Here is a 210,898-nt window from a genome sequence, read left to right as displayed (position 1 = left end):
GTTTTTCTAAAATCAAAGCAAAGAGAATGGAATGAAAACCTTAGCAAGCAATTTATTTAATAAAAATGCACATATACCGCATTGCATTCTTGCATCATTTGCGGTTCTTGGGGCGTCGCCACTTGGCCGCACTTCCTGCCTCGGTTCGTGCGCCCGCCACACACACACTTCCCTACCTATCTATCTTGGCCCATTGTGTGGCAGCTGAAATTATGTTGGTAACATGTCGCTGAGCATGTGCTGTGTCTGTGCCACCCTTCCGGATGGCGTGGTGCTGCCAACCCCAATCGGATGGCGCTTCCTAAGCGACCGCAAGGACGACACCAAAGCTGAAACCAAACTCGACGCAAATGAAAATTGCTTCCGTTTCCGCTGTGGCTGGGATACGGCACTCGGATTGCTATTGTTGCTGATTGCATTGTGAACAAGCTGCCACAGCGAATCGCTTTGATTTAGCACTAACTAAGGAATAATTTTTAGAATCTGTGCATTCTAGGAGCTCTCATCAAAGTGCGTTATAATAAATGATTGGGAATATCTCTCCGTTCAGGCTTCAATTATGCAAAGCAACCTTATTGATCGAACGTCGTTTTTTTTGCATTATGTGGCGCTGTGAAAAATTGCCAGCCATTCGTTTGCCGAATCATGAATCTTATAGACAATGTCCAGCCCAAGCTCTCCCGTTTCCCATATATTGGCTGGGAAAACATTTGAATTTATGCATGAGCCATGTAAAGGCTCTCGAATGCCGTTCGGTGTTTTGTTGCTGCATTGAAAATGCATTGGAAATGGCACAGCAGGAGAGGGGCAGTGCTGTATGGAGCCCAAGTGGATGCAAATTGAGCAATGCGGTTGGAGCTCTTGAGATTGCACATCAATATTGCTACACTTGACACATGGCGAGGACCCAGGACCATCCGAATGAGTGGCGGCCCATCCGGCACTGATTAACATTTGAAGTGTGCCATTCGTGCGGAAGAGTTATAGAAAAATGTACCAAATTGCCTTTGCAGATGCGACTCCACAAAATTCGAATTTTCGACTATTTTTCTCATCTTCTTTTAATTTGGTGCAGCCACTCGAGTCAGCCACTTGCAGCGGCCCCCAGATGAAATTGCTCATACGCAGCAGCGTCTGTCCGTGCAGTTTGGTTATAAAAATCTTTACAGCCCACCCACTTACAAGCAATTGATGGAGAAAATGGCAAAAACTTGGCTCCCATCTGGTTGCCTTCGATTGATTTCCTACTTTAATGCACAGAAGCTTCTTCAGGCTGCCTCAGCTTTGTTCCTGCTGTCGAGGATATAAAATTTGTTCAAACTCCTTGCCTTGCCTTTTTATTACTTTTTCCTCTGGTCTCTGGCCCGGTGGATACATATGTACATATGTCTGTGTGTGTGGATGCAACAGTTGCGGTTCAGTGTGTAAATTTAATCAGGCAGCTTACTCAACTTTGGTGCACTGCAGCAGGAGCGGGCATCCCTGTCTCCCGCTTTATTGGTTTAGTTAGGAGGGTTGAAAAATGTCGAAATTAAATTAAATGCACTTTTGGCAGCGGAGGTTAAACTAGTAAAGCTCATTTAAGGTAAGCTTTTATTTAGTTGGGTTACTGAAATGGTGAGCATATTGGGTTCATGATCGTGCCCCATGAGTTTATTCAGTTTAAGTGCCTCATGTGGGATACTTACTATACAAACCTACTATCAATATTATCCGTACTTAAATCGGATATTTAAAACTGACAAAGTCTTGGAAGATTGAGATAACAAAAACCATAGTTTATTCCATTATTTGCTGGAATACTTCGATATTTACATCATACATATTAAATCAATCCGTTTTGTGTTGACTTAAGTTGAATCAATCACTGTTTGCCTCAACTATTAAAGCGTTCTTGCCAGTATTTGTTGCATGACAAATCGTTTAGAGGCAATGACAGGCAATGTCTTCAGCCAGGGCAATGTCAAGGCACGCATTTGTCAGTACTAATTGCTTTTCAAAGCATTTGTAAATGTTGCACAGCATGGAGCCAACGAAAAACCATTAGGCCGTAACCTCTGACAGCTACACAAAAAAAAAGCACAGGCACAGAAAAGAGCTGCGAAAACCTCATGTGCATAGAGAGAGAGAGAGAGAGAGAGCAAATGAACAATTTGAATAGTCCACGGGGTATTGGCAGAGGAGAGCAACGAATTGGCAAAGATTTCTGCAACGCTTCGACACGTGTGACATGCATGCTGAGATATGTCAGGACACGATTTTTATTATGGCAGAGCCGATGCTACCGCTACCTCCTGCCAGTTGCCAGTCGCCAGCTGGCTGCCTGCTGCCATCAACCAACACTCTGGGCAATAGAAAAACAAAATTTGAAATCGAAAAGTCTTTTTTTGTGGTTCTGGACAAATGCAAAACTATGCACAGCAAACGGAAATCAACAAAAAATTCCAACTCTTCATGGGGACTGTGGCAGTACCCCGGGCGTTTTGGAGACGAAAAAATAAAAGTACAGGGGGCCAGGAGCAGCAGCAGCTGCAATCCAGATCTGCAGTATAGCCAATTAAAGCTTCTTTGGATCCGACAATGTTGTTTAAATCGACTTGAGTGAAAGTTATTTCAAGACTTATTACCGCTCAATTTATTTCGCATTCACTTGCTTTCTGGGCGAAATTATGCTTCGGGAACATCACTAAAATTCTGTGTCTTGGCCATCAAAATTTAGATAGCACTCACAGTTTGTTTTCGCCAAATTGCCGGCTATATATCTCCACCGACAGTACAGCCAAAACGGTCCCCTGGGTGTTATCATAAAGTTTTCTAAATGCATAAATTGTTGGTTTCTGGCCGACAATTCCTGGGCCGGAAAAGTTTCAATAATTTAAACGCAACACGTATATATCATGGCTACTCCTTAAACATTGGCTAATTTGATGGCACTGTGTGGCAAAGTTTGGGCATTTGCCATAATCGCTGTGGCAAGCATAAATCCGTACGGGTCTACGGTAAGTGAAAGGCATAAATATCCGATATGAGGTAGATATATCAAGGCATCCACGGGCCACGGCCTGCCTCCCCTTACCAGCTTCATGCTCTAGCTCAGACAGAAGAGCGTATTACCCGCTGTGTTGGCTTCCCAGATTTATGATGAGACAAAGTTGCGCACGTGTGTGACTCCATTAAATCTCTTAATAGGATAATGCGGCTTAGAAAAATATTGTTGGAGCGCAACAAAAAAAAAGTTATATTGTCAAATTTATGTGACACCCGCTGACAGGAAAATGCAAATTTAAAAAGGGAAGTGCTTTAAAGTGAAAGCCAGAGCCGGAGCCAAAAAGAGGCCCCTTCTGTGCGTTATTTTTCCGTATGTGATAAATGAAGTTGAAGCCTCGACTGCAGAGCACACAGAGCGACGCTGTGGCAGCCCTAAACACGTGCTGGCAGGGCAGCAAATATGGAGAGGAGGCGAGCACTCTGGATGCATGTACCTGTTAGCATCTACCACCGGGGCTCCATGGTATAACAATACGGATGAGCGAACTTAAGCACGCAGCTTTGTGTATTGAACATGTCATCGGCAAAATTTGTGTCAAAAACCCAGCAGCAAATACCTGCATTGGATGGCCAGCACAGGTACAGCTCGTACCTCTTGCAGCCCTTGTTGCATGGCGGCCGGTGCTTCTATTTTCACAATATTTTCAGTTATGCTGCTGCTGTTGCTGCACCGCTCTTACGGTGTTTCCCCCCCCCTCCCACCACAACTGCAGTGCAACATGGCTTGCCACTTTCCGATGACCTCGCCTCGCCTTGTCTGGCTTTGGGTCTGGTTCTGGTTCCGGGCTTGGTCCTGGCTGGGCTCTGGTCTAGATCCGGGCACGGTTCTGTCCGGGACTATACATCAATTTAACAAGCAAGCATGCACATGGGAAATTAGCTAGCAATAACGCTCTTTTTCGGTTCGGAAAACTACGAAAACTGAGCTTATAACACGTGGATACCAAAACCCACATCCCAACAAAAGCAGCCGATGGAATTTTTACAAACATTTTCTTGTTGCCGCCGCTGCTGCTGCACATAGTTCTTTTGGGGTCTTTTGCATACTGAGCATCTGATCAACTTACGAAGACATTTTAAATGAAATATGTGCGAGGAAAAACAATAAAGGATGGATACACTCCTGGGTCTGGCTTTTGTGGGTTAGATATTCGCGAATTATGGTTTTTCTTCCAGGCTAGTTGATCACTTATAGAATAGGATAGTAGCAATATTTGGGGTATAGTTTTTGCTTTGGTTTTAAACACGTTTTGGTTACCAAGAAAAACATTTCTATAATATCCTAAGCATGATTTATTAGAATTTTCTGTTATATTAATGTAGGGTTATAAATTTAGCTTTTCTAAATGGATTTAATTGATTTGTTCAAGCAAATACCATTCATTCAGAAGTCAAAGCATTCATTGCCTGACCTTATGCCTCTATCCAATACGACTTTCAGAGCCCCAGCCACAGCCATATAGTTGTCAGAGCCACAGTCAGAGGCAGAGTCATATCCACCTGCAATTGAGTGACGTCAAAAACGAAGGCGCTGGCTCTTGGGTGCAGCTCGGCATACGCACGGACGTAATGGCTGAGGATTGAATGTCGGTTGGTAGGTGTGGCACAGATATACATATGGATGGATGTATATATAAAGATTTGTTCACCCACGATTAGTTGACGTTGGCGTACACACAGTTTCCGCGCCATTTGCTGTCACTCCGCCAGTTTGCACATCGTCAGACGGCAACGGCAACGGCGATGGCGATGGCGATGACGATGGCAATGGCGACGGCGACGACATCTCTGCCAAGTTCGCTCATGCAGCACAGGAGCAGTTTTTCCTTGTTTTTACACCGGGTATTTGTCATGAAAAAGGGTATGTTGAAGTCTTGCAAAATTTTGTACTTATCCAGCGTCACATATAAGTTAGAATCCTCTCTGTCTTTATACAATAATCGATTATAAAACTCTTCTAGTTCCTACTCTTAAGGGAGGCGTAGCGGCCAGGCGTAGCGGCTCTGTACATTTTTTCTTCTTGGATTTTTATATTAATTTCCCATCCACACCATCCTTCTTGTTATATTCAAACAAAAGCTAAAGGAACTGTTATTTTTAACGATACAGCAATTGCCTCCCTTCAGTACCGAGTATCCACATTGTCGAGTCACTCCACTATTCCGTTTTCGTTTGCTTTTTTTATACTTTTTGTTTGAGTGTGCGACATATCCTTCCTTCTGCTAATGGTAACTGGAAATGGCAGCCACTGAGAGCGCCAATGTCGATTGGCGGCGCTGTATTCGCTTGCGTTGAAGGTTCAGCGTCATTGGGGGGCAATGTTGCCAATTTTGTTTGCTTTCGCTTTTACTTTTCATAAGACAACAATTTCTGTTTCACTGTTTCAATTTTCTGTGCTATTGATCGTGATCGGGCTGATGAGAGATTCCATCACCAAATCTTTGCGGCTGGCTGGTGCTGGGGCTGGGGCTGGGAACACGTTTTCAAAGCACACGCCTCAAGGCGAATCGGTGATGCATTGGCAAAGGTTTTCCTTCCGAAAGTTCTGGCACTGTTTTGCTGTTCTTAAATGCCTGGACTACTGCCATGACTGTGGCTCCAGTTAGCTGTCAATTTGTACAACGACAATTGCACTGGCTTCTATACCTCCTGTGCCTGTGCCAGGTTCTGGGCCTTGGCCAGACTCCGGACCGTGGCAATCCCGCTGATTGTGCAATGCAATTTGGCCGATGCTATTGTCTCGCTTTGGTCGGGCAATTGAATTCCCCAAATTAGCTCGGGCGTACTGAAGGAGCAACATAGGTTAAGTGCGCCTCTGATAGAGATTAAGTGGAGTTTCTGCTTTAAGAATCGATTGAGAAATTATGAGAAAATGCAGATGCTTGGTACGTTTAGTAGCTCAATTGAGCTCAAGTAGTCGAGCTTACCGCCGCGTTTTGTGGTCGCTACGAATGAGACCCCACAGAATCAGCTTTGTGTTCCCCAAACCACACAGCACTTTGCGATAAATATATTTAACCCAAGCACTTCTGAATATATCGCACACGAAACCTTTAAGGTGATTGAATTTAATTGCTCCTCAGACTTTCTTAGATGAAACTTGAACATAACTCATTTTCCAGCATATTGCCATTACCCCTGGAACCTGGGCCCATACTCGTATCAACGCCTCTCGAAAGTTCACTTTTAATGTATTTAAATGAGAGACATGCCCATAACCAGGGCCATTTCCCCTCTGGCCAACTCACACGTCGTGAGTGCAAAAGTTTTGCTATTATTAAGGGCCTCATTGTCGGTTTTGTTGGACCCAAGGCGACTGTCCGCCGCCAGCGGCCCCCCCTCGCATGTGTGGCAGTAGTTGGGGCGAAACACAGAGACCCATATACACACGTTGGGCCCCCTGTCCGGACAGGACCCAAGCCACACAATAAAGAACAATATATTTCACACAACTTTGTTCATATTTTTAATGTCAGGAGTATAATAATTACGTTCATTGACTTTGCTAAGTAGCCTACTTTATGCTAATGTGATTTCGTTGCACAAAACTGGAAGTTATCAGCGGGCAGGGCTGGGCTGGGCAGAAGTGCCCCTTTGTACTGGCATATTTTTACATAATTGAATATACAGAATTTTCAAGTGTCAATTCATGTCTTTAAGAGTGAAAAAGTTAGTAATGACTGTTAATATTCCTTGACGAAGTTTTAAAACTCTTCGTTTTCCAAAACGATGTCTGTTCTAGAACGATTTCAGAATACTGAATATTTGTTCCCAGTTTGAATTTAGGGACCACAAATCGGACGCACTTACAGCCTTAACTGCTGTCATTAAAACGGCTCGCCTCGCCTATCAGTGCTTAGCACACAGCCCTAAAAGCGTCAATTAAATTAAGGGAAATTACGCAAAAGAGAAAAAGGGAAATGTCATGTAATATTTCTGTGCAAATGCGTCATTCGCTGGACTCGGAAAAACAAATGGGGAAAACAACAAACCAAAATACGCATGAACTATCGATTCGTATGGATGTTGGGAGTATTTCTAGCATTGCTAATACGCCATGTAGTACGTTTATTATTTATTGGCGGCCCCCCCCTCTATCGATTTTCCGTACAAGTTGCAATGTCAATATCAAAGGCGAGGCAATGGAAGCCCTAGCAGAGCAAGGTGTCAGCAGTTTGGTTGGTTTTCTTGTGTGTTCCAGTGAACGAAACAAGCGACGGCTAATTGAATTTACAGGTGCATTGGCAAGGCCCCGTGGTATAAATGGCGGATTGCCAACGGGCGCTAATTAATAACGACGCGAACGACGCAACGCGGCGTATCACAATCGACGAGCGCGAAAAATTTAGGAAAATAAATATTTTCCATATAGTTTCCGGATTAACTGCTTCAAAATGGTGGTCAACTTCAAGGTGTTTAAGAAATGTTCCCCGAACAACATGATCACGCTCTATATGAATAGGCGTGAGTTTGTGGATTCTGTGACGCAAGTGGAGCCAATCGGTAGGTAGAAAACAACGAAAGACTATCAGTCCCTGAGAGCATACACTCTAAAAGGAAATACACGAACGGGAAAGCCAAGGTGGAGCTAGTCACGTGCGGAATATATTATGTTTGAAATCTGAACACATTTTCGGAATACCACCATCAACCACGTCGTGTGTGGTCCAATCTTGGTCTTAGCTTTCTTGGCAACGTTTTTGCAGAGTGTCATTACCGCCTGAATCGGATTATTAATTAATGTTGCCTTTAGAACCGAGGAACCGAGGTGCTTCCAAGTCCTTTTTTTTGGTTGTAGTTTTTTATGCATCTTTATAATAGAAATTATAACGATCGGTCGGCTTGAGTTACGGAAAGCAAGCATTTCTTTTTGCTATCCAATGGCTATGTCTATGCCCGTCCTGCCCCAACTTCATGCAAAATTCTTACTCTGACTAAGACCTAATTAAATTAAGCCCTCATTTATGCAACCCCTGATAGTTGCATTACCAACAAAAGCAGCTTATTAGTTACGTGACCATAGAATCCATACAGAATCCAGCATGGATACGTGACTGGGTATAGACCTGCTGCCTGCTCCCTGCTGCTGCTTCTGTGGCGGTTGTAATGCCCAATTAATTAGGCTCTCATTTGCAGATGGCATCGTGGTCCTGGACGATGAATACGTGCGCCAAAACCGCAAGATCTTTGTGCAGTTAGTTTGCAATTTCCGGTATGGACGCGAGGATGATGAGATGATTGGACTGCGCTTCCAGAAGGAGCTGACTCTGGTCTCGCAGCAGGTGTGCCCGCCGCAGAAGCAGGACATTCAGCTGACCAAGATGCAGGAGCGTCTGCTGAAGAAGCTCGGCTCTAATGCCTATCCGTTTGTGATGGCGATGCCGCCCAGCTCCCCGGCCTCGGTGGTTCTGCAGCAGAAGGCCAGTGACGAGAGTCAGCCCTGTGGCGTCCAGTACTTTGTGAAGATCTTCACAGGTGACAGCGACTGCGATAGGTCACATCGCCGCAGCACCATCAACCTGGGCATCCGCAAGGTGCAGTATGCCCCCACCAAGCAGGGCATCCAGCCCTGCACTGTCGTCCGCAAGGACTTCCTCCTGTCCCCTGGAGAACTGGAACTGGAGGTGACCCTGGACAAGCAGTTGTACCATCACGGGGAGAAGATTTCGGTGAACATCTGTGTGCGCAACAACTCAAACAAGGTGGTGAAGAAGGTCAAGGCCATGGTGCAGCAGGGCGTGGATGTGGTGCTCTTCCAGAATGGGCAGTTCCGCAACACGATCGCCTTCATGGAGACGAGCGAGGGCTGCCCCCTGAATCCGGGCTCCAGTCTGCAGAAGGTCATGTACCTGGTGCCCACTCTGGTGGCAAACTGTGATCGGGCAGGCATTGCCGTGGAGGGTGATGTCAAGCGCAAGGACACAGCCCTGGCATCGACCACACTGTGAGTAATGCGATCGCATATCCTGAATGTAAATATATTAAAGGATTACATTTCTCTCTGCAGGATTGCCAGTCAGGATGCCAGGGATGCCTTTGGCATAATCGTCTCGTATGCTGTGAAGGTTAAGCTCTTCTTGGGAGCCCTGGGCGGCGAACTGTGCGCTGAGCTACCCTTCATTCTGATGCACCCAAAGGTGGGTGATATTTGCACAAAAACATTTCAAATATATTAACCTGTGTGTGTGTGTGTTCTGTACAGCCAAACCGAAAGGCCCTGGAAGCTGAGGGCTCGGTGGATGCCTAAACGGAAACGATTACCTCAATTGCGTATTTCTATATGTTTAACCGATGTTTGTAGGCCTTTGTAAAAGCTGATGTTGCTGAAAATGTTCTGAACTGCAGTCGTCGTACTCTTCCTATATAGCAAAATCAATATTCATATATGTGTGTATGTGTACTATAAATATAACTCAACAAACCATTAAATATGGCCAAAATATACATGTATTGTATCTTTGCGGTGAGCTTGCCACACAAAGATGCACAGAGCAGATTATTGGGCTTATTAGCTTATTAAATTTACCTCAAACTCAAATCCCACACACTCACAGACAGCAAATGCATTCATTAATGCAGTGTTTCCAATGCGGAGTCCCCAAGGCAATGTTTCACAGATTATGTATTTATTGAAGTGCAATGGGGAAATCAACTACATATTTAACTCCATACAAAAGCTTATAGTAGGACTTAGTTTTGTGGCTAACTGATTTCAATTACTGCCAAAACCAGACAAAATTAATACTGAAGAAGACAAGAAGATTTATCAGTCTAGAAAATAGCAAATTAAATGGAATCGCAATCTCTGCGTTATTTGTAACATACAGAATGCAGAACTCAACTTCCCTACTGAATCATTTGTGCAGATTTTAGCTTATATTCTACCAGACAATGGGCTGACAAACCTCTTCATTTTGGTTAATGTTACAATAACAGACGCCAGCGTTTCTTGTATCAACATAATTCCGTATTTTCCAAAGCTGATTGCGTCCTTTGAGCCTTTTTGCAGCTCACATCATGGGAGACGTCTCTCATTTCCTGCGCATCAACCATTTTCTGTTGCAAATGCTTTGGAGCCACATGGCTTTTGGCGCTTTTAATTAGCTGCAGCGATTTACGGCCGTTACGAGTATCACGAGTAATTTGGCTCGCACGCCGTGTGCAAATTTTTGGCACAATATCTATATGTGTTTGTGTGTGTACGTACACTTTGATGAGTGGATGCGTTGGTACAACTCACACTGGATTGACAAACCAATTTGCAAAATGATTTTGCACTGGCTTAATCGGCCAGTGCTTTGATAGCTAGATTAGATTATTCTCTCTTTAATCTTGTTGAACTTTATGGCACCCTAATTAGTTTGATAGGAAAACTGCATTAAAACTTTAAATTCCATAAACGATAAGATGGCGGGCACTCAATTGGGAAATAGTTGACCCCAACTATTGTTTTGATTGGCCTAAAAATAGGTTTTTAGTTCCCTAATAAAAATAAGGAACACCGAAACGAAATCTCTGGGTGCTGAAGAACCCTTATAAAAATGGTCAGATAACGAAAGGCCCGAATTTTATTCAGATTTATAGACTGCAGATTGAATATTTCCATACTTTATTCACCATGAGTTTCCAGTTACCAGCTGTTGCTACTTGCAATCATCAAGTAGTTAGCCTTTGATAACGCAACAGTCTGCACCTGTGAAGGTCTTTCAGTGCGGTTAAAACCCACTTAAATTACTTCACAATCAGCCTGCCGATTTGGGTTGAGCAAACCAAACAAAACGAATCCATATGGCAGACAGGTTGATTAGGCAGGGGATAATCTAGCTGGCGAACGATGAATAAAGACGGTGGCTCGTTCGGATCGTTTGGCATTCAGGTTGCAGTCTTTGTTTCTGTTCGATCGATATGTGCTGCTGTCGTTGCTGTGGTGTGACCCAACAGAAGGTATGGGTGTTCGGCACCGGTACACTGTTGGCCGTATCAGGACTCTTGTCCGTAATATGGGGGCCTAGTTTTATGGACTCGCTGATAATGAAGGTGACCCAGTAAACTCAAAGAAAAGTTTGGAAAGTATTTACTTGAAAAATCGTTCAGGAATTGCCGCTAACGCCCACCTCAAAGACCTTCGAGAAATGGGAGGAGCTGCCCATTCCCGTATACTTGCATATGTACCTTTGGAACTGGACGAACGCGGAAGATGTCCAGGCCAATGGTGTGAAGCCAATATTCGAGCAGTTGGGTCCGTATGTCTATCGGGAGGAGCGCAAAAAAATGGACTTGGAGTGGCACACTAATGGCACGGTCACCTTTAATCCCAGACGTATTTGGTATTGGGAGGAAGAGATGTCGGGAGGAAAGCAAACAGATATTATCACCGGGCCACACCTGCCATCTATCGTGAGTAGCTTGATATCCGTGCCAAAGGGTTCCTTAAATTCAAATATTTTCCAGGCTGCTGCCAATTCCATGAAAGACAGTAATATATTGATCAAATTGATGTTCAACCAAGCACTCAACGCGAATGGAGGAGCTCTGTTCACCACCCATACCGCCGCGGAGTGGCTGTTTGAGGGCTTCTATGATGAGTTCCTGCACTATGCAATGAATCTGAACAATCCACTGGCACCTGAAATTTTGGATGATCATTTTGCTTGGTTCCTGAATCGCAACGGATCGAAGGACTTCGAAGGACCCTTCACAGTGCACACCGGTGTCGGTGACATCAAGGAGATGGGTGAAATCAAGTACTGGAAGGGCCTGAACCACACGGGCTGGTATGAGGGTGAATGTGGGCGACTCAATGGCAGCACTACTGATCTCTTCGTGCCCAATGAGCCGAAGGAGAAGGCTCTCACCATATTCATACCGGACACCTGTAGAATCATCAATCTGGAGTATTCGGGAGTGAGCTACGATATTGAAGGCATCCAGGGCTGGAAATATGAAATAACCCCGAACACCTTCGATAATGGTCAGGTGAATGGAAACATGAAGTGCTACTGTCCGGTGGACAGGTACCCAGACGATTGTCCCGCCAGCGGAGCCACGTCTCTGGCACCCTGCGGCGATGGTGCTCCCATGTACCTCTCTGCGGATCACTTTATGTATGCCGATGAGAGCTATGCAAACACGATCACCGGCTTCGATCCCGAGTACGAGAAGAACAACTTCTACATCATAATGGAGCGTAAAATGGGCGTTCCCCTGAAGGTGGTTGCCAATGTGATGATCACTTTGTACATTGAGGAAGATACCACTATTGAGTGAGTACTAAAATCGATTTTGTTGGGGATCTTTTGGTTAGTTAATGCCAACTTTCCAACAGCATACTAAAGGGCGTACCCAGCTTCTATGCCCCACTCTTCACCACATCCAGTCAAGCGCAAATCGACGAGGCACTTGCCTCCGAACTGAGGGTAGGTGACAATTCTCCTACTGGAAAGCACTTCTCACATTTGTATATCCTTCCAGCTGGTTCTGAGTCTGCCCTCTATTGCTCGCTATACAGGAGTGGGATTGCTCTGTGTGGGCTGCATCCTAATAATCATTGGAGCTGTGTTGACTTTCAAACGGAAGTGGCGTGGCCAAGCCGAGGCTGATAGACTTGCTCTTAGGGATAATGAGGCTATTGAAAACGAATCAGCAGTGGTATCGGATAATCAGTTATAACCGCTATCCAGCAAACACAACTTTGTGATCCTTAGAAAACTAAGTGTGATAAATAGTTTTTAAAATGTAAGCAATTTAATTGATTTAAAGCTGATGGTTTTTTTTTATTAACTTTTTAAAATAAAGTACTAACTGAATAGCGGCCACGACGCACTGTGGCTCATTTTGGTTGCCTAGATGAGAAGTGGGTCAAATAATACGTTCAATAAAAATTTATTTTAGCAATACTCAATATTCCGTTCCCATTTCCGTCACCTTCAGTTGATCGTCTTTTATTCGTCTTTTATTATATTCAACCATCTTCTTTCACTATTCAGACTAAGGATTACAACTGATTTACAATTTTGCCATTGAGGCAGAACAATCCAAGCCTTTCCCCAGCAAACTTCAAACTTCGTCGTACACCAACGCGACGCTCTTCTCGTGCAGTTTTTCGTTCTTCATCAGTAAAATGAGTCACATCGTTCCGTAGCCTAGTTGAATAATATTATACTCGTACAATTTTATGTACAACTAGAGGACCCGCGCGTTACGCTGCTTACTAAATGCATTTAAAAATTTTTTTATAAAAACCATGCCACGTACTCTGGCTATCATTTAAAAAAAACCGCATACAATTTGGTACACGCGTTGCGGAGAAATTATATGAAATAGGCGTTCAAACGCACACTTTTGGACCAAATTTAAGATTTTTTTTTATTCTTGAGGAACATATTTATAGCAAAGTACAACAGCATGCAATTTGGTGCACACGTTGCGAAGATAGCCGCTTACACATAGATTTTTTTCTACAAACTCTACAAATAGCGCTCTGGCTATTCCCCAAATTGTAAATAAATAAATATTTCATATTTTATTAAACCCGTCTCAAAAAAGAGTTAAGGGGTATATTAGATTTGTGGCAAAAGTGGATGTGTGTAACGCAGAGAAGGAAACGTTTCCGACCCCATAAGGTATATATATATTCTTGGTCAGCATCAATAGCCGAGTCGATATAGCCATGTCTGTCTGTCTGTCCGTCTTGTTGAGCGCCTAGATCTCAGAGACTATAAGAGCTAGACTAACCAAATCTGGTTTCCAGATTCATGTGGTATCACACTGCTACAAGTGTATTTCAAAATTTCGCCCCGCCCCCTTCCGCCTCCGTAGAGTATCCCCCGTCTCCCCTTGCAGGAAACATGCTACTCATTCTCTTTCTCGCTCGCACACTCTGCCGCGTTCAGTGCGCGAGCAACCCCAAGCGAAGGAGATGTAGAATATAAATGGTACATGTACAATCTACATGTTAGATGTAGAATTTACATTGTATATGTATATGTAGATAACAGATGTAGCAAAAACATGTAATATGTAAAATTTTTTTTTTTTTAATTCTAAAATTCTAAAAAATCATATGCTCAAAAATGTAAATACTGACTGAGTACGGATATAAGTAGAGTCGCGTCCCCAGAAGCGACTCACACGTTCCTTCTCGTTTTTTTTTTACTTCGGGTGAATGGTACTGAGGCTCTCTAGGCTATACCTTAGAGAGGCATTTGCAAAAAATTAAATCCAAGAATTACACACGCACACAACATAACGGGAACATGCCACGGAAAGGGATCCAAAGTAAAACAAGTTGGCGAGTGGATTAAACATCAAAAGACTATAGATTTTGTAACATTATTATTCTTTACTAAAACAAGTAACACTATCAAGTAATTTTACAAGTAAAAGTAATAAAACATAAAAACATAAAAATTTCAAATCTCAAGCATGGAAACTGTACTGGACGGAATAATAGGCGGTATTCTGTCCACAAATACCGAGCGCATTCGCGAGTCCACCGAAGCTTTGCGGCAGGCGTTTAAGAATCCGCAGACACTGCTAGTGCTCTGCCGGATAATGGTGTCGCCTCGCGAGACCGAAGTTCGCCAGTTGGTGGCTGTACTGCTAAATCGTCGACTCAGGAAGCAGCGCTCCTGGCTGTTGGTGCCGCCCGAAGACCAGGCAGTCATCAAGATCGGCATCCTGCAAGCATTAATTGGGGAGCAGGAAAAGATTGTGAGGAACGTGGTTGGTCAACTCATTGGGACTTTGGCGCAACATGAGGCGGCCGAGAAGAACTCGTGGTTGAACGAATTGCTGGCGTTCACTTACCAACACTGCAGCATGGCCGATCCCAAGAAGAGTGAGCTCGGAGCATTCTTATTTTCCAAACTGGCCGAAGCCACACCCGATCTATTCACTAGTCGAATGACTGAGACCTTACACCTCTTCACGTGTATACTGATGGCAGCCCAGGCCTATGGCGATATGGCCACACCCACTGTCGCCAATATGATAAAGGGTATGTGCTATCTCATTCCAGCAGTTGAAGGCCTCACAGCAGCGGAGCAGATGCTGGCCAACGCCGTGCCCCTGACACTCTCGGCCCTGCAGTCATTTGCCCAAAAGTATCTCAATGCCGAATTCACCAACTGTTTTGACACCCTCGATTCCATAGTCGAGTATGTGCCGAAATTGTTGAATCAGAATTTGAAGTACGTCGTGCATTTCTGTCTGCAGATGATGGCCGGCTATCAGATAGATACGTGCATTCGAATGAGTGTATTGAACTTTGTGCAATACTTTGTCCGAATCAAGAAGCGGATGATTATCAAACAGAACCTGCTGGAGCCCATAGTGAGCGTTATCGTTGAGATGATCTGCAGTGATTCTGACTTCAATGATACAGAGAATGAATACTTCTCGGGCACAGGCAATACTCCTGGCGCCTCGGCCACCAACATCCTCGATATCATGGCTTGTCACATACCGTCAGAGAAGATGCTTGGCCTCGTTTTGCCCCTTATCGAGACGGCTTTGCATCATGTGGATGCAGTGCGGCGACGCGGCGGCTTCATGTGCATGGGCGTCATCTCCGAAGGTTGCTCGGAGGCCATCAAGCGCAAATATCTGGAAATAATGGTGAATATTATCATCCAGCGGGGCGTTGTTGATCACGATTTCAGAGTACGAAACGCGGCCTTCTTTGCCATTGGACAGTTCTCGGAAAATATGCAGCCAGAGGTATCTGAATATGCAATGCAAATTCTGCCCGTGCTCTTCGATTTGCTGCACCAACTGATGGTGGATATATATCTGGGCAAATCGGTGGACCACAGCTACATGAGGCGCATCTTCTATGCGCTGGAGGTGTTCTGCGAGAACCTTGCAGATAAGATTGTTCCATATTTGCCAAAACTGATGGAGCGGTAAGCTATTATTTTCTTTGCCAACTTCGTTTCCCAGAGTAATCCCCCTTTATGTTCTCAGTCTGTTCGAGTGCATGGATGAACGGCACACCGTCCGAATGCGACAGCTGGCCCTGGCCAGCATCTCAGCGGTGGCCAATGCATCCGAAACGAGTTTTATGCCATACTTTGACACGGCTATGGACATACTACAGCAATATCTGGTGTACGAGTGCACCGTGTCGATGAATGAGTTGCGCATTCAGGCCATCGATACACTGTCAGCGATCTGCTGCAAGGTGGGCAGTGATAATTTCATGCCTTGCGCCCAAGATACGGTGCAGTTTTCGGTGAATATGCTGGAGCAGGGTCCCGATGATCCGGATTTGAGGCGTGCCGTCTATAGTCTGCTTGCCGCAATGTCGAATGTGATGACTGAGGATATGGACACAGTGTTTACCAGGGTCCTGGAACGGATTATGGAGACGGTGGTCTCTACAGAGCATGACACTGACAACGAGCAGGAGGATGATAGCGATGACGAGGATTCTTGGGATGATTTGGATGTGGAGAACGATTATGTCTATGAGAAGGTGGAGGCCATATTAGCCCTGAAGGAATTCGCTGTGAATTCGATCATATCCTTCTCGCCCCACCTCACAAATTCACTCTTTGCGGTATACAAAAACATTGATCATGGCCAGAAATGCGTTCGCGAAGCATCCGTCAAGGCGCTCTGCGCCTTTGTGAATGCCCTCGACACTGTGCGGGACAAACGCGGCGTGAGGGGTGCCTGCGACATTCTTATGCCAAAGTTTTCCGACCTCATCAAGAACGATCAGGAACATGACGTAGTTTGGGTAATATTGGATGAGCTTAGGGATCTGTTCCGGGCCATCCGGAAAGGCGCTTTGCATGCGCCAGAACCCGCAGAGGCTGTTGTGGATGCCATTGAAAACGTGCTACTCAACAAAATTGCCTGTCAACTGCCTGAGCCCAGTGGCGGTGGCGGTGGTGACGGGGAGATCGTAAGCCTGGACACCGTGGAAAGCGAGTTGGATGAGATGATCGCAGAGAGTGCTTGCAATTTGGTTGCCACAATGGGAATGGCTCTCGATCCGGACTCATACTCAATGTACTTTGGGCGATTATATCCTTTATTAATGGCCCAATTGGTATGCATATCAATTTTATGAGACTTGGCAGTTCTAAATAACCTTCCTTCGTTTTTGTAGGATAAGGCCAAGCGTAACGATGAGCCACGTAAGCGTTCCGCAGTCTATGGCGTCCTATCCGAATGCATTAATACGTTGGGCATGCGTGTCGCCACCCATTTCGATGCCCTCTGTCCCGTGCTCCTGGATGGCACCAACGACTGCGAATCAGATCCGCGAATGGCTTGCTTCTGCGGACTGGGCGAACTGGTCTATACTGCTAAGGAAAAGTCCTTTGGCTCGTATACTGTGATTCTGCAAGCCCTCTCCAATGAGATCGCCAAGAACTCGACGGATGCCACAGTACTGGACGATATTTGCGGTGTTTTGGCACGCCTGATTATAACCAATTGCAATTTGGTGCCTCTGGATGATGTGCTGCCCGTTTTCATGTCCCTTCTGCCCATTCGCAATGACACCGACGAAAATGGCATGGTGCTCGACGCCTTCCGTGTGCTCTACATGAATGCGCGACCCAGTGTTGTCGTATTCGTTGGCGAAATGGTTTCCATCATCTTTCATGTGCTGCTCCATGAGCAATTTGATGATGACAAAGCCACCGCCAGAGCCATTACTTTCCTGAAGGAAATCAAGCACGACTTTCCCGACCATATCAACAATCTGATCGGCTCGTGCATGACTCCGGCGGCTCTTACATTGCTACAGAAACTGTTCAATTAAGCAGACACATAATGTGGAGCATATATTGATGATATTCTTTGAGATTTCGCAATTGTGTTGGTTAAATGTTTCTAAATTTAAAATTTACATTAAATACTAGTAGACAAACATTCGTCAGATCATTGCTATATTTTGTTTAATAAAATGACATAAAACGCTACAAAACATTGAGCATTCCGTTCCCGTTTCTTCAGTTGATCGTCTCCCGTTCCGTCTTCCGCTACGCCCGCGGATGCTTCGTGATTTTCGCTCTCGTACAGACTTCCGTTCTTTCTCATTCATATTCGAAAACCATCTTCTTGTGCAGTCCAGGCGTTTCTCCAGCAAACTTCAATGCCCCACAATGCTCGTAAAATTTCGTCGTACACCAACGCGAAGCTCTTCTCGTGCAGTTTGTCGTTCATCATCAGTAAATTGAGTCGCTTTATTGCTCTGCTGGAAAAGATTAGACGTTTGTAATAATGTGCAGTGTATTTTTTTTTTTTTGATGAAAAAACCTTGCACTCGAGGACGATAAGCTGAATATACACGTCTGGTTGATAACATAGCTGATATTCACTATTATACTTATATATTATTTGCTAAGTTAACATACATTTGACAGCCCTGGAAAGGCCAACTCCATACAAAAACACTTAAATCGCTGATATCTTCTATATATATTCAAATCTCTTTCCACTGTGTTTGTGACTGAACTCCTCCCAAACGGCTGGACCAATTTTTATGCATTTTTTGTCGTATATTAAGTAGGTCTTCATATTACCACCAATTAACTCCGAATCGCAATTTAAATGTTTTTGGAAAAATTAAAAAATTAATTTAAATAAAATTAAACTTGATGAATACAATCTTAAAAATTCCAAAAAAATTTCTCCAAATAAACACCAATTAAATTTAAATTTGAACTAAAAAGAGCCCAGCCCCTTGGGGGTCGTTTCGGAATCTAATCTCACTGTTAACATTCTCAATCTGCATCTTAATCACATATAATTTCTAGCCGAAATATATATATTGCCAAAAACGGTGGGTGTTTGCTTAGTTTCATTCGATCCGTCGCGATGTGCTGTAGCTGTTGTAGTGTCCGCATGCAGAAGATCTGGGTTTTTACCCTGGGAGGCCTGGCGTTTGTCCTAGGAGTATTCTTAGTCGCCGCCTGGCCGAGTTTATCCCGTCGGTGGATACTCGAAATGCTGCCGCTGGCTCCAGACTCCTTCATATACAAGCGCTGGGTAGCAACACCCATGCCGTTGTACAGTTCGATCTATCTGTTTAACTGGACCAATCCGGAGGACCTGAACAAGGCGGGAGTTAAGCCGAATTTCGAGGAGCTGGGACCGTATACGTTCAGTGACTACAAGGTGAAGGAGGACTTGGAATGGGATCAACCCAAGGTGACCTTCTACGGTCGACGCACTTGGCATTTTGTGCCCGATAAATCGAATGGGTCCCTAGAGGATGTGGTTGTCACCCCAGATTTTCCCGCTGTGGTGAGTGGAGTGCGATTAACGTTGAGAGGAAAAGTAATGGCTCAATGCCACTATCTGTCAAGGCACTAATACTGTTTAACGCTTTAGACAGCTTCTTTTATTTCGCGCAAATATCGACGCGTACTTCGGAAGGTAATGAACTTTGCCCTCAATCGTGAGGGTGGTTCCACCTTCATAAAACAAACAGCCGGAGAATCTCTCTTCGATGGATACTACAACGAGCTGCTGGACTTTGTGGAGCAGCTGCATTCCCCGCTGCTGCCCGTTCCCAGCGGTACTTTCGGCTGGTTCTACGAGCGGAACCAATCCAAGACAGCCGAAGGAAATTTTACCATACACACGGGTCATGCAGATCGTAGCCGGATGGGAGATCTACTGCTTTGAAAGGGCCAAAACCACACCGGCTACTATTCGGGCGAGTGCGGAAAGGTAAATGGCAGCACCGGTGAACTGTGGTCACCGGACCGACAGTGGGATAGACCAACTTCTATATTTATGCCCGATGTAGGACGCTTTCTAAATCTGTATCCCACGGAGAACGTCACCATTGATGGCATTGATGCCTGGAGCTATGTCTCCACTGAACTAACCCTCGACAACGGACAGTTGTCGCCGGACACAAAATGCTTTTGTGTGGGCAAGCGGGAGTGCCCGCTCAACGGAGTGCTGGATTTTTCACCATCCACCTATCACGGTCCATTCTATATGTCACATCCCCATTTCCACATGACGGATGGCATGTACAGGGAGAACACCACTGGTCTGCAGCCAAATGCCACGGAACATTCCATGTATGTGATAATGGAGCCCACATTGGGAGTACCCGTAAAGCTAAAGGGACAGCTGATGATTAGTGTGCGAGTGGTGCGCGATGAGGCTATAGAGTGAGTGAAAAACGGTGCTAATTGTCCAAATTCAAGCTAATTGTAAATGGTGGCTGTGTCCCATAGTTTCTTTAAAGATGTGGCCTATGATCATTATGCGCCCCTTTTTACCCTGGTATTACATGGACATCTGGATGATAATCTAAGAAGTTTAGTTAAGGTAAGAATATACCTTGAAGTATCTACATAGAAACTTAATCTGTTGATATTAACTGAATTATTTTCAGCTTGCTTTGAATGTTCCACAAATTGGACAATACACGGGAATAGCTTTGCTCCTCATAGGACTCACCATGGTAGCGGTGGGCGTGTACGTCTCTAGGACTCACAAATGGCACAACGAACAAAAGGCAGAACCTATTGATAAAGTAAAAGTAGCGGACAAAAATATTGGCACAACTTGAGGGCACCGATAAGACTGTTTATGCCGTACACGGCGCTAATCTCGCTAATCATAGCAAATACTTAAAGCTATCAACCACTCGAAGTTATTTAAAGACGGTGAAGAGCCATAAAAAATTCAAATTACTTTCCCGGGGGCTGGATTATCCAATTTCGTTCAGGTGTTGCCCAGCTGCAAGCATCTAGAATTACACAAAATTATGGCCTTTCAAATATGCTAAAATTTATTAATATGTTAATAATTGTTTTTTGTTGTTTCGTTCGTGCTGTCCGTCTAACGTGAGATGGAGTGGGAGCCGGTGCGGGCCTTGAGCACGTAAGCTGCATACTTTACGGCGTACGAACTCTTTCACCAGGCGAAAGGCAGGACCAAAACCAAAGGTAAAGGCAACAAATGCCTGACTGGAAATTTGAAAAATGCCAAAAGAATATTATAAGCGACTAATTTATATGCACCAAGCACGCCAACTTACGTTTTGCACACACATTGTTTAGTTCGGACGATGGGAACGAACGGAACGGAACGGAGCTCAGGTTAAGCAATGTATGAAAATATGAAAATTATATGAGTCCCAGTATGTGTCGGCCATAACTTTACTACAATCTCTTTTAGCGGCAGGGGGCGCAACGAAGCAATAAAACACACAATATTGTTAAAGAATTTACCAGAAAAAATTTGTATATTTTAAGCTAAGAGTATCAGTTTCTAAAATATGTCAAAATGCATAATAAGTTGCTGGCATTAAATATGTGATTTAAGATATTGTATAGAAATGCAAAATACAAAATTTTTTGCATTAAATTTTAATTAAAAATTACATTAGATCATACGTTGAAAAATAAGAAGAAACACTTTTCCAATAGAAACCTCACACACAAGAACTATTTTCTATTGACTACAAGAGCAGTAGGGCATAAACAAATTTACTTTATTTAAACACAAATATGTGGCACAAGTTACGGCATATTTTAATTTCAAAATTGAGTCCATAAAATGCTTAACACATCGTTGACAAATTGCCAAAGGCAGGACCAAATGAAACGGATGTCAACACACGAGTATTTACTTCAATTTATTTCACTGCCAGCTTAGTTTATCATTTCACTTTTTGGTTTATAACTGGTTCACCATTTTATTAAATTTTCCGTATAACATTTTTAGACAAAAATTGATTTATGGTCTAGCATATGCTACATTTATTAAATTTATATTTACGCACTATATAGTAGTTCCTGATGGAATTTTATTTATTATCACGTTGACATCAGATGTGTTATAATGTCAATTCTATTTGAATAATAATTCTTGTGAAACAAATTTTCTTGCTAAGATTTCTGTCTGAAAGAGAGAGTCCGCTCTGGCTTAGGTTCAAGATTTATTCTATTTTGGGATCTGCCTTTTTCCCGTCAAGTAACCACAGCAATGTGCAATTGTGCGAGGAATTTTTAATGAAATATTTAACAAACGCCCCAAAAAAAAAGGGACAAAGAAAGGAGGGAAAAAACGTACCGTTTGGATAGGACCAGTCTGTCTGGCAGCCACATTGGCTTTTATGACATGCCAACAACAACCGCTTTTCATTTTATAGAATAAGTTGTCAAGGTGCACAGACTGACTGATATTTTTATACTTTTTAATGCTCATACCTAGGCCTTAACAATAGTAGTAAGTCATCATTTTTGTGTTCATTTGTGACACATTAAAATACAATTTTTAGATAGCTGCTAACCATTTCTTGCCCGATAGATTCATATATATTTAGTTTATACCTGGTGGAAATTGGGTAAAAGGTTAACTCTTTTTGGGGTGGACAAATAGATCTTTCCGTTTGTTAAGTCGAGATTTCTTTCAAAACTTTTAGCCTATTTTATAATGCCTCTCGCAATAAAGGACAATGGTTGTTGGATTGGATATAGTTTTCCAATTTTTATAATTTTTGTACTTTTCTTAGGTATAATCTTCAACTAAGGTAATAAGCGAAGAGAATACCCATAAAATACACTCTCTTGAAATTTTTCTATAACATTTTTGGTACTGCTGGTGCGGTTTTTTCCCTGTAAGCATAACAAGCAACAGATCGCGTCAGTGACCGACTTCATTATTTCGACTAAATCCCCAAAGCCAAAAGAAAAAAGTGTTTGAAAGCACAAATAGGTAGAGTGGGTCCTTGTATATTCGGTTGCACGGCGCCTTTGTTGCCTGCTGTCCAGCTCCTTCGACTGCTGTCCGTTTGTGTCGCGAAAAACTTCGGTGTCCTAATCTGCTGCCTGACTTGCATACTAATTTGTTTGCTCTGCGGCGCCCACCCACTACGAGGGCCTCGTACACCTCTCCGGACACTAAGGGCCAGTCAATGTTGGCCCCGGCCTTTATGGTATTTTGGGCTGCTGACAACCCGTAGATTATGTTGTTGGCTTTGGCTTTTGTGTGTTGTCCAAGTCTGAGTAGGTTTCGGGCATGAGTGTGGCCAGTGTCATGTTGCCTCGGCTTGTGGACTCGCTCTGGCTCTGGTCTTGTTGAGGTTCCGGTTCTGGTTCTGCTTTTGCATCCCAACTCCATTGGCTTTGTTTGTTTATTTCTGTTGCCCGTCTATAAAACCCTGTTTAGCTGCTTAATTTTTTCCTTTGTCATGTTGACAGTCGTTCGGCTCAAGGACTTGTTCTGTGGAGCATGGGACAAGGATCCGCTTGTTAAGGCTCATTTTTCGCACAATTTAATGTTATTTAATTGGCATTTAAGTTAGTTAAAATGTTTGTGTTTCAGCTACAGATAAGGCGCTCATGATATTGATGCCAAGGTCAGTTTTTATCGACTGTGTGGGGCTGTCCTTGAGCTTGAAATATTGTGGTTAAAGAAGTCAAACTCCTTGGCTGTTCAGAAAGGAAATATATTCGTGATTACATTTGTTTGTCACATAATATTTTCTGTTAATTTATTTTGTTTTTAATTGCTTTCAATGTTCACTGACTGTAATATATTTCCATAAAATATTCGTATAAAATTCTGTTCCTAATATTTGCTGCAATCCATTTATGTTAAACTTAATCGGAAAATGTCCCAAAAACTGCCCGCTAAATAAATCCGAATGCAATTAATAATTTGTGACATTTTAACTACAATGTTGAAACCGCAGTTTTGCCTCAACAATTCGCCTGCATTTTTTTCCGTACCGCCATTTTTCTCTCTGTGAGAATTTATGCTGCAATTTTCTATGCCATGTGTAATGGATATTTTTTTCCATTTTGTTGGCAGCGAAAATTGCATTGGGCCTTTGGCGTTGGCTCTGACGTTACAAAGTTGACAGCATCAGAAGGGAAATCTGTACAAAAAAATGCTTAAATAAACATACACCAGTGCGCGCTAACTCCAAAACAACAGTCCCAAAATATGTTGCTGAAAATTTAAAAAAAATTAAATTTAAAAAAAAATCCTTGAATTGTTAGTGAATCGCGTTTTTATTTGCCATATATGTATAGTGTTCATAAAAATTGGTTCTGCCGTGGAACGGTGGTGCGTGGGGGCAGCCAAACAATATTTATGTTTGTAGTTTTCAGTTTTCTCTCCATTTCGTAGCTTTGCAGTTGCCAAACAAGAACATAATCACAGCAACTGATACAGAAACCATAAATTAATGAACTCTAACTTCTAGCTAATTGAAATAGTGAAAAATTGCAGAACAGAAACTAATTTAACATGAAATTTAATACAACACCTTTTTATTAGTGCACAATATTATGGTGGAGTTTGGGAAAGTCTGCAAATGACTGATATAGAACAGTACAGAAATTAATTTATAAACCAAATAGTCCAAAATTAAAATTTTACAAATACAATATTCCCACTTAAAATGAATTCCAATTTATTATTTTTCATTTTTGGGAAGCTGTGTATATGCTGGAGCTTTGAACATTCTGCAATTAAAATTACGCCAAGCCAATAGTCGTTGTTTCACAGTGAAGCCTCATCTTTGGCTCTAAAAGCATAATACGCATACGTCGAGTGCCGCACAATGGGTATCCCAATTTGTGTGCATGTCGAGCGTTTTAATTGCTGCTTCGTGCCTCAATGAAGTCAGCATTAAGAGCCCCCGGAATAGCGCTTGCAATGGAAAGCCACTGGCACTGCGAAGATATCATAAAGTGCTCTCAAATTTCGGAAGCCGATTTGGTTGAGAGCGATGCACAAGTTATGGTCTTGAGCTTTAAGCAGTCTTTAAGTTGTGGGCCCTGGCGGGAAGCCAAGGGCAGACCGTAAGTCCAAGATGCTGAAGCATATTTTGCTGTTGTGGCAAAAAAAAAACAATCTGCCCGAGGATAGAAACATTAGAAGGGGAACACAGAACATGGTTCACCAGAGGAGTGTCCATAGCGGACGGCGACTACATAACTTTCTATGGATAGTAGTGCCATCGTTGGGAGCAGCCTGCAAGTATGCATTACATTGTGTTTGGCATCGTGCTAGAGCATATGACTATGCATATTTGAAAGGCAATTTTCCCTAGTGTTCGGTTCATCAATGCAAATGCAATTTCATTCTGTTTACCAGACACTTTACACTGTCCTGTCCCTGTCCCAGTCCTAGTGGACGCAGATGGCTTTAATGATGGAACAATTTTGCATGCACATTTTTCCTTTTTATATCCGTTTTGCTGGGCACCTGCAGCCTAAGGACCCCCTGCCCCCACAACATTTGTACCGTACTCGTGTTAATGCACAACTGTTTCAGTCCCGTCCAGTATTGCAAATGTTTTCAATCCATTCAGTCGCAAATTTTTCACATCCGTATGCGTTTCCGCAACATATATCGATCAACACTCAGGATTGGGGAAAGCCCTTTTGGGCATTTAACAATTTTCGCACTTAAACCGCAGAAATTTTGTTAAATTTTCATTAAAAATACATGGCCTGGCAATTGTGGCAGCTGTGCTGGCATCAAAATGTCACTGCGAGTCCCCTCCTGAAATGCTTCTGCATCCGCTGCGGTAGTCATGTGTGAAAAGGTATGTGAGTACGGAGCTGGCAATGGCCAGGGGAATGGTAATGGGATGGGTTCCCATTCCACTGGCATGATAGTCCGCCGGAATATCCAAACACGTTACACCAGTCTGCAATTATATATGTAAATACACGTATCCACGTGTGCATGGAAGTCGCTTGAGTTTGTAGACGCGATTGGGCTTAGGGTGGTTCCAAAATGCTGCTGACAAAGATGCAGGATGCATACTCTTATGAATTGAGAAAAGCTTCTGACATCAATGATAAAAAAGAAAATTGTTTAAAGAACTTATACAGAACCGAAACTGAATTTTGTATAGAAAATTTTGATACTTAATCGTAGTTTTATAGACAAAGTTTTACGAGATCCACATATATTTATTTATATAGAAGTTTTGAATCTTATTTGGATATACTCATATATATAGTATATATAATATATATATTTATATAATCAATAAAATGCTTGCTTCAAAAGACATTCAAATGAAATACTCGTAATGGATGTCTTTTCTGTTGCACACGAAATTAAACATACACATATTCCATACAGCATTCTACAAATGTAAAACAAAAACCGTTTTTAATAAAGACTTGTTTTCTGGGTCATAAATATTGCTAGTTATGCTGTAAAATATTTTAGTTTAAAATCAATTAATTACCTTGAGAAGTGTTCAACCAATGTAAGGCATTTGACAAACGCCCAAGAAGATAAGAAGAGAAATTAATTCTGAATATGTCCTGCAGCCCAACATTGTGCAAATGCATGCTCTATCGATATAATCAACTATGAAATATGCTTCTATTCAAATGTCAATGTAACTGTTTCTGTTACTGCCGCCCCATGCGCATTTGGCTACAATTGTCAGCCACATGCCATTTATGCGACTGGGTTTTCCATAATTTATTTGTGTCCATACAATATATGTACATACGAGTGTATATAGAATAGATTTTGTGACTTAATGTCGAAGCTTGCCATTTAATTAAGGCAAATCCGTGACCATGGAATGCTTTGCTTGGGCCCCGGCATCCATTATGCGAGCATTCGTATCACTGCAGTGGCATTTAATAATGTCAATTTCAGATGACTTGTGTGCGTTGATTTAGTTAATACTACGGCTTTATTTATGCCAATTTGGTTGCATTTACAATTCCACTTGCTGCTGCTGGAACTGCATCTGCTCTTGCGACTGCCGGACTGCGTAGGTCAGCTGGAAGCCCGTCTCGGATGCACTTGTCTGCGCATCGCTGGAGAAGTGAATGACAAATGGCGGACGTGCAACGAGCTCTCGTCCCGCCAGCCCGTTGCCGCAGTAATAAGTGGGCTGCAGTTCGGGCTGGCTGATCACGTACGAATTGGGTATAAGCAGATAGTCCGACACGCGTCCCGGCGTTCTCACAGTGCTGCGACAATCTGCATCATAGCCAGGCCCGGCCCCATCGGAGCCTGATTTTGAGAGCTCGAAATGTTCGATCTTGTAGCTGTGTTAAAAATAATATATATAGCAGTTTACTCATCGCCATTTCTTGATAAGGATTCCATACCTTATCTCACTGTCTAGCGCTCCCTTCACGCAGATGGAGTATCTCATGCTGGGCATATAGATGCCACCAGCGAAATTGAAGCTAACAATTCCGCCCGTCTGGCTCCTCCAGTATTGATCGCAGCCCATCGGAGCCAGCAGCTCTAGATCCGCCAGAGAAGGTGACCTCAAGCTCTGGATAAGCTGTGCAGCTGGACCCTGGCCAGAGCCTATGCCCGTCTCTCCCCCAAATATGGTCCTTGGCAGGAGATTACTCAAATATGGCAAGAAAGGACGAACTCTGGGCTGCTGCACCTCCGACTTCTGGGCTTTGGCCACTGCCAATGAATCGCGGGGACACTCTAGCTGAGTAAGGGTCATCTGCCACGTGGACTGCTGCCTGGATAGTGGCGTGGCCAGCCTGAAGAGCAGCTGCAGCACTTGACCCTGGCGCAGGGTCACGTACAGGTGCTGTCCGCTGCTGCGGCCGCAGAGGCGGAAGCGCTGAACCTGCAGAAAGTCCCCGCATTCCACTATCCCAGTGCTGGCATTAAGCTGCGGCTGCGGCAGCTCCAGCCGCTCGAAATCAATGCGCACTTGACACACCTGGCTACTCCACGGCGCCACCCGGTACTGGCATCTGTCCAAGTCGGCCAGCTGCCCCGCTCCCGGACTGCGTATGACAATGCGTTTCTGGCGGGCGGCTGTCCCCGCATTGCACTGCACCTGACAGCGGACAGGTGAGACCCAAAGCAGCAGCGACAAGGTGGCACACAACCAATAGAGTTCCATTCTGTTAAATTGAAACTGCGAGTGGAATGCGACGCGTTGCGATTCGATTCGATTGGAAAATTTTTGCTGAGCATTGCTTTTATATCAATTTCGGTCGGTAATTGTATCTCACGCAAGATAACTGGCATTGACACTTGCCGATAGCACATAGAAGTTTTTAGATAATGATAATGTATCTGGACCAGTAGAACTTACGTGTTATGGGTGTTCCCTTGAAATAGCAGAAGTGGTTGTGAAATGCTATAAGAATCCACGATGTGGCTGAGGTGTTTCTGAGGTGAATCACATTTAAGTTGGTTGTGTAGGTGCGTAACATAAGCACGTACATATATACATACATATGATTGTATGTGGTGCACACTTCTTGTGTCAATATACATATATCCGTATGGACCTCATGATTATGAGCGGAATTTCAAGCATTGTGCAAGCAGTCAGAGTTTTTTTTTTCTCCTCCAGAAATTGTTTAAATTGAAAGTAATATGTAATAATGTAATATAAGATGTAATACGTAATATGTATATAGATTGTTCTCTGATTTTATGAACAAGTTTTATGAATAAAAATCTTTCTTTGCTCTGAAATAACACAAAAAGTTTTAAATGGTTTATGTTAAATTAGCAGTATTTTCAATTCATTCAGAATTCATGCATTAATTTGTTAGTTAGAACCTCTATAGTGTTCCAAATCATCTTAAACTTTGATCTAAGACTCAATTTCTATCCACCCAAAGGCTGTTGGTTTTAGTTCAAGAGGAAATTCCTTTCTTTGGGTATTTGTTATCGAATGAATAATGCGCTGTAAAAATATTCCAAATATGCAACGCCATCTTCCATCGCACATAACATTTGTTCTCTTTTGCTTTAAGCCTTTTCTTCAAATGGAAATTCATTGCCCAAACGTTTTATCAATAAATGCCACAAGGAAGTTTTACGCACATTTTATGACAGAGAGATACACACTCACACAGCCATACGAGGCGTTTATGGCAGGCAGCCTTACACCTTTTATGAGGTCTCACGCTCCTTAGCAAACACAACGCACATGGAAACCCACAAGCGGCCACACAGAGGAAGACACACGATTCCCCTTAACGCACGTAAAACAATAAAATTTGAGGCATTTATATGAGGCATACCTTTGATTGTGTTTGTAGGGGCGCCAGGAGGAGCATACCCTTGTATGTATGTACATTTGTATATTGTATATTTGTGGGTGTTTCGCGATTTGCATAATATTTTGTGGCATAGTTCGCTCTTTTTTCAACCTTTGGATAATTCACGTAATTAAAATTAAATACCCCACAGTCTCGTATTTTAAACATTGTGTTAAACGCAAAGTGTGTGACAAAAAAATATTGCCGGGGTGGCGTTAAAATTTAACAAACGACCAAATAATATTAAAATTGCATGCACACCCCGATTAACATATCAACAAGAGGCACAAGGAGAAAAAATGTTCGCATAAACCAGGAGAAACTGTTTCACAGCAAATTTTCAGCATTTTGCATTTTCATGGAAGAAAACTGCAACAAGAACAGCAGCAGCAGCAGCAGCACATCAACAATGCACACCATGGAACACATTTGCGTTCAAGTTTCAAAAATTTATGGCCCAAGTACAGGCCCAGTTAACACACAAAACCATAGCCATGGAGTAAGAGCAACCTTCAAAAAAAGAAATATGAAAAAAGTAGGAACAACAAAAAACTCGTGCAGCCGTCGCATAAAAATAAAACTGTGTACTAATAAGCAAAAACAAGGTGGAAAAAAATTGAGCAAACTAACGTTGTTAGCAGCAAGGAAAGTGGGCTATACGTACATACATACATATGGAAAAATGTTAAATTTTTGTGAATAAACACGAGATGCTCTTTTGGAGTAGGAATTTAATTTCATGGAATTAATAATTTATTTATAATACAGTTTTATATGGTTCGATATTATCAACATGTGACAGTGTCCTTAATTCTTGTTGAATTTTTTGTGTTTATATTGCTTTGATATAAAATGTGTAAAACAACTCGTAGAAATATGTCCATCGATCATCCCCTAACCTTTTTACGTTGCCATATGTTAATCCAATCACTTTATGCCCCAAAAAATAAACTACTTAAAAGCTTTAAACATGTTGAGCACCAGCATACGATGAATTCTAAAAACTCTTCTCGAATCTGACACACCCACTTTGCCGCATAAGCATTCCCAGCAGACTTCATCAGCAATTTGTAATACCTAGTTTCCAAGGGCATTTCAGGGAACTCACAAAAAAAAAAACTTTTGTTGTAACCACAGCCACAGCAGCGCTCACGTATTTATGTCAATGTTTTGTTTTAGTTGTTGGCGGCAGTCTTGGCCACCATGCCCATGCCCATGCCCCCAACCAGAGGCATGCCCCCTCTGGTTGCATGTCGTGCCCACTTGTACTACCTTTGAACTTATGGTGAAAACAAGAAGTGACGCCGCTCTGCTTCTGCTCCTGCTTCTGGTCGAGGGCTTTGCCTTTGGCTATAGGTCTGGCCCGGTCTGGTCTGGTCTCGACTCGACGCAGCTTTATGTGATCAACAACTTGTTTTGTTCTTACTCAAGCTGTATGCGAAAATTGCAGAAGTGGGTTCAAAAAACAACACCAATAAAAAGTACACTGAAAAAAAAAAGCAGACACGATTGGATAGTAAAAAGAAACTCTATACAAATATTAGATTGGCAATTCCAAAACTTGTATCGAGATCAATATCTTAATTTTAAGTTGGTTTGTGGAAAGTGTAAAAAAAGCTTTAAGATGATTTTCACCCTTTCTTTCAGCGAGCCACCAAATAAGTGCAGAATGTCAGAGCCATACAAGCCAAACTCCCAAACAATTGTTTGAGTATTCTGGCTGTGCCAAAGAAAAACTTCTCCTGCAGTTCCTTTCTTAGAGTTTGTTTCTGTTGGTTTTTTGAATAACCGCCCCATAAAAATAATATGGCAATGTCCTTGCCGCTTTTGCAAATTGCAATTGCATTTCTTATGCCGAGCTTGATCGAAATTTAGTGGCTTAAGAAAGTTGCTCCCCGCTGGAAAAAGTGTGTCACATAAAAAGCCAATTAAATGACATTCGATTGGTTTGCATGTGGCGCAGATTGCGGCGACTTTGGGCCAGGTTATTCCTCATACAAATGTGGGCGTTTCAGCGCCCTGCCCTAATCATAAATATAAACAACGTTGGAGCGGCGACGACACTGCCATCTAAAATGGAAATCTACCGGTAACAAGTACATGCATATTTTCCGGCTTGTGTTGATTTTTCTTGCCAGCCTTCTCGCTAGCTGGTGCTCGCTGGTTTTTCCCCTTCTCTCCTTCTTCATGTTTGCTTATCAAGTGGAAATGCATGCAACCTGCGGGAGCTGCAACAGCAATAATAATATCAAGCAAACAGCGCAGATAGACGCCCGCCCGTTCGCTGGGGAAGGCAAAACGTGTTGCTCAGTTAAGAAAAACGAGCTGTTTCCGGCACTCAAACACTTCTGATTGCACTGCCAAAAAAGGAGGAAGAAAAGAGAAAGAGCTTTGCACTTTTGTTGTCTGTGCTATAAATTTAAATGCAATCGCATTAAAAGAGCAGCAAATATGCATACAACGAAAGCAGCATTCTCGAAAAGGATTTCGGGTGCAGCTTATTTATGTTGCCTAACTCTTGGGGCAGGCGTGATTGCATACTGAACTTGAACTTTGTTGTGGGGTAACACTGCACTGCACCACTTTTTTTACCATTAAATTTCTATAATTTATCTGAAACATAAAGACATTTACACCATTATTTTAGCTTTTACATTTAGTTGCAGGTTCGTCTAAGTGTTTTATCGTGAGAGATTGACCGCCATATGGGATATGTATGTATGTACTTTATATCCCCTAATAAATTCAATTGAATGTCCCAAAAAAAGTGTATCCAATTTCAGAAACAATCTCTCTCTCTAGCTGCAACAATTTTTGTTTTTCCACTTCGATGTTGACAAGAAAACAAATGAAAAACTTCATGTAAATAGAGCAGACACAAACAAAACTCGTTGCTGATTTTGTTGCTTTGTAGAATTGTTTTCCTTTCGTTTGTATTTAATTTAATGCATTCTTGCCATCATCGTCATCCGCATGATCATCATTGTAATAAACTTTCAGTCAGTTGGCCATTATTATTACTTTTATAAAACTTTGCTCTCCTCTCTCTCTCTCTCTTTTCCTTGTCTTTCATTTGTTCAAGCAGTGAATGAGTGTTTTTGCAGGGTAAAAACTTTAGGTAAATTGTGAGTCAGACAGTCTTTGAGGTAATAGTTAAAGGATTTTGCAGCCGAGTGGCACAGAAATTAATGCGCTATCCAACGGATGCAGCGGACTTTACTGCTTAGCCCCCATTGAAAGCCGCTCATCAGTCAAAGCAGTTTACTGGCAGTTCCAGTAGATTCAGGAGTCCTCAGTCCCGACATTGGCCAGCCTCTTGGGCTTATTTATGTGCGTCGACTGCAGCAGCCATGAATTGACTTTGTGACTTTATAGTTAGGCGCTATGCCGACGCTTTCCCGTTGGCGTTTGGCTTTGGCCTTCTCTACCAGCCAGCCCGCCAGCCTCCCCCATCCTTTTCCATAATGTGCATGCAAAATCCATCCTCCAGCCATTCTGTCTCTCTGACTGTGTGTCAATGACAGCCACAACGGCATTGTTGTTTGTCTCAGTCTACCACATGATGCACTTGCCAGTCGGCGCACAATATGTCTTTTGATTTCCGCAGACTGAAAGACACCCACAAGCCGCAAGATTGAGGATGATTTGAAAGCAATACACACTGCCAGCTGGCAAGGGACAAAAAGAGCAAATTGTTCCAGTCTCCTAGGGTAGAGAAAGATGACGGGAATGTCTGAATAGCGGACCATTTGAGAAAGTTCATGTGGAAGAGATTTGCTTATGATTGAATCACAATGAAGCTACCTCAATGTTAAACCAAATATGTTGTAAAATTCCAAGAGAGCATTAAAGCTTTTTCATTTGTAAGTTTAATACTGGGTAAAAAAAAATGCTTAAAATCGCAAAAAATACTCAAATTAGATAGCTCACAACTGAAAATACGCTTAATTGTTAAATTTAATTTTATTTTATGTTCAATTACTGACACTTTAAGAACTATGTTTATCTACCAATGCCTTAGGAAAACTATTCAATGTAGTTTGAGGCCTGTTTTTAATTAAACAAAATCAACTTGAATTCTAAATACCACCTTTGGCAACCTGTCTCCGCTGTGCAGCCAATCAATTGAATGTGAATTACCATTTCAATATCTTCACAATTGAACTGACACACACGTCGTATGCATAATGTGTGCATATGAATATTTCCCAATGCATCCCAATGCATCGCTATGCTAATTCAAGCACAACAATTGTCGTGTTGACTTCTGGAGGCCATTTATTAATCCGAAAAGCTTTTTATTTCTATTTATCTATGCAGATGTGATGGCTAATTGATTTTCTAAAATTTTACAATAGATTGTTTGCCAAACAAGAACTCAACGTCCAGCTAGAAAATGTGAAGTAATTTAAGATTTGCCATTTGCAATGGTTTGCAGATACTTGAGATTGCTTGGATTGCGTTTTTATGTTTATTTGTCTGCACGTAATACACATAAAATTGCTTTTTTCCGATGGCAGCCGTAAAGCCAGATCGCAGGACACCACACGGCGTATACTTAATACACACGTATGCAATGCGTGACTGTTGCAAGGTTGCAGGACTCCAAGGCTCTGAGGCCCGCAAAGGATGCGCCACTCTGGAAAAGAAATCAACTTAAAATGTGCAAATTGTTTATACTTCGACCCCTCTGCGAGCAAACAAACAAACAGACATATGTGAGAGGACTGAATGCTGGAGATGTGGAGAGCTGGAGGCTGGATCGGGTTAAAGTATGTGCCGGACATTGAATAAGATTAATGAAGGTTTTGCTTTTGGTATTTCTCTCTTTTTTTTTAATGTTTGGTTTTTGGTCGGCCGCCTGCTGCGGTAACGTGGCTCTGCCACAGGACGCTGCTCCTGCTCCAGCTCCTGCTGTTGCGGCTCCTCTCCTGCTGCTAAAATATTTTTGCACTCGGCTTTCGCTTGTTCTGCTCGGTTCTTCTGCTGCTGCTGCTGTAAACGAAAAACATATTTCAATGATGCATACTCGTACACCCCCAAAAACAACATGAAGCAGGCGTTGCCCTCTCCCTTGTAGTATTCCCCGGCAAACAATAAACTGACCCAACAACAAGTCGGAGCGAGAAGAAGGAGATGAAGCTTCAAACCGCACACAACTGTCAGAGACATGTTGCGAATGTGACAATTTTATTGGTATGTCAGGGAATAATATCAAAAATTGAAATGGAAAAGGAATGAAAAGTGTGAAATTTAATTTTAACGAAAGACAACCAATTTTATTGGTATTAAATTATATCCTAGGGCCATTTTCTCATCTTCGGTTGACGACTTGGTAGCTTTTCGGCTGGTTATCCTTGACCTCAGGTTAAGTTCTGTTTGTTTTCCCATCTTTTGTACTGTGTCCAGAAATCTCAAAAAATAAATCTGCTAAAAAATTATGAATGCAGTATTTAATGGGCAAAACCTTTTTGCTCAAATGAATATAAATGTTGTTATCATTTACTTCTCAGTTCCATTAACTAACAAATGAAATAACACTTAGATTTCTACAACTTCTATCAAGTACCTCTTTTGCACACACCTGCAACTAATTTAATTATAATTGTAAACCAACTTGAATAACTTTTTATCTCTTCACTGACCACACTTCTGCCGGCATACAATTTTTTGCCATTTTACTGAAATTATTCTTCCAACTAGGAAATGAAAAAATATCCAAGGACTGACTGTAAAGTAAGTAAAACTCCAGACATATTTAATTAGGAATGCAGCTAAACTTTCAAGCGCAGACAGAGAAAAATAAGACTATGTGAAAAAGTTGGGCATTAAGTACACATAATCAGCGCTGAGCTCCAGCTCCCTTTCTTCTAAATTATCTTCTCAAATTGCAATTTAATGAGCTCATTGACAGGTGCAACGCAGCAAAAATAAGATAATTTTTTCGAGTACATGGTGGAACTAAGTTTAGTAGCTAACTAAGGAAACGGGTTATTAATCATCAGCTTTAAGCAGAACATTTCGCATACGCTTATTCTCTGCAGCAAGACTTCAACACACACGGGCTTTTTTTTTTAGTATTTTCTGGTGTGTTGGCAGCATTCCATTTTTTAATTAACCGCCAGAGAGTGGAGAGCAGAAACCAGGGAGCAGAGCTGTTGCCCCATGGGGACCTGCCTGTCAGTTTACCTGAATGTAACGTTATGTTGACATTTGCCACCGTTATGCGACAGTCTGAATATAACGTGGCAGGAACTGTATGGCACGAGCTCTGTGTCGTATGAGCACACCTGACAGCTGTTGCTCGAGTAGTTTTTAAGTAGCTGCTAATGAGTCGGTAACTTGTGTCGGCAGCCAAGTTTCAAGAGGCCATTTTCTTACACATGTGTGGGCCCTTCTGCTGAATTTTTACAGCAGTTGATAAAGTTAAATCGCAACACAAATATTTGGAAATATTGTTTGCCACTCACTGAAATTTTATGATAAAAGAATAAAATCTGTCTGCATTTTTCTCATATTTGAATATGTTTTTTACGCAAGCTTGCTACCCTTTTTTTAGGCTTTCGGAGGGTGTTATAATATCAAATGCTATCAGATGTTTGCATTGCAGAGAGGAATACTTTTCCGACGCTATTAAGTACCTATTCGCTTGTGATTCATTATTGTGCTTCTTTGCAATTTACACCCTCAGTTGTAAAGAAATCTTGCAAAAACAATATACAGATCCGTCAGAGATCTGGAGTGAGAATGTATCAAACCATCATTTAGCTTAATTAACATAAAAGAAAACAGTAGATTGGTTCACTATACCTTGTAGCTTTAATGAAACGATGGATCTTCAAGGGTATTTCAAGCTTCGTACCCATTATTTTCTTCTTATTTCTTCTGAACCGCGAATTCACAGGCCATTGCAGAGTGAATACCCCATGGGGATGAGCGTCCAAGAACAATGGCTAACAATGTTACGCATACGACATGGGGACCGGCGCTGGCTCTGGGCCCCTGTTGAGGTTGGGGACTTTGTCCATCGAAGCGAAATCTGTTTTAAATGGAAGTGTTCGCGCACAATTATGTAACATCATCAGAGGGGGGGAAAAACTCTGGATAAACTGATTCTTTCGTTTTCTTTTTTTTTCCTTTTCATCGTCTTCATTTACGTTTTGTATTTTGGCGTTAAATTAAAACAACTAAAGCGAGTTTATGTCATAAATACGGCTGGCATAAAAAGAAGCTGAAGGAAATGGGAAAAAAAGCAAAACACAGTTTTCACCGTATAAATTTACACTAAACTGGGGATTTGAAATGGATTTTGTAAGGCTAAGGCAACAATGGCAGACTCGACATAATCGCCATGAATGAAAGCGCAGCATCATCGACTACAGCTCCGACGCCTCGGAGGCGACAGCGGCTCCTGAAGACTGACAGGAGACAGTACGCTGATGGGCATGACAGGCGAAACAAACGAGCTCTCAAGTACGCGTATATGGAAACGCGAATCTACAGCTGATGCTGCGTATACCCACAGAGCCAACCCAAGGCATAGTTTCCTCAGCGCTCTCAGCACTTGATATATATTTGCTTGGCGCCACCGCAGAATGGAGGCTGTAGCTGTAGTAGCGTTATAAACCGCATTAAGTGGATCATACTTTGCATATGGAGTGCCCGAACAACCCACCCAGCAACCCACTCACTGACGGACGAACGGACTGACTGACGACCCAGTTTAAGCCACCGTGCAAGAAGCAAAGATAAAAAGAAAGCACTTTACCATAACAATGAACCTCGACACCAACCCCAATACCAGTACCAACGCCAACGCAATCAAAATTCAAAAGTTTCATTTGCAGGTAAATGCTGGATTTAGTTGGGGATGGGGTTTTAGCACTCCGGCACCTCGTCCGCATCCTGGTTCTGGTCTTCGTCCTCGCCGTTTTATGTTGTCAATTGTTTGGCAGCGCATGATGAATGATGCTGATAGCGTGCCACGGTGATAGCGAAAATTTGTAGCCGCATTAACTCTGGCCCCGTGAAGTTTTCTTGGGTCTTCGGCAAAGGTCAACAAGATATCTTAATGCAAATGCTAAGTAGAGCATAGTAAATTATGCGTAGACATTTTTTGCGAAAGATTTCGCTTTGTTATGAATGATTGAAAATACATTCTCATCTAGCCCAAAATGGATGATTGCCGAGATTTATTTATACTACTTTGAAACTGAACAGATAAATTAAATGAGAGTTGGAAGAAAATAAATTTCATTAGAAATTAGAATTAAGAAATGGCTTCAAAAATATCAGAGTTGAACGAATTTAAAAATCATAATTTCATACCTGGCGTTACTTTGCAACAGGCAAAAAAGCAGAGAGTCCACGGAAGCGACTCACACGTTCCTTCTCGTATTTTTTTGAAACTAGTTTAATCTAGAAAATAAGTAGCTTAAAATATACAAAAATCTAAAAAATGTACAAAATTGAATGCCTAATTTGATGGTCTATGCAAATCACGTATTTCCATTTTCGATCAGGTCTAGACATTCTTAAACGCAACTTTATCGATAAACACAAAATATTCACTCGTTTTGGAGCTCATAAATATCGATTCTCATAAATATGAACTTAATTCAAAGGAGACGACGCGTCGTCGCGACGTTCCTCACGCCTTACCATCCATACCATCCACCTCCTCGAAAAATCCTCCCCAACTCTTTCTATAAATAACAAGCAATATAAACGAAAATTATCATAAATATGCAACTTCAAAAAACCATTCAAAATAGTCCAATTAATATGGTTCTCATACAAAATTACAAGAACCAAAAACAAAAAAAATGTTTATTGTTTTGCCGCTTTATAAATGAATAATTAATATGAAGAGCAGTACAAGTTTTTGTTTGCCCTTCGATGTTAATTGAAATGAGCATTTAAAAAAACAATAAATACATGAAAAGTCCTGCCAAAGAAGCAGTCTGCATACAAAAATGGAAATTATACAACTACAGGACCAGGACAATGGCTCAGAACAGAGAGTGAGAATGAGGTCCGGGGCAAGGACGGCGGCCAATAAGGACATTGTGATTGCCTTAAGGAGCTTCCCACTGGCAACGCTTACAAATGCCATTACACGACAAAAGACTCGACTCCAGTCGAGGAGGAGTCCCCTATCCCTGTCCCTACTTCTACCCCGAGTGTCCTTATCGGCAATCGCATAAATCTCGTCCTTGGAGAGTTGTTACCGGTTTACAAGGCGGGACGGTGTTGCCACCTAGTTGCAAATTGTACGCAAGGGTTCCTTAAAGCAATTATGATATCAAGCCTGAGCACTTTTCTTTAGTTGTTGCTTTTTATGGACTCGGACTCGGACATGGACTTGTTTTCGGACATTTGTGCTGACTCTCTGCATCGTGGCTGCGTGACTTTTATTGGACTTTGTTCCGTTTCTTTTCCATTCTGCTCAAAGTTTTTTGGCTCTTGTTTATGGCATTTATCGTGCTATTTATTCAGCTCGTTGTGCCCTTTGTTTCACGATTCGCCGCTCCTAAGTATGGCCGTCTAGTCTCCAGCGAAGCCTTCGCATATCCCGCAGCGTTTCCTTAACGCGCCAGCCGCGCGCTCTCTTATCTAAACGATTGCCTGTGGAGTGATTATGAGTGTTTGAGGTTGTTAGCATAATTGACGCCCCGTGCCCGCTTAGCCAAAGAAATGGAAGAAAAAAGATATAGAGAATAAAGTTGCTCTCAATGAGCACACAATGAATAATAATCAAGTGCCATTTGGTTACATTTTCATGCTAATAATAGCTGGGATTGGGGTGGGATAAGCTTCGTACAAAGAATATTGGCATTTGTTTGGCAAACTATAGAGAGACAAGTGAAGGACATACATAGTATAACTATGTTTAGCTTAGCGACGTTCTCACATATACAGGTCGAAGTGTCGAACATGGGAATAGCCTTGACCTGACTTTTGAGTAAACATTTTATTAGGTAAAAGGACTCATCCACAAAATTTCTAAATGTCTGTTTATTTTCGACAAATGTGGTAAATCAATTCAAGGCATAAATAGAACACGACTCTGATTTTCAATGCCATTTAAAAAATGTATACATTCTGCTCATTGAAATTTCCAGGCACGTCACAGAGCCATCAGCAGCAGCGGCAGCCTCTTTACCCACAGATATACCCCTAACCGAAAATCAAACGAATGCTAAATGCGCATTAATGTTACCTGCCACAGTGGAAACTCTTTCCACATTCCCACAAAACCGTAGAATTACCACAAATAATTTCAAACACACATCAAAAATGTTGCACGTGGCTGCAGAAGCGTTTTCCGGGCATTGATTTTGTGTGTCATGTTTGAGGGAAATAGCAAAAATTAAAGCCCTGATCTGTTTTGGGTCCCTTTTTCCGCATTCCAATGGTCTCCTTTAAAGGAAGTCCAAGCGTTTGGTTTTAATGGGCTTAGTTTAGCCTGTGCCCAAATGTTTGTTAAGTTGTGCAACGGCTCTGCATTCTGGCCAGCACTTATTATGATTACTTGTTTGGTGTGTGGTGGGAAGCACTAGAAGCCGTTGTGGGCCCAAGCCATCCTCAGCATCACTTGCTGGTTCCTCGGCTGGGGCTCAAAATTTCAACAGGTCGTATACGCAATTTTGTGTTAGTGATGGAAGCGTGTCGGGATTTGTGTAACATACTGTTTAGCATCAAGCAGGTATTGGATCTCTGCGTATGATTTGCTAAAATATCTATAATACCCAATATATTGGGTTACCCAATCTACAATATCTTTATGCGGGAAATCAATAACAGCGAATCAAGACATACTCGTTTTTATGTGTCACGCTCGCATCCCTCAAAAGCCAACTTAAGCAAACTGATTGCGCTATGAGCATTAGAGCATGACACGCACCTCCCTCACGTTTGCCACGTTCCTTAGATTTCGCACATTTCTAACGTTTCCCCGACCAAGACCGGCTCCCATCACGCTTAAATTTAAGCATCAGGGATAATCTTTGGCTGTTGTCGCCTGTCGCCTCCTGCCTGTCGCCTGTCATTGTCGTGTTTTCACTTGGCTTTAATGCTCGGCAACGCTTTTGAGGTTCGCCTTGCGGCCCGAATAAGTGAAGTAGCAGCAGGAAATCAGCAGGCAGCATGAAAAACTTTGAATCAGTCGGTGGGTTTGCAGTGGGTTTTCATTTCCCTTCCAACGTGCAACCTGCAGTGCATTTTCCAAAGCGCATGCAATTAAAAGCTGTCTTCCCGTCTCTGTCTATACGAGTATGTGGGTTAGTTTCCAGCACATTTCCACAGCGTTTTGCGGTGTTTTCAGCATGATTACTTTGTCTACTACCTGAAGTGCAAATGAAGGTTTGTCCTCCTGTCTGTCTGTTCTGTCTCTCTGTCTCTCTGTCTCCCTGTCTTGTGAAGGTGTGTGAAGTTTGTTAATTGTGTTGATTTCGTGTTGCTGCAGGAAGTGCGCGTCGTATCAAATTCGACTAGGAGAAAGGGAAGTGGTTGTAACAGAATGTTGATGAATTTACCTGTTGAACCGCAGGCAGTTTTGCGCTGTTCCTATGAATTCAAGGCCAACTATTTAAAATCCATTTACAAATGTAAGCTTTGAGTCTTTAAGCAAATAAGGGGAGAACTCCTAGTCTTTGAGTCGAAAGATAACTATCTTCAGAGGGTAACGAGAAGGTTAAGCAAGCTCTTGAATTGTTGGATTATGGCCATTAGGGATTTGTTAATAAATCTAAATACCCCTGCCCTAAGGTTTGATTCGAAATTAAGATTTCTAAGTTTTGTTATTCGTTCAGGGGTCAAAAGTACATTTTCTGTTTCCCATGATTTTATTTTAACTTCTTTGGTACTTGCATCTTATAGTAAAAAATGAGTAAACTATCTGATAGACAACTTTGTGACCCCATTCTTTCAATCCAATGGAAACCTAAAACGATTAAAGGAGAACACGAACACATATACTCGTTGGACCCAACGAATGGCTTGAATTTTCCCATTTTTCCTTGCAGTCAGCGGGAAAATCTTGTTTTGCATCAATAAACATTGACATTGGGGCTCGAGAGTGGGTGTGCATGCGGATGATTTGGCTGAGGGTCTGTATGCGGGTAAATAAAGTGTTGAAGCAGCTAGAAATGCATTTTCCGGGTGCTGCGGAGCACACGAGCCATAAATGATGCATGCAGCCAAAGGCAACAATAAAATCAGTCAAAGGAAGTTCTTTCCCCTAAAAAAAAGAAACTAAATCTCGATAAAGAACTTTTTTAGGTACACAACAGAAAGCTAATGCGCAGGGGGTAGAAAGACAGAGGAGCTCTTGGTAGGAACATGAACATCAAAGTGGCAGAGCGAAACAAGAGATTTAATGCAAAAAAATACATATTTAAGTGAGTTTTCCGACTATTTCATTTCTTTGCTTTCCCGCTATTTGCTATTTGCCCGCTGCATAAGAATGATGAGCATGGAGATGGAGATGCGGATGTGCATTGTGCTAAGACATCATATTCCATGCTTTTTGCTATTCACTTTTTGGCATCTTACTTTACTTACTTTATAAACACATATATTTATCATGCTGAAAACTACCTCGGTTTTTTTTTGTGGTAAAAAACTATAAACAAAATTTGCTTGTACATATTTCACGCTTTGGTTAGAAACATTCTTAAACCAGTGGCAAGCAAAGACAAATTATTTGAGATTAAATTTCAGGGGATTTTAACTAAAATTTGCATTTATGTTGTCCAGCACAAGAAAAAGTTTGTAAACAATCTAAAAATGCAAACAAAATCCTCTTACAAAACTTAACCAATTGCGGAAGTATGTAAGGATATTTAAAATGTAAATTCTCTCAGGAAATTAGTTCACGAATATTGAGAAACTTTAAGTCTGATTTTTTTCTTTTGTTTACAACAAAGTAAAAGAAATTCGAAAAATAAAAGGAAGGAAGCTTAAGCCATTAGCAAAAGCTTAGAGCCAAGGCAAAAATCATAATCTTCTAATTTCAGACGAGCAACAGGACGTAGCGGAATAAGCCTTGTTCTGGTATAATGCATGGAACGTGATGGGTGTGTGGTGTGGAGCCCAAGCATATGCGTAATATGTCTAATGCCAAACACAAACTCAAATAAAAGTGATATACGTTTAAGATGGGTAGACGTGGTAGAGTGTGACTGAGAGTGGAGCGAAGACGTTAGACGTTAGGCAAATGTATCTGTAAGCAGGCACTTAGCACACTCAGGAGTTGGGTTTTTGAAATATGCTTGCCTGCTCGGATGCTTGACTGCTTGGCATCTGACTGCCGCCTTCCAAGCCACAGGAAGCAGCAAGACAAAGGCAACAACTAAAGCCCTCATGAGAATTTGACAACATATTCACATGGCTCCCATTTTCATCCCCCTGCCCCCAGACTCTATTGTGGCCCCGTTTTTCCTGGCCATCTCCGCGTGTGCCACACGCTTTGCGCATTTAACGCGTATTTTGCACTGGCTGCTGGCACTGCCACATCTACGACAACGTTGTTGGTCTTGGCTTTTTTGGGACATGCTCAACTTTGCGGGCATGTGGCACCAGCGCAATGCGCTCCACATGCAATACCCCATCGCCGCAGAATGTTGCATAAATTGTTTTTAAAGTCCACCAACAGTGAGTGAAATGTTAGAGCCAAGTTCTCCTGTCCCAGCCACTCGCGTACCTAATAGAATGGATATACATACCTGTAGAGCTGACTTAGGGCATACACTGGGCAGGGCGGACAGGATGCCTTCTTTTAATACAAGCTTCCGCTGCTTCCGTGCCATTGCCACTGTGCCGCAACCCTGAGATAGACAGCTCTGAGTGCCGAGTGTTGACAGGAGTAGCGAAAAGAGCAGCAGGAGCAGCAGCAGCAGCAGCAGAAGCTGAGCTCGATATCAGCTGACTTGGCAGCATTCCATGCCTTGGGGTCTCGTTTGTGGTTTGGCAGCGAGTCGGACTTGTGGCTGTGTGGGAATATACATGGAAATATTATATATCCATATGGACACATAGTCAGGCGAAGGCCACTCAACATTTAAGATGAAAACAAAAATGAACAAAAACAATGCCAGTTTATGGCACGGCAAAGTTAACATATTCTTAAAAAACACAACACTAGTTCTTTAAATGTAGACGAAAAAATGATAAATTAAATTATATCAATAATAATAATAAAATTATATAAATTTTATTTAAATCTGAGCTCATCCTTGCAGTAATGTCAAGTGAAACGCACAAAAAAAGAAGCATATAAAATTCTCACATTATGTCTTGCTAAAAATATATATTTCAAGTTATTTGCTTAAATTTTCTAGGATGTATAAGTGGTGCATGCTTGGGGATATTTCACCTGGTCGAGAAGTTACTTACCCCTGGGGGGACTATTTGTAATTTACAATTTATGTAATGTGCGTGCTTGTAATTTGCTGATTTAATTAGTGGCCATAAGTCATTGTTATGGCCAAGGACGAGGCAGCGAAGATAATAAATGACTTTTAATTGTTGACTTTACTTGTAATTAGTGGCCAATGGGATTGGTGCTCGATGTTGCCTGTACATAATAAATAAACGCACCGAATCTTATCGCTGATCTGGTAATGAAGTGCATAATGGCCTGAAAACGTGAGGACATTGAATCAAGACATTGAGGTGCCTACCTAAGTATAGCCACTTCTTGGCATGTATCAAACGATATTCTAATGGGTTGACGTCAAAGCATACTTTTGGGTAAGGCAGCTCCTGTAGCACCCAACCATAACTCGCTTTCTGTTAACTAAATATTAGTTATTGATCTAGATAATCTTGACATTCCAGACATCATTTGAGCTCGCTTGAGTCATGGCATAGCATTTCACCTGCGTCACACGTGAACGTCCATTACTTCCATCGAATCGTAATATGCGGTTAACCGGCTTACAACAAAACCACATGGGATAGAGCACCACATAGCATAGCACAGACAATGGCAGCACCAGAATGATTACAAACATTTAACAATAATTAATAATCATTAGTAAGCCGCACATTATTAAGTGGTTGACTAAATATTGAAATTACTGTGGCATTAGGGCCGAACCCGAGGACGGGAGCAACATAAACAATGGCATTATTATGGCACTGCACAGCGGTCTACCCCACTGGATCCCCTCGTTGCTTTTCAACAGTAACATCAACAACAGGAAAGGAAGGATAGCCTCAGAGGCCGAAGTTTAATTGCTCTTGCAACGGGCTATTGCTAAGACAGCTCTATAATATTCCATTTTGCACAAATGTATCTTAGTTGTATTTAGTTTTAGTTCTTTAGTTTAGTTCGTGTCTATTTTTCCCCTGATTAGCAAACATCTATATCAATTTGTAATACCCTCTACAAGGGTATAATGACTGTCGTTAATGACGACAATGTGAAAACGGTTTGAACCAAAACGGGAAACAGCAACGGGAAAGTGGCAGCAGAAACAATAACAAGCCAAGGCAATGGCAATATTGTTGCACTTGTATGCAACACCCACACGGGTGTACCCGGTTACACGGGTGTTTGTGTGTACTATGCATGTATGCGTGTGTTGCAAATTATGGACATGCGTGTGAAGTACAAGCATGTAAATTGAAACTGTGACACGCCCATATCCACCATATCCGCCCCACGCAAATGGCAGTCCAAAACAAACTGTGCGGTTATTCGGGCTGCTGACAATCGGCCTCCAATTTGATTATGTTCCCGATAATGATTTCATTTGTAATCTCATTACAATATTATCACCATTAGCACCCAAAACATGTTATCAAAATAATAAATGATGCCAGACTTGAAACCGAATTTTAAAGCTATTTAGACTTTAAGATACCCAGTGGGTAGATAACTTATCATCTTAGTCTTAGGTCAACTGTCAGTAAATCTCAAGTAAAAGCTAATACAATCGAAGGAGCACTAAGGGGAACGCCACCCTGATTATTACCAATATCAAGATATTAATAATATTAATTAATAATATTCACACATTCTCCTCCAAGTTCGATCTGCCCAACAGAACCTCTATATCTTCGAAATGGTAAATAACACAACCTATAATATCCAGCACTTTGATACTGACAAATTTGTAGGGAAGTATACGATTGTGATAGGAGAAAATCCTCTTGGGTGTTTCTCTTCCAGAGGAAAGCGAAATTGTTAACAAGAATTAACCTCGCCAATCGCCAGAGTAATAATGTACGTTTTGGGATGTAATTGTGGTCTCGAAGAGGCACCACCCCTTCATCCCCGCAGCAATTGCATTAATAATGTTGCAGGACCCAGGGCCGGGCCCATAACCAGGCTACACCAGTCACCAGACAGCGGCTGGCATACTTTTCGGGTTGCAGAATGCAATATTTGGAAATATAATTATGCCAGTGACTGTGTGTCTCTCTGAGTCTCTCTCTCTCACTCACTCTCTGGGTCCTGTATTAACCCAAAGGCAATGAAATATACGATTCCATATGCAAGGGTACCCGTGTGAGTGCGTTTGCCATTATATTGCATAATTTATGTGCGCATTTAATTAAATTCCAGCCTTGGCACTGGTTTTTCTCACTGATGACCCAAATACCCGTCCCACAGACATACAGTCACGTTTAATGCCTGCTTAATTTAATATACTTACAGTCAAAAAGTAAAACATTAACTGTCAAAATAGTTTAAAATTAATTTCAAACTTCATGTTCAATTTGTCACCACACAACCGAAGAATTTTTTTAAATTTCCCCAAAATGTTGCAGATTTATTTATTTGAGTTTTTTTTTTATTTGCGGTAATGGTTCAACCAATACGAGTAATGTGCACAAAGTTAATTACGTTTAATGGGCATTAGAGAGTAAGCCGATTGTGGAGGATTTGAAGTGCAAATGCAAATGAAATTTATAATTTAATAAAAAACATATGGCTGCAATTAGTCTGCATAGATGTACGATCTGGAAATATGTGTTTCAATTAAATTCGTGAAAAATTAAATTACAGTAATTTGACCAAATTCCGCCAACACAAAGTTGCTGCTGCATTTTGTGGACTCTAATATTGCTGTTAAGGACTTCAATTGGTTTGTTTTTTCATATATTGTGAGAACTTTAATCAACTCCATTGAACACGTTGCATCGGCTGTATCGAACAACACTTTGTGTAGAAATAGCTTTGCTCTTTTATCTATCAGTTAAGAAACCAGTAGAGACCAGGGATATGTACAAATCTGAAATTCAAAGTATTTGCATATCTAAGCAGGTCCCTAAATTTACTTAAATGCAAGTTGAACCCTAACGACTTTTTATTTAATATTCAAATTAAAGAGCAATGCTAATTGCTCTGATAAATTTTCTACAAGCAACCTAGCGTAATTACAAATATTATGTATAAACGTTTTAGAGGATTACACATATTGAAACCTGGATCATTGAATTTTGTGAAACGCTATTATCCCAAAACAAAAGCTGTGGGTGAAGCCGACTTAATAGATTATCCGCTTATTCGAGGAGTCAATGACTCGAACAATCAAGTCGATATATGCAAACAATAGATAAATTAGGTTTAGAAAAAACTAACATATAATAACATTTCCTAGTGTTCGTATGGATATGTATGTATGCACACATGTGTGTAAAATGTCAATTTAATTATCTTTAAAAGGCAACAAACACCATACAAAATTCAGCAATGCATACCACTAATTTGGCCACATTCTTCCGTATAATTGCTTATTTATTTGCAAATATTTACTAATAATTCATATTCTCTGGCACCCGCCACAGCCCCAAGGCAATTTAGATCCAATTTCGCCATTTCGTTAATTAAAATTTCAAACGACAAAATGAAAAAAAAGGAGTGAGAAATATAACCCCAAAACCACGTTTCTAACATGAAATTATTTATTTCCTTTAATTAAAATGATGCTGGAATTTATTTGGCCTAATTTATGAGATAAAACGCTAACCAAAACTATCCACTATTTAACGGAACCGGAAACTCACAAAAAGTTAATGAAATAAATAACATTTTGATGCATTGACTAATACTAATGAGGGAGACAAGTGACCGATCGAAGCTGCACACATTTTGCATCAACATTAAATCAAATTTATAAATAATGAGTAAACTGGAGAGTGAGATATGACTCTGACATATTGCCCTGCATGTGACTTAATGTCCTTCACAGACACTCGGATAGGATTGGATAGAATGGAATGCGATGGAATGGCATGGCATTGGATGACATGGCAAATGAGACTACAAGTAACCGGCAGGGAAATTAGTTACGGTGTCGCACAACGACAAGAGCCAGGCACATCCTCACTGCCGGTCCGCATGTGAGTGACTTAGTGCCTGCTTGATCTATCATCATTAGTTGAACATGTCACAGCAGACACTTGGCCCAATTGATTTAGTGTCATGGCATTGAGCTCAACAGTTCACTCGGACACAAGGAGACTCGTCTCCTCCTCTGTTTGGCAGCTAATATCCCCTAAGTAGTTGGCCAACATTCCTCGTTGACACACAGTCCAAAAACCGATGACACACAGACATCAATGATGTCTGGATTTCAAACACTTGTTAATATGGGGTTTGTCTCCAAGTTTAATTAACTTGAGAGCCGTGAACTGTGTTTAAATTAGATGGTGATACCGAAAATACGTACAAATACGTGGAAATAATCCCTGTAACTGCTTAAAAAAGATTGAGATTAATTTAATTTCATGAATGAGCTGAGGAATGACAAAAGTTTAAATAATCTTTAAGCAATTGACTGTTAAAAAATGATAAATTTGTTTGAAAATTCTTTAGAACTGCGCCTAAGTATACCGACCGAAGTAAATTAAGATGATATAATGTTTCAGCAGACCTCTGAATATTCATAGCTCTGACGGCCATCCTCTTCGGCCACTTGAAAGTTTACTTTGCCAGCAGTTTGTTAAAAAAAAGCACCCAAAAAAAACATAAAAAGTGGCACAGGCAAATTATAATCTCCCATCGCGTAATTCGTACAAATGCAAGTCTCATTAATTTTGGGCAAGTTGCAGTTTTAAATTTAGTGCTTGCCGCAGTCCGGCCCCCAGTTAATTAACACCTGAACGTTGCACGGCACCACCCGTTTTGGTGGTTGTCGTTTGGCGGCACCCTACGGGCCTGGAAACAGAAACCACTTCAGTCACACTTTTGTGCTCGGCAGCCGTGTGCACTGACGCAAAGCGGAAGTGGCACTTTTCACGAGCTGAAGCCCAACCTGAAGCTGGAGCTGATGCGGATGCTAAAGCTGGATGTGGCTGTGGCACCGTAGCCGAAGCTACTACTGCTGCTGCTGCTACTGCCACCAGCAGGCGTATCGAAAACCGAAACTTTTGATGGAAAAAGTTTGCAACAACAAACGCATGGCCCCCGTCCAGAAGCAGGGGAAAGTCCTGTGGCACCAGCCCCTTTAAACCATCAAGTAAGTCGCTATAATTCTCGCGCACCGCCTCATGAATTTTGATTCTTTTCTTTTGTATTTTTTTGTATTTTGTATGGCATTCTTCTATCCTTCTATCGCTTTCACTTTAAGCCGCGTCTTAGATTTGAATAATGAGCACCGGGCCAAGGTGAACAAAATGGGCCTCAATTGTGTGAGGCTTAGAGATTTATGGGTGTGTTTGCAAGACAGATTAGGTCGACCGATAGAATCTTTACCCAAAAACCACAAAAAAAAGCGAAAGGAATTTGTAAAATGCTCTAGCTGTCCGATAAAGAGTCGCATAGGGAATGCGATAAATAAATTGCAAGAGAATGAGAATAAAAAAATTCGTTAGTGCAAAGTCTTAGAACAGATGCATCATTTCCATAAAATGATCGAATTTGTTGTTGCAACTCTCGTAATGGGCACAATATCCAGAAAAAAGTACAATCAAATTGGCTTCAAAAGATTTGCCTAATTGCTGAACAGAAAGCCATCCAAAGCCACTCCTCAGCTTGTGTTACTCGCCTCCCTCTTCCGTATAGTTCGTTTCAGTTGAGTTCGTGGTGCATCAAATAAAAGTTCTGCCAACAAAACAGCAGAGACACTGAAAATGCAACAGAGGCAAGTTCTGCTTTGCCTTTTATTCTGCTGATGCGGCATTACGAGTGCGGGAATCTTGGGGAGTCGCTGCCTGCCACTGCTGTTGCATGCTGATGACTTTGTCAACAACTTAAATTCTTTGGCTGCCATAAAAAAGAACAAAGTTGTAATCCATTTAGGGTCTGCGGAGGTCGGAGATCACAAAAGCAGCTTCTGGTTTTCTTTGATGTTAAGCAAGTTGGCCTATTTAAGCTCAATTTTAAGCTCATGTTGCTCCTTGAACTAATTGTTGAATGTTTGTCAAATCTTTCGCTTTAATTCTTTCGTTTGTATATAAATATTAACACCAATAGCACAATCATGCATAGATTATAAAATAGGCAAATTCCCACAGTGTTCCAATTGTGCAAAAATCTATAAGATCGTGGCTCGTCCTCAACAATATCCATCTCTGCAGGTATTTGCTCTTCATTTGATACATTTTCAGGTTCATCTATCTGAATAATGTGAAGATAACTCTCTCCATCTAACAATATTTCCTTGTCGTCACTAGAAAGAATACACAATTTCGAAATATATTTTTCACAGCTCGAAGACGTTTGGAAAATGAATATTACCGCATTGTTTTCTGAATTCGTTCTGACCTTTGCAGCTTCAAAGCACTCAACATACTGGGAAACAAGTTCAACGGGAGTGCTTCAATCCCGCGCAATATTCTCAGCACTTGAGTTCCAAGAAAACAAATCCAGCTGGATTTCTACACTGCAACATAAACATATACGATTGCGGGCAGAGGATACAAAGTGCTTATGACAATGTAGAGCAAAGCTTCTCGGCATCGTAGCACCATGTCCACGTGCCGACTAAGATTTGGGAATTTTTCCTTTCAAACACAATTTACTTCATGATCTAACTTCCATATCCATATTCGTTCAGAAGTTATTTACTTAGCAAACTAAAATGGCCGAAGGCCCCACTGTGCGTCGGTGAAAAACGTATCGTGCAACAGCAACTTAAGTATTGGCAGAGAGAACTAAAGAGAGTGACAAAGCTTTAGAAAACTGAAAAGTCGTTCTCTTAAGTCGAAATATATATCGGATGCTTATATTATATATGTAGCTGCCAAATAAATTGTTTGGTACATTTTTTTTAATTTTTCCTTAAATACTTTGCCATAAAATAAAACCCCAGATAAAAATGGTCCCAATGAAATATACATATTTAAGTCGGATATAGCTGACAAAGGAACAATCGGTCAAGAAATCTGTTGTTTTAAGAAAATATTTCTTGGACTTGAATCCGTTCTGCTACCCGTCGAAATGAAGATATTATGTCGATTAAACAATAACACATGGCATTGCAACGCCATGAATGGGACAAAGAGCTCAAAATAAACACCACAACTTTGTTTGCAAAAGCAAAACATATGTATGGTTAGCACAAACAGAAATTATCACTGGGCAAATATCACAAAATTTTAAGAGAATTCCTTTTGTCAAAGGGAGCACAGAATCACACTCTGGAGAGTCTTGTCCATACCCAAGCATGATAAGCATTGATAAGATTCCATGCTCCAGGAGAGTTTTCTCTCTTTCATTATCTCTCGCTCTCTATTTTTTCTTTGGGAGTTCTGCAGTTCGCTTGTTCTCGGGAATCTTGCGAGAATACGAGTATCTTATCTGACTCACAGAACGACATAAAAAGATTGTCAGCTCTGGCTGTTTCTCTGTTTCTCTGTTTTTCTGTTTGCTTCGTTGTTGCCTCAATTAACACCTTTTGCAGTTGTGATAATGACGCAGCCGACAACTGCTTGGGCTCTGATGATTGGTAATCAACTAAAATGGAAACAGATATAGAAATAAACGCTCTTTCACGCTCCCGAAGCCGCCAGTTGCCAGTAGTTGAGCGGCGGACGCGTTTCGTAATGGACACGGACAAGATAAAAGCGAGGGAAGGCACCATTGGCACCGGCATGGCCCACGATGAGATCGACTTTACCAGCGGGTACGAGACCCAGTATCGAAAGGAGTACAGTCCACTAAAGCCGATATATGTCCCTCCTCCGGATAAAAAGCATGCCTGGTTTCGCAATTGGTCCACCCTCCTGCTGGTCCTCTTTCTGACCATCGTCTTCGCCTTTGGTACCGTTATACTGGTGGTTCAGGTCTTCACGGCCAGTCCCCTGCATGTCTTCATCATCGTTGCTGTCTATGTGGCCATTGCGGCGGTTATGATATTCCTAGAGGTTCAGTCCATCAAAGTGCGGTGATCCTACAATCGAAAATAACCACTAAAATTCCACTTCATTAGTACTTCATTGCTGTGACTAATTTGCTGAGTTATCATATAAAAATGTTGTGCTAATATCCCCGATTCGCTATCAAAATGCTCTTGGTTTATGTGTTGTGCAAATAAATGGAAAGCTTATAGAAAATTTAACCATTAATAACTTAAATACCCATGATATACAATAAGTATTAAATAAACAAATGTGCCCTTAAAAAACGTATTTAAATTTGTGTTTTATTAATTAAACTTTGCTCTGACTAGACAGTGGTTAATATATAACATTCACTGCTATCATTTAGTAGATTCGAAGTAAATCTAATCTTTGCAGCGCAAAAATCGACCTAGATAAAGTGTTTTTTCTGCTATCGAAGAGAGGCAAACCATAAACAGTGGAACACATGGAATGGCTGTCCATCAGCCAACAAGTGGCCAAGATATGTATGCATACACTCCAGGCATGTGTCTAATTAATTAATGTAATATCCCTCGCACAATGGACAATGAGCCATTTCCACATTAGTGATATGAGTTCCGTTATGAATGGATTATTTGGTTTCGGACATTAGCGACAGATTCAAATAGCTTCAAAGCTTAAACCACGAGTCTGGTTTCACTTTGAAAACATCTGTTCCCAGTGGAAACGTACTCGCAAATAATTTTGCTTATAAAACTTCAACTTTTCCCTTCAAAAAATATTCATTTCCTAAATTCCCTAGTAGATTTTATTTTTAAAAATTTGCTAAATATTTCCACTCGGGAAATTATTTCCAAATCACTTCGGTAATTGCTTTTCACATGCCACCAGTTATAAAACTCTCCTCGGATATTTTCCCTATTTTAACAACAATTTTCTCGCCTTGCAGCTGCAGCCTGTGCTCCTGTCATCTGGTTGGTAAAATTCTTGTTTAATAGCTGGAAATGTTACCAGCATTTGGATGGCATAAAAAATAGAACGACAAACTCATCCCGCACTTCCACATGCGATTCGCAGCTAAAAAACTGGACGCGTTGGCCCATTAAACTTTAATTTCCGTTGACAATGGGCGACAGTTTTTTTTTGTTGTTACCCGCTTCTTTGAGACGAGGGCAACAGCTGACTTACCTTAATTACTCACAGGATTCCTAGCCATGCTAATTATTTGCAGGGTGCACTATTTGTACCCCGAGTGTGGCCCGTCCGTGGCACTGTGAGGACAAGCAGAAGCCAGACGATGGCCAGACCTGGGGAACGGGAAACCTCGTGGCCAGCGCATTTAATTATAATGTCGAGGAGGGCGCTCGGCTTGAGCATTAATGCCATTTCCGGTCGCCGACAACCGACGACCATGTCGGGTCTCCGTCTCCTCCTCCTGGCTAGCTACACTTTTTTTGCATAGCAAAAACATTGCCTTTTGCTGCAATACGTACCCTTTAAATGGGGGAATTGTTGAAGTAGTCTATAAATCTACTTTAAACTCAGTTTTTCGAATTTTCTAACTAGTTTTAAGACACTTGTAATCTGGAACGAACATAATATTCTACAAATTCACTACACAAAAATATTTTCATGTAATAATGCCTATCATTGGTATCTTGGGTATCACTAAGTCCATCCCTAGCAGCACATACTATAATTTATATAGCTTAACACTCCCAGTCCGAAAGAGAAAGATGAAAAAGGCGATCTAATTAAGGTACTGCGGCAAGTCAAAGCCTTGTTTAAGCTAATTTTTTTGGACTGAAACATATAAATCGGGATTTGTGTGAATGAAATGCTCTCATTTTATTAAACAAACATTTTCGAGAATTGTGCGAGCTGCAACCGTTAGCCAAAGCATTGCAAGCACTGCAAAAATATTCAATATGCACATGACTTATTTTCCATTGATTTATTGCTCATATGCCTGCTGGCTCAATATTGCATATAAAAGGCATTTAAACAAAAGCTGTCTTGTATTTTATTTCATATTTATTTGTAAATTTTTCTCATTTTTTTATGACATTTTAAAATCTGGCCATGGTTGAATTTTGCATAGGCAAACGAATACATTTAATTTTATTCAGAATTTATACAAACTTCGAAACATTCAAATGAGAAAACTCGATGGCCAAACGAATGAAAGCCAACTGTGAAAATGTTACCAAAATGCATCCATAAGATTTACAGAGGAGAGGCCAAGACATCTGGCTATTGCCTGGGGAAATGTCTTGGAATTTGCTTAAGTAAATCTAACTTGGACGCTTTTCATTAGCCCACTCAGCAAGAGCCGAGAAAATACTACCAAGAAAAGCAAAACTCAACAAACTACAAGGGAAGGATAGCAAAAATATATAAAATAAAATCTCCCATGCATGGGAGATGGTGGCCGCTTCAATGTGTTGTCCTATGGGAATCACGTAGAGTTCTCCAGTGAATAAAACACAAATAAGAACTGACACTCCTCAGAGAATCGCTTTAGTCGTATTAAATTTTGTGCAAAAATTTAATATGGTTTTGTTCGACCCAACAGTGTTATTGCAAGTGGCTTAAAATGCATTGCCATTTTATGTTAATTATTTATGTAAATTTTTCAAACTTAAGCGCTCTTATTTTAAATCCACACACAATTTATAATTCAATTACAAGAATACAAAGTGTAACCGCATGAATAAAACAAAAAAAAAGGTACTCACTTTAAATTAAAGCCGTCATTTTTTCCACACTTCAGTCACAAATAATTCAATTAAAAAGTCTTTAAAGAACTATTGTTCAATGGCGAATATTCTACTGAATGTTCAAGTAGAGTCAGGGGCTGCTCAACGAGTGTTCCCAAGCCATTTTACCAGCCCCAACCCCATTTGAATATTCAATTAAGTCTAACTGCCAATTCTGTGATAAGCTCCCGCTCCAAAACCTCTCCAACCCGGAACAAAGGCAATTTCTTTTGGGCCTGGGTGAATAGCCTTGGAACATGGCCTACTGGCAATAATTTCTGTTAGAACCATAAAGGATGACACTTTCCAGCATTAAGCGAGGATCAACATCAACAGCATAAACCACACTGCAAATGTTACACCACTTGAACGAAAATAAAAGCTGTTTTGGCACCCGGTGGAAATCGACTAATTTCTCCAGGCGGTAAAGAAAATATGGAATATAATGTGTTATCTTTCACAGCATTTAAACAATTTATTAAATCTAAAAAAAGTATCGGTGGCCCTTTACTATTCCTGTAACCACAATTAAATCAAGTAAAATTGTATATATTGTACAAAGATTAACTCTACGAATATTCGGTAGAGTAACAAGCATGTCAAAGCATTTTTGTGACATCTTTTATTTATTTTATAACCAACAAAGGCCAAAAAGTCGAGAGAACGCAAACAGCATGCATAAATTACCGCAAAGAGACTTGAAAGACCAAAGTCCTCGACGCCGGACTCCTGGACTGGACCTGATCCTGGTCCTTGTCCTGCTCCTGTTCGTGCTCCTCCATTGCAGTGCGAAAAATGTGTTGAAATATTAAAAAAGTGGCCAAAGCGAAAACTGTGGCCAAATGCAGATGAGCAGGCACAAAATTCTCTTCTACTTTCAACTATTTGGACACTTTCTCTGCCTTTTTTTTTGTGTGTGTTTTTTTTTTTTGGTATTTGTAGAATGCTAAAAAGGCCACTTTAGTTTTAACCACAAAGTTTGCTTCTGTATGTGTTGTCGACCTCGTTGCACTTTTTGGGAGGCTTGGAAGCCAGGGGGCATCGGTCTTTCATGTCATTTAACTATGTTTCAGCCAGGACAATTGTGCTCAGGTTTGGTCCGAGTCCTAGTCCATGTCCATGTGCCGGCCCCAGTCCCTTCCAATCCGATTTAACTTAGGTCCTCAGTCAGCCAGGCGTTGATTGCCAGGCATTTAAAGTGTTTTCAATGTAAATCTATGTAAATACATTCTGGTAAATAAAAGAGCAACTCCATGGGTCCATGGGCCGGAATGGAAACTTTCGACTGGATAAATTGTATAGCCATATTTATTTGTTTTGCTAGCTCAATGCACGTTCCCAATGGGAGTACACCCATGTCCCCATGTGTGCACTCTTCAGATGATTCCTAAGACCTTAAGCCAGTCGCCCTTTAAGCCGTATTTATGCACTGTTTTCGGTCTATGTTTTGCTTTCATTTTCCTTTTCTTTGTTTATACCCTTGCAGGGGATATTGTGATTTTGATGCTTGTACCACCACGAAAGATTAATGTCCCCTTTGTCCCCTTTCTGAATTTTCTATTGTCCGCAGGCAGTTAGATCTGCCATAGGAATCATGAGCCAGTGAGAACTTAGCTTACAGTTCAACAAAAGTTGGCTTTGGAATAAGTGTACATTCGTCCCAGAATATAAACATTTTTGGAACAGAACTGATAGTCAATATGGCATCATCTAAAAAGTGCAAGAAACAAACAAAATATAATAAGAATTTAAAACAATACTCGAGTAAAACGCAAAAAATTCTCGGTTTGAGCAAAAATGGCTTTTGGAACTTCCTGCGGAACTACAGAAAGAGGCATTCCAGGCTGACGCCAGGAGCTACGATCCGACATGGAGCCAGGGATTGGTGTGCACTTACAAGAAAACAGAAGGAAAAATATTACAATATGGTATGCAGAACTATCACTAAAAATAAAATTATTTCAATAATATCTAACAGGAACGGGCCTCATCTGCAAGCACTCTTGCATTACTAAACTTTTTGTGTATTTTAAATTAATGTACATTCAATAATATTAAACTTTCCTCTTGTGTATTTTAAATTAATGTATATTTAATAATATTAAACTTTCTTCATCTGGATATAACCTGCATCCGCTTACTTCTCATGTAAGTTCTTTTGCAAGTGTATCTAAAGCATCGACCACCGAAAATAAATTTCCTTTCCTATTTGGTCTGTTTTGGTTTCATCTCGAGTTTTCCCATTATTTTTCTGTGTGTGTTTCATTCTCCATTCTTGCTTTGAAAACCTTGAAACGTTCGCATTGATTTGTGTGTTCCTTGCGTTTGATTGTTGAACATTTGTTTTATATTTTATTTTTTTTTTATTTTTTTGTGTGTAGCACTTGCATTTAATTGTATGAAAATTAATTTGACATTTAATAGCTATACTGCTGTTGCATGCCTGATGATTTCTTTTTATATTTATTAAGTATTCATTGTTTTTTATATGTTTGCCTGCTGCAAACAAATGGCCGGCGCATATTTTATATATTGTTTGCACTGTCACGTGTCGCCTACCAATGATGCCTTCTGCATATTATAATTATGAATTGTCCAAATAAATCAGACGAGTAGCGACCTGTTAATGTGTTGATAATTGCCGGCCAAGTGCTGTTCAATGTGTTTATGTCTTGTTATAGAGGTATACATTTGGTATTCGTATATTGAAAGGGTATATTGTGTGTTTACAGATCTCTGCATTTGCACCTTTTATAGGATCAGCTTTACATTAAGAATAAAAAAATCGATATCCTTTGTAACAGGAAGACATAGCAAACAATCCGCTCTGTATAACGAAAAGATACAGATACTTGAGAGTTCCGTCTACGAGTTAAACCGCAATGGCCAACCTCAAGTACGGGATACTTCATTGTCGAGACACGCGACTATAGCGTTCTCTCGTATAAAGTTTGAGTGCGTGGAGTACGTGGCGTATACTTTATTAATACATAATTGAGCAAAAGTAATGCAAAGAATGCGTTGAATGCATGATGCGAAAGAGAGGGAATATGAAATGAGAGAAGGCAAATGAGGTGGGATTAAAAGGAGTATGCGAATAATTGAACAAATTTAACTGTGCATTTCAATTAATTTCCGTTGGTAGCCATTTTTTTATTAAAATATTTAAATTGGTTTAAATGGTTTATAACAGAAATATTTTTGTTAAAGACTATGTATTTTACGTGTTTATCATATTTATGTTATTGAAAATACCAACACTGAAATGTCAAGCTTCTATATGTGTATAAAATCAATTCTTTCACTATTTAAAAATGTTGAACACCTAGTTTTTCTATTTTCCCATTGGCATTGTGAGTAATCAGATACAAGTCTTCTGCTAACCTTTCATCTTAATCAGTATATGATTCGCCTCAAATATATGTTTACATAAGATTCATAAGATACACACATGTAGGTATTTCTACGAAACCTAAGACAATTTGACTTGACATCTGAAAAATGTGTTTATATGTACTTTAATATCTTAAGTATCATAAACACACTATCTTAAGAATTTCAATTACCTACATACATATGTATGTGCGTATAAGTAATATTTACTTAACTACTGAAATTTTACCTACGGTTTGAGTCTCTGTTAACTATACAAGCTTTTGCAAACTCACTCTTAAAGCTTTAACATACAAGCTTAGACTAGTTAAAAGCTTTACCTTAGTTGTCTTGACTAACGCAGTCATAGCAAAGCGTTAGGCTGCACATGAGGAGATAAATAAAAAGAAATGCAACCAACGGAAAACAAAGAAATTTTATATTATAAATATGCAGAACTAAATTTTAAAAATTATTTTACCTGCTTTCAAATACCTATACCTATCTGGCTTAAAAAAATTTGCACAAAACTTGACAACCCTAGCCAATAACCAAGGAGCCCCCAAAAGCGACGCAACCAAAGAAAAAGCTCCTCATTTGTCGACACTTTTCCGGCACAACAGACGCAACATTTGCCGAGAGAGCCGCGCGAGCGGATGATAAAATCCAGTGAATAAATTCAAGTAAAAAATTGCAGTACAAAATTAAACAATCCGCTGCAAACAAACCTTAATCTAATTAAAGCAAAACTCGCTAAAGATAATGTGAAAGAAACACAAAAGAAATTCAATCAATGGGAAAGAAAAGGCAGCGGTGAAAAGTCACTGTCCAAAAAAACGGGGTATCGTAATGGAATGAGAAAAGGCTTTTTGTGTGCAAGAAAACTAAGTGCAATAAACTGTGAATAATCCCAGAATTAGCGGCGTGTGCATCGTGCGGTCCTCTGGGTGGGGAATTGGGCCTGGATTCGGTTCCATTCTATTGCTGGATGTCCAGATTTATATTATGCAAATTAATTTCAATTGGTTTGCACTCTGGATACAGCATTCTGTATGCGGCTCTGTTTATTGTTGCGGTTCCTGCTGCTGCTCTGTTGCTCTTCGTCACTATAGTACTCGTATACCACACCGTAGTACTTTGCACTACTCGTAGTAGTAGTAGTATTAGTAGTAGCCGTAGTACTATCACCAGTACAAAGGTGTAGTCTTCCTGTTTTTCGTATACATAAATTTGCCAAAAATTTTCCCTCTCAGGTGTAACCAGTACCTGTTCCCATTCCCACTTCAGTTGCCCATTCCCCCTCCCATTTTCATATTCCACATACGAATATACTATATAGGACTCCATAACAAGTGTGTGCGTGTCTTGGCTTGATTTACCGGCTTTTCTGAGGGTTAAAACTATGAGCATAGTTTTCCCAAGAATTTTTTAATCATACAGGAATGCAGTGTGCACAAAAAAGAGAGAAAGAAAAGCAGCTGGCATAAAACGTAGCGCAAGCTTTACGTCAAAATGTAATTAAAAACTGTGTTGGGGGAAAAGCTCATGTTGATGGAAAGGCGAGTGCTTTGAAACTATCACAGCTGCCAATTACAAGTAATTTTAGCTCACATTAAAGCGGGTAATTTTATAAATATTCGCTCAACTTTGTTATAAGTTCACCCGGTAAATGTGGCACCTGGGAGATGTTTGACATTTGCTTTAATTGTTGATTTCTCACTGAGAAGTTCCTGAAACTCAATAAATTGGGTGATTAAATACGCTTGCAGTAGCTCTAATCTTTTTGACACCGAATTATTTCTTAATCTTGGCATTTCCTGTAAACAATTTAGAAATCTTTAAATAGTTATGCGGATAGCTTTCAGTAATTGAAATTAAATAAAGCTGTTAAAAATTGTTATTATTATTATATAACATTTATTGAAAAGATAACTTAAAGCAGATTAAACAATAAACACTTATACAAACATTTTCTATGGATTTTCTTAAGGTAGCACCTTCAAAGATTCCCCCTTTAGATGTTACAAAAACCTTCTTAAGTTTTTCCAATGCTTTGGACTTGTTTATATTTTATATTTTTAAATTAGCCAATTTAAAGATAATTATCAAAGAACAGAATTAAAATCTTTTATCATTACCTGAAACTTGAAGACACATATCCATAGTTTTTCTTAAGGTAGTACTTCCAAAACTTTTTGTACAACAATTCAACTAATTTAATTTAACATAAAAAAAAGTGGAACCATAAAAACACAAAATTTAATCAAGATATAAACTCAAACCCCTGCCGCATACGAAATGCAGCTCGATTGTAGTTTATTAAAAGCTGACTAAAAATAATGTCTCCGCATGACCATAATATCAATTACAATTACGTGGACCGAACCGGAAGATTCGCTTTCAGAGACCAACAATGAGAAAAAAAAAAATGGCTTGCACGAGACTCTCATTATAGTGTATAAGGCAGCACACACAGAGAGGAAGATATCGAAAAAGAAGCCAAAAATACAGACTTGTAATATGGCAAGACAACATTTATATGGTGCAGCAGTCAGTCAGTCACTCTTCTGTAGTCTGTGGCCACCGGGAGAGCAAAGCTCAGCGGCACAGCCCCCCGTCAGCACAATCACAGCAATTGCTTCCAGACCGATGCGACTGACAGGCAGACAGACTGGCGGACAGACTGGGTAGAGTTCCACAATAATGGGGAACCACTGACATAGCAGACCACACTACAGACATCCATCCATTCCATGTGAGCCGGGACTGCGTCGAGCGGCGGTAGTTGCACAATTTTGCACAAAAGCCAAAGCATAATCATGAATAATGAGCGTTTGTGATAAGTGATAAATGCCCAGTGGCGAATGCATACGGAATATGAATAAGAAGGAAATTGTTTTTCTCGTTATGGAATGGGAAAATCATTGCTTTTTTATAGAGAAATCATGAGAAGTAATGGTTGAAACGTGTATAAATAGTAGGGTTAGAACTATGGAGCAGTTAGAGTTCCTTTCCAGGAATCTGTCTCTCTCGACTATTAAGAATTAAGATGAGCTCAAATATTAATTTAATTTTCTCTCTTAATATTTAATATTTCCTTTCTTGGTGCAAATTTATATTGCAAACGAAGCTGTCACCGAAAATGCCGAACGAACGTGTCACGAAATTTTCCATCTACCAGAAATACAATAGGTTTTAATTTTCCAAAGTATTAATGGACAGGAGTATCCAAAAAACTTTTTAAAAATCTAAGCAAGAAAATTGTAAAAATTCACTTTATTTTCTTCATAAACAAATATATCCCTACTGCTTCAGAATTCCATCATGCCCACTATGCCAGACAAACAGGTTTTCTCTTGGGGCAGAGCCATCCAATTTCCCAGTGGGCATCCGGTGAGCCCGTTTTCCTCTGCCTTCTGTCTCTGCTTCTTGCATAGTCTCTTGTTTCTGGTCTTCCAGTCGGGCGCTTCGCCCACCCCATGACCAGAGCCCAGACGCACAGGTCCACAGGTCCGCAGTATGAAACGGGAAGCGGTTCAGTTCGGTTGAGTTCAGTTCAGTACGCCAAATGCGCGCCAAAGGTGAAAAAGCAAGCCAAATATTTATTCTGAAAATATTATAAAATTCAACAGAAATTCTGGCGATCCATTCAGAGTAAAAAAAAGTCATCCCAAGAGTGCAATTTTTTTGTTTGTGTACATTTTTCGTGGAAGTTATTCTCCTAGTCACTTTGATTAGTTTTAGTTGCCGCCAAGTGTTTGTCTCCTCTTTTTCTGGATTTATTTACGCCGTAGTTTGCCGTTTAGTTTTGTCAACTTTAATTGAAATTAATTTACTTTCTTCACATATCTGTCAGATGTGTTTGTATCTGTGGCTTTATCTGTATCTGTATCATCGTATCTATGTAAATGTATCTGTGAACACATGACGCCGACGCGATCTCGAGCAGCCTTGTATGCGATCAGATCCGAGCGCAGAGGTCAGCAAATAAGCAAATTGTCTCATATGATGGTTTACTATATACATATGTACATTTATGTAGATACGATTTATTTGCAAATTTAAAATAAAATCTGACAAAAGAGGATCACGACGACTGGAAGAGTGTGCAAAAATTTAGCTCCGGGTTTTCTTGATTACCATATATTTTGCATCGTATAAAGATAATGGGGGGAGGGAACCACAGCGCCCTACCTCTTGGGCATTTCCACCAAAACCAAATATGCACCCGACTGCAATCAAATGTAAATCCAATCGTGATGATCCCAAGCCAAACTATTCTAGGCAGCTCACTGCTATAAATATATATATGTATGTAGATTTACATATCTTTTTTATAGAGACAAAAAATGCGATGAAATGATTTGCATACAAAACACTAGAATACCCCGCATTGAGTAGTGGTAGGGAATGACTTGAATTTCAATAAGTTTCAGCGTTTGCAAACTCATCAAAATCGCCTTTGATAGCGTGCTCAATTATAAGCCTTTTCTCTTCTACTCCCGGACACAGCTCTTGACAATTATGTAAAGCTTCTCTTGGCCAAAAACTTATACACAAACGAAAATGAATAAACTCGTGGTACCGTAAAAACTATCAAAACCAAACAAAAAAAATAACTGAGAAAAACAAGTGGAAAAACTAGAAGAACATTAAACCAAAAAAAAAAAAAAAACTCGAATATAACAAAGGGAAAACACTCTGAAAGTGCTAGCAATTAAAAATAGTTTCACAAATTGCTAACAAACAAGCAGGAAATAAAGGGAAACCCGAAACTTGAATGTCGCGCAAAATGTTGCAAGTGCCGGTGGCAACATTTCTGTTGCTGTTGCTGCTGCAGAGTGCCACAGCCTCTCCAGCTGCAGCTGCAGCTGCCTCCCCAGATGCATCCACCATCAGCTTTCCTCTGGAACGTCAAATCGATGCCAGTTTGAAGAATGCCAAGCAGATTGAGAGCAGAGTGCTGCCCGAGTTGGATGGCCTGCAACGCAATCAGGAAGATGAGAAATGGCAGCAAGTCGTCCGGTTTATTGACGATGGTTTTCCCGTCCTCGAGCTGTATGCCTATAAGTTTAAGAGGGGTGAGTACCGCAGTGGAACATTCTATGCGTATAAATTCGTAATTGGGGGAATTGTATAAAAAAAAAGGTTATTCCACTTTTCAGCAGAATATTTTATTGTATTACTTTATAATTCTGAAGTATAAAATTACGAAACTTTTATCAAAACTGCACAAAATATAAAACTACCAAAAAAATTGTTACAGCCTTCCATTAATCACGTACCCCCTGCTAAGACCTCTCATTACGTCTCAGAAGTGCCATACTATTCACGTAAATGCTGTTCGAAAACATGACCCATATCCAGCCCGTGCTGAGGACTTGCCAGATATGACCACGATTCAGCCAAAAGACACTCACTTCACTGTTATCGGCTCCGCTATGCATGGCCAATTGGTAGAGAATATTAGAATATTAGCAACTAAGAAGCAAGAAAATTTGTAAAAAGACGAAAATTTGTGTAGAAAATTCTAACTGGCGTCTGTTGAAGCGGGATAGTTTCAAACCATAAAAGGAGTAGAGCAGAGAATTTCGTGGGACATATTTGAAAATGTTGCAGCACTTGCAACAGCTGCAGTACGGACCGACAGTTAGACAGGACATGGCGAACTGGTTACCAAGCTTCCACAAACTACCAAAATGGGTGGCCATATGGGAAAAATGGGATTGTGTGACGTTGATAAACGACTTCGTTCAACTGTCCAAATGTTGATCATAAACAAAAACTACTTCATTTACCTAATAGACATGCTATAGGAAAGCAAAAAAATGATGGAATTGAGGGAGGTCAAGTCAAAGCTTTTAATGCACTTACTTCTGAACTTTTCGCCATATTTAATTATGGTTAATATCGAACCAATCTATCATAAAGCTGACAAGGAAACGAAGCATCGATGGAGAAGAATAAGCGCATTTGGGATACAAATTTAATTCATCTTTTAGCATGCCATTACTTATATATTTGTATATTTAGTATATCAAAGAATACAATTGCAAAATTCATTGTAAAAATTACAAAAACTCTTTTCAAAAGTCCTCAATTAAATCCTGTTACAGTACATCTCCAACAATGGCTTATACGAAATCAGCTACTGTCCTTAAGCTTCTGATTATGTTTGAGATATTCTGTACTATTCACGTAAATGCTCTTCGAAAACATGGCCCACGTCCAGCCCGTGCTGAGAACTTGCAAGATATGGCCACGATTTATGCGAAATACATTCAATTCGCTTTTGTCCTTTCCATTTTGTAGGGCCAATCGATATAGCGAAAACATTTGTAACTGGGGAACCAGAAAGTTAAGACACAAACAAAAGAATTCTTTATATTCACCTGACGCTCAGGCTTGAAGTTATGCCCTGAACTTTCCAAACTCTCTTTGGGCAGAGTCGATAGCCAGATTGATGTAGACAAGACTCAGCGGATAGGCAAAGGCGAGAACAAGTGCATAGAGGTAGCGACCCAGTACTCGCTTCTCAAACAAGTACAGATGGAGGCAGCTCACGAAGAAGATGAAGTCATCCATCATACAGATCCAAATCAGGGGTCTTACGAGAGACTCCAACTTTCGCCGCAATTTGATCAGGTTCTTATAGTAATCAATCATTTGTATTAACTGCTGTCGGTTAGGACGAGATGTTGGCAGCTTGTAGCAAGAGTAGAGGATCAGAAGACCCAAGTGGGCAGTAAGTCCCAGAAAAAAAGGCTGAATGCAGCCGAAAAGATACCCCGAGCTACGTAAATAAGTACACAATATAGAGTTACTGGACGTAAATGGAATCATGCCGAGCAGAGATCCGCGCGTGGTTATGGAAACCATTTTCATTATGTGTATGAGAAATAAACCCCAATTAATTTTGGGCCCCTGTCCACGTATACTCCGGTATCTATAATATATTCGCACAAATCTATTGAGTAAGTCCCGCATCTGCTTCCGCTGATATATATAGCTATAGGCAATACTGTAGCTTATGAAAATTGTATTATTGGATATAAAAAAACGCGTTGCCATGTATAACAGATTCAGAGCATTGTCACTGCCCGGTTTCAAGTTCACTAGGACATCTATGAACTCAAGGATGAAAAATATCGAGTAGAGTAGCAGGATCGTCAATAGCCAGGGTCGTAGCCAGAAGCCGTGGAATACTCCCACGGCCAAATTCAACTGGGAGCTCAGCCGGAATGTCTGCTTTTGTGGAATATATTTGTAGATGTTGCAACCCGTAATCGTTGTCAGCACTTGCAACAGCTGCAGTATGCTCGTTAGGCAGGACATGGTAAAACTGTCGCTCGGTGCCTCACAGTTCTCGATGCTTTGGAAGGTCCGTAAATGGCCAAAAGGGGAAATATTGGAAAAATGGGATTGTGTGACATTGATAAATGACTTCGTTCAACTGTCCAAATGCTGATCATAAACAAAAAACTACTTCATTTACCTAATAGACAGACTATAGGAAACCAAACCAACGAAAGGCAAAGCAAATACTGCAATACACTTCCGTTTTCTGAACTTCCGAGCTTTTCGAATTATGCTCGGGTGATATATACCTCAGGGATATATGCACTTATATAGATAACGATGAAATGTTACTAGTTTACATCAGGGGACATTTAAGCTTAACAAAATGTCTGAAAGATATTGAGATGGGATTGCAAACGTCAGTGGAATAAAATTTCCTTGTACTGGACACAGATACTAACATTATTCGTAGAAAAGACTACTCGAGAAAGTTTAATATAAAAGTGTAATATATATATATATATATATATAAATATTAATATCCTCCCAGTGGTATAGAGAGTTTAATTTTAATAATAATTTTAAATAAGGAAATTTTGTTGTATGGATATAAGAAATACCGATATTATTCAGCTTACATACTCTTATAAAAAAAGGATTTCTTTTAAGTGATTAATGGTAATGCCATTACAGATAAATCTCATGATTAAAATGTTATTCCCCATCTTGCGTGGTATAGCTAATATATCATTTTATAGATAGTGTAACTTAAACGAAAAAATGAGAATAAAAGCATTTGGGAGTCAAACGAGTTGACAAAAAAACTATGATAAATGAATAGTAAGCAAAATCGAAATAAAAATAAGTTAAAAATCAAAATAAATATAAGCTAAAAAAAAGCTAAAAACAAAAAAGGTTTGAAAAAACTTAACGAAGTCATTTAAAATAAATTGGATGTATTTTATCAATAAATCATTTGGGAAAACCCAATAGAAAATCAATCTGATATGCTGCAATGATATACTGATATAAGTTGTGAAAGACAAATCCAATTTAAATACAATTAAACTAATTAAGAATAAAATGGAAATATTAAACACCAAATTTGGTTACTTGGCGGAACCCTAAAAGCTTATTACCTCATTAGGCATCATGGCGAATACCTCCCCGAACAGACACCCACCCACAGCACAACATAAGAATGTATATTTTTATGTGTGCCGCATAATAATGTGATATAATTAACCCAGCATATTCCCCTGCCCAGACGGGAGTCTTCTCGTCTGGCATTACACGAACACACCCACAAAAAGAAGAGGCATACAGGCCCCGAAGCACAGCCAAAAGTTAATTACTTGATTAGCATGCAGACAGGTAGGGGCTTCAGGAGGGTTAGCCGTAAATGAAATGAAAACAGTTTACATTTTTAAGTGAGCAATTCCCCAAGTAACTCTCTCCTTCTCTCTGTCTTTATCTCTTCTATCCCTGCATATGTATGTATATGGGCCGATTCCAATTGCAGATATCCCATATACATTGATTGTGCCTAAAATCGATGTGCGGACCATCGAGAAGCCGCGTCTGAAGGAGTTCATGTTGGAGCATATGGTGCCTGGTAAACTCTTTGACAGCTATAGCGGTGTGGCCAACAGCAAGGAAGAGGAGGAGTCATACGGCAATGGGAACGGACATAAAATCGTTTTTCGTAAATTGGAAAAATCCCACAACAATGTTTGGCTACTCAATGGACAGCAAATACTCTACAAGCTGCGTATCAATGAGAATTTGATGGCCATTGGAATTGATGGTTATTTGGGCGATAGGAAGTCGCCCTACTCCAAGCGGAACATACAGGAAACGAACAAGTGAGTAGAGCCCTTTCGTTACGTTACAGTGGGACCAAGTCCCATCTTAAACACCTTAAAGCAGTGACTTGAAAACTTTTCATTCAAGATGGACATGTTTGATAAGGAGCATTTTGGTTGCCATACAAATTGGTGGTTGCTAAAGTTGATCTATTCAGTTATACTCACATATGTATATCTCCCAAGCACATACATATCTAATATACATATGTAGCTTTGTTTTGTAGGAAAATAGTGAGATTGATAAATCAATTATTGTAGATAGATTGACAGTTAGTTGAATATATGTATGTATTTAGCAATCAATAAATAGCTTTTGATGAATCATACAAAAGTCTTTAAGAGTTTTGACCACCGATTGGGCACTGCAACTGCAACTGCAATTTTGGGGGCTTGTCTCGCACCACTGTGCGGTCCTATCTAGCGAGTACCAAGTTCCCCCCCTAGTCCTAGTTTGTTTGCGGTCAAAAGTGCACTCATGCGAAATTTATCAGGCCGCAAACAAAGTTTTTGCTGGTCCAAACTTTCAACACACACAGACACAGAAAAACACACATTTAGATTTTCCTTTTCCGCATCTGGTAAAGGACGAATCGCTGCATAAACATACATATGTACATAGATATATACATATATAGTATAATATAGTATAACCCATTTGTATATACATCTATCTGTGCCCATCCATCGCCCCTTATAGCCGCTACAATGACCCGCAGCCACTGGAACAGCCGAACATTACGAATGCACATGCCAAAGTGGAGCCCATTATTAAGGAGTCGAAGGCCAGTCCGCTGATGTCGTTTTTGGCCAACATGAAGACAGGCACAAAAGTATTCCAACACTTTCTATCGAAAAGCAATCTGACACGCATAATGGATGACAATGCCTATACGGTGCTGATACCCTCGGACAATGCCTTCCAGCGCTGGCATCCCATCGATTGGGGCTTCTATCCGTTCAGTGTGCCAGAGTTCACCGAGTCGGTGCTGCTCAATCATTTCCTGCCCATGCAGCGGCCCCTCCGACTCTCGGATGTGAGGAACATGGACGAGGTCGTCGTTCACACCATGGGCGGTGATGATGTCGTCTTCCATGGCCAACGTAAGTGGGCCCCATAAATTATATTCCAAATTCAATTTATGACAACATTTTCTGCTCCTTGGCTCATTCTTTGCTCATCCACCCCCCGCCCTCTCTAAATAGCCACCCCCACGGTGAATAATGTCAGCATTATGTCCGACTTCACCCTCTCCAATGGCAATCAGGTGTTTATTATATCGGAGGTGCTCTTTGTCACCGAAGCCGTCGTCTCCAAATTGCACCAGGTAACCCGGTTATGGCTTATCCAATTCTGGTCTAATGTTGTTCTTCCTGCAGATGCACAAGGACAAGGAGACTCCACCGTTGCTGGCATTCCCCTGGTTTGGGGCACAGTTTTTGTCGCATTCGTTTTTGGCCTTGGAAAGAGATCCACGCTTTACCCAGATAACTAGGTAAGAATTGATTGTTGGATTATTATTTGAGATATGCTGGGCTATGTCTTCTATTTTATGCCCTCCCCAAAAGATATCTAAACAACGCAGAGATTGCTCCCCATATCTCAGGAGCCAATTACACCTTCTTTGTGCCAGAGGATCGGGCCTTTGAGAAGCTTGGCTTCGATCGACTTTCGGACGAGGTTATGGTACGTATTCATGGACAAATTTCGGCAAAAGATGAGTAACTAAACCTTCGACTTTCTAGGCCTCTCAACGGGGAATAAAAATGCTCTTAAATCACTTTGTACGCGGCCGTCTTTACAATCGTGATCTGCGCGATAATGAGGTATACGAAACGATCGGCGGCGGTCACATAAAGATCACACGCAATCCGGGCAGCAACTATACGAGCGTCAACAATGCCCAGATAACGGAGAGTGAGGTATTCGTGTACAACCTGGGCACCATGTACTATCTGGATGACATCCTGTACTCGCATATACTCCGTGATTTCATCAGCAAATCGACCAAAACGAGATCGAATCGAAATGGCGGCGACTCTGGCGGAGGATCGCGCAGCACTTCCCGTCCCAGCGATGTGGAGATCGTGCCCAATGAGTTCGAGAGCGAGCACAATGGCGGCGACTATGCCATCCATGGCGATGACGAGGACTTTGAGGATGAGATCATCACGCCAAAAGCGTTGCCCGTCCAGATCTATGAGTTGCCCAAGTAGAGAGACAGAGAGAGATAGCAGGTTAAACCATGAAGAGTGCAGGCAGATCTACTCGCGAAAAGAGACTCAGGCCGAGAGTGCTGGCAGATCCATGTGGATCCATGTGGGGGCGTTTGATATGGGTTTACATAAAGATAAATATAATTTTTTTGCGTGAGGTCTGTATGTGTGGAGAAGAGAGAGAAGAGAGAAGGTGGCGCTTAAAGCGTTTTTGTATAGTTCTGGGCTAATTTTTTTAAAAGCATTTCTCTAGTTTAGTTCATAGTTTCTTGTGTACATTTTAAGTTTAGCATTGAACGAGGCGGTGAAACGAAGTATACTACAAACAGCAACCAGAAGATCAACAACAACAACAACAGACAACGGCAACAAATAAACTATACATACCTAATCCTAAAGAACTTATCAGCAATTTAAACGAAGCTTGTAGACATAGCGAGAAATTGCAAGAGAAAAACCAACAAAAACTATATAAAGAATAAAAGCATTCACGTAATATTCGAATTAGAAACGAAACAACACACAAAACAAAACAAACAACAAATATAAACGAACGAAATTTGCACACAAAATTATTAAGATATATACGTATTACCATAGATACCACCCGTATATATACTCGAACAAATTCAATTAGTGCTCATCGATGTTGATGCTTTTTTGGGTCTCTATCCATATGAGAGAGCATAGCGAGAACATATCCGGCTAAATCGAACCAAAATTCGCGATTGGACACAAAATCCTTGGTCAACAAAAGAAAAAAGAAAAAAAAAAGATATGTACCAGTATCTCTACATCTCTTACGAGCAGATATTGTATTTTTTAATTTAATGACATTAATGATATTGATATTTAATGTACTATCTGTGTATATGAACAAAACAAAACAAAAAGCAATGAGAACGAAACATGCAATTTTATAATAGTTTGTTAAAATAAAAAAGAAAAAATCTTCCAGAATAACAGAGTGTTGTTGTTCCGCTTGTTCTATTTGGTTTTTTTTCGTTGAACTAGTTTTATTATGAATTAGTTAAACTCAATACACATGTAAGTATGGGTAATAATAATCATATATATGGAGTATACGTATATTATATTCTATATGCGGGTGTATAAGTACTACTATATATGCATGTAAATAATACCTGTAATTCTAATTGACTTAAACTATATTTATGTAGGTTTTCTAGTGGGGTTTCTGTAAGATTTTAATGCCGAAACCTAGCATAAATGGATTAACCAAAAGGCTTGGGTACCCCCAACAGCCCACTAAAATATAATGGATATTTTGGTTTAGGCAGTGGAAAATGATTTGGAACTTTTGAAATTATAATTAAATCATTTATCAAATGCATATTGCTTATGGGTAGAATGTGTTCGAGGACATTTATGTATGTATATAGATATAGAGTGTGTGTGTGTGTGAGTGCTTGATATGGCGCTTATGACACAAAAAAATTCTTCATTGAACTACAAACTAGTTTATCCAACATAATATTCGATCTTGAGCTTTGGCTGGTTACACAAAATGTTGCCCCTTATATGTATTGTAATGCTATCAAATTCTACCATGTGAATATTTTTCTCTTAAGTATAAATATTTTATAAAATTTTTAAAATTGAATTCGAATTTGATCGGTTTTTTTTTTTTTGGTCGATTCGATTTTGAATTTTCATTTTTTGAGATCCAATTTTTAGGAGAGGAGCAGCGTTGGGCCAAATGACACAAAAATTAACACAAAACTAAAAAAAATAGTAAATTAAAAGCTGCTATTAAAAACAAATTGAACTACAGCCGATTTTAGTCGTGGTTCTCATTCACATTATTCTGGCTGCTGCTGCTACTGCTGCTGCTGGCGGTGTTAGGGCATTGAGGGTTATTTTGACTGCTGGTTGTCTCAGTCTCATTATCACTCAAATTGACAGGAGGATCCACAGGCAGATCCACCGCCTCCACTTCCGCAATAGACACTTCCACAGCTGCACCACCCACAGCACCCTCGAGTTCGTCGGGCAATTCCACTGGTGCTGGCGGCTTCGGCTTGAAACTATTGTTCTCCGCATTCAGCTTGTAGTTCTTGAAGGGATCCCCCGGTTTGGCGGCAGATGGCTGCGCCTGCTGCTGCTGCTGCTGTGCCTGGGCTGCCTGGCGTTGTAGGCGTCGCTGTTGATTGCTGAATGTGGGACTCTCGGATCTCGCACGCTGCAGCATCGGACGCTGATGGTGGTAGCTGGGATCGTAGTCACGCGAGCGTCCAAATTCGAAGCCATTCTGCCACTGAACGTGCACATTCTCGTACGAGGGATCCTCGTATCTGTAATTTGAGGCCGCTGCTCCATTCTGATTACGCTTGTCGGCTGCTCCACACCGCAATCGACTCAAAGTGCTGTGAAGAGGACGGGCCGCTGCATTTGGATCCCGACGCATGGTAGAGGAAACAGGCGAAGCTGCACAGGATCCACTGCAGGAGCTCTGATAGCGAACCATGTCCTGGGGCAAGCCACCCAAACGTGGTGTGCCATAGGGATTCGACATCTGAGAGGCCACGGAGGCGGTGTCGCAGCTAACGCAATCCCGCGAAAACATAAAGTTAAAGTCGATCACCTACAAGGAAATAGATGAGTCAGTATCCTTGGTGGTGCTGTAAAGTGAATTCTTACCTTGCAATCGGGCCCCTGGCCGATCCACAGTGGCAGCCATTTGTTCACCAGCAGCCACTGCAGACTGGACTTGGATATGCGGTTCAGAGTTCCGTTTCCGTTTCCGTTGGCATCTCCGGAAGAACTTGATCGGGCTGTCGTCGATGTCGATGCCGATGTCGTTTTTTTGGCCAAGGCTGCACTCTTGACTCCCGCCGTTGAGCCGCTCTTGACGCCCGCCGTTGATCCACTCTTGACCGACGCAGTGGATCCACTTTTGTCTAAGCCAGCGGTAGATGGAGAAGTAGAAGAATTAGCCGACTCCTTGGACGCCTTGCTGGCCGCCTTTACCTTGGGTATGGCTCCTGTTGGGCGTGTGGCACTGCTCACTGATGAACTGGAAGCGCTTTCCGGCACGGATGGATCCTCTACGACTGCTCCCGTGGCTCCAGCGGAGGCGGAGCGTGCCGCACGCTCCATGGACACATTCGGCGTTAGTGGAGAGTTGTGGGCAGCCATCGCCGCTGCTGTCGTCTTGTAAATGTTGGTCATGCTCTGCGAATTCTCGCCGTGCAGGCAACTAAAGAAACTCGATGCGCTGTTCTTCACGGGCACCTTTACGTTGCCGTAATCCATTCCAGCGGCTGCAGCCGCTGCCGCAGCGGCACTAGCACTCCCCACATACGCCTGACAGCTGGGCACGTTGCAAGTGCTGCTTCCTGCTCCTCCACTCGCAGTCGTGCCGCCTGCCCCATTGGCATTGAGGCGTATGTGCCCAACTGTTCCGTAATGCGAGTGTCCCAGCACAGCGTAATGGCCTCCCAGATTATAGTGATCAATGTTGCCGCAGGAGGAGCTGAGGTGTCGCTCGATTCGTCCTATGCCATGCCCCAGCACATCGAGGCGTGTATAGAGCGGCACTCGGTTAGCGGCAGTGGGTCGATAGATGGGCTCGTCGCGTATCTGCTCGTAGATGTTCTCATAGCGCATTGTGCCAGCTGTGGCATAGGGCAGATTGTAACCATCGGTGGATTCGGTGTCGTCAAAGCTGCGCTGACGCTGACAATTCGAGCGACTGTTTGTGTAGAGTGGCGTGCAACGCAGTCCGGTGCCATAGCGATTGCCTAAAGGGTATCAGAAAAACATTGTTTACGCTTTGCTACTATTTGCTTGCAGCTCCTTCTTACCATTCTGCATATCTATGCGAAAGTTTCGACGGTATCCCAGGCCTGAGCGCACTGCTCGTGGCACATCGTAGGCGGCCGCAGCCGTAGCGGCGTTGGTGCCCAGCATCCCCGCACCAGCTATAGATCGATCGTATAAATCATTGCGATAGTTGTTCATTGGCAGTACGCGTTGCTGTGGCGGTGGTGGTGTGGGTCCTGGCTGTGGGGGTGGATTCATGTTGGCATTGGCTTCTGTTGGCGCTGGTTGGGGCGGCTGTTGAGGTGCCTGTTGGATCACCAGTTGTGGCGCCTGTTGAGGCGCTTGTTGGGGTGCATATGAGGGTTGAGCTTCCTCAACATTTGCAGGGGCATTGACATTGGCGGCGGCCACAATTTGATTATTGTTGGGCTGACCGATTGGCGCATAGATGTTCTCGTAGTGTGGATGATTTGGGAGCTGAAGAGCCGCCGATGGCTGGACTGGAGCTGCTGCAGCAGCAGCCGCTCCAACTGGTGGGATATTGCCATAAATGGCACCACCAATGGCACCCTCCATCGTCCCCTCAGCCTGGCTGTTCTCATCATCCATCAGTGCTATGGCCAACGAAGCCGCTTGGCTGTAATCGAACGCATTAATTAGACTTAAGTGCAGGGGATCAGAAACCCCCCATTCGAGGGTTCACACTTACCGTGCCAATGCACCCTGCTCTTCCATTCACATGGGCTTATCGATCATACAGACGCCCGCGTAGCTGCGTCCAATGGTCATCAGGGCGGGCAGGATGCGCCAGCTGTCCGACTCCGGGCAGTAGACCTCCACGGAGGCCAAATTGGAGGTGCCATCATCGCCCCCGACCACATAGAGCAGCCCCTCGTGGGCCACCACGCCGGCATTGCGGCGACAATAGGACATGTCCGACACTGAGCTCCAGGTGTTGGTCTCACAGTCGTAGGCTTCAACGGACTTGCGTACCATGGGCCCATCGTGGCCCCCCACCGCATACAGGATGTTGTTCATCACTCCCACGCCGGCTCCACTGCGACGGGAAGACATCTCGGCGATGGCTGACCAGGTGTCTGTGTCGAGATTGTAACGCTCCACGGAGGACAAACACTGGCGGGAGAAGCCATCGTAGCCGCCGACGGCATAGAGCAGGCCATGGACGACGCCCACACCCACGGAACTGCGACGCGTGGACATGGATGCAATGAATCGCCAGATATCAGTCTTGGGGTCGTACATCTCGGCACTGGAGAGTCCGGTGGTGCCGTCGAATCCGCCCACGGCAAAGATGCAGCCGTTGAGGACAGCCACGCCCAGAGTAGATCGCCGGGCCTCCATGTTGCAGCATTGGGCCCAGTGATCGGTGGCCGGATCGTACACATCCACCGTGCGGACACGCAGCGCACCGTTGAAGCCACCCACGGCATAGACCTTATCCCCCAGCACACTCAAACCGGAGCGGCAGCGACGATTGGGCATCTCGGCAGCCTGGTACCACTTCTCCTCGCGCAGATCGTACCACTCGACGGCACGTATGGCCTTGGGTGCCTGGCCGCCAATCACCAGCAATATTTTGGGCATGCCCACCGGCTTCCGGGGCACTGTACGTGCGGATTTCGTCTCCGTGGGCAGCAGGTGATAGGTGAGGGCCTCTATGATGAGATTCTTGCATATAATATTCCCCTCCAGCAGCATTTCCTTGTCCACGCGCTGTGTAATGTACTCCTTGGACAGGAACGGCAGGCGCACATGCTCCATCAGGGCCGAGGTGAACTGCTCCCGCATGGGCACATCGTAGCGCAGCCAGGCGATCACACACTCGTAGACGCGCTCCTCATTGGGCACCGAAATCCGATCGTTTCCTATCAGGTTGATAACCTGCTCGTGCGATAGATTCAGAAACTCATCGAACTGGATCACCTCGCTGCAGCACAAAAAGGCAAAAACAAAAATAAAGCAAATAAATCAGTCAGTAAATTCGGGCCATAAATGTTGAATGTTGGCGGAATATGGGATTGAGATGGAGATTCAATAAATGGCAAATAATAAACCGGTTGATTATAAATTGCTTTCAATGTTTTACAATTAATGAAATGTATACAATCCAAATCGAATCCAAACGAGTTCCAGAACGACTAAATATAGGGCTGACCTTGCTGATTTTGCACAAAATCTCAGAGAGAATTGATTATGGAATAACAAAACCTTATCTCAGCTCGTCAGTCTGTCCGATTGCGTTCTCTGTGGTAAAAATATTTGCCATTTGATCTTGACACTCACTTGAAATGCTCCTCGATGTAGGTCTCCGCATAGTTCAGCAGCTCCGCGCAGGCATGAAGATCGGCAAACTCGCGTATGCCCAGACAATTGCTGGCATCCAATTGGGTCTGCAGGTAATCACAGCAGGCATCCCGCACATCGGTTAGCTGCAACAGATTGGCGGCCGTCAGCAGGACCTGTACATTATCCTCGTTCACCTCCACCGTTGCCGTGTACACATAATTGATGAGCAGTTCCAGTGCTCGTGCATCCACGCTCTGCAGTGTGATTCGCGCCTGACGCGACTCCTCGAAGCTGTTGAACATTGCATAGAAGTAGGGACTGCACGAGGCCAAGACCATGCGATGGGCATGAATCTCCACATCATCGGCCACCAATATGACATCACAGAGTTGTTTTTGTCTGCAAAACGAAGAAGCAAAGAAACCGAGAGTATTAGTAGGTGTTAAATGGTTTAATCAATATGAATGATATCGCTTTTTATGTTTGTTTGTTTGTTTGGTGTTAAAAACCTGATTTATATTTGCTCTTCTTAACCGAAACTGATCTTGGGGGAGTTCTTCATTCTCTGTGTGTTCTTCGTGTACCTGGGCCGTTTTCTGTACATCTTCCTGTTGAATCTTTTGTGGTTCTGAATTCAAAGGGAAAGTTTTCTGATGGTCATCTTTCCTAGGTACATATATTCATATGACTCCCAGTATCCTCCGCTTAAATCCTGTGCTCAACACGTGTTCGCTCACCTTAATGTTACAACACATTCACTTTTGGCTCTGAGACCACCACTATGGATTTGGTTTTTGGAAACTGGTTTCTGGCCATCAAGTAATTTTCCACTCAACTTAAACCAGAGACGCGGAAGCCAGACACCACAACAAATCGACAGAAATCGTTGGGCCATGCGCAAGTTCAAGGTCGTGCTCTAATGCAAAACCAAAAGGCAACGCATACAACCCATTAAAAGTACAGCAACAAAAACTAGACGAACAATTAATACGAATAGCCCCTTGACAAAAGGCGAAGGCAAATATTATACAAAAAAAATGTATGTATAAGCCAAACAGACAAACAGAAAATCAACTGCGCAAATATGCAAAATGCGAATGGGATGCCGCGACGAGACGAGACGATCGTCTGACATTTGCAGTGATTATTATTTTTCAGATTTTGGGCCAAAAGTCAAGCGACTAATCCCACCTGTCCACATCATTTAGTACGTTTTTTTTCTTACTTGCGCATCTCGTTCATGGCATCGAAGGAGCGAATTGTGTGCTGCTCGTTGCTGTATTGACCCACTGTGCCGCGCTCCTTGCCGTTGGGCCGCTGGACGTGCTTCTGCGAGCTCTCGTCCAGGGAGTTCTGCGAGGCATAGCGAAGCAGGCAGCTGCCTCGTTCCAGGCCACTGCCTTCGGCGGCGGTGTTCTGGTGAGCCTGCTGGAGCAGACGTTGTCGCTGGACTGCCGCCACGCCCACGGCAGCCCCCAGTCCAGGCGGAGGAAGAGCTATCATTTCTATGTCCGCACCTGCGCCCCCACCCACAGCATTCCCCTGTCCTGCTGCTGCTGCATTTGGTGGCTGCTGCTGCTGTTGTTGCTGCTGCTGCTGCTGCTGGTTCTGTTGCTGTTGAGGATTGCCATTGCTTAGATTGCTCATAATACCGATCGTGTACTTCGTTAACAATGCACTCAGAGCTATCATTCAGCGGCGTTCACAGCACGCGCGCTAACAAAAAAATGTAGCCCAAATAAGTTTTAATGAAAAATTCTCAATGGCACTATCGATAGTATCGATATTTTACTGATGGCCTCTACTATCGATGGTTTTGAGACTATCATGATAGTATCGAGCTACAGTCGTTGCGCTTTTGATATGTTTGGATTGGCTGTTATAAAATACGAAGACAAATTTGTAAAAAAAATCGACAGGTGGCATCTAATTTGTATAATGGACTAGTTCCTAAAAGGTTTCAATGGTTTTTTAATAATTATTTACCCTTACCTTACCCCCAGAAATATACCATCCTCATTTTCAAAATATACCGTGAATATACCAAGGAAAAAACCAACTTAACCCACTTAAATTCCCAAAGCCAAAATTAAGCCTGCGTATGCAAGTTCCAAAAACCCTATGTTCCTTAATTTACCCATGGAATTGAAATTTAATAAATTTTGGAAAGCGGCACAGAGAGAGAGCTCAATACAACTATGCAAGCTCTTTTGGGAAAATATCATTTGATATTTCATATTACGAATTAATTGAATTTGAGATATTGAATATATGTAGATAAGATTTAATTAATGATAATCGTTTGCGACTCGGTGCGTATTTTAATTTGAAAGAAAAATTTCAATAACGACCTTAACGACCAATAACGACCTTTTCCTTAAATTTATGACTCAAAAAGTCAGGATGAGAACCACAGCGATATATTTTCTCCAATTTTTATAGAAAACCCATTTTTTTTGTTATAGGCCAGTATTTCAAACACTTAACAGAATTTATATTCCAATTAATTTAATTATTAAAGCGAAATTTTAAGTGTCGATTTTACAAAAGGCCATAATCCAGCTAATGTGATCCGGTATTCAGTAAGAATTTAGTTTTTGGATTTACACAAGTTGTCTTTGGAAAAAGTGTACATCTTTCTCATTATATACTTTCAAACTTAAGTTTCATATATTTTTCAAGATGACAAAGGCTAAAAAGTGCACAAAGAAAGTTTACAAGCCCCAAAAAATCGCCCGGCTGACCACAAATGGTTATCTGAATTTTTTGCGACAGTTCAAGCAAGACCATTGCGGACTGTCGCCTAAAGAAATGGTCATCCGTGGTGCCAAAGCTTGGGGGCGTCTAACTAAGAAGCAGAAGGAGACATACCGCAAAATGGTGAGCAGGAAACTCATTCAAATAAATTCCTTCTATTTTAACGTTTATATATCTATAAGCTCCAACATACATTTCATAAGCGCCGTTCCTAGTCCAAGAAAGGGTAAAAATCATACCATTAATTCCTCTACGGAACTACATTTATTATTATTTGTAACCGATCTCTCCTTTAGCCCAAACCTGATGCTGTAGTCTGTCGCCGACCTTGCGTAAGTATGTCCTTAACTGCAGCCAAAAATGATGTCTATGTTTAGTTATATTTCTTAGGTAAGAAGCATGACCAAAGAAGTAAGTTTAAATATTTACAAATAACAAGTATTTCGTTGCAGAACGGCCAAGAAAACAAAACGAAGCCTCTTGCTAAAATATTGCCATTAATGTCGTAAATTTCCAGTGTAATTTAATTTATATAATGTCCAATCGTATTTAATGGTTGACATTTTGAGTGAATGTAAATTTTCCCAGTGCTAAATATTTCGAACTTTAATCAAGTATAACGTTTAGTTCTCTCGAAACATCCTTTGTTTTATAATGTACGTATGTACAGCGAAGGGTATCATCAAGTAGCTGCAAGGTTATAGTAAAAAGTATAAAAGTGAAAAAAAAAACATATTTCGACTTCATTGCTAAATTTGATCATCAACTTTATTTGTGTTTTGGCTTTTTTGTATATCGTTTATACTCATGCTCATCAACAGTTTTGGATATGTAAAATATGTTAGGGTCTTGGAAACAACTGCTTATTGAATGTTTACGAATAACAGCAACCACCTAATAACTAGGAATATATCTTGTATATTGGATAATGCTTAACTATAGCTAATACGAAGATCCAGAATATGTACAATCGAACGTTAAAACAAAGCACTCGCACTCGCGCTCGCGCTCGCACGAAAAATGTAAACTACTTTCAATAAATAAATACAGTGTACGAGAGCAGACATAAATATAAATATAAAGTATAAATGAAATAATTTGAAATTTGGCTAATGAGAGAGTTTTTTACACTAACTATTTTGTATCTGATATATATAAATATATATATGTAGATATTATACATAGCTAAATTTGTTTATATGTACACATAATTTAGATTCCATAAATTACAATTAATGGTTTGTTTTGTTTTGTTTGTAAATAAATACGTACATCGAAATATTACAAAAAATACTTTTCCTTGCGGGGGAAAGCAAAATGCAGAACGAGTTTCTCTAGCAATACTTATCATAGGAGAGTGTGCGGTAGGGCGGGGAGGGAGGAATTGCATTTAGCGATAATACTTAGTAATAGTACAATTAATTGTATCTGATTTTGATTCCACATTTTTTGTTTGCTTTTTTGTTTGCTTTTTTGGGGGGGCTTTTCCGGGGCTTTTTGTATTCCTACTATAACTTTATGGTGGCGGCACACGATGCACTGGGATTGTCTCTAGTTGAGTTTTGGTTTCATTTCTTGCGTTGCGTTGCGTTGTTGCTGCTGCTGTTGCTGCTGCATCAGGCATTGCGCTTGCTGCGCTGCTGCAGCGTAGACGATGACGATGTTGCCATGGACTGATAACAGTTTAGATTCGCCGACATCCGGCCCAAGGCAACGGCCATGCGATGGGGCAGCCGGCACAGCTGCTCGTGTAGATTCGATGAGACAGCTCGATGATGAGGCCGCCTTCCGCTGGTTGCCGCCGCCGACGCCGTCTGCCTGCTGTCCTGTAGTCGAAGCAAATCCTCGTCAGGCTGCACATAGGACAGGTGAACGATATTGACACCCTCCTCATCATCGTCGTCGCTGTCCACTTCCTCGTAGTAGAAGAAGCCCATCGGCTGCTGCTGTGCGGCCGGATGAGCCGAATGCGCCGCGGACTATACGTTGCCGTAGAACGGTACCGGTGTGTGGGCATCGCAGGGCTTGACGCGCAGCTTCTGCTTGTAGTGGTACTCCTTGAGGTAGCTCTTCAGTCGCCCCGGCAGCTCCAGCTGATTGATGCCATCGTAGCTGGTGTTCGAGACGATCGTCGCTCGCGCCAGCTGCTGCAGCGAGAAGGTCTGTCTCCGGTGCAGCGGCATGGTCAGGCAGGGCTCGAAGAACATCACGCAGGACGGATCCTTGTAGTGCTCCAGCAGGCCCGTCACCGTGGGCGCGGTAAACACGCACGGATCATGACAGTCAAAGCTGTAGAAATGCAAGCAAAAATTGCAATTAGTTGGCAGTTCGTTTTGCCACAGAGAGATCTCTCAGGACTTACCTAAACTTGTGACCACTCTGCTCGATGCGCGCGTGCAGCGATCTTCCATATTTGCGGAATGTAACTGAGAAGAGGAACTCCTCCTGGGCCGAGTCGCGCAGCAGGAAGGTGCCCTCCGGCTTGCCCTCGAGCAGATGCTCCGCCTCATAGCGATCCATCTTGCCCCAGTAGAAGCTGCTGTTGATGATCCGCTCCAGATCGGGCACCAGGCAATGCATAAAATCGATCTGCGAGTGCACGGTCACGCTGCGACGGCCATAGGTGAGACGCACTGGAGGACCCTGCTGCTGGGGATCCATCTGCTGCTGCTGCTGCAATTGCTGGTGCTGCTGCTGCTGTGGGAGAATCGTTGCTGGCGCTGTCTCCGTCACCAGTCGAATGTTGGGGCCCACTGTTACCCGGGCATTGGGTGATTCCACCACAAATTGCGGCGAGCTGATGCGTATGATGACATCACCATTCACCGGTGCGGTCCAAATCGCCAACTGACTTGGCTCTGGCACGGCCACGGAGTTCCGTTTCCTCTGTGTCTGCAGCCGTTGCTGGGTAATCCCCAGGCCGCTGCCACTGGCCCCACTCAGCGTGGGTGGCGTCGACCGGCGATCGGCCGTGCGAGATTTCCTAGTCACCGCGGACGAAGCTGACGCTGATGTGCTGGTCTCCTTCTTATCCTTGCTGGAGTCGAGCATGTCTCTGAAGCCCCGGATGGCATCCCGGCACTTGCACTTGCAGCAACGTCGCTTGGAGCTGGTTGGGGCCGCTGCCGCTGCTGTGGCTGCTGTGGATTCTGTGGCCCCCATGGACAGGGCTTTGCTGCTGCGACTCCGACAGCAACTATTTCCGCTGGCGGCACTCCCTCTAGGAGCTGGTTCCAAGGAAATGTGGAAAAAGAGAAATAAACATTGCCTAATGAGTAATCTGTGTGGGGCTATGCCATGAGTCTATGAGTCGCCTTCTCACCTTGCTTGCTGTTGCTGTTGCTGTTGCTGATGCCGCTGGGACTGGTGTGTTGTGCTCCCGTCGACAACATTTCGCTGACTGGCAGCGACTCGAGCACCTCGCAGTATTCAACGACTTCGGCCTCGTGGCTGTGGCTGTGGTGACGCCGACGCAGCAGCGACTCATCCACATCATCATCATCATCCACATCATCATCATTATCGTTGTGGACGTCGTTCAATTGTAGCGTACTTATCGCTGCCTCAGCCACAATATTCCCGACTGCGACACCACTTCCCGGTAAATTGTTGTTATTCACGAGCTGTTGTCTCTCGGTTTTTGGCGCTTCCGTTGAACTGCCAGCAGTTCGATTTGACACCGCACCCGATCCCACTCCGGAACTCGCCTCCACCACAATTTGCTGCTGCTCATTTGCATTTAGCGTGTCCGCAGACATAGCGGCGACGGCGACGGCGACACCTTGCTCTACGTGCACCTCCTCCTGCTGCTGCTGCTGCTGCTGCACCTGACCACCATTGCCATTCTCCATTTTGGCCAATTGTATTTTGATTATGATTTGACGCACTTCCGACGCACTGTTGACGTCCGTTTGTGCTAGAATTTCCTCCACTAGTTGCACCTGCTGTGGCTCCTCTGCCACCTGCTCGAATCTCTGCTGCTGGATATTGGATTTGTTCTTGTCCTGACTGGCAACGCGTACAGTAGGCTTACTAAAGTGATGACCCATTGGAAGCTCTGTCTGTGCGCTCTGTGGGAGAGTCTTTTCTGTGCTTTCAATCTGCTGCAAATAGAGGCGAGAGAATGCAGGGAATTTCTGATTAGATTTTATTGTGGAATATTCTGGGCATTGCAAAGGGTTTTTCATACTAATACATATATATCTATTCTGGAGGCTTATCTTTATTTTACTTGGGAGTTAGCACATTTTTAATATTTACTCTCGGCATACACAGACATTTCGCAACTTCCAGATACTGCATGTCTGTGTGTGTGCAGCAGTCGTGAGTAGAGAGGGAACCAGTTTGTGCCTCTTCTCCGGCAGCGTGTGAAATGTCTTGACCTACAGCAATCCCCAGGCATGGTGGGGGCTTCACCATTCGCCCCATCCTCATTCCCAACTTAATTAGTTACTTAGTGGAAAGATATTGTTGAAGTCGAGGACTGGAATGGGCATAGAGGGCTCCTGGGGGTCTCTAGCGCAGCAATCTACGGTCAAATGGGCAATTAAATGCAGTCTCACCCTCACCAAAGACCAGTGTACTCTCTGCTGTACTCTTGCTCCCCCACGAACTGACTCATAACCAGACATAGAGACAGAGAGAGGGAGAGAGAGGTGAGAGAGAGAGAGAGCGGGAGATCTTCATCATGATGATGCTGATAAACAATGGCATACCAATCCCACGCATCAGTTCTCCCAAGAAGTAATATGCTCATCCTATTTATAGGCATGCCCCCCTAGATCACACACACACGCACACACACACACATGTGCTTCCCCCCCCCCCTACCCACAAACTCGCTCTGTAGAACCCATTTGACTTCTGGGTCAATGCGGCTGGCTTATCATCTGTACAGAAATTGGAAATCCCATAATCAACAAATGAAACGAGACCCTGGCCACAGAGGCACAACACTAAGCCCCCATTCATGGGAAATCGTTAATAATATTCACTGATAAATCAATTTAATTTCAAATCAGAACCACAAAATGTGGGCCTGTCCCCAATTCCCACTCCAATCTGTCTGCTGTGGCACTGCCTTCAGCTTTGCTTTTGCCTTTGCCTTTGCCTTTGGCTGAGTAATTACTTTCGCACTAGCCAAACTTGGAATCCTTATCGCAACGCAGACGTACTCGAAATTTACCCACTAATAAGATGCGTCAGCTTTCGTGCATCAAAGTCCCTACGCTACGAAATGTGGTACTAGGAAAGAGAGGGGAGGGAGGGAGGGTGCTGGAAGTAGGGCAGAAATACGAGTAGTAAATGGGACATGACAACGGATACAAAGCACAGGTTAATGAGTCACCCACAGCCACAGCCACATCCACCTCCATTCCCCTCTGTTAGCAGTAGAAATTCTTGTGATTTACCCTAAAATGGTGGTAGCTATGGCAGCTATGGCTATGAGCAATGAAGCTCTGTGTTAATTGAGTTGTTCGATGGTGAAATAATTAGATCACCGATCACCTGATTGCACACAACTGATTGATCGATTTGTATCAGTCATGAATGTTCTTTATAGAGGGAAATCCTTCCTAGAGGGAAATCCATGCGAACAGCATATATATATTTATATATATATATATGTATATATATTCAAATATATTTGGAAGAGAAAGATTCATTAAATCACATGACATGTTAATGAGTTTAATGAACTTTGTTAATATTCTACAATTATTGAAATCATAAGGGAATCTCCGCCAATTAAAGCAATTAAAATAAATTAAGAAACGAATTACAAATAGCAAAAAGTTTCAAGGAATACAAAATTAATTAAAATACTCAACGTTAAACCGGATGATACGTATAAATATATAAATATATTAAGACACCTAATTAAGAGTCTTTACGTATAGGAATCTCCCACATATTTTCCACTTTTATAATTATAAAACACTTAAAATATGATTAGAGACTAATTTTAATCAGTTTGTTCACTGGAATGGGAAACTACCAACCCAATCTGTCACCAACTAGAAGATTATTACGTTGAATTTTGTCGCAGAACAATAAAAATATAAATAACCACGAAATCGACTCTATTTTGATTACTCTCTCTAAAGATTGCGATCAATTGATGGCGATTATTTTAGAATTATAACGAACACGTCAAATGTACATGGCTTAAACGGAAATTGGGTTTATCAGTTCTGCGAACTGTACGTACTTTAATAGCTGCAATCTCACAATTTTTGTAGAATTCCCATACTAATGTGGATTCAAAAATTCGTTGGAACAATGATTTCACTGCACTCTCTGTGCCCCCGTCCGGAAAGCACACACACAACACACAGCCTGCTATAATGTTTTCCATGGAATTCCCACCAACCGAAAAGAGCACTAAGCACTCAAAGTTAATCACTTAACGAGTAATATTTTCCCTCTGTGCCTAATCAAACACTCAGACACTGAAACAATCCAGGCAATTAACAGTGCATACATTTCCACAAGTTTTTCCAAAACAAAACACACACGGAGAATTATCAAAGTCAAAGCTTTGACTTCCGGGAAATGTGACTTCCCAAAAGCGGGGGTAAGGGACTAAACAGTCAAAATTGGCAGCCATTTAACAAGAATCGAAATTATAATTTAAATGCTTCAGTTGAAAGTGGGGGGGGGCCCCCATTCCGCTTTCAAATTATAGAGAGTCTGTCTGCTAATAAGGCATACCATATACTACCGAGTGTACTACTCGCAGCAAATGCAATTTGTATGCACCGTTAGCAGCGCTGTCTAACGGCATACCTACTCGCTCGTACGTTTTTAGAAGTACAGTTCGTGCCGCACGTGCTGCAACCAATCGCACACATTAATCGATTTCAGATGCATCGATTTAATCAAGTGAGTAATCAATGTGCATGTCATACAACGAACGATTAAATATATCTAACCACCAACAGACAGACAGACAGTCAGAGAGAGAGAGAGAGACAGGGGAAACCGCTTTCCGTTAGTGAGTGATCCAAGCTTCATTTGTATATTTACGACTATGATGAAATACAGCAAAAAGCCAGCGACTTGAACTCAAGATTCAACTTCTGATTCCAAGAGGCCCGCATGAGGCGACAGCCAAGTCAGCCAACAAAATTTTTTCAATGGAAATACAAAACTGAAACAGCCGATAAAAGCAGCCAGGGATCATACGAGACTCAAGGCAGAGGCCAGGCATGGGGCCAGGGACGGGGCCAGGGAGCGAGAAGCCCAGTGGAAGTATAAGCAGCAGAACGCAGTTTAGGTAGGTAGTCCCATGAGTCACAGGATGACTCCCTCCTGGAGCTCTGACTGTCTGTATGACTGTCTGACGGACGGGGGCTCTCTACAGCGGCGTGCATTTTTTTTATCAGCCGGCCTGGCACTCTTCGGAGGGCCCGATCCGATCCCAGTGCTAAACTTTTTCCTTCCACTTTTTGCTTTCGGTTTTTTTTGTATTGTTGCCAGCCGGAGCAGCAGCTGAATATTTTGTTGTTGTTGTTGTTGGATTGCAGACAATGCGGAATTTCGTCAGAAAACCAAATACAGATAATGATCTAATACATAACTTGTTCAAAGTAAAAACGGTGATAAACGCTGGCTATAGAGCGGCCAGGGCGAAGGCGAGAAAGAGAGAGCCAACAAACCCAACCCAGACCCAAAACCCAAAATTTGAATGGCTAATAAGGGACTCCCAAAATGAATGGGAAGGATGGGGGGAATCACCTCTGAAAATTAACACCAAAGATGGAATACCTCAAATAAAAGCTAATTCGAAATGGAGCAGGAAATAAATCTTGGGAAAAAGTCCCCAAACAAGATATAACGAAACTAATTTAAAGAGATTCCCCAATTTAAATAAATGTTTATTTCATTGATTTTGAAATAAAAATGGAAAATTTGCATTTCTATTTGAGCTAAAAAAGAGAAAAGAAATTTGGATTTATTTTTAAATTGAAATGTCTAAAAGGGAAACAAGTTTTGCGGCTTTTGAACACAACAAATAATTCGTTAATTTTTCGTTTGTTTGAGAAGTGATAAATAGGAAAGTATGGGCGGGCCACTTATTACTAAAATTATTATTATTATTTTTTAAATTATTAAATTTTCTGTTCAAATTTATTTAATTTAATTTTACTGTTCCTGAATATCGTAATCTTAGCCATGACCACACGCGACAGACTATTAATAAATCCCAAGGAAAACTGAAATTTCATAACCCGTTTTCTAACCCATACAATCAATTATTGTTTTATCTGTAAGCGAATATAATTTCGTACATGGACCGCGCCCCACCAAGGTCCGTTATTAAAAACCCATTTGGCAGCCAGCACTCGAAATGAGTTTGTAACCTTCCCACCAAACCCAACAACAAACAACAACAGCAACAACAAAGAGCTGGCTGGCTATACGAGTGTACTGGTAGTACTCGTATGGACAATATTGTAGTATTATGTTTTACGCAGAAATTGTCACAACAGAAACGAAAGAAAAAAATGAATTGCGGTCAACGAGACAAATGGGGGGACGGACGACGCGGAATGTAGGCAAGTGCAAAAACCGAAACACACAAAGGAGCCCAACTGTCAGACACATCGAAGCAGTGAGTACCCTATAGCAGATTGTTCTCGATTCCCATTTCCTGGAAATTTTCTGGAAAGATGAAAATGACAGAAAGTTTGATTGATTGGTTTCGTGAGAAATTAATATTGAATTTTACAGCTGAAAATTATTGTGTACCCATGATTGCTGTATCTTGTAGGTTGTAAGCCTTTTTCGCACCCCCTTTCCATTTCCAAAGAAATGTATCTGTACTTCAGAGCATGACTATGTAATCAAATATGTACGAGTATTTTCTGTTTAAGGAAAGAGGCTTAATATGAGAGTGGGAACAAGCTCGCTGCGTAAGCCGATATACTCTTCAAGCCAACCTCAAGCCAGTTCCAATGAGAAGAAACCTCAACAAAAGTCAGTGGCGACGACGACGACGACAGTAGCCAGCGACACTGTGGCTGAGGAGGGGGGTAGAAGTTGGAGCAGCAGTAGCGGGGTGGTCGGATCGGGTCCGGGGCCGAGGAGAACCGTAGGATTTTAAAGCGAATTCAATTACTTTTTGTTGCTGCCGACGTCGCTTCTTTTGTCGCTTTTTTTTTTGTACGAGTATTTCTCTCTCTCTCTCTCTTTTCTTTGTTGTTATTGTTGTTGCCATTTTGTTTCTTTTTTGTGTTATTTTTTTTTTGCATTTACTTGGAATTCGCAAATGAACTTCGCTTGAAAATAAAATCACATGCAAAAACGGAGCAGCAAAGCGGGGGAAGAAGGGATGGCTAGTATAGGGGGAGGGCGAGAGCGAGAGCTCCTGAGAAAGTGTATTCCATTCCATTTTGATATATTTTTTCACTGGAAAATTGAAATGAGATTTATTTATTACGTTTTTCGGGGTTGGGCTCTGCTGTGCTGTGCTGTGGCGTGGTGTGGGGCGTCTACGATGGGATTTCATTCGCAATTAAGCCATTCATTGCTCGGGCTCTTTTCGGAAAATAAATAAAAACAGAATACTCAGAGAGAGAGAGAGAGAGAGAGAGCAATTTGGCATTCATACTTATTCGGAACTTTAATTAGCATTTCCAGTAAAAATCCACTATACAACGGATCCGAAGCTTTTTATCGCCACTCTCCACTCTCCTCACTCTGTTGCTCTCTAGCTCTATATAGCACCTGTCTCTTGCTCTTTCTTGCTGAAAAGTTCGTGACTGATTATGCTATGGGCTGGTAGGGGGTGGGGTGGTGCGGTGCAGGAGACTTAAGGAGAAATCTTCATTGACGTAGGCAAAGAATTTTGTTTATATTAAGTTTTACGCTCAAAGTGGTTATCTCTCTCTCTCTCTCTCTCTATATATATATGTATATAGTCTATTTCTCTCTTTTTCTATAGTATATTTCTCTTATCAAAAGAGAGACTGTCCACTAAAAACCCATACTTAAGCATTTCTAAGTGCGATTGTGTTGATTATCTCCAGAGCCCCAAAACGATAATAATGAATATAATAATATTAACATTTAATGTGAAAAGAGGCGATTTCTTGGAAATTCGCACACGACTCTCACAGATACAACCGCAAAAGGCTCTGCATGATAAACCCTGCAGTACCAGAGTGAGCGATGACAAATGTCAACTACGCGCATCAAGATTTTTTCTCGCCGCTGCAACAGACGAGTAGAGACGTCGACGCGCGATCGACGCGCGGTCTGACAACTCTTTTTTCTTGTTTCTTCGTACGACCGGCCGTAACAGATTCGGGCCGCGGCATCGACACGTTGTTAGAATTATGCGGGAGTGAGACGCAGGTTGTTTATTTTGGGCAAATATTATCAGGTAGGCAGGTTCATTTAATTAAAATAGCTATGTGCGTTGTAAAAATGGGTGATAGTGCGAATTAATTTTTGGACGAAATTTTTCATTTCCAACAACGAACAGAAAAACCACCCGATTGGTCGCAGCTAGTCGAACAGGTACATACTGCGGGTTTTGCTTTGGCGCAATGCACTGCTGACTACGAGAGCATGTTAACAAATTGAAATATTTTAATTAACCCACTTATTTTAAAGGCGATTCAGTTGTGCCCGCGACCTTCGATCTGCCTGGCATGGGCCCCAGTGTGTTCTTTTTGCAATTTTATTTTTAAGTTTCCCGCCTTTCCTCATTTTTTTATCCACTTGGGTATTTTGGGCCGTGGGCTCTTCGGGACAGATAGGCTCTTGGGCGTGGGCTTTGGATCGCTCGCACGTTAGCCCTCCCCGGTTAGCAGCCCACGGGCAGGCCGTTAGCATGGCTGCAGACGTTGCCACGAGGGGTGCTTACACCGCCCCCGGTCCATCGCAGAAACACACACACACACACACACACACACACATCACATGCACATGGAAATGGAATTCTTGGAAAATATGCACACGGTACTCACATGTTTGGTGAAGTCATGAAAGTTGCCCAAACGCAATATACCCTCTACACGCACATACATTCTATCTATTATATATGTATGTATGTATGTATGTATGTATGTACTTATAAGTATATGTATCCATGTGGGCTTATGTTGTTTTTCTGATTAAACGAAAGCACTAACAGAAAAATTCAACTTAATTTGCCACCACACTTTGTCCGAGGCCAAAACCAAACCTAACGCCTAACGTTAGTAGTGTTAGTTATAGTCTGGAAGATGGTCTCCCTAGATACTTTTGTATCTTTTGTTCGGGCTTCCTGCTAGTGTTAAGCTGAAATTATGAGCTTGAGCACCGCAGTGCAGCGCACCGCACCGAATGGTAACGGTACACAATAGACCCCCACAATATAAAGAAATGTGTAAAGAACTGTATCAACTTTGTGACGTACAAAAGATTTGTTTTGGTAGCCACGGGGCGGCGGCCCTGAGGTCTTTGTTCCTGAATGGATAACATTGTGGAACCGGCGGTCGGTCGTTCCGACAGACTTGCGTCTAAATCATGAATAAGTAAGATAAACAGTTTATAATACCATATGATTTGTAGCGTATAGTGTTGGAGGTTGTTTTAGTGGTAAGCTAAGAAACTTTTCGAACCGTTTGGAATTTTTAGAAAGAATTTTGTAGGTATTTTTGTGCTATAATTAGACCTGGAATAAATTGGAGAAATATTATTGAAAATATCAAAAATTTTGGAATAGATCCACAATTTAATTTACTAAAAAAACTAACTGTGTAGAACATTAGCAGGATGGACAGATTGATTCATTTTTGTATGTCATTGATGCGTTAATATCTCTTGTCTATTTTTTCTCACATAAATCTTATAAATTAATGTCTTTAAACCGACTAAAAAAATTTATACCATTAAATAAAATATTAAGAGGGGATAGTAATGAGGTGCACACAACAAAAAAAAACGAAAAAATCTCATTGATGAAAGAATAATCCGCTTTGAATAAAGATCAGACAACGATCCACAAAAATTCAAAATGCAAAATCCACAGAAATCCAAAAAGAGTTCTATCCACCCAATGAAATCCATATAGCCGAATAATATATATATAATTTTTTGCACTTTTTCCGAGATTGAGGTAGGTTTGCTTCGCGAAATTCAGTTTCACTTTAAGGTCTGCCCGTATTTACCTGTTTGGTTCCGCGTGGAAATATTAACTGAGCGACAAAGTGCAGCACTCCTCGTATTATACGAAAAACACTTGAACGACGAACGACAAAACGGTAAACGTGATTGATTAAATTTTATAATTTTAGCGATTACGATTGGCCAGAAACGCAATCAGATACGAAAACAACTGAAGCGACCTTTGGGAATACGTTGAAATATATGTATACATATATGTATATGTACATTGAGGAATACGATAGTACGCTATCAGCCAGGCGCAGAGATTATACAAGCTTCTATAAAAATTCATTGATAAATTACTACGAAGCACAGAACTAACAAACACACACACACACACACACACACCCGCACACACCCGCACACACATCCAAGAAGCCACCCGCCCACAGAGATAGCACTCTCACAGATACTCACAGGCACAAACGTAAGCACCGAGGACGGGGGCTTATCAACAGAACCGACCGTTTGCAAAGTTGAAACGAAACAAAATTCTTAGAACAATCAAAAGCATTTCGTTCGCTTTTCCCAGGAAAAGCAAATTTGTACGAGTACGGGAACCGGAGAGTCGGCGACCAGAGAATGCGAGAGTCAGGGACGGGGACGGGGACGGAGGAATGGGTGACATGCGGCTCAGATAAGTGGAAGCGAGCTTGGGGTAAGGTCAAGAGATATAGTCCAATCGCATGTTGATTATTGCTCATAGTTCCCCGGAGCTTTGTCGTGGAAACCCATTCAAATAAACACACATAGACACATACACATACATACACATAACCATTGATAACGAAACTTGGACACAAATAGAAAAATTTACATACATAAAACAAAGTTGAACTGGTTTTTGTTTTTTTTTTTTGGTCTTTCGGTGCTTTTGTCACAACAGTTTTCGGATTCACCTTTATGTGGAGTGCTCTTAAATGGCTTTGCTATGGAAATACTCATACAAAAAGGTCAGTGCAGCAGCAGGAGAATTGAGATTTAATTTAGGAGTATTCGAATTGTAGGTGCTCTTAAAAATATATATTCAAGGTAGGGAAATTCCGAAGAGATGTTCATGCCATCCAAAAATGTAGTTAATCAGTCTAACAAATTTGAATAAAGCTAAATGCTACCCAAATTAGCTTATGAAACGAAAGTGACCTATGATCCTCTGGTATCAGACTGGATATGATAAGATGTGCTATGTTCCTTAAGATAAATGTACAGAAATTCTAAAAATATAACAAAGAATAAAGAGATCAAGAAGCTGTTTTTCTATGGATAAGATATGCACCGGAAAGTGACAGATTTTGATGGGAATGGAATCTCTGCTGCATTTCTCTATAATTCCTTATGGATTTAATCCCCTAACATCTCAATCAGCAGAAAAAATATGAAATGATTCCATTCTTTTGGCTTTACAATGCTCATATAGATATCATATTTCCCTATAACTACCATTCTGTACCAATTGTAGCTCCAGGCCTCCCTACCCTCACACAGCATGAGTACTTATCCCATCCCCTCCGCACTTTGTAACGACCCACTCGAGAGCCACATGAACACACACACTACTACTATAACCAAACAGAATTGAGTATTTTGCCCACATTTCACTTTTTGGCATTGCGTTTCAATTGAACAAATTCACGCGAACAATTAACAATAAAAACGAGAAACGAACAAAATCAAATTTCCAGCGAAATCTCATCGAAAATGCCAAAGAGCAGAAAGGAAAAACAAATAACAATAGGATAAAAGAAAGGTATGTGAGTGAGTGAAGAGGAAGGGCAAATAGCCAAAATCCAATGGAGTACCTATGCCTATGATTGTATGCATTTGTAGTTTGTGTGTGTGTGTGTGTGTGTGAGTGGCAGCAGCTGAGCAGATCGCTCAGTCCGTTGCTAAGCAGACAATTTGGCATTTTGCAAGATCGTTCACGTTCGTTTACGTTCGCTTTGGCTCTTCCATCTCTTTGCCACTCGCAAAGCGCCAATTAAGCAGCGTCCCCTCTGTCTCTCTCTCTCTCTTTCTTTGACTCGGTCTCTGCTGCTGCCCCTCCTCACATTGCACTTATCCTGTTCGAAACAATTTCACATGAAAAGCTATTAAAAAAGCAAGAAAGAAAGGCCAGCTTTATAGACCGAAGCTTTAGGTACTCTTGCTGGGACATCTTTTCCATGGGAGCTCATCGGAGATTATTAATCTGAAGAGCTTAACCGAGAAAGATAATATTATGATATATTGACTTGATCAAGAAAAAAGCAGAATCTATCCAAAGTTTAATCGATAAAGCTTTTCATCTGAGGGTTTAGTTCAAAGATACTCAAACTGCATTTCCAACCAAAAAGATACTTTAGTATCTATGGCATGTGGAGTAAGGGTAGCATTGGCAGACATCTGCTCGCAATCGTGAGACCCTTCTTAAAGAGTACACAAAAAATTGAAAACGCTCTCAAGTTTAATACCAAATTTCAAGGAAATGAGCGGAAGAAGATGGTAAAAGCGGGTTTCTTTACCAAGAATCATCAAAAAAAAAAAAAGTGCAGACACACAGACACACACCCAAAGAGAGGCAGCACAGACGGCAGCAACACACTCTTTGACGCATTACAAACAAAGTTAATAACACCTTTTCTTATGAAGGGTACAACAACGCCGCCGAACGTTCCGTTCCGTTCCCTGAAGAGATGGAAGGAGAAGAGGGAGTCTTCAGATGTTGCTGTCGTTGCTGTTGTTGTTGTTGTACGGCTTCAGCCGAATTGAGCGGCTTGGCGGATAGGCTACACCTTTAGCAAGAAGCCGAAGCAGAAAGGCCGAAAGAGCCCAGAGACCAATAACCAGCCCAGTCAGCCATCTATCCAGTCAGCCAGAAGAGTGTGTATGTGTGTGTGTGTGTGTTCACATCGTTATGGTATGGGTGAGAGCATTGCACAGATACAGTGTGCACTCAACGATGAGGACAGGGGGAAATGCCCGGGCAGCCTGTTTGGCAAGTCTCCTTATGGGATGGATGGCATAGAATGTACAAAGCTTTGAATTCATTGATTGGGAGCAAACTCTCTTTACGAAGAACTACAGTGAAGCTGCCATGACGGAAGTTTATGGACCATAAACGGTTGTACCTATTAGATACAACTCAAAGAAAACTATGACCTTTTATTATACTTTTTGCAGTCGGATATAAACTTTTAAAACCATCAGAACATCAAGGAATATTTAAGGCTATGCGAGGGAAAATTTGGTATGACATTCAAAGGAAATTCAGGCTAAATGCTCGCATTGTAAATTCAATTATATAGATTGGCAATACGTCTGCATATTTTTAATAAATTCGAACTGATTTCAGAGTATATAATGTATTGTTAAAAATCATTAAAAACACTCGTAAATTAATATATCATTTCTTGTATGGTTATATGGCTTTATTTATATCTTTGAGTTAAGGAACCGTGAAGTTCAAAATTCCACTTCAATGTCACTCGGCTGTCAATCTTATTTTCATTTCAGAGAATTTCCTTGAACAAAAAACTTGAACTTTAGTTCCCCTTTCTGCGAGCTTCCACTGTATCCGCATATTGTATCTGTGTGAGGGCCAGCTTCAGCCTGGTTTGCGGTGTTAAATGTTTGCAGCAATAGCAGCAAGCGAGGCAGCAGCAGCAGCAGCAGGGGCAGGGGGTAGTATCAGCAGCAGCATTTCATTCAATAGCGCGAACGACAACGACAACAGCAACAGCAGCAACAACAACTACAACGAAAGCAGCTGCCAACATCATCGCTGCAGAGAGCACAAACACACACAGATACTACCACCCGCCGCCACCTCTACGTCTCTGTCCATGTTGGGCATGCTCTTTGCATCGGTGTGTGTGAGGCATGGGCACGAGTGTATCTGTGTCTGAGGCCCAGAGCACGAGTATTTGTATCTGTGTGTGTGAGGCCACAGCACAAGAGTGTATGTGTGTAGTGGTATTGTTGAGCTGCTGCTGCTTGTGCTTGCCCGCTTGGTCTGTCTGTCACTTCTCAGAAATCGGTCTAAATTAGAAAATGCGTTTCTGGGAATTTCATATCTATCTCTCTCTTTTGGGCACACACTCTCACACTTACAGCGAAAGATCGGGGCGACCAATGCGACAACCCATATATGTATATATACTGTAAATATATATACATATATTATTAAATATTCCTACCATTTCCCATTTCCGAGAATATGCCATTTCTCTTTAACAACTGCGGAATTTCATCAAATATTGCTACTGAAGGCTAATGAAACCACTTATGTACATACATACATATGTATATGTATGTACGAGTATTTCCCTTTAATTGGAATTTTCTACAGTTTCCAGAAGTGCAATGGACCAGAAAGCTATCCAACTATTTGGAGGGGAGCATCTGCTCTATGGGGCAGAGTGGCACCTCCCATAAAGTACCAGATTTAATTATTTTGGTGACATCTATTTTACCTTTTGATTTGCTGCTGTTTGCTATTTGCTGGTGATCCGACACTTTCAGCTAGTTGGCAATTTGTATAAATTGTATTTTAAGCATTATTTTTTTTAGCTTTCACAGTATTTCACGAGACGACACACACGCACACAATTTTTTGTGCAATTTGCACTAACGAAATATATTTTTATTTGCACCAGACAGACGGTTCGCCTGACCGTGTCTACACTGTACACTGGGCTGGATTGTATTTGATTTAATCAATTTGTGCAATTTCACGCGGCGTGACCACGTACAATAACCGAAATGTATCTTTTAAGTTGTATCTTATTATTAAACTATCTTCTAGAGGTGTCAAACCATCGAGGGCACTATCGATAGTATCGATATTTTACTGATGGCCTCTACTATCGATAGTTTTGAGACTATCATGATAGTATCGAGCTAAAGTCGTTGCGCTTTTAATATGTTTGGATTGGCTGCTATAAAAAACGAAGACAAATATGAAAAAAAAATCGACAGGTGGCATCTAATTTTTACAATGGACAAGTTCCTAAAAGGTTTCAAAGGTCTTATAATAAATTTTTCAGCACGATACTATCACGATAGTATCGACTGTTTTTTCAAAACATTCGACGTTGATATTTCTCGATATTGATATTCCGTTTAATATTACCAGCTAGCTGGGACTCTCAGCCCTAAACAAATAATTTTGTCCGATAGATACATAAATTTTTTAACAGATTGGTATGTTTTCAGAAGTCCTTTTTATTGGATTATTCACATATTAAGGTTCAAACAAAAACAGCATAAAACGAATTTGTCGTCGTTTTGTGGCGTTGCCAGACTCGTGCAATTCGTAGTTGTTGCGGGCTGCCATACCGTGATATTTTTTGATATGAAATTCGTCAATTTTGATATTCAGTTTAATATTACTAGATAGTTTACCCACATAGCCCTAAAAAAATAATTTAATCAAATTCATCAAAAAATTGTGTACAAGATTGGTTAGTTTTTAGAACTCTTTTTCATTGGATTGTTTACATATTAAGGTTCAAACAAAAACGGCCAAAGCATAAAACGTAAATGTTGACTAAATGTGACGTCACATGTTGCTGGTCAACCAAGTTTCTTCTATGCGTATGGGCTTTGGTATACCTTATTTCCTTTAATTGATGTTAAATTTGTTGTTTCAGGCTGCTTGGAAACATTAATATTGCATTTTCGTAAGATTGAGCTATTTTTTACCTATCTATGCATATGTTTTGTGTTTTATATATACATTTATCCCGGTTCTGATACCTATTATTGGTACCCATGAGCTACAAAATTTCGTTGATGTCTTTTAATAAGAGACTGAGTAGTTTCTGCATTAATTGGAGCCTGAAATTACAAACAATACCTCAAGTCCATAATATCAATTTTCCCAAGGTATGCAGATTGTTGCTCATTCCGTGCTAAAGTTGCACAGCATTGCTGCTACTCCATTTCCCCATGCTGCTGAAATTTTTCCCATACAAATCAAATGTATCATACGGGAACGCGTATGGAATGACGCAACAATGAATCTTTATTCCATACGCGTTCCCGTAAGATACATTTGATTTTGTATGGGAAAAATTTCAGCAACATGCTGCCACACCACGAAAATGAGGGGAAAGTCTCCACAAAAACACTCTATTCTCCACGAATTGAGAGTGAATTGTGCAAACTCTCCACGAATTGAGAGCAAATTTTGAAAACTCTCCACGAATTGAGAGTGAATAATATCGATATTTTTATGCGATAAGTGGAGTCTGGCGGTCATTTTGAAGCGTATCTTAATATATAAACAAATAAATTGGAACTTGATTAAATAATATACCGTAAGTATTCTGAAGGACACGAAAAGATGCGTTGATATTCCTAATATTCAGTTTACTATTACTAGATAGTTGGCCCTCTCAGCCGTAAACAAATAATTTTATCCGATAGATACATACATAAATTTTGTTCAGGATTGGTTACTCCTTTTCATTGGATTGTTTACATAATAAGGTTCAAACAAAAGCGGCCAAAGTATAAAGCGTAAATTTTGACTAAATGTGACGTCAGTGTTGCTGGTCAACCAAGTTTCTTCTATGCGTATGTACTTTTGTATACCTTATTTCTTTTAATTGATGTTAAATGCTTTGTTCCAAGCTCCATTGAAACATTATTTATGATTTTATCCTAGATTGACATGTTTTTTACATATTAATGCTCATGTTTGTGTGTTATAAATACATTTATCCCGGTTCTGATACCTATTATTGGTAGTCGTGAGCTGCAAAATTTTATCCAATTGATGAATCATTTTCTTTTAGATTGATTAAATTTAAAGACTTATTTTTATGGGATTGTTTATAAAATAAGCTTTGAACAAAGAAGGCCAATAAAAATTTGTTTTCTTACATTGTAACTACATATTTGCTACATGACAAAAACATATCTATTGAGTATGGATGTTTCTATACCCTATTTTCTCTAGTGTATTAATTTAAAACACTATTAAGTGATTCATATATGATTTTTTCTTGGAATAAATGAATCGCATGTAAAAAATTTCGTTGTGTTAGCTTTAAAACTTAAAGAGACTCATATATGCATAATGGAGAGACTTTTGTGAGTTACAAACGCCTCAGAGAACTTATAATATCTTCTTTCCAGGGTAGCAAATGTTTCCCAATTCGGATGCTCGGAACCAAATTGGGCGTAATTGAACCATCTCAAATGAACCAAAACTGATTCAAATGACTATCGGAAACACCGATAGTTCGTATATTGGGCGCAAAAATTAAAAATGCTAGTCCGTTCCGTACCTGCATGTGAAAACCATTTAAATACATTTAATTAATTAGTTTATTTGAAATCATATAATTTCCAGGGCTTAGAAGTCGATAAGCTTACGGAAATCGATTGTAAGCCCGCTTGAATTTAAATTTTAAATGCATATCAACAAATTCAATAGACGTAATCAAGACGTAATGGACGTATCCGGCTCAAAAAAAGGACAATATTTGATCATTCAGAAAATAAATACACAGATAGGAAAAACTGAATTATACAATAAATAATGGGGCCAAATTTAGACGAACTAATCTCAGCGGGCGCCTTGCGGATGAATCGCGAGCAAACACGCTGTCGGGAGCTTGAGAGCCACACTGGAGATAATAAATAAATTAAAGTGCATATCTTAGACAAGCTGATAGTAGCGTTTACCCCACACACAAGCCATTTAGCCGGGGGTCGGTCCGATCGTGGAGATGCGACTGAGACGACGACCGACCAGTGCCCCAGTCAGTGTCAAGCGGTCAGCCAAGCCACAGGCAAACCACAAATAATACTCCAGAAGCGGCAGCAGCAATAAGCTGAGCTCTCCTCCAACTACTGCGTCGATTGCAGCCTAATTCAATTAAAATTAAAACGCAAATCTACGGCACACAGTGAAATTGCCCCAAATTTCCGACAATTATATGAGAGGGAAGTAGTCAGTTGTGTGGGCAGCGATATCGCCGACCATGAGCTCTCCCGTCGAAAGTCTCCCAATGCATCGCTCCACATCGATGCCCGTGAAGCCCAAGCCCCTGGAGACGAAGCCACTGGCCCGTTCCAGCGAGAAGGAAGTGGTCAATGAGGCGGATTACTATCCAGAGAGTCCGGGATTTTGTGAGGCGCCGCAAATCCCGATCGCCAGCCGATCACTTCGAGACGCGCAGTGAGCAAAAGTAAGTGCAAAAAAAAAAGTTCCACATTTTCATTTCATGCTCCCAATATATTTGCCTGCAGTTTTCCCTTTACACACGACTGGGCGGGCAGCACCATTGAACTGACACCGGAAACTGGCTACGGGGATGGTGGCCACAGGCGCAGCCTCCATCGTGTGATGGATAAGAATGGCAACGAGAATGTGGTCTTTCGTCGCATACCGGAGAAGTCGTGGCGCTATATGCGCGATGTCATCACTACGCTGGTAAGATCCTGGTTTGGCCACAAGACCAATGACACCAGCAAAGCATCAACACCAACACCAACACCACCACCACCACCACCACCACCACACCCACCGATCATCCAAGAGTCATCGCGATTGGATGTGTACAGCATAACGCCCAGCATACAGCGCAAGTTGGATGAGCTGGCCAACGAGCCGCCGGCCAAGCTGCATCTGAATGCGACTCATCTGAAGACTAATCCCGAACAAACCGAACGCGTAACGTTTAGCATTTAATTAATCAATCGAAATCAAATCGAATCATCCCAAGCAACAGCCATGACTAATAAACAATATTTGTAACACACAAAACTGCAAACAGCAAACTGCAAACTGCATCCATGTTCATTCCTAATCGTGGGGAACACCTTTCCGCTCATTGACAGATGGACCTGGAATGGAAGTACATGCTGACCCTCTTCGTGGGCAGCTACTTTCTCAGCTGGCTGCTCTTTGCCGTACTCTGCTATGTGGTGGCCTACTCCCATGGCGATTTCCTCTTCGATCAGATCAGTGGCGTGCGTTTGGGCGAGGGCGACAAGCCCTGCATCTATGGCGTCACCTCATGGATGACCATGATCATCTATTCGGTGGAGACGCAGAGCACGCTGGGATTTGGCGAGAAGTACGCCAGCGAGGAGTGCCCGGAGACCGTGTTCCTGTTCATAATGCAAATGGTCTGCGCTGCCCTCATCGAGGGTAGCATGGTGAGCCTTATCTACGCGAAGACCGCACGCCCCGCCAGGCAGTTGACAAAGCTCAAGTTCAGCGATAAGGCGGTGGTGAGTGCAGATGCCCAGGGGCCAGAGCAACGTACTCCCCATTGCAAGTCTCTCAAGCATCATTTGTCATTTTCAGATCTGCTATCGCGATGGTATGCTGTGTTTGCTCTTTCGCGTGTGCGATCCACGCGAGCAGCAGTCCATCGAGTCCAAAATACGCGTCTACATGATTGTGGACAAGCGGTGAGTCATCTCACTCTTGTGACGATCTCTCGGCTAATCCCTTCCGTTTGCAGCACACGCGAGGGCGAGCTGGTTAAAACGCACACGGAACTCAAGCTAGAGGGCAACGGGGAGCAGTTGTTCGTGTGGCCAGATATTGTGTGCCATGTGATCGACGAGTCCAGTCCACTGCATCAGTTCAGCAATGCGAGGCTCTTCAATGCGGCACAGTTCGAGCTGTATGTGTCCATTGTGGGCACCTCCCCGGCCACCGCACAGATGACGGAGGCCAAAACCTCGTATGTGCCGCGTGAGATCTTCTGGGGTCAGCGCTTCGTCAATATCATTCACTACGATGTCACCAACGAGCGCTATGTGGTCGACTATGAGAACTTCAATCGAACCATTTCTGTGGACATGCCGCTGAAGCAGCTGCCAGTAAACAACTCCAATCAGCTGCGCCTGGAGTACAGAAGGGAATGATGTAATGATGTAAACAATTTGCTGGCTCCTGTATACAAAATTCTTTTAAAGATTCATCAGTAACAAACAGTTGAGCATTAAATAGCTTGGTAAAAATAGTAAAAATAATTGTAAACGCTTTAAAAATGCATAATAAAAGACACATCACTCGCCAGCGGATCCGCCATTGTCGCCATCTTCTCTTTCTCTCAGCAGGTGCCGCACTTGTGCCTTGAGCATCTGGTTCTCGTGCTGCAGTCGCGTAAACTCGTGCATGAAACGATCGCCCTGCAGCAGCAGGGCCAGGCCATCGCGAATCTCTTGTGTGTTCTCCAGCTGACTATTCCAGTAGTTGGACATCTGGCCAATTATTTGCCACTTGTTCTTCTCGCTCGCATACTTGAGCTCCTTCTCCAGATGCCCGAAGCGTTGCTCCACCAATTCGCGCAACTCTCCCATCTCCCTGCGCACATCCGTATCCGATTGGGCGGACAAGCCACTGGATGACTTGGCCAGCAATTGCTGCGGCTTCAGCTGTGTACCCGACGACTGTGGCGTGAGGTTGACATGATGTGGGGTACTATTTCTGCTGGCCGAAAGCATGCGCAGGCGGCGTTTCAGTTCGGCTTCCATCACTTGGGGATTCTCCTTGTCGCTGCCCGTGGTGCTGCTGGCACTGGCCAACGAGCAGTTGTCAGATGGCACTTCGCTGTGCTCATCGGTCTCGGCGATTTTCATTAGTTTCGCATCGCCAGAAATGTTGCTGCGATCCTTGAGTGGTCCGCTCAATGTTTCTGGACGAGAGGGGACAATTAGCAAATGGAAACGGACTCTGAATAAGTCGACTTACGATGCAAAGACTCGGCATTGGAGCTGTTGCACGAGTTGTCCACAGAGCTGAGACCAGAGCCACCCGCTGGACATATGCTCAGTCGCTGCGTATTGTCGTTGGGCTTGCGGCCCAACGTCTCCCAGTCGAAGCTATCGCGATGCATGGTCAGACGCGTGGACATGCGCTCGACGACCCGCGGTCCCTGGGCATCGAGAAAGTCACAGAATGAGTCCCGCTGTGGGCGAGCATTGCCACATCCTCCCGTGCCATAGCCCAGGCTGGTGATGCTATTCAGCTGCTGCTGAGTGCTCAGCAAATTGGCGGCAATAGACTTGCGCAGCTCGTCGCTGGGCACGCGTTCCACTTTGGGTGCTTCGCTGGTCACGTTGCCAGCGCTGGAGAAACTAATGCTCTGCTGCTCCTCCATGGGCGTGGGCACAAAGGCCACCCGACTCACGGCACCATCGTGGACACTACGCACGGCCAGCGGCGACTTGCTGTTCCGTATGTCGTAGGCAATCAGTTCACCTTTGAGATTTCCCGCACAAAAGTAGGTGCCGCACTCGCTGAGCGCCACCGTGGACAAGGGATGCGAATAGGTGAGCCGGCTAGACGCGGGCTGTGCCCGATTGCGGCGAATATCAAAGATATTTATCTTGCAATCGTACCCAACGCTGACCAGCAGCGAGGGCTGGGCCGTGCACATGCTAACGTCACGGCAAGGCGCATCATGGGCATCGCTCACATGAAAGATCTTGCGTTTGCTCTGGAAATCATAGACAGTGACGGCGCCCTTGTATGAGGCAATCGAGAGCTGAAACCGTTTGCTCGGATGAAAGCGCGCCAAGGTGGACCTGCAATTACATGCATCGAGAATAATGCGGAAGAGTTCCCACTTAATGGTAGCCCCACTCACTGCTCATCGATGGTGAATGTGTTAATCTTTTGCTTCGTCTTGGTGCCGAATATATTGATGGCGCCGCCCTCCTTCACCGCTGCTATATACTCGTCCGTGCAATTGTAGTCCACATAGATGACAGTGCTGCGCTGCTGATCCGCTGGAAATCTGTGGATTAGCTGTGCGGTGCGATAGTTGTATAGCTTCACACAGCCACTGGACTGGCCCAGGGCGATCTCCTCAGACGTCTGCTTCGCACAGCAAACACAAAACGCATTATCGATGGTTAATTTGCGGACTCGTTGTATCTCGGGTGCTGTCAATTGTATGGGTATGGTATGGTATAGTATGGACTATCTTTCAGATCTTTCCAATTACCTTTTTCCTCCTTCTCTCGTATGCGCATCACAGCCAAGCCCGCCATCTTATCCACCTCGACGAAGACCCGTCGCTGGGCATTGAATTGAAAATCTGTCGGCTCTCCATTTTCATGTACATATATTGACTTTGTCTCCAAGTCGGCAAAGTCGGAGAGCACGGTCTTCTTGGAGGTCGAAATTAACTGCATGATTAAATCAATATACAAAATTTCAAATTTGTGTGCGAAAATGCCACTTGCAGTGTGACCAACTTTAACATCAATTAAAAGAATAAGGTATAAAAAAAGTACATACGCATAGAAGAAACTTGGTTGACCGGCAACACTGACGTCACATTTAGTCAACATTTACGTTTTATGCTGTAGCCGTTTTCGTTTGAACCTTTTTCTGTAAGCAATGCAATAAAAAGGACTTCTGAAAACCTGCCAATCTTGTAGGAAATTTATGTATCTATCGGATAAAATTATTTGTTTAGGGCTGAGAGGGCCAACTAGCTACTAATATTAAACGGAATATCAAAATCGAGGAATATCAACGTTGAATGTTTTGAAAAAAAAAACAGTCGATACTATCGTAATAGTATCTGGCTCAAATAATTATTAAAAAACCATTGAAACCTTTTAGGAACTTGTCCATTGTAAAAATTAGATGCCACCTGCCCATTTGTTTACAAATTTGTCTTCGTATTTTATAGCAGCCAATCCAAACATATCAAAAGCGCAACGACTGTAGCTCGATACTATCATGATAGTCTCAAAACCATCGATAGTAGAGGCTAGCAGCAAAATATCGATACTATCGATAGGGCCCTCTTTGGTTTGACACCTCTAACAAGAGGAAATTTTCGACAGAATTAGCAATAAATTTGTAAAAAAGTTAACAACACCATGCTGATCTGGGACAAAGGCCATCTACTACAACAACACTAGAAGCAGCAAAACACACTTTGCGACACACATATACACGCAGCCCAGAGACAGTGACACCAAAAACAAGGAGACGGACTGACCCCGACACCTGCGAAAATGGAGGCGGATGGACTTACAAATGAACAGACGGAGAAGGTTCTACAATTTCAGGACCTGACCGGCATAGAGGATATGAATATATGTCGCGATGTGCTCATAAGACACCAATGGGATCTCGAGGTGGGTACACGTACACGTCAGGCTTAGGCTCCGGCTCAGCAGAATGCTGAAATTTACATTTTTTCGTTGCAGGTTGCTTTCCAGGAGCAGCTAAACATACGCGAAGGTCGACCCACAATGTTCGCCGCCTCTACAGAGGTACGGGCGCCGGCTGTGATCAATGATCGTTTCCTGCAACAGGTATTCTCGGCGAATATGCCCGGGGGTCGGACGGTTAGTCGGGTGCCGAGCGGACCGATGCCACGCAGCTTTACGGGCCTACTGGGCTATGTGATTAACTTTGTATTCCAATACTTTTACTCGACGCTAACGAGCATTGTCAGTGCATTTGTGAATCTTGGTGGCGGAAATGAGCCGCGATTGGTCACGGACCCCTTGGGCGATGTCATGAAGTTCATACACGACTACTATGAGAGATATCCCGAGCATCCAGTCTTCTATCAGGGCACATACGCACAGGCCCTGAACGATGCCAAGCAGGAGTTGCGCTTTCTGATTGTCTATCTGCACAAGGATCCCAGCAAGAACCCTGATGTGGATTCATTTTGCCGCGAGACGCTATCCTCAAGATCCATTATCGACTATATCAACACACACACGCTGCTCTGGGGCTGCGATGTGTCCTCGCCCGAGGGCTATAGGGTCATGCAGACGATTACGGTCCGGAATTACCCATTGATGGTAATGATTAGTCTGAGAGCCAATCGCATGATGATTGTGGGACGATTCGAGGGCGACTGCACCCCCGAGGAACTGCTGCGACGACTCCAATCGGTGACTGCCGCCAACGAGGTGTGGCTGAGTCAGGCTCGAGCAGATCGCTTGGAGCGCAACTTCACACAGACCCTACGACGACAGCAGGACGAGGCGTATGAGCAGAGTTTGCTTGCCGATGAGGAAAAGGAGCGCATACGGCAACGGGAGCGTGATGTGGTGCGACAAGCGCAAGAGGCTGAGGAGCGAGCCAGGCAGAATGTCGAGCTGCGTAAGCAGGAGATCGCCAAGCAGAAAATTGAATTGGCCACCCTAGTACCCGCCGAACCGCCCGCAGATGTTGCTGGTGTCATTGCAGTTGTCTTTAAGATGCCCAGTGGAACGCGACTCGAGCGACGCTTTCATCAGACCAATTCGCTTTTGGTAAGGTATACACAAATTTGAACCATGCAAAGCTCTTATCATTTTTATTGTTTATTCTATAGGATGTCTATCACTTTCTGTTCTGTCATCCTGAATCGCCGGATGAGTTCGAAATCACAACGAATTTCCCGAAACGTGTGCTCTATACCAAGGCCGATATGGATGGCGCCGAGGGCGCCGCAAATGAGACTCTCAACAAAACGCTGCAGGATGTGGGCCTAAAGAATCGCGAGGTGCTCTTTGTAAATGATCTGGAGGCGTAACCAAACACTGCACTACCAAATGATAGAATCGTGTTACCAGCTGCAACGCATTACCAAAACTTGAGCCAAGTTTTAAGTAGTTCGTAGTTCAACGTCCAAAAGTTGAAGGATAAACAGAATGCAAAACTATTCCTAATTTTAACATGAAGAAATATTAATATAAATAATTGTTTAACAATGTTTAGGTTGATTCTTGTAATCTATCGTAGCCCGCCTCCAAACACACACCCACACACACACACACACACAACACACAAACACACCATAAAGTAAAATATGCCCTTTAAAACATTTTCCATAAACAAAGTTTGGTTTTTTTTTCTTTATTAAGATGATTTGTTATGTTAGCTGTACTTATACATCCATTTATTCAACAACCTAAATAGAAACAAACTCTAATTGACAAATATGTGATTATTATTTCAACATGAAAGAAAAGATTTTATTTTATTATAAATTAAAGTAGGGTATAGATCGGGTCTATACTACCAGTTGACAAGTAACAAGTGCTCAAACGACGTAACACTTACGTTCCACTTGCGTTCCATCTTATTCCTACTTTCCTTTTATGCATTTATGTTGACCTTTTTTGCTGAAACCCTTTTTACTAAAAAATCCAATATACGGCAGTTCTTAAAACTAGCCAGACTTCTAGAAAATTGAATTATTGATCTGATAAAATTATAAGTTTAGTGCTGAAAGACTTAGCTAGCTTGTGATATTAAACCGAACTTTTGAAATCGAGGAATATGATTTCTGGACATGGAAAGGGAACAATTAGCCCATTAACGACCAAGGTGGTACGAATTTTATAAAACTTGAATAATTTAAGCGAAGTTCAGGGAAAAGATTTCATGCTCATTATTTTTTTTTTAACTAAAGGGGAAGGATGGATACCAGTATAATTTACAAAGAGTATTATATTCCCCGGTTTAACTCAAATTGTTCACCTGATTAAATATATGGGGCTAAGTGGGCTAAGTTCGTTTTCTGTCGCGGTCACACTGTTTATAACCGTTGCTCCTTGTTTGCCGATTTCAATTTATGTACAAAACTACGCATTATCTTAAAAACAAAACTGCCAACACCCTGTTACAACGTTGCGTAAGTATATTTGGTAATGTTAAAACAATAAGTACACATGTAGGTAGTGTTTTAAGCAATTTTATTAGCGGCATCGTAAATATGGCGTCTGTGCCGCAAGTCCCAGCGTGCACCAACACATTCACACATTGTGCAGGCTTGCAATTTTTTACAGCGGCGCTTTGATCACCTTTTTTTCCAGTAAAATGCCGAATAAAAATAATATTAATGAAAAAAACAAAGGCCCGGAGCAGGGTTTACTTAAGCAATCCACCGATAGTGCTTCCACCGCTCCTGGGGCGGTCGATATGGGTTCTGACGATGCAACTGCACCACATCAGTCGCGTTTGCTGCAGTCTTTCCTGAAAGGACACAGCAAAGCAGTGGACAACATCAAACGCAATAACATGGAGATTGCAAAAAAGATGCATAAGCAAACGAAAGCTGTGTTGGAAACGAAAGCTGAGAATGATCATCTCAAAATACAGTAAGTGCTGCACTCATAATGTCGATGCGTACTTGTTCAACGCCAAGTTTCTATTTTAGATTGAGCAACGCGGAGCAGGAGCTGAAGGAACTAAAGAAGACGCTAGAAGGGGTGAAAAGGAGCAACACGCAACTCAATGACACATACATAACTGTCCTGCAAAAGTACACCCACTGCGAGAAACACTATGACGAAGAGCAGAGCAAGATCAAAACGATGATCAATCAGTTTGAATCAGAAATTGCTGCAAAGCAATCGCGCAATGATGAATTGCAGGGCGAGGTACAGCAGGAACATAAATATGTAGTCCCTTAATCTAATCGAAATATCGTTCCTTGAATGATTTCAGCTCAAGACCGTGCAGGAGAAATACCTCGAAATGAGTGCCCAAGTCGTTGCTATGACCCAAACTCTTGAGCAGCAAAGGGCCGAATTCCAAGCGATGCAATCACAGCTTGGAGAGCACGTTAAGGAAAAGACGGAGGCCTGTAACGCTATGCAGAATATGGAGCAACAGTTGGCTGAACAAAAGCAGCTCCACGAGGTACTATTTTGGTGTCTGACAGTATCAATATGCCTCTTATTGATTTCATCTTACAGATTAGGATTTCAGAGCTGGAAACAGAGATGCAAAACCAGAATCTAGCACATGCCGATCTGATCGATCGCAACAAATTAGAGTTAAACGAGGCCAATCTGAATATAACGCGCATTCAGCGCCAGCATATGGAAATGGAACAGCGCTGTTGCGAGATTCGGCAGTCTAATGAAACACTCACAAATGAACTTGAGCAGCAGCGAAACCAACTCAAATCTGCTCACGCAGAGATCAACGAAAGAAGCCTATACCTTGGCGCATTGAAGGACAACCTAAAGCAAGCAGAGGATGCAAGGGACCAATTAATTAAATCCAATAGCGATTTGCTACGGCAAAACGAGCAAGCCGCAGAAGAGTTTGCCACTGCAAAGACCAAGATTGCTCGGGAATTAAAGAAAAAAACAGACGAACTTGAGGTAAGAATAATTAAAAAATATAGGCTGCTCGAGTTTTACATTCAGATTATTTTCAGGCCACGGTTTCACGACTAAAATATGAGCTGCAGCAGCAGAATCTGGCCTACGGCGATTTAAGCACACGGAACGAACAAGAATTAAATGACATACACGTCATGCTCTCCGATCTTCAAGGCAGGCTCAATGTGAGCCAGGAGCTTTGTCAGCAGAAAGAACTGGACCTTAAAAAGCTGGAGAGCGAACATCAAATGAAAACCCAGATTTTGCAGGACGAACTAAAGGCTGAAAAAGAAAAGTTAAGCGGACTATCTAAACAAAACCAGGTCTTAGTAACGCAGTTCCGTGATGATGAGCAGAAATACAAGGATACCATCAATACACTTCAAGCTAAACTGGAGCAACATGATAATAAAATGAATGCTCATCAGCAGCAGATGGAACGTTTGGTGGCTGAGAGAGACACACTGAATAACAATGTAAATCAGCTACTCGGCAAAAATGAAGAAATCGCCAATCAATTGGCAACAGCAAAGACTAACTTTGAGCGGGAGCTAGAGTTGCAAAAGGACATCCTAAAGGTACAAAATAAGCAAGTGGCTTTAATTGTGCAACAAATCTAGAAATGTATTCTCTTTGCAGAAAAAGTTGGCCTGTCTGCAAATGGAGCTAACCAGCAAGATAAACGAAAACTCTGAGTTGGAACGCAAAAAAGATGTAAGCTTGAGTCGTCAGTCCTGCGTGATCTATGTGATAATCTCTATTCTGTTTTCAGGGTATCATAGCTGAGCTGAAATTCAAGATGAATCGCATTGGCAGCGTGTTCGAGCAGCCTGTCAGCAGTGTCCGAGTTTTAAGACCGGAGCCAATCCTGTCCAAGACTAACCAAAATACGAATCCTGAATCGCTGTCGGCTATTGAAAGTCCACCTGCTCCTTCACGAAAGCGTTTGTTAGGAAAACAACGAATTGAAGCCATATCGGATTCGTCTGACTTTCTCAGCGATAACGAGGCTCCACCCCTTTCAAAGGTGGTATGTATTCATCAATTGGTATATTTATGCTCTGCAATTATTGAAACGCGCTGTGCGTCCTTTTATTTTCACAGAAACCGGTAAACAAGAGAGGAATTGTAGGAGCCAAACGCGCTCGTTTAATTCAAAATGAGAAAGAAAACAATGATACTTTCGAAAAGTTAAAGGAAGGCGATTAAAATCTTTATAGTATTGGTCAAACCATATCGTCTTATCCGTAAGACCTTATATATAGCGTTTCCCAATCTAGTTAGTACAAATACTCATAATACTAATATATCTCATACGACCTGCTCTGGTTAGCCAAGTCGTATTTACGAGAAAAACCATATATTTTTTTTTTATTTATGTACATATGTAGACAACCTTGATACATAATCATTAAAAAGATGGATAAATTGCTTCAGTTTCTTGAGGAGAACCATATATTTGGCACATATGTAAATATTTAAACATAATCATTATTGATATAGAAATTGAAACATGGATAATTCATTTAAGTTTCATAAACACCGAGTACGGGGCCTTATTAATTTTTTTTAAAGTTTTATTTGTATATTAACTGTTTTGAAAAACTAATACAACTTTTTCTTATCCGTAAGACCTGATCCCAATCCGGAAAATATGGATAATTAAGTTTCTTGAATATTGAGTTAAAAAAATACAAATTAATTGAATAAATTTGTAAATTTATTTATGGACCTGCTCTGGCAAGGCTTATTTGGGAGGAACACTATGTATTCAAGATAAATTAACTTTGTAAACATTTTGAAAGCGTTAATGGCGAAATAAACTTTATTAAATATTTATCCATAATGCGTACATTTGGATAAGGGTGTTGATGATATAAGTACATTATATGTACACATCTATTTGTATTATTTGTAACCCATAAACAAAAGTATTCATTCTTATTTGTACATTTAGCATTTAACATGCAAAGAAAAAACTAAAAATATAGCCAGCATATCATTTTAGTTGATATATTGAATTATTGAAGCTTACAGCTAACTGAAATTAGTTTGTAATTGGAAACATAAATATTTATTGTTGTTAGAGACTATGCACATACTGTCCCGTGTAAATCATTTTATCCATGGATTTCACATCTTCTACTTAAATCATTTGTAGATCTTGCGTACGCTTTTGTACGCCCTAATCCTGCTTCTGGGAGAGTTCACGTTTATGGACCTTGGAGATGCGGGTCCTCCAAACCGAGGATGCCACTGTCCCAGGGACAATGGATCCTCTCGTGGCGCTCAATGAAGTTGGTCTTGAGGGTCTCCACGACCTAGCTGAAGTTGTTCTCAACGCGGGTCACGGCTTGTTGGGCAAGTTATTGCTGTTAGCCTCAGGTTTGAAAGACGTGAGATATAATATCATAAAAAAAGACAAATAAATAGGTGTGAAATGGGTCTATACGGGTTTGAAATCATTTTTCGCTTTCTGATGCGAATGCAAGGAATAAATCAACTTTCACCTCGCACCTTGAATACCCTAAGGGACAATTATGACACACATTATGTATATTTACATATGAATATCCGTTTATACATTTTTTTTTTCTATATTAAAAGTACAAAATCATACAAGCGATACACAATATAAAAGTTCTGATAATGTGGGGCAGGCTTCTTCAAAAAGTAGCATAGAGTTAAAGTAAAGGGTATTCGCGTTAAATATTCGTTGTACGAACGGGCACATCTTTACACGTCAGACGGGTCAGACGGCATATTTGACTGAAAAGTCTGCGGTCACACTGAGGCAGACGACAAGACGAACGTCGAAATTTTCGACAGAATTAGCAATAAATTTGTAAAAAAGTTAGTAACACCATGCTGAACGCTGTGTCGCGTGCATATGTGCTTGGCGGTGCCCAGGCGCTGTCCACTGGCCTCAAGGCGAGCGGCGCTGCTGTCAATGCTATTGGTAAGGCCCATCGGGAAAAAAAACATTCATTACATAATGAAAGGAGTACGGAAAAGATAAAGTTCTTGCGCTGGCTCAACGGGCATACAGTTTAGCCAACTATTAAAGGATATCTAACCCGATTTGGCAAATTTCCTTACGTAATTTCAACATAACCTCGCCCATGGCCAGGCAAATGAAAACAACTGCTTTGCGAATGAGCGTGTGAAGCAGAGACACAAACGCAGATACATTTGCAGGGCCTTTGCCGAGATTCGTACTAATCCGCTTTCATACTTTCAGCTAGCCGCCAGGCCCACACCGATCTGCGGGTGCCCGACTTCAGCGCCTACCGTCGCGACTCTGTCAAGGATAGCCGCCGTCGCAACGAGTCCGCCGAGGAGCGCAAGGCCTTCTCCTACCTCCTGGTTGGTGCCGGAGCCGTTGGCGGTGCCTATGCCGCCAAGGGCCTGGTCAATGCCTTACTGGGATCGATGAGCGCCTCGGCCGATGTACTGGCCATGGCCAAGATCGAGATCAAATTGGCGGACATCGCCGAGGGCAAGTCCGTCACATTCAAATGGCGTGGCAAGCCGCTGTTCATCCGTCATCGTACTCAGGCCGAGATTGATACGGAACGGAGTGTGCCCACATCGTCGCTGCGTGATCCAGAAACTGATGATGTATGTAAAACCTGGATCCTCCACTGAAAGCCTGGCTAATTGTGTTCGTCCACCATCTCTTGCAGCAACGCGTGACCAAGCCCCAGTGGCTGGTGGTTATTGGTGTGTGCACACACTTGGGATGTGTGCCAATCGCGAACTCTGGCGACTTCGGTGGCTACTATTGCCCATGCCACGGCTCTCACTACGACGCTTCGGGCCGCATCCGCAAGGGACCGGCGCCACTGAACCTGGAGGTGCCCGCCCACGAGTTCCCCGATGAGGGCACCCTCATCGTTGGTTAGAAACATTTACGGTGCTGTTATCGTTTAAGCCCTGCAGAAGAAAACCAACAAAATAGTGAATGGATTGATGTTAATTAATAAAAACAACCCAACAGAACTTCTGAGCACAAACGAACATTTATTCGAATTGCAATGGAAACCGAATCGCGTTCAAGTGAAAAGTGTGGCAAACATGTGAAAAAGAAAACAATGAAGAATGGAAGGAAGTTCATGCGAAATTCCAGACTAGAGGCGTTTAATAACAAATCCTAATAATACGCAACTATAAACGGATGAACCACAAAGCATCACCCGCGTTTCTTTCGCTCCTCGATCTGCAGTTCGAGCAGTTGGTTCTTCAGGCGCAGACCGTGCAGCTCTACCGCCTGCTTCTCCATATCAATGCGGTGCTTCTCTGCAAGTCTAGCGTTCTCATCTCGATAGTAGTCCCTTTGCATCTTTATCTTTTCCTCCCACAGTTTATTCCTTCCTTCCTGTAAGCCACACTTGTCTTGAGAAAAGGTACTTTAATGAGGGCAAGGAAACTTACCTCACTACTTTCGGAGTAGTTGACTTCATATTGGAGCTCACTCGGCACCCGATTTTTGCTTCCTGCAATGAAGAGACAGAATTATTCGATTGCAAATGGGCACATGGACCCTGGGTACTTGCCTTTAAAATCGGTCATTGACGGATTGAAATCAAGGTTTTCTGAAAGGTAATAAAACAAAATTAGTTCCTCCGTTAATTGATTAGGAGTAATTGGGATTAGAAGTACGCACCATTGGCATCGTTTGCTTCCTCCGACGGCGATGAAACGGAGGAGGCTAGTGTCATGTCGCCGTTACAGCGCCTCTCCTTCCTTTTCGTATTGGTATATTTATCGCGAAGCGCCTCCCACGACCGAACGACACCTGATTGGGTGCAGAACTCCTCGCATATTTTTGCCCAAGTCTCGGCTTTCAGCTTCCAGGTGGCCGCATCACTCTTCTTGTTCAATACTATATCCTTGTGGTTCTCCACCAGCTGGAAGAGGATGCGCTCCTCTGCCTCCGAGAAGTTTTTGCCGCGGGCTCTCTTCAGAATTCTTGGCATTGTTTGACTTGGTTGTTCCAAACAAAAAACAGCTGTGTCTGTGGAGTTGCCACTTCGCTGCGACAGATCTAATCAATTATATTGCTTATTTTAAATGAATTTACTTTGTGAGTGTTTTGCACAATAGAGCAGCAATTTATTTATTTAAATGTTTTAGAAACGTTCATGTGACGTTCGACTATTTCCAGCGACTTGGCAGCGTTAGTCAATGTTTTGTATATCTTTGATATATCGACATTTCGATAGTGGTTTTGCAGCCCTGCTCCTTTTGTTGTCGTTTTGTTGAAACTTTATTCGCGTTAAATTCCCATCAAAATGGCTGAAGAAATTGATGACAATGACTTTTATCGCGAGAACTTCAGCGCCGACTCGGACTGGGAAGTGTTCAATGCCCAGCTGGGCGAAATACTCCAGAAATGGGACGTCACTGCCAATGGCGATGTTGGCAGATCTCTGAAGCCCGACGAACTCTTTCGCTGCAAGTGGAAGGTGGACAGCGAGACTCTGGACATGCTAAGCAATGGCATTGAGGTGGAGCACTATCGGGCACAATTGGATGTGGAGGAGGAGGACATTAAGGAGGAGATAAAGGGGAATAGCTGCCTGCAGAGAACACAATGCCATCTGGATCTGATGGGCAGCGGAAACAGCTTTGGTCCGCCCATACGCAGCAGCTGCAATGAGCTGCACACCCTGGCCCGAATTTATGGCCTCCGGCGCTTCATTGTCCTGCATCCGGTCAAGGCCAGCGTCAACTACATGAAGTCCACGGCGGAGTTCAATTTCTTTCTGAGTGCCGCTGCTGTTGTGGCCGCAGAGGTGGGAAGTGTTGTGCCCATCTTTGTGCAGATCTACGATCCCAAGTGGAATTTCTTCACGGGTGTGTCGTTGGCGCCCGCTCTGAGGACCAACTTCCGTTTGATTGGACTGGAGAAGGCCCCGCCCGAGTGTCGCTACTTGATGGGTCTGCTGACGCTCTTCAGGGAGAAGGTGCCTGCATCTTATCCGCAGTCTGCCATGGTCTCTGTCTGCACCACTTACGCCCTGGACACGATGCGCATTCGAATGCCCATGTATGTGCCCTTCGATCATGGCCTCAACTCCGAGGACATAGTGGTTGCTGGAGAAGTTCTCCACGTGGATGTGCAACAGTTTTATGCCCTGCCACATGGCTATACGCCCGAATCGTGCACAGAGATCTATTTGGTCTACACCTGGCCGGAGCTGTCCGAGCATGTGGCCTTCGACAGCGAGCAGAGGACTGACTTTATACCCTCCAAGGCGCCGCTGGGCAAGGTGTATCTCTCCGTCGAGGCCTCCTCTTATCTCTCGTGCTGCCTGAGGGACTACCAGGCTGTGGCCAGCGTCCCACGCTCCCTGGAGTCCTACGTGGGACGCAATTTCTCGGGAACCAGCAGCGGTGCCGAGGTAATCAATCCTTTGGACAAACTAACAGAACACAAGTTGACCAAGCGACGGGATCGCAATTATGAGCTGCCTTCGCAAGCGGGTCTAACGAAGCGTCTGCCCGGCCCAATGACCGAAAGTGAACTGAGCGAACTGCTGGCCTACATGTTTCCCGATATGCATCCCGAAATGGCACTGTTCCCATATCTCAAACAGAGTTTCAAGACGAAGGTGAGCTGCTCCACATACGAATATCATCTTTGGGTACCTTAAACAACCTTCGATTACTTCCAGTTCGATCCCATGCGCATTAAGAGTGCCGTTCCCGACTCGCTGGTGTGCCGCCTCAGCTGCGTTCTCGCCACCTGCCATGCCCATTCGGGCAGCCTTGAGGGCATGGCCCAACTGTGGGCCGCCTTCACCCGTCAGCTACGCTTGCTGTGGGACAATTCCCTAGCCGTGCCCGGGTGAGTCCATCCACCAGAATCCAGCTACATATTTAACAAAAATGCCCCCCAAATCGTAACAAAAATATGCTTTATTCGGAACTTGATGCGTACGAAACCAAAAAACAGAAACGAAACACGTCTGGTAAATGTTCTAGTCTAGTAAATTTAGTTGTTTTTTTTTTTTTTGCTAATTTGCTGTGAAGCCGACAAGTTAACATTTGAATTGGATTTACGTGTAACAATTGAACGCACATTTAAATATCTAAACGGTAGGGTTTGTCGGGGATCCTTCGGTCGTCTTCGGTGTCGTCTTCGGTGTGGCTTGAGATGAGCTGCATTGCTTCGATGCCTCCTTGAAGGAGATCCCTCCCTCCTCCCCACTACTACAATTTTATTGATATTTTGTTTTTACACTTTTGTTGTTTCGGGGATATAGCACTCGATAGCTGGCAGTATCTGTTATAAGTACATATATATATTGCTCATCTCCGTTTTGGTTTGGTTTTTCCATGTGCAACTAAATCTAAATCTAAGCACGTGCTCCCTCCTCTCTGTATCATACGAGTACATTCTGTAGGATCTCTCCTATATCATCATACCTTCTCCAGGTGCTAAGGCAGTTGAATACTTAATTTTTTTTTTTGTTTTTGTTTCGTTTTTCTATTCTTTTTGTTTTTTTTTTTAACACTAAATTTGATTTAACTTTGTTCTTAGAATATGTTGTTGGGATTTGGATATTGTTTCGTTCTACTATTCATTTTGCTTGCTTTACCAAGTGAAACATTTTTTTTGTCGTTATATGTAATTAATATTTAAAGTTTTTTCTTTGAATTTATTGCCTAAAGTTTATTGGAATACTTGTTTGTTGCTTGTCTAAATAATTGCTCCCGTTTTCCACCTAAATTGTGCTTACATATCTAATGCTCAAAGCCATGTCTATAACCGTTGTCTTATGCTTACAATATAGTCGAATATATATAGTATAGATAGATAGATATATATATATATATATTGCTTACTTCACTAAGTATTCAGTGCCAGACCTGAGCGTTGTTATTGGATCTCCGCGTAGAGATCCCGCCCAAGGGCACTAAATATTGTTAACTGTCAACTGCGTCCGGATTTGCCCGAACTGTTTTGTCCGGGCTCGTCCCTCGATATCGTTCGATATCGATAATGCTAAGAAATTAAATCGTTTAAAACGCTTACAATTAGAGTTTTGTTTTTGTTTTGTTTTTTGTTTTCTATATACAAAGATTTAGGGGCTTGACTTGGGTCAAGGGATAAATAAAAAAAAAAATGATTTGTAATTGTAAAATATTAATTTTATTAAAATCTCACTAAAAATTAAATGGAAATCATAAACATTATAAAGAACTTAGCACACGAAAAAATATGATTGCAATTGAAGCAAGAAAAGAAACTGAAATTGACTTTTAAAATTTAAAACTAAATCTTTAAAGGCAGTGGAAATTGTTTTGATCGTGTTTGATCGGGAACTGAAATGAAAAATCAGTTTATGGCTGGGATAGACAAACATAGAATGAAATTCATACATACATACATACATACATATATAGAAGAAATAAGTAGAATTAAATTGTGTTGAAGGAAAAAGTTCTAGACTAGAGAATTGTTTTTGTTGGGTGTGGTTTTTGGGCAGGAATTACAATTACTGGTTTTTTTTTTTAAATATCGTATCCTCTAGGAGAGTTCCCTTGAATGGGCGCCGTGTTTGCGTCTACTATTTGTGTGTTCTGTTTGATTATCTTCCATACATACATACATACATATATGATGGTTATTTACATATAGAATATATTGCGGTTTTTGTGCTCTCTCAGCGACTTCTATGCGGTGTCTATCCCAGCATAAAGAAAAGTATATATATTCCATTTGCTAGAGCCTAACATTAGTTTAAACAGATTTTTAATAGCTATTAAGTATAATTAGTACCATATTGACTTAAGTTTTAGTTTCTTTGATTGCTTAACATCTGGTGTTTCCCATCCATCGCTTTCCATCGGTCGGTTGTCAACAACTAATCGCAAAAAAGAAGAACTACGGAAAGTATTTATTGCACTCTAAACAGCATATAAAAATATCGTCTGTATGTACTGTAAATACATATCAGTATATGTATATGTATGTATGTTTCTACCACTTTAACTCTTGCATATTCAATTGTTGTGTGTGTGTGTGTGTATTTCCATTATGCAAATCTCAAGATGCCGCATGCGACAACAGCAACCATTTGAAGGGGGGCAGAATATCAGAATCAGAATTGCACTTACAGCTTGGCCCTGTCTGCCACTGCCACTGGCACTGCCACTGCCACTGTCTCTGTGTCGGGATTGGGGTCGGTGTCAGCCAATGTCAAGTTCAGAGACAAGGCCACATCCTGCCCAGCTGCCTCATGCCGCTGCTGCACTTGCTCAATGCTTGACACCGAGGTGCTGGCAGCCAAGGATGAGGTCGCCTCACGCTCTCCATCTGTCTCTGTCTCTGCCCCATCCTGCGCTGTTGCTGTTGTGACTGTGGCAGTCTCCTCCTCTTCGCTTAGACTACAATTACATGTACAATTACAGTTATCACTAAATGTATGCGCCTTATAATTGTTGCTAGTTGTTGCTGCTGTTGCTGCTGTTGCTGCTGCTTCTATATCATGATTATTATATAAAATATTGTTAGACGTTGCCGTTGCCATTGCGGGTAACTGTAAACGAAAGGCATTGCTGCGGGGAATGTGGCATGTGGCTGCCGTGATGCTGCCACTGCCACTGTTGCTGTTGCATCTGATGCTGCCCCTGTTGCTGTTGCTGCTGTTGCTGCTGCTGTTGCTGTTGCTATTGTTGCTACTGTTGCTTGTGGGATGATGATAAATGATTTCCTGACGTTCATATTCGTTGAAATAGTTCTCCACAACAATGCCACTTGCTGGCGTGGCTGCTGCTGCTGCTGCTTGTGCTGCCGCTTGTGCGGCTGTGGCATCTTCTAAGTTGGCGGCTGTCAACGCAGCCAAAGGCGCATGCTGCAGATTGTTGCTGTTGCAGGTGATATTGCTGTTGCTATTATGGAAATTGGCTGCTCGAGGCACCACATCGGGCGGCGAGGTGCAACGCTCCGTCTGTGGCATATAGTAATGTAATCGTTGTTGTTGCTGTTGATATGGCTGCTGCTCCAATTGCTGATTGTTTCTATGTCGCTGTTGTTGTTGTTGTTGTTGCTGTTGCTGATGTTGCAGCTGCAAATGTTGCTGTTGCTGCTGCTGATGTTGTTGCTGATGTTGCAGATGTTGTCTACCATTTCTGCGCGACTGTTGCTGCTGTTGCTGTTGCTGACGCCGACCATCCCTTGTGGCACCACTCCCATCGATGGCCGGCGTCAGATATTGTCAGAAAATGCCATCCAGATTTAATACAACATTGAAATATCAGGATAACGTAAGCCGCCCTCATAATGGCACTAAACCGTTGCGCGTTGTCGGATTGCGCGCCATATATATGTCCATATCGTGATCGGTCCAATTATCCGATGTATCGCAGTAGTTGTTCAGCGTATGCGTTGAGCCCGCCTGCGAGTATCTGTAATTGTTGCAAGTACATACATCGATTATATCATTCACTATATCTATATATCCATCCCAGCACCATTATCCACTCTGCCAACAGCAGACTTCTGCAGCATAGCATTGCCCCATGATTTGTGGCAGTAAAAATGGTGGAATCCAAGCGAAACGCAATTAAAATTAATGGAATCAGTAAATTTAAACCGGCAGAGGACCAGCCAGTGGAGTGAGTGGGGTGGGCTTAGGTGGTGAAAGGAATGCGCTTATGGTAAATCCACATGCATTCAATGCTCAACAGAATTTACAGACAGATGAAAGTTTGATTTGATTTCCAGCCATACATATAAAGTAAAGTCGGATCTCCAATCAAGGTTGAATGCTGCGAGAGCATTGGGGTGCTGGTTAATGGTTAATGAAAGTGAATTGAATTAAGGTTGAAAGCGAATTTTAGTTTTAATCGATTTGGGGCTTAGCTGGGGGAATTTATTACGCTTAAAGATTGTTTTATTAAAGTAAAAATTAATCCTCTACCGTTTGAGTTACTGCAGGACAGTCTGAAAGTATTATTTAACTGCTCTTTGGAGTTGTCATATATATATATGCAAATACATATAAATCCATTCAAAAGTGGTTATAATTATGGCACAAATGAATGCCATATTAATTCCCATCATTTTATGATATATTTCTACTTTATGATTATTTCTTTTGCCATCATTTGATTGCAACTTAATTCTGAAATGATCTCTGCGAGAGTGCTGCGGAGTGCAGTAGTTGACATTTAAAAACTTGTCTTTGGAACGCTCCTCCAGACACTCCTCCAGACACTTTCCCCATGGCCTTGTAAATCTGAGTCTCCGGCAGATACTTCCCCAAATGCTAATTAAATTAATTGCCAAACCAAAAGGCCATAAACAAAGAAACGTAAAAGTAGAATTGAAAGTGTGATTTGTGGTTGAGTTTTGATTAAGCAGCTTAACAGCTCAAGTGGTGACAGATGTGTGTGTGTGAGAGTTAATTAGTCTGCTTGCATCTGCTGCCATGTGGCTGCATGTGGCAGCTGTACTTACCGACTTCCCGGTCGATGGTTATGTATGTGCGTGGCATTGAGCTGATCGCGTGATCTGGAGCGCGGCCGCGATCGTCTGGCACTGGAGGCAATGCTGGCGGGTCCACCGCCGCCCACCATGCCGCTCATGCTCATCAGGCTGCTGACGGGCAGGCCACCTGGACCCCCCATTGGTCCCATACCGCCGCCGCCGCCGCCGCCACCACCACCGCCGCCACCGCCATTGCCGCCATGAATGGAGCCGGCGTAGGAGGCGCGCGACATGCGTTCGGAGGCAGCGGCCAGGGACTGACGGGACTGCCGCAGCTCTGGGCGAGAGTTGACCAGATTCGAGGGGAAGGCGCTGCCCAAATAGCCGCGATGCGAGTTGTTCGAGAAGCTGTGCTGCGACTGGCCATCGGCAATGGAACGACTGTGATGTGTGTGCATGTGTCGTGTGGGTTGGAATGGATATTCGGATGCGTGTGTGTGTGTGTGGCACGAACAAACAATGAAACAAACAAAACGAACGCAATATTAAATCATAACTGAATGCCGAAGGAGGAGAAACGCCTCATCAAATATGCAGCAAGCTCAATGTGGGTCAAGCAAATGTTTGTCCGCAGCGTCTGACTCTTTGATTGGAATGCCTGTGGTCTGTGGAGTCTTACCTGGATTTGCCCACTTTCCCAGGCATGCCGGAAAAGTGGCTGCGCATATCATCGGGCTGCTCAACGGGATAGATGCGGGGACGCGGTATGGAGCGTCCACTGTACGCGGATACTTGATCCCATTCCTGCAAGGAATCACATAATATAATATGATAAGTAATAATATTATTACGATAAAATATTATATTTAGTGGGATATTTATGAGCAATAATTCAACAACAGCAACTAAGATTTTTCTTCTAGGTTTTCGATTTTTTTAGTTGCGTTCCTTAAGCCCCTCTGCCAATCGTCTCCCAATCTCGTAGAATTCTCCAATCAGAGTTTGTGCCTATCTCTTTTTAGCCTTAGCCTCTTAGCCAGTCTTCGTTTCGCTTCCTTCAGTTTCTTTCTAGCCTTCCTAAAGTCCTCTTACCTTCGCATTGCAGTCTCCAAAATGTCATTTAAGCATTCCTGCAATTGTTTTTAGATCATATTTGCAGCTCCCTGAATCTTTTCAAAGGCCTAAACCTTTTGGTGACGTTTTAACCTCATTCTGAATCTCTGCTATCCTCTTTTATTCCCCCTAAATATCTAGCAGCAACTCTTCTTAAAAATTCTATCATCGCATAACCCAATTATCCCCCCCATTTTTCTTCCATTAACTTTTTGGCAACGCCACCAGAAAAAGTATATCCGAAATACTTTGAGTACGTATTATTTAGCTACGCTGTGGTCCGTTTAATTTGTTGAGAGCCGTAAATGCCCGTACAATCAAGAGCCATCAAATCGCGTTTGCTGCCAATTTTCGCCAGTCATGGTCCGAACAGCTAGCCGGCTAGCCCCGCAGCCACAGATAATTTCCTTGGCAGGCTGCATAAAAGTGGAACTAAACCGAGTCGAACGATGGCATGGGTTGGGTTGGGTTGGGTATGCTATTGGATGGGGAGATGGGGAGCCTCCGCCTTACCTTGTGATTGTTAAATGCCGATAGCGTTGCAATGGAGCCAAGTGGGCCCGGTGAACCGGTCGGACCGCAGCAATTAACAGGCAGACCTCCAATTGGCAGTGGACTCTTCTGTTGGCTGTTCTGCAGCTTGCGCGAGCGCCTGCAATGGTTTAAGAAGAAATGAGAATGTGAATCAGCATCGGCATCAGCATCAGAATGGAGAAAGGTAAGCCAGCTTAGAGTGGACTCGAAATATGCAATACCCTGCGAGGAAACAGAGCAGAAATGGGTCTGGGAAATGGATTGAAAATGGAAAATTGCACTGAGAAAATAGCAGAAATGTTGCACAGAAAAAGATATACTCTCTCTCTCTGCCTTTTGTAGGGTATAATAGCATTGTGGTTGATGCTGCAGGATGATGAAGTAAGCAGATAGCTTAAATAGAGCCAAAGCGTAACAAATCCAATCGAGAGAGAGAGAGAGAGGGCGAGAGAGAGAGGCAGAAGTAGGAGGAACCCATGGCGTGGCCACAACTTAAGGATTTGCGATAAATCAGCCAGCCACTTTGGCCAGTCATTGGCTTTGTCTGTGGCTCTCCTGCTGCCTCCTGGCCCCATAACTCATGGCCCGCTGAAGGAGTCGAGGCTGGGGACTCACCTGCTGGCAGCAATGAACACAATCACGGCCACAATGATGGTGCCACAAATGGCGGCACTGGCCGCAATCGTTATCTTGTCCATATTGGAGGCCTGCGAGGCCACGGTGCGCACCTCGCGGCACTGCTGATACGGCACCGTCTCCGGCGTCACATGCAGCTCCTCCAGCGAGATCACACACACAATGATGCACTCCTGGGCGGGCACATTCTTGATCTTGAACTCCCGCTCGCTGGCCTCCAGTGGCGGTCCCTGCTTGAAGGCCTTCTCCCCGAACAGGCGATAGACCACGCGGAATCCCAGGATATTGGCGGTGTCCGAGTCCCACTGAATGATCACGGAGCTGTCCTGCCGGAAGGCGTGCTTCACCTGCACCTCGTTGGCATCGTCGATCCGTGTGCCCCGCTGCGGCGGATAGCCCAGCACCAGCGGTGGCCGCTGCGGCTTGTGCGCTCCCCCATTGTTGTTCACGCCCTGACGCCAGCCGGGCGCCTGCTTGCTGTTCGCATGCACACTCGACGAGGAGGAGGATGAGCTGCTCGTGGTGATGGTGGTCGCCTGGACGGTTCCGGTGCCATTTGCGGATAGGTTTGTTGCCGCCGATGGCGGGGCAGTGCTGGCTGAAACGGTTGCAGTTGTCTTGGCAGGCAGACGCGTCTGTTCAAGCAAAGAAAACGAAGCATTAAAATCCACATCCCCATTCCCCATTCCCAATCCCCAGCCAGTATCCTGCCGTCACTCACCGTGCTCGAACTCCTCGTTGTTGGCTCCTCTGTGGTTGTTGTTGTTGTGGTTGTCGTTGTCGTTGTGCTTGTGGAGCTGCTCTGGACACTACTGGACACCGGCGAAGAGGCAGCGGTGCCGGTGCCCGTGCCCGTTCCCGTTCCCGTTTCATACTCCACGGAATCGGGCGACGAGGCCAATGTTGGCTTCAGGTTATCGGCCAGGCCAACTGGACCACGAAGCGCCGCATCGGCAATGTCCGGACAACTCAGCTCTTCGGGCTGTATGGAGTAGAAGCCACGGTCCCGGAAACGCGGTGGGGTGCCACAGAACTGTGGATTGCGCTCTCGTGATGTGACCTGAGGGTGGGTAGTAGTAGGGGTGAGGCATGAAGTGTAAACATACAGTTGGCAAGTTAATGAAACGTACAGGAACTAACTTTAATGCAAGGAATGTTGACAAGAGCAATTCAAACGGAAAGAAATTTCCAAGTGAAAGAGAATCCAAAAAATACTTGAAAATATTTCCCATTCTTTTGTTTTTGTTGCTATCTATGAGCAGAATGCGAAAATTCCTCTTTAAAAATCCTTTAAAGAATTGAAATCTTAGTTTTAAGGACCTTTCTAGAGGAAACTTCTATGGAATAATTTATTTTAATTTTCTTTGATAAATTTTCAAGCATAAAAGTAATCATTGGGACAAATCTCTTCATAAATAAATTCCCTACTAAGGTCTTAGCCTCTCTTCGTTCACTCGAAATTCCTCTGGACAGAGAGACTTATTTTCAATAGATCTTTTCTCTGAGTGTAATGCGTACCTGCAGGTCTCCGTTGCGTATCCACTCGGCTACCCATCGAAGCTTGCAGTCACAGTGCAGGAATCTGCCCCCCAGCGAGAGGCCACGCAGCGTAGCGTTCAGGTGGGCAAAGGCGCCCTCGGGCACGGTGCTCAGTGGGTTGCCATCGAGGGCGAGCAGGGTGATGCCCGGATTGCCACGGAAGGCGGCCTCCGGCAGGCTGGTCAGCAGATTGAAGCCAATGTCCAGGACGCGCAGCTCCTTCAGCGAGTGCACCGCACCGATGGGGAACTCGGCCAGCAGATTGTTGAGCAAACTCAACGAGCTGAGGGTCTTGCGCACACCCGCAAAGGCCGTCTCGCCAATGCTCTGGATGAGATTCCTCTCCAGATTCAGGGCAGTGAGCGCATCCAGACTGTCGAACACACGTATGCCGCCCGCTCCGGGCAGCTCCTTGATGCCGTTCTGGGACAGATCGAGGAAGGCCAGACTCTTGAGCCCTCTGATGCACTCGGGCACACGTCGCTGCTTGGTGCCCTTCAGGTTGAGGTTCTTCAGACTCTGTTCGAGTCCACGGAAGGCGCTCGCCGCAAGGGTCACATTGTTGTCGTTCAGCTTGAGAGTGGAGAGCTTGCTCAGTCCATTGAAGGCATCGTCTGGTATGCGGGTGAGCTGATTCTTCGATAGATCCAGCAGATTGAGCTTGGCCAGCAATTGCAGCGCCTTCACCGGCACATCGCTGAGCAGATTGTCCTGCAGATTGAGGTTACGCAGCACACCCTCCTGGCCCTTGAAGGCGCCCTCCGCTATCCGCTGAATGCCACAGCTCGACAGCTGCACATTGTGCAGGCTCAGATTGCTGAAGATCGCATTCGGCAGTTCGGCTATCGTGGAGTTGTTCACGTACAGCAGATCCACGGGCTTCAGCCGCGCATAGGTGTTCATGGCCCGCAGCAGATCTTCGAAGTTCACCTGCAAAAAGATTTTAGTTTTGGGATTTATCCTTAGGGATGGATGCCTTACCTGGTCACACTGCACGCTCAATTCCCTGCCCAGATTGTAGGCACATATGCAGCTGGTCTGCAGGTCGGGCACATCCCTCTGCCAGGGACATTGTGCCGCCGCCTGGGCCCCCCAAAGGAGTAGCAGCAGCAGGGGCGTCGTCGTCGTCGTTGTGGCTGTCGTTGTTGTTCGGCTGCGTCTCATCTTGGTGCCGGCATAGAGCTGTGAAAGAAGACAAATTTGCTGTTAGAAAAGTGAAGGTTGTCTGGTCCAGTTGGGTCATAAATTATCCAATTAATACTGTCGCCTGGCCAGGACTCAAGCCATCCCACACCTTCCCGCCCATCTTGGTAGAGTGAGAGCTTTCGTTTGGTCAAGACAGGCGATATGGAGAGTGTTTTAGTGTGGGTTGGTCCAGGCTTATATCAATCAGTTTGGCAGGCTACTTTCAATTTCATTTTCATGCTCGTTAGACTGCAAACAGTGCGTGAAAGAGGGAAGAGGGGCAGTTGCCTGATCCTTGGGGCAGTTTAGTTTTGATTAATTTGCCTGTCTGCCTGTCAAACGAGGTGCTTCACAGTCTCAGTCACTCTTCTGCTCTCCTACCATAAAAAAATAGGCATAAAAAAAAAGGGGCAAGCGAAAAAGAAATAAAGGAACAGACGTAGCACCCAGTAAATCCTTTTCAAAGTTTCACCGCAGCACAAAAAAAAAAAAACAGTGTTACGCGGCGCAGTGTTTTTTTGTTAGCCATTTAATTTAATTTAAACGAATCATAAAAAAAAAGCCAAGCACGTGATGGTCTGCCCTCTCACGAAACCCAATCAAACAATGGGTGAAAGGTCAGCAAAAACGGGCGGGGGGAAGGGTGAGATAGGAACCAGAAGCTGTTGACCTTTTTGCATAATCATGAGTTATGACGACACTCGTTTTTCCTTTCCCCCCTTCCCGCCCTTTTCTGTTTGGCTGTCATTGTTGCGGCCACACTTTGGTTTTGGTTGCTTTTCGGTGAAGAGTTCTTTATATTCTTTGGATTATTGTTATATGTATTATGGGATCTTCAGGGCACAAAAAAGGTGCAAAAATAAGAAGAAGTGAAAGATGACAGGTGAACAAACTCTTGAGTTTTGTTATTTTGTTTGCCTCGTAGGTAAATCAAGATGATAATAAATAACAAGTTGTTTTTGGGGTGGAGGCTATGAGACTATGACTCAATCTTACTTAATATGTTTATTATTATTTCTTCAATAATATTGTGAGCATATTTAGAGGATTTATGAAAAATCTTTGTTTCTAAGAAACTCTTTTTAGCTCCGTAAAAATCAAACTTTAATGTTAGCCCCATGGAAACGTATGTAAATATTTAATACGATTTTAATCAGCTGGCAGACCATTATTCATTATTTTGTTACCATTTTAAGTGCCTTAAATGCTGCCAAAAGGAATGTAAATTATTTCCCTTCACAGCTCAACAATCTTAAATATTTACATGAGGTGTACCAGCTACCAGCTACAACCCCCCTCAATCTTATATAATCCGCGATAATATCCCCCATTAAAGGTTTTCGTGCTGGAAAACAATCAAACAATCAATTTAGCTGCCGCAGATATTATTTCCAAATCAAAGTAAAAGTTGGAATACAATTTCGGTATCGCTGGCAAATTGAAGTTCCATCAGTGCCAATCCCGCGGATCATCTCTTCGGACAAACCGCAGAATAATAATTAAGCTGCACGCTCGGCTACATCCCAAAATAATAATCAACATTTTGTCTTTTGATTGATAGTTTTTCGTACTCTCCGACTTCTTCACGCCTCCATGCATCCATCCAGATACTGCCCAGAGGCGGGTATGGATGTTGGTCGTTGAAACGGGATGGTGGGGGCTACAGTGGGAGGCTGGGAGGAGGTGGTTTGAGGTTGATGTTTCAATTGTTCGATGCGCCTGACTTAATTTTTCATGGCATTTTGGGTTTTTGCTGTTTGATTTTTGTCTCTTACTTAATTCCAGTTATAAATTGCATTACGTGGCTTGAACAAAAAAAAAAAAACAACAACAAAAAAACAGATTGAGAAAATGTGAAAAAAGGCAGAAAATATTTCAAGCTTGACTGTGCATTCCCCATTTTTCTCTCTCTTTTGCACTCTCCATCTTTTTGTCGTTGTCTTTCTCTGGCTCTATTCTCGTTGCTCATTTCTCATTTCTCACTCAACTGTCTGGCCACAAATTTAATTAAAAATTCTTGCACCATATTATTCCATTTCTTCCACTCTCTCCCTACATTTTCCCTCTGTCTTTTCTCTCTCTGTTCCCTTTGTTATTTTCCTTCTACGTATTAATTGCATCACTAAATTTTTTAATGCGCGAAAAGTGCGAAAATTGCAGTGGGAATACAAAAGAAAGAATTGCAGCAACAACTGCTACCAGAAATGAATGACTGAATAAATGAAAAACGAATCAAGTACAGTTGTGCACAGCACGGTGCACAAAAGTGTTAAAAAAATACTGCCCACAACAGAAATTGAAGTCAACTAGTAAAGTTTTTTTTTTTCAGAATGAAACTGCAAATACCCTTGTGAGTTGGAGTCCCTCAAAATTAGTAATATATTTAATATAATATACCATTAATATAATTAATATTATATTATTAATATTATATTATTAATATTATATTATTAATATTATATTATATTAATTAATATTAATAAAACATTTAATACAATGTAATCCAAATATCTTCGTCTTACAGAAGTTATTAAAAATATGTAAAATGTACTAGAATATTGTTTATTCTTGTGTAGTAATTTCACGTTATTTATGCCAGATTCTTCATAAGAGAACTATAATATGTACATTGTATGCAGTAGTTAAAATGGTCTCAGGTTCCCATACTGATAGACAAATGGCTTGATCCTTTCCATTAAACTTTTAGCTAAAAGCAAAAGGTTTCCATCAGCTACAAGCCTATCAAAAGTATGCCGTATGAAACTGTCCGAAGCATTTGTGAAAGTCTCAATCGAATAACCTTATGAACAGAACACTTTATAGTTAAGCGGACAGCTCTTCAGAATTCTTGCGGCTCTGTTGATCTTCTTGATTGCAAATCTTTCAGAACCCCTCTACTGTCAAGGGTATGCACAAAAAGATGCAACTTTTTGTTTTCTCACTCAAAAACTTGAAAGGTGCAAATGATTTTTCCTCCCCCCCTCTCTTTTTCTCTCTCTTTTGGATTCTCTGTCCGTTTCAGGTGTTTGTTGTTTCTTTTGTTGTGGCCGCATAATTATTCACTCTTTGTTTTTTTGTTGTTTCTGGTTTTTTTTTTGTGGCTTTGCAAAATTTGCATTTTTAGACAATGGTCCAGCAGCGGTTGATTTTTTTCTTCTATCTGTTTTGTTTTTTTTTTTCCGTCTATTTGGCTTTGGGGCACGTTGGGCGAGAGGCAATCTTCTGCCTCCCATCACACCTCTCGGGCCGAAAAATGTTTTAATTGAAGTTTTATTTAACAAAAGCTGGGCCGTACTTCTTGTGGGTCTCTGTGGGCGTTGGGCTTAAGGGGGAGTTTTTGGGTCACATAATGCTGTTAAGCATTTAAGTGGATTAGAATTTTTGTGAGGTGGTTTTCGGCAAAAAAGGGAGATTTTTCTGTGTGGGAAAAGTTGTCAATTGAAAAGTTTATATATAGATGGGAGGGGGGTGGGGGCTGGGGGCTGGCTATATATAGAAAGTTCGGTTGAGGTTGGAGTGTGTGCACAGGTTGATAATCTCTTGGGTCAGCTCTCAAGCCAAATGAATTAACTGGGCAATGGGGATGGGATGGAGTCCAACAACCCGATTTTTGAGGTGCGTTGTTTGAGCTTTAGCCTGGGGACAGTCTTTTGGGATTGTATTAATTTGATTTTTTGAGCAGATTTAACTTTTGGTTTGAGAGAAGAAAGATTTTTAGGCAGAGAACATTTATAAAAAGTAAAAAATTATATTTAGAAAGAGTTTAAAGGGGAATTTAGTGGCTGTGTTTGAATCAGCAACGATTAAGTGATTAAAAATCGATAAAAAAGTAAAATTATCGATAAAAACAGCGATAACATCCACGTTTCTCATTAGCTTCAGCTTTAATATTATCAAAAAATGTATCTCAATACCAATAACTAAATTGCCTGATCCCCCATAGAATCAACTTATTATTCAATAAATTTGCCTGGGAAATCCTGCCCCATTTTGTGGGCTGGAAGGGGAAGGGGAAGGAAGCTTGAATAAATTCCAGTGCGACCGCTGCGAAGAAAATCCCCTTTTAAACACGATGCTGGCTTTTGTCATCTCATTCTCTATTAAGGCCAAAAACAATTTCCGTTTAACCGCAGCTTATCCTTTTGGTCGTTTGAAGCCAAGTGAATTGTTCTCTCTGTCTCTTGGGCACACAAAAAATAAACGTAACTCGGGCTAGTTTATTGGCTCAGAGATGAAGCTGTGACGACGACGACGACGTCGTCGAGGAGGATGATGATGTTGAGGATGATGAGGATGGTGGTATAGAGGCTCCAAGGCATAGACCATGGACATTGAATTAATGACATGGAGCACATTTGATGTTTTTATTTTATTGAAACTAAAATGAAAGTGTCGTGGATGTGGCAGATGGGGCTATGGGGCTATGGAGCTATGGCTATGGCCAGCCACAAGATGGTACATTATCAAGTGGACAACATTGAGTTGGTCAATAAAATGCTGGCCAAGAGCCAGAGGAAGGAGCCCGAGCCCCTACCTCTCTCTCTCTCTCTGCGGTTGAGTGCAGTTTTTAGCCACTTAAAAAAACCTTTTAAGCAGCTGCTGGCTCCACAGCCACTGCGCCGCACACTGGTGTTTCTCCCGGCCACCAACTAATAAGACAACTTTTATGCAAATGCAAATGCCATTGCACCACAGCAGAGCTCCCTTTGGAGCTGCCGTTTTTCCCCCAGTTTTTTTTTTCTTCTTCCATTTTTGGGTTGGAAAACATCCGCTGCGGTCCAAATAAGTCACTTCCCTTCTACACTGGCAGAAAGTAGTAAATTCTAAAGTTTGCAAGTAAGCCTGTCCAATGGGAATGGAAAGGTTGGAAAATTCTTATGATGTTTTAGGATGGAAAATTAGTAAGTTGAGACGAAAAATTGTAATTTTTAGATTTATGCTTTGAAGAGATCAATCTTTAAATAGAATAACAGAATGTAGAATCTGATTTTTCCCTTAAACCTTTTAAAAAAAATTAATTTCAATCATATTTCGAGGTTTATTTTTGGTATGAGATCTTTTTGAATATCTCTACTTTAATAAATTACAAAACGCAGAAAGGTATTTAATTGTTTTAGTTCTCCCAGTGTACAGGGAACGCTGCTGAGAAGGGTTCAACAAACTCTTTGGGGTCTGAGTCTGAGTCACCTCCAGAGCTCGCCTCGGGCTCATTGGCTATGCACGACGAGAGGGCCACGCACGCGTTGACAGGCGTGATGAGCGTGAATATCAATTGGGTGGAGGGAGATATTCGATGGTGGCAGAGTGGCGTGGTGGGGGGAACGGGAACACACCCGTGGTCCGCCCCTGATATACATATATGCATGGCTTATGCGTTACGTTACGTTACGCTATATGTGTGACAGCTTACCATAGAGCTCTTCTCTCTGATAACCCGACGACAATCGTCGCTTTGCTTTGTTTGCCCAGCCCCTCGTCAGGTTTTATTGCCAGTTTTACAAAAGATGTGCGGTCTGGTCTGTCCAAGACGAAGACTGAGATTGGTGCTGATACGTGCATATATGAGGAGGAGGAATACAAACACACAGAGAGAGAGAGAGAGAGAGAAAGACTTGCACATGAAGAATGGTGGTATGCAGAATGGGGAATGATGTTGAGAAAAGTGAAACGCAGACTTGGAAGACTTGGCTAAGATGCATTCTGACACAGAATCTTACAGATAGATGGAAGCCGAGATTAAGACTGACAAGGGGATTGGGAGTCATAGGAAGACTGACACAGACTCCAAACCAGAGAATGAAACGAAGCCACAGACAGTGAAATGGGAACATAAATAAAGATTGAAGACAGAGACGCAGACAGCAACTGAACTTGGCATGGAAACTGAGACTAGGCAAAAGAATGAAACTGAGAAAATGTTTTGAAGACTGCGAATGAGAAAGAAAACAGAGACGCTGCTTGGCTTGGGTTTTATTTTAAACAGAGAGACTGAAATCGAGACTACGAGGCCAAGAACAGAATCTATAACAGATTCTCAAGCACAGAGAAAGAAGAAATGAAACGCAACCAGAAGATGCTGGGGAAAGAGACCCTAAATAAAGACGGAACAAGGCAGAAACTAGAGTTGGAGATACGTGTAAAAGTGTGAGCATGAGAATGAAAGCGAGAAGACTGACAGGCAGACACTGTGAATCCCTCAAACCACGACCCAATTAGCTTAGTGTAAAGCCAATAAAGATATATATATACTCGCATGCTCATCGTATATTCCCTGCTCTTTTTATAGAATTGCACCCGGCTTTCCCGACACGCGCACCTGTCTGCTCCACCAGAAGCTGCAAATGCTCAACGTTTGCGTGGAGCGTCGCGTACAGCGGGAGGCAAACAGCAAACGCAAACAGCACCAGGAGCAGGCACAGGCACAGGTCATATCCGAGGATGAGGAGGAGGACGAGGGCGAGTTCTTTGATTGCAATGAGCCGAACTCGGCTGGCTCGGGTTCACCCATTAAGGCGGTGCTTAGCCTGAAGCCCGAGGGTCGCTCGAGACGGCTGGGCGATGAGCGTTTGCTGGATGAGCCCGAGGAGTATCTGTACATACCGGAGACACAGGAGCCAGTGCCCAAGACAGAGGACCAGCTGCAGGACGATGCCGAAGTGATGCTGAAGCTGGGACCCGGTTCGGGTCTGACCACTCAAATGATGTGCACTTCGCTGCTCTCCGACATGGAGGCCTTCAAGGCGGCCAATCCTCGATCGCAAATGGAGGACTTTATCAGATGGTATAGCCCCAAGGACTGGGAGGAGGTTAAGGGCGGTCAGTATGATAAATATTCATGCCTTTTCATCTCTTTATTATTATTTGTATTTCCTCCCGAAGAAACGGGCGAAATCACTCACCAATTGAGCGTGAGAATGACCACTGAGGGCAACACCTGGCTAACAGTTTGGCAACAGGCCCATCCCGTGCCCATAGCCCGACAGAAGCGACTCTTCGATGACACCAACGAGGCCCTAAAGGTTCTACACTATTTGGAGAACCGAAAGATGCACGAGATCTACCACCTGACTATTGTGCCAGTACTCCACTCGAGTATCCTCAAGCTTATAGTGAGTAAAGGACTCCAACTAATCAAGGAAACAGCTCCAACTCCATCTCTTTGCCCTTCAGGACATTTTCAGCAATGCCAAGGTCGATGATCTTTTCAGCCCCCAAATCGAGCAACTCCTGACGGATCTCTGCCGTCTGTCGCGCTCTCAGTCGGACGATCTGCCCCCCATCGGACCTCTTCTGGATGATCTGGCCGAGCTGGAGCGCCGCTTCTATCAGTTCAAGTGCTTTGAGCGGCTCTCGGGCTATCCCAAGAAGAGTTCCCTGGAACAGGTGAAGCTCCAGTTCCTGGAGATCCTGCGCAATGAGAACTGCTGCACGATCATCAATCGCAGGCTGACGGCAGCAGGCGATGGTGCACTCTATGACATATTGATACCCAAACTGGAGCACGACATGACGGAACGTTTGATCAGCAAGGACTATATTATTAGGCTGGATGGCGACTCGAAGAGTACGGAGAAGGGTCTGTACTTGGGTCCACAGTTTATGAGGGCCATTGTCACGGGCGAAAAACTGAGACTCTGTGGAGCATTCACGGAGAGCACAGCCTTCGTTTAGGGGCAGGAGTTTGTGTGTGCAGGGAATGAAAATTGGTAGAATCTTTGAAAGAACTTTAAAGTTAAACGACTGAAAGATACATTATTCCACAATACGCATTGAAGATGCAGATATAAACCGTTAAACACAATTAAGATTATTTAATTTATAATATTAATATACACTTCCATATTTAATTTGGTTTTGTTTGGTGCTTTTAATAAAATATAAAATAACAAAAATAAATTTTAATCACACAAAAATCATTTAGTATTCATTTGAGGCAGAAAACTTGCAGCATCTTAAAGGCACAGTGCACAGTGGGATTCGAAGCCACATATAATCACATAATCACTTCTCCGGCCCCGTCACTTGGGGCCAAACGAAATCCACACAGAAACCCCACACTTGAGTGACAGGCAACGAAAGATGGAGGCCGAGGCAAAGGAGGCAGCCACTAGCCAAACTTTAGACACGAAATTGCCCAAATACGAGAAGGAAGCAGAAGGCGGTGCCGCCCGTTTCCAGTCTGGGCCCGGGCCTGGGCCCATAAGCAAATTGTGGGCCCTGTTTAACCGGAATTATTTTAAGCGCACACTCTCAGAGCTTGGGAGCTGCACAAGCCACAAGGCTCCTTAGGACGACTCCAGGGGGGAGGGGGGCGGTCCGAAAAATCTAGAGAACAGAGCTCTGGTAAGACATAAAACATTTCGCTCCTTGGCTCTCCTTGTTTGGGTGCCGTGCCCCGTTTGCTGGTAATGTTTTTCCCACTAAATTACCTACGGGCAATAATTGTTTTGTGTACATGTCGGGACGATGTTTGCCTGTTTGCCTCGTAAAGCCCGCAACATTGTTTGCCCCCTCCCGTGCACTGCCTTGGCAGCATCTTTTCTCCTTGAATTTCCCTCCGGTTTCGACTCTAACCGAAAATGTAAAAGTGTAAAATAAATTTGTATTTACTGCATTTGAGGGCAGGAGTTATGTGAGTGTTTATAAGCACTCCACTCCGGCTGCAGTTTGGCCACTGCAGGCAGGGAATCTGCTGGCATAACTACCTCCTGGTGTAGCCGTTTCATAGCCATTTAAAGGCCAAGGACTGATGCCAATGGAGTAGTGGCTGCTGCAGCTAATAGATGTGGATGTAGATTACTTTTGCACAACAAAATTTCACACTAGTTTTTGGGTGCAGCCCTTACGATAGCAATCTTAGAATGAACTCAAACTCCCACATGTTTTGGTTATGTGGGAATTTGTATTATTTAAGAGACATTTATTGGATAATTCCTTCTCACATAGCGTTCATTCAAATAGTGTTCACCCCTTTCTGTGTATTTATGGAATTTGCATTCCATTAATTTCCTATTCCTGCTATCTCTTTGTTCCACTTGCCTTTGATTTGGATGCAATGACACCCGGAGAATGATTTTTGTTACCCACAGATGGATTTATTGTGCGCTCGCCTCTATCCAATGCGGATCCTATTGGGGACACTATTCAATAAATCAGAGAATAAATTGTGCAGAAAAAATAAGCCAAACCTATATTTGAAATTATATTCATGCGGACATTCATTTCATTCATATCTTTTTATGCATTCAATAAAATAATATCGCAAAAAAAAGGTAAAGAGAAACTTAATTAAATTCTTGAATTCAATTTGGCATGAAATGGATTGCTGAATGATCTGGAAGCGTGGGGGTTGGGTAGGGTATATGTATTCTCGTGTATAGAGAGAAAAGTGGGTTTTCCAATTGATTTGCTGGCGGTTTTGTGGTCCACCTACTACTATGTGTGTGCATCTGTATCAGTATCTGTGTGTGTGTGTCTCTCTCCCAATCTCTCTCTTTATATGGAATGTGTGTGTGGATGTTACAATCTTGCTGATGTAGTTGAATTTTAATGAAAGTTTTTCCTTTTTTATTCTGCACAGAAAATTGAATTATAGCCCACACACACACACACACAGACACACACACGAACACAATCTTTGAGGAGTTCCTAGTTGAGATTTTCAATTTTCCATCGAAAGGAATAAAATGAAGAAAAAATCTGAGGCAAAGATTGAAATAACCTCATAAAAAATAAAATAAAATAAAACTCTTCAAGTGTTCCATACCCGTTAATCGTAATAAATGCGGGTATATTCCCAATTTTGAGTCAGAGGGAAGGATATGCCTAAATTTTATATTTTTACTGACCCTCATAAACTTTCAGATTTATGCAACGCCTCCGGACAGCGAGAATAACCTGTGATTTTCCAAACTATAAATCCGAGTAAAAGGTATCCCAACTGTCGGAATATCACCTAAATCATTCTAGTGGGGAGGGCTTAGGAATCAGGGATTGCATTTCTCTCTAGGGCCATGAATTATTCAGGCAGCAAACTGCAATGATAAGCAGTCTTCCTCGCCCACAGGCCATAATTGAGCTCGGGAAAATCATTCCCCCCACCCCCCTCTCGCACTCCACCACTTGACCAGAAATCCACTCCCATAATAAAATATGCAAAAGGCCTGTGCCAGTGCCAGAGACCTTAAATAATAATAGAGCATGGAAATACTCGTAAATCCATGGAAGCCAGACCTAGACACAGACACCGACACCCACACACCCACAGACCCACACACCCACAGACCAACCCAGAGCCATCCTCCTAAAACTGCACTGCACAAATCTGCATATTCATCGCTAAAAAGCGGAGGAAAAAGCAAGAGAAAAAAAAAGTCATTGAAACTGAAAAGAATTATAAGTTTCACAACTCAATAATTAAAAGTAAGCAATAAAACGAAAATCCCGTTGATGGCTTGCAAATGAGGAGTTGAGAGTGAGACACGGTGATGGAATAACGGATACTCAGTACAAACAGGGCAAGGAGGTGGAATTTTAAAGTGCAGGATGTTTCAGTATGATGAAATCAAAATCAGATCATTTGATTGAATTCACATCCAAGAGGCTCTCAACTGAACAAAGAGGTGAGAGTTCACACTTATGTATCTCTGGAGTGCCATGACCCTCTAACGCACGAACTTTAACCACACTTTCGATTTACTGTTTGCTGCGGGCGTTTCTCTAAGAGCCTGCGATTAAAAGGATAAAACCTGTTGCATCAATATATACATATATGAGCACTCTCCCGTACTCTCTCTCTCCCTGTAACTCGTTGCCTATGGTATCACCTTGCCTATATCACACATACCCTGGATGAATGTCTTCCCATAAAACTGAAAAATTAAGCTTAAGTCGTGCCAAAGCATCGAGCAACAACAACAATGACAAATTTACAGTAATACAGGTGGGATTACTTTTTCATCTCTCTCTCTTGCTTCCTTCTTTTTTGTCTTCTTTTTTTTTTTTTGTTAGTCTTGTCAACTGCAGCCGCAGCTCACGCTTATCTACGCACACCACGTCCAACAAGTATTCGCACAGCTTCGAATTTATAAAGTTAGCTTACAGAGTGAACGAATTATTTCGGTGCTGTGAATATATGGGACCTTAGCGTGGAGGGCGTTTGAATTATTTTTGGAACTAGTGTAGGTACGAATACACATACTTAATGTGTATATACCCAAGTAAGTGTGTGTGTGTGTACGCATATTTGTTGTTCCAATCTAAAAGAGAGCACTAGGCGGCGGCGTTTTAAGCAGCTTATTACAAATTTTGCCCCAAATGATGTTGCTGTTGCTGCTGTTGTTGTTGTTGTGTGCATAAGTAAGGAGATGAATTTAAATTATGAATACACTCATATTTGTAGGCAGATTTGTGTGGGTGACACCTGGTCCGCTCTTCAGATCTCTGCACCTATTCTGCACCTCCCCCTCTCTTGGGTTTATTTCTTGGCAAGGCCCTCCCTCCCCTGTCTTGAGCTCTTTCGTCGTCGTTTCGCCTGCAAAGTGCTGGCAAATAACTGTAATTGAAGATGCCAATTGTTTGCCAGCAATTAGCGCCGTTCAATGTGGTGGTCGTCTCTCTCTCTCTCTGTGTGTGTTGCCTGTGTCAGAGCGGGACAGCCAGCTACTACTGTACTGTGAATAATTAATTTTGTTTTTTTATTTTCGTGGGCTGAAATGATGGACGCTTACTATCGGGTTTTTGGCTGGTTTTCTACTTTATTTATTTTGTTTTGGATAAAATGAAATCATCTTCTTGTATGGTATTATGGGTGTAGCATGTTAAACAGGGTTTGGCCATTTACGAGCTATTTTGTTTAATAATTTTAGCATTAAGGTCACATCCGCTTGGGTAACTGATCTAAGCATTATGTTAATTACTTTTGTGCAGCTCTTCGATATGGTGCTTACTCGCCGAATTGGTAATACATATATGTAGGATTTGCAAACAATTAAATCCACATGAGGTTTAGCCTTTATTCTGCTAAAGATTCGGCTCAGTCAAATAGAGCCATAAAACTTGTCAAAAAGTGTGTCATTCGAATATGGCAGCCAAGTGATATAAAACTTGGTCTCTCTGCATGCCATTGGCACTTGGTGAACGTGAACACTTGGGAAAGTGTTCAACTGCTTGTGCATATAATCAGCATAAAAGTTTTATTTTGATTTAACACGTTTTCAAGTTATTTGCGGTAAGCTCAGGCAGCAAACCAGTAAATCTGCCGAAAATGGGATTATTGATATGAGCCTTGTAAGCCTGGTGCCCTCCCTCTCGCCCGCTTTGGTATTTGTTTGCTTGTTTGCTCTCCGCGGCACAAACATTGGCACATTGGATGGGAATTGTTACGGTTCTCTGCTTAAAGCTTTAAAAAGTTTTTTAATGCTTTACCGGTCTGCGTATCTCTCTCTTTCCCACTGCTATCTGGAGTCTCTCGCTTGCTCCATTGCTCGTCATACAGGGACATCATACAAGGCTGATGACAACGTCGACGACGACGACGACGACGACGACGATGGAGCGCAGATCAAGGCATCTGTCAGAAGAAGGCTGGCAGGCGGACAGGGGGGGCGGAGATTGTCTGCGGGGTGGTGTGTGTGTCTGCAGGGGGTGGACATTTATTAACACGCCTGCTGTTGCTGGGTGTGTGCCGCCAGCTGCTGCCAGAAAGGTGTTAAGTGGCAGCGGCAGTGGCAGGCACTGAAGCAGAGACAGAGACAGCGGCAGTGGCAGCGAAATGATGATGAAGCGAATCTCACATATCAGCATAAATAAATTTAAGTGTCGGGCACAAAGAAATCTGCGTAAATTCCCCCACCACCCGCCTCCCCACCATAAATATAAATTACCCCGCAACGAAAAAAGGAAGAAGAAACAATTTGTGGATGGTAAAAACCAAGGAAATTCTATAAGAGATGATGGCCAGAAGATACCTCATATTTCGATTAAATTTTTATAATGTATTTAAATTTGATATTCGAACAATAAGCAAAACATAGCCCATATATAATAAATACATATAAAAATATATATCCAAAGCGGTATTCTTTATTTTCATTTAAACTGCATTCTCTGCATTCCATAGAGCTCTTAAAAAACATCATATCCTTTTTAGAGGGTATAAATATGTGCCACCGGAACAGACAAAATATTTATGAAAAATATTCTGCGCGTGTCCGCTGCTGTTGCGTGTCTGCTGCTCTGCTGTCGCTACTGCTTCTTGCCGTTCATTTTTAATGGCTAATTAAATTGGCAAAAACCAAACGCAGAAATGCACCGTTAAAGTTGAAGGAACCCCCCTGTAGGCCACCCCTGGAACGGAACTGTAAGCAATTGAAAATGTTGCTTGTTGATGGTCAATGGAATTGGAAATCCAATTGAAAGCACGACCAAACAGAAGCAGCAAGAGTGTGCCTGGGGGGGCAGGGCATTGCCTGATTGCTGGGGGAACACTTTGCCGAAAGTTTTCCGGCGGTCAGACTTTGGATGCTGGAAGTTGCTCTTTAACAGCCAAGGATTCGTGAGTGGTGAGGGGTGTGATAGGGATCTGTCTGCTCTCGTTGGGAAGTTAGCATTTTTTTTTTTGGTTTGGAGCGCGCAGCCCAAAAGCGCTGAGCGCGTGAGTGGACAAAGGATCTGCTTTTGTACCAGTGCAGTTTATTCTTACTCCCCCTCTTTTAGTTAGTACCTACTTAGTCGACAGATTAAGCTCTTGGGCTCTTTTAATTTCTCTGATTAAGTTTGAGCTTTGTTGCTGCTCTGAGTGTTAGATGGAATGCAGCAGCAGCAAGCAGCTGCTACACCACAAATCCATCCATCCATCTATCAATTAATCCAAAGTTAGTTCCACATCTATCGCTGACCCATTTCTGTGTGTGTGTGTCTGTGTGTGTGTGGAAAGCCTTTTCCTGTTAAACACTTGCGCAATCTAATGTCGAACGCACCTTTTTCGGAAGCCGAGCCACTTGGCCATCTCTAATAGGAAATGCATTTGGCGCTGTTCAAGTAAATTACGTCAGCGGCTTGGCCCACAAAAACACAACCACAACACGAGCGAGAGAGATACATAGATGAGAGAGAGAAAGAGAGAGAGAAGAAACGTAGACAGAGTGGGGAGTTAGAGTGGTACAAAGTGAGGTAAGTGCCTGTCTGCATGGACTGCTTAAAAGATAGACCAAACACTATCTGTCTCTCTGTCTATTTGTCTGTTTGTCCCGCTCTGTGTGTTGCGTATGTGTGTGTGTGTGTGTGCTCCAAATATGGGAGCCTACGCAGAGACAAAATGGGATTTCAGTTGAGGTACCCACTAGCCGATAAGAGGATGAGGGTATAATCATTTTTAGCAGATTTAGAAAAGGAAGAATTTCGGATTCTATGAAGTATCATTTTATTCGTTGGCATCGAAAGCTTAGACTTTTGTTTCTATATAGATAATCTCATCTGCTTCTTTCGATTCTTTCCTCTGCAAGGGTATCAAAGTCTTCGTCCCTCCCAAAGGCAATCGCTTCCTTTGCTGGTGGTGTCTGTTGTTTCTGCCTCTCGGAGGCAATTGAATCCGAGCCGTTGAAAGAGTTTGGCTGGGAACGCGTCGTCGACATCGTCGTCGTCGTCGTCGAATTGGGTCAACTGCCGCATTTTTGGCCTGCCGAGCAGCAGAAGCAAAAGTAGCAGAGGAGCACCAAAGGCAATGGAAGCAGTGGCAGCGGCAGTGGCAGCGGCAGTGGCAGCGGCAAATGCTGCCTGCTAACGGTTAATGTTATTGCGACTTTGCCATTTATCGCTGGCCATTGTTCTTGTCCCATCCCGCTCCCCCCCTGGCCAACCGTGCACCGCCTGCTGAGATTGTTGCCAGAGCGAGGGCTTTAAGTCAAGTTGAGTTCAGTTTTTGGCTTAGTTTGGTTACCAGCCGCGAGGTTTACTCACAGGCTTAAGCCAAAAATAGAGATGGGAGGCAAGAGCGTCTCATCTTATTTTCCGTGTCACGAAATTAGAATCAATAAAGCCCGGACGAAGGAGCAGACTTTGTACTCTATGTACTCTTAAATTCTGCATGCGAGTAAAGATTAGTGGTATGATAGGAAATGAATAATGATGGAAAATATAAAATAAAATAAAAAATATATGTAAGTACTTGTGTATGTACCTACATATGTATGTGCATGTGTATATTGTGAGACGCACCCAGCTCTAGTGCACATCCCCATCTCAATCACCAACACGCACCGGCAAGAAGAAGTCAAACGGCAGGCAGGCATCGTTTGACTTTACTTTGCTTTACGACTCATTGTGAGCAGAGCATCAAGATTAAGTCATCCATGGAACCCAAAGAGACTGAGAGACAAAGAGATGTAGACAGGGAGACAGGGAGAAATAGGGACAAAGAAATTTAGTTTATTGTGCATTTGACCTAATGTGTTAACAAATTGTTCATGTGTTCACATTATTGTTTGATAATTTCAAGAAAATATTTTGCCCAATTATTATTGGCTGCTGCTACTGTTGCTGCTTAGATTGCTCAATTTTCGTTCAAGGGAAATTGCTGCAAGGGCAATTTTCGTACGGCTGACACAGGCATAAAGTGATATAAAATAAATAAACGAGTGTATGTGTAGGCAAACAAATGCAATTGACAAATTTAATTAAGCTGCTCAACTGAAAGGAAAATAATTGAGTGTGGTTCCGAAAGAATTGGCAGCGAGTGTACACAGTCACCTAGCAATTAAAAGGGAGTTCATAAATTGAGATTGAGCAGGAGAAGCTGGAAGCAGTCAAAGGAAATAAATACAGAAGATTCGTGTAATAATTGCTCAGAAATTTATTTTTCGCTTCAGGAAGCTCTGGGATCGCCTCTTCGATTAGACCAAAAAGTAAATATATATTGGAAGATAATTTGTATTGTTTTTTAAGATAAATAAACCAAAGTTTACAAATTGTATATAAATCTACAATTTTGTAAGCAATAATTGCTTACAAATTACATGTTTAATCTTTAGTTCCCCTTCATAATTGAAAAAATAATTATAAGCCCACAATTTTAATCCAAATAAAGTGAATAACTCATTTATTAGTTTAAACTTGTCCAATTTCTGTACAAACAAAGTCTCATGGGCTGCTTGCCCATTCTTCATTGGAAGCCACAGAATCAAGTTTTAATTATGCATAAATTGTCGGCACACACTTCCAGCAGCTTTATCCAGACACTTGCGTAATTATATAAAGTTTCGTCCTGACTCACTTTCCTACTTCTCGTTTTTTTTTCTTCTGCCAAATCCTATTTGATATTAAAAATGCACTTAAGACAAAGAAACATTTGAGGAAACTCAAACAGAAAGCAAAAACTTCAGCAACTGCAGGCGAAAGTTGAGGATGGGAATGACAAGGAGAAGTTCCTGTTCTGTGTCTTTTACTTTCCTTTAACTTTTTGTCTTTGCTACTTTTTTTTTTGGTATACCCTTTTGCAGAGCAGGCTGTTATGATTTTGATGACATATTTGCAACGAATTGAAGGAACACACAGCCAAGTGTATCCGATGCTTCGATGGGTCTGCAAGCTTGATTTTCTGTCTACTTTTTTTCAGTTTGGCCTCAGACATTGTCTTGTTGAGAAATTGCGCATATTTCCGTTTCCGTTTTCTGTATGCATGTATGTACATATGTATATGTCTGTGCGTGTGTGTGTCTTTCTGTCATCTCTTTGCCGACCTGGGCTTCAGTTTTGGCTGCCTTCCTGTCGCTTGATGTCTCTGCGCATAAATTAAACTTACATTTTACACATGGCCCCGCCACGTCCCCCAACCGTCTGTCTCCCACACACATTCCACATACATCCATGGCTGCATCTGTGTGGCATGCCACATGGCATATAAATGAAACTTTACGCTTTTCAATTTGTAATGAAATATTCCCTGTAAATGAAAGTTATTCGCCTGAAAAATCTGTTGTATATCCCTTGGATATAACTTGTGTCCCGGAAGCACAAGCTTATAATCATCTGACGACAGAGCCCAAAAGATGAGAACTCCAAAACGGCAAATATTTTTCCATATTTTACACCTCATATTTTTTGGTCGTTCTGCAGTTGATATTGATGAAATTTAGCTGCACATCAGTAAAAAATTTGTTATATTTGATGGGCGACACACGAATGGATAAAAAAATAATCTGTGTGGGTGTAGAATGAGGGTGGGGTGGTGGAGGCGGGAAGGCCAGATGCCAGGCTGTTCAATCAACATAGTTGACATTTGATGTAAAAACCTTTCAAACGCAACTCACAGATAACCAGGGATTTCCGATACTTTTTTATTTTGATACCGTAGATTTGGTTTCAATGGGTATATAGGAAAGAAGAATCACAAGAATTAGTGGAATAATAATAAGTGGGAATTAAAAGAAAGCCATTGAAAGCCTCTTTAACGTAATGTGAAGAAGTGAAGTTTTTCAACTCAATGGAATGGTTTCAGGTAACTCTTTCAGTAACCTAATTAACAGATAACCAACCTTAATCTAGGGTATCTCAAGAGTGGCGACTCCCATGCCTTAGTCATCCTGATTTTCGTCTTATTTTCTTTTTAGGCCACGACTTACTATCGTGTGAATTTTTTACCAATATGTGGCATTCTGTTGACTGACTGACTGTCGACTGATTGCGTATACGCGATGTGACAGTTTGTTGAAAATATGTTGCTTATACGACATGTATACCGACACCCTTCTGCTCTCCTGCGAGTGTGTGTGGGAATTTACACGAATGTGCGGAATAGTTGAGCTGAAGGGCTGATGGTGTGTACGCACGCTGTCTGCCTTAATCAAACGGAATGTGATTTTTAATTCTACAAATTTTGACATTTGCGTTTGCATTTAAATTAGATTTTACGATGCCACAGGCATTGAGTACCCTTGGTTGGAACGGGGCAACCCTACTCCTACACTCCCTTCAGAGGGTTTGGGGAATCAGAGTGGATTGCATTGCGAAAGCATGACAAATGGGATTTCTACTCCCCATTCGCATATGCAAAACGAACTCCCCAGTGGGTTTAGGCAGTCATATATTGTGCATTCATTTCACTCTTGGAAAAGATATTAGAACTCACATAAATCTGTCGGAAACAAAGACCACTGCTTGACCTTCTCGGTCCACTAATTAAAACATAAAATTCTGGCAAGATGTCACAATTGGATTGAAAATAATCACAAATTGAAGACATTGTCTTGGCATGTTGCCCAAGGCTATTTCTGGCTCTCCACTGTGTCGCTTTTGGGGCCAACATCCCACCATTAATTGCAACAGCTTCTCCCGGCTCCCCCAATCAGATTGCATCTCGTTTAGTGCCTCGGGCTACAACCAACAAAAAAATGCCAGATAAAAAAGCAGCACAAGCAGCAGCAGCAGCAGAAGCAACATAAAATTAAACTTAAACCATGTTGATGATGTTCCATTAAACGAGCGCCATCATAATATCTGCCAAGGCAAAATATTCAACACAAAAAGATGTAAAAATTAATTAAACCCTAATAGCTGTGAAGCATGTTGGAGCCAGGAGTCTCGCTCCCTCTCCTCATAATGCGTTAACCAAATTAACCATTTCTTATAAATTATTTAGCCAGTGACCTAATAACGCATTATTTTAATCGTTTAAGGTGGAATTAAACCTGATTATGATGTTACCCAAATTGAGCTATTATAATAAAGGGATTGAATTTTTAAGCGTTTATTACAATAAAAGAACTTTGCTTTACTCAAGTGAATGGAAAACTTTTATGTTGTAATCAATCTTGCTCAAATGGAAACCTTTATTAAGCAATGAAAACGGCAAAGGTGCTTTGGGATTTTTCAATCACGTATCTTTTGATTTGATATGTCATGTCATCACTTGTTGATTTTCTTTTGGGCAAATTTTCGTTTGAATATTACAGGGAAATAGCTCTGAAAATTGAAATCTAATCAACATTTTATAAACATACTTTATAGTTTGTGGACTTTAATTAAATATGTTTAAATTTGATTCAAAAGTATATCAAAGACATGTAAGCACATACATATATTAATATTCATATGTATGTTAAAAACCATCCAAACCTCATTTAAAACCGCTTCGAGGCTGTAAATAATAGTAATAATGTTGAAATATTTCCACAATTCAATTATTCATGTCCCATATGCAAATATCATGCAACTAATATGCTGAATAATTTATGCCCAAGGAAGTGCATACATATGTATGTCGTTTGTGCGAGTCGAGTGCTCGCGTCGTTTACATTTGAATAAATGACATTTTTGTAATATTTGCGGAACGCACTTTTTGCCGACTCAAAAAGGATTTTATTTTTTATACTTATTTGCTGTCGCTTTTTGCGCACACTCATATTTGTTTCGGATTTTTATTAAAAATTACGACAAATGCGTGACTTTAATCGGTAGACTATTAAACATTCCCGACCTGACAGCCCATTCAAGGTATTCATTTGAAGCACTTTTAGCCAGGCCATAACCAGAGCCAGAACCCCAACCAATACCAAAAGTTTGCCCGCAGCAAAACAATAAAAAAAGGTTTATCAATTCGCTGCCATGAGCAGGAATCGAATGCTGAAATGTGAAGCCAAATTTAAATGAGCCGCAAATGAAAATGTTTGCAAAAAAATATAACCATTGGATGCATGGAGAGTATGCTTTATATATGTATGTATCGTATATGTAGCTGTGTTCCTGCATCAATTAAATGGGCCCGGAAAAAAGTGCAATCAATGATAATTCAAAAGTGTCGCACACAGTCATGAAAACTTAAAAAATGAGTGCTCTCGGCTGAATGGAAAACTCCATTAACATTAAATAGTTTACAGGCAGCATATTTTATTCCAATTTTTCGATCTCTCTCTCTTTCTCTCGTTCACTCTTTTTTGATAAATCAAAGATATGGTGCAACGAGGAGGCTTATTATGATACGCTGGATTGAAGAGGACTCTTTGGGGGAATTTTGTTAATTCAATTACCATGGAAATCCAATAATTGAAAGCTCAGCTTTGAAGAGTGCTTAACGAATGATGAAATAATCGTTTGGGACTTTGATTCTGAAACACCATTTGACCCATTTATATAACTTAATTTTGCATTAATCGAAATAATTGTGAAAATAATGCGCCATTTCTAATTGAATATACGTATTCTCTTTAAATTCAGTTGCATAGCAAAGCATTCCACGATTTAATGTTTACAAGTGATTTCCAGAATCAAGAAATACGTTTTAATGCCTGATGCTCGTAAAAGACTCGTACATTCTATAATTCATGGCAAACCGAGTCAAATGAGAAAACAACTTTCAATTGGCATTTGGCAAGGGTATTTAAAAAAGGTAAAAACAAGTGCGGGCCATGACACAACGTCACTCACACCACTCACACCCATAAAGATATATCAATATATTGTACACATAACTGCACTATAGTTGTAAGTATTTGTATATAAATGATCTATCAAATTAATTAGTGGTAGTAATCGACGGGGAAGGCGAGAAAGAGACAAGATTGCAAATGGAAAACGATTCAGTGGCTAAAGTAAAATGTAAAATTGGGTAAAACCGGAAGATGTTAATCAAACAACGTTGGAAAAACAGGCGAAATTGTAAAAGAAAATTGAGCAAAATGGGAAGACGCAGGCAGGTAGGCAGGCAGGCAGCAGAAGCAGTGCCAGCAACATATTTTGTAGTTGTAATTTTTGCTCAAAAATAATTGCAAAGGTCCAACTGTGCGTACGTAGGGCTGCTAGCGTTTCTCTATGTGGTCGCCGCCAGCGTTACTTTAGTTGTTGCCTTTGCTGTAAGCAGCAATTCAGCTGCAAGCTTCTCTGCTTTCATTATAGAAATAGACGCTGCCAAAGTCCCTGCTTGTCGTCGTCGTCTAGCTGGTGCCTTTCAATACAGAATAGAATGTTCTTGTAAAGCTCTGCCGCCATTGCTAAGGGCTTTGCTGCGGGCTTTTCTTGCTTTGTCGCCCAAGTTGCAGTTAGTTGCAGTCGCTGTGGCTGCTTTTGCTTTTGCTTCTGCCGTGGCTTTTGTTTGTTGTTCTCTCATGGCTAATGCAGTCGCTGCCTCCACTATTATCGCGTTTATGTCGCCGTCGCTACGGCACTGTGCTGCTGCTGCTGCTGCTGTTTTTGGCAGCAGTAATGACAGCAAGCAGATTTTGGCGACGTCGACATCAACGACTGGCGACAGCTTCAAATTGTGCAATGGACAAGATAAAGGGGAAGAGAAACGGCCAAGGTGCATTAATATAGGGTAAAGAGATACCGTTATTCGTCTGCCATTCACTCTCTCTTCTGTTCTCTTTGCCTTACCTTATTTTAATATACCTTCCAAGAAGCATTGCAAGAGGGAAAGAAGAGATCGGATCGGAAAAAAACAAATTAAAATGCAAATTTGTACGAAAATGAGTGTAAACAGAAACAAATTTGTGTGGGGAGGGGAGATGGCAAGAAGATAGGGCGACAAGGAGAAGAGGTGAAGCTAGAGGGGAGAAGGCTGCAGAAGGCTTAAAAGTGGTGAGGTGGAGACGGGAACGGAAGTATCTCGCTCTCGACATCGTGGAAAGCAAAAGCCAAAAACCAAATCACGGAAATGACCCAAAAATGAACACATCGAAATGAAGAAGACATAAAAAAAGAAGACGAAGCAACAGCAACAGCAACAAAAGCTATGCCACAGAAAACGATGAAGATTTATCCATTGTTGTCGCTCTTTGAAGGTCGCCACGAGTGTGGGTGGGAACGGGGAGGGGAGGGGCTTTGAGAGCAAAGAAAGTGTTGAGCTTGAGCCAAATTGTTGAGCCAATTTCCACGTCTCACTTACACAAAAACCAACTTTGATTTGGGGCCACTTTGGCGCAATCTTTGTGGGTCTTTTCATGGGGTAATAGAAGAGTTGGAGGCTATGTCAGGATAGAGGAGAGCTAAGTGAAGCGTTTAAAATCGTAGAAAGTATGCTACACATCTGTATGATCAGAGGACTAATCTATGGAAAGGATCTCCTAGATCTTTTGCGATGGTAAATTTTAATTCTGGTATGCTTTTAGCATTTTTTTAATATTACTTTTAAACTTAATGCATACTAAAACCTTAGTATACTCAAAATTAATATTCTTACTTGTTGTTTATGTGTGGATTTCCCATTCAAGTTGCAATAATTTAACGCTTAAAACTTTTCAAACCCACCTAAAACGAGAAAGAGAAAAAATAAATATTAATAGTGGGTAATAGTAACTTTTTTATTTGTATCCAAAAAAAAGGGAAAACTTTAGTTCAGCACCAAAATTATTTATGGCATGTGGGTGGCTGTCCATGTGCTTAAGGGAGCCACTGTATAGCCTCTGTGGCGCATGTAAGAGAGCGAAAGAGAGGAAGATATGTGTAGCTCCTGCATTTCCGTTTTTGCGGTTGTGCTTCCCCATTTTTCCCACTAAAATAAAAAACAGTGTACCATAAAAGTTGTGCGACAAAATTTCTGCAATTCCTGCACTAAAAAACTCATACGATATAAAAGCTATTTTTTTTGTTGTTGCTAAATGGTTATAAACAAAAAGAAAAATACTGTACTATTTTTGCCAAAATAGTTGGGAACCACAAAAATAATAAAAATGACAAATATTTGTCGGTAAAAGTTTTCATTTAAAGCCTGAATAAAATGTGGGAGGCTATGCAAATTATGCACAATGTTGTCAGGAGGAGTACGGAATGTAGAGAGGAATAAAAGTAGAAGAGTGTACAGTGTACACTCGTTAGAGATAAATCCACGACAACAAATAGAGGACCTCAAAACTCTTCGAGTGTGCGAGTAGTTAAGATTGTCAATGGAGATAATATCATAATTTAAAGGTGTTGAAGGTAAATACCTTTCGGCTTTCGGCAGACTCGAATTTTCAATGTTTCCTTTTAAGCATTAAATTTTTATTGTCAACTTTCAGCTCCTGCTGCATAAACCACTCGCCAGTTTATACAAAATTTACTCCGAAAAATTCCTAACACCATTCAAGCGACTAGCAAAGATTTCCATAAATAGTTTACCCAGTTTACCAAACCATTGAAATATTTCATCGCTCAATCGGATGGGAAAATCTTGTTTGTATTTTCTTATCATTTCTACACAGCAAATATTTTCAACATCTCATAGGAGCAGCAGCAGCAACAGTAACAGCAACCAAAAACGATCAAATATGAGCCAAAATTTAGCTAAAACTTTTAAACGCTTCGCACATTAAGTGTACAAAAAAAATGTTGAAAAATCCCAGACAAACTAATGAACGAAAATTCAAAATCGTTGGCAGAAAAAGTTGAAAAATAAAATGTAATCAATATCCCAGACCTCAGCAGGGCATCGGTTGCGGGCAACACGCATCGGGGTGTTACATAAGCAAACACAATCGTTTCAATTTCCAAATAGCCAAATGATGTTTTGCAGCTTGAATTCAATTTAAAAGAGAGAGAGAGCCAAAGGTTTTCCTTTTTCATCAGCGTCAGAATGGAAGTCAAAATGAATTATTGCTCTTTGGCCAACCTTATTTGGGGCTTTTCCATGGCTCTACCAAGAAGTGTGTTTGTGTGTTAAATAAACATAAGAATACTCGTAGCAAAAGGCAAAAGCACAGGCATTTTTGGCATTATCTTGACTGTTATTTTTGAACTTTTTTTGTGTGCGGCCCAAGGGCTAAATGTCTTGAGGCTGGGCCGAAGCCAAACTACGAGTAGGTCCCTGCCGCAACAGCAGCAGCCTTGAACTGCTTCGGTTTTTTGACACAGCTGAGCATCAAATAAACACATACCCGTATTTGTACATGACACTCGTATGGTCATATAGCTTACCAAACAATTTGTTTTGTTGGCTTGCCAATTTTTGTGCTCTTTTTTCGGGTGTTTTAATACACTTACATGAAAGAGACCGGGCATAATATAATTTATTATGGGGTTGGACAGCGAGAAAATCAGGGGAATATTGTACGATGTTGAGATGTACGTAAAGGTATACTGAAATATTGAATAATTGAAAGAAGTGTACATAAACCAATTGTGGGGCTCATCTATTGGTTATTTATATATTATCTTTAAATAAGATTGAGTCTTTGTCCAGTCCTATTTTTGCACCATTGTTTTCTTACGAACTGTAGGCGTGCATTTAAATATGTATGAATTCGTATCCAAAGGAAAGAGAAAAGGTAACTTCTTTAGGATATGTAAATCACAGGTATAATTAGGTTTAAAGAAGATGCAATGATCCTAGGAATTGTCATTGAGAATCTTAATACTATGCATGAATCTGCGAACCTATGCCTTTTTGGAATTATTTGTAGCTTAACATCGTCTTTAAAAACAATTTAATATTTTATTCACTTTTTTTTTATCATATTCTTGTACACTTTTAAGGGCATCCATATTTTAGTTTCGAAAAAGCCAAGCCACAATCTTGTTTTCTTATAAAATTTGATCTTTTTCATGCACGACTTTTTTTTATAATTCACTTTTGGTTTCCCTGCAGTTCCAGGGCTCTACTGAACGTTAAATCTTTATTTATTTTTATGTTTCTAACACAAATATACGAGTATACGACATTTCAGCGCTGCTCTTGCTGCTGTGTTTTTTGGTTGTGAATACTCGTACGACTTGTTTGGGGGGTCTGTTTAGGCCATTTGCATAAACCGCAAAATCTGCTTGTTTTGTATTAGCATTTTTTAGCGTTGTCTCTTTTTCTTGGGTGTTCAAGTCCGTCCAATAATTTCTTTTGCTCTCGGGGGTCTCTCTATCATGGCCTTTGGGCATCTTGTTCTTGGGGTTTACTTCCTTTTTTTCTTTTAATAATTCGTTGAGATGAAACTTGAATTTGAATATGAGCAACAAAGTGATATATTCGCGGATTTAAATCTTTTGTTATTTGTTACTTTTTGAGGCAGAAATCTTGTGTTGTTTCTGTTACAGAAAGGTCCCCTCTGTGTTTTTTTTTCTGAGTTTGAAAAATCTGCTGCTGGGCAGGAATCCAAGGAGTATCCATAGTCTTCTTCCATCTCTGGACATCTTGCATATTTATCTTTATTAGGCTTTCACTCATGCATGATGAGAAACAGAAAAAAATGAGCAGAGCACAAAAGTTTTGCCAGCATGCAAAATCAAAGACCAGATAGGGGCGGTGACACACCCACTAAGCCACCCACACACACACACACAGACACACACATAGAGAGAGAGAAAGAGAGAGCGAAAGACAATGGAAAACTTAATAAGTTATCAATCAAATTTCGTCAATCGTTTTCGGGTCAAAGCAATCAATTTGCGTGATAAAGTCAAATGCCTGGACAGGATTCGGTGAAGGATATCTTTCAGCTGCACCCTCTCCATACCATATATACCCTTCTCTCTCAGTGTTCATCGTACTAACAACAATCCTCGCTTGGCCATCAGTTTGTTGGCATTGTTTGTCTGACAGTTGTAAAGTGATTTGCTACGTGAATTGGGACTGGGGCGAAGAATGCACAGGGAGGAGGCTTCATGGCTATGGATGGGGATGGGGATTTAGGGGTCAGTTGTCGTGGTCGTGGTCCAGCCACATAAATTGGAAAATATGATTTGTATACATTAAGAGATTTGTTGTCAGCTCCACAGACAGCCAAAGATGATTTATATTGATAGGAACATGTGACACCAGATATATGATTCGGAGAGGGTGTACTGATTCCTGTTTCGGTTTTAAAATCTATAGTTTTTTCATTAATGGTAAAAATATGCATATAGAGGGGTTAATAGGTTTCCAAGCTATCGGAAACATTGGAAACAAATACATAAAAATGTATGTACATCATCATTAATATTACACAGAGAAGTCTCCAAATATTCCCAAAATATATTTAAGTTCAGGCTAAATAAATAAAATTAATAATTAAAATTAACTGGTTCTCATATAAATCAAACCAACAAACGAAACACAAAAACGAAAGCTAACAAAAATACTCGTTTCTAAAGGAGATCCAAAATATATAGAACAAGTTTCAAACGTTTTGACCCACTTCAAAGGGGGAACCTAATGGGACAGATCGTATAAAAAAGTAAAAGTTTATACAAAAAAAGTTTTTATTTCCCAACAGATACAGTTTTATTGAAGCAATAACGAACAGCTAAGAATTGAAAGAGCGCTAATGAACCTTTCCAATGATAAAATTCAAATTTAATGAATCTCAAGTCAGTGTGACTCATAGATACAAACCTATCTATCGCTTGGTCTGCAGCTTGTAGATATTTTGGAGATATTCACCAATCTGCTAAAAGATTTCCATTCTTTCACGTTTCCAACTTTAAGATAAATCTGACAGCCATAAAAAGACGTTCAGTCGTTCCCAAATCATCACGATATCCCCAGTTCCGTCAGTACAACCAGTTTCATGTCAAATTATGCATAATAGAATCATAATCATCCGTCTATAAATAAGACAGAGATTCAACCAAGAACAAAATATAATACAAATGTTTTTTTTTTTTGCTGCGGAACAAATCAGGCATTGATAAATAATCATAACAGATTGTTATGTTCGAAACAACATTTCGGATTTCGATTTCCTGTTTATGCACCAGAGAGAAACGATTGAAACGACAAAGTTTTCCCCAACACCGGAACTTGTCGTAGAACTCCCATGTGACTCGAGGAAAAACTTGTCGAGCAATCGATAGAAACTTTTAATGCCGATGCAAGGAGTTGGGGTAAGTCGCAAACAAACAAAAAATATGCTAATGGAAAAACACATCCACAATGGAGCGTAAAAACTAGCAAAAATCCGAACAAAAAACACACACTCACACACATATTTAATTAAGCCGCAATAACAGATTAAAAAGTTGACCAAATTCCAAGGGCCAAACATAAAAAAAGGCAACAGATATTGAAAGTATTCCCCATTGTGATGGCGAATGATTAAATGGTGATGATGATGATGGTATGGATGCTTTGGATGCTGGTCGAATGCGATGACGAATCAAAATTATGTGGGCAGACGTCAAAATGAGCAAATACCCAAAAAACAGTGCGTTCCATACGATTAAAATTTTTTTTAACTTCAATAATAAATATGAAAATTTAATACAAGCAGATTTGGGGTTCTTTAACATTATGGAAGACTTTTAAATGTGGGTAAAAAAGTTTCCTTTGACCATATACTTTACCTTATTGTATAATACACCTTTTCGTTACGCACTGTACCCGAACATTAATCGAGGAAGTGCTTGAGACTTGAAACTTCAAAATTCTTTATCGATTGCCTCAGACCCCCAAGAGCCAAGGTTAACATTAAGCATCAGAGAGCATCAATGACAACTAATCGATAGAAACGGCAATAGAAACATCAACCAACCAAAAAAAAAAAAAAAAAAAATGGCATCAAATAAATTATGTGGCTCTTCGTTCCACTTGATGGGAACTCTCAAGCGTCCAACTCGAGCGGACTCTCATGAGTCTTTGAAGTGTCGCTTGGATCGAGTTGCGCAACCAGTCCAGTCCTGAATTGACGATGATGATGGGAGGGTGGGTATGAGGCTGATGATGGCTCAAGTGTGACCAGCCAAGTGAGTTGTAAACAAATGCGCATACCTCACTGCTTATGGATAAGTAGCATGGTTACTCGTAGATTTATGTTGCCCAGTGGATTCTGTACTGCTATTTTCGGGATCTCTCTCTGTCATCCTAATCGTTCCGTTCCATTCCCTCTCCTGTCTGCCAGTCTTCTGTGTTCTGTTCTGTTCTGTTCTGTCCTGTCTTGGGCCTGTCCCCAAGCAAATAAACTTAAGTGCATTGGCTCGTAAGCTTCAGCAGCGCCCCGACTTGAGTGCTTGTTAAATGTAAAGTATATGTCTCAGGTCGAGTATTTTAGAGTTAGGAATGCGTTCGGGCTTCATTTGTTGAATATGCGATGTGGAAAGTGGAAAGTGGAGGGAAAGGACTCTGCTTACATGTACTTCATTCTTGCTGCTAAATTGATTTTGAAGTGCGTAATGGCTAGGCGAGTGTGTACCCATGTAAGTGTCATCAAATGGAGACTAAATTAACAAATGGGATGTAAAGGGAATAGAGGACTAGTAGAAGTATGGAGAAAATGGTATACAAGTAAAAATAACTAAGGGATCTAATCAAATTTAAACTTTTCTAGGTTTCGGAAGGTATCTGTTATCGTAGCATATCGATTATTTAATCGAATTGAGGAAATTTGGGATTGTAGAAGAAGAATTTAAATACTATAAAAAGGTATTTGGCAGTACTAAAGGGCATTGCACTCTTCCAAGCCGAGTTTTCCCCCTTTTTACAATGCTGCTAACCCCCCATAAGAGCTGCCTGCCCACACCAGCTATCACTCTGCTGACTAATCCCCGATCATTTGCACCTGTTACGCCAAATGAAGATTAAAGACACTCGTAACGATGAAAAACTAACATCAATTTGGATCTGTATGCCCCAAATCACTTTCTTTCATATGAAGCAGTGCAAGCTCTCTCATCATTGGCCGCCCAAACATAGTGCGAGTGCGAGTATTTTTGATCATTAGTCGTAGAGCTATTTCTTTATCGGACGATCAAAGAAATTAACTAATTTGCTGGCATTTGCTGCGGAGGTACAGGCACCACATCGAACTGCAGCAGAGAGTGAGATTGCCATTGACATTGAAAGTCGTGCCAAATGTTAATTAAGTTCATCAGCGAAATAATAAAAATAATAACAATAAAAAAACGAGCTCATTCGCCACAATGAAGACATCAAAAGCATTACAAAAATGTAACAACACAGAAAGAAAGAAAGAAATAAACAAGAAGAAGCGAAGCGAAGGCAATGAAATAAGAGAAACATAAACCAGAGCAAGCAAAGTGGACAAATGCAGATGCAGATGGACGACAAAAGATATTAGAGATGGGAGAGAGTATCGTTGTGGGATGACACGAAATGAGAGTTTTTAAAGTTTCAAAACTAAAGACTCCCAGAACGGATCCGAGGATATTCCTTCAATATTGAAGAGAATAGTCAAAGGACATACATTTTGGCTGAAGCATAGGCTCTATTCCTATAAGGATGGAAGCTCATCTGGTATCATTACTTTTATTTACTTTACTACTCATATATGGTAGCGATCTCTAATTTAACAGATAATAAATTAATCAGCAAATTATCCTTCTGTTTTTAAGGATTAATTTCTTCCTCTACTTCTGCTAAGACATGCACGATCACGCACGAAATGAATGGAGGCTTGCTGCTCTACTATAATCCATCTCTAACTAACTTCACTTCACTTCACTTTTGCTTTGCTCTTTGAGCTCTTTCTCTTTTCTTTCTCCACCCCTTTCTACACGCTTTACTTTTGTTTTTGTCGCCTCTGCCGCGCGAAGATGAAAGCAAAAATTTCACTGACGTTGACGATGACGTCGACGGCGACGGCGACCGAACGAGAGTGAACCGAAATGAACTGAAATGAATGCCGCAGAGCCGCAATTATGATAAATAACTGTATTTTCATATTGTATTTATTGTCTCATTTTTGCATTACTTTATGTTGTTCGTTTTTTTTCTTCTTCTTTGAGTATCTTTGTTTTTTTTTTTTCTTTTGGTGTTGCTGTTGTTTTGTAATGACAGTGCAATTTATGTTAATTTCTGGCCAAGGTCTCCGTGCAATAAACATAAATTCCTGTTAAGAGCCCCACAGTTAAAACATGAACACAAAATGCATGAGAGATGGCAGAGGAGCTCCCTCTGTACATCCACTTGTCACAATTTCTTTTATGGCAGGTAATAAAAAGTGATGCGATTTTTAGGGTAATTTATGAGGATGATGAAGAAATTATATTGTTAAAAAATCAAAAATATATGATGGATAAGCGCATTAAAAGTCATTTGATTTTAATAAATAATAAGCCTATTGTAAAGAGAAGAGAACTCCCTTCAAAACTACTATTTTATTCTTAGTAGATATGTAAATATAGATCTTGTGTATATCTCTACTTATAGAAAATCTTACGCATTGCTCTAGGAGCACCAAAGTGCTCATCAAAATCATAACACCCTCCTCCGGGTACAGGGCATGGGAGCAACCCAAAGAAGAGGTCAAACACATTGATAAATGTACCATGGCTGAGGGCTACAAAATAGGTAAATGTACAACATTTTCTTGTTGTCAAATTATATCGAAACTAATAAATTTGACAGGGCCATAACGAGCCTGAAATTTTTGGGCGGGTATAAGCGTATATTTTGAGGCGGGGTTCCATACAAAATTGACTTGTCAATGGTTCAGTTTTTTTTGTTTCTTTATTGTCTGTTGTTTTTGTTGCTGTTTGGTTGTTCGTGTTTCTGTTTTTTGGTTCAGTTTATTGTCTGAAACAAGTGAAAGTGTCAACGCCATGAAATATGATAAACGACTCAAAGAATATGCTTTGAAAAGAGAGTGGATGGAGTGAATGTGGGGTGTGGTGGGGTGGGTTGTTGCAGGCAGAGATAGTGCTGTAGCAGAGGAGGCTGGCTGTCCGATGCGGCGTATACGTTATTTATGTCCAGAACAAACTGCGGATGGGAATATTTTGTTGGTTGAGGGACCTTTCATGAACAGCAGACGAACAGTGAGTTTAAAAAGTGTACCACTTGTTACAAATGAACCAAATATGGAATAAATATATTTCCAAGACGATTGAAGCAGTTTTAAACCAGTTTCACACATCTTAAACTTGCCGTGGCACAATTTTTCAACCCAAATATTATCCTCGGCGCGTCCTTGTATTGGGGTCACACAGTTTAATAAAGTAAATATGCGAAAATGAATGGGTACTGGGGACCAAGGAGAGGGTCCTTATCAAGGACTAGCGCACGGCGTCGCACCAGATAAACTCTGCCACAACTCATGGCGAATGCGTGCCCAGCATAATGAAAGGAATCTGAAGAGGGTTATGGCAGGGTGAGAGCGGCGAGAGATTTAGAAGGCTATGTTACACGAACACTATGCGACATAAACATAGGCAAAATACACATGTGAAATCTCTCCCTTTTATTAACCTTGGAAAAACCCTAGAATTAATGTCAATTTTTTTATTATGAAACGCACTGTATTGCACAGACTTTGGAATGCGACTTGCTAATTTCCTTGGCATTCATTGAGTTCTTCTACTTCTGCCCCACACTTCAAGTGCTAATTATTTGTGGCCAATTCAACATTGGCCATTCACTAAAAAGGGTTGCCAGTGCCGCTGCTACTGCTTCGCCTTCGTCTCTGCGGCGGCTTTTGAGAAAGTTTTCACGAAATTCTGTCAAAAGCAAATCTTTGTGAAGGTGCCAAAGATTTGCCTTGTCAATGTTTGCATTGAAGATTCGCTCTGTGGTGAAATGAAATCTACTGTTCAGTGTAAATGTTGCTTGTGCCACTAATGAGACGCATTTAAAGATCTTTGAAAAGACATTTCTTCAAGATGATTTCACTAATTTGATTGTCAGTTGATTGTTTGGGAAGATTTGTTAGTTCGAAAAGAGCGGAAACAGATTTTCAGAGTGTGCATGTAACAACAGTTTAAATTTATGGCAGCGTGTGCGAAGTCTTAATTTGGCAGTGGCAATATGGAGAGTAGTTAAGAGTTGGAAGACTTTTAAGACGGCTCCTATCCCAAAAAAAACCGTAACTCTAAAGGTTCCTGAGCAAAGTTTAATACAGAATTATCACTCTTATTTCCATTTTCACAAGCACTAACTTCTTTTCTGGCTTCTTCAATAACCCTTTTATATAACTACTCCCAATGAAGCATTTTTTCCCAACCAACTCTCTGAACAATTCTTAACTCTTCCTTAATTTGCGGCTACACTTTAACCTTTAACCGTTCGCCCCCCAAAAATGGTTGATGATGGAAGCTTTGGGGCTTTCAAGCGACCACAAGGGAGAGAAAGATGTTTCGCAGAAGGCAGAGGAACTGCTATAAAAGAGCAAGTTAGCGAAATGAATAAAATGGGAACACGAGTATACACGCAGACACACACACACACACATGCCGCAAAGCTTGTACTTTCATATGTTTGCCACGCCCACACAATGCACTGGAGTGGGCGTGAACAAAAGGTAACTTCTGGGCTAACAGAAAAATGGTGAAAAAAACCCTACGAGTATGAGAATGATGATGATGGAGAAGCCAGCCAGTCATTGCAGGTGAACGAGATGAAGCCTGCCACAGAGGTTGCCACAGTGGGATGGTGGAAGGGGGAGGGTAGTAGCCCTAGTTGCAACATAAGTATTAGCTTCATTTTTGCAGCATTTAGCCTGGCTCTCAGCCGCCGCTTTCCCGCTGGCCCACCCCTCTTCTCATAACCCCTTTTGCTTTTGTAACTTTGTTTGCAGTTTTCTTCTTCATCTTTTTTCCTTTTTTTTTTTTGTGTGTGCCCCGTCGAGCCGCCTCAAATGAATTGAATGTGAAAAATTTAAATGCAAACAGCCGCAGTCGACGCAACAGAGTCAGCCTTGCCCTGGTCTCTCGTCTCTCGTCTCCGGTCTGCACTCTGATGTTTCTGCTTGCCTTGCAAAAGTCGAGTCCCCGTCGCCGTTTCGCTGGCCCCCTTCTGTACAGTCTCGGCAAAAGTTCATTGTACCATCTCGCTTAGTTGAAGAGTCATCTCTGAGTCCAAAACAAACGATGCTTTTGATTGCCAACGACAGGGTGGTGCTGGTAGAGCCTTCCGAGATCGGGTCAAAGACTCGTCGACTAGGCCGTCCCCTCCCCCCACACGCATTGGCCTGAATATGAATATTTGTTCCCATATTTGTTAGAGCCCTCTGGGAACACGCATCGTATGCATTTGCATTGAAATTTCAATTGGGGATCAATGCACGCACAAAATTATTATAAGAGTTCTTATACAGTAAAAGACCTGAGGGAATACTTTTGAAAATAATACGTACATAAATTATACTCAACAGGCTCGTTAAAATTACACACTGAGTATAAAGTGTAAAGCCAAGAAGTCAGAACTCCGTCAAAAGTACAAGGCCAGGACCACCAACAAAGGATATTTGAACTGCTTTATCCTGCGCTCTGCAGGTGTTTCTTACTTGATCGTCACGTTGCGTGGGAGCCAGGTCGGCCATTGCCCAGGGCCAAAACTTCCTGGAACTTCCTGGAACACCTGGCACAGGGGCTATGCAAAGAATCTCCACCAGAGCCAGCTTTCAGTCAGCCTCATAATCACACATAAGAAGAGGAATGACTCACTGACTGACTCACTGCGGCAGATAGTTCAAAAAGAGCGTAAAGATTGGCACCGTGTGACTTCCTAGCGGGTTTTATGGGGATCCAAAACAAGGTGACTGTTGCTAACGAGTGATAAAACTGAGTGATAAAACTTTTAGTTTCACTGACAGAAAATTGTTTAATTTTGTAATTTTTAGAATGTAAATTTTAGTGTTGCTGTTATTTTTTTTCCGAGCTGCTGGAGGGGGGTACAAAGACTTGATAGCCCTGGCCGTAGCCCGATTTTTTTAAACAAATTTGCCAGGCTTTTTCTAGAGTATGTATTGTAAGAGTTCATAGGTTTAATTGGTATATATCCACATGACTTTGGTATAAAATAAGTAAGGCATACGAATAAGAAACTGTTGATTTATTTATGTTTGAAATTTGCAATAAATTTAGTACACTGCTTCAATTTTTCCTTCCCTTAGGCACAGCTGCGGTGCACTATGGATGCACCCATTTCGTCGTAATCCTGTTTGGTAATCCACATGTGCTGGAACGATGTGAGCGAGGAGAGGATCGAGCCACCGAGCCACACGGAGATCTTGCGATCTGAAGGTGCTGCTATATTGATATCCATGGTGGATGGTGCCAGGCGGGTCATTTCCTTCAGCATGCGCTCCGGCAAGCCCTTGAGCATGGTGGTGCCACCGGCGAGGACAATGTTGCTGTAGAGGCTCTTGCGAATATCCACCTCACACTTCAAAATGGAGCTATAGGTGGTCTCGTGAATGCCACTGGACTCCACGCCCAGGAGGGCGGGCTGGAACATCGCCTCGGGACAACGAAAACGCTCGTTTCCCACCGAAACAACCTGTCCATCGGGTAGCTGGTAGGTTTCCTCCAGCGACGAACTGTCCGATGGGTTGTCCATCTCCTGCTGGAAGTCCTCGGCGACATAGCAATGCTGCTCCTTGAGATCGCGCACAATTTCCCGCTCGGCGGTGGTGCAGAACGAGTTGCCACGCTCATACAGGATCCGCATCAGGTAATCGGTGAGGTCGCAGCCTGCCAGCTCCAAACGCGAGACGCCGTGCGGCAGGGCATAGCCCTCGAAGACGGGAGTGGTGTGGGTGATGCCATCGCCAGAGTCCACTACCATGCCGGTGATGCGACCCGAGGAGTAGAGGGTGAGCACCGCCTGGACGGCCAGATACATGGCCGGAGTGTCGAACTTCTCGAACATGATCTGGGTCATCGTCTCGCGGCTGGCCTTCTGGTTGAGCGGCGGCTCCGTCAGCAGCACAGGATGCTCATCTGGCGCCACCTTGAGAGCAGTGTGGAAGGTGTAATGCCAGATCTTCTCCATCTCATCCCAGTCAACGACAATGCCACGCTCGATGGGATACCGCAGGGCCAGCACACCACGGGATTTCTGCGCCTCATCGCCCACATAGGCGTCGTCAGTGCCGCCATACGATTTGTTTACGCCAATTCCAAACATTGCCGACATATGACGGGGACGGCCGACAATCGATGGGAAGATGGCAGTGGGCACATCATCGCCGCCAAATCCGACTTTGCACATCCCCGAACCATTGTCAATGACCAAAACAGAATTACCCTCGTCACACATTTTCGATCTTAATGAATTTAGGGTGCGGTATTGCCAAAAAAAAATTATTTTCAAATGGTTAAATATTTATTGAATTTTGTTGGGGCTATGTCTTGTCAAGCAATGACTAAATGAATAAAGTCTAACCATTTATGTGACCTACTGATTCAAGAAACGCCTACTGGTTCTTCAAAATATTAGAAAAAGTACGAAAAGAACATTTCCCCCTTTGCGCACAATGTCTCCAGGGTAAAGGTGTTTTATTTATCCCCTTTCTTGGACAGATTTGCCTCTGTTACTCGTATAATCGGCTTGGGGCTAAAATGCTGAATATTTATAAGAACCGACCAATTATGGCTTACCCATTTAACCCTCAGTTGAAACATTGAAACCTGCACTTAAACATTCCTTTCTCTCCTCACATATTCTCTTTAGTTCCTATCGAAATTGAAACATTTTAGCACGCTTTGATATGGACTTTGGGCTTTTTTCTCTCTCCGTCGCTGTCTGTTCACCTGTATGAAAGCAAAGTACCGTACACTGGCTAACAAGCCAACTAGATGTGTGTACACACATACATACATATGTACATATGCACATATGTACATATGTATGTGTAGGTAACGTTCGAATGGGCACAGAATCACCAGCAGGAGAACCGACAAGGAAGATGAAGTGGATAGCCAGACAGACGAACTCCTCTGCTCTCTGCAGTTAAGCCTCTCTCTGGCTCTGCTGTTTGTCTCCCTCTCTCTCCCTGCGAGTATGTGTATGCGCATAGCTGGCCACAACAGTAAATCATCGCAGACTCACACATTCAACACACTCCCTCACTCCCCGTGCAGATAGGCGGTTGCTTGGACTCTACCTGTCTCCTTTTTGCAGCCAGTGACGTTTTATATTTATTTATAACAAGAAACGAAGGATTAACAAAGGAGTAACGACTCACAGGTACCCTTTAAATACAATAGATCGATAGCTTTCGGCTTGATATACATTTAAAGCAACTTTAAGTTTTTTGCCCACAAAGTTAACAATTTCTAGAGTTGAAACGAAATTATCCTCCACTGCACACACATTCAAATACGGCCACAAGAAGACTCCTTGGTCACACTTGAGCAGCCTTGTATGAGAACCATAATACCCTAGCCACTCAAGGCCATAAAAGCGAAGCGACCGCTCAGGCGGGAGGAGGCAAAAGAGAATCGAAAAAATTCAGCAAAGCAAAGTTCAGGGCGCCGAGGATTGTATGCTCTTACTTTTCATAGGATGGGTGTAAGTATTAGTTTTGACTTCAACTTTGATATCTTTGTCAAAAACTTATTTAACTAATCGGTAGAGATGGATATTCCAAAGAATAAAGGAAGTAGATTTCGATCAGAAATGATCTCTCCTCTCTGCTATGAACGATGCCTGATGAAAAGAGTAATATGTACTCCCAATGTTAGGGTATAAAAAGAAAACAGTTCGTCGTCGATTGAATGTCTTTTGTATGTGGGTCAGCAATGCCAGCAATGGGTGGGAACGGCTGTGACAGAGGGGGATTCTGGGGCAGCGGCACAGAGTGGGAGAGGAAGCGTGCCAGCAGGAGTCGAGTCGAGGCGAGGCCGCTCAACGGTTAAGCAAACAAGTGAGCGCGGGACGTCCACTGGGTGGACAAGTGCCCTGGTCCCGGTTTCGCTTCCAGTCCATAGTCCCACTCCCGGTTTGCTCTTCCCCATCTGGTGAAAGGAAGAGGGAGAGACCCGAGGAGAGAACTTGTTTTTAATCGTTGTCAATGGCCAAAACGTTAAGTGTCCCGTTCGTTCGCTCGCTGGATGTCGATGCTGTGGTCAGTGCCACAGTTGAGTGGAGAGAGGGATGCAGTTGGATACAGGAGGAGGAAAACCATTTGCGGACCAATTTTCAGGCTGCATTTCAGACTGGTTTTCCACAGTGTGTGTGTGTGTGTGTGTGTGTGTGTGTGTGTGTGTGGGAGTGTGTGCCCCTTCCACCGAAACAGGTTGCACTGTTAGTTGCACTGATTCCATTCGCTGATCGCTGTAAATCAAAGAGTGTGTCCCCAGACCCCCCTCGAAACGAATCGAATCGAATCCAATCCGAACCCATACCCCTGTAGACAGCACTCCCCGCCACATGTCAAATGGAATAATTACACAAGTGGCACAATCTTTTTAGTTTTTTTCTGTTTTTTTTTTTGTTCGTTTTTCGCGAGTGAAAGATATCGATGGCGATAAATGTCCGCTTTAATATAGCTGTATTTAGCAACATGAATCACTAACCGAAACCGTTTACGCAGACCTAAATAACATAAACATAAACACACACATACACGAGCTCTTAATCGTGACTGCGTACACATGAATGTAGCATGTAGTATGTGTGTGTTGTGATCCCCTTATACAGGGTATTGCGGAGTTATCTAGAAGTTTGCAAATCAGAGCAGAGTGCATACAGTTCCTTTGGAATGTAATTTATATGCTTATACTGGTACTATTTTGTCTGTCATACATCTTGATATCTATAAAGATATCTTGCTGAAATTTACCAAGTTAAATTCTTCAGAGCTACTACTTCTAGAATCTGATAATTATTCTGATAATTATTTCCAATTTTAATTCAATTCAAATCACAATATCAGTTATATAAATATAAACGCTCTTTCCAAACGATCATAAGGAAAGTCTTAGTGAGCAAAACAAAACCTTCGGGGTTCGTTTGATACATACTGTAAGTAAACTTTACAAATTTAAACACACAATAATAAATTAAAGCTCGAACAGTTTGAACTTAATTCAAGATTTATATAGAAAAAATCGTTCTAAAAGAGTATTTTATGCTTCGTTTCCCAAATCGTAACTTTTACTCTTGATTTTTTTAAACTTTTGTTGTATGTATTTCCAAATGATTGCCTGCAATTTAGTTTCGTGCGCGTCGATTTGAATTTTTTCTTCTGCTCCGCGTGCATTCGATTTTGTTGTTTTTCGTCGGTATTTAATACGCATGACTTCAGCTTGATTTGTTTGGATTTTTTGTAGTTGTTTCTTTCATTGTTATTTATTTATTTATTTGTGTTGTAACTCTTGTCGCATTAGTACTCGCATTTAATTTTGCTTGGGACCCTTTTTGTACCCTTGTTTTATGGTGTTACTTTATGTTGTTAAATATATTTGCATAGAAGGAAATTCTCGTTAAAGGGATACACAAGACAACATTTTATGCTTTATCGTCCAATTTGGGCACCTTTTGTACCTTCAGTAGACGGAAACTTCTTCAACCGATTTCTCCGTATTTTCCAAGATCTAAATTTTAGTTTAAATTTCAAACGACTTATTTAAATATGTATTCTCGAAACACCTGTACTGCAAGTGGTCCCTTTTTTATCCCGCCGACCTCCGTCTGTTGCGCGGGCGGGGGGGCCCCCGGGGGCGGGGGAAGGGACGCGGCCCCCGGGGCCCCCCCCCCCCGCGAAGGGAAGGGGGAACCGAATTGGACTGGGGGGGGGGGCCCGCCCCCGTTTATTTTAGAAATGTTTATACGAAAAGCCAAATATTATTCCCAATTTCAAACGCTGTACACAAAAATTTCAAATGATTTTTTATCCGACAATTCAAATATCAATTCCACTTAATGACTGCAACATACTCGTATATAAATTGCATTCCATTCCCCGAACTCATTTTGGGGCTGTGTGCATCTCTGGGGATCCCAGATATACACTCCATGCAGCTGCAAGCCCCATCCCCTGCAGCATCCACCTCCAACTGCAATCGCCATCGACTACACTAGTATCTATGTATGTTTATCTTCGGGGGGGTTTCGCTGGTGGCGACGGTGTCGGTGTGGAGCAGGATTTCGGTTCGCATTTCCAAGAGCAAACTGTACAAGTCAATTGAAATTGGAATCGGAGAATGAAGCCAAGTTGAAAAACGGCCTCAAATAGGCATATAAACATCGGCAAATTGCCAGTGGAAGGCAAACGGCACGAAATACGGCATCGACAGTTCAGTTACCGCATCATCAAACATCATTATTATGTCTTGGCCTGTCCTGGCCAAGAAAACAAGTGGGAAACAAAATACCCAAAAAAAAATAAAAAAAATAATGCGAACACAAGAAAAAACGAGTCAATCGAGTTAAAGGGGTGGGCGGGGGGTATGGGTATACTCGTATGGCTCCCAGCACTGACCGACCGACCGAACGACGGACCAAACAGTTGTGTTTTTGGTGTTGGGAAGCGTAACTAAATGCCGAAAATCAAAAAGCGTGGCAACAGCAGCAGCAGCAGCAGCCTCCACCACTTGCGGCCATTAACGGTTAATCTGGGCTCTTCTCCAATTTACGGGCCGTGCGCCAGAGAGTCCAAGCTGCCAATCTGTGTCACATACTTATTACTTATGTGCCCAAGCCCAAGCCACGCTCTCCCGCTCTACACTCGGGAAAAATGCCCCTAAACGAAAATAGGTTTCAAGGGAAATCGAAAGCATTTCGAAACGTTTACTTTAAGCGTGCTCAAGCGATTAAAAATTTGGCTTAAAAGATTGTTTAGCGAAGGCTGAAATCAGATCTATAAACGGTGTCGGTTGTGAGGTAAAGAAAAAACTTTATCCATTAAATATCTACCTAGTTGTAAGAGAAGTTGAACAATTTCCCTTGCCTGCATCCCATCCATCTAACATTCTCCAAGTGTATTGATGTGTGCGTCGAACGGTTGCCCAATTGCCATTCCATTCCACCCACAGTGACACGACCCGACCTTCTGGCATTCCACTGGCAATTAGTCGCGTTTATGGCTCTGTTTTTGCCTGTTTCCTGCCTCTGCTACTGCTGCTGCTGTGGTTGTTGTTCTGCAGTTAAATGTTGCATGCCACATTTGGCACACATGACATGCGACATGTGTTTCTGATATGCCAATAGCCAATGGTCAGTCTCCCACAGCCCCCAACGTCCCCCCCCAACTGATGTATCCACCAAACATTATGGCTAATTAATGAAATTCGCACTGGATTTTCGGGGAATATTTCCTGGGGGGCTGGCTGTTGCCGCTGTTAATTGGTTATTTATTTTGTTTTATGTGCAATTCCAGTGTTTCATTTGTTTCTCGCTTGAATATTTCCATTTCTAATTTTAATTTGGTTTCTTTTTGGCCTCACTTCGTTAATATCTGTTTCTGTGGCTGCGTTTTCCTTTGGCGCGGCGGGGTCATTGGGCTAGAAGTTAATGGCTCCCGCTTAATGGGTCATTTGAGAGCAGTTCGTAAAAGTGTCCGAAACAGACACACACACACACACACAAAGCAAAGACTTGGCCTGGCCTGGCCATAAAGGTAATTAGCCAAAAATCCAATGCGGTGATCGGCGCAGTGGGTCAATGTTTGGGGTCAATGGGGAATTCGGGCTTAATTTTCGACTGCCACTTGATGGAGTGGCATGTTTTCTGTTGGGTTTACCTGGGCCTTAAAAATGGGTGCTGTTGACATACCTGAAAATAGAGAAATGAAAGATAAGAATTAGTTTGGTTAAAATAAACTGCTATTTGTTTTAAAAACCCCTAAATCTTAAAATATCTACGGAAATTGCCTAAACTTTACTGAATTTCAATGAGAAACACTTGTAATATGTAGAGTTTTTCAAGTGAAGGAAATCAAATTGAAATTCCATTTCCACACAAGAACAGAAAGTACCAACAACAGTCCCCAAAATGTGACATTGCACAACACTTAATGACAGCAAAGGGGCGAGACGATCGATGGAGGACTGTAAAAAGTGCATAAATTTTGCATGCAATATGCATATTAAATTCAATAAATTTTCTTTACTGAAAGCACAACAGAAAAGACAAAGAGGGAGGGGGTGAGAAAAATGTTGAACAGAGATGCAGACAAGCTGCCGACAGTGAGCTATGGCTAAAGGATATGCACAAGGATACCAACTCAAATTGATAGACATTTTTGGAGAGGCAGAAAGCCTGAAAGGAGATGCGCCAAGTGTGTGGAGGGTCACGAGAAGAACAGGGGCAGGGAAAAGAGCAAGAGCAAGGAGAAAGTAGGGGAAAAAGTGGGAGTCTTGAGGGTCTTCTACTCGTGCAATTGCCAAACACTTTTGCTCTTTTGCCGGGGCGACAAAGTTTATTTAGCCCTTGACTTGGGGAAATTTTTCAAATATTTCCCACAGCTCCCATCCTGCAGCCTGCGTCCTTGGGGATAGGATAGTCACTCACAAAAAAAGGTAAGCTGAACCATGAAAATGTCGGGTGGGGTGGGCAGAAGTATTCACGCTGTGTTCTAAAAATACTTGAGAATTGCATGACTTTTGCATTGGCAGCCTCCGCCGCCACCAGCAGTGAAGTGAACCAATCATTAAGTAAGAAGAATCCTTGATTGGACTAATAATAGAGCTGCCAACCCACGGCAATTTTGCAATGGACCTCCTGCCACGCCTGCTGCCGTTGTCTGTTCTCGTTCTCTAGCTCTGCCGCTGTGCCTGTTTCTGTCTCACTCTCAATGCAAAGAAAAAATGCGCGCAACATTTAATTAAATAACAGACAGGACAGGCAGAAATACAGAGATAGAATCGTGGGATTGTCAAGAGAGGAGTGGAGGAGGAAGAGCATGGCAAAAAGATTGGCATGCTATGTGTGTGTGTGTTTTTTTTTTTGGGCCCAGTGCTGCAAAAGTTTATTCAGTGCGTGTAATGTCAATGATTTACCAGCACTAATTTCACGAATATTAAAAAAAACAGCAGATAATCAAATAATAACTAGATAGCTTGATTTAAAGAAGTATATACATTTAGATTATAATGGAATCACTAAGCTTTATACAATTTGTTTATATTGTTTTTAAAATGCACTACCTTCAATCATGAATTATTATTGATTCTTGAACAGTTTCGATTCGTGCCAATTTTCAGTTTCGTGCCTCAAAACCTCCTCTACATGCACATCTCTAATATGAAATCTCAACATGTCTCTCGTCTGCTCTGCATTCCCTCCACCCTCCCTCCACCACTCTAGTGCCTGCCACATGCCCCTCTGTGCATTGTTCCGATTGCTTTTTGGTGCACAAAAATAGTTCCAACTCTAAAATTGCAAAAATTCAAAATAACAAATTGCATCGATGCCTGTGTCCTTCAAGCCACGTTCCTCTCTGTCGCTGTCTCTCTCTCTCTCTCTCTCTCCCACTCTGTTGCATACCTCAATCCTGGTATCCCTCTGTTGCATGCCTGCTTCTGCTGTCTCTCTGTTGCATGCCTCTGCTGCTGCCATCATCCCTCTCTGTTGCTTCTATTTCCAGCTATTTTATAAATGTTGTTTTTATTGCTTTTCAATAGCGGCGTAGCGCTGCGGTCGTCAACTTTTGCCGATTGGCAGGCGGCAACCGCAATTGCTTCTGCAGCAGCCCATACTCCCATACTTCCATGCTCCTCCTCCTCTGTTTCTGATTCTCTGTTCATTCGATGATACTGCCCCTGCTGTTGCTCTTTCTGTCACTGCTCCGGTCTCTGCGGGACTGTACCACCGAAAAACAAGCACTCCCCACAGTGCCCGGGGCGTCGTTAGTGTAAATTTATAACTGGCAAGGGCCAAGACAGAATATTTCTGGCCCAGACTATAAGGATTAAAAAAGGAGCAAAACGAGGAAAAATAAATGTGGAAGGAAAGTTTGGGGAAATGCACTGATCGAAGCTAGATCGCTCACGACTCATTTTGTGCCCTACTTTTGGCTTAAAAATTGTGAAATCAAATTAGTCCTCATTTATTTAGTTATTTATGAGATGCTCGTATTTTGTGTTCAATACTAAATTTATTATCGAAACTTTTGGCATACTTAGGAGGTCGAGAAAAGCCTATTATTTTTGAATTTAATTAAATATATTTGACAGCGTTAATGCCAAGGAAAATTAGCAAATAATTTTGTCAATAAATCGTGGCTAAGTTATCTTTAAGTGTTAATAAATACAATTTATTATCACTGATCTGCTTAAACCATAAAATTTAATACCAATTAATCAAATGTTTATCAATGACTTTATAAATTTGTGTTCGGCTCATTTCAGTTGAAGGTTTAGTCGTACTAAACAAGGAAATTTTCACACAAAAAGACCACCGAATACGCGAGTTGATAGGTACCTATTGAACAGCACAATGGTGTTCCCTTTTCTATTATTCAAGTTCGGTTCTATTCTTTGTATTTTTTGGTCCATTCAGAGCTTAACTAACCGCAGAGATATACAGATATATGTATGTATGTACGTAGATTTATATATATATGTACATATGTACCACTGTTGTGCAATCATAAATCAAAGCACCCAAGTTCTGCCCACTTTTGATGGTAGTTGTAATCCAGAGCTCAACATTCCCCACATCGTAGTACACACACGAGAGTGTATTCATTCCACTTGGAGTTGCAGCACTCCACATACATACATGCATCCACATCCACCCCTGATCCACCACCCCACCGCCCTGTTGGCCACGTCACTGGATGCAGGACAACGGCTTAGTGTCCTTTCTGCTGGTGCTGCTATCCTCTGTTCTGTTCTGCACGGCTTGGTTGGCCCGAGCCGCGAATGCAATTAAATAGAATATATCGCCAGCTTCCAGACTCAGCTCCAAGGTCGGTTCTACTCTCGGCTGTCCCCCCTGCGGCTTTGGACCTCAGTTCCCTGTGGACTTGGCCAAAACTAAAAACTCAGCCGACTGGCAATAACTCAGGGAGTAGTTGTTGTTGTTGTTGTTGGTTCTCTATACCCTTCACGAAGCGTTGATTAAAGCTGCCCCTTCAAGCAGAATGTTTGCTCTTTTTCTGACTTTTTCAAACGTTTTACACAAATAAATCGATTGGCTGGGAATTGATAAATGATATACATAGACTGCAATATACGAGTAGTTTCAGAATAAAGAGGATCCTAATGGGAACATATTTTCTGTAACTTCTGGAGGTTTCATTGGATCATACTTCTAGGGTATCATTAGCATCGAATGACCCACCTCTGCTGCTTTGTTGTTATTGTTGTCGGCAGCCTAGTCCAAGGGAGAAGTAGGCGGAATTCTCTTCTGTTTTTTTTTTTTGGACGCTTGTTAAGTAATTTTGTTAATAGCTGCACCAACGGCAGTGGCAGCAGCGGCAGCCACTGGCTTCAATAAATCTTTTTGTGTGGCTGCCACAATTCGCTGAACATTTCATGCTCTCTTTGCCGTTGCCGTTGCCTGCCTCTTGGGCTATAACTATTAAATGGAAACTAGTTCACTCCACTCTAGAAGGCTCAATCGAGTGCCTGCACCTCCCACAAAATGCACCACAAAATACAGAAAAAAAAATTGAAATAAAATAAAAATAAAATTGTTGCACGCATATGAGCGGCCGCAAGATGGGAAGGGGAGGCAGTGTACAAATCATTTCGCAGACTTTCACCAATTTTTTTTGTTTTGCCAGATCTTCGATTGCCACAAAACAGAAATAACAACAAGACAGCAAACATAAAAATAATAATAATACAAATAAACAAATGATTACTTTGTTGAAAGCCCAGAATAAATAGCGATACGAAAATACGAGTAAGAAATGCAATGCGGTGCTTAATTGCTATACTCTATTTTTGGGGGGAAAAGCTGATGAGTTTTGTTGAGGATTTGGGTAATAAATTGAGGAATATACTTATAAGCCAAGGGAATATTAATCTTGCAATCTATTGGACAGCGTAATAAGTTATAGCTGATATATAAAGACAGGGTGGAATGTAATTCGACCGCTTATCCTCTAACATCATAATAATAGGTTATTTAAGCATAGGTTATAGGCTATTTAAGATTTAAGCACCTTTTTGGGGATCTTTTTCTGAGTGAATGAAAAAGTGTGGTTTGCCTATTCCACGATAGAAACAAATTTGGATCAGTCTCTCAGTGGAACAGGAAACAGATTAAGTCTGCCAAAAGTTATCATGTTATATAACTTATTCTCTTAAATTAAAAGTTTATCACCATATCGTATTCAATATGAATAGTACGTGTACTATCTATATATCCATCTATCTAGAGTACCCTCAGATATATCTACCACCGCAGAATATTTCTTTCTACGTTACTTTTTATTTTCATATATCTTTTTCTGTTTCCCTCTCTCTTTCTTTTTTCATCTCACTTTTTTTTTAATCTTTTTTTTGCTTCCATTTCTATTCAACACCCATGACTACATCTGTCACTGAACTCATATGTTGCCATGAAATCACGATTGTCTTTGACCCCTGAATGAAAAAAGTACGTGGTCTGGTCATCATCTTTTCTAGACTTTGGTGAGCACGCGGAGATCTTTTCACTTGAATATCATAACGTTCAGAGTCGTGGAATAGTCTTTGCACGAATGAGTCTAGACATCAAGCAAAGCATTGAACTGTGATAGCTTCAATCTATAGATACTTTCCACAATAACTTGACTACTAATACTAAAAAATGTTTAATTTAAAGTTTAAATATTTATTCTTATGGATAACTCATTTAGTCCAACTTGAACTAATACTATTAATAATTATTCTTATGGATACCTCATTTAATACCTCATGCTAAAGGCATTAATAATTCAATACCCAAAAGAGTATTCTTAGATTCCTCATAACACCTTTCCTTTCTCTCTTCGGTTACCATTTCATCGTTTTAGACTGATTTTGTCTCTGTTTTAGCTCATTGTTTATTCTGTTTTGTTTTAGCCCTCGTCAGAGCTGGCCAAAAGCCTTTTTTTCTGTTGACCCACTGACGCTGACAAAATTCACTAATTTTCAGTGGCGGAAACGGATTTGTTGCTGTTGTTTTGAGTTGATTGCAGGCGATTACGGCTGTCACCCCTCTGACGCTTCACCCTTTTTGCAGCGCCTGCTCTCTGTTGTAATTTACACCTGTTGCACCTGTGTTGCAAGCTGAAATGCACAAAAGTTTACACAAATTTTTTACCGCGCGCAGCAACATGGGGCAGCCTAGGCAGCTAGGCAGCTAGGCAGCTAAGCAGCTGCTTGTGGTAGCTCTAGCTGCCACTTACATGAGTCTTTGCTAAATGGAATTTAATTATACAAAAAATAATTACGCGCTCATTTTGTTGGCTTTGTTTTAATTGTTTGACGTTTGCTTAATTTGCCTCATTAGAAACTATTTTTTAGTGTGGAGTTTTGTGCGATTTCAGGTGGCTGCTGCTGCTAGTTTTTCAGCAATTTTCCCATTTGGGTCAGCTACCGACGTCTGTCGATACGAATTCGCATAATTTGCTACATTGTAAGTCTATCTTTTATGGAGTATCTCTGTCCCTAGGAGTTGGTAATATTGTTTTGTGGTGAAGTTGCCAACTCAAGCGAGATAGAACTTGGATACCTATTTCTTTGTTTTTTGGATCGAATAATTATATTATTTGTTGCTGAAAATCATTTAAATAGTCTTAATAATCATATAAATGTTAACCAAATTTTTATTTCAATCGAATCATCATATATCGGCCCCTGGAACATAAGACTTTCAAGGGGTATCCAAAACTTCGAACCCCAAAGCCAAGACTTCCCTTTTTGTTTTGTTTTTCATTTGAATTGCATCAAATCGGAGCTTAAGTTTTTATTTATTAGCTTTTAGGTATTTTGACTTCATTAAAATGGAATTTTGTATGCGCCTGATTTTTGCAGGAAATAAATTAAAAGTTGGCTTTAATTGTTGCTCATACGCAATGTTGCACAATTCAGTGGCTGCTGCTGCTGCTGCTGCCACTTGCCTCTGGTCTGGGGTTCAACTGGAAAAGCCGCTTAGCCTTTGTTCTGTTTGGTTTTCAGTTTGGGTTTAGTTTGATTCAATTTCGGTTCGGTTTGCGTTACGCATTGTGTTGCCTCTCGTACTGGTTTTGGGTTCTGCGCTCCGCTGAAATCGCTTGAATGTCGTCGGAGCAGAGCGATTTATGAATAGTGAATGCAGCTTTTGGGGGGTTTACGGTGCCGGCCTTAACGGATTTAATGGTGTTGTCGGACAAGTTTGCAATTTGCAATTCGATTTCGAAGCCGTTAACACACACAAATAATTGCGAATAATTATTTGCTTTTGTTGATTAACTGTGGGAATATTGGAACAACGGTGTGGAGTTCGGGTTTTGGCATGGACTGCGTCGCTAATTTTAGTTGAATTATGGCATAAATTTGAAATATATTCAAAGCAAAGAACATAAATATTGAACCTTAAAGTAGATTATTGCTTGATCTTCTTTTAGGAATAGTCAAAACATAATTAAAGCAAAATACGAGGGCTTACTTATTCCTTAAATGATATTTAAGCTTTTAACCTTTCAGAGTTAAATGTTTTCCTAGAGCTTCTCTTGGATTTAAATTATCATTTAATTAAGTGACTCTAAGTAAAATCGTAACTCCTGTTTATTAGCCTTTTCCAATTATTTTATCCAGCCTACATATATGCACAGAAATTCTCCCCCTATCATCAGCTTATTTGCAAATACCCATAAATACTGTGTGTAGGAATATGCCCATACCCTATCCAATTATAATATCATACCTCTGGTCTATTCACTTAACCCCTAATTAACTAATTGGCATAGAAAATCCAATTGCAATTCGGCGAATCGAAGAATATTTCATGACTCGGGAAGCTAACTGTGGTCTGTGGTAAGCGATGGGGGCAAGCGGGCGATGGTGCAGTCTCGCCATCTCGGAGCCGTTACGGGAATCTGCCCCATCTCAATACGCTGATTGATTGTGAATAAGCAATGGGTCGGTTATGAATCGAGCCTCCTTCTCGGATAGTGCCACTGGCTGCATAACTAAATTAGGCAGCCGCGTGAAACGTGAGGGGCATGCCACAGCAGCTCTCCCATACGGAGGTTCAATCTAATCCAAGTTATGTAATAAAAGATTCACTGAACAGTGTGCCCGGTGACCAAAGTGAAATATTAAGCAGTCAGCAGCCTGGTTCTGCTTCCTGCTTCTGGTTTTGGTTCCAGTTTCAGGATGCATCCGCCGAAAGAAATATCGCGCACAATGAAATGAAATATGGCTGGTACACTGGAGAAAATGGAGGTGGCTTGTGGCGCTTCTGAAGCATATCTCAAAAATTTACTGGCTATGCAGGTTTGTCCCGATTTACAGGTTGAGGTAAATATTTTTCTCTATAAAACTGTGGTACGAGTGCTATTAATATCGAATAGTCTTGAAGCATATTTTTTCAGTGTATCGTCTGTACAGAATGTCCAGAAGGGGTCTCCAATTGTCAGCGAAAAATGCTTTTGGACCCCAGCCCAATGAAATGGGGCGCAAAAGGGAAAATCTAAATGGATACAGAGACACAGCGGAAGGAAGCGGAAATGGCCACCTTAATGATAATATATACATAGCACAGTGTTAGATGTAAGTATTCGCACATGTTGCCAGAAAAATTGCCCGTCACTGTACAGCGAAAACTGGAAGGAAATGGCAGTGGAGAGGTAGAAAGACAAACCGTTTTAGTTACAAATAATAGTAAAAGTATTTGTCTTGGGGTGCAAATGGTTTTGTGATTTATAAAGATTGGTTTCGTAATATATTAAAATTATATTGCTATTATTTCTTACAGAATTCTTCGTGCAACTTATATTTAATTTAAACGCAAAAATAATAAACCAGGAAATTTAATTAATTTAAGGCTCTAGAGCTTTAAATTCCTTTAGATTTTCGAATTTCTATGCGAAGTTAGGTGCTATACCTGATGAACCGCATAACTGCATAAAAACTTAAGTTAAGCTGGGGGAAAACAGCAATTTAGTGGATTCCACACTGTGTTTGCCAAAAGGATTTCTCTAATGCAGCTAATTGAAATTGCAATTAGGTAAAACATTTTAGCACTGCTCCTTCTGCATCTAACTCTCTAATTAACACGCGTTTTTAATTATTAATTGCTGCACTTAATTTATAGGCTTTATCCTTGTGCTATACCCTTGGAACCCATTTAACCCTCCAGCTGTAGGTAAAGGGAACAAATTGCAATTTGTTTCAAGTGTTCCGGCGGGCGGCGGCGACAGGACAAAGTTTTCTTCGTATGTCTAGTGTCGTCTGGAAAATTGTGGGTGGGTGGAAGAAGTAAGAAACTATCTGCTAACTGTGATTTTTGTGTGCCTCAAAAACTTGCAATTTGTCTTTCTACCTTTGCTCTCTCTCTCGCTATATCATTGTTGTTTTTTTCTATACGCTCTACGCTCTTCTTGTTCTAGTAGCAGTTTTTCTTGTCTTGTCTTTCGTTTCAGTTTTTCTTGTTTTGCGTTGAAGTATAAATTGAATTGAAAGTTAAAAGTTTTGCCATATGGTTCCACTCGCCCCATTCCATTTGATTTTGAAATTAATTAGGAATTTGTTCCAGTCAGCCTAACGGTTCTGATTCTGGAGAACAACCGTAACCGTTTTCATTTTCCTTCACATTTATTGAGAATAGAGCATTCATTTCAAGTGGTTTTCCATTTTTCTATCTTTAACGATAACTTAAATTAAAATAATGCAAATAAGCCACAAAATAAACAGTGAAGAAAAGCTGTAGGGAAAAGCAGAGAGACAGATAACAAAGCAACAAAGTTTCCTTGTTCTTTCGTTTTTGTGTTTCTATCTTTTACAACTGCGACGATGGTCAATGGCCAGTAGCAAATTCCATGCCCTAAAGCACAGTGTAAATGAACGTTTGCTTTAATGGGAGGAATGGATGGTTGGAAAAGTGAACGAATGGATGGCTGATGGTTGCAGCTGCAGTGCTTTTTGGTGCAAGCGTGACTTTTGATGGCGACAGCATTCTTTTTAATGAGTGCCGAGTGGCTGGAAATACCAAGAAAAGTATACAAAAGAACCAAAGAGAACTCTATGAATTTCATTACAAAACTTGCTTTTCCGCCTCTAGGTGTTAATTTAAGCAAAGCTTAACAGTTCTACAAAGATTAGTTAATTTCATCTGCATATTTATTACTTCTCATATGTATTCCATATCTCTTCAGCGAAGAGTTTTCATGGAATTCTTTCATGCATGATGATTATCATTCTCTTCGCTTTGTTATTATCATTCTTTTGTAATTGGGCGCACATTTTCCACTAATTTTCCAAGTAAAAATATGGGAAAATAGTTTATGCTTGGCTTTTAGTGTTTGGGTGTTTTTAGATTTTTGAAAATAAAGTTAAAATAAGTTTTCAAAATTTTTTCGAAATGTAATGAAATGTTTGTGATGTGGTAATATTTTTGTGGACTGTTTTTTATATTTTATGCGATGATGTGATCTTATGAGTTTTTCGATTGATTCTTAAAAGACTCTTCTGTGTGATTTCCATCTATAAATTCTTTTATGAACATTTTATTTGAGTTTTCGAAGTAATTTTGTGCCTAAATTGATTTCATATTGCAAAGAAATTAAATTCCATTTAGCCATTTGGGTAAAAATTCTCGTATTTATCGTTGAAATTGCGGACAACAAATAAAAAAAAAAGTTTCCTCTTGCTATATAAAAAAAAAAAAATTTAAGAGAATGCTTTTATTTCGGCTTTATAGGCTGAGCATAAAAATCTCATCTCGCCGAAAGTTCATGGCAGAAAAGAAATACTCGGGTGATATGGAATTCCTGTTTATTTTCTCTTTCGGAAAAACTGAAATGAAATGGAAATGAAATCTAAAGGAGAATCGTTGGCACACAGCAAAACACATACTCCGGGTATTTCTGGCTAAAATTTATGTTTTAAAAAATTCTGCCCAAGAGAGGATGAAAAATAAAACAAAACCATCAGAGTGAGAGAGAGAGCGGTGGGGAGGTAGAGGAAAACGGTTTTTCCATAATGGGGGAATGCTGAAAATTCCATGGCGACTGGCGAATGCATTTTCTGTCGCATTTCCTGCCACAGCGTGCAGCATAAAATAACGGCAAAGCAACATAAACACGTGCCAGGGCCCCCTCGTCTAATGTCGGCCATTTCCTGCTGGCCAAAAACTGTAGGCCAAAACACAGCCGGATCGGAAGAAGGAGAGAGCGGAAAAGAGCGGAATGCATAAAAGCAAGCGTCACCAACAGCAACAGCAGCAGCAGCCGTAAAAGAAGCGTCGCACTGCCGTATAGCCGTAGAGCTTGATGCCTTTGTCGGGGAGAGGCAGAGCTCTGGTCAGGAGAGGGTCCCAAGAGGAACTCTTTACCAGACAGCTTCCCCCCCACTCTAACACTCTCAGCCACTGCTGGGCGAGTGAAGAACGGCAGGAAACCTCAAAAAGAGATGGAGCGCAAGAGCATGCAGCAGTGGAGCAGAGTCGTCTGGGGAATACCCTTCGAAAACTTTAGACACAATACAAAGTGGGTAAGGTATGGGCCGGGTTAAGGGTGCAGCTAAAGGTGAATCCATCAGAATTTGTAATGTCAAGAAATGGAGAGTAGTTGCCCAAAAATAAACCTTTATTCGACCACCATTATGAACAACCAATTCCTCTTCCTAGGAGCGTCTTGAGATGTAGTCTTATGCATACATTAAAAAAAGATTGCTAAGATATATCCTGCAACTAATGGTGTTCCTAAACGGAATTCAAACACAAAAGACGGACATAGCAAATAAAGTAAAAAAAAATTCAGAAAATAGAAGCAGATACCAACAAAAAATATAAGAACCGGAGGAATCTAAGAAAAACTTACTAAAAACATAAACAAATAGTAGTACAAGAGGCAACAACAGGCACAGCCACACTTCGATGCAGAGGGAAAAGAATGTGAAGGCAACCTAGAAGAAAGAGCGCGAGAAGCAGTAAACCAACAACAGTAAGAAAGACCCAAAGAAACCCGTGAGCGGGCAGGAGCGGAAGAGTGTGAGAAATATGTTAATAAAGTGCCACATCTAGCGGGAGGTGGTGGGGGACGGGTCCAGGCCTAAGCCGTAACACGATAAACGCTGGATGAATGACCTCTCTCTCTCTCACTCACTCACTCACTCACTCACTCTTGGTGTGGCTCTCCCTCTTTGCCTTTCGAAAACAGATGCGGCTCGCTCTGCTGCTGCTGCTGCTCCTTCAGCTAAGAATATTCTGCAGCTGCAAAGAAAATACAGTTCTTTTTTTTTTCAAAGCCAGTGCCTGGCGCCATCCTTCTTCTACTCCTCCTAATAGGCCAACAAAAATCTCTGTTGGTATAATGATGCCACTGACAACTGCAACTGCAACCCGCTAGCGGCAGAGCGTAGACTGCATTCTGTGTTCTTTGCTCTGCTTGAGTCTGCTCTCTGTGTTTTGATACCCATGCAGACATGGGTATAATGGAGGATTAGCAGACCAATAACTTTTTTGGATATTTTACCTTGAAAAATAAAATTCTGTTAAATTGTTTTCATTATTGCTGCACCGTCGTAACATGGTATTAATGTTGCAGGGTATCAAAAACTCGATAGCTTGGGCCAAGCCTCCCTATTTTTGTTAGTTATGCATTCTGCATCTTCTTCTTCTTCTCCCCTTTTGTTTGTTTCTGTGTGTGTGTGTGGGTCTGCATTTCTTCTTTGGAGTTCATTGCCGCGACTCATTTGTATTCTTTCTCCCGCTCGCGCTTGCACTCTGCTATACCCGTCCTGCTCTCGCTTGCACATTCATCTCCTGCTGTGTCTCTTCCTCTCTTGCACTTGCACTTGCCTTCGTTTTCCCATTCAACATAATCATCATCATCATCATCATTATGATGAGCCCTGTCTTCTTCCCACTTGACTTACCATTCAGTCGGTGTTCATTAGCTTTGTCTGCTGCTCTGTTCTCCTCTCCACCTCTCAAGATGTTTCTACCCCTCACCGCTTGACACACTCCCCTGCCCGATCATAATTGAATTATCCCCCAGAGGGAGAGGGGTGAAAACAGTGGTGCAGTGGGAGCAGTAGTAACAGATTTTTGACAGAGAAGAGGAAGTGGTTGTGGCTTTTGTGGGCCATATAACCAAACTTGGTTATTACCTTGTACGGGGCAGACATTTGGAGTCACAGCTTGAAAGATGGGAGTGTCTTGAAGGTTGTGGAGATGAGTGAAGATGGATTGTGGTTAAAACTAGGTGGAACATCCACACATAGTCGCAACATTAGTTGCAGCCAAAGAAACTCCACTCCACTGTAATTCATAGCTTAAACGTTCCACTGCCATTAATGCATTCTTCACCGTCTAGGCGTGGAAGGAAGTTTCTTCTTACATATATGCATTAAAAACTAAGCTCAAATATTACTTCCCCAATTACACGTATTTCTTCAGTAATTACTATATCAGCCAGTGTGGCTCTCTGATAGGCTGGCTGGTATTCTGGCACCCAGTTTCCTAGAAATCATAATTTGCACGCTTTCTTCTCAAAGCCCAGACACGAGGAGCCTCTCCCGCTCCCGCTCCCGCTCCCTTACCTCCTCTCTTTCACTCATGCCTTAGCACATATTCGAAATATTTTCGAGTTCACGATCAAGATCAACGAAAGAGAATCATAAAGAACGAATGAGAGAGTCAGAAGAGAAGAAACAAAGTCATTGAGGCAGCTAATGAAGCCAACAAAGAAGATGCTTCAGCGAGAAGAGTGGCCCGTAAAGTACCGAACACATGGTACATGGGGTGGAGGAAGGGAAAAGAAGGTGCCCACAGCATCTGCCTCTCAGTCTCTGGTTTCCCTCCGCACCTTGCCCCATTTTGACTTTCATTTCTTCATACAGTTAGACACTTTTATTGTGTTTCACATTACTTTTGTGTGTGCGCTTTGGTTTATTCTCTCTCCCACTTTTTGTTTGTGTTTTGGTTTATTTGGACTTTTCCTGAATTTCTATTTCCAGCATAGATAACAATTTCTATAAGTAAAGTGCGATATTTTACGAGACCCGACGCAACGGGAGAGACGTGGCTAAGAGATGGCAGCAAGGATGGTAGTCGGAGACGTTTACTGGAGCCGGGGATTCGACTTGACTCCAACAATACGGAGCGCATTATTTGTGCCCTTTTGTGGCATTGTTTTTCTTTTTCGAATTTCGTTTTTCTTTCGTGTTTTTCTCTCTGTCCCTCGCCTATCTCTAGCTCTTATTTTGCGTATTTTTGGCATTCCTTCTGACGTTTTGGCAACTTTTCCGGGTTAACTTTAGTTGATACTTGGGGAAGTTCCTACAGAAGAGTTTTCCAGAGGCTTACTCGAGCAGGGTGTACGGCTAAAGAGGTTACAATAAACATTAAATATTATTCTATTTGCTTTCAAAGATACCATAGACATGTGGTTGAAATAGTGAACTACTAGACTTAAAAGGCAAGTCAAAAGTACCGCATAAGTATAGTAATGCCGGGGAATTTGTATTCCTTTTAGTAAAATGAAATTTCTATACCTTAGGGTATAAGCGTGCCCTTAGATGTTATTTAATATTCTTCTTTAGTAGAATAAAACATTATGCACTCCCTTTAACCTCTGACTGCGCCACTGCTTAATAGTTCCTTGTGTTTGTGTGTTTCGGAATATTTGCAGTTTCCAACAAAAGCAAATATAAATTGCAATAGATTAAAGTTAAAGTCGTGACTGGGGCCCACGCAGAAGTTGCGAAACAAAAGCGGGAAAATGGAAGCCACCGTCAAGAAGGGAATCTGAATCAAATTTGGTCTCAAATTACTCAAAGGGAAATTTCAATTGAGATAATAGAACCAGATTTGCCATGAAATTAATGAATATGGGTGCACAGTGAGTGCTCTCAAAATGCTGCACAAAGATTTTTACTAATGGGTGGAAAAAGGTTCTACAATTTCATGAGACGCCCATTAAATTGGCATTTTTTTAGTCGAATTTTGAGGATTAATGTAGGATATGTTTAAGAGTTTTCAAGCTGAATTTAAAACGGAAGAAAAACTTCGTCAAATCAGTCATTAACAGTTCATATTATTTATCCACCTCTTAGAAATCGTTTCCAATTATCTAAGTAGAGTTTCGTAAAGATTTCCGAGCTATGTATAAAGCTGTGGATTTTTTTATTCAATAAACATTTCCAATGATTCTTTTTGTGTCTGTAATTTCCACGACAAAACCAAACCAAACTCAATTTCCATCGAGTTGAAAAACCTTTTTGATATTAAATTAAGCTCTTAACACTGCAGGGGAAAGCCGAAACAATGTGCCACGCTGGGTGTTTCTTTTTCCCGCTTTTTCACACAGACTGACAGACACAACAGAGACACTGACAAAACCCCAAACCCGAGACCATTTCCGCTCGGAGATTTCGGGCTGCCACCACCGAACGAACAGAGGAACTCAATTGGGCAACCCTCTCGCACCGGGCAGACACTTGTGCATATTAATTGCTTATTGAGCAGAATTCTCCCTGGCACATACAATGCGGGAGGTAGGGGGGGAAAATGGAAGGAAAACAACAAGGAACATGAAAGAACAAAGTTTTTTCGACATTCCGAATAACGATACCCAGTAGTTGGATATCTGGAGGTGATTTGAATATTCCTCTAAGAAACAACTAAAATTGTATACATACGTATGTATGTAATTTATCTACTAATAGAAATATTGTATATATATTGTATTTTTTCTTTAGTGGATTAAAATTAAGTCTTATTGATAGGTCTACACTATTTTATCATTATTATTCTGATATAATCCAAATACCATCCAATAACTCAAGATACTCTTCTTCAATATGTTGACAGGGTATACAGAATTGTTTGGGAAATCCTCAGGCACAGCCAAAGCCTTTTTTTTATTATTCTTTATCAGTTTCAATCACTCAATTGCGCCCCGCACCACTTCTCTGGCTCTGGCTTCCATTCATTCAGGCACTCACTCAGCGCACTCACTCTCTCTCCCACACACTCATTCATTCATGCAGGGTCTCCTTTTCTCACCTGTTTGTTTTGTTGTTGTTTCTTGTCACTAGCCTCGGTTTGGCCTCTCTTTGTACACCTCCTGCTGCTGCAGCCACACTCTCTGTCTCTCTGTTCCTCTCACGTGTCGAAACAAGCGTTTTCCGGCCTGAGTTTTTCGTTTTCCAGAGGGGCGCGTGGTCGAGGTTCGGTTTGGGAGTTCGTTCGGTGGTAGCCCCTTTGTTGCAGCCACTTGTGCGGCTCTCTCTTTCTTCCACTCTTTTTTTTGGGGGGACCCTTTACGGGTTGACAAAATGCCAAACGCTTGAAAATTCTTTTAGTCCTCCTCCTTTTTTATAGTGGTTTTTATTTTATTTTTGGGAATTTCTAGTGGTTTTTTTTATGTGTGTGTTTGAAGGAATATTTTTGGTCGTTTTGTAGGCTACTTTTTTATGAGATAAACATATTTTTAACTTTTTTATTTTTTTGTTAGTCGTTTTTTAATGATTGGCTTTCAGTTTCCGCGCGTATCTTGAATTTGGTTTTGGTTTTTATTCTGTTTGATAAAAAATTTTTGTTTTTATTGTTGCTGTTCTCGTTAACCTTTTCCGCCGTTCTCCCGTGCACGTGTTTGATTTTTCATTTTCTTTCCTCTTTCAGCTGTTTTTTATGACAACCTGTTTGCCTGTTTGCTGGAATGTTTTCGTGTGGTCTTCCCCCAAACGAACCGAGAATAAATGAATGAAAACTGGGCCTGGAATGCCACGAATAATAATTATGATTGCCAGTCGTCCAGCGATAAATGTGAAATGTTGTCTGTTCGAGGCACATGTTTTTATTACGAATTCAAAGACTTTTTTGCGAGGGAAATTCTTGTTTTGGATTTGGCATTTCATTTGATTATTTTTCGGGGGAATATTTCAGAAAGGGTTGGAATTTCACTTCACGTATTTATTTACGAAAAAAATCGTTTTTTATTTAGCCATTTATTTCATTGAAAAATACTCGTATCACATGTTACCATATGAATAGCAATTCAATCCATTTATTTATTTATTTGGTTGTGCCAATATTTATTTGATTTCTACTCGTTTATTTATCTATTCAATTTTCTCCTCACAACATTGTAAGCAACAAAAACAGACGACTATAAAATCAGATTCCAGAACCCAATCAATTAACGGGTGTTTCGGTTGCGCTACAAGAAGTCGGTCAATCTATAATGTCTGGCTACATACATTTGATGTACATACATACATATGTATGTATGTAGGCCTTCAATATGTTTTGTCTGTTTGTCTGCAGACAGTTTTCGAGCCAAGTTTTCTTTAAATTTAATTAAGCCTTTTTCTGCTTTGATTCTACTGCTTTTTTTTTATTTTTTTTTTAAGATCAGACCCCAAGCGCACTGCCTCCCAAAGATGGGGTGAACGAAAGACGGAGACTGGAGACTGGGGACTGGGTCTGGGACCTGCCAAGTGGCTTTCTAAACACAGAGATGCACGCTTCGTTGGCGCTGCCCACTCGAGAACATAGTAGTAATAAAAATGGGTTGTGGGGCACGAAGTTTTTGATACCCTTGGAAAACTGTCATTTCAATATCATATGGTCATGTGACTTTGATTCTCTTTGGATAAGTAATGGTTTTGTTTGTTGAATTTAATTTGAATATCTTGTGAAACAAAATAGTTAGCCATTCTATAGAGATAGTTTTATGATATTTTGTTCAGAAACTAAAACTTAGTTGTACTGATAAAAATTGGTGCTTCGCCGATCGTTCCTTTGGGCTAAAGTGGATTTTAAATGATATTTCTAAAGTGCATCGCCGATCTCCTGTCTTTATATTCTATGCTAGAATTTGTAGGCTCCAAACTAGCCCCCATCATTTCATGAAAATCATCATACCATGCCACTGCAGGGGTATCTCAAAACAGTGCTAGAACGCAGCGACGGCAGAGTGGTAGCGGCAGACCGCTAACGGTAAATCAAATGAAAAACTTCTATTGATACGGTGCTGAGAACCAGACGGAGAGGGGCGAAGAGACGGCGACCGGTGACAGAGACTGGACCGCGACTGTGACTGCGACGACGACGTCACGGCGCGCGTTTAAAATTCCTCTTGGAGCCGGAGCCGGAGCTGCTGCTGCTCTTCGAATCGAGTTGAGTTCAATCAAAGAGCATTAGATAGAACAGAACCCAAAGATGTTGTGTGTGGAACAAAAAAACAGGTTCTCAAACAGGATAGGTTGTTTTTTTTGTTTTATATTTTGTGTGTTTGATTTTCAAATAACAAAAAAAGCACATGCATAATTAACACCAACACAAATGGTCACACACAATGGTTATGATGGGGTGGGAAAAATGGCTGGGGGTTTAGGGAAACACAAATGTTTGAGGGAAAGAAACCGTACGCGGCACGCTCTTTGACTCAGAACTTACACGCTTTTCACATACTCTCTCTAACGACCTCGACTCTGCCGCTTCGTTGCGACGCGCTGAAACCCTAGCAGGTGACTGAAAGCAGCAACCAGCAGGCCGCACAGTGGAGGCACGTAGCAGCGGCAGCCAGCAGCAGGCAGTAGGCAGCGCTGTGGAGCTCTGCTTTGGAGCCGAACACCCACTGTTGGCCACTGTTAACGCCGGCAGAGCTGAGCCGAAGTCAAAGCAGCGACGCAACAGATCCGGGGCTCTGTAGCTGAGACTGAGCTGCTGTTAACTTAACAGTGGTTCGCTTTTGCATGCAACTTTTTTGGAATTGTTTTGTTTTTTTTTTTGGTAATTCGTGATTTCATTTTGTATATATGGTTTAATAACCTTTGAAAAGTGTTGGGGATCTCTAAGCATGCACACATATTTGTTGGCTCTTCATTAACTAACTAAATAAGTGAAGTGCAACAATTATCTATTCACTAGAAGGAAATGAGAGGCAAAATATTTTTGGAAATTATGAAAAGTTAAACTCATTTGATTAGGCACAAAAAGTGGAAATTTAATTGGATTTGAATTATTGAGTATTGATAGAATAAGATTTAAAATCTGTAAATATCACAGAGAGCACAGAAAATTTAAAATAGTGGAAAAATTGATTTAATTTGGAATTTTTTAATTCCTGAATAATTTCTAATGAGCCACAACATGCAACTGCACAAGAACAGAGGACCCAAATGCTGCTAACAGCGTCAGCTTACATTATCTAACATTGTCAAAATTTACAGCCTGCTATCTTAACCATTACTTTACAGTCTGCTTTCGTAAATCTTTGTGGCAGCCTACTGCTTAACAGCCACAGCTAACAGCTACAATAACAGAGTCCATGCTGCATACAAAACCCCCACCAAAATTTGGAAACGGCACCCCCATAAATCCTACATGCCACGCATCCCATAAGCCAAGAAAAAATAAAACCAAAGAACAAAACTTTAAGCACAGCTAATTATGTAAGAGCAATATATGTTGGCAGCTTTAAATAGTTGCGCGCTAAGACGTGCCCCGAAATACCTGAAATACTTTTCAGTTTCCGTTTCAGTTCGAGTTGCAGCTTAAAAGATTCTTCAGAAAAGTTGCTGCACGCTGGAGCTATGTGAATGGATTTTTTCATATGCTTAACAATTTTGATTTTCCTCTCAGAATGGTGGATTGGATTTCTCCTGTGAAAACACCACTCAACTATACTCTTTTTATAAATATTCTCTACTATAACCTGTAATTCTAGAGGCGGTAACCACAGGATACTATTTTATGCTCCTTCCCAAACGACTTGGAACTTGCTTTCCTGATTTCGGCTATTCGAAGATTAAAAAAATCCTCTTTGAGGAAGTTTGACTGTATTCCCTTGTTGAACTAAGTGAATTCTTGGTCCTGACTCTCAGTGGTGTATCCATTACTGATGCCTTGAGGCCTCAAGGCTGCAGTTGTCTTCTGGCTTTGGTAATTTTCTCGTTTTTTGTTGGGTCTCGCTTTCCGCTTTAGCAGGTGACTTGGCATATTAGCAGCGATAAAAGTCGCAGAGGCTCGACAACAAAAGGATATCCGTTTGAAAGAGCAGAGCCACTGTCAGCAGGAAGATGCGACGTGGGGGCATACAACGTGCCACCTGTGTCTGTCGCTGTCTGCGTCACGCTCAGTTAGATTACGCTGAATATTGCTGAAAAATTAGCGCATTAAAAATGGATATGACTCAAGCGATATCTTAATATGGGATACGTGACGGAGACCCACCACCCTCTTTCTCAGCCCCGGAAAGTCAACAAAATTAACGTAATGTGCCGCCATCAACCTGATTTCATATTTATTTGGGAAAAACATACAAATTGTGTAAATTGTTTGCCCAAACGTAGGACCCTCTCTGCTTCTGATTCTGCTTCGCCATCCAACATTTTCATCATCATTTTCCACCTGTTAATGCGCCATTCCATTATTTATTTACCATCTAATTCTAAAACACAAGTGCGATTTTCATTTGAATTGAATGCAATTACATAATCGTATTTATTTAGTCCAATGTTAATGGGTTTTAATGTGAATAATTTCCATAATTGATAATCGGATTTTCATACTAAAATTTAGTTGAGCACGTAAAAGTGCCTGCCCTTCAGGCTTAAGTCCATTGATAATAATATTAGGATATGCTATGAAGCCATGACGACTATTTCCAGCTCTCTAGCGTAAATCTCTTCGCGTGCTTTGGCGTGTGCTTTGCCTGTGGTGTATACGTACCGTATATGTATTCATAGGTGGTAAAATCAAAGCCATCGTTCCAGAATTAAGCTCATAAATTTTGTTTAATTTAAAATTTTATTTAAAATGTAATGTTTTTTTTTTGTGGGCTGACAGTGTAGGACTAGATTCAGGCTGATTTACAGAATCTTCTGTATTTTTAGCTTGACTTCTTTTTCATCTTGCTATGAATGTTCGTAGGGCATCCGCAATGGTTATGTCACAGAATCTTTTCCAAGCCTGCAGCTTGAAAGCTTCCCAATCAGGGCTTCTGCAGCCCCAAATCCGTAGCGCCCTTGATTTTGATTCCAGGAGTCGATAAAAACAGTAAAGCGGTAAAAAACTAGCAATCTAGCTTTCTGTTTGTTGACAGAGATTTAACGTTGGTTCGCGTTTTCTCGGATTTAATTGTCTACCCCGATAAGTGTGCTAAAATTTTTACCTGAATATAGCCAAAAATTTTATTTAAAACTATTTTTATTTCTACCATTAATCTTAATCATTGACATGTATGTTATCCATATCTATCGGATCCTTTCTTGCTTCATTAACATCTGCACACATGTAATAGATTCTCACTTTCTAATTGAGGATGGATTCCTGAACTCGACTCTACTCGACTAGAATTTGCATTTTCTTCTTGCCTCTACAAGGTTTTGCTCTTTTGTTTACTTCAGTTTGGCATTTTCCTTCAGCTTCTTTTTTATCAACAGGCTCTGTTTTTCTTGCGCTATTTGGTATTCCATTTCGATTTTTTTTCCTCTGTACTTCAGTTTTTTTGGTCTAGCCTTTTTTGAGAATTTTCTTTTCCTTTGTTTCTCTCTTTTGGTATTTTTTAGATGAATGTTTCTGCGACTCTTCATTTTCTTTCTTTTTTAAGTGTTTCTCTTCTCCATCTTCGACTTTTTGATGTCGACTAAATCGTTTTTTTTTTGCATTGGAATTTTTTCACTATTTTTTCCTCTTGCAATTCTCTCTATTTTTCTCTTTTTGTACTGCTCTTTTGGCATTTTCATTCCGGTCTAACTGGCATGTAATAAGCCTCCTTCCTTTGTCTGTCTTTCTTATTCTTGCCATTCCTCCTTCACTCTTTAACAACTTGTGCTCTTATTTTCGCACCTTCGCCTCATTGCATTTGACTTTGCTCTCTCTCTATCTCTCCCTCTGGGATGAAGGTGAATGCCCCCGCCTTCCACCCATTAATGCCAACTCATTAGACGCCGCTAACCATAATCGCCAGTCTGTGGGCCAACTCCTTGGAGGGCAACACAACCGCAACCCATTCCTTGGAGAAAAGCCCCGACAAACTCACCCACAAAACAGAGGAAAACTCCCACCAAAAAAAACAGACAAAACCAAAGAAAAACCAGTAAGGAAGGATACTATGCGGGCTCGAAGCTTTAGATACCCTGGATGATTCATCTTTTCTATAGCATAGCTTTAGGATATAGTCATGTGATTATGCTAAAACTAAGGAAATAGTTATCATTTAAATGAAGAGAATGAAATCTGTTTATAATGATAAATGTAATATTCATATAAATCTTTAAAGATCGAAAATTGTCCAGTCCTTTTTGCTCGTTGCTATCAACAATTCCACATCGTAATATTCTCTAACAAGGGTACAAAAAATAAAACCCCATACAGAAACTCATCCCAGAATTTCTTTAGACACGTAGCATCGCATAATTACAACTTAATCGGTTGACAAACAAAGCAGACGCCGCTACATAAACAGCAATAACAACAAAAGTCGTATCCTTATAGAGTGAGAGAGTGGACAGCGGGGGAGTGCGTCTGGCAGATTAACAGAGAGCAGAAAATGGGGGAGATTAAGAGACAGGGAAAGTTGGTTCAAAGTTTTAAATGCCAAGGTCCAAAGACAGTTTAAAGACTCCTTGGCCATTCGGCTATGGACATGTTCGCCCCTTTATTGTCACTCCTTAAATAGTTAATGGGAGTAATGTGTGCAACAGAGGAGTGCCACAAAAGTTTTATGTGAGCACTGAGTGACACAACCCCCTAAGGAATTTCCGGTGTGTATCATAGACAACATCCGTAGGGCTAAAATTGCATCCAATCCAGATTCCTGCAACAAAGGACTAACTAATAATCGTCTTATTAGGTCCTAAATTCAGTTTTCTGATGTTAAATTTCTTAATATTACTAGATTTTTCTCCGCCCTCAAAGATCTAAAGAAAATTTAAGACCATTAGCATTTTTCATTTGTCATTAGATTTGAAGGTAAATAATTAATACTCACTTAGCAGGTACTGCCTAATTAACATCACAACAAATTTGAGTTTTTAATTTACCAAAAATTTGTAAACAATCATAAGAGAACATAAATTGTATTAAAACGCTCGTTACAGGAAGTCCGAGTCCATGTTGATGTCCTGGCTGTTTGCGAAAACTAAATTTTACCTCACTTGATACTCAAATACTCCCAACTCCCAACAAAGTTGTAGCCAATATTTTATTTCACCTTATTTCCTACTACTTCAGCGTAAGAAATATCGCTACAATCCAAACTCTATTGTTAGCATAGCATACCCAAAGAAATGCCGTCTATCCCAACAAAACATGACCCAACTATCACCCAACACGCTCTCCAATCTAACTTATTCTATTCGAGAACGTATTATCCATTATTACATGATATAATCCTTGTTCTTAGTCCACTTTCCGGGAAATAAAACAACAGAATAAAACGCAAAAAAACTCACTTAACCGCCCCTCGACCATGTAAACATGTTAATGTCCGAGGGGAGCGGTGGAGCGAAAGAGGGTTGACAATGCATGCAAAAACTATTTCCATGTTAGGGTTGCCACCAACCCCATCACCACCACACAGTCCGCAAAATGAATATTTCATGACAATTAAAATGTTAACTCTGTCAAGCGACACGCACAGAAGACAACAGCATTGGGAAGCGTCCTCCTAGCCAGCTCCAGGCTCCGACGGCTCCCCCTTGGAAACCCCCCGACTCCCATAAGACCCACGCGTATAGCCAGAACCCAAACCAAGACCGTAACCCACAATAAGCCCGCACTTACACCTGCCGAAAGCCTTTTATACCCAGACCTCGCTCACAGCTAGCAGCAGCTGCCACATGCAACATTCAGGCGAATAATGTTGCGGTCAATTTCGTTAGTACCGGGACACCGGTACCGGGCTCTGAAAATCCCCCTTAGTGGCGCGCCACTGCAGCTCTTTGGCTTATTGGCATAAGTCAAGTCTTTCGATGCGGGGCGGTGGCATGCATGATTTGCCAGTGGAAATGCTTCAAAGGCTGTCGCTCATCCATTGTTGGTGTACCTCGCTTGCGTAATGATTCCCGGGATATGGCCAGGAACCCGGTGAAAGTCCTAGCCGAACAGAAACCTGCATGCATCACTTCATTAGGCATATCAATGTCACGCCCCCACTCTATCTCTCCCTCTCTCGTTCTCTGAGTGGCATGCATCAATGTCCAGCTGGAAAGCCTCAGAACAGTGATGTTGCATTAACATGCATCATTTGTCAATGTGATCAAAGGGGTGGAAGGGCAGAGTGAGAGTGTGAGTCCGTTCTGCCAGTGTTGCCTAATTGTTAAAGCTTCGCCATGATGAAACACTGACCGGATGTGACGTCAGGAGACGTATGAGAGACGCAGATAGAAAGAGTTGGCAGATGAAGAGAGACATTAGAGAAGGATGCGCTTGGTAGCCTTGCTAGATATTTGCTGATTATGACACTGATACTGATAGCTGAAGCATCGAGGCACGATGTCAGAATTCAGAATGAAGTTATGGCTCAACCCATGCGGAAGTTCAAAGAGCTGACATTGTTAACGATACCGAATGGGTGGGCAGATAATGAAACAAAATGATTCATTTGAAAGAAATGAAAGGCAAAATAAGTGTGTTCAATTGCAATCACTGCATGGCTGCAACTTGGCAATGATTTCTCTTAAAACAGTTTCCTTTGATGCCAACTAAAACACAAGACATAACCTTTATTGCCTTTGTATGTGTATATTGATGGCCACAAAGTGCAAATTTTTGAATCGATGCTTAGAAAACTGTTGGCCATATTTGTAGTTGCAACTTTAGACGAAAATTTATAGTTTCAAAGCCAATAAACAAATATTTTTAAAGCAAATATAAGCCCATAAATATGCTCATGCACGCTTAAAGAGTAAACCAGAATTGTTTCCGCCTGGCTTTTAGGCGATTTGTTTGGTTTTGTCCGAGGATATTAAAATATACTCGCTGAAAGCAAAATATAATTAAACAAACCGCAAAAATATGCATATTCACACAGCAGAGTTGCCCATTAAAATAACACATTTTGCCAATTATATTTAGAAAGTTGAATGGGACAAAAATGGCGTACAAAAAAATATTACACCAAATCCTATGTCATTAATTATTTAAGTGTATATTTATTTATAATTTACAGCGTGCATTTATTTGTCGCTGTATAATTGTGGGCGTGATTATGTCGCTGCATACTAGATGGTATGGTTATCAATTATTCAGTTATTATTTGTTTATTTATTGATTGGCAAACGGACGAGCGTTAACATTTGATTCCAATTTGTTGCTTGTCACAGGTACCAGGTAAAGTGCGTGCCATATGTGTAGATAGAGTGAAGGTAGAGGCTTACAAATTACACTGACGATAGCCCTGCCTGAAATGGAATGTGTCTTTGCTAGAATATGTTTTAAGCCTTTGGTAGTCATAATTCCTCTGGGATATACAATTCTGATTTATATTTATTTTATTATATTTATTTATTTATTTATTTTCTTTATAGTTCTGATTTATATCGCCCAGTCGCACTGTATATCTCAGGGCGAATTGTAATTCTATAATTGATTTTAATGTTAAGCACGCGAATAAACTGACTGCGGTTTGACTCGATGTCAATTGAAACGAAAGTGAAATGAAACGCCTGTCACGGTTAATGTATTTACTTATTAATTATTTCTGTTTTTCTTTTCGCTCTCAGCTTTTTTCCCTCCACACTTGCAATTGTAGAAAATTATGAAAATTATAAGCAGCACACGGTAGCGACATGTCGCATGCTTAATTGGCCAATAGAAGTGCAATATAAATGAATTACGCAAAACTGTTCGAGCTAACTGCAAACCAATTTAAATTTCGCACTAAATTGTAATCTAATTAAGTAATTTTTCGTGTACATTTACAAATTAATGAATACTGGCACTGCAGGATATTAGAGTGTTTTTGCATGGATATAAAAAATTATGACAATTTGTAGTTGCTAAATATTCAGTTGGGTTGCCACAGTGATATTCATACAAAAATCTCAGCCAATTGCAGTGTAATCAATGTGCAGGTTGCTACCATCCAGAGCATTATAAACCTGACCAAAACGAAGCACAAAAGCCCATTCAAGCAACCGAACGATAACTCAAACTGGCTAATGGTCAGACACACAATTTGCCGAAAACATTGAAACACTCAACATTTTTGGGTCAAAATTTGCCTATAGAAGACCAGAGAAGGCGTCGGTTACGGCCCATAAATTATCAGGCCAAGTGCCTGAATAACCCCTTTAAATGATTTCACAAACAAAAGGTTGAACCAGAAACAGGAACAAAACAGAACCGAACACAGTTGAGGTTGAAACAAAAGGCAAAGAAGCTTATCAATAGAAACATATGTGGGTGCCGTATTCTATCTGCAGAGGGACAGTAAGCGACAAAGTTGTAGGATCCTAGTAAATAGTATATCAAAGGGAAAAGGTTTCATTCTTTGGAAAAATGCATAAAAATATAAAAGAAAGTCGGGTAAGGATTCTCTTCATTATATTTAATTTATATATTTTACCATTTTTTAACTTTACACAACCATGAATCACTGTACTTTTGATACTCTTTAGACTGGAGAGAACAATGAAAGACAAACATTCTGATTCTGCTATTCTACGAGTAGAGCAGCCCCCAGGCTGCCACAGCAATAAAAATAGACCATATTCGTGCCAAATTCCATTGTGTTCTATCTTTATAGGTCCCCCAAAAATGCAGAGCATCATTGTGAATACATATCTATAATTGTCAACAAATGTTACCCAATTCCAGCATTTGCATAGATTTTCCGACCAGTCATTATGCCATGATAGCGGGCTGAATCCGTTGATGATGATGATTCTATGTGTCATGGAAGGGCTTACTTGTGGTTCTGCCCTAAGCCCCCGCGTTCAGAATACTAATCGATTATGCAAAATAAAATGAAATAAAATAAAATGCTTGCCAAAGCATAAGCAAAAGCAAGAGAAAAATCCACTCAATGAGGGAAAAAGTTTGAGCAGCAAAATGTGGACTCATCGATGGATACTCGGGCAAAGAAATTGTTTTGCCACTCATCTCCGATAGCTCGGGAGGAAACCCCAAAGTCAATTAAAGGATTTCCAACCCTCCCACTCAACTTTATTTTCACACATTGGAGAATGCTTGGAATGGGGTTCAGATTGGAATGGGGCTGGATTGGGGATGGATTGGGGTATAGAAAAGCGATTGGGTGAAACAATGGAAAGGATAAACCACAAAAATGTATTGTAACCTGAAAAATGGAAATCCAAGGCAGGCGGTCGGTCTCCACAGTGTGGCTAAAAGGAAAGACTGATTTTGCAGAGGCAGAACTTTTTTTGATACTTGTATTCTATGTGGTTGATTGAAGGTCTTCAATAGAGAAGCTACGTATTTGATTTGGGGATTATGTGATTGATAGAGGGAATATAATGTGTGTATGTATGGTTGTCCCATATGTATTGAAAATATAGCAAAGTAACTGCGAGTAGTGAGAGAAGGGTTCGTCATTTTCATAGCCATTTAATTATATTTTAAAAGAGCAACTTATTCGGATTATAAGCGAATAACATGGGAATTACCAATCAATTGTCTTCTACTATCTACTAAAATTATTTACCAATCAGATCACATCCCATCCCTCTTTGTTTGCGAGGTGACTAAGTCTATATTGACTTACCAAACCATTGGACAGCCTTAAGTTAAGTGTTTTACCCATTCCACTGTGGACGAACATCCACAATACAAACAATTTGAAATCAGACAAGCCAAAAAAAAAAAGGCTAGACGAGGGAAAACTGCAACAACGAGATACGGCTACAATAGAAATGGTTGCGTACAGGCACAGGGAAACCCCAAGAACCCATACAAAGAAGGTAGAATGTCTTTTTTCTGCCTGTGGCTCGAGTATTGGGTGGGGAGGGGAGGACTCATATGAATGATTGCCCGAATGAATGACTGACTAAGCTGCTCAATCGACTGGTTTCATACGAATCGTCTGACTGTGATGCAGAACGGACATGCAACACTTTTTGTTGATGTTGTTTTGCTTGTTTTGTTGCACAGATTTGAAGTCGTAAATTCATTTAATTTTCGTCATTTCTGCACATGCCTCTTCAACAGTTTAACTCTCTCCAAAAAAGTGACAAAAATTGTGAAAAGTGAAACGACAAAATTTGGATACATCTTTTAGTGTGTTACTCTGTCTGACTGTGATTGATTGTGGGCGTGGCAAAGGGAACCATTTCAACCGATAAGTTACGGTCAATTGAGTTCTGTTTGAACTGCTGATGTGTGCATTGCGTCTTGGATTTGGCTTTGGCTTTGGCGTTGGATTCTGCCTTGGCTCCTTTGTTTACTTCGATCTTTTGTGGCTTTTTCTTAGTGAACAATTTGTTGTTGTTATTTGCTGGCGCAGTCATTGTCGGACACTTTGACATTTGACATTCTTGTGGAAGTTTTCAACACAATCTTTGGATAAAAACAAAATAGTTGTCAATTAAGCAAAACAAAACAAAAAAAAGGACATTCGACACTGCCCTCCCATAATGAATGATGTGGTTTTGCTGTGGCTAAAGTTCAGGGCTTACAACTGATGATAGATGGGGGAGAAAGATGTAGAATAGATGTGAGTGAATGCTAAACAAGAGATGGGGCAGAATACACAAAAAAGAGTGGGAGTAAAGGAATATTGAAACGACGTTTGTGGTCGATGGATGTCTCCGAAGAGTGTGAGTAAACTAATCAGTTTGAGTGGATGCTCCAAATTTGGATTGAGCTGAGCAATTATATCTTACCAATTTGGGTTTTCAATGAGATTTAACTTGCAGAAAAGTTTGAAGAAACTTTCTTAGATCTACTCGTAAGATGAGAGTTTGAGGATTAAAAGTTATATCTATTAATAGATTTGCATCACCTTTTTGATTTAATTGAAACATTAATAGTGTACAGCTGCCTGCTTCGACTGGGATATCCATCCGCAGCAGAATTATTAACTCAGGAGAATTCTCTTCTATTAAAATTGTCTCTGTTATAGCCCTTTTCTTTTTATAGTCCTCTCCTGTATCTACCTTCAAAAATCTTCCCACACATCAAACCTTAATATCCATGTTAATAACTCCAATCAGGCGAAACTGTACACAATTTAAGTTCTTATCGCCCATGAATTTTTACACCTTTCCGTATTCTTTTGTTTGTTTCAAAGTTTCTTTCTTCGACTCGACTGGTTGTTGCGTTGCATTATCACGTTCTGGTTTTATGTGCTATTAAGTGCTATATAAGCTTACGGCCCTTTAAAGTATGCTATAATCTTTACCACCAAACGCACACGGACACCGATTGCACGGACCCCCACAAGTAATGGCCAACAGTTTGGGTCTGCATTCTGCTGTGGATTTAGCCATGAAGGACAACACCATAAACTTACTTTCGGCTTGGGTTTACTTTTGGCCAGACACTCGCGATGTGAGAGCGGACCATAAAGCCGTTTTTTGTAATACTAAAATATAACCAGAATTGGCCAGTCTCAAAAACTCAACCAGGAAGAGGCGACTACTACATTAAAACTGCAATTTAAATTTTTATTTCTGCTGTGGGGGAATTTTGCCACGCACTGTCCTTGCACACAGGAAGCCGGAAATAGTGGAACGACAAACCAATTGAATTTGTCAGCTTGTTGACTTCGCTTCTTTTTTGTATTGTCTAAGAATGGAACAAATTCAATTTGCATAATAAATCAAATTTTCGTTGATCTACCGTTTTACGGAATAATAGATTTAATTAAAAATTTATTATGGTTTCTACGTGACTGCAGCAATGTTAAACAATTAAGCTTTCAACTTATTGATTGGTTATATTTTCATTGAATGAAATATTTTTTTGTGTTGAAATGAAATAAAGTTAGGATATTTATTAATAAATTTAAAATGTGGTTGACAGGTGATAGAAATTGGAATTAATTTAAAACTTGTATGCAAATATTTGAACATGTTTGCACATTTTATTTTAAAGAAATTTAACAACAAACATTGTGTTCAAGTTACTTTTCCTTCAACCAAATGAGTTGATCCAAAATCTCTTACACCTGCAGAGAACCTCAAAGTGGGAATCATTTACAGTGTAATCTTTTCAGCTAACTATTCTTAAATTTACTTATCTCGTAAATTCCTGAAGAGTTATTTGATTAAGTTCTGCTGAAACTTGGCAAAAACTTGTTATTTTATGAACTTTTAATACGAGTTCGTTTTCGTTTCAGCGGCGAAGGGGGGGTGACAGAGACCCCTGCATGGATGATTTTTACCAGTACCTTTCAATTCATTACGAACTTTATATGGGCCCAAGTGGAACTTCGGACTGGCCAACAAATTTACGCACTTTTACCCAACTAAAGACAGCGGCAACGAGTACAAGAAAAATATAAAAGAAAAGAAAAATATGTGTTGCATCCAATAAAATAAAGTAAACTTTAGTTGACTTCTGGATGGTGGGTGAGGACAGGGCAGGGCAGTAGTGCGGAGTGCGGAGTGGAGAGGGGCCCTAGCACATGGCGAAATGGAGTCGAAAGTAAAAAGAGAGTCAATGTGTGCTTCTGTTTTTCTTACCAATATATAACTTGGCATTAAGCGGGACAGAGCTGGCCAGAATGGGGTCGGGTCTGAACTTGAGAAGTCAAAAACTCCGAAAGAGGACTTATGGGCATGCTGAAGGGTGAAAGCGGGTGAGAGCAACACAAATGCACTAGGAAAAAATATTGGTAACTTTTCGACTAGACAGTTAAATATTGTATCTTATTTTTATTTTTCCCAGTGTAGTTTGGCTAAGGCAGCATGCTATAGCGAGAGAGAGAGAGAGAGAGCATGGGATAGAGAGAGGGACGACTCCGATGTGGAAGCCGTTGCTTGTTTTGAACGCAAACTTTGGCGCTATGCTATATCCCCCCCCCCCTTCTGTTGCTGCCTCTCCTTTGGCGTTCTTGTTGCCACTCCTACCTCTCATCTGCTCCTTCGTACTCCTTCCCCTCCAGTATCTTCTGCTGTTATTTGGTGTTGCCTTGATAAAGTTTAACTAGCGCCAAACACAAACACAATACACACGCATGCCGCGAAGAGCAACAGACGAAACGAAAGGAATGCACAAAGCTTCTGGAATCAGCGATGCCCGCTTAACGGTTAAATGGCTAAAGCTAAACGGCGCGAGTCTGCTCCATGGCATAATTTTATCTGTTGTTTTTTTATTTTATTTTTAACTTTTGGTAGAACTAAACCAAACTTTTAGAGTATTCATTTGATTATTGTTCAATTCATTTTGTAAATATAAATTTCTTTGGCTATAAGTTCTAGGTACTTTCCGGGTTGAACCCTGAGTGCCTGGGTGCCTGAGATATTTGCCAGCACTGTCCGAGGCAGTGGAACAACAGGCAGAAGTGCGAATCGGGTGTATGGTAACGGTATGTGAAAAGTTTCTCCTTTGGCGTTTTGTTTGTGTATTTACTTGGAAGCCGTTAAGTTTCATTTCCGTTTCATTTCATTTCGTTTTATTACTTTGGTCAGTTTTCGTATTTTCTTCACCCCTTCTTTGGTCACTTTTTTCTTTATCTTCCGTGTTTTTTTTTTTATCTCGTCGTTTTTATTCATGTGAGTTTTAAGTTCAAATTGATGTTCTTCTCTCACTTCAGTTTAACCCTCTGTTTGTGCTCACTTCCTACCATTTAACCCGCTGTTGCGCCCACTGCACTCGAGTTAATTGAAAGCTTAACATTTACATGCACACTTTTGGGGCCACACCCCCCATGTAATGCCCAATGTCAGCGCAATCAGCAAGACGCCCACTTGCAGCAAATGATTCAAGTCATTGAGACCAGGGAGACCGACATCGTCACTGCCACCCGCCTTCGTCTTCGTCATCGTCATCGTTTTCGTCGTCTTCTAATTGCCGCTGACTTTTCCTGCTTCTACAACATCTCTCTCACCATCTGCTCGTTCCTTTCCAGCATCACTTTTTCACTACCAACCACCATCTTTGGGCCTCATTACTTAAGCACGCGCTCTAAGCGATTACCAAGACCCCGACCCCGACCCACAGCCCACGAATAAGGTCAGTTCTCAAGGAGCAGTTTTGTTTTGGTTATGAGTCTAGGGTGTGTGTGTGCTCTACAAACTAGTACATCCAACATTCAACAATCGACTTTGTCTGGCTCTTTGTTTTCTTAGTTGGGCGTCATCATTACCGTCACCAGTCAGCCGACTCAACCGTCTTGGCCTTCGTCCGCAATTTGCCTGCTAACTGCCAACTGGCAAGTCGGCATCGCCTCGTCTTGGCTCAACTCCGAGACGGAATGTCGCCCACAAGACGGAATCTTACTTAACTGGCAGAAAGAACGAACGAAAAAAATCATAGTGGTTCCGTCGTTATTTTTGGTATTGGCTGGAAGCTTTTTTGCTTGAACAAACGCATTGTAAATATGTATATGCTGATTTTTGTGCGAGTAGTTGGTAAGTTAAACTGCAGAATAGAAATGCAATTATGCATATGAACTGGCACAAATGAGCTGTTAACTATTTATTTGCAATTAAAATCATTTAAATTAAGTTCATCCAGTAAAAGAATTTAGCTAAATAGCTTCACAAATGGCCAAACAAAACTAAACCAATTAAAGCAAAACGTATTTCTAAACTAAAAGCTAAAAACTAGTTTTCATCATTTTGGTTTAGTGAACTTTTCACTTTTTCGCTTGGCATTTTGATGATGAAAATTCTGTTTTAAGTGGGGGTATTTATTTATATAATTTCTTTTTTTGTTTCAAGTTAGTAGATTGACCAATGATGGTGCTGGTTGAAAGTTTAGTTCGTGTCAGAGATCAGAGCAATTAGTGAGAGCTATTAGCTGTCAAAGTCATTAAGCCCGAAAGTGTCTCTGGGGCGCCTTCAATATGACAAATCGCAAAAGGCCTACGAAAAAACTTCAAGTGGATTGCTTACTGCTACCCCCGTCCAGACGTCTTTGAGCCAGCAAAAGTAATGAACACACCTTGTGCCGGAGGTAGAGCCCGCGCGCTGAAGCTCTTTAGTATGCAAAATTTTCCAAGGTTGGAGCTTTAATTAATTCACCCGCCAAAAGAGGAGCAGCCGTCGTCGTTGGCGTCTCTCTACGAAGCAATTGTATAATTAGTGTTGGGGCCATCTCCATCTCTCTCTCTCTCTCTCTCTCTCTCTCTATACACCTCCATCTGTGTCTGTGTCTTTATCTGTATCTGTACTCTCACCCACAGTCGCGGGGAACGGGCACTCCTCCTTCGAAGGTGTTCAATTACACAAATGAATGCAGAAGAAAACGTCAAAAGCGAATTTCAACGGAAATATTTTCCACGCACAGCCTCAATAAATTTAAGTGTGCCACGAAGTGGGCGATGACCAGCCGCGCCTCCAAAATACTCACTAAATTATTTCATTGATGGGTTTGAGTTGGGTTGAGGCACTCGGATTCTGTTTTTCTTACTGAGGGTTGGGCCATCGCTTCATCTTGGCATCTATTTCACTGGGGAAATGTAAATAAATAAACAAATATTATTTCGAATTAAAAGCATTTGATATGCAGATCCCATCTGGATGGTAAGTCAACTTTAAGGGAAGTAAATAAACCAACAGAAGAAATCGATAAAGTTATGACAGTTAATATTTCTTATCTCTGGGGTTTTTCTGGAAAAAACTGGTGGGACCCCAAGTCAATTTTGGGCAACCAATTCTTGCATTTGTTGACAAACGACTTCCTTCTCGGTAGGCATACATATGTCATATAATTTTTAGGAAAATTCCTTGAAGCAAAACACCTTTGTATGGCGGATTGTCCTATTTTCATCCTATCGATCTCTTAACAATGAAAAAACAAACTAGGTTGTAGGCCTGGATGAGTAAATCATATCCCAATACTTAGAATTTTTAATATACCACAACATTTTTTTTTTTAATTATAATAATATCTATTTGCTGATACTGGACAATTTCATAATTTCTACTCTGCATTTTCAGTGCCGAAAGCACTCGAAGGTACATATATACAGGCCCATTCCGGTATTATAAGTGGACTTAAGCCTGAAGGACATGCACTGTCCTGCTCAAGTGCTCAATTCAAGCCCGTTTATCAATTATTAAAATTATTCATATTAAACACACATTAAAATGGTACTAAATAAATACGGGTATTTGCATTAAAATCAAATCGAAATAACACTTTTGTTTTAGAATTAGATGATAAATAAATAATCGAATGTCGGTCCAACAGGTAGAACATGACTATAATGGAATACGAATAATGCCAATATTGGAGGGAAAACCAGAGAGGGTCTGATTACGCTCGAACACAGTTCAAATTTGCTTTATAAACCATGTCATTTTCCAGTTATGAAACAGACTGTACAACATTATAAATTGCATACCACAATTACACTTTTGCATTTCAGCTATTCTGCCATGTGAAAGCAGCACGAAATCTGCATAATTCAGGTCACACGCATCTCGATTGCAAAATCGGCAATTTAGCTGAAATTTCAACATAAACGAATGAAATATGTAAATCTTCTTGTGTTTTTAGGCAGACAGACAGACAGACACCACCCGCCCCAAAGAGGAACATACCGAGAGAGAGAGACAGGGAGCGAGAGAGATGATTGTGTGATTGTTATTACTGGTGGTATAACAACTTATCACACAGCTTGCCGCCGCTTTGGAGCTTCTTGCAACACCCGGCGCAATTTGCAACAGGCAGACAGAGACAGAGCGAAAGAGGCACACTTGTAGAGACATAAACTGAAACTTGGACACCAAAAGCAGATTGCAAATTGTTGGCTTTATACCCTAGTAAAGGGTACTGTAAATGGAGTCACAAGATTGACTGGTCTATCGGGAAATATTCGTAATATATGTATATGAGTATTAGAAGCAATGATTATGGAATTCTCTCTAAAACTATTTCCTCACTTTAAATGATCGGAAAGAATCCAATTCATGTTTTTCAGGATTTAACTGTGATGCCTTTCATGGGGTAGAAACGTACCACAGGATTTATTCCTTTGTTAATCTACCTTAAACGCTGCTCAAAACTAAATCAAAATCATCAAGCATTAAATTTCAGATGCCTTGGAAATAATGGACACCTATTATGATCTTTCGAGGGTATTGTAACCTTCGTTACTTGTTCGGTCTTGCATCTCCGGGCCCTCCGCAGACGCTAGTCATAAAAATAACAATAATAATAGAGCTAAAAAGTACATAAAAATGCCGTACAAATAAATTACCAGCGCCTCTTGTACATCTCTCACCTTTATATTTTTATGATTTAATATGGGAAAATGTTTGTAAAATGACCAAAAAAAAAAAAAAAAAGGAGAAGCGAAATGAAAACAGATGCAGAGACACAGCCAACACCCAGCTGTTGGTGGGGGGCAGGTGGCATGCGGCAGGCAGTGCGGGGACGTTAGTCTGGCAACACGTGAACAATATAATCGCAGAAATTGTTTTTTTACTCATCTGGCGGCTTTTCCCTGTTGGCTCTGCCACTCTGCCACTTACCTGGGCCGCGAGTCGAGTCGAGTCGAGCCGGGCCGTGCCCCGTCAGGTGTTTGTGTGTGGCATCGTTTATGGGGCAACAAGTGCTGCTTTGGCCCGCAACTTGTTTGCTTTTTTGTTGTTGTTGTTGTTGAGGCATTTGTTGAACCAACGTAATGGACAGCATTGCTGATAACTTGTAAGTTGTAACAAAAGTTTGTTTCTGGTAGTAGTTTAATGGAAATTACTTGTATTTTAATGGGAAACCTATAAGAGTGTACTTATTTGAGGAAATCGTGGAGAACTAATCATAATAGGAGGTAAAATTGCAAGTTTTTCTGCTCAAAGGAAAACGAGCTATAAATTCTAAGCCTGAATGGGACTGCTTTTTGTGTACAACTCCTCATTAGTATTATACACCAATTAAAATATTAACGAAAATATATTTAATCAGCGGGTTTTCCTTACCGTCTTACCCCACTCTCTACATTCATTTATCCTCGAAGAAGAAGCACTTCCCTTCCGAATCCAGCAGTAAATTCATAATGTTTTGTATGCCCTACTCCCTTGCAAAACGATTTGGATAACCATTTAAGAGATAGACAAGGGAGAAAAGAGCAGAGAACTTGCCCCAAAGGTCTCGCCACTTTCTGCCTTTAAACGCTGCCACTTGCCACAGACGAACCTAAGCCCACCAAAGTGTGGGTAGACGGCGAAAACCCAAAAAGAAGAAAACTAATCAAGCCCCGCGGCTTTTGGCCGCAACTCCGCCATTAAGCGAGCGGGAAATGTTGGCCAAAATCAAGGCCCACATAAAAAATAGACGGAGATGGGGTAACATTTCGGGGCTGGGTGGATCACGTTCTTTGGCCTGACAGCGTTGCGAAATCTCATCAATCAAAATCTTAGTGTGATAATAACGAGAGAGAAATCACAAAACATTTCTTTCAACTAGGCAACCCACTAACCTACAATTTTAGCCCAATGCTGGAGATGGGCACAGGGATGATGATGACGATGATGATGATGATGTGTCCACGAATTCCGCTGATGATGGCAATGATGATGATGATGATGATTATGTGAGGAGAGACTTTGCTGACGTAATGTTCCGCCTGGCTGTCTGAGGCTTTTTCGGGTCTTTATCCTTCTGTCAGACAACGTCGCGCAATTTCCCATCCAGAAACCCTCGGGCTGGCCGCAGACAAATCGAAACTTCCGCCTCATGGTTGCCCTGGCCACGTCCACGGCCTGTCCCTGTCCCCGTCCCGGGCCTTAATTTGAAAGTTAAGCGTTATAAACACGTTCATTTAACGCCAGACTCCCCCCTCCACCACATTTGGTACCACTTTTGCCCAACGGATACGTATCTGGGATCCAAAGCTAATGTTGCGCGATTTCGAAACACAAATTGCTGTCATTAAAATCATTTCAATGCGAATAAAAGTTGTGCAGAAAAAAACGAATACGACAAAAAAGAAGTAAATAAAAAAGAAAATCAAATGGAAATGGTAATGAGAATGGGTAGGCACAAACCACAGCAAAGATGGCCAAAAGGGAGTGGGAGACATTCGTACACCAAATTGAAATCGTAATAAAATGGTAAGGAAAAAAGAAAACTGTGGCCATGCAATTAGACTTCAGCTTGAGAGCCAAATGAATGTGGTTGAAAAGTTCATAAATAGCTCATGAATACAAAATTTACATTTTGCTATTTCAGAGAACATATATTTTTTAGAGGCAATAGAAATTTTGGTTGTGCCATGAGGGACTTAATAGTTATGGGGGAATGGTTTATAGATGAGCAAATCCATCCGCATCTTGAAAAAATATTTCCAATACCAATTTTCTTAATTTTAAAGGGGAAATTTTGTGAGTTCTCTTGGTTACTTTTCGTTTGCTTAATTCTAAAATTCCTTGATGCAATTTCGCTGCAACAAGATATCAATTAATTGATTAAGAAAGGGAAGAAGGCAACCGAATACATTGTGTTCGTGTCCCAAATTCGCTTTGACATGTCGCCCGAGGAAAGCCACCAGAGAGATCATTGTGTTGACCAAAGTAATGCCTCAATTTAAATTGCAATTGTTGGCAACATCAGATGCACACACAGTCCGTGTCATAAATGTTAGCAAACAAACGAAATGAACTGGAGCAGGGCACGTCTCTCAGCTCGGCACGGGGACTCTGGATGGGACTGTGAGCCACAATCCACAATCCTAATCCTACTTCAGCCAGCAGGAGGTAGGAGGAGTTGAGTTGGCTGGCTGTTGGAGAATGACTTCAGCTATAAAATTGGAAAACGCCAACCGCACAGACACCCAACCCCGACCCGGGCAAAAACCCACCCAGATAGACACACTTGACATCAGCGTTGCGTTTGACAAGAAAACTGATTTGTCATTGCCGTAATGAGCTTGGGGCTTTGTCCCCCTGCTGCCCCGTCTTCGGTTTGGTTTGGTTTGGTTAGTCGTACCTCAATGAGAAAGCAAAAGTAAAGTAAAAAATGCAATAACCATTTGCCATTAAAAACAAGTGTAGTAGCAAAAGATTCCACAGAACAGGAGACAGCAGAGATGTGTGTGTGTGTGACAAGGTGACGCAAAAGGAGTGGAGAAGTAGCAGTAAGAAAGTGAATTTCAATTCTTAAATTGCTTTAGCATCCCAAAGCATATACAAAGATCGAAATATATTTTCTTGTCAGAACATTGCGTCACCTTGTTCGAGTTTCAGCACGCCATTGGAGCTTGTGACATGACCATGGGGGGGCCTGTACAAACGTACATATGTTCCGTCTGTTCGAGTCTGTTGCAGTTTTCTCATTAGCCCTCAAATCCCCGCATAAACTTCCGACAGTGAGTTGGCAACAAAATACCAGTACATCTGCGATATCAAAGCAGCATGTGTGGCAAAATCTTTCAGCAGTTGATGGAAAGTTTCAAGGGGAAATGGATAAATACGGATATGTGTAGGTGTGTTCCTTTGATTGTTCTTTTATTGGCAGTACGTGTGGATGAAAGGAGGTAGAGATACGCTACGATACTCTTGTAAAGAGGAGAGGATTTTCAATCATATCCACCGCCGAATCTGTATAGACTTGTCTACAGTTACACCGCATCGCACCTCAGGCTTGGGATCCATCAGTTATGTTAAAGTAAACCTGAATATAATGTTCTTATTGAGCTAACAAATTGATTCAATTGAATTAGTTATGGCACTGAGTTCTATCCTCACGTCAGTTCTCGAATCAGTTAAATATCCATTAGGCCGTCTTCTGATGGCAGTTGTAATATGTGCTGAAATGGAATCATTATTGAATTCCCGTTCTAATATCTGCCTCACCTCAGGTGCTGACTTGATTACTTGCCTCCTGCCTGCTGCCTGCCGAATGGATGCCAGAATGGAGGTTGTTATACAACCATACTCGTACGGGTTACATATTCTCATACACAGTCAAACTCATTGCCGCAAGGTCAACAGAGTCTCAGTGCATTTAAGCGTTGTGGCAAACCCTTCCCCGCCACACATACACAAATGTCAGCTAACTAACTAAGAGAGAGAGAGAGAGTGGCAGAGGAAGAGCAAGAGGTGGGTGGATACACGAGCTAAAGAGTGGGGGTGTGGGTTGGGCGGGCAGCCTTTGGGTACTAATAAATTCAGCTCATGAATTGCAGCTCCGGTAAGAGCATCGCATCCCACATACGAGGATACCACTGCAATTACCAAGTGGTAAGCGACTATAGAATGAGGTACGGGCACAAGTACGTATATGTATACGTATACTTTTCTCAACCACTCTTAAACTTTTGCCGGCACTTCCACGCACTCGCATTAAAATTAAAATTAAAATCCAAATAAAGTTAATTATTTCGCAGCGAGAATTGACACAGTTTGTTTGGATTAACTTGTTCCAATTTGGAGTGCAACTGAAAACAAAACTGTAGCCACAGCGAAACACGTTCTATATTGCAATGCGGTTGGGCGACAATGGATTCAGTGCCAGCATCCGGTTCGGCTCTGTTCTGGTCCCGTTCTGGCCTGGCTCTGGCTCTGGTTTTGGCCGCGTTCACAACTGTCAGCAGGCAACGGTAGCACATCGATGATGGCCTGGTCGGGTCGGGTTGGTCTTCTCCGTTCCGCTCTTCTCTGCTCTGGTCCGGCCCACTCGCTGTCGTCTGGCCATTTCAGCAATTAGATTACAGAGTCTCTTTGCTTTTGTTCCTGTGTTTGGAGCTGATTGTGTGTTATTTAGTAGGTCCATGGCGGGCAAGTGTACTGTGTATGAGTACAGAATATTGCATTAATAATTACTTGATATAATTGAGTAGAATTTGATGAATGTCAAAGTAATTTAACTTTAGCTACGCAATATTTGAGGGTTTACAATATTTTAAAAGTAGATGAAATTTGCAGTTTCTGTTTAAAACTTAAATCAATGTAGGAAAATTAATAATTAATGATTTTGGTTACGAAAAATGTAAAGAAAATAAGAGAATAAGAGATAGAGATCTAAAAAAGAAAAATAATTGACTGTGGAAAACTTTTCAATGTTGGAGAAAAATTATAAACTTCATCTTTAAAGCTAACAATGTATTTGGATTGTGTAACAATCGTCGCGGAATAAAGGAATATAAGATAGGGATTAGCTAATAATAATTAATTTTTTTTTTTTGTATGATTCTGGCTGAAAGCAAGTTTCAGTATTTGTAATTTAATTAAATGTTTTATTTTTCCCCTCGTCTTCTGTCGTTACTCCTAACCCAGCCAGACTATGCACCTGCCTGCACTTGCCTGCTGACCGGCTCTTGTTTAGTTCGATGCTTCTTTTTTAGATGGCCAGGAGCAGTGCTCTACTGACGTCGCATCTGCAGTTACTGCATTTGCATGGCAGATGCCGTTGTCACAGTTACACATACGACCCATTGTACATGTCGCTCATATGCTGCATGCCAACCGCCCACCAGCCCACCCACCAACCATACCATACACAGTGCAGCACTAACCACCGCCCACTCTTGTTTGCACACACGGCAACGTGTTGAATGCAAATGAATTCCGTGTTTTCAGCGCTCGTTCCTGTTGCGGCTGTCATTCTTGTTTGCCTCTGTCTCTATCGCATCCACTCGTTCGCTTCGTTCCCTTCTGGTTGTTCTCTCTGTTTAGCTGTGCTCCGCCTGGCCCTGATTTATGGCCATAGCCAGACGTTGCCGATTGTCGCCGCCTTCTGGTTACGCATGATTCCACCGAATTTAGTGCACTGAACCTGCCTGCGGGGGCGGCACAACATGAAATATTGTTTTGTGAACAACAATTTTAGCGAACAATTCTCAATTAATTTCTGGATTTTGCAATTGGAATTTGGGGAAGGGCTGCCAAAAGAGGACGTGATTCCTGAACCCGTACGTATGCATAGTAATCACGCATCGACTGTGGGAATAGGGAATACATTTTGTCCAATTAAAGATCACAATCGGGTTTGCTAGTGAGCATTCGAGCATAGAACACATAATCTCTGAGACAAAACTAATTGCAACCAATTAAGCTCCTTTTTTGCATCGTTTAATGAATAATAAACAAATCAAAAAGAAATGAAAGCAATTCAAAAGTCAAACCGAAATACTTACGACAACTATTGGGGATTTAATCGCAAATTGACAGCAACCAACACAAATACTCATTCGTTCGTTTGGCTTCAGATCAAGAGATGAAAAGCCTGAGTGACCTAGTGAAGAGCCATTCCCTGAGGGCTGAAAAGCAAGAACCCATTTCCCCATTACCACCAGGGCATCATCTAAATAGCAAAATGTTTGGTTTTGCCAGCAAAATGCTCAACCTTTTTGGCTGCAACCAATTCAAGTTAATTGGATCGCTTTGAGCTTATCAACTGAATATCTGTGGGTTAGCTTGCAATGTGCATTCATTCAGTTTGACCATTAAACGAACGACCTTTGTGTGCGGCGAAATATTATTTGGCTTTTTCAAAATGCAGTTTAAATGGCTAACAATTAAGAATGGCATTTAGTTTCTTGCCATTCAGTGGCCAGCATTCAGAAGAGTGCCCGTCACTCAATTATAAATATATAAGAAATGACTTCTCGCATACTTTTTAAATTTAATTAAAATTTTAAATGCGCAAAACTGACTCCAAGCCGGGGCACATGTGGCCATGCCCATGCCCGCACACTCAGCGGAAAAGAGAGAAGAGAACTCAAACAAATAAAGCCCGGAGTGCGGGAGTGCGGGAACTCTGCCAAAGCGACGGGTAAATTTAAATAAACCATATAAAATACAAGAAGCGTGCACTTTATGACTCCGCCCAGAACTCTGCTCTCTCCACTCTCTCCACTATTCCAATCCGGACCCACAACACACGACCAAGACCAACTTGTATACGGCCATCAAAATGCGCTCCAGAGCGAGGGAGCGCTCACAGCGCCAATTACACGGGGCCCAGTCATAAAAATAAAGCGCAAATAAATACACTTAAAGCGAAGCACGGCCCGGAAAGAGTAGGAGTCAGGCACACTCCGCTCAACTCTCAGCTCGGACAAAGTTGGGCGGCAAAAGCCAAAAATGAAAGGCGGCGGCTAGGTCGGGCATACACCACACGCACGGGGTACAGTGGGTACGATTGGGGTTGGGAGAGGTGAAACTTAAAGCAAGTATTCGGAGTGGTGCATGTAAGCTTTGATTTGAAATATTTCTTTTCTCTGGAGAAAGTATTTACCAGAACTTCACAAGAACTAAATGTTGGCTCAAATTTTATTATTCACAATTTGTATCCCTCATCTATTTTTAAGTGTCATTTTCCATCGATTCGCTCCACTGTTGTGTGGTTGTTTCACCGTTTTGCAGCTTGGCGCTGGCATAAATCAAGCTATTTAAATGGACGTTTCTCGGAATGAAAATGAAAAGCGAGGTCCGAGTCACTCTGGCCTGCCGCTTGTTGGTTGTTGGATGCTTTCCTGCTGCTGGGATGGTTTCTGCGTGGAGTAATTACAATTACACCTGGACCACAGTGGGTGCAAAGGTTATGCCAGCGTACAGGTACACAAGGACCTCGGCCTCTCTCCCTCCTCCGAATGAAGTCTGCGCGTGCCGTTGCAGTAAATTATAATTACACTCAGTCAAAAGTTGACTTTTATTAAATTTTATTTATACTGCTTAAAATGTCATTACGCACAAGGGACCAAGGCTAATTGTATGTGGGATAAGAAAGAGCAGAAACCCAGCATACCAAAATCCTGGGCATTATCATTATCATTAGAGAGCAGAAAGCATTAGGAAAGGAAACCACATATCAGGCAAAAAAAAAACAATGGGAGATTCTATTTCTGGCTTTGATTTGTTAGCAATTTATTTTGTCATTCTCGTCACTTTGATTCGAAATAAACGTTTATTTTTTCCTGAAAAAAAAAAACCCAAACAGAAAACAAACCAGAGACAGTGACTGACGTTTATCACGACATCGGACACGATTGGGGCACGATTTGTCAGACCTCAAACAGGCCATAGCCGAATGAACAGTCCAGAATGGTGTCAGCATCCGACGAACAACCGAAAAGGGACTTTTTATGTGGCTACGTGAACGGCGGCAAAGAAAAAACGCCACTCGGCTGTGTAAGCCCGTTACTTACATGGGTTATGGGAGGCATTCGGCATTTCCTCACAAAAATGTGTCCATAAATAATCAATCAGCGGAAGAGTGTACGAAATATTTTCAGCTTTTGACGCTGCTGCTGATGATGATGATGGTTTTTGGGTGTGGATTGAGTGGGACTGGCGGTGGTGCTGTGGTAGATTAGCGGAATCTGGCGGCATCTGTAAGCGCATTTTATTTTTCATTTATTATTTCTTGACAAACACCTTCCACAAAAAACAGTGCGTATCATGGCTGTGAAGCAGTGGAAATTTGTAGTGACTTTTGACCAGGAAATTTGCAGCTATATCGGAAATAAAATAAATGTCTGGGCAGCCCAGATGTTAAACAGAAAAACTTAAATTCCAACAATTTGTTAGATACAAAAGTTCATCTTGAACAACGAGTATAGTCGCATTATAGAAATTAAACGCACTGCACAAGTGAAAATTGTGCTAAAAGTCAATGTGTCAAATTGTTGACCCAGTCGTAAGACTTTTGCAAAAGCAAAACTTGAATTTGCATACAGATTTATTCTGCCCATTTTTCTCCTTTTTTTCGCATGATGGTGAAACACGTTTTGGACTTGAGCGGGTCGCATAACAGCAAATCAAATTGGAAGATGGTTCGCAATGTAATGCGAAAAGAATTCAAGTAAATAAACATTAGTGCCAGAAATTAAAATTTAATAACAGCAACATGTAATAATAATAAAAGAGAATCATTAAGTTGATGATCTATAGGCATATCTGTAAATGGTAAACAAGAAGAAGGTTTAACAAGTTTTATATATATTCGGTGTAATAACAGAAGACGCCCCCCTTATGTTAGAAAAAATGTTTATGAGAGGTAGCACTGTAAGGCAGATAATTCAACGGCTAATTTTGCATTCAATAAAGCTCTTTTAAATATGAGAAAATCGATCCCCTCGTCTTGCTTTAAGCTAAGAACTTTCATTGTACTTCCCCTTCTCTTTGCATCTTTTCTTCCATAAATAAAACCAACTGACAAATTTCCAAGTCTCTTAGCAATAACAATATAAAACGAAATCCAAATAAATAAAATACACCAATACAAAAGGAAACAAGAGCAAAACCCCTTGAGGGGCTGTGTCATAGAATTTTGTGCTCAACTGTTGACTGACTTCAACTGATTTTCAGCTGTGACTTCTTCAGAACGGGGCTAAATGTTTCGGAAATGGCAATGCATGCCCGGATGCCCGGATGCATTTTGTGTGAAGCCCACAGACACACACAGATACACCGTCAGACACACATATACCATCATGGGGAAGCAGTATATATCCACAAATGTCGCGTCGGTTGGTGCACAGATGGCTTGCCTGGCAGTTCGCGCTCATCTCATCAACAGCCAATGCCTGCGACTGCAATTTGGGGCTGCATGACTAAGACAGAGCAGGAGAGAGGGGTACTCTATAGTACGAGGATGATAGAGAAAGATTGAGCGGCAGGAGGGGTATACAGCACAAGAGAGATAGATACAAGTGGAGTGCACAGTTCAGTGCACTTCATATTGCCTCTGGGTTCGTGTTTCTGCGCGTGCTGCTGTTTTAATATCCTGTACAAGAAGGGTGTGTAGGACTTGGAGAAGGGGAAAGCAGTCAAGGAATATTAATGGAGTCAACCAACCAAAGACAAGCACAATTATCAAGTAGGATTTCCCTTCACCATCATTGTTTAGCAGCTATTAATTGATCCTGAACAAAGGGCATACTTTTCACGAATCTATAACATAAATGATTCGAAGACTCTGAAATATACAGGTCATCCCGTAGTCTAGACTCGCTGTCATTTCAATTGTTTCTTCTTTCAATCACAACTGTTTCAGCAATCTAACGATGTCAATGATTTTATTCCGATTCTCATAGCAAGAAAAATACGAGTAGGAAAAAAAATTGTATTTTTGGTGTTTCACTTTAATTTGATTTCCATTTTCTTTTTCCCCATCTTCTCTGCATCTCTCTCTTGCCTGCTGTCAGAATTTGTTGGTTTTTTCTTTTGAGTTCAAACATTATGTGAGATTTGTTTCAGACATTCAATATTTAATATGTGAAAAAAGATCTTCAGGATTTTCTACAACATTTTTAAGAGCGAAAGCTCAAAAGTAGATTTTGTACAATTTTTCGACAGCAAAATCGAAGTTTTTGGAAATTCAATTCAAGCAATTCAATAAAATTTTCCCTGCAAGTGGACACGTGCTTAGAGTTCATCTTCCTCTATGCCCGGAAACCTGTCAATATTTCTCTTCAGTCGCAAAATTGGCTTTTATTACGCATACGCAGTGTTGCCTGCACTTGAAAACTCCTTGGTGCCTAGGAAATATTTATGTGATTCGACTACACGGGAAATACTATAAAGAAATGGTAGAGGAGGCGAAAAATAAAAACTGTCAAAGTGCAAGACACAAATAAATAAACGCCAAAATATATTTTTGCAGCAAGTTGTCAGCACAAAACATAAGCAGGAAGGAAATTATGAAACCCAAAAGAAGCGACAGCAAAAAAAGGCAGCAGTAGCACAACATCCCAGGGAAAAACTTATATAAATTGTGAGCTCTCTTGCTCTCTTTCTGTGCGGGCACTCTGTGGACGTGAGTGTGCAAATTCCTTTCGGCTTTTGTCTAGCTCCACTCGCATTTTATAATGTGCATATTTTATAACATGTTTATGTGTTTCCCTAAAACCCCACCAAGAAAAAACAACTGCAAAAAAAGTGTGGCAACGTCAACGGCAAGGCAAGGCAAGTGCACAAAAAAGTGCAACAAGTCAGGTCGAGAATACTTTTTTTGGGTTGAGCTTAGAGATGATAGCAGCTGAACATGGTATTTGAATTGTAAATATTTGTGGGATAAGAAGTTGCTTTCGGGGAATCCCCATGGATAGAGACTGCGTAAAAGAGCTTTTAAAAGTGAATTAAAGTATTTGGAAAATATACTTTGAATGAAGATTGTTTTATTACTATTTAATTGGCAGAAATGTGTGGAAGTGTACTCGTATTGAGAACTGGATTCCGCATGTGTCATAATTGCTTTAAAAATCACGTTCTCATCTCTAGTCGCTCTATGCCTTTCCGGGTCGTTGCTTTCCACAATGTCACTGGCAGAAGCCAAAGTAAAATACAAAGCGGAAAAGGTCTCAACGCAGCACTGTGCGAACAAGTTAAACAATAATAGCAATAACTATAATAAGAACAAGGAACAGGAAAGGAAAGAGCAACTCCAACACTTGAGCTTTGTAGTGTCATAGGAAATTTGCATATTTTATTAGCCTGGTAGATGAGGACAAATTTAGACTGGCTTCCACCTGCACCTCTGCCGACGAGTCTACCTCTAGTCGTACATTCATTTCTCTTATTTCATTCCCTGTCAAAGTCATTTGCGGGCGGAAAAAAGATTTTATTAACTAATCTGTCATTTGGCGTGAATGTCCTCCGGACAGAATGTTGAAACGTTACTGCGTCTGGTTCTGGGTTGCTGGTCTCTGCTTGGCTCTGCTGGGCTCTGGGATCCGTTTGCCGCACGCAAAGTGCAATTTCCGCCGGAAATGTGAGAGGGCTTCTGTAATCTAATTTTAATGATTTCGCTTTTGCTTTTGCCTTGCACTTTTTACACTGATTCACAGCGAAGGCGACGAGGCCAAGTGGCAGGATTCGATTTGCTGCCTCTTCCGTGATTCGAGGCGACACTGGGGTGTCCTGAAAATTTAAGAATTAACCCAATTTCAAGAAGCGCCGAAAAAAATTCAATTATTTGAAAATTTCTCAATGTCTGGATGTGACAAAATGCCAGTTGGGAAAGTTTTCTTTTCTTTACGATAGGTCTTCCCTCCACTCTGCTTTTCCCTCTTATCTATCCTCTCTTTCTCTCTTTCCTACTTTTCTCCTTCTTCCCTTCCCTTTATTCTCTATTCCATCTTCTACTCCTTCTATATTTAGCCTCTCGTGATGGTAATGACGTCAGTAGCCTGTTTTTCCTCCAACTTTTCCTCTTAAAGCAAATTAGCCCGGGGTTTGGCATGGGGGACGGACTGGCAGTCCCTGAGGGAGGCGGTGGCTGGGGGGCGTGGCAAAGTGCCATTCAAGTTGGCATCTCTGTGTTAAAAGTTAAAAATTAAGCGAGCATCTCAAGACATGGCAGGGGCCATAAGGGCCACGGGACACGGGGCACGGGGCACAATGTTTGTAGCAGTCAAAGAAAATGAAGGCTGATTAATGATTAAGCAGGCTAAGAGGGTGTCTGGCTGGGCGTGGCAAGCTCAGAAAAGTCTGCATGTGTGTGTGTGTGTGAGTGTAGTGAACTAATTAAACTAATTAAATGTGTGAAACTCACGGCATTATTTTTCAAATGTTCACCAGATGCGGGCAAATGGGATTTCCTAAAACTTTTTTAGGGTCTTATTGCGTGGGTCTTGAAAGGGATTTGTCACAAAATGTCCAAGGTGCAAGGACAAGCATATATGCTGGATAAATTAAATGTATTTTACGTATTCTATTCACATTTTTCAATAGTTGAAACTATGGAAATATGCACAGAGATAAAAGGATTGGAAGTACTACTTAGGATAGAAACTTAAAGCCTGAGAATAATAAAACTTTGCTGATTATTGCGAA

The 210,898-nt window shown here is 41.5% G+C and overlaps 18 protein-coding genes and 3 long non-coding RNA genes across 28 annotated transcripts; 12 read left to right on the top strand and 9 right to left on the bottom strand.

Moving 5' to 3' along the window:
- The first annotated feature begins 7,332 nt into the window (after positions 1 to 7,332).
- On the top strand, positions 7,333 to 9,542 carry LOC111078128 (phosrestin-2). The gene is made up of 4 exons (XM_022372671.2): positions 7,333 to 7,551; positions 8,185 to 8,992; positions 9,056 to 9,185; positions 9,251 to 9,542. The coding sequence occupies exons 1-4, from the start codon at positions 7,443 to 7,445 to the stop codon at positions 9,293 to 9,295; spliced, it is 1,092 nt and encodes a 363-aa protein (XP_022228363.1). The 5' UTR covers positions 7,333 to 7,442; the 3' UTR covers positions 9,296 to 9,542.
- Positions 9,543 to 14,374: 4,832 nt separating this feature from the next.
- Positions 14,375 to 17,935, top strand: LOC111077841 (importin-4-like). The gene is made up of 3 exons (XM_022372275.2): positions 14,375 to 15,953; positions 16,015 to 17,107; positions 17,168 to 17,935. Exons 1-3 carry the CDS (start codon positions 14,473 to 14,475, stop codon positions 17,825 to 17,827), a joined length of 3,234 nt encoding a protein of 1,077 aa, XP_022227967.2. The 5' UTR covers positions 14,375 to 14,472; the 3' UTR covers positions 17,828 to 17,935.
- Positions 17,936 to 26,440: 8,505 nt separating this feature from the next.
- LOC111077080 lies at positions 26,441 to 27,971 on the bottom strand. Its single transcript, XM_022371219.2, has 2 exons — positions 27,144 to 27,971; positions 26,441 to 27,080 (listed from the first exon to the last, which is right to left on the bottom strand). Exons 1-2 carry the CDS (start codon positions 27,911 to 27,913, stop codon positions 26,744 to 26,746), a joined length of 1,107 nt encoding a protein of 368 aa, XP_022226911.2. The 5' UTR covers positions 27,914 to 27,971; the 3' UTR covers positions 26,441 to 26,743.
- A 21,476-nt stretch (positions 27,972 to 49,447) lies between these two features.
- On the bottom strand, positions 49,448 to 49,981 carry LOC111078066. The gene is made up of 2 exons (XM_022372607.2): positions 49,765 to 49,981; positions 49,448 to 49,696 (listed from the first exon to the last, which is right to left on the bottom strand). The coding sequence occupies exons 1-2, from the start codon at positions 49,815 to 49,817 to the stop codon at positions 49,462 to 49,464; spliced, it is 288 nt and encodes a 95-aa protein (XP_022228299.1). The 5' UTR covers positions 49,818 to 49,981; the 3' UTR covers positions 49,448 to 49,461.
- Positions 49,982 to 50,955: 974 nt separating this feature from the next.
- On the top strand, positions 50,956 to 51,665 carry LOC111078057. The gene has a single exon (XM_022372597.2). It carries the CDS (start codon positions 50,988 to 50,990, stop codon positions 51,414 to 51,416), a length of 429 nt encoding a protein of 142 aa, XP_022228289.2. The 5' UTR covers positions 50,956 to 50,987; the 3' UTR covers positions 51,417 to 51,665.
- Positions 51,666 to 55,295: 3,630 nt separating this feature from the next.
- LOC111078076 lies at positions 55,296 to 55,643 on the top strand. The gene is made up of 3 exons (XR_005967999.1): positions 55,296 to 55,342; positions 55,434 to 55,527; positions 55,596 to 55,643. It is a non-coding gene; the product is annotated as an uncharacterized LOC111078076 (long non-coding RNA).
- An 18-nt stretch (positions 55,644 to 55,661) lies between these two features.
- LOC121404445 lies at positions 55,662 to 56,190 on the top strand. Its single transcript, XR_005967998.1, has 2 exons — positions 55,662 to 56,037; positions 56,088 to 56,190. It is a non-coding gene; the product is annotated as an uncharacterized LOC121404445 (long non-coding RNA).
- Positions 56,191 to 58,077: 1,887 nt separating this feature from the next.
- Positions 58,078 to 69,823, top strand: LOC111078591. 4 transcript variants are annotated; one of them, XM_022373377.2, is made up of 8 exons: positions 58,078 to 58,164; positions 61,994 to 62,562; positions 66,303 to 66,645; positions 67,346 to 67,749; positions 67,852 to 67,973; positions 68,026 to 68,141; positions 68,215 to 68,332; positions 68,392 to 69,823. In XM_022373377.2, exons 2-8 carry the CDS (start codon positions 62,262 to 62,264, stop codon positions 68,860 to 68,862), a joined length of 1,875 nt encoding a protein of 624 aa, XP_022229069.1. In that variant the 5' UTR covers positions 58,078 to 58,164; positions 61,994 to 62,261; the 3' UTR covers positions 68,863 to 69,823. The 4 variants fall into 4 exon arrangements, with proteins under 4 accessions (XP_022229069.1, XP_022229087.1, XP_022229077.1 ...); XM_022373395.2 differs by lacking the exon at positions 58,078 to 58,164 and adding an exon at positions 58,303 to 58,322; XM_022373385.2 differs by lacking the exon at positions 58,078 to 58,164 and adding an exon at positions 60,960 to 61,062.
- On the bottom strand, positions 63,489 to 64,970 carry LOC111078607. Its single transcript, XM_022373418.2, is given in 3 exon segments — positions 63,489 to 63,823; positions 63,874 to 63,894; positions 63,896 to 64,970. Coding segments are annotated over 3 exon segments (1,140 nt in total). The 5' UTR covers positions 64,817 to 64,970; the 3' UTR covers positions 63,489 to 63,625.
- Positions 69,824 to 70,278: 455 nt separating the features above from the next.
- LOC111078584 (ring canal kelch protein) lies at positions 70,279 to 76,717 on the bottom strand. The gene is made up of 7 exons (XM_041593919.1): positions 76,181 to 76,717; positions 74,953 to 75,354; positions 73,358 to 74,596; positions 73,018 to 73,285; positions 72,690 to 72,954; positions 71,524 to 72,626; positions 70,279 to 71,467 (listed from the first exon to the last, which is right to left on the bottom strand). The coding sequence occupies exons 1-7, from the start codon at positions 76,645 to 76,647 to the stop codon at positions 70,664 to 70,666; spliced, it is 4,548 nt and encodes a 1,515-aa protein (XP_041449853.1). The 5' UTR covers positions 76,648 to 76,717; the 3' UTR covers positions 70,279 to 70,663.
- An 866-nt stretch (positions 76,718 to 77,583) lies between these two features.
- LOC111076814 lies at positions 77,584 to 78,350 on the top strand. Its single transcript, XR_002608080.2, has 4 exons — positions 77,584 to 77,835; positions 77,895 to 77,938; positions 78,009 to 78,102; positions 78,165 to 78,350. It is a non-coding gene; the product is annotated as an uncharacterized LOC111076814 (long non-coding RNA).
- A 1,169-nt stretch (positions 78,351 to 79,519) lies between these two features.
- Positions 79,520 to 94,639, bottom strand: LOC111076806. Its single transcript, XM_022370785.2, has 4 exons — positions 94,326 to 94,639; positions 81,035 to 81,815; positions 80,075 to 80,939; positions 79,520 to 80,001 (listed from the first exon to the last, which is right to left on the bottom strand). Exons 2-4 carry the CDS (start codon positions 81,759 to 81,761, stop codon positions 79,692 to 79,694), a joined length of 1,902 nt encoding a protein of 633 aa, XP_022226477.2. The 5' UTR covers positions 81,762 to 81,815; positions 94,326 to 94,639; the 3' UTR covers positions 79,520 to 79,691.
- Positions 94,640 to 97,518: 2,879 nt separating this feature from the next.
- LOC111077163 (inward rectifier potassium channel irk-1) lies at positions 97,519 to 99,906 on the top strand. The gene is given in 6 exon segments (XM_022371326.2): positions 97,519 to 97,991; positions 97,993 to 98,054; positions 98,116 to 98,299; positions 98,707 to 99,102; positions 99,179 to 99,285; positions 99,339 to 99,906. Coding segments are annotated over 6 exon segments (1,302 nt in total). The 5' UTR covers positions 97,519 to 97,847; the 3' UTR covers positions 99,748 to 99,906.
- On the bottom strand, positions 99,774 to 102,087 carry LOC111077153. Its single transcript, XM_022371315.2, has 4 exons — positions 101,835 to 102,087; positions 101,475 to 101,772; positions 100,577 to 101,412; positions 99,774 to 100,520 (listed from the first exon to the last, which is right to left on the bottom strand). Exons 1-4 carry the CDS (start codon positions 102,022 to 102,024, stop codon positions 99,892 to 99,894), a joined length of 1,953 nt encoding a protein of 650 aa, XP_022227007.2. The 5' UTR covers positions 102,025 to 102,087; the 3' UTR covers positions 99,774 to 99,891.
- Positions 102,088 to 102,639: 552 nt separating this feature from the next.
- LOC111075709 (FAS-associated factor 2) lies at positions 102,640 to 104,790 on the top strand. The gene is made up of 3 exons (XM_022369176.2): positions 102,640 to 102,984; positions 103,057 to 104,121; positions 104,184 to 104,790. Exons 1-3 carry the CDS (start codon positions 102,862 to 102,864, stop codon positions 104,382 to 104,384), a joined length of 1,389 nt encoding a protein of 462 aa, XP_022224868.1. The 5' UTR covers positions 102,640 to 102,861; the 3' UTR covers positions 104,385 to 104,790.
- Positions 104,791 to 105,675: 885 nt separating this feature from the next.
- On the top strand, positions 105,676 to 108,719 carry LOC111076680 (intracellular protein transport protein USO1). The gene is made up of 8 exons (XM_022370576.2): positions 105,676 to 105,954; positions 106,014 to 106,236; positions 106,304 to 106,498; positions 106,555 to 106,968; positions 107,025 to 107,546; positions 107,608 to 107,682; positions 107,741 to 107,998; positions 108,073 to 108,719. The coding sequence occupies exons 1-8, from the start codon at positions 105,776 to 105,778 to the stop codon at positions 108,175 to 108,177; spliced, it is 1,971 nt and encodes a 656-aa protein (XP_022226268.2). The 5' UTR covers positions 105,676 to 105,775; the 3' UTR covers positions 108,178 to 108,719.
- Positions 108,720 to 109,739: 1,020 nt separating this feature from the next.
- On the top strand, positions 109,740 to 110,984 carry LOC111078557 (cytochrome b-c1 complex subunit Rieske, mitochondrial). Its single transcript, XM_022373300.2, has 3 exons — positions 109,740 to 109,927; positions 110,210 to 110,589; positions 110,655 to 110,984. The coding sequence occupies exons 1-3, from the start codon at positions 109,834 to 109,836 to the stop codon at positions 110,871 to 110,873; spliced, it is 693 nt and encodes a 230-aa protein (XP_022228992.1). The 5' UTR covers positions 109,740 to 109,833; the 3' UTR covers positions 110,874 to 110,984.
- A 129-nt stretch (positions 110,985 to 111,113) lies between these two features.
- Positions 111,114 to 112,135, bottom strand: LOC111078565. Its single transcript, XM_041593850.1, has 4 exons — positions 111,635 to 112,135; positions 111,521 to 111,563; positions 111,444 to 111,464; positions 111,114 to 111,377 (listed from the first exon to the last, which is right to left on the bottom strand). The coding sequence occupies exons 1-4, from the start codon at positions 111,945 to 111,947 to the stop codon at positions 111,161 to 111,163; spliced, it is 594 nt and encodes a 197-aa protein (XP_041449784.1). The 5' UTR covers positions 111,948 to 112,135; the 3' UTR covers positions 111,114 to 111,160.
- A 62-nt stretch (positions 112,136 to 112,197) lies between these two features.
- On the top strand, positions 112,198 to 131,277 carry LOC111078497 (rab3 GTPase-activating protein catalytic subunit). Its single transcript, XM_022373202.2, has 5 exons — positions 112,198 to 113,585; positions 113,649 to 113,821; positions 129,705 to 130,234; positions 130,298 to 130,527; positions 130,589 to 131,277. The coding sequence occupies exons 1-5, from the start codon at positions 112,263 to 112,265 to the stop codon at positions 131,087 to 131,089; spliced, it is 2,757 nt and encodes a 918-aa protein (XP_022228894.2). The 5' UTR covers positions 112,198 to 112,262; the 3' UTR covers positions 131,090 to 131,277.
- Positions 117,064 to 181,562, bottom strand: LOC111078462 (leucine-rich repeat and fibronectin type-III domain-containing protein 3). 5 transcript variants are annotated; one of them, XM_022373161.2, is made up of 10 exons: positions 180,963 to 181,562; positions 179,100 to 179,613; positions 123,215 to 123,415; positions 122,213 to 123,163; positions 121,416 to 121,754; positions 120,674 to 121,329; positions 120,038 to 120,176; positions 119,091 to 119,215; positions 118,442 to 118,852; positions 117,064 to 117,387 (listed from the first exon to the last, which is right to left on the bottom strand). In XM_022373161.2, exons 3-10 carry the CDS (start codon positions 123,395 to 123,397, stop codon positions 117,258 to 117,260), a joined length of 2,934 nt encoding a protein of 977 aa, XP_022228853.2. In that variant the 5' UTR covers positions 123,398 to 123,415; positions 179,100 to 179,613; positions 180,963 to 181,562; the 3' UTR covers positions 117,064 to 117,257. The 5 variants fall into 5 exon arrangements, with proteins under 5 accessions (XP_022228853.2, XP_041449678.1, XP_022228876.2 ...); XM_041593744.1 differs by having other exon boundaries at positions 181,497 to 181,541; XM_022373184.2 differs by having other exon boundaries at positions 181,512 to 181,528.
- On the bottom strand, positions 157,059 to 158,405 carry LOC111078532 (actin-1-like). The gene has a single exon (XM_022373254.2). It carries the CDS (start codon positions 158,280 to 158,282, stop codon positions 157,131 to 157,133), a length of 1,152 nt encoding a protein of 383 aa, XP_022228946.1. The 5' UTR covers positions 158,283 to 158,405; the 3' UTR covers positions 157,059 to 157,130.
- Positions 181,563 to 210,898: the final 29,336 nt, after the last annotated feature.

This window comes from Drosophila obscura, unplaced genomic scaffold (genome assembly GCF_018151105.1).
Source record: "Drosophila obscura isolate BZ-5 IFL unplaced genomic scaffold, ASM1815110v1 contig_200, whole genome shotgun sequence".
Lineage (NCBI taxonomy): Eukaryota > Metazoa > Arthropoda > Insecta > Diptera > Drosophilidae > Drosophila > Drosophila obscura.
The sequence above is the reverse complement of the archived record's forward strand: the minus strand, read 5'-3'. Positions and strand labels throughout refer to the sequence as shown.

Coding starts and splice junctions, on each gene's coding strand:
- LOC111078532 (XM_022373254.2), bottom strand. CDS start 158,282: ATGTGTGACGAGGGTAATTCTGTTTTGGTCATTGACAATGGTTCGGGG.
- LOC111077080 (XM_022371219.2), bottom strand. CDS start 27,913: ATGGAACTCTATTGGTTGTGTGCCACCTTGTCGCTGCTGCTTTGGGTC. Junction 27,081..27,143: donor GCGCTAGACAGTGAGATAAG/GTATGGAATCCT, acceptor TTTTTAACACAG/CTACAAGATCGAACATTTCG.
- LOC111078462 (XM_022373161.2), bottom strand. CDS start 123,397: ATGAGACGCAGCCGAACAACAACGACAGCCACAACGACGACGACGACG. Junction 123,164..123,214: donor TGAGCGTGCAGTGTGACCAG/GTAAGGCATCCA, acceptor ATCTTTTTGCAG/GTGAACTTCGAAGATCTGCT. Junction 121,330..121,415: donor CAACGAGGAGTTCGAGCACG/GTGAGTGACGGC, acceptor TTGCTTGAACAG/ACGCGTCTGCCTGCCAAGAC.
- LOC111076806 (XM_022370785.2), bottom strand. CDS start 81,761: ATGGGTCATCACTTTAGTAAGCCTACTGTACGCGTTGCCAGTCAGGAC. Junction 80,940..81,034: donor CAACAGCAACAGCAAGCAAG/GTGAGAAGGCGA, acceptor CCTTGGAACCAG/CTCCTAGAGGGAGTGCCGCC. Junction 80,002..80,074: donor CAGAGTGGTCACAAGTTTAG/GTAAGTCCTGAG, acceptor GCATTTCTACAG/CTTTGACTGTCATGATCCGT.
- LOC111078057 (XM_022372597.2), top strand. CDS start 50,988: ATGGAAACAGATATAGAAATAAACGCTCTTTCACGCTCCCGAAGCCGC.
- LOC111078066 (XM_022372607.2), bottom strand. CDS start 49,817: ATGTTGAGTGCTTTGAAGCTGCAAAGGTCAGAACGAATTCAGAAAACA. Junction 49,697..49,764: donor CGAATTCAGAAAACAATGCG/GTAATATTCATT, acceptor TATTCTTTCTAG/TGACGACAAGGAAATATTGT.
- LOC111078128 (XM_022372671.2), top strand. CDS start 7,443: ATGGTGGTCAACTTCAAGGTGTTTAAGAAATGTTCCCCGAACAACATG. Junction 8,993..9,055: donor GCCCTGGCATCGACCACACT/GTGAGTAATGCG, acceptor TTCTCTCTGCAG/GATTGCCAGTCAGGATGCCA. Junction 9,186..9,250: donor TCATTCTGATGCACCCAAAG/GTGGGTGATATT, acceptor TGTTCTGTACAG/CCAAACCGAAAGGCCCTGGA.
- LOC111077841 (XM_022372275.2), top strand. CDS start 14,473: ATGGAAACTGTACTGGACGGAATAATAGGCGGTATTCTGTCCACAAAT. Junction 15,954..16,014: donor TTGCCAAAACTGATGGAGCG/GTAAGCTATTAT, acceptor TTATGTTCTCAG/TCTGTTCGAGTGCATGGATG. Junction 17,108..17,167: donor CTTTATTAATGGCCCAATTG/GTATGCATATCA, acceptor TCGTTTTTGTAG/GATAAGGCCAAGCGTAACGA.
- LOC111078497 (XM_022373202.2), top strand. CDS start 112,263: ATGGCTGAAGAAATTGATGACAATGACTTTTATCGCGAGAACTTCAGC. Junction 113,822..129,704: donor AATTCCCTAGCCGTGCCCGG/GTGAGTCCATCC, acceptor CTCTTTTTATAG/AATTGCACCCGGCTTTCCCG. Junction 130,235..130,297: donor CTGGGAGGAGGTTAAGGGCG/GTCAGTATGATA, acceptor TTCCTCCCGAAG/AAACGGGCGAAATCACTCAC.
- LOC111078591 (XM_022373377.2), top strand. CDS start 62,262: ATGTCGCGCAAAATGTTGCAAGTGCCGGTGGCAACATTTCTGTTGCTG. Junction 67,974..68,025: donor TCGTCTCCAAATTGCACCAG/GTAACCCGGTTA, acceptor TTCTTCCTGCAG/ATGCACAAGGACAAGGAGAC. Junction 68,142..68,214: donor CGCTTTACCCAGATAACTAG/GTAAGAATTGAT, acceptor CCTCCCCAAAAG/ATATCTAAACAACGCAGAGA.
- LOC111077153 (XM_022371315.2), bottom strand. CDS start 102,024: ATGCAGTTAATTTCGACCTCCAAGAAGACCGTGCTCTCCGACTTTGCC. Junction 101,413..101,474: donor ACATTCACCATCGATGAGCA/GTGAGTGGGGCT, acceptor ATGTAATTGCAG/GTCCACCTTGGCGCGCTTTC. Junction 100,521..100,576: donor CAATGCCGAGTCTTTGCATC/GTAAGTCGACTT, acceptor CCTCTCGTCCAG/AAACATTGAGCGGACCACTC.
- LOC111078565 (XM_041593850.1), bottom strand. CDS start 111,947: ATGCCAAGAATTCTGAAGAGAGCCCGCGGCAAAAACTTCTCGGAGGCA. Junction 111,564..111,634: donor GGAAGCAAACGATGCCAATG/GTGCGTACTTCT, acceptor ATTACCTTTCAG/AAAACCTTGATTTCAATCCG. Junction 111,465..111,520: donor ATGACCGATTTTAAAGGCAA/GTACCCAGGGTC, acceptor TCTTCATTGCAG/GAAGCAAAAATCGGGTGCCG.
- LOC111075709 (XM_022369176.2), top strand. CDS start 102,862: ATGGAGGCGGATGGACTTACAAATGAACAGACGGAGAAGGTTCTACAA. Junction 102,985..103,056: donor GACACCAATGGGATCTCGAG/GTGGGTACACGT, acceptor TTTTCGTTGCAG/GTTGCTTTCCAGGAGCAGCT. Junction 104,122..104,183: donor ATCAGACCAATTCGCTTTTG/GTAAGGTATACA, acceptor TTTATTCTATAG/GATGTCTATCACTTTCTGTT.
- LOC111076680 (XM_022370576.2), top strand. CDS start 105,776: ATGGGTTCTGACGATGCAACTGCACCACATCAGTCGCGTTTGCTGCAG. Junction 105,955..106,013: donor AATGATCATCTCAAAATACA/GTAAGTGCTGCA, acceptor TTTCTATTTTAG/ATTGAGCAACGCGGAGCAGG. Junction 107,547..107,607: donor TGCAAAAGGACATCCTAAAG/GTACAAAATAAG, acceptor TTCTCTTTGCAG/AAAAAGTTGGCCTGTCTGCA.
- LOC111078557 (XM_022373300.2), top strand. CDS start 109,834: ATGCTGAACGCTGTGTCGCGTGCATATGTGCTTGGCGGTGCCCAGGCG. Junction 109,928..110,209: donor CGCTGCTGTCAATGCTATTG/GTAAGGCCCATC, acceptor TCATACTTTCAG/CTAGCCGCCAGGCCCACACC. Junction 110,590..110,654: donor GTGATCCAGAAACTGATGAT/GTATGTAAAACC, acceptor CATCTCTTGCAG/CAACGCGTGACCAAGCCCCA.